General features: G+C 41.3%; 2 protein-coding genes and 1 long non-coding RNA gene across 22 annotated transcripts; 2 read left to right on the top strand and 1 right to left on the bottom strand.

Annotated features, from left to right (window-relative positions):
• Window positions 1-22181: 22181 nt before the first annotated feature.
• Window positions 22182-60150, bottom strand: FAM160B1 (family with sequence similarity 160 member B1). Of its 2 annotated transcripts, XM_038140616.1 has the most exons (18): window positions 59590-60150; window positions 51557-51635; window positions 49505-49674; window positions 47219-47323; window positions 46749-46871; window positions 44262-44300; window positions 42238-42531; window positions 41186-41382; window positions 39877-39991; window positions 39695-39771; window positions 39398-39590; window positions 38006-38175; window positions 37029-37172; window positions 35243-35333; window positions 33384-33527; window positions 30655-30795; window positions 29802-29905; window positions 22182-29712 (listed from the first exon to the last, which is right to left on the bottom strand). In XM_038140616.1, exons 1-18 carry the CDS (start codon window positions 59632-59634, stop codon window positions 29607-29609), a joined length of 2337 nt encoding a protein of 778 aa, XP_037996544.1. In that variant the 5' UTR covers window positions 59635-60150; the 3' UTR covers window positions 22182-29606. The 2 variants fall into 2 exon arrangements, with proteins under 2 accessions (XP_037996544.1, XP_037996545.1); XM_038140617.1 differs by lacking the exon at window positions 44262-44300 and having other exon boundaries at window positions 22183-29712; window positions 59590-60109.
• LOC119702461 lies at window positions 59569-64547 on the top strand. Of its 2 annotated transcripts, XR_005257359.1 has the most exons (4): window positions 59569-59710; window positions 61766-61898; window positions 63341-63423; window positions 63520-64547. It is a non-coding gene; the product is annotated as an uncharacterized LOC119702461 (long non-coding RNA). The 2 variants fall into 2 exon arrangements; XR_005257358.1 differs by lacking the exon at window positions 63341-63423.
• An 8590-nt stretch (window positions 64548-73137) lies between these two features.
• On the top strand, window positions 73138-260742 carry ABLIM1 (actin binding LIM protein 1). Of its 18 annotated transcripts, none has more exons than XM_038140698.1 (24): window positions 73138-73281; window positions 163213-163347; window positions 174649-174832; window positions 176272-176381; window positions 189783-189909; window positions 191073-191166; window positions 212441-212528; window positions 217189-217247; window positions 219578-219640; window positions 226252-226329; window positions 228420-228575; window positions 233581-233616; window positions 234870-234999; window positions 243178-243282; window positions 245561-245608; window positions 247943-248089; window positions 249821-249912; window positions 250048-250144; window positions 251434-251495; window positions 251802-251862; window positions 252565-252572; window positions 253843-253917; window positions 256631-256711; window positions 257947-258536. In XM_038140698.1, exons 1-24 carry the CDS (start codon window positions 73269-73271, stop codon window positions 258058-258060), a joined length of 2163 nt encoding a protein of 720 aa, XP_037996626.1. In that variant the 5' UTR covers window positions 73138-73268; the 3' UTR covers window positions 258061-258536. The 18 variants fall into 18 exon arrangements, with proteins under 18 accessions (XP_037996626.1, XP_037996622.1, XP_037996614.1 ...); XM_038140694.1 differs by lacking the exon at window positions 73138-73281 and adding an exon at window positions 119214-120682; XM_038140686.1 differs by lacking the exon at window positions 73138-73281 and adding an exon at window positions 133105-134173 and having other exon boundaries at window positions 250048-250105.
• Window positions 260743-270930: the final 10188 nt, after the last annotated feature.

Genomic DNA, 270930 nt, shown 5'->3' with positions numbered 1-270930 from the left:
GTCGAAGGAAGGCTGGATGTGGCGCTCAGTGCCACGGTCTGGTTGACACAGTGATGTTCTGTCACAGGCTGGACTCGATGATCTCCGAGGCCTTTTCCAACCTAATTGATTCTGTGATATTCTGCTGACTGGTTGCTGTGTCCATTAATCTTCCTGCCTCCGTAGGTGTTTTAATGTAAAGAGGGTGTTGGGAAGGCTTCTCTCGGATCTCTCGCCTCCATTCATACGTACAGTGCGTGGGTTTTCCTCTCCACGTCTGATTTGTAAAAACTCGTTTCTCTGACAACGTTCCCAAGACATTTAAACAAGTCATGCTTGAGCAAGGCACTAAGAGCTTGGATGCTTCATTCATGGATTTAATCTATTCATTTGCAAGAGCCTGCACATGAAACCATGAAGAAGTACCCAAAAAAAAAGCATGTCTAACTAGGGGCTATTCATGTTCCCAGACCTTTCCAGAGCTTGAGAGAAGCAAATCTTCCTGCTGAAGTCATTGGCTGTCTCTGTGCAGAGCAGGATCCCAGTCCCTGTGTGGGTTTTCAGCCTGTGCTGGAGTCAGTGGTTCATCCCATGCCTTTCCCAGAGCTGCACAGGGCACAGAGCTTCCAGCTGCATCTGCCACCACTATGTCCATGAGATGAGGAATGGCTTCCTGCCTCCAGCAATGCCAGCCAGCCTCCCCTGCACTTCTCTTGTGCATATTATTATCCAGGCACCTTATTTGCTTGGATCTCATCTTCAGAGCTGCAATGTGGCTGTGCAAATATTCCCTGTTACCATAAGCTGCGAGGGTGGATTCCCTGGTGAGTGATGCAGGTCTTTCCAGGACGTGGAAGTGAGGTGTGAGAGTCCTTCTCTGGAAGATGAAATGGCAAAGCCACACTGGGGAAAGAATTCAACAGAAAAATCACTACTGATTTACATGGAGTTAAAATCTAAGCACTGTGTGGAAGGCATATTGTAAATGGTGATGGAGCTTCTGTTGCAGACATGGTTTAATCAGGTTGTTTGAAAACCAATTCTCGCCAGTTCCCTGCTAAAAAGCTCTTGAACACAGATTGCTCTGTAAGTGGGCTCCAGCAAAACTATTTAAACATGACCATTAAAAGATGGTGTTAGTGAGCTTCCAGGCAGGGAGATTGCAGCACAAGGACTGAACTACAAACCTGTCACACTGTCATGGTCAGCAATATCGTTGGGCAAGCATGAGCAAGCAGACTGTTCTGAACACATCACAGAGGATCAGAGGGAGATTATATAGAAATGAGAGCTCCATTCTTGGCATAAAGTTGTCCTTAATTCATCTCAATTTTCCAGAAATGCAGTAGCAGACAGGGCCTGAGAAAAAACTCCCCGTGCTGCCTTCTCAGTATTGACCTAAGCTGAGAAGAGTCTAAAATGAGACCAATAACCTGACACAGGCACAGGCTATGAGCTGAGGGCAGTGTCTGATCCCCAGAACTGTTTCAGCAAATGCCTAACAGCTCTTTTTTTTCTTTTTTTTTCTTTTTTTTTAATGGAGGTTTTCAGGTGTCTAAAGAAACTACGCCCGTTCTTGTTTTCAGTATTGAGCAGGAAGTTCTTGTAGGTCTCCCAAATTTCTGCATCCGCAATTAAAACACAACACTTTGTAATTGCAGCAGATGGAGTCTTTGAAGGCTTAGAAAGAAGAGGTTTGGTTTAACTTCAGTGGGCATTGGATAAGGGCCCAAAATAAAAATTGTGAAAAACAATTAATGACTGCCAGTATTTTAGTTTGCTGGAAGTGTATGTGTACATAAATCTCAAATGGCTCTTTGTGGGGCAAGGTTATTCAGCATTCAAAATGGTGAGAATGATGTACCAAACTGTTCATCTCAAGGGCTTTATTTCAGATTTTCCTTGTGTTGCTTGTGATTAAAAGTCATTACCATCTGCTCAGTAGCTTATTTGAAATGAGATGTTTATCTCCAACGATTCCCAGCCAAGCCAGGGTTCACAATGACCAGAAGCATGATTAGAGTTATTGACTTTATTTGCAACCCTAATAAAGAGGCTCAGTAAATGGCTGAAAGGATGATGTTGTTTTGTGCATGGAACATGACAGGTCTGGTAGAGGCAGCCCAAATCCTCCACTCAGGTCACTGGAACTGCACAAAGCAATGCCTTGAGGACCTGGTGCAATTGTACAGAAGGGATAATGGGTAGTAGCTGCTGTACATGCAAACAGCAGATGAGTGCTGTTGCAGGAGGGGAGAAATCCCTGACTTGCTTGTGCAGAACAGATGCAACACTTCCTTCTACCTCCTCCAGCATGTTCCCTGCTTTGTGTGCCTTCAGACTGGCCTTGGATGAAGTAATGCTCACAGACCACAATGCAGAAGAAGCTGGTGCTGCATTACAGCTTTGGAAGCAGACTCAGCAGCAAGAGCCCGTTCCTGTGTCTGTGCTCATTTCATGATTCCAGCTTCATCATCTGTACCCAAACAACTGCAAGGAGGTCAATCACAGCTCAGGGTCTCCTGTAAAACAAAAAGTTGCAGCTGTTTGAAAGTTCAGGTCACAGTAATGTAAACAGCTCCCTTGTCAGACAGAGGGATTCTGTCTGGAATAGGGACTATCAAAGCCTGATATATTTTTTCCCCCTTTAACTGTTCCATGTGTTTGGGTAAGAAGTTGTAGATAAATAAATAAATAACAGCGATTTGTTTGTTCATTTAGTCCCATTCAGATGGGCATGAAGCACATCATTCATTCATTGTTTGTGAGCAGTTCTTCTGAACAAAGGCAGGTTCTTCAGGATCTTCTTGAGCTGCAGTAAGTTTGAAAAAAGAATGTCAGCTACAGAATGTGAGGGAAAGAATTACCCACAGCATACACCAATCCTAGGTTTGGCAATTAGTCACTCTCCCTATGAAAAAAGATTCCTAAACTGCAAGTATTTAATGAGCAGATTTTTGCATTTTGTCCAGAAGATCAGCAGTCAATGTTTACACCAATCTGGATTTTAAGTCTAGACTTATTATCTGTAGAAATATTTTCTTTAGATTTTTATGCTGGATTCTCTGTTATTAGTGGGATTCTTTTTCATTGAGAATAGTTTAGACAAGAGGAGGCTTTGGTGAGCTGATTCAATGCAGACTTAGAGTGCCAATTTGAGTTGGACTGGACAGACTACAGTAGGATCCAAACGTTTTTAGCTATTTCTTCTTTATGTGAAATGCAGTTTTGGCAGTCAGCTAAACAAGAAAACAGCATTTTTTCCTGACCACTGGTACATGTAGTGGTACAGAAAAATATGACAGAGTTTTAAATTGCTCCTTGTGAACCCTTTATAAACATATTGCATTAGTGAGGATAGATCTGCAAAGTTACTTTTAATCTCTGATATGTGCCCAAGTCTGTCTCTAATGACAGAGGACAATGCATGCTCTGGAATCAGAAGATTCAGTGATGCTGAGAGGAAAAAAAAGAAAATACATTTTGCAGATCTTTGATTTTTTTGCTAATAAAAATCTCAGTGGGATTCTCAATTCTTGTTTAAATTCACACCATTTCTTGCTACAGATTCTGTCAAAGAAGTAATTTTCCATCAACCTGCATCGTAATTAGGAATGATGAAGAACTCACCAGATGTGCATGTGGAAGAAGGCAACATATGAGATTGTTTATATGGACAATTTAAAACCAACCTGCCCCTCTGTAAATTCAGAACATAAGGTTAAAAGGATCTAAACACTTTTACAGCTGAGAAGCTGTAATGCCACAGCTAGAAAATAAATTCAGCAATGAGTTGATCTGGAATGTGTTTTCTTAAAAAATACTCAATCTTGATTTGGAGATTCTGGGAGACAGGGAAAAAATTAGATCTGTATCTTCACTAGCAGTTCAAATTTATACTCGTTTTCTCAACTGGCATTGTACAATTTCAGCATTCAGATAAATGTGTTAATTATCAGCCCTTTGGCAACTCTTTCTCATCTTGTGAGCACACATACAGACTCTGATTAATGGTTTATGATTAATGTGCAGAAAAGAGCACACCTGAGCTCCTCAAGTCACCTCTTTTCCTCCCCTATTCACTCGAAGGAAGGAGAAGATTGTACCTCCAGGAACAGAAAAAACAAAAAAAGCCAAAAAACAAACCTCCTTCTACATCTACCATTAAACTCATGTTAAAGTTTCATAAATGTGTAATTTTCTTGGCACATGAAAGCTGAAGTCTATGGAGGCCCCACCCCTGGAGAGTGCAAAGCTTCTCTCCCAGAACTCTCCTGCACATCCAGGTTCAACGGGCTGTCCCTGCAGTGGTGGCAGAGCCATCTCCTCTGCAGAAACAGGGACAGCTCAGGTCCCAGTGCCACTGCTGGGAGCCTGAGAAATGTCTGGGGAAACAAGAATGGCACTGCTAGGAGTTTCCTTCTCCCCTGACATAAACATAACTCCCAGCTTTTTGTGCTCAGCAGCTGGAGGTATTTTTAGCCAAAGCTGGAAGATGGGCCATTATATTTGCCCTTTATCCACAGGTCTTCTAGCTCTTGTCTGCTCTGCCTAATTGCTCTGAAGCCATTAGTCCATTCACTTTTACTCTGTGCAGTGACTTTCTCAAGTCAGTCAGTTGGAGGTTCTATGAAGAAGTGCTATTTATTTTGGCCTTTATTTCGAGCTACCTTGACTTGCACTAAGTACTTTCCAGTTTTAGTACAATAAAAAATGAAAAATTCACACATTCACTTCCTCCATCTCTTTCATGACTTGAAAGGTCTTAAATCATATCTTGCTCATCCCCATCTGTCTCCTCTCAATATGAAGAATCCTATTAATTCTTTCTGAAGTTTCCTATTGAGTTGCTCCTTGGACAGAGGATATTCTTTGTCTTATATTCTTCATGATTATATCTTCTCCATCTATTTTTAGATTTTACAATGTCCTTCTTGATATGGGGTGGCCAGTATTTTACTAAGCAGGTAAATCTGGCCATGCTCTGGTTTTTATAACATGACCTTCTGTTGTGATTTATGTTCCTTCCCAAAATTCTTAACACCCAATTTAATTTTTTGATCTCTTTATGAGCTGCAAATCCTGACCTCCTGGGCAAAGCTCTTGAGCCTCTTTCTGCATCTGGAGCATCATTAACAGAGCAGGGCATGGATGGTTGCAGTGTCCCTGGCCCTCATCACACTTCCTGACTGCCTGACACTTCAGGGATTGCAAGGGATGCTGTCTGATCCCTGAGAGCTGTTCTCTTTCTCCCTGCATCCTCCATCTTCCATTGCATGGATGCTTTTAGGGGGACAACACACAAATTATTGGGGGATGGTATAATTCTCTGCAGAAGTAGGATATCACATGTCATTATTTTTTTAATAAGTCTTTCCTTCAATCTGCCAAGCCTTCACACTCTTCCCAAGAGTGGCCTGCCCTGGGTGACTACCAGCAAGGAAGTGAACTGCCAGGTGAAAACATTTCTGCTTGAGGCAGCCAGAGGAAGCACAGAGATAAAGGTTCACTCCACGTGAAGGTCCTGGAGTTACGGCCCAAAGGTAACAATTGCTTAAAGGCTCTGGTCCACTGTATGCTCATAAGAAGAAAGAAATCTCTCTCCTCACACTGAAGAGGAAGAGCTGTCCAGAAACACTACAAAGGACTTATAGTTAAATATCTCAGGTTCCTCCTGCAAAAAAGAGCAGGAACATAAAAGTAGATGACCAACCCCAAGACATGACCTCGATCAACAAATCTCTCCAGAGACATCCCCCACATCAGTCATCCCACTCATGGGCACAAACTGGCATTTCTCAGCCTCACTCTACCCTGGCAGCTTTTTTCCATGCCACCTTTTTGGTGTTGTATTCCCTGTAAGTATTCAATCCTTTTGACCCTCTTTCAAGACAGTTCCCATATTCATCTACCTGATCATTCATCCTTTACAGTCGCTTCCTATTCTCTGCCCAGCTAAACATCTTGCAAACGTGAGTGGCTTGCAAACATCACCAGCAACTACCTAGGATAAGAAACTCAGAGATGTGGATTTGCTGTCCATTGTCCCAAGAATGAACTTGGAGCTGAGGAAATGTCTGCTGTGCTCTCTGGCCGGAGGAGTCAGTGGCCATTCCAGCAGGTGTGGCCTGGAAAGAACTGTCCTAGCACGAAGGCAGCCAAAGCTCACTTCCTCCACCCCCTTTTATTGTCACATTCTCCTCTGAATAAGCACAAGTAACCACAACTTAGTTACAATTAATTCAGAAGTGCAGGCAGAAGTAGCCATTGCCCAGGGGCAGGGGCAGCAATTGCATCACTAATGAGAACTCCAGGATCAATCATCGAGCAGCTCCAGGCAGTGAAGCATACTTCAAATGCATGTTACAATACTGTTGACAGAAATGGTTCCATTTGCCATAAATTATTCAACTTTTAATTGTTTAGGCTTCAGAGTCTGTAAAGATGCTAATTGTCAAATGTAGGATTAAATTGATAATGCCTGCTTTTTATTTTCATAAAGTTGCACTTAAAATTGCAGAGAGAAGAAAGACTGATCTTACATGTACCTTGTTAAAAACAAGGAGATCAAAAAGTTGATGAGTTCTTCTTTTCTATTCTGGGTTGCAATCATTAAAATTATGTTCCATATTTATTTTGTCTGTGTGAACAAAGAAATAAATATTTTGACCAGCACACATACCTAAATCAATATTCCGCTCACTCTGGGCTATCCCATCCCATATCTGATCATGTGCAATGAGCACCCTGAGACTATATTTTATCTGTCATATCTGAAGACCTATACTTTTCTTTGAAATAGGAAAGTAAAATGGAGTCAAGTATTTCCCAGTTTTCTGGCATCTATTCCAGGTTTTCAGGTATTTTTGTCATTTTTTCATTGGCTATTTTATGTTGCAGGATTAGTAAGGATATTGTCTAGACAGCTGACAAAGAGAACTTTTGGGGTTTGTAGTAATCACTGTGGGGGAATGATAATGAAAGTTTATTCAGAAATATTTTTGTTTAGGAAAAAAAACCAATTTGATAGAACTGCAAAACTAGAAAGTCAGTCAATTTTAATTTTTTTTTTGGTTGTTGTTTAATTTGAATCTCTGTTTAAACTGTTTGATGAAGGAAGGAATTGCTGTTCTGGTATCCTGATTCACATTCCACTTCTGAAAGGAACATCAGTGCATCTAATCTCAAGCACACAAAATATGCTAAAGAATCTATTCCTCTGTTAGATGTTGAAAACACCTTCCTGGAAAGCTGAAAAAAAGGCCAAAGTATTTTTTCTCTTTTTGCTCAGAATTTCCCTTTGAAGCAGTATTCACTTACACAGCTGAAGAGCTTGATCCCAGGAGTGCTATCTGTTGAAGTCAGTGAGAGGTAAAGGATGCTGAAAATCATGCCCTAATTGCCAGCTTGGCTTGAAGGTACGTGCTCTGTCCTACTAAGGAGCAGCAATCACCCTCTGCAGGGGTGAAATCGTGGCAGGCTGTGGTGGCTGAGCTTACCAGGGAATAAACAGCATTGAGAAGAGGCACTAAACAGGGCCACCATGGCAGGGCTGTTTTGACAAAAGATAATCAAGAGGGATGTACAAAGATGATCTACTTGAGTTAGAGCTTTGATGAGGATACTCTGCTTGAGTACCCGTTTGCTTGAAGCCCCATCATTCATAGGAAGGTCATTAAATTACTTTCTTTCTGGAGTATATTTATTACTTTTAAATCCAGTGCAGTCTATTTAGTCTTTCATGATGGTGAATCATTAATGAGAAGCTCCTGCACACAGTCATAGAATTTGTCTGATTACTCCATTCATATTTAATAAGCTTGCTGCTTACACTTCAGAGTAACAACAGAAATTAGATACTGCAATACTTTAGTCCTGGAGTGCCCCTAAATTTGGCTCTAAATTATTCATTATACTGGCTGAAGGCAAGAGAACTGTTACAACCCTAAATTTATCTTAATCCTACATTGTCTAATCTGTGCCTCTTTGTTGTTATTCTCACTTTAAAAAATAACTAATTTTTATTGAAACTGAAAACATCTAGCTTTTGTCTGTTGCAGATTTATCATCATCCTCTGCAAAACCACTGCAGTCAGCTAAAAACGAAGATCCTTTACTTGGACTTCAGCTATATAGATAAAATGTGAGCCTTGCAATCAAGTAGGACTGTGAAGATGTGTTTTGTTAAAGCAGAGGTTGTATTTTCTAGCTAAGACAGTATTTTTTTTAACTGTCAATTAGACAAGAGCACAGAGATTAACCAGCTGCACTCCCACATTTTTTAGGGTTTTATTGTTTCATTCTATAAACTAAATGTCTCTTTTGTATGGGTTATATCTAGAAACACACTATCAATGTAATATTTTTAAGGTCTTTAAAATAAATAAACCTCGTAAGATAAAAGATCTAATCTAAGCCTAGGTGGGCCCCCAAGCAGAGCCTAAAATCATAATGTAAATGTTGATGTGCTCATAATTGATTTACCTAAACAGACGGAATTTGCCCTACTTTCAGATTTATCACTGGGAATGTCCCAGTCTTAAAAGTCATATCTGAAAACTGGTCCACAAAATATATACCCCAATTTTGTCAAAAGCAGAAATTGCATAAAAACAGCTCACCTAAGGATAGGACTTGTGTCCTCTGCTCCCATCTTCTAGTAGGTATTTCCTGTTCTCATGGGAATCATTCATAAACCACTTCTAAGTTTAAACCTTTAATGGATTCTGTACAGCTGCTCAGCATCGAAATGGACCAGGTACTTACGGCACTGGCCCTGAGGTTTGTCTCTCAGTGTTACTCAAGTCCAGCTGGCTGTCTGACACTGTGGCAAGAACAGGCTCATGGGGAGGGGTACAGAGCATCAGAGAAATACCAGCTCCTCTCAAATCACCTTGGAGGAAAAGAAATATGGAAAATAAAGTGGGATTTGACCAAATTACACACAACCAAGAAGCAGTGCAGCTACCCCCTCTTCTTCCTCAATGCCTGCACTGCTGAGTGAAATGGCTCCACTGGGGAAAGCCCCAGCCCGGATTAGTGGCAGCACAAAAACCAGTCATTAACCTCACGCCTCAGCTTGACTAAACAACGGGGTCTAATAGGCCAAAATGAGGAAATAGCATAGAAAATGTTGTTACACTGTTCCTAAAATGTTGTTACACTGTTCCAAAGTCTGCATTAAAAGGTTGGAACCTCTTTTTACTCATTGCCTGTAAAGTGACGTGCATCATAAATGTGTCGTTATCATCACTCAAGAAATAAAGTAACACATGTAAGAATTGCATTTTATCACATCTCAAGTACTGTCTCAGTGGAACACTCACAGAGACAGATTGCATATCCTGACAGCAGTCCAAGGGGGAAAAAAAACAACTTTAGGAAGGCAGCACAATCTAAATTTCTTAGAGTTGAGCCAACAGACAGATGGCAGGAACTAAACGTCCTTAAAAAAATCCCACGGCCGTGGTTGTCCTGGCATCAGTCTGATACTCTGCCAAAGCGAGAGCTCCAATGAATGAACTGCAAAGAGTTTACAGTTGTTTCAGTCAAAGTCAGCTTAAGGGGCAAGAGTTGGAATAGATGAACTGCTGCAAATGACAGCAACTCAGGAAGTCAGCGTGGGAACCTGCCCATTCAGTACTGGCAGTGGGAGAGAGAGAGACTCTAAAAGAAGTCTGTGATTTGACAGTCAAATTAATAAATTACTTTTCAGCAATAGTAGATCAGTTACTGTAACTGCTCCATGGCCAGCAGCTCCAGCTGCTGGAAGCTTACTTCTTGTGCAGAAAACAAGGACAAGGCTTTTCCTCACTTAAATCCTCAAAAATAAAGCTTAAATTAGATTTGTCTTGGATATAGCAGAGACAGATTTATGGAATAACAACCTCTCTGCTTTCACTCTCCAGGACTGTCTGCACAGCATACACCCCTGGGCAGGTACCAGCCATGCAACTCCCCCAGCCTCCCCTGCTTCTAGTGCCATAGCAGAGCTTAAAGATTTCTCTTTCAGAGAAATCCCATTAAATAATGCCTTAGCTTTCCCCTGTGTCTTGCAGAGCAGAAAATACTAGCTGGGGGAGGAATGAAATCTAGAATAGCAGCTTGTATTAAACAAGACTTTTGAGACCTTTCCTTCATTCTTTTAAGTACAGCTTAATGGTTCAGACACTAAAAGGATCTCTTTTCCTTCTCAGGAACATTCATCTGGGTTTAGCTTTGAAGTCCAATAGTTTCAACACTGAAAACTGTGGGTTTGTGAGATTCAGCAGCACAGTACACTTGATTTCTCCCAAGGGATCTCTACATTGTCTGACCAGCATAAAAGGAGAGTGGAGCCATAGGAGGCGCTCACAGAAAGATGTTTGTGTGTCAGAGAATCTCCATCATGTCTCTGAAATCAGTTCTGCTTTGTGCTTGGCAGCCAAAACAACAGCCTTGTATGATGCTGGTAGGCCACGCTTCAGTTCTTAGGCACACACTTCCAAATGTTTCTGAAAATCTTCTGAGCTCGTTTCAGAGGCTTCATGGGGCAGGGAACAGATAGAAAAGGTGACCTTCCTTCAGAAGTCCTTCCCTCAATGGGTAGACTTGGCAATATCTCCCACTCGTAATTCATATTTCCATCTGTCCTCTCATTGAAGGATGAGGGTGAACACATTCCTGGGGCAAGGCTGGCCACAGAGCAATGATTGGCTTTCCCTGCATTATTGCTGTCCAAAGGGAAGGAGACATCCTGGCCAGTGGCAGGTGGGCAGAAGGGGCTGCAAACACTTACAAACCACAGAGCTGATTAAACTGGCTTTGATCATCGCAGTAATTCTGCATCAAAGATGCTGTGTGGCAAATCACTGCATTGCACAGATCACTGTGCTGGAGCCATTCCTGGGTGAATGCTTTTCTCCCCGGCGCCTGAAAATGGGCTCTTTATTCCACAGAAGAAGGGGAAGATTGAAGCAAACTATGGGCACAATGAGCAAACTGCAGGGTCTTCTCATTTTCACTGGGGCCAGTCTTACCCAGCCTGTCCAGGAGCAAAGAGGACACTTACAGCCACTTTTCTTCTTTATGGTTTTGATTGCTGTGTGCTTCTTGCCTGGGGATGCAGGCCTTTGCTGTTCTGTTTACCCTTCCCAGAAGTGCACTTAGCCATTAATGGAAGATTCGAATTCAGGCACTCACTCTGGGGAAAACATAGGTTACAATAAATAATGGTCACAGGTTAAGTCATCCAGGTATTGTGTATGCTCTTAATGGGTATCTAAGAAAAAATCTGACATAATGCTTGCAAATAAATTTCCCCCATCACACCACCATCACACCAACATCCATTTTAAATTATATCTCCTGAGAGTTTTCAATTATTTTCTTTTCTTTCAAACATAGCTTCCCTGTGTGTCTCGACTCTGAAGTAGAGGGCTGAATTCAAACTGCAGAGAAATCTGTTAGAAAATGCCTGGGGGTATATGTGGCACAAAGACACAGGAACTTTATCTTCTTTTCTGGCTGCTCTGAACTGATTGTGGGGATTAATGATTTATCTCTCTTTAAAGAACTCCTTGGAGCTACATAGTCTCAAATCAGATAAAGTATATACTATTCCTCAATCAGGCACCTGCCAATTTAGGTTCAGCCTTTAATCTGGGCAGTTGTAGTTTTACAAAGATTTGACTTCAAGAAAAGTTTCCTGAGAGATATCATCAGTATTCATCACTTTTCCAAAACCTGTATGATATTCCTTCTGTTAGCCTGGAATAATTATGAGAAGAAAGGAGAAATAGCAGAAATCTGCCTTTCTGCTGAGAATAATGCACGGCCACACCTCTGTCCTGGGTAAATCCCTTGAACAGCGTGTGGGGTTTGAGCTGGCTCCTGACACAAGGACAGAGGTTGCCTTGGAGAATATCACCATCACATTTCCTCCTGCCCTCGGGACCAGGTTTGAAACCCCTAGGGCTGGTTTCCAGCAGGCACAGGAAAAGCAGGGAGCTCTCTCATCCAACCAGTTCCAGTCTGCTGCAGATTTGCACATCTGTACAGAAAGGGAGCAAGGGATTAGTCAGAAGCAGAAATACACAATACTGGTCCACAGACAAGTGTTTCAGAGCTCAGTATGGGTGTTTGTGGAAATGCACCCTTGTGGCTCGGTGACATTAAATCTGATTATTGACTCCCTTGTAACGAAGTCAGTGGGAGTCATCTTGTTGAAAGCATGTTTGGACCAGATACTTGTCTGATTCATGTCCTATTTATATGAATCCAAAGTGGGATTTGCTGTCTGTGGTAAAAAACAAAGCTAGCTGTTTACCCACATATACAATAAAAGAGAATTCACACACAGTCAGAGGTCTGCCAAATGCAAGACAGCTCCAGAGAAAAATGGCATTGTAAACCACTTCATAGCTTAAAAGAAAATAAGCTGGGTGTACAACAAGGTAGGAACCATCTGCTTGGCTTCAGTGGGAATTTCCCCAGAGTAATCATTACAGGGGTGGATAGATCATGAAATAAAGGAATTTTCTTCCTATCTCTCGTAATTAAATTTACTGGGTTTCTGCAGAACAGTTCCTGGCACAGAGTAAGACATGCAGATGCAATACCTTATCATTGTAAAGCTACATAATTACAGTGATAAACAAGCCCATTTAGTTTAGCAGAGTCTCACATTTTGTCTGACTGACAGACCTGAATGTTCTACACATCATAAGTCCATTTTTTGTACTCATGTCAGATTTCCCATTCAGCCACTGCTCCATGCCTTTCCTCCTCACAGCATCCAAGACAAGTATCTGCTTGATGTAGTACCACTTCTAGGAAGCTAATATTTGAAGGGGTGACCCTATTTGCTTCATTCTTCTTCATGACATTCAGACAAAGCAGTTCACCTCCACACCGGTCTTCTGTAAAGTTAGGAGCAGAGACCATGAATCAGGAAGGTGGAGGTCTGTATGACCTTGTAATAAATTAATATTGTCCTTAGACTTGATGCTTGTGGACCTGCAAAATAAATTCTTGATCAGGATGTAAGTTCAGACCTACTCCTGGTTTGCTTCTGCTGTGGAATCTGGAATTAATATTGCAGGTAGTGATTCTGCTATAATGCAATTGGAATTAAATATTGCTGTCAATCTAAGTACATTTAATTAAGCAATATTTACAATTAAGCAGTTGGATGCTCTGAGGGCTACAGTGCAGTGACCTGGAATTGTTCAAGTCTTCATTTTCTTTCTTTTTTTTATTGTCATACTTCAGCATTTCAGCTCCTTTTGCCCTGGTAATTTGACACTGTGTCACATCCTCACGGCTGACCTTTAGAGGACAAGAAGCTGGGACCATTGTGTTGGTTCTGTGCTTTTCCCCTTACAGTTTCATATAACACATATTAGATTTACTTTTATTTTCTATGTGAAATGAAACCAGTCTTGAGAGTTACACTCTCAAGAGTCAGAAATAACATTTTGTTGGTTCATTTTGAACATGCCAAGCTTTATTTTTCCACCTTCTGTGCTAAGTGGAAAAGGCCAAAAGAAATAAAAATAATTGTCCAGTCTTGTCTGTATTCTTAATTAAAAATTAATAGATTACATGTTAAAAGGAAGATTAATAATTTAGCTCCAAGCAGTGGGCCTGACTAGGAAAATCCACATTCTGGCTGTATTTTCTCAAAATAAGTCAAATAGAGAAAGTAATTATCTCCCACAAAAGAGTTTAAAATTATATTGATTATATATCTTGAACGCAAATATCGTCAGGTGAGTTTACAGACTCAGAGAGAAAAAAAAAATAGAAGGAAATATTTTTGGAATAGGTGCCTTTTTTATCTTTTGCAATGTTTAATTGACTTTCTAATGTTCTGTTTAGCAATATCATTCTCTGTAATCAGAACCAGAGGAAAAGTTATCAATAAGCAAGAAACCAGCTATTCTGAAATGTCCCATACTCCATGAGCAAAGTCTTTGAACCTCAGGGCTCTGGCAGCATTTTTCCTTCCAGGAGCACAACGAGGATTTTTTTTTGCCTCATGGCTGCAGGGCTGAGAGTCACCGGGGCTGCCTGAGCTCTGAAGAGCACAAGAGGAACCCACGAGCCCTCAGATGAACTCAGAACTCGAGACTTTGCTCCACTTCTTTTCCTCTAGGCATCCTGATTGTTCCACATTTAGAAAACATAAATGTTAGATGCATTTGAGTTGGACCATGAAAACCTGCTTATTCACAGGGCAGTCCCACCGCTTGAATCCTTGAATCCACTGCTTGTATCCAGCCAGAGAGAATTCCCAAGCTGGCATCTACCCTAATCCACACAGCTTGAGTGGTTTAAAGATGCTTCTGTGCACACAATTTGGGTCTGATGTGACTTTCAGGGTGACAGCCCACAGTCTTTAGTAATTTCCCGAGTTCTTTTTCAGTCTTTACAAACATGATATTTCGCACTAAGAGGCTGCTTAGTAGACTCAGAGTGCAGCTCCCATTAGAATTCAGCAGAGCAAAGACGTTCCCACCGTCTCAGAAAGCGGAGAGCCCGGCTGTCTGTCCCGCGGGGTGCCGTGGCTGTGCTCAGCTCTGCAGGATGTACCAGATGTGCTCAGGGCAGGAGCTGGCCTGGCAGCCAGGAGTGAGCAGCAGATGCATCATCCCGATGCATCATCCCCTTCATCCCCTTCTGCCCATCCCCTTCTGTCGCCTCTGCTCTGGGGACAGATAACCTGGGGGCTGTGGGGGCAGCGCCGCCTCGTTGAGCGGCACAGCAGAAACCCCCGGGGAACGCTGAATCTGTGCTTTGGGTCCTTAGGGCAGGGTGTTACAGATTTCTCCTCTATAATGCGCATTTTTGAGATAAATACCAGCTGCAGCGAAGCAGTCCGTTAGAAAAGGGTCAAACTGCTGATGTGCCCACTGCCGGGATACCCCGGGGCTGGCAGCGGCCGCGCAGCCGTGCGGAGCGGGAGCCGCCGCAGTTACCGGAGACACCCGCCCGGGTCTCATCGGGTGCCCTCAACCCGGCAGCGAACGGGGCTGGCAGCCCCCGACTGTGATGAACCGGCTGCGCGAGCTTTAATTAGCCAGCCACAAGGCAGAATTATAAGCAGCGTTTTACGAGCGCAAAGTAAATACTTGCTCCCCTGCTTTGGCCATCCCTGGGATTTATTGGGCGCTTGGATGTGTCCGTGCCTCAGAGCCAGGGAGGCAGATGCTGGGGGAGTGAGGAAGAGGCTTTTGCAACCTGACCCCTGAGGAGGAATAGCTGCAGCCAAGCTTTTTATGCTGGCACATTTTTCTGAAATATTTATGCCCCATCACCCGTTGTTGTTTACCTCAGTGCCTCCTCTCCTTGCTCACCGCGGGCTGCCGTATCAGACAGTCTTCGCTATTTAGGGAGCACAGAAAAAAAAGTTAGGAGACTGAAATTAGAGAAAAACCTCTTTTTTTTTGGCACACACTGAAGCTTCCACTAAGAGAGCTGTGGGGAATTAATTGTCAGGCCGGAAAGGCTGGGAGGGGGGACTGGCGGGTGCCCCAGCAGTGTCGTGCAGTCATGTGAAGGGCAGAATTCCCTCATCTCGGCAGGCGTGACTGCTGTGGATTTAGGTAGGAACTGCTTTTCAGGACCAGCTATTGTTGTTTCAGCCAATCCATGCTGGATGCCTTCCCCTTGGCTGCTCGCAGAAAGGGCAGCTGCAGCCTCAGCAGCAACCACAGCAGCCACCCGCAGCGGGGACACAGGGAAAAGCCTCAGAGCAGGAGGCAGAAAGTAGGTTAACCTGAAAGATGAGAGTGGGAACCCTGCTCTGTAGACATCTTTCTTATAGGATTTGATATGTTCACTTTTTAGTGTCTCAGAAGCAGAGGGTGTTGCTTTGCATCACTGTCAGTGAGGAGGGAGCTGAGCTCCTTCCCTTCGTGCTCCCCTCTGTGACCTGGCGGATTGCTGCAGGAGAAGGGAAGCCCAAAGAAAGTCCATATGGATAAAACCCTGTTGAATTCTGGTACTGGTCAGACTGCTGGTGGAAGGGTACAGCCTCCCCTGGGTCGCACATTTAGCTGAGAACAGCAGATTTGTCCTTTTCAACAGTTTTGCAAGACAAGGTGCTTTTGCTGTGGGATTTTGGGGTTGCTTTGATCAGTTTTGGGTTGTTTTTTTCTTTACTGTGTCTAGATCCAGGCTGCCTGAAGATAACCATGTGTTTGCCAGCGATTTTAGTGAAATAGGAATTTGACCTTGAAATATGCTGAGTTCACAGGCTATATAAACTAAAATATTTTGTGTGTTTGCTCTAAATCCAGACAGCCAAAGAGCTGATGGTACCTTTCCCCACTGCAAACAGATCTGCTGAAAAGCATGAACCTTGATTTAAAGGAAAGCCACCATTGCTGATTGTGTGTCGTATCTTAGATGGAGAGTGGAAGGAGAATTGAGATCAAATACAGTTTATTGACTTTATTCCTTCCTTAACTAACAGGCGAACTTCTGAAAATGCGCGCAGTAGCCTTTTTATGAAATATGAAAGCGAGCACTAAATTACAATCCTCAAATCACCAATTCAGAGCCCACAGAAATATTTTTTTTCCATTTCTTCATCTATAATTTCCGGGCTGGAGCTCTAGCCATTAATAGCAGCTACATCATTGCAGTGCCGACACTTCAGCAGCACCCTCATCCATTTCAGTCATTGATCCAGTAATGTGTGCCGGATGAGAAAGGAAAAGGGCGGCTCATTCATCCTCCCCCTCCTTCCTCCTTCTCTCACCAGGTGGCAACCACTCACCCATTGCTTTAAATCCCTATCAGATTTCAGATGCTCAGTGTTAATTGTTCCTGTGCAAGGACTGACCCCAGACAGGGAAACGAAAATTAAAGTAAAGGGGCCGTGTCAGTGGGTGAAATGCTGCAGGAGGGGACGGATCTGCACCTGCTTTCCTTGGCCCACGGACTGCAGGCAGCACTGAAATGACAACAGAGCTGGAGCTGCAGAGCACACTTGTAGGCTTTGGGTTCCTCCTGGAATATGAAGCCCAACAAGGAAAAGAGTAGGAGAAAGGCTAAAGAATGTAAGCAATAAGATTAAAGGTACAGCAAAGAAATGGCACTTTGAGTAGCATCAGCTGCACAAGTAATACTGTAATTCCAGTTGTATCTGGAGCAAAAAAAATATTCTTCCCATGGACATCCATGGGTAATCCATATTGGAGCTCTGTTTGAGTGTTTTTCTGACTTACAGAAATACTGAACTGAAAGATATATTGCTTATGCCTGTAGCTTGCTGGGATTTCCTGATCCAGAAACCTGATTTTTAAATTTTTGGTTTTTAATCTATCCAACTAACCTATAGGCACTTTCTTCTTTCCCTTTCCACTCTGCTTGGTACTTCTACTCTTTTGTTATCATATTCCTTATCTTTATATTGCTCATTTTGGGGATCAAAGGGCAAAGGAAATAAAAATCCTGTTAGTTTTCAAAGGTCCACACAACAGTAGATAACTGGTTTCCAATCAAGCCCAGGCTTCTTTGATCTCCAAAGTCCTCGCAAAGAACATTTTGCTAAGACACCAGCATGTGTTTGGTAGCACTACCAGGAGATCTAATTCTGAAAGTCCGTGATTACCTGAGCAGTGACACTCATAAAGATGAGAGGGTCTCGTCACAATGCTGTGTTCTTACACCATCTTCCATTACTCTTGCATTAATGAGACATAACTATACCCTTCTGAAGAAATACTGTCAGTAATATTTCTCTCACGCTGTAGTAACAGAGGTGATGGGTCATGCAGCAGGGTCAGGAACAGAAACCAGCTTCCTCCAGCTCCCCACACCACGGCTCAGCCCCATAAGCACCCTTCCTTCTCAGATTGCTGCTCTTTCCAGTTCTGCCCATGGAGGCAAATGGAAACGTGCTGCCCATTCCCACCTTGGTTCACATTTCCACCTCTGCAGCAGTTCACAGCCTTTGCCTGTGCTGGTTGAACTTTCTGGGCTGTGATGCAATGACCAGTGTAGTGTTGTTTATATAACACAACGCCCAGCAGCTAAGGATATGAACTTTTGAAAACCAGCTTTGCCACCAGAAAAACCATGATGTGAAACCACAGCCCTGTTCATCTTTGCAAGGACTTAATCTCTTCTGTCACTTTGGATCTCAGTGACCTTCACATCAATTTCCCTTCTTCACTTAATGCCTTTCTCTCTCCATCCACACCTAACCCCAGCAAAACATGGGTGGGGTTGGTATTTTCTCCTAGGTGACAAGAGGAAATGGACTCAAGTTGCAGCAGAGGAGGTTTAGATTGGATATTAGGAAAAATTTCTTCACTGAAAGGCTGGTCAGGCATTGGAACAGGCTGCCCAGGGAACTGCTGGAGTCACCATCCCCTGGGTGGTGGATTTAAAAGATGTGTAGATGTGGCACTGGGGGACATGGTTTAGTGGTGGTCGTGACACCACTAGTGCTGAGTTAATGGCTGGACTTGATGGTCTTTTAATAAATCTTAAGGATCCTAAAGATTTATTAAAAGATCTTGATGATCTTAAAGATATCTTGATGATCTTTAAATAAACAGAGGTCCTTTGCAACCAAAATGATTCTATGATTCTGAATGAAAAAGCAAAATGTGTTCATGCTACAAAAACATGAGATATGGTTACATGACTGATCTTGGGTTTGGAGGAATCTCTGTTTTTTCTTTTTCCCTTCTTTCCTAGTCTTCATGCCAGGGCTCCCCAGCAGCAGACATTTTTTTATGTATCAAGGCAGCATCATTTTGTGCAATCTGGACAGGCAGAGCACACAAGATGCACAGGTGTATACTTGTGCATGCATACCAAAATCTAGAACTGACTCTGCTTCTTTAAATAAACAGAATACATTCATTTAGCTTAAAATAGGACTTCTGTCAAGCTCCTGCCCTCGAGCAACTACCAATTGCACTGTCAAAATCACTCTCTGTGGTTCTGAATAGGTTTCTTAATGAAAGAGCAACATTAGCTCTTTAGAACATTTTGTCCCTGAAGGATGCAGCAGCAACAGCCACAGAATGATTTCTGGCTCAGACATGCTTATAAATGGTGGAAAACATAATGGTTTAAATCGTGATTATCAGCTCTCTGGAAATGCTTCACAACAGTGATTCAGGGAACGAAGAGACAAATGTTTACTAAGAATGGTAGCCACTGATGAGGGAGAGCTTTGTTCCCCACATGCACACTGACTCCCTTAAGAATAATTATGGTGTGAGTAGGTTGCCACTGAAACAATGCAAAAGCCAGGGAATGAAATTATTTGGGACCCAACCCAAAGAAAAATATGTTCTGCTGAAATGAAATTTTAGTATTTGCTGGATTAAATAATGATGATCATCTGAATGAAATTCCATGTTTCTATTTTAGCAGTCTGGTCATACTGACTGTCACAGTAGCAATTTTTTATTCTGGATAAACCTGGAGGCAGCAGTGGAGAAGAATATGATTTGAGTAGATATGTTTATATTCGAACCAAAGAAAAAGAGCTTTTCTTATAAAATGCATGGTTGGAGACAGGACTTGGGTGTTCTCTTGTTTCTTTAATAGGGATGGTGTGGCTTCACTCAGTTGAAGTCTCCCAGTTGGAGCTACAGCACCATTTAAATGTTGAAGAATGGTATTTACCAACAGCCTCATGCATATCCCCAGTCTGGGCTCCAGACAGATTTCAGATCAAATGTCACTGATCTCAGGCAGGAAAAGCCCTCAAGCAGCTTTTCCACAGCATGGAGGGTATCAGGATCAAAACCAACAACAAAACAGATGACATTTTTCATCAGAAGATGGAAGTATCTGTCCCTGTTTTGCCAGAGTCTTCTCCCTGGCAGCAGGAGACTAAACTTTTCCTGGTGTTTTTGATCCTCTTATCTCTTATACTTGCAGTCTGTTCCAAGAGCCACATCAGCCCAGATATAATTATCACAGAAAGAAGCAGCTTTTTCTAGGCACAAAAAATTCCAGTGCCAATAATAACAGTTAAAAGTCTCTTTCCTGTGTTTTACCCCATTTTCTGATGTTGTGGTCCCCTTCCCTGCTCCTCAGGGCTCAGTGGTCATGTTGGTGCTGGTGCTGAAGGTCACTGGTGTCTGGAGCCTTTCCCCAGGAGGACTGTGATGTTCATGGTGATGCTTCTGTCTCAGTCTAAGACCTATTTGGGTTCATTTATACATCTTCTAACCCATTTTATACCTTGCAAACACGGCACTAAACCTGTGGCCTGTTAACAGTGATGGCAATACAATACAACAGGGACTCACAGCTGCATTATTATGCTATTTTTAAGTTTCTCATTTGTCATCCAACTCAGACCCTGCTAATGCATTGCTCAAGGTAGGGGATCGGCAGAATATCAGGAGTTAACTTAATGAAAGCCAGCTCATTCCATACTGCACTCAGGGTTGGTGTCTCCTTGGCTGTTTATAAAATTCCATGGAGCATCTGGAATAAATGGTACTGAATTAATACAATGCTATAAATAGGTTAATCAGGTGGAATCTTCAGCTGCTGAAATAGTAGAGTTACACAATTACACTGACCTTGGCTCATTATGGTGCAAGTTTTCATTATCAAATTTCAGTTTCAACCTGGAGAACTTCTCTGTCTGGCATTTGGGTCAGTTTATGCATGCAGTCCACACTTTTCCACTGAAGTAATAAACAACGAGGCCAATGTTGGAGCAATTTCTTAGGGGCTTTTGGTAATTGTTCATAAGCTGCTGGGCACAGAAAGTTACTGTAGAAAACTGAGTCAGGACTAAATCAAGCCCCTTCCATCAAACAGTTTAATATCTGAAGAGCTGAAAAGATGAATTTCACCTATATAGCTTGCACTTTAAAAATGTAAATGAAGTCTATACGTGGAATTCCTCTGTGACAGCTTCCTCTATTAACAGACTAAGTCATCCATCTGTCACAGGGAGAGAAAAACCTATTTGCCACTCAAAACCACAAACTCAACAAAATTGCTCAGAATACTCAGCATCACCTCAGTGCGTGGTTAGTAAGCAAACTGCTTAAAAATAACGAAACAATTGGCAGCACAAGACAGTGATCAGGGCTAAAGAGTAAAATGTGCCTTGAAATGGCATCAACTGCTGCAGAGGGTGGCTGGAATTATTAGCACGGCATTATTTGCAGTTCCCACACCTTTGCTTCCTCCTGGAATAAAGTGAAATATAAAATTAATGGTTTCCAGGAAAAGTATATATGCCATAATCTCAAAGTACCCATCATAATGTATTTCCATTTTCTACTCCACAAGTAAAAGGTAGAAACTTTTCATGTTGCAGCTTTCCCCTCTTAGGCAGGGCCAGCCAGAACAGTCCTTGCCAGCATCTCATTTGCCAGACATAAACTGAAGAGAGAGGAAGCCGTGGGCCTATCCCACTGTTGATCAGATCACATTTAATCATATCAAGGCATCTATTTTTTCATTATTCTGTTTGGTTGATATTTAGAAACAAAAAGGCAACCTTATTTTAGGAATTTGGCAATTAGAATTATATTAGTAGCTCAAATTGACATTTGGAATTAATTATAAAAGGGGGAAAAAGGGTTTGTGCTCACTCTTGATCTTTTAGAATGTAAAAATATGGTCTGATAAGCATATTTGCCATCTTGGAAACATCAAGGTTTATTGTGTTTTATTGGCTGATATTAAACCAACTCCTTATTTAATGATCTAAGCTGAGATCATGGCTACAGAGAAGCAGACATTATTTATATATTTAAGTATTAAAAAAAATATATATAATGAAACTTCTCACACAGTTTTGATGCATTATTTAGCCAGTATTACTACTACTTTTCCTAAATTTTGGCAGAAAGTCAGGGCACAGCAGAGTTCTAAGTGTTAATGGAAGGTCTTATTTACCAACAGCAAAGCAGCCTTCTGCTGGATGTCTCTGAGAGGGGAATACTTCAGATATTACTGGCTTAAGTATGTATCTTCTATGATCCTGCTAAGTTTTTGCCAGTGTAAGCAATTAGAAATATTATAGATATGACTTATATTTCACATCTATTGTAAATATTATATAACTGGATATGAAATATGTTTCTCCTCTCATTGGTTTATCTTTATTTTGATGGCAATTCTTTAAAATGCCCTCTGAGGGTTACAAATTGTTGTATTTCGCCTGGTCCCAGACAAGTTGTCCTACACATGGACAACTGATGCCAGAGCTGATCCAGGTCCTGTCCCTGTGCTGAGCTGGCACCAAACACGGCTGTTGGGAAGCTCAGAACTGCTGCCAGGTCAGTAGAAGATATTGGTTTGAGGGTCTTTCTTTTAAGCATGTCCAGGCTATCTGGTTTTCTTCAGTAACCACTTTTTTCTTAATTTTCATCCCTGGTTTTCCTTCTGAAAAAAACCATTATCAGAAATGCCATGAGTTTGCAAAGCAGAGAGTGAAGACTGTGTGCATTCCTACTAACAGCAAAATTCCCATAGAATTCAGTGTCTCCAGGTTTTCCCTCTGAGCACTCCACCCCATTTACTATGCAGGTGGGATTTCCTCCTGCAGCTGGACCTGGGTGGGCAGAAGCAGCTCCGATTTCATCCATGCTGTCCATAACCCTCCCTGCCTGCTGAGCTGCACAAAATGCTGACTACTGAATCCTCAAGGTGAAGGACAAGACAAAAAACATTTTCAGGGATTTGAAAGGATGGAATTAACAAGGCAGAAGAATGTAAGTCTAAAAGCCAGGATAAACAATACAAAGATTTTTTTTTTCCCTTTCAGGAAGCTGAAAGGAAAATTGCCTGGAAATGTGCAGTGTTGATGGACAGCCTGCTAACAGTAAAAACAGGAGTCTCTGAAATGCTAGGAAATAAAAACTCATGACCCAAATTAAGAAATATGAACTTGACAGGTGCTTCCTGTGGATGTGGAGATGAGGGAAGTAGAAGAGGGTTTCTCAAGTAAAGGCTAATGACGATGCAGAGAGCAGGTGATTTGGTTCTTCTCTCCAAGGCAGCTCAGCATGGGGGGATCCTGCCCTGCTAATCAAGCCGTGCCCGCGCTGCGTGCGATGGGTGCTGCGTCTGCACAGGGGCTCTTGTGTCAGTGAGTGGCGCTCGGGAAAGCTGAAAATTGCTTTCCTCAGGCTGCAGCAACTTCCCTCATTTACAGGAGATGCTCAAGGGGATCAGTCCATGTCCCTGCTTGCCAGCAGAACAAACCCAAGTCATGCTGGAATTGTTCATCAGCTGGGAGTCTGAGGATGTAACTGTGTGTTTGCCTCACCTCCTCACCGACACAGGCCGGTTCCCTCGGGAAACATTCCATGGTTTTTGTCCAGTCTGGCTTCAAAAGTGTGAGGTTACAGGCTCCTTCCACTTCTGACCTAGTGACATTCAAGGTCAGGAAGTTTTCACTGACAAGGAGTTTCAGTTTGCCTCAACAGTGTTACTTCATTCATAATTGCATTCTCATCAATTAAGGTTTCATAATTCTTTCAGTCTTGCTGCTTAAGTCTTCCAAACCTTTTTATTGGGAACTAATGTTCCTCTAACCTTAAGACTATAATTTAACGATGCTAAACTTAGTTACCTCTGTTGCTCTCCTCTCCAAAATAAGATCTTTTGCTATTTTCTGCAGAACTTCCTGTTTCCTGTCTCTTGTTATATGTATTACACAGCACAAAGACTTACATTTTAACCTTCTTCATCTCTCCAAACTGGAGTTCAGATACTACACATCTTCAAATATATAAAATAAATACCACATTTCTGCCATGCTCAGGGCAAACTACTGAAGCAGGTTTATCTTCACTGTCTAGGGCTCCCTGTGGAGGATACCCTCCCTCTTTTTGGAAGAGAAGCATTCCCTTTAGAAAATGAGTTCCAACTTTTTGAAAATTAAGGTGATTAAGAGAATATGTTCCTCCAGCCTAGCACAGAAATAGGCTTTTCCCTTTCATGTGTTTCCTTATTTTTCAGCCTGTAAAATGTTTCACTAGAGGAAGGGGACACCACACAAACCCCTATTGAGTTATGATGCTGTAGAGCAAAAAGGCAAAGCTAGCAAGATGTATCTACTTTTTTTGTCAAAGTTCCAAGACACTGGCAAAGTTATGAGTTCCACAGCAGTGTTGTGGCAGATTTCATACCAGCAGCAGCATTAATTGTAATAACGAGCAGGAATTCAATGAAGCATAGTTGAGAATGGATGTGCCATCCTAGTAAGGGCAATCAAGTGAGACACCAGTGAGACACCATGTTCCAAGATTTTATCCTCACAGACCCGACTCCAAAGGCACACATCTAACTCCAAAGGCAACCAGTCAAAACATGTAAAATTTAAAATTTCACACTGTCTTTTTGGCATTTCCAAGAAGCTTATGACACCTGAAAATTTTAATCCACCATATGCTTCACTTGATTCCTGAACTGCTCTTCAGTTCTTTCTCTCAGCATTCAAAGGGAGCCTCAGCTGATAAAAGATGCACCAGGAACACACAGTTCAGGCTGAAAGGGCTCATACAACCTGGGACAGATTCACTTCACTGAGCATTAATCCACTTTAATCCAATTGGATCACATACCAAACCAGCAAAATCCTTGAGGCTTTGACAGCACCAGTTCTGCTGATATTTAAAGGTTAACAAAATCAGTAGATCTGTGCCTCTTGTATCTACACAGAGAACTCTGGCTGATAATCTGCACAATAAGTTAATGAATATGAAATAGAGACCACACACTGATAGCACTCTTTTTTTTCTTTCCCCCCCAACAGGATGTAGAGTCCCAAAATCTTGTATCAGAATGCAAGCGGCATAAGATAACCATGCTTCAATAACTCAGTCATTTCAAGAATATCAAAGTAAGAGAAAAATGTAAGATGCAAAACATTCTATTTGATACAACTTCCTCACTGCTTGAGGAAGCAAAGTCTCCCTAAATCTCTGAATGCTTCATGCAGGCACAGCAGATAAATGATCTGGGGTGGGAGATGACAATCTCTGAGACCAAGAGGATGGGAGAAAGATGCAGAGAGCTATAATGAAAGCTGTCAAGTGCATCATCTTGCTGTAGCACTGTTCTTATTAAAGATGTAAGAGCACTTGCAGATGTTAAATACCGAGAAGGAATAGCTTAACATCCAAGTGCAGCTCTCAGAGGGGATCCTACAGAGCAACAAGATATTTTAAAGGCTGATGAAAACTAGAAGGAAACCAAAAGTAGAAAAAACACACAACAAACACAATTTAAAAGTATATAAAAACATATATAAACCCCTGTGTATAAAAGCCTGGAAGGCCCTGAAGGAAGAAACTATGCTCACTCACCCCCATGACATTTGTCTCCACCAAACCAGTGCTGTGACTGACACACTCTGCACTCAAATGCAATAGAGAACCAAGGCCTTGACCAGCTGCAGCCTTTCTGGAAGGATATCAGGGCTCCCAGGAAAGAGCTGATGTTAATATGTGCCCGGGATGGCTCCAGCCTGCCCGTTTCCCTAAGTTTCCCATTCTCCTGGGCAAGAGCATGCTGATTCAGTCCAAGCCCTGCACAGCACAGCACAGGAAACACACTTATCCCAGAAGATGCTGTAGTGACAGACTCAAAATAAATGAGGACTTCAGGATCAAAGGCATGATGTAAAATATTCTGTCTCAAGGTCACCCATACAAAATTATGGATTCTGTAATAATAGAAGCAGTGGCTTCACTGAAATTAATTTATTTTGAGAATATCCCTTTTAATCCTCCATGCATTTTTTAGCACAAAAAGTTGAGTTTTATCACAACCTCCTTCATAAAACTTAATATTCTGTGTCTGGTAATGTGGCTGTTTCAACAATTCCTCACTGGAAATTCCCACATCTGTGAAACCTTGGCAACACTGTTAGTAAGTGACCTACACAAAGTTTATTAGAAAATTTTTACTGAATATCCTCTGTTTAATGTAAACAAGGCAGGAGGCAAAACAAGGAGTATATATTTTATATAATTACACTATTTTACAGGGCACAGAAAGCATTGAGGACATGGTTTGAAAACCCTGTATGATATGCAATATCAGATATGGATTTTCCATGTAGCCCCAGGTCTATTCCAGGACCCTTTAATCTCACCAAGTCCTTCAGGTTAGTATTTCTTCTAGCAAGACAAAGAGCACTAATAAAATGTCACCTGTGAGACTGCACAGCAGGTTATGGTAGAAATTACCATGCATTTACAAAGCCATTCCATGATTACTTGTGCCCTGTAAAACAAAGTGTGGCAATATTTACACTAATCATAGTGTAAGCAAGCTCGGGATTCTGGTCCTTTTATATATATATGTATATATATACATAGGTGATGTACAACCAGACTCAAGCTGTGCCTCAAGTCACAGCTTTTATATTGCACAGACAAATATAGAGTAAGAACATTACACAGACAGAATCTGAATACCAGGAATATTACAGTCATAGGAGAACCTAAGGACAAACTTGTTCTACCAGAGCTAGCACATGGCTTATTACAAAAATTTCTAAATCAGTCTAAATCAAATACATACTATAAATGAAAAAAAATAAAACAAACAATGCTTCTATTTACACACATGTGCATCAGGATTAGAATGTGGTCTGAATCTGCTTTTTGAAATAAAAAGTTATTCTAGAATCCCATCTCAAGTATTTCTATCTAATACCAGTGGCACAACTCTCTAAGCTGATGAGCACTTGTTTTTCCCACTGACATCTGGAGGATCTGCACAAGCCATGAACTCTTCAGGCCAAGTATTTTCTCTGGTGTCCCTCTCTGGGTAATAAATAACCACATACAAACACATGCACACAGAAACAAAATGGGCTCCTCAATGACATGCATAGATCAAAAGGTGAAAACATGGACCTGAACTAACTTCTAATCATTAAAAAAAAAGTGCACGAAAAATATCTCCACAAAAATAATTAAATGAGTTCCATCTCTTAAGAAAGATTAAAGCACTTTTACAAAAATAAAGGTCATTGTCATCAGGTATGGTAATAAGGGTTTGTAGGCAGCACTCACAAAAGCAGTTTACGCTAAAGCAACTTTAAGGATGGCTTCACTTGTGTGAGGATGGATCCATGTCTTATAAATTTATCAACTAAGTAACATTTGGTTTGCAAGAGAACGTCACCAATGTCACTGGAGACTGAACAAACATAGCCTGAATTTCAGAGTGATCACAGTTCCATCCACTTATTTTCCTCATGGACAAGCTTAAGGAGCTGTGTTTGCAGCTCTGCAGTGTTTTGCATTAGAATGCCACAGAGGCTGCAGCCTTTCAGGGTAATGAGTTCAGCTACCAGTGAAAACAGCACAACAAAGGAAGTGATGTTAATGCTTTCATTTGAGATCAGGCAACTCTTGAATAGCTTTATCAATTCTTATATTACTCGGAATGCTCATGCAAGTTTTGTTTAACATTTCACTCACTTTATAGTAGTATTACCACTTCCAGTTTCCACTGAAATTGGGACATTAGAAGTATTCTGGATAATATGCTAAAAAAAACCAGATGATTTGAGGAAAAAGTAATTAAGCTCAAGCAAAACCAACAAAGACCCAAATTCAGTAAAGCATCAGCATTTCTGCTCAACTGCTTAACTTTATACATGTAAAAGATTGTGATTTAAGGAAAAAATACTTGAAATTAAGCTTATGTTTGACTGTTTTGCTGAATTGGGACCTTATAAATGACAAATGTATGCATTAAACATCACTCTGCATAGACATCAACATGTTCTAAACTATGTGTCAGGTATTAAGTAAACTCTGAATGTGGACTGTCTGCAATGCAGATCACTAAAAATTATTTGCTATATTCAAGGTATGTTTCTCAAGAAGAAAAATGAAGTGTATTTTATTCAAATCTTGTCCTACTATGCTACTTGGACCTGAAAACACTTTGGAGCTAAATAAAGAAAAAAAACCAACAGTTGAAGAAGTAAAACATGCTTTTGTTTGCCAGAGAAATGCAACAGTTTTTACAAAAGTGTCCCAGTACAGGGGATACAGATTTTACCTGCCAAAATGTTTCCCCAGTTCCAGAACTGCTTTCTCCAGCTGAACCTGTGCTGGAAGCTCTTACAGCAGGATGCTCTTCACTGGTGACAAGAATAAATTTAGCCCATTAACTGTGACACTGCTCTAATTAACCTGCTAACTTAGAAGGTCTCTTAACATCCAGCTTCCATAAATATTAAAAAACAAGACCTCAAAGGCATAGATAAAGAGCAGAATCTGATTCTAGGTACAGCCATGTAAATGCAGAGGAATTCTAGTGACTGAATAAATTAGTCTATGTTTGCATATGAGCAATGACATCTGAAATGGGCATTAGCTGTGCAAACATGGGGCAGGAAAGGAGGAAAGACAATGTAAACAGAAGGAGCTGAGCTCTACCTGGCCTTGTTCAAAGGAGGGGAAAGGGGTCCTACCCACAAGTGTGGGGAGCAGGACAGGTCACTATGTGTGACTGCAAGGTCCAGCACAGCCACCTGGCAGTGAGGACCCTCTGGAGGGCAGAAGCAAAGCACCCTGAAGTGTCCTCTGCTTGCAATGCCAGTATCTGTCCTGGCTGATGGCATTCACAAGGAAAAGGAGTCACTGAGAGGCATTCCTGCATCCCAGCACTGTGAAAAGCAGGTGCAAATTTTGGTCCTAAATAAGTTATCAATGCTTTAACTGAGTTGGCATCACTGTGATGGTTAGATAAGCAATAAAAATGTCTCTCAAAATAACAGAATGTTTATGCTGCTGATTTTCAAGGCACAAAAGAGTCTTAAACCAATTCAGACTAATACCAATTTAAAAGAAATTAAAAATACTGTTTCAGCAACAACTACTGATGACCTACAATTAACCTATAATGTAAAGGTGACATGAGTCAAACAACTAAAGTTCCTATGTAAAAATCTAAAGTAAATCTAGTTACATGGATGACCTGGATATCAATCACTTGGAATGACAGAGACAAGCATGCTACAAACACATACACTTCAGATATATTTGTTATGGACGTGATGCCAAATGAGGATTAATTTCTTTAGTATTGATCTTAGACTGATCGATTTCTTGGAGTAAACCAATGAGGAATCAAGCTCAGAGTTGTACTTAAGATCTACCAAGAGCAAAATGATCCCTCATTAACATATCCTCTTGTATATGGATTGGTGGATTTTTTTAACTTCTTCATTTTTAATAACATACATCGAAACTATAGGTGTGGTTTTCTTTCATATATCCAACTGAAAAGAAAAAGAATTAACGCATTAAAATGTTATAAAATTAATTTGCTTTTTTAAAAGTAATATGGTCACAAAGAGCAAATTGGTGCATGTGAGCCCCAGGACATACAAGAGCCCAAACCTTCTAAACATTGTCATCAGAATAACCAAGGTCTGATGGCTGTGGTTCTTCAAGCAGCTTTTGCAGCTCTTCACAGTGTCTAGAAAGGCTGCCTGTTGGTTTCTCCCCAAATGCCTTTGCTCATATTCCAAGTCCATTTGCAATCTCAAGATCTGGTGAAGTCTTCCCAACATCCCCTTTTGTGCCACTTGGCCCGCAGGCACCCCCTTGTCTCTGGGTGTTGTCAGCGGCCCTCCGGGGGTGGCTCGGCCCGGCTGCTCAGGGCGTGGCTGAGGTGTGGTACTTGACAAAGGCGATCGCCGCCAGCTCCTTGCAGAACTCCTCCAGCACAATCACGCCCTCTAGTAACGTCATGTGGTCAATGCTGGGACAGGAAGAGGATTGCAGGGAATCAGGACTGGCACACACAAACCCAGCCACGCGCCTCAGAGAACGAGCAATGCGTTTACTCACATGGGCCCTTCTGGCTCCAAGCCCAGCAGGCGTTTTCTGACCAGCAGAAGTTTGGGAGTGAAATCTGGGATGCGCTGGATTCTAACCATGAGGTCCCCGACGACCTGTAAAGCCCAGGCCATCAACACACAAAGTTAACACCTCTGCAGAGTGCCTGGCAGCACCCTCGGTGCCCACTTCAGCATCCTCAGGCTCACAGAACAACCTGCAGAGAGGCTGCTCTGCCCAAAAAGAGGGTGAGTGCAGAAAGTAAAGAAATACAAAAGCCTTACTTGCACTTGTCACAACTAGCATTGATTGTTTTAATTACATCAATGATTAATTTGTCTTTTAAAATGTTGACATAGACAATCAACCAGTGAATTCCTGGGCCTAGGAAAGCACAAGGAGAGAGAGTGAAGGCTGTATTTGGAACAGGAGGGCTGCTGGGGAAGGCATAGGGAGAAAGGGAGCCAAGCCCTCTGTTACTATTGGGCAAGCATCATTAACAGGCTCCTGACCAGCCTAGTAACAGCTGGTGCGTGGGGTGAGCGAGGGATTCTGACTGAGGACACTGCAGTGTGACAGGCACCCAGCCAGCACTTCTAGGATGCAAGTCTGGCAGGAAGAGATGGAATTGGAGAAGAAGGGGACTTTTGATAAATCCAGGACTTCACTGTCAAGAACACCCTTAATCAGAAAAAAAAGAGTATGAGCAGAGATACCCATGTGGGCCCAGTCTTGATTCAAAATCAGCTTTCAATGATAAACATTTACCGAATTAAAATACCCAGCAACTACTACCCCTAATGACAAAGTTACTAAATATATTATTGCTGTACAGCCATGTGCAATTATTGCTGTGTTTACTCACCCTGACAATCACAGAGAAGAGAGACTTGCAGCCAGAGGCGAGGTTGACGTAAGGATCCAAAAGGTATTCGTGTATGTGAGGGTGGGGAAACAGGGACAGTTTGGACAACACTGACGTAACTTGTAAATTTACATCATAGGGCTGCAAAAAGAGGGAAACACAGTGCTTAGTTATTTTCATGCTGGCTTCCTTCCATCCACCTCATGTTTATTTAACTACTAGAACTTTTTACACAGGGTTATGAATAAATAAAGATAAAAAGTTAGATTAGAAGACAGACCCAACTTCTGCTTTTCACAAGAGCAGTGCTGTGAATATGACAGTTGGGCATTAGATGTTATTATCTGTTATATCTGTTATCTGTTATTATCTGTATCACTGCTACAACCTTTTGAAGATTTGCACACTTGTTTATTGCAGGGCAAGTCCTCTTCCCGTATAATATTTCTTCAACTAAAGAAATAGCATGGAATCAGCCTAGATTAAACATCTGCTTGCTTCTCCTGGGAAATTGTAAAATATATGAGCTCAGGAAATTGCCAGAGACAAATCCATGTTTGCAGCTAATATGTTATTTCTCTTCTACTTTATTTTTTTTCTGGGAAAAAAACACTGCAGAAGGCTTGGCCATCTTGTGGCAGCAACCTATGGGAGATGGGATTTGTCCTGGGCTGGGAAAGCAGCAGGAAATTCTGAGCTTCTTGTCTACCTCCCTTCCCCAAATCAACCAAATGGGAGAGGCAACACTGTCAGATGCTGGAAAAAGCTTATCAGTTATAAGGAATAAAATAGTACCTAATTTTCCAGGAAAAAAAAAGTGCCTAGTTTAAAGGATTTGACCATTCTAGTAAGAAACTTATTTCCATAAAAGCAAGCATTTTCACCATGGCTTCTTTATGTTTCAAAACATTTTTTATTGTCTTTGATTTTGGCATCCCAGTGAAAACAAGCTGACATTTTAATTCAGCCCAGAATTTACAAACTAGTAAAACCTCCTTCCATTTCTTCAGTGGCAGAACAGACTAAGTTTACAAGAGAGGGACAGACATTCCTTTGGTAACACCTCTGTGTCAATCAGCCTTTCTGATCTAGGTGGATTACAGGGCCCTTCCTCATTTAATCTCTGACTGCACATTGGCAGTAACACCCTCACTGGCATCATTACACCTAGAAGAGGAGGATTCAATGACCTCAAATTCTCATCTTTATGCTCTCAAGTTAGCATCCCACTGAAGAACAAGAGAACAGATTCTTCCCCTTTTCAGATCTGAGAGATTTGGATGAATTCAGCCTCAGATTAAGACAGATACATTTAGCCATGTCTACATGTCTAAGCTCTCATTAGCTGACTCACCAGAGATCTGACACTTCATACACCTGCCCACACACAAACATCTCCTGCCATCTCAGATGCTCCCAAGTATCTGCTGGTCCCTCGATGGTTCCACAGAGAGTGGATCCTGCAAGATCTGTGTTGCAACCACAAACTTCTGGGAATATCCTGGACACCACAAAAATGGCAACAGATACCTGAGCTCAGGCACCTGAGTGGAGCTTTCAGTCCACAGAATCGAGGAAGCTGAGTGATTCACTCTGCTCTGAAAGAGACACCTACTTGCCTTTCAGCCTAAGAGCCCCAGGGACTACTGGGGCTGCTCTGACAAAATTCCCACTGACTACATGTGCCCACATAAGTAATATTTAGGTATCTTATTCTTGAATTTGTTACCGCACACTATTGCATTGCAAAGTTGCCTCATAAATCTTTTGAAATGAAAGCACTTATTTCTTCCAGTCAGTGGCAGTTATTTCTGCACTTGGCAGTCCAGCAATAGATTCATCCCAATCTCCTAACAAATGAAGCTTTCAGCCCCTGGACCACAGATGTTACAGGTAAAAGAGATCACTACATTTTGAGTTATTATTGCAGTTATTCTGCAGAGAGAGACAAAAATTCCTTCCATAAATCTATTCACTGCCTACCTAGCTGAACTGTAGGAGAAGGTCTTTAGAGCTGTTTGAATCAGCCGATTCATTAGGAAGCTTTGAAGGTATGAGCATTATCTGGTGTTCACAAGAGAAGAAGGAAACAAAGGAGTAACACGTGCTGCATTGTTCTGACAGATTGCTGTTGTGATTCCAACTAATTGAGAGCATTAAAGAAAGCTGCTTCTTCACACAGAGCTTTTATTTCTGTCCATATGTCAGCAGACTCAGTTAAATGGCCCCATATCAGATAAATTCTAAAAAAATTCCCTGTAGCTAAAAAGATTAAACCCAGCAAATTTTGAAGTTCAGGAAATTTTAAAAAAATCTTAGGGTACAGTCAGTTCTACAGAAATTTGTAATAGCAGGAGGAAGAAGGTAGTGTCTAGCACATGAAGTCTTTGAAACAAGTTACTTCACTTGTGTGCCTGAGCTATCTTCTGTCAGAAATGAGGTTAGTGAGAGCTACCACCTCTGCAAAGCTTTCTGGCATCACAGATTCATATCAGAGTGTTCCCATGAACACTCACAGAGCTGACCTAGAGGCTACTCCTGGCTTCCTACACATGTTCCCTGTGCATTTTTATGCACAAATGGCTCTTGTCAGGCTTACGACCAGGAAATGGCACATTACACAATAATATGACACTATAATATAGAGTGATGGGAATTCGCAGGACCTGATGGTGATCAGCTCTTTAAAAGTGATAAGTATCAGAAATGGAATTGTTGTTTTTTCTTACCTGATCAAGAATCCTCCCCATTCTTTCAAACAGAACTTTCAAGAAGTGTCCTTCAAAAAATGACGCTTCTAAATTGCACTTTTCCAAAGATCTGGGAGATCCAGGCCACTCCCACCGTAAGCAAATGACACAATAATCCCGGAACTACAAAAAAGTAGTGAGGAAAACACACTTCAACCTCCACGGAAACTGTTTCATTTCCTCTGATAGTCCATACACCTTAAAACCATAATTGGTAGCTTAAATTATAAATCTAAGCTCAAAAAGATCAATCATTCTAAAGTAAACACTATCAGTAAAACCACTTCAGCAGGCACCTCATTCTCCTGGAGATATTCCTGCTACTAGGGTAGCTTGAGAAGCAGTGAGTGGAGAACAGAGCTCTCAAAAAGCAGCTGGGGCCAAAACACAAAGCAGCACCAACAATACACAACCTAATCAGGGTTCCTTTGAAGCTGGAATTGCATTCTTAACCATCTTCTTGAGAGTAGATTTCCACACTTCTACTGCATTATGTGTAGCTAATCTTGCTATCCAAACCCTTCTGCTCCCTAATTCCCAGGACAGGAAAAGCACGTGTACATGCAGAACATACAAACTAAAAGTATTTCAGGGCTTCCTCTTCCCTCTCTTTGTTTCCTAACACCCCTGGCAGTCTTTTTCTACCTTGCCCTGTATTTGCTTTGTGCTGCCTGATGCCTCACTTACAAGGAATTACACCTTGAAAGGAGCACAAGCTGAAGCAGAGAAAATAAAGAAGACAGGAAGAAATGGAAGCAAAACAGTCAGAAAACAGACTCAAAAAATTCTGCACTGATTGTAGCTTACCTACTACTGCAGGCTTCCAGGAATAGCAATAAGGAAGCACAACAGCTATTTGGATGTAATAACAGCAACAGGCACGGCTACTCTTAGGGGGTAAATATTTTAACAGTAGCCATATCATCATCAGGAAGTGACAGAAACCAATTCTGCTCTCTAATAACTCCCAGTACACTCTTTTTCCCAAGACATGAATGAAAGACGAAGATGATAAGTGGTTTCTGGCATCCAAGAATACAACATAGGGGAATTTTACATCAACCTTTGTTTCCTTATTCTCTACTTTCTATTCCCTTTCTTTTCAGGAGAGACTACAGATGAAGCAATATAAATACAGAAATCCAATGTCCCATCTTTAGCAGCTGATAACATAATTCCAAGGTTATGGAATTTTTGAACTACCTACTAAATATAGCTCTCAGTTACTCAGCTCCTTTGCATGATTTTTTCTATTCTAGAAGATTCACAGGGTTTCAATAAGAAAGCTGCAAACAAACAGTGACTGTCCTCTGACCAAGGAAACTGTGTTTGTAAAAGCAAAACTTGCACTTATTTCTAAACAGTAAATCATAAAGCTTTCCCTGCCTACCCCACCTCCCAACTTCAAATATGAATGCCTTAGGCTGTGCATTCCCTGAGATGAGCTTTTATTTGCAAAGTCCCAGATTGCATAACTCCTATGCAGCATTTTAATTTCTCTTTAGCTCTTTCAAACAGCTTGGCAGGCAATTCTCCAAGAGAATGCAGATAAATGCAGAAGCAAATTAAGAATCTATCTGCAGTTCAGGTTTTCTCTCACTGTATTTGTTATATGAATATTAATGCATTTAATGTCATCCATTATTCCCACTAGTGCAATACAAGGTGAATTAATCATCAAAAGATCTCCAAAGGTAAGTTTTCATTAAAAATGAAAATTGAATTTTCCCATCTTCCATTACCAAAAGATGCATTTAATACGACTATTTACAGAACCATTTGTATATTCTCACCAGCATTTCAAACTCTCAAGGACTAAGGAAGAGTCACTGACTTACTTGTCTGTGGGCATCTCTGAGGTAAGTATCATAACCTGTACCCTCCACATGGTATGACGACTTTGCTTCATCAGGTACAAGACAGAGAAAACTGAAGAGAAAAAACGTACGTTAATGACTGTATTCCACAGAGCACCAGATCAATACTTTCTCATCATCTGTAGCAGTGTACACACAATGCTGAACTGTCTGGCCAATTAAGCCACACACTCTACCATAACTTTATGTGAAGAACAGAGAACACAAAATCTATTTAAGCCTACCTATTCCAACTACTATAGGTAATAACAAGGTATATACTTGAGAACTTTTGTATCTGGCACTAGAGGTAAAGTCATCAGTAGAAGCATTTTCTGAGAATCAGCAGAAAGATTAAAGGGAATATTCATAAATAGGTCAAGTATTTGCTAAAGGTCAGACTCCATCTTACTAGAGCTAAAACAAAATATACTTGGGAATAAATGAGCCAAAAGAGAAGAAGAATTACAGATAAAATTCTTCTTAAACTACTTCATAGGTAGTTTTATTTACCAGTTTGTTGTGGCAAAAAAATTAACATCCAAGACACACCAGGAGTATTTGCATATAAATGTCCCAGTTACAACTATAATTGCCTTTGCTAGGTGTGTAGTCAAATACTCTGTCCTTATTACTTCACCAATATCTGGTGTAAAATGCATCAGGAAATTCTGAATAATATTTGTAACTTAAAAAAAAAAAAAAAAAGTTAAACCCATTGAAATTTCTGGACAGCAAAATAAAACCCAGGGTTTGGACCCTGATTCCAAATTTCAGCCTTCATTATACCACAAGAACTGCTGGACACTCCTATAGAATTTATATGCAGAAATATGTAGTAGCTGACTTTTCATGTGGAGTTCATCTTATCTCAAAAAATACAAATTTGCAGGACACTGCAAATCAGAAAACATTTCTATCCCCTGATGCAGGTTACATGAGGTGAATTTAGGAGAGTGCTCTTTGTGTCTTTGCTCCAAACCATGTCCACCATAAACTATAAATAGCAACACTGGGGGAAAGAGGGCAAGAAGTGATGATGTCGCTGTGTCCTGGCTGTCCCTGGGCTGTGTGCTTCCTTTGGCTAACACCTTTGATTATTTCTGGGCAGGCAGATAGGTCAGCACTGACACACCAGTGCTGCTGTGCTACCAAGTATTGACAGAGCAAACAGCCCTCGTCCTAATATTAGTTCCTAAGAGAATTACCATCACTAAGTTGCTTAGAGTAGAGCTTGTCCTCTTTGTGATATCCAATTTGCAGTGAGTCTGACAGGCACTGAGGTATGTCACAGGTGACACAGGTGCCCCCTGACTTTCAGGGAACAGAAGGTTATCTCTAGCATGGCAATTATTTCCTTTTATGTATGTTTTTATGGAACTTCGAAGTTCTAAGGAAGTTTGAGGGTGTTTTTTTCCCCTGAAAGGTTTATGGCAAGACTCCCCAGACTTGTCCAGGAAAGACAAGTCCTGTAACAGCATTTTAACTACAGCAAATATTTCTGCAAAAAGCAACTTTTATAATTGTGAATTCTGAGTATTCAATCATTAGCTACAAAATTCTTCTACTTTTCTCATTTATGTTGAATTAATGCAAGCTCTAATCTTTCAGAAGTAGCTTTCTGATAAAATGCCACAATTTCCTTCTGTGGAGTAATTTTCCCAGCTGGCACAAAATAACATCCATTACAGAGTACACATTTAATTTGCACAGTGTGTGCAGACACCCACACATTCAGACATTTCCTCAAGTCTTTGTTTCAACTCACCTATTTACAATTTTATGAACTTCAGTCTTCCCATCATTTTTTGGATGTTCTGGACTGACAGGTGGAGAAGCACTGAGCCACTCCTGAGCTGACAATGCGTTATCTGGAGACAGATCAGTAAACAATGGATCTTCCTCCAGATCTCTGTGAAATTACATTAGACAAAAACATAATCATCCACAGAATGTTATGAAAGGCAGGAAAATCTCTGGGTCATAAGGCAGGCTCTTTTTCTTCTCTGAACAATGAGGATGTGTTCCAGAACATAACAATATCCACAATGTATTACATAATTAATATTCAGAAATAGCAATCTTTGCAAATACCCAACAATGTAAACAACAGACAAGACATTTTTGACTCGAACAAAATTACTGCATCAAGTCACTTAGAACTTCTCAGCCATATTTGTCACGTGAGAGTTCTACTCCAGGACATATTTAAATTATTCTAGATGACTAAAATAGCTTGTGTGGCCAGTCCTTACCTCTCCTTCACTAAAACATTGAGTTATAAGAGTTACTTAGCATACACATATTATGTAGTGCCTCAATATTTTATTTATTTATGTAGTGCCTCAGAAATGTTCTTCCATCAAAAGTGACTAGAACATAAATGTAAGCAAAACACTGAAGTTATTGACTGCAAGAATATTCTCACTGATTGCAATAAAATATGCATAGATTTAAGCTTGGTAGATGCATAAATAAATTGAGACACGAAAACCTCGGAGTGTCTATTGTTCTGCAAAGAGGCTTGTGGTAATTTTAGATTTTCTGTTCCTGTTCTAAGAGTTTCCATAAGTTGCTGATGTAGGAATTTCTGCATCACTTTACGGATATGGATTAATACATAGAGCACTCAAGTGCTCTCCAGGCTCACTTTTCTTTCAATTACTGGGAAAAAAACGTGTTTTGTTCTAAAAATAAGGATCCAAGTTACTTGTTGTGAAAACTTCTCTTAAAAATGAAACTTACACTGCTCCAGCAATCTGTCCATTCTCTACCACATCTTTATCTTCTTGACAGGGAGGCTTGTATTCCATGTAGTTTCTTTCTTCCAAATTTCTCAGAACCAAATTATAAAGGATGTGCTCATTGGGTTTTTGCAAAAGGTGCTCAAACATTCGTAAAGTCATTATGCTTATCTACAACAGAAAGAGTAAAAACTCAATAAAATGATGCACTGCTGCCCTGTGCCTTTTGCCTTTTATCTGCTTTGTCCATTCTAGAACATTGCAATTACTTACTGACATTATGGAAGGAAACAAAATCATAAGAAAAAATAGGAAATTATGGTGCTACATGTGGTATAAACATGGATGAAGAGTTCACATACATTTGAAAATCACTATGGGAATGCTTTTTTTTTTTCCCCGTTAAAATACCTGTTCTGAAATCTGCCAAAATAACAATAAAAAGAGCATACAGAGAACTCAGAATCTGGCTTTCTGTTCTAGTTAGATCCATGCTGGAAGATGATTATCATCGTGCAAATGAGACCCACAACAGGACCTAAAGTTAGTAATAAACACCCAGGAAAAAAGAAAGTAATACTGGGATATTGTGACTAGATCTATAGGCTAAGATTTTTACATGGAGTTCTTATGTAGGTTTTTAAAGGAACACTGACTTTAAGCAATACAATGACAATTTTTCAAGACTGCTTGAGAGTGCTTAGCTTTGCAAAGATAACTGATTTACAGAGATAACTCATTCTGACAGGGTGAGCAGGTAGGCATACTGAAAAAATGGGTATGAGAAAACACAGATTTGTATTTCAGGCAAGCTTGGGTTTTATTTGAAAAAGTAGAGGGCTGAGGTTGTTTCATGGAAAAAATGAAGCAAGCAGCTTCTGAGGAGGGATTTTACTGAAGTAAATTGTTTAAATGATGCTTAGTATATGTAAAGAGCTTAAAATTATCACATCATCTTTTAATTGGCATTGCATTTATCCTCCAACCACACTTAGTACATATAAACTCCAAGTTTTTATCTGTATCTTATATGATAATAAGACAGAATTGACACAAGATGGAAAATAACAGCAACAAATTAAAATGCAATTACAAAAACTCAGTTCACTCGATCTTACAGACAAGCAAGTCTAACTGGATATGCATAGTGGGCACGCAAATTCACCAAAAAATCCTTAGCAAAAAAAAAAAAAAAAGGAAATATTGCTAGGTGGAGAAAACAGCTTGACTTCATTTTCTAAAGGGAATTTGTAGGGCCAAGAGCCAGAATTTTCTTTCTTGGGAAAAAATGTTACTGGACACAAGTATGAGAAGTCCTCACAACGGTATCTTTACAGACTCTCCAGACTCCAGAACTGGCCAGCAGACATTCCTGTGCCAGATCAGCCCTCACCTCATCAGAAATGTGATCACAGTGCTCGATCAGCCTGTGCCGCAGTGGATGCCTGTTGATGTCTGTCAGCGTTTCCGGCTCTCTGTGCTCTCCAAGGATAAAATACACCAGCTCCTGCAGCAGCACATCCGAAGTCACCTGACGAACAATGCGGTGCAACAGTGCAGTTGACGTGAGGATTCCAATCTCTGAACTGAATGAAACATTTTCATATCAGATATGGAGTGGATTTCTGCTCCCCCAAAAATCAGCTTGATTCAGATTCTGTTCTGCTGTGTTTTGTAGGATGCTACTCACGTTTGCATCAGCTGAGGTTCCATAACATCAATGAAGAATCGTTCCCGCACAGCTTTTGCCATAGCAACAGCAGTCGTCTGAAACAAAAGTACAAAATGGTGTGTCTCAAACTCAGAAGCTAGGAAACAACTGGAACTATTTATTTTCTGAATATATTTGTATAATCTGAACACATTTCAAACCTTTTGTGCTTCTTTGATGAGTTGATCACAGTAGTCAAACCAAGAAAGAAATGAAATCAATGCTCTTTTCCCTGGAAAAGCAGATGCATCTTCTTTGTGGCTGTAGGAATCCAAACTAGAGCACACAGAGAAAAAATATTTATTTAGTCTACAAGTAGTTGAAGAATCTTGGACTCCATTCTTATTGAACCTAACAGAATAATTAATGACCAACTTGTAATGAAGGGAACATTAGAAAAGCTTTTCTGCCGGTCTCTATGGATCTGGCAGTGCCATCACAACACAGGTATTCAGTACATGCTAAAGGAAACACAGAATGTATAGCACAGGAACTCTGGTTAAGTGTTTCTGGAGTCAGAGGGGAAAACTGATCACCAAGTCTGTTCTCCCAGAATACACAGACTACAGAAAATGAATCAGTAACTCCTGTAGTCACAGAACCATAAAATGAAGGCAATTGTTCTTCTCTGCTCTGTAAGTGACCTAAGGCAAGTCGACCAAAACCACACAGTGTATACCTGAACTAGAGTGTGTGTTTCAGAAAGAAACATCTATCTCAATTTAAGGGCTGTAAGGAATAACAAATACACAACTTTCTTTGGTAAAAAACTACACTGTTTATTTATCCCACAATTTAAAGTTGTGGGTTTTCCCCTTCTAATTTCAAACTCCAATCACCAGAAATTTTGCTAGGCATTTTGCAAATACCTACTTTTGTCTCAGTACTAACAGATCAGTAGCAATTCATAATAATGAAGGCAGAGTGGGGAAGATAAATGTTTTAAGAATCTAAATTACAAGCAGTTAGGATAACAGGCATGTATCTTTTGCTTCATGCTGATGACTTATGCAGCAACTCTTTCCTTCTTCTTTTTTGCTGCAAAAATTTTGCAACAACAGCCTGTTAACAAATAAGACCCTTCCTGCTCCTCACAGCAGCTTACAATGCTCACTGTGTACAGTGAGAAGTTTATGCTTCCTAAATCCTTGATATCTGCATTAGAATATAATCCACACCTGGTACTACAGTGACACCACTAGAAACTGCTGATGTAACCCAGTGGAAAAACTTGCCCCCTGAGGAATCTCTGCCGGGGACTGGCAGGCAGACCTGGCCCCATGTCAGAAATCACAGTTACACTGGACACCCCAAGTGCACCACTGTGCTCCAGCTCTAACTCAGCTCTGCCCTTGAGGCTTTAGCCTGTATGTGGGGGGGAATATTTTATACATTATCTACCTATCAAATTAGTTTCAGGGAAAGGTGTAAAGTCACTTTGAGTATTAAATACAAAAATAAAATTCTTACCCCCAGTTAATTGCCTCCACTGTTTCAATGTCTAAGGGATCCAGTGACTGAGGCAAGGCTTTGTAGAGGGTGGCCAGCCTGTCTGTCAACAATTCACATAAACAAGTGCTTTGAGTCAGGCACTTGGCTGCTGCTGGTTCTGGCAAACTCACCAAAAGCATGAGACCTTCACAGGCCTTGACTGCTATCCGGCCGTCCTGGCAGAAGGGCATGGAAGAATTAATCAGAGAGTGAATGAAGGCCACTGGAAATCAAGAAGCAAACACCTTCCAAATAAAACCTCTCCACTCCCCCACAGTGACTGAATACATTTATTGTTGTTGCCTTCTCAGATATTAACTCTAGTGAATTTGGATGCTACAAAATAAAGATTTTCACCTGATTTTGTGTGAAATACAAGAATGCAACCTTCCAGCTGACAGAACTAGAGCTGTAGGTCACCTTGAGATCAAGATACCAAATCCTGTAAACTACTCATGTAACAATAATGAGGTACAGTCGTAGACTTGGTTTTCTGCTCTCACCACTGCTGCAGCAATTACAGGCTTACCCAAACCTCATCTAAATTTTCTAAAAGAATCTAAGTCTGAATTTGATGATTGAGCTGGGTAGGACATACAACAGGCTTTTTAAAAAGAAAACCCACTCCTAGAGATAGCTCAGTGCCATTACAGAGAGTGGTTTTGGTTAAGTCAGAACAATTGAAAGGAATTTAAAAAACATTTTCTTGTGATATATTTAACCTTCTGATTATCCTGTGTAGTTTTTCTGTGAAACATACAGCACCCTATACAAGTTTCTTAAAAAACCCACTTATATTACCATCAACAAGCTTAGTATTAATTTTCTAAAACAATATTTTTACTTTAATCTGAATTTACAGAGAAAATTGCCAATTTACAAAAAGTGCCTGCAAAAACTCTCACGTTTTATAGCTACAATACAGTGTGTTTATTCACTCCCTCTGCCCACTTCACACAACATCCAACTATTTCATTTTATCAAACAGAGTGGAAAAAAACCCCTAAGACCAAATAAAAAAACCAACTCACAGGACTTTTAGTGAGGTTTAGTAGAGAATTCACTAAATTATAGTCTTGATTTGGACAAGCAGTGGAGGACTCAGGCGATGATGTGACATTGAGTTCATCCAGACTGAAAGAGAGCTCCTCTGCCTGTTGTGGGAGCTCATCCTCCTTCTCCATGTGCTCGGCTCCAGCAGCACCGGGCGTCTCCTCAGGCTGGCCAGGCTGCCCCGTGTCTGTTGTCACGGACTCTTGGTCTTTGATCATGTCTTCTGTGATTACACTTGCTGATCCTTGGAGAGCCATTGCTTTTAACTTATTCTGCAAAGCATTTTTTGGAATTACACAGCTGAAATTACTGTTCATCCTGAAGCAGAAGTTTACTAAAAGCAATTTTTTTAACATCAACATTTGAAGTAGTCAAGGCTGGATACAGTAACCATGTAAAATGTACAAGGCTGTGGGAGCGTGGGTGTTTTATAAACCTAGGACACTTTTAAATCTGCTTAAATTTCTCTTAAACCCTATACATTTTGCTTCAAGGCTGAATATGCCATTTACAAAAGGATGGCAGCTTTTTCTTTCACTACTGAAGGCACATATTTGATTTGCCCACAATTTGATAGAGGTTTTTCATTTATCTTGTGGGTGGCACCTTTAGGACTTAGCACTTTTTATAAAACATTCCTTTCTGTGTCAAGGCCTCACATTCATCTAATGTCTGAAACACTATTTTGAGTTGGAATTACCCAAGTAAAATAATTCTAAATTTCTTGAGATTTTATCTTCAACAGGAAAGGGAAAGAAACACCTTTCTGACAACAAAGTTCTCTCAAATTGTGTTTCTCAAGAAGAAAAAAATGAGTAGATTGAATGGACAAAGGTATTAGAAGTTAGCTGGATACTCTAAAAAGTCACAGAGAACCTTCTTGGAGGCTCCAAACTATCTCTGCTTTGCCTGACAAAAGGCAACCCATCTGTCTTCCCATAAATCTGTCTACAGCACATAAAAAGACATTTAAATTTGTGCTGTGTGATACCATGAAGAAACTCACAGAAAGGCAAGAATTCAGTGTTCTGGCATAAGCACAGGTGAAGAATACTTTATTGGAATCATAAATTAGAATGCAGCACAAGACATTTCTTTCAAGTGAGAACAGCAGTGAGATTATAAATCCAAACGGTTCCCTTCTCTATGATAACACCAAAATTATTACAAATATATCTCAAGCATTAATAATTTAAAAGACTAACCATTTGGGGTTAATGGATTTTAGTACAGACAAACCAGCAGGGACTGAGTACATGACAGTGAGGCAGCAAACTAGAGAAGACTTGCTTGAGGGCCATGCATTCATTGTGGGGAATTTGCACTGGGCATTGTGATGCACTCAGAGAACCAATTCCCTGGAGAAGCAAACCAGTGGCAAAAGCAGCAAAATAAGGATGCTCTTTGAATGCAGTAGAAAAATTACTGCTTCAATATGCTTTGTTTTTTTTGTCAGTGTGAAAAGTGCAAGGCTGGCAAAGCTATAAGAAGGTGTCTGTCTGAACCAAGTTTGCTATCACCAGAGCTCCTGCAGTCCTTCAGTAGCAATATCCTCAACATCCTCATCAATACACAGAAATATCTGAATCACAACAATGACCCTTGCACATAAAGGTTGGAACAGCATTTCAATCCTGGACTCAACACTGTTGCTGGCACCACTCAAGCTGCAGGCAGAGTTGTTAAAGGGAAAAGCTTTTATTTTTTCAAAAACTGGGCAATATTCTGTAAAATACTTATTTTATCTTACAGTGGCTTATTACTTCATGTCTGGATTCTTCTGCCATTTGAAAGGCCACTGTTTATTTAGCTAAAGCAGTGATGAGAGAACTAACATATACAAATGTATGAATGCCCCTAGAAATGTGTCCACAGCTTATTACTCTTACGTTGGCAGGTGACACAAAGCAGTTTGTACATCGAATAACACACAGGCAGAATCTTTGTGTGTATTTAAGCTTCCTATTGTTTAATCATGCAATTCTGCAGCTCAGCTGCTCACCTGCCTCCTGCAAAGGTGCAAAACAGGATCCTGAATGACCTAATAGAAAAGGTTACATAAAACACATATTCAATGCTTTCTAAACAAAGTACTCGTGAATTCAGCAGTAACAAAGAGCAGATAATATAAAACCACACTTTTGTATTTTTGTGATCTGTAAACATCAGTTTTAAAATCTGTGATGGATGATGTCTTGTCTAAATTGTGATAGATTTAAAAAGAGATCTATGAAAACATCAAGTGGTATCACAGTTGATGAGAATCTCTACTTAATTTGTGGTGAGAAATATAAAGGTGGTAATTCATAATACTGAAAGCAGAAGTGAATAGTAAAACTATTGTTCATTTTATAAAATGAAGGTACAACTATTTAGCCGCTATATTAGAACTTTTTCAAGGTCTCAAGAAAAGAAATTGAAGGACAGAGAGTTAAGTGTCCCTTTGCCAGAAACAACCAGTTGCAAGGAGTATCTCACCTAAGATGGGATGAGTCAAGTTTACCCTAAAATATAACTGAGGAAGAGGTGATAAATAAATATTACAATGTATATTCTTTCTCTCTGCACAAAAACTTAGTTTAAAAAAAAAAGGAATACATTAATACCAAAATAAAATTAGTATAGGGATCCTAAAGTTTTAAAAAAGTAGAATGAAGTTCTTCAAGTTCTTATTTCCACAGCAGACATAACTTGCCCAAGTGATAACAGTTATGCCATGCAGGCTTATTGGTTAAGCAATATAGGTGAAAGATTTCACCTCTATTTATTAACCAATAATATATATACTTATATATATTTAAAATATAAACCAGCATTCTACCAACAAACTATTTGGCATGGAATCATACAAAGGAAGTGAGTTTGAACACACTCAAGTTTTATATGTTCATAAAATCCTGTATAAACTGATTGGAAACAGTCAAAGAAGGAAGCAAAATTAACAGATACAAACACTCTCTGGAGAGATCCATCTGCATTTTATCTTATAAGTGTTGGAGATTGGAGGTAGAAATGCAACATAGTTCTGTAAATTTACCCTTTCATGCATTTTGAAGGTGATCAAGTCACAACAGCACCTCTAAGAGGCCAAATGTGAACAACCAGAATATTCTATTCTAATGAAGCACAATTCTGCACCCCACATAACTGATCTGGAAACAATCACCACAAGTTGTGAAGACAAATGCTCTAGGCTACAATGCCTAGAATAATACTGTGAAGTAACAGGAGCTACAAGAAATGTTTGCCAGTTTGCCTGAACTCCACAGCCAGCATTCTGTGAAACTAGAGACTCCTTTGAAACTTGGAATCATCTGTTTCTCCATGTCTGTTTTTTAATATTGGAATCTTGCTATTTTGGGGATGAACACTAATAAAGTGGGACAAAACACGTGTGGTTCTTATGACTGGGGTTCTCAGGTTTGATTGCAAGGGCATCATTTAAGAGGCTTAAACCATACAACTTACACAAATAACACTAAAAGTAATCCTGGTTTAGAATTCTACCATATTTTGCATGTAATACATGCAGTAGTTTGTTTCCGAGTGCTTCTAATGTATAAACATTAACTTTTCAATCCTCATACCATTTCTGCTGCTTGTACAACTACAGCGGATACAATGGCAATCAGGATAATACTTAATTGAGGTAAAAATAAACTCAAGATGGATTCTTTATGACTGACATGAAAATGATAATCACATACTTAATGGAAAATAGCATCTTTTTGCAGTTTAGCGGTCTCTGCTGTCACAGATCTTGTTTGTGGGAAGCTTGTGAAATAGTCCTGAAGGAATATTTTTCAGCTAAATATCATGTATTTAATAGAGACTGTGTCACCATAGGAAACAGCAAAGTGGGAACAAGAGGCATTTCTAAATGGACTTTTATAAACCAATTTTTTTATGCTTCTTCTAAATAGGAACTGAAAGTCAGTCTAGAAATTGTTTATCCTCCCACTCTGATTTCATAATGCCACATGTTCAAGGAGGCAGTAAAGACACAGGCTGTCTTGCAGATAGAAGATGGTGCTGTGTTGTAGATTGTGAGCTGGCACTGCAGCTCCAACATATGTGCCACTACCAAATAAGGGCCCAATCCTGCAGAACACTCAGCAACTCCTAAGGTTTCAGTGCCCCCTGCAATCTGTCCCTTGGTCTTTGCTGGGATGGCAAAAACAACTCAAGGCCAAGGTCTCCGTCACACTGAGTTTTTTACACTGCAATTCATATCCCTACTCTAAAGGCATTTCCATTGCAAAGGAAAAGGAGCTTGGGCAGCCTGTTTGTGAGCCTTGAATGAAATTCCTGTGAAAATCAGATGTATAAAGTCTCTAGGAAAAAAAAAAATCCAAACAGCATGACTTCTAATATCACAGGACAAAAAATAACAGATGGAAAACTAAGCTGTGAAGCACAATGTGACTCCACTGGATTTTGTATATGACACTGTAAATACAGCTATAAAATTTTTAATTGATTTACTCACCTCAAGGAAGAAGTTGACAAGGTATGGATCCTGTTTCAGCTTTGCACATACTATACAGAGAAACTGAATTTCTTCATTTTCTGTTGGTGTTGCCAGAACCTCACCACACAGCCTGATTAATTTCTGTCACATAAAGTGAACAATTAAGACCGAAAGTTATTGCTTTTTCTAGGAATAACAGACTGAATTATTTTTCTATATACACACTACAATTATGTAAGAGTATTGACTGGAATATTTGCTCTGGATTTAGACTGCTATGAACAAGTTTTCTTTATTATTTATGACTTGCACTGCAGTGGCAGTCCAAGACTCCAATCATCAGCACATTATAAAAACGAACTGATATGGCACCCAAGCAATTTCCTTAATTAATTTGACAATGGAAGAATTGATGATATCATTAGCTGCAGCAGAATAAAAGAAACTTGTTGTGCAAAAATACAGTTTACTTAAAATCTGAATAGTACCTGCACTGGCCTATGCACATTTATGTGAGGAAGAAGAGGTTGCCGAATTCTTCCAAGAAGTTTTGTATAAAAAGCCAGAACTTGCTGTTTCATTCCTGGAGGACACTGAAACAAAAACAGATGAACAACAACAAAAATAAAATAAATGTGGAGAAAAATACAGATGTAATTTTTTCACTCAGAATGGCTAATTAAACAGCAATAATTTAACTAAAAGTATTTTTTTACAGTAATTATCAGTTAACATATTACTTTTATCAATATTAACAGAGATCAATAAAAATGTTGTATCTCATTACTGTTTTCTCTTTCAAATTATTCATACTTTCAGTTAATTGCTCTAGGGCAAACTTCTACCAATCTTTCCAGAAAATATTCCGTATCATTACGGTGATAAGGGGAAATTAAATCGGAATTAATTTGCTACAGGTCAGATGTCTTTTAAGGTACTGTGCCACAAAATCCAGCAATTCAGTGAGTCAGTACTTATAAATACAGAATGATAAACTATAAAAATCTTAATACCTACAGAAGGTTTCTTAAAGTCATGAGCAATTAACCTTAGCCAACTAAAGTGTTTATAAATGCACAGATGGTCCAGGACAAGAGAAAGCTGCTGCTTTCCCTGAGCAGAATATAAATCACAAATATCTGTGGAACATGCAGACCTTTGTTCTACTGTCCCTAATGCACCACACCACATGAAAGGACCTTCCTATTTCCAGGAGATCTGATGGCTTGTGGGCCTTTATGTACCTTTGCTCCTAGCTAAATTCCCCCAAACCAATTAGTTAATGACTAATTTATTAGCTAATAACTATTAACTAATTTATTAGCACATTAATAAATGCTGTTAATTTTAACCCACATAATTTCCCTCATCTGCATGTACAAACACAGCTGAGGTGGCAACCTGCAGCCTAACCTGGCTCTCCTTTCTAAGTAATTATCGACAGATTTTTAATCCCTAATCATTGCTAATTGCCAAGCAGTTCTTTGAACAGAATGGCAAGATATGTACCATCAGGGCACATCCACAGTAATGTGGTAAGTCTGACTGACTGCTGTGAAAGGGAACTATTCATTCTGCACCAGATCTTTGCAACATCTTGCAAGCAGTGAACTGTGTGTTTACTTCAGATGTATCAACTCAAAAGTGGCAAAGTGTAAAGACAGGCTGTACAAGAATTGCCTGTACAGACATATTTGTATGAGTACAGAATGACTTCTCTTAACTCTTAGAAACACACTACTAATTACCCACTTCACATATGTCACCATCTCATCTTGGTTTCTTGAAAACATTTAGAGATTACTGAACGAGCTGTGTTTCTGAGCAAGTATCTTTAATTCAGCAGCGTTATGGTTTTAAGCCCAGCTGGAGCAGGTATTTTAGCCTGACTGTAGGACAGCTGGTACAGTAACAGGTACTGCAGATCTCTGGCTCTTCCAGAGCAAGGAACATCTCAGGCTCGGACAGCCACTGTCCTGTGTTGCCTGTTTATGTAAAATCGCTTTAAAACTCATGACAATGTGTAAAAGATTGACTGAGAAGGAAACCCTGGAGAGCTCCATTTGAACAGGACAAACCATGCCTCCCTAACTGAGTCTGCACTGTGATACAAAACGTTCTATCCCCAGGGCTGCCAAGCTAATTCACCCCATGATCCACCCAACCCCACACATTTCGGCTCAGAAGTCTGCCAAAGACAGACAGCAACAAGGATGGACCAAGACCATGAAGGTAACTTCATGTGTGCCACAAAGCAGGCATGAAGAACCTGACAATACTGCCAAGGTATGAAAGCTGTCTGGGGATCAACTCAAATTAATGCTTTCTGACATCAGAGTCTTTCTGAGCAATAGCTCAACACACTCAGAAAAGTTAATCAAAAATTTGTATTTAACATAGCACTTTTCACCCAAGAATCCTCCAACATTTCACAAAGGACAGAGAGGGATAATACTGTCTTGTAGTAGCCAGAAAAACTCTAGACTGAAGAAAATTGTTTCTCCTACTTCCAGTTTCACCATCAGCATTATCAGAGTGGTGAGTGTCACCACTGCCAGCACCTCTGGGGTTGTCTCACCCTGATCACACTGTAAAAGGCTGTTATTTGTAATATGCTGGTAATATGGCAATATATGTTGGTATATTTGTAATATAAGCAAGCAGCTCTCTGCTAGAGTTTAGTGTCCCACACTACCACCTACTGTAGAACTTCAGTCTCTATCACAACCAGGAGCTCACACAAGAGATAATCTGTTCTGCTACGAGATACATACATCAGCTTTTCCTAGCGTGTAGAGTGTCTCCAAAATCTTATGATGTAGCAAATATTCCATGCATGGTCCTGTTTCACCCGATTCCCTCTCATTTTCTTCTTGAACTAGAATATCCAACATCTGTTCCAGGTGAGAGGGAATGTTTGTATCAGTCACAGGAGCTTTGTCATCTAAATAAAGGAAATAGGCAATTAAGAATGATTTTAAAGTTGTCCTCATATTTAAGTCCAGTTCCAAATTTAAGACTTATAAACATGACATCTATTTAAGGAACTTTATATATAGTGGAAGTTTTTAACTTGTCTTAAAGAAAACTTTCAGAGCTGTATCTGAACATGTACACTGGAATATGAATTGGGCAGATATCTGACCTTGCAATGGGGAAAAGGTGAAGTGCCAAAATTCAAAATATGCAGTAATTACACAGTCAAAAAAGGAAAATTTCTACTGCCAGAGAGGAAGCCAAGGGAGAGAAAGGTACAACTCTCAATCTTTTATTTGGGATGCACTAGGTCTTGATAACTTCCTCTTTGACCGTTCATACAGTATTCTCAAGTCTGGCCTCTAACATCAGCCTAATTTGCAGCTAATCAGTTCCTCTATAAACTAGATAACTAAATAAATGGCTTTTCTGTTGATAACAACAAAGAAAATTCAAACTCTGTGCTGTTTATTCTCCAAAAGCTTTTAAATTTCTCTTTTGTCCTTTCTGCATTAAAATAGAATTCTGTCAAACTTTATGAAGAAAAGAGTAAGATGTTGCTTTTATTATATTAAAGTGATGAAACTGCAGTGGATTTATGCCACTGAAAGTAGGAGCTAGCATTCACATATTGTAGAACATATCCACACATGAAGATTTTCCTCTTTTATTTTTTTCATCTGAGTTCTACATGAACAACTATCCTAGGGAAATGGTTACTACTGTTTACGCAATAATCTAAAAATATCTTGTCACTTGCATGCAACTGGCAACAAGATCACACAGGGAAACTGCCATGTCAGAGTGATTTTGGTCTCTGCCACAAGCTCCAGTTAGCCTGGAGTGTTTTGCATGAATTTCCTACACATAATTCTATTCCTACTGCAGAGGACAGAAATATATCCATTGAGTGGAAATTTCTTTTTCAAAACACTTCTGAAACTCTGGGAGAGGTCAGCTATTATTCTGCACCACGTCACTGCAGGTGTCAGTTTTCCCTGCCACCCTGTTATTTCCACCTTTGGAAACATCACATAGTGTTCCAAAAGATGGGTATTTGGAACCAAGGGTCACGTTGCAGTTTTACGAGTAAATATTGATATAAACAAGATCATCAGACGCAAACACAGACTCAACAGCTCTTCCAGCAGAAGGTCAGAACTAATAGGCTTGAGGAAAGCATGGCAACATTCATTTTTAAAACATAACTGTTTCATAACTAGGTCCAAAATTAAAAATTTACAAGCTGCATAATTGTTGGAAAAAAAAAAAACCCAAACCAGGGAAGAGTTTTAAAAAAAGCAACTACAGCCATATTTCATCATAATATCTATTTTTAAGAACAGCAGTGTAACATCTGAGTAAGATTTAATAAAACTTGTTGTCTGTGCAATCAAAATACTTTACACTGAGACAAGACACTAAAGCAAAAATAACTAATACTGAGCACATGGAATCCATCTGTGTCTGGTAAAATCTATGACCACAAAATTACTTTTGTTAAAATCTTGTGAAGAAAAAGAAAATCCCTGATGCAAAGCAATAAAAATGTTAACAGCAGGGACTGCATTTCTGCAGCTGTCTGTTTAGATTAAACAGAGTATGTGAAGGCAGAAACTGGGTCAGATGTAAAAAGGTGCACTTCTCTACATGGTACTCAGGAAACAAGACCTCAACCATTTTTCATGCCTACTTTTACAGATGGAAGTACTTGATATTTTTAATTACTAGTTATTGTTGGTATTTTGATTAATTTAGCACTTCTTAATTGTTACTTTTTAAAAACACTGAAATTGTGAATTCTAGTTTCCATAACAAAAAGACAAACCCAGAGTGCTTTTTTCTTTTACCTGAGGTCTCTATGTAGTAATGGGTGATTGCTTTCCAGTGGTACACAAAATCTTCTTGTAATGGAAGGGAAGGTGCGAGCTATGGGGAAAAAACACAACAAAAACCAGTTAGAAATGGAATGAACATACTTGCTCAGAGATCAAATTCAGTTTTATTTTATACTTTGAAGTAAAGTGGTGCAGAAAATGCTACAATTGTTATTCTCTGCTCTTTTACCTTTAAAAAGGACTATATTCATTATTCATGGCTGAGCCCCATGCCACACTGCCTGCTTGTAAACATCAGTAATAATTGCTGTGATGTCTCTATCACCAGACGATCTATTTGAAGCAACAAAAGCAATTGCTCCTACAGCAAAGCAACACTAGAAATGTATGCTTGTATTGTTTAGACCACAATTTTGTCCTGTAGGAAGAAATCATGTTCTTTTACATCTGCTCTTGATGTCTTCTTCCTTTTCTGCACACTCTGTTCTCTTCTCTCTGTCTGCTCCTTTAAAAATACCAATTAGTTGCTTTATCCAGTTTTTACCATGCCCTTTTTCCTGTTAACCACAACTTCTTTTAAAAGATCTTTGTTCAGTTTTTAGGTTGGGTTTGTTTTGGTTTTTTTTTTTTCAAATTTTTTGCTTTAGTGTTTTTTTTTTTTTTTTTAGGCCCATACCCAGAGCTTGGAAAGTTGTTCTATTTTTTTCTTTTTTTTAACAAATACATTTCTTATTTTATTTCTGCAAGAAAAGGAAGTTTCTTCTTTCCTGGAGGAGTTTGGGATGGCTGGCTAGGCGTGACCAGCATCCAGGAATAATAACACTGTGCAAGAAGGAAATGCAGCCCCCCAGGCAGCCACCATCAGCACTGCTCCTTCCCCACTGAGGCACAGGTGGCCTGTGGCCTATTACACCACAGACAGCCTGTGACAAAAGGACCACAATCATTTCACCACTCTGCTCCCCAAAGCAAGAGCTGAGACAAGAACTGAATTTGTGCTCCTGAATGTTCTGAGCTGGTAAAATCAGAAGTCCTATAGGGAAAACCCCAACCGTTCAATAGGTCACATGAGGATCTGTTGTTATTGTGGCCTAATCCTACTTGCTTGAGGCTTTTTTTTTATTACCATCAAGTTCTCAAGTCATTATTTTACAGGCCATCCCAAAATAGGGGGTTATCACTTGACAGGATGGCAGCGATGAGCCCTGTGGGCAAACAGAAAGAATCCCAAGTATAAACTGGTGTGTCTGTTTTGGAAGGGTAAGGAGCTGAACCATCCTGACAGGATATGGAGTCCAGTCCTTCACAGAATCTCAGAGGGGCTGAAGTTGGATGGGGCCTCTGGAGACCATCCAGTTTAGCCCTCCTGCTACAGCAGTCACCTAGAGCTGGCTGCTCAGGAGCATGTCCAGATGGCTTTTGAATATGTCAAAGGATGGAGACTCCACAGCCTGTCCAGGAACCTGTGCCAGGGGTCAGTTAACCTCACAGAGAAAGGTTAACTGAAGGAAGTTTTCTCCCCACGAGCTGCAGATTCCACATTTGAGACTAGTAATTCTGAACTCCTCCAGTGTCTCCTCACAGGGTCAAAAATGTGCTGTGCTGTCTCAGTTCCTGGGCAAACAAGGGCTCAGGGGCACAGGGCTCATATACAGTCTAGCACAGTATAGGCTCATATGGTCTTTACTGGCTGGTGTTGGTTTCTTTGAAAAAGCCCTGGATGTTTTCCACATCAGTCTTTTCTTTGCCTTGAATTTAATGACAATTAAATTTATCTTGGTAAAGTTGTAAAGCCCAGTATATGACAAATATGCCATGCCAAGATAAGTGCAATGCTAATTGCTAATGGCCCTTTGCATGCAGGACTTTGGAATGCAGGACTCTGGAAAAAGAGTGGTGCTTGGCAACTATCTCTGCCTCCATCCCGGGTGGAAACGTGCCCTTGGAAATGGCAACCAGGAAATCAAACTGACAGTGCTTATCCTCTCCCTGACAGGCTGTGCACTCACGGAGTTCCACGGCTGGGCACTCAGAGCAGCACATTAGCACAGCAGCTATCACCGAGTATCTGAACACCCCACACTGCACAAAACCAGTTTATTTGACTGTGACATTTACTAGGTTATTGAAATTCAGAAGAATAACCAAACAAACTGAAGATTGAGCATATGATATTGTGTTATCATGTTCTGTATATCACACTAGCTGCACTAGATGTGTATTTCAAGCAATGTAATGATCATTTCTGGGGAAAAAAAAGCTGTATCAAAACCTCAACACCAGCTGATGAATAACCCAGGGACAACTTTTGAGGAATACAGGTCTCCCAGACCACTCTATTTCCAAAGTAACACATGATAGATAACATTAAAGATTTATCCTTGGCTGATGTGATTTTTCCTCTCCACTTCTTCTCGTCTCATCTGCCTCAAGATGAATTTAGTGCCTCTGAGCAGTGCCAGGAAAAGGATTTCACTTCTCAGCACTGTCAATAATTTATCCACCATGGGAGAGAACTGTGGATATAGACATTCTCCTTCCCAACAAAGGCCTCTAGGGACTCTTCACTTCTCAGAGGTGAAAAAATAATTCAGGGACAGGTCCTGCCCTTTCAAATTAAAATACCCAGTGATTTCAGAGTCTTCTCTGATCAGGACTGCAGGCCAGACATAGCAGAGATAATTATAGCACATGTATGCACCTGGGCAGGGCAGCCTAGGGAACACACCATCAGCATTGCCACCAACTGGAGACGTAACCCCAACAAAACTATTTTGAGGTAGGTGTTTACTGATCAAAAAACCCAACAAAAACCCACAAGAAAACAAGCAAACAAACAAACAAAAATAAATTTAAAAAAACCAAAAACCAAGCAATCCTCTTAACTTAATTATTCAGACATGAAAGGAAGGTCAAGACCAAGATACCAGCTCATATGCATAAAAAGCCAAGCACTGGAAAGCACTAGGAACCTATAACACTTGGCTGATGAGCTTTAACCCTACCAGGACAGGTAGCACTAGGTATGAGGTTATAGTTCCTATTTTAGGATTAATTACTAGCTATCAGCTGAGATGGAATACATGTTACAGCTGCCAGCCTGAATAACCACTCTATTGTGTATGTACTTGTATGGAGATTCTGAAGCAAACCAGAATTCCTTGTGAAGGCCATTAATTCCTGCTACTTGTCTAATCTGAAGGAGTTACCTTAAAAATGCAATTATTTCTCCCCATTACATCAGCTGGCCAGGGCATGGTGCTATATAACACCAAGACTGTGGGTTTGATCCCTGTATGGGCCATTCATTTAAGAATTGAACTTGATGGTCCCTGTGGGTCCCTTCCAACACAGAATATTCTGTGACTCTATAATTAATCCTGATGTAATTAAATATGATCTTAGTGATTCCTAATCTCAAAGGAAGTTCTCCTTTGCTGGGCAAAAAAAAAAACAAAAAAACAAACCATGATCTTCAAGCCTGCAGTGTAGGTGTTGGTATACGAAATAGCTAAAATTCACTGACACCACTGAACTGCATGGAGCAGCCATTGATTAGCAAGATCTCCCATCTGGCCCCCAGCTCCAGCAGCTGGGCTTTCTGGGAGTGAGCTGAACTTCACACATGCTGCCTTATCCTTCTGGTGATAATATGTAACAAATAATCAAAGCCCACCCCTTTCAGGAAAAGAGCTGTTCTCAGGAGAGCTACAGATCTTTGACCAGATGTACAGTCTGCTCACCACAAAACCTGTCCAAAAGACAATTCCACATTGTTTTCCAAAGCATACAGAATTTGTATTTAGGCAGGGAAAAATAACATAAAGAGCAAAAAAACTTATATAAATGCAGTATTTAAAAGCAAATCTTTTGTGCACGTAAAAATCATCGTCACATTTTTCATGTATTCTTTTCAGAAGTGCAATTCAATACTGGAAAGGATGGAAACATCAGAAGCTGGTGATTTGCCTCAATATCTTTAGGGCAAATTCACAAAGGAAAGAGAACACTGTATAAAAAAATTACAGGTACTGTCTGGTCAGATGCCAGAGTAAAAAAAAAAAAAAAAAAAAGAGAGCAGAAAACTGGGTCAAAGAGAAAGGAAGGGGAAGTGCATGCACACTGCCCTGACTGACACAGTCACTTGATGTTTTTCTTCAGTCTTACTACTGTACCAGTGTGAATGGTCTGAGAGAACATGTGAAAAGGGAATAATGCTTCAAGGTTTATTTGATCTTCAGTTGATGAATGTACAGAGTTTATAATGGCCACTGCTCTCACATATAAAATTAAGACTGCACATGCTTGCAAGTCATGCATTAAATTTTGTCATCTAATTTGTTAATACCAGCACAACATTAAAACAACAAGTAATGTAAGGTCATTACACCAAATAAAGTGGGTTCAAGAGGAATAAATTCTGTTCTAATCAGTTATGCAGGTCATGATTTTGGAGCACTGCCTGTACCAAGTGACTTGGTTTCTTTCAAAGCTGAGTTTTGCTTCAAAATATAAACAGAAGCTGCTTGAAAGTACAGTAATGTATCAGTGTCAGAGACACAGTGGAATAACAGGCTGGTAGAGAGGGGGTCTTGAGAATCTGCAGCAGACACCAAAATCTTCATTCATTCAATTGTGTGGTACAAATATTCCTGTTTGACAGCAAATTGCAAAACTCAAGCCAACAAAAATTATATTTTTCCTGCAAGGTACACAGCTCAAGAACATCTCTTTGAACTGACTATTGAGGTGAAACATCCAAGAGCCCAAATCAAACACAAACTAAAGTCCTTTGAACACTGAGTGGCCACTTCACAGACAAGCTATTTTGTCTATGGAAACATGAGTGAAAAGCACAAGATAAGAGCAAAATAAGTCTAACTTGCTGCTTTGTTATTGTATACTACATTTTGTTGTTGCTGATGTAGTGCTCATGGATAGCCCTTTGGGATGAAAGGATATCAGAAATGCATAGCAAAGAGAAAACATCTTGAGGACAAGCCATATATAAACTGTCACAGATTTAATAATATGAACCCCATGAAGCAACAGCATTTCTATTCTGCCCTGAAGTAACAGAACAAAGACAGCAGTCCTATCCACCATTCTCACTAACACATCCAACTCAATTTAAAGATGTTCTGTTAGCAGGGTACCACAGCGGTGCTTGCTCATCTGGATGCTGCAGAGAAATCCAAAAAGTGAAAAGTATCTAAAATATTGGCAGGATTGACATTAGATAAGAGGTGGCAAAAACCTAGAATTCAATGGTAACAAAATCAGGAATGTAGTTTCAAACACTTGGGCAATTTAGTCAGAAAAGACTGAAAGGTTTTGAGTTATTCAAGGAGAATCATAGAACCATAGACAGGTCTGGGTTGGAAGGGACATTAAAAGACCACCTAGTTCCAACCCCACTGCCATGGGCAGGACATTTTCTACTAGGCCATGTTGTTTTAAGCCCCCCATCCAGGCTAGTCTTGAACACCACCACAACCTCTCTGGGAAAAAACCTTGGTAAGAAAACACCTTAGTAAAAAAGCAACCGGTCCCTCAACCTCAAGCACAGTCCTGTCACGAGGGCAGTCAGTCCAAGAGCGATACACTGACAACAAGTAAAAGGCAAATACTGCCGTGTCTATCAGACTGTCAACCTTTGGAGCTCCTGTCAGAGTTCAGAGGTATGGCACATTGAGGGTAAGATAACAAGGATTATCTAAGAGCAGGGGAACCCTTACTGTTCAAATGCACTCTCTCAAGTCTGCAGGCCAGTGGGCCCTGAGGCAGGGCAGGAGCATTATAGAAGTGATGTGCAGGAGAAAGGACAGGGCAGAAGAGCTACCCAGACCTTTCTGATTTAAGGATGTCCCACCCGTGAAAGCTAAACCCAGGCTCTTCAAGTGCATTTAAGTGTCCAGCTCAGCTGAAAACTGTACAGTTGCAACTCTACCTACTCTGGGGTAGGCACCCAAAACTTTTGAGAACTGATACCTTAATTACTAGTTCTGCTGCTGATATTCAGGGTTAAGAATCCAACTGAGGCTGCCCACCTTACACTTGCTCACTAGCAAAAACAGCTAGCAAAAATGATGGTCCGAATTCTCTTGGTTCTGAAAACAGGCAGTATCAAAGTGTACTGAGCTAATATTTAGTATTTACAACAGCTGTCATTTCCCCATAGCAAAGCTAAGCAGACCACACCTTATTACTACAGGGAGAATGAAACAACTTAAAGCCCCATACAGCCACCAAACTGGTTAAAAATTTATATTTCTCAGTTCTGTCTTTGTATTAGCGGGTCAAACTTATAAAAAATTATTCTTAGTATCTTCCTGCTTTTGCAATTTCATGTTTCATTCCCAGTATTTGTCACAATCCTGTAAATGCAACAGTGCAGTATTTATCAGGAGATCAACCACAGCGGTGGTAGAAGGATGAGGCAATTCTAAAAGGGACACCAGAGTTGAGCAAGGACAAACAGCATGTTTTTGGATAGCACACACTTGCAAAATGATGGTATCAATATGTTTCTGTATTTTCATTTGGATTTTTTTAATCAAGAAGGAGCATCTAGTCCCTACTATAGCTACTCTTCTCCTGTTCCATTCAGCTCATTTGTTTTTCCTATTTTTTACTGGATCTCAACTAAATGCAGTTCTTTTTTTTTTTTTTTTTTTTGCACACATCAATAATGTAAACACTCTCCTAATAATAACTTCTATTAGGTCTCTTGAATTGGTAGGCCTGAAAGAATACCTTCTCCTCCACTCCTGCACCTCTCAGTCATCCACTCTTATTTCTGTTATTCAAAATGTGGCACAGCTCACCACAACAAACTTTCTTTGGTCAGGCAGGCACTAATTTCTGTTTCCTCTTCAATGAAAGCAATTTCTATTGAAGGCACTCACATGTGGTCTGAATGTTTTCAAGTAAAACATTTCATCATTATTTAAAACATTTCCTTCCAAATGCCACAACACCATTAAAAAAGCAAACTAGGAACCTGCAATTAATGAATACACACTTAACTTTTAAACCTGAATACTCCTGCAGAACGACAGGCTCATATAAAGACAGGCATATGGTGAAGTGCAGCATCAAAGCATACATTAATGTACAATGGCTACCCTTCAGATGAGGCAGGATTTGGCATGCAGGCTCTTATTTCAACCATTTGAAAATTTTTTTCTTCAACACGTTCCACCTTCAGTATTTCCCTGCCGATTTTTACCACCTCTTCTTCACACTCAAGTCTCCTGGGTGTGCTGGTTTACTGGGAGAGGCGCTGAAAGGCAGGGAATTACTACCAAGACCCCACCTCACTGAAAAGCAAAAATAAATGGTGTGGCCAGGCAGTGCCGAACGCGGCCTTCAGCAATGGCAGCTCGCGAACAGGCCCCGCTTCCTCTGCCCAGTCCCCGCCGGGGAACCTCGCTGCACGCACAGCCCCGCGTCCCCCGGCAAACCTGACCCCACGCACAACTACAAAATGAACCAGGGATGGAAAGCGCCGCTTTGAAACTGACAACATCCCGCAAAAGCACCGGTGACGGCGACTATTGTCTGCCGGTCACGACGAGATGGAAACGCCGGGGAGTTTCCTGATTCCTCTCCTTTATTGTCTCGCTGAAAGAGCCGGGCAACGGCCGGGTGAGGGCCGGGCCGGGGCTGCCCTCAGGCCCGGCGCGGGGCAGCGGGGCCGGCAGTGCCCGGCGGTGACAGCCGGAGGCTGTGCCGGGGCCGCCCGGGCTGCAGCCGCTTCCTCCTCCCCCGGCACCCCCGGCTCTCCAGGGCCGCATTGGGGCGATCCGTTCCCTTCCCGGGTTCCCTCCGGGGCCCGCCCGGGCAGCTCGGCCTCCGCCTCCCCGGCCCGCGTCAGGGCAGAGCCGGGAGCGGGTGCTCGCCCTGCGGGGCCCCGCCGGCAGCAGCCCCGGGGGACAGCGGGGAAGGGGCGCCGGGCCCGGTCCGAGCCCTCCGCCCGCGCTCGGCGCTAGGCCCGGATCGCATCCCCGGCGCAGCGTGGCCGCGCCCGCCGGCGACCTTACCGCCTCCACGGCGTGCTGCAGGATGGAGGTGAACTTGGAGAACATCCTGTCCCGCGACTGCAGCAGTCGCTGCCGGGAGGACCTCGAGAGCTCCTCGATCCGCCGCCGCCGCCGCTCCAGGGTGAGGGCTGCATGCGGGGGCCTGGCCGCGGAGATCGGGCGGGCGGGCGCCGGCGCTGCCTCTCGCTCCCCGGCGGACACCGTGGCACTGACACCACCGGCTGCGCGGCGGCGGCTGCCGAGGCTCCGGGTGTCCTGCAGGGGCCGCCACCCCGCACGCCGCTCTGCCCGCCCCGCTCCGCTCCGCCCGGCCCCGGGCGCTGCCAGGCGGGAGCGCCGCGTTCCGGCCCGGCCGGGCCGCTTGTGCCGGCCCCGGGGGGCGGGCGGCGCGGGACGCGGGCAGTGCGCGACACTGCCGGGCTGCGAGCGGGCCGCCGCTGTGCCCCGAGCCAGCCCCCGCTTCTGCGGGCAGCTCCGGGCAAGGAAGTGAATCGCAGTCACAGTGTCACTTGGATTGGAAAGACCTCTGAGGTCATCGAGTCCAACCTTCGACCTTACACCACCATGTCGCCCAGACCATGACAAGTCTTTCCGTAAACACCCTCCAGGGTGCTGACTCCGCCACCTCTCTGGGCAGTCCATTCCAATGTCTAATCACCCTCTGGGAAGAAATTCTTCCTAATGGCTAACCCAAACCTCCCCTGTCACAGCTCAAAATTGTACTCTTCTGCCACTGGTTGCCTGGGAGCAGAGTCCGACTGCCACCTGGCTACAGCCTTCTGCCAGGTAACTGGAGAGAATGATAAGGTCCTGCATGAGCCTCCTTTTCTCCAGGCTAAACAGCCCCCGTGCCCTCAGCCACTCCTCACAGAACATGTGCTCCAGACCCTTCCCCAGTTTCTTTGCCCTTCCCTGCCCTTCCCTGGACTAATTCCAGCACCTCAATGTCCTTGCTGAATTGAGGAGCCCAAAACTGGACACAGCACTCAAGGTGTGGCCTCACTAGTACTCAGTGAAGAAGGAGAACCACTTCCCTGATCCTGCTGGTCACACTATTCCTGAGATAGGCCAGGATGCCACTGGCCTTGCCCACCTGGGCACACGCTGTCTCGGGTGAGGGGAGGAGGTGCCCACCTCCACAGTCCTGTGCCCGAGGCTGCCATCAGACTTCCACCAAGGTTTCTGGGGTCCTTCAGAATGATGAGGGTGGGGAGATGGGGCTGCCTCCACCCTCCTCCTGGCATGGCATGGATACGGAGCAACCCTGGCCTGTATGGCAAAAGGCCCAGCTTGCTGTCTGCTGAGACATTTTGGGTCTGCCATCATTCACAGGGATGATGAGATCCTCAAGGAAAAAACTGTTCACAAAGCAGTGTAAAGGTGATGAGCTCAGAAAGTCAGTGACAAGTTGTGGACTCAACATCCCTGAAAGTGTGCAGAAAATAAGTGGATGTGGCACTTTGTGATATGGTTTATTGGGAATGGCGGCATTAGGTCAAAGCTTGGACTTGACAATCTGGGAGGTCTTTTCCAAACATAAATGATCCTGTCTTGTTGCTGCTGGATGAAAGGCTAGTGGTGTGGTTGGCATGGTCCTTGCAGGGTACCACAGATGAGAGGACTTGTGGCAGTGTGCACATTTCACTGTTTGTGTGTTGGGTTTTTTCCCACACAGAGAGAAGGAGACAAAGAGGGCTTTATTTCACCTCTGAATCAAATATTTCAGAGAAAAAAACCACCCCTCCGTTTTGTGGCGATGCAGGAAAAGCAGAGGTAAAGTGGGGTGAGCAGAAATTATTGATGTACCTGGCAAGCAATATGATGTTTGGGAAAATGTTTGGACACTGGGAAAATTGACATAGAAGACTGGGGTTGTTTGGCACTGGGTAGCAGAGTGAAATGTTGGGAAGGTGATAGACCAGTATGGGAAAGGGAGGAGACCCTGTCGTACAAAATGAAGGAAAGCTTCCACGTTAATTTTTGGAGAGAAATGAACACCAGCTTCCTCATATGCTAGGAGCATGCAGAGAGAAATGAATCAAAAGACAGGACAAAACTACTATTTAACTGCTGTTCTTTAAATTGTGTCATCTGGGAAGTCTATATTGATATTGTGATGAAGTCTTACTAATGATTCTGTTGTACTGATTGCTATTACTACCCCTGTGCTTTGCAGGCATGGAGAGCTACAGCCCAAATACTCTATGGAAGTAAATACTAGTTGTATGTGGACACCTTTATTGCAGTTGTTAAAGAGCAGAGCTATTCCCTTCTCAAAATCCAGGAGTCTCAATATGTCAATTTAAAAGGTAATTATGTTGTTTTTTTAAAAAAATCTGCTTTTTCTCTATTTGTCAACTTATATTCTGTAGATGTTCATAGGAAAGGTAAATTTTCTATGTGGGTAGCCATATGATGAAACATCTCTGTGTTTAGGTGATTATTAAATGGACAGGTCCTGCATTTAGAAGGTGCCTGCATATCTGTGTCTAAGAGAATGTGGTCATTTAAGATCCTTTTGCAATCTGTTTTTTCCTGCAAAAATGTCTTTTAAATGTGCTTGGGCTGTCTCATCTCCAAGCAGCAGAATGAATAAAGAAACAGTAAGATATCATAAAGATATAAAAGGGGACAGTTTTATCACTGTGAGAGTATTCCTAATCGTACTTAACAATTTATGAAATCATAAATCACAGAATCACAGATGGTGAGGTAAAACTTTGTAATGCTTGAGGGCCTCTTATTATTCTAAGAGTGACTAATGTATATAAACGCATTATTATTTAAACAGAACAGTTCATTGTGGTTGAAATTAAGATTTTGGTTGTAAAAGTGACTTATTGAAGAAGTCTTATTAAGACTTCTCAATGTGAAATGCCTTGCAGTAAAGGGAAAAAAAAGAAAATATTACATGTAAATTATTTTTTCTAAGCCTATTAAACAAATTGAATCTCTGCATATAACCCTGCATTTACCAACCAATAGATTTGGCTTGAATTTGTAGCCATAGTGCAGAATCCACTCTTTGGTGCTTATATGTCTTGCAAATTGTAGATATATTTTTAATCTTTTTTTTAATCTTTTAAAAGAGTCTCTAATTTCTCAACCATATGTATGTATTTCTCAACGCTGAGAATATCGGATAAATACTGGCAAACCAATAGTAATGAAATCACTGGAAACTAATGGAAGAATTATTTTACCAGTGTCAGAGCAGAAGAACTCAGCTGAGGTTACATTTTGTTTGGGTTTTTCTTGTTCTCATTTGGGATGATTCAATTGGAGATGCTGCAGTTATGGATGGGCTACCAATGTCATGTCATGTGCAACAATACGTCTTCACCTGCTCATGCTTGATGTTGTTTCCACTGAAATAAACACAAGTATTACTACTATTTTAGTACCCTTGAGAGCACAGTTCTGCTGGCTTGGGGTTGGTGGTTTTTTTGTTGTTGGTTTTTGGTTTTTGTTTTTTTTTTTTTTGGCAAGGTAGTTCTTTTTTTGGAAAAGTACATGCAGTGAGTTAGTGTTTTGCTTGAATGTGAGAAGTGGAAGTGAGGCTGTTCTAATTGAAAGAGCTTTTGGGAACTTTATCCTTTCTTACAAATTAATGAAATTGTCTCGATTAAATCAATTTAGATGGTGTGTGACAGTGAGATAATGTGCTGGCCTTTTTATCTGAAAATCTCTCTGCTATTTGGATTGATGGCACCAGGCCAGTGTCTAATGGATGCATTTGTCTACATTACAGAAGAAGTTCCTGCAGTCTGGATTTTTGCTTCAGAGAGCCTGAAGATTTGGTGAATTTTTTTTACCCTAGATGAAAATTTTCCTGTTAGTGCTATGCCAAATATCTGTTGATATTCTGTGCAGGATTTTATTGTGTTTGTAATAATCAGATTGATTATTCATCATCATCTGTGTTTTCAGTGACTGCTTGGATGAAATAAAGAATGAAGTTTTAGTGGTTCAGCATGGTCTCTGCTTTTGAGGAGTGCTAAGAAGATATTCAACATCATTTTCAGACCTTTCTGATGCTGGGCTTTACTACAGAAAGGATGCTGCACATCCACACTGAAGAGGATGCAGAGGAATTGAAGTCATATTCTGTCATGAATTTTCTGGTTCTGTGCTCTCAGCTGTGTACATCACCTCCCTCCTTGCTGATTCGCTCGCAGCTCCATGTAATCAGCTCATGCAGTATTGCATAAATCCCATTTTCAGGCATTTCCTGGCCAGTGCATTCTGTTCCACATCTGCACATCTGCTCTTTCTGTGGAGACATTAATTTGTCTTCTGCTGGGTTACAAACTTCCCAGTCATTCATGTGTTATCTGAATGCTTACCTGTCATATCTGCAAGAGTCTCCTGACACCAGCACTCATTGCTACCACAGAGGACACAACACTGGACAAATACTGCCTGCCCAGCAGCTATTCCTTGTTGGTGCTTCAGTTACACTCTCTTGCCACCCTGCTTTACCTTATGTAATGCTTCTAAATGAGACCACTAGGAGGTCAGAAGTACATGTTGTCAGTAAAATGAGACATTTCTTTTCAAATCACATCATATTTTCCTCAAGTATTTCTGTTCCACTGTAACCATTAAAATCCAAGCTTTCCTCTATGAGTAAATATGTGGATGTTCTGCCATACAGTATCTGAAAGTGCTAACATATCATGAATTATGGAAAGCAGATAAAATACCCTCAGATGTGATCAGAGTTTAACCAATTTCACTGCAGGCTGGCAGGAGTACAAGGATACTTTTCTTGTGGTAGTGGAAGCCAAAGCAAGGAGATTAAAGATAAACTACTCGGTTTATGCTATATTGCAACTGTAATGAATGCAAGGGTCTGAATGTGTTATAAATAAACATAAAACTGGATTTTGCCTTTAAATACTGGAGAAAAAAAAAAAAAAAAGAGTGGTCTACCTGATATAAATTGGTTCCCTCAATCTTTCGTCTGAGTACTTGCAGAGGGGGAAGTCTGGAATCCAGAATCTGGGTGTGTTTCTGGGGAGAATTTAGGTGCTTAGCCTTGACCCTACTAAGAGATTTCTGAGTCATTTTCAGATCAGCTCTGACTGCATTGTTTGTTTTCTAATGCATAATAAGATTTCATTGTTACTTACATCTTTGGATTAAGGACTATAATCTGTTGATCCCTAAAATGTCATCAGATAATCTGTTTAATCATAAGCAAAAGCTGATCTTGATAGTCCATATGAGTTATGCAAATTAAATCAGGCACATTACTGCCATGCAAGTATAGAAGCTTTCAGCAGAGCTCTCTTTCTCATTAGTCCACAATTAAAAGTAGGTTTTTGTCATACTTTAAATTTGCATATCTTTGTCCTGAGGTACAATTGAAATCTCTCATGGAGCCTGACATTAAATGTTGGCACTGTAAAACATCTTAATTTTGAAGCAAGTGCCTGAAATATTTATGATCCACTCGGCAGTGGCTTCACGATTAATTTTAAATTATTGCTAGCACAATTACCAAGGCAAGCCCAAACTCTAGTGCCCCAAGGCGCTCCAGCGTTCCGTGGAGTTTGATGAGACAATTCCAGCGGTTTTCCCGGGGGTTACAGCGGGAAGAGGCCGCTGCCTCCCGCCAGTCCCGGCTCTCACACAGCAGAGGGCGCAGCTGACCGGGCTTCACCGCCGGGACAGAAGGATTCCGAGCGAGTCCCTTGCAGTATTTTTTCCGGGGAAAAAAAAAATCCCCGTGTATCCCGTATAGAGGGAATTGGTTTGCCGGCTAGTAGTGTTACCTCTGGGCTTAACTGCTGTGTATTACTTGGCTTGCAAAAGCTTTGGTTGCTGCACCTGACAGCCCATTTTCTTAGCAGTTCACTTGTCCTGCTTGGCTCTCAGATGATGTTATTTGAAGCTACAGGACTGGTTTGAGTTTACAGAGACATTGACTACCCCCTGGGGCTCTCACATCCCACATGATATTTGTGTCATCTTCATTAGAACTAAACCTCAACGAATTTAAGAAGGGTCCTGTATTTAAAGACTGGCCCTTCTTGACAACTAACTGAATTCTCCTGTGGTGCCCACAGAGGGGAGAGTGAGTGTGAATATCAACATTGCATTATTTTACCTGTGGGTGGGGGTAGAGGGAGAACCTGAACACTTCCTGGTAGAATTTCATGTTCAGAAGCTATACTCTGAGCCAAACTCCATTTCCAGAAAAAGTCTGTGCAGCTCAATCCTTTGTAATTTCTTTCTGAGTCATCAGCCCTGTAGGAACGAGCGTCTGCACTTGGATGAAGCCTTTAAGGAACGGAGCTGGAGGCACTACTGACAATGAGCAAAGAAAATGAAGTCTGTAGTAGACCCAGCGTCACGTAAGAATATTTCTGTTGCCATCCCTGTTCTCTTGCCTCAGGCTGCTTTGGACTGGTTTGACATTCAGGCCTCATGTTGTGAAATGCTGAAGTAAGCAGACCTGTGTCTGCAATATAGCTAACATAAAGGAACCTGTTCCTGATTAGATCTTGGAGTGGTGCTGTAATCCACTGTACTTGATTCCTGCCTGGCAGCTCATGTGCCAAGTGAAGTATTTCCAGGCATTTAGTTTCTCTGGTTTTATGCTCACAAGCTGTTATCCTCTGTGTCTCCCAGGAAGTCCCAGGTGGTGTAGATTGAGCTGTTATTTGTACCTGGAGTGCTTGACTGCTGCGTCAGACACCTGCAGTCTGCATTTCCTTCTTCCTCTGCAGCAGCAGCAGCAGCAACCAGGCAGCAGAGAGCCAATTGCTATATTGGCATTACGTGCACATCATAAATCAAAATTCTGTGTTCAGATGTTGAAATCCTGTACTCACAATAACGAGTTTCTGTGTGGTGTTGCAAAACAATTTGTCCCAGATCCAGATCCCAGCCCGCAGAGGGCAGCCCGACCCCGTGTTTTACTCCAGTGATGGGCTTAACTAGGGAATTCAGTCATCTGCTGGCATCTCCATCGGCGTGACTTGCTGTGGAATAAACAACTGAATGTTGTGGAGAATTAGCATCAGCTTTAAGCTCAAACAGATTCAAAAGTGAACTAAAAAAAAAAAAAAGCGTGACTGAATTAAACCTTCTGGTTTGTTGTTTGTTTTTTTTTTTTAACACATTGAAAGAAAAATATTGCATGAGAAAACTCATCTAGATCTGAGCTTTAAATACATTACATGTGTAACAGATAGATTTGTTAGTATGTGGCAAGAGAAAAAAAAATGCCCAGAACCTCTGTACATGAACATATTGGGCAAGACTAACAGGAAAAATGTTGGGGTTTTTTTTCCAAATATTTTCAGGAGTCTTTCAGGATTTGAGTTTATTGTTGCCATGACTGTGCTTTTGGCTGGTTCTTTCCCAAGTGTGTCCTGAGTCCTGGCAAAGCAGCCATCACAATTTCCAGGAGATTTTTGTCTAGGAGGGTGTGTCTACATGCAGGCATTTGCCTTGGTCATAAAACTGATCAGTGCCAGGTCAGGTACCAGGGGCTGGTATCTTGACTTAGTATGACAAGGAACAAGGCATTCAGTTCCTGAAAAAGAGCCAGTACTTTGTGCTCTCAAATCAAATTGTATCCACCAGCTAATTAAGGAATGATCTTGACATGCTCTGAAGGGAGGCCTGTCCAATTCTATACTTCTCAGCCAGAGGGCCCTGCAATACAGAGCTCAGGACAGAAAATACATGTAAAGAAAATAGCATGTGAGACATTAAGACAGTGATGTGTGAATTCCAGGAGTACAGGGAGAAACCTAAGTATCTCTTATGATCAGACATCAAATTACACACCAAGGTATTTTCATGATGATTTAGATAATTAATTTTTTTTGGTCCCAGACTTTCTACCCCACACAAGCCTGGCTGTTTACAGCAGAATGTAATGTATACATGTCTCAGAGGTTGGCTCATAGTAATTGCAACCACAGGTGTATTTTCCCTCTGATTCACCAAACTTTCCTGTGCATAGCAGTGCTGAGAGATTTTGACTTTAACTTATTTAGAATATTCTTTGCTACTTATTCCATGTTATTCATAACCATCTTTGCTAAAGTGAAATTTTACCAAGGAAATGCCTGCCATGTTTTACATGATGTAAAAATTACTCAGTGGAAAAGCACACATTTAACCAATTCTAACTGCATAATTAAATTCAGCTTGGCCACAGCAAATTCTTTAGGATAAAGGGTGAGATAATGCCCTTACTTGATGCAGCTCTGAAAAGTGTATAAATAGCAGCAGAGGCAGTTTGTGGGATTGCCTGTGTCTGTCCTGAATGTGACCACTGATGCAGGTGCTCCATCATGGAAGGCCACTTGTTTGGTCAGGCAGGACCTGCCCTCGGTGAAGCCATGCTGTCATTCTGGAATCACCTCCCTGTTCTCCCTGGGCCTTAGCAGAGCTGCTGGGAGGACCTGTTCCCAGGCACAGAGGTGAGGCTGATGGCTCAGCGGTTCCCAGGCTCCTCATTTCTAGCCTTTTTAAAAATAGGAGCGATGTTTCCCTTTCTCCAGTCACCAGGGACTTCACTTGGCTTCCATGACTTTTCCAATATCATGGAGAGTGGCCTGGCAATGACATCAGCCAATTCCCTCAGGACTCTGGGATGCATCTCATCATCTCCCACAGACTTGTGCTCACAGCTCTTATTCACAGCACATACTTCACACGTGACCTTGGGACAACCTGATGCAAAACCTGGTCGAGTTTCTGACTCTGAGCTCTTTGTTGGCATCCTCCTGATAAGGTTCACACACAGGGGTGATGCCCAAGTTCTTCATCAGGAAATGCTGCCCAGCATTTAGATGACATTTCCAAAGTTGACTCTCAGAAAAGAATTTGTCACTTTGGCCTTTGTGTCCTAAGTTCCCACAGGCACAGCAGTCGCAGGAAGAGCAATATAGAGTAGGTATTCACAGGTTCATCTGAGGGCTTTTCCTTTATTTTCCAGGATTGCCAATATTTCTGGCTTATATAAAACCTATTTATGCATTTATGTGATGGCATCATCTTACATAATCTGTGTAAAACTTTCTGGGTTATTCAAGTGTGGTAGTCAAGACTGACTCAGGATAACGTAAGTTCAATATTGTAACTTTTGCTGTAAAAGTGCATTTTCCACAGAACAGTATGGAGGGTCGAATAACATGTAAGAAAACCAGAATAAGAAGAAACCAGGAAGATGACTCTGGGATTTGTCTCACTCAGGAGAACTTCCTATATTTTTAAATTTTTTAAATGGATAAGTCTCTTTTTATATGTATGTGTGTGGGATATTTGGGGGAAAAAAGAAAAAACTTAGGCAAAGATCTCTATTAATATTTGGTGTGAGTAATTTGGAGCTCAGTTCTCCTTTGAAATGTATAAAAGGGAAATTTTCTCCAGAAAGATTAGTAGGAACTGCCCTGGAAGCTCAGTGTAATCAGTGATTATTTGAATATCTTGTCCATTACTGACTAATTGCAAATTCTAGTAAGAGTCTTATATTGAAAGTAAGAGAACTGTCTTGCTTTCTTGTCATTCATGTCACAGGAAACTATTTATTCTGAGCTTATTAAAATTCTGATTAAATTATCAGGCTTAGTAATGCTCTAGATTTTGTTAGGTCTGATTTCCCTAAAAAAGAAGCCAGTGGAATTATGGCGGAATATATAGGAAAAAATTTGTAGAAAAATCCAATCGTTTCCATCATTGTTCAGACCAATCTTGGTCATCCTTTCCATTTGCCTTGCCCACAGAATTTGTTCTTGGAAACCTACTTCTGTAAGACTTTGTCTGTTGTTCAAAAAAAATTCCAATTTTTCTCACAATGATTTTCAAGAGGAAAGATCCTGCATTGTGCAAAAATAGGTATATTCTGACTGATGAGTTATCTGCATCAGACAAATATGCAATGCTGACTTTACCTGTTTTTTTAATTCCTTATGTCATTCTCTGCTGATTTTCATGGAAAAAAAACAGATTTACATACTGCTGATGGGATCTTAATTACTTTTAAAACTACTGTCCTACTTCATATGAGACAAACTGGTTCAAAAGTGATTAAAGGAGAACTTTCTGGTTTATATTCACCCAAAGGCTAAGTGACAGCAAGGTATGCTGCACAGAGAACACAGTCCAGTATTTGGGATAATTTTCTTTGAAGATGCAAGTTCTGTGCTTTTCTCTGACATAGATTTTCTCTGTGACCTTGGACAACACACTTAGCTCCTCAAGGACATTGAGACAGGACTTGGAAACATCTATTGTTTGGTAAAATGTGTTAATATTTGGGCATCTCTGAAAAATCATGAGGTGCCTGTTTGGATCTCTTGAAGCTTGAATACCTTAAAAAAATTACCTTAATGGATCTTTTAACACTATGAGGTAGAAGCTTAGTCTGCACAGTCAATAGCAAAATGCGAGAGATAGGATTCTACTTCCCAGCTGACTAATTCAGGAGCCTCAGGTAGATGCCTGAAATAAAACAATGTCAATCACTGCTCCTTAATGGACTTCTAAAGTAGTCAGGAAATGGTTCAATCAAACAGCTCAACAGCTGCTGCTGCTAAAAAGGATCTGCTCTGTTGCCTCTAATGGTTCCTCAGCCTTCCTGGCTGTGCAGTTCTGCACTTGCCTTCAGTCATGTTCCAGTGTTTATCTGGGCCTTTGGTTCAGACAGCAAACGTAGGGAGTTTGCATACAGAAAGTGAACCAGTCTTTGTTAATTAATGAGCTAAAGTAGTTCCACGGGGCTCAAGCCAGCACTGCAGTGAGGGAAGCAGGAGCACAGGGGCTGGGCTAAGAGAAGAGGCAGTGCATAGGAGAGTGAGCAAACCTTGGATTGGCTTGTCCATCTTCTCTGACTCAACTTCACCTGTAAAATATTAACAATGGTGCCTCACTTCTCCGTACTTTCCTTTTCCACCCTCTTCAGCTTCCTTCCACATTCCCTAGATACTGGGAGGATCTCAGACAGCAACCTCAGGAGCTGATTTAGCTGCCCACATGCAGATTGCCCAACTGGTACTTGTCGCTAATAAAGACATGGCCTCAAGAACTGGTTACTGTCTCCACTGCAGCTTTTCTCCTTTATTTTAATTTTTCTTCTTAAGTCCTAATTACTACAAAACTCATAGGGATGTAGAACTTGTTCTGAATTATACCTTTTAGTCAACCTGAATTGAAATTCTCCATATCCAAATCTGAAAATTCTTGCGGTGACTTGATGGAGGGGACAGACAGGAAAATAAAACTCCATCAGCCTCAGGTCCTCAAGAAACCTAGCTAAAAAGCTCACTTTAAGAAATGAGTGCTGTATGTGACCCATTTTAGTATTCTCTGGCCAACATGTCTGTTCAACTTCTCTGCCACAGAGAGTTTACACAATGAATGGAATAAACTCTTTGTGTTCTATAGAATCCCAAGGTACAAATGCCTTTCCCTTCCTACTTCCTAGCAGTATAAAGAAAGGAAGTTCTTAATTAAAAAGCTAATTTCTGCATGTTCCTGAACCTTCTTTTTAAAGCCATCTATTAAGTACCACATGGGAGAACCTGTGATAGTGCTAGTCAGAAACTCACTGAGGAAGTGAATAGGAAATGACTTAATTAAAACCACAAAATGCTGTCATACTACATTGACTGAGGAAAACCTTGCCTCTTCTGGACAAGAAAGAAATTTTGAGTTATTTGCAAGTGGAAAATTCTTCTAATCTCAGAAAAAAAGAGAAGGGAAAAGAATTGTTTTTCAAAGGATGTCAGATCACCAGCTAAGGATAATGCCATAAGAGTTTCGAGAGAGAGAAGAAAAACTTTAGATTTATTTTATTCCTGTTGCCAGATTCAGAAATATTTGCAAGGGGGAGGACAACAGAATGATATGAGGAATATGATTGAAGTGTATGGAACACTGGGGTAATCCATGGCAAACAGAGATGGATGTGGCTGAAAGTCTTGGCAGCGTGTGAGCATGAGCACAAATTCAGGCAAACAGATGCACCAATTCATTTTTTGTGCCTGTATCCGCTGAGGAGGGGGCATGTGAGTGCTGCTTCCATGCTTCCCTACACAAATGCCTTCCCTGCTTGGCTGGCATGAGGGGGAAGGTGAGCAGTGCCAGAGGCACGGGCTGGGCTGCACTTGCAGACAGCAGTGAGAATCCATTGTACACTTACTAGCATCCATTCCTGACCTGTGGCCACGGGCTAATGCAATCTTTACCACCTCTCTTAGATATGATTCCGGTAATTGTGGGGTTTTTTGATAGAAAAATTGTGTAGGCTTCTTGCTAGTATGAAGATGTGTAGTGCATGGTAGATCAGAGTGGAGGAGTGTGATTCAGTCTTTCCTGTCATTCAGTTTGCATGTTGGCTCCTTGCAGAACATCACAGATTGGGCTTTCTGTTTTTTAGTTCATAGTTGCCCATTCTGAAATTGATAAAAGTCTGCTCTAATGTTTTAACTGCACTATTCTGATGTGGTCTTCTAACCTGTCGTTCTTGACAAACTAGATTGTTGATTTGCTTAACTCTTGCCACCATCTAATAATCTGGTGGCGTAGGGGTTTTCTTTTTAGTGTGCTATGGCTTCAGTAGGCTGGAGGCTGGGTGAAGGTGTCCACCAGATACTGATCTTGTTTTTCTGGTACGTTGCATTTGGTCGCTTAGTATTTTTATTAATGGGCCAGGAGAAAGCTGAATGCTCTTTTCTGTGTGTTAATGCCATGATTGCTTTTCAGACAACATTACTAGAAATTCTGTGTTTATATACAATTTACATACAGTTACGCGGGTATGTCTTTGCTGTTCGGTGCGTGAATTTCAAGTAGTGCCACAGACTTCAGCGCCAGGTCCCGAACGAGCGGAGCTGCTGTCGCCCGGCGCCGTCAGTGAGCAGACACGCCTATCCAGCACTCCGAGGAGCTGGAGCTCTGCCGCGCTGCTCCGCTTGGCGTTCGTGGCTTTTGCCGGCGGCGCGGTTGTCCCCGACTGTCCCCGACTGTCGCCCTCTGCGGCACCGCGCCCCGCACCTCGCCCCGCCGCGCCCGAGCGCCGCTCCCCGCGCAGTCACCGCGCCCGGCAGCGGCTGCGGCCGCGGTGGCTCCGCCGGCGCCGCCCCGCCCCGCGGCCGCTCCGCACAGCCAGAGCCGCACACACACAGCCCGCACACACCGCGCCGGCACAGGCACAGCCAGAGCCGCACACACACACAGAGCCAGACCCGCACACACCGCGCCGGCACACGCACAGCCAGAGCCGCACACACACACAGAGCCAGACCCGCACACACCGCGCCGGCACACGCACAGCCAGAGCCAGAGCCGCGCACACACACAGACCCGCACACACACACAGACCTGCACACACACAGCCCGCACACACCGCGCCGGCAGCCGCGCTCCCGCCCCCGGCGCCGCCCCGCACCGCGGCGGGCCGGGCAGAGCGGAGCAGGGCAGGGCAGGGCAGGGAGGGAGCGCGGCGGCGGCGCGGACCCGCCCGCCCCGGCCCGGCCCAGCATCGGCCGCCGCCCCCCGCATCGGCCGCCGCGGCGCGGAGGGCGCAGGGCGGTGCGGGCCGTGCGCTGCCGCCGCCGCCGCAGCAGCAGCAGCAGCAGCAGCAGCAGCAGCAGCAGCAGCAACAACAGCAGCAGCGGCAGTTCCGCCGCTGCCGAGCCCGAGGCTGAGCCATGTCTGCCAGAGGTGGGTTCTCTGCCGCGCCGGGGCAGCGCCGGGCTCGCGTCCCCGCGGGCGGCGGAGCCGCGCTGACCTTGCCGCCCGGCCGCGCTGCGGTGCCCCGCACCCCGAGGCTGCGCCGGCGATTTCGGGGCTGGGGGCGGCCAGGGATGATCCCCCGCCGGCCGTCGCCTGCCCGGTGCCGTTCTGCAGCTGGGCCGTGCGGGGGGCTCCGGGGCGGGCTGCAGCGGGGCTGGACGCCGCAGAGCATCCTCCGGGGCCGGGCACCCGCCGCACCTGCCGGCCGGGCAGGCGATCCCGTTCCGCCTTCCCCGGCGCCCGGGCGCGGCTGTAGGGGCACGGGGAAGTGCGGCGGCTCGGTACGCGTTCAGTGACGGTGGGAATGTATGGATGTGTGCAGAGAAAGGAGCACGGTGGTGAGGGTGGGCGTAGGGTCAGACCTCGGCGGGTGTTGCTGCCCAAGGAACGGTAACGGATTGGAACTGGGTGTCTGATGAGCGCAGTGAGGCATCCGGCTTGACCTGTCATTGGTAACGCAAGTGCTCCTGGTAGGGTGTGGTGGTAAATCCAATCGTCGCTTTGTACCTCTGATGGACATTTGCATCTGGTTTGAAATTAACGTTTTGAGTTTTACTTCAGATTTGCATTTTTTAACATTATGGCTTAAACTTGAATAGCCTTTGTAATTTGTGTACATTTGTGTGAAAACTCTGGCTGTGTGTTTGTCCATGCTGGGCTGGAGATGAACTGATCAGCCTCATTGATTGCAGATCTCATCTTGTCCCAAAGTTATGCTTCCAATATGAGAAACTGGCACAGGTGTGGCACAAAGACTGATGCTTTAGGGTTTTTATTATACTCAGTAGAAATTAAAGGACTGGAGACAATGCTTAACTTTAGTTAAGCATTTTCTGAATGTTGTCATAACAAAGCAGAAATACTTGTAAGCATCTCCTGAAGACAGATAATTATCTGCACATTAATGTCAAGTGAAACCACTCCCTGGCTATCTCTGGCTTTAAACAAATACTTTATAAAAATATATATATTACAAATTGACAACCCCCCGGATGTAAGGGTGCATCTTATTTGTTTCTACTTTGATCTCTGCATCTTCATGAATACTGCTCAGCATGGACCAGTTCTTTCATCTGCTTGGATTGCTGTTGACATCCAAGGGAGCTTCATGCTCATTGAAGACATGGTGTGACTCCTTAAGGGTTGTCGGCACTTTGTGGCTATGACCGTACTCCTAAAGCATCACACCCATTTTAGATATAAATAATAAATGGTGTTAGAGTGGCATAATTCTTCATGGAACAGTAGATTTCTTGCTGTAGGGAGAAATGGACTATATTGGTCTCTAAAGAATCCATTTCTGGAAGAACACTAAGCATATGAGCATCAGTGCTGTGCTAAGGCTGCATTAGTACTTGTGGGGAACACCCAGCAAAGCTTTATAACCTGGAGCAGATTAGTATTGAAGGGATACCTGGATTTGAAAAAGTGACATAAAGACTTTGCAATTTCAGCTTTGCAGATGACTCACAAAAACTGAACCATACAGAATGGGAAGCCAGGGAACATTTCCACTGGCCATCTTTCCTTTTCCTCCCCCCACTGTCCCTCTTTCCCATTCATCTGCACAACACATGATGTTTGATGCCTGCTTAATTCTACTGGAGAGCTGCCTGGAGAAGGAAAGTGAATTCTTTCTCAGTCCCTCTCGTGCCATCTCGTTTTTTCAGAGTAATTAATTGGAGAGAGAGAGAGAGAGAGAGAGAGAGAGAGAGAGAGAAAGACAGTCCATAGGTCTTTAGGGAAGTAGTGAATAAGATTCAGGAAACAGATGAAGATATTAATTTCCATCAATATATCTTCTTAAAGTTAAACAAGTAGATTTATGAGGAAAATGTGTGAGTCTGGGTAAACAAATAGATTTATTCAGTGCTGACCAAAGGCTGTTTGTGTGTAAAACATTATAGACCACTGTCATTATTAATAATTTTAAACACTACTGCTGTTAAAAGTCAACATAGAAACTTACTTTTACACATTTAAGTGATATGACAGGTCTTCATGAGGTTACTCATGAGAATGTAGCACAAGTGAGTGTTTATGGGGTTAGGGCTTTGTTTAAATGCCAGATAGGGACCCTGTGCTTCATGAAGGCAGATTACCTCATGCATATGCAGTCACATTAAAGCCACACTATCATTATGGTCTGCAAGCTCAGCGAATATTGATTGTTAATATTTTACGTAGTGGTAGATGTCCAAAGGTGATCATTATTATTCTGAATACATCATGCACTTGGAGCTGTCTGCTTGTTGATTATAAACCAAGCATAACTAGCATAGCAAAAGGGTTAAACATTCACCCGTGACATTTTTCTTACTAAACTGCAGAGGGTATTCAAGGGGTAGTAAAAATCCTCACAGTATTACCAGTGTTCAATCTGTGCAGCTCTCTATTCATCTCTTTTGCTCCAGGAGGCAGCATGGTGTAGTGAACTGACTGCAACAGATGACAGAAGAAACTCCTCAAATCCAGCAGTACCTCGTGACTTTTGGACCATTCCTTTTAACTTTCCTGCTCTAGTTCTTTGTTGTTATTTAACCAAAACTACCCATGTAGTCACTGAAATTCTGACACATTATAAATCAATACATAAATTATAACTAATAATACAAATTCATGTAATTTTGCCTTAAATAGAACTCTGGATTAAAGAGTTTTATGCCTCCCTACTTGTGCAATGGAAATAATGGTACCTAAGTTTTTCAGAGGGGCTGCTGTGAAGAGTAATGTCTCACCTGTGCTTTAAGATGAATTTTCTGAAACCTTCCTTTTTTCCTTCCACTCTTCACAGACCTTGTTGTTGCAGTCCTTCACACCTGTCTCTCAGCTCCTGTTGTTATGTAAATGGAAGGTCTCTAACATTCTTCCACCACTTTCCTTGTAGTATGGCTTTAGCAGATGTGCTGACCAAATGCCAGATGAAGCAGCACAGACAAGTATTCCCAGAAGCTTGAACAAATAATCATTTTGGAAATCTTATGACTGAACTAGGAGCTGAAACAAACTTTGAAAAATCACTTTTCTCTTCCCTGTCAAGTTGGAATCCTTCCCAGGGCACTTTCATGTCCTGCTCTACAGCCTGTTGGGATCAGTGGAGAGCTGCCATTGACGTCACTCAGGCTTTTTAGTTTTGCAGTTTGCAAAAGGCTTAATATTCTACTTTCAGCTGTTGTTAAGTAGTTGCTGTTAGGACTCATACATGAGTGAATTTGGGTGTTGGAATAAGCCTTATAGATTGTTGCTTACCTAAGGGCTTGTTTGCAAAGAGCTGTAAATTCCCTGGATGAAAGACATTTTTCTAAAGCCAAGTATAACTGTGACCTACTTGTGCATGTTATCTCACACTGCTTAAAAACTGTCAAAACTGCTTGTTATCATGAAGGTCTAAGTTAATGGAAAACTGGCTATTTTTAACTACTATAATCTTCAGTTATGCTAGAGAAAACAGGCACAAATTGGAGTGTGTGATGTGATCAAATACAATGATCTTTGCTAATTTTTTCCCTAAATGTTGAAAGAATTAGCATGAGATGTACTTACTCCAGTAGCAACTACTTCAGGAAAACAAAGACATGTGAAATAGGAGGTTTATCAATATTGGTGTGGTGTTTTTTGTGAAAAAGTCACTGAATTTTGACAGAGGCCAGTGTTGAAGAAATATTATTGATGTCCAGTTTTAGCAAGTTGGAGTGTGCTACCCTGATGCTGTTAATGTGGGTATTGTAGAGAAGGCAGATGCAGTTTCTAGCCTGCTCAGTAGTCAAAGTAGAGTTGTTTAGTTTAAGAATTTATTTTATACTACAATCCTTGTCTTTTCCTTTATGATTTTTTGACAAATGTAGATCAAAGACTACTCATTTCAGACAAATAAATCACCATGACCATAGTGAGAGAGAGTCCTCATTTTACAGGTGAGACAAGTCCTGGGCTTTTTTTTTTTTTTTTTTTTTCCTGAGTCTGAGGGTCAGGTCAGAACAGGGGAATTTCTGCCTTCTGGGTGTCTTCTCAGGCTCCTAATTTGTTCTTACACAAGTTGATAATTGAGTTCTAACAGCAGATGAGAAGCTTCAACTCATTATGTTGTGCTCTGATAGCAATTCTTTCTTCCTGGACACTGCACGTTTCTTGGTTGATCTATTTCACAGTTGGGAACTTCTGTGTGACAAAATCATCAATTTTTCAATGAGAAATTTGCAGACTAAATCTTGAGTTCTTACCATTAAGAGTCCTTATTTTTCTTTTCCAAATTTCCTCAGATGGCTGTAGACATGGCTGCTGTTGCTGGCAGCAATGGTTTTGATTGAAGTCTATGCTGAGTGATTTGAAAACTTGCTGCTGGGAGCTTCTGGTCAATGTTTTATTACAGTCTGTGATTTTCAGAGTAATATTGCTCTTATCTAAAGGAACCAGCCACTGAAGAGGTGGCTGCTGAATCCTTTTCTGAAATCTAGTGCTGTGTTTTTCTGCTTGTTGTCAGAGGTATTTCTTTCAGGCATGTCATGATGTCCCTAATTCGTGATGTGACTATTTCATGGCTGTTACCAAACGCTCTCAGGGTGGGTGATTTGGAGAGTGGGGCAGTGGGAGCTGGCTGCACATTTCCTCCATTTTAGTAGCTGGGAGTTTTAGCATGCTTATGGTAGTCAAGTATTGTAGTTTCAATGCTTCCAGTCCTAGTGATTGTCCCCATTTTCCCTGCTACAAGTCTCCATAGCCTGAAGGAGCATGTTCTTGGCAGGCTCTGGGGCTCTGCAGCCCTACCTGAGGCAGGCTGTGTGTGCAGCCCTGCCAACACAGCTGTTTCCTACTCATAATACCTGTGCAGGGCAGAATTTGGAACTGGCTCTGAGAGCTTTTCTCTCCTCAGCTTTTGCCCTGAATTTCTTCTGTGCTGATTTGGTACTGTTACTTATTTCTGTCTGTAATTTCTGTTTATTTCTTCTAAATACATGTAATGACTTATGCTTTTTTCAGTACTCATTTTAGGGTCTGAACCTCAATTTAATGGCTTAAGTAGCTCCTGGATTGTTAAATCACTGAAAGCTGTGCGTGTCTGTACATGAGAACCAGTAGCTGCACCTGAATCTTTAGGCCTGGTAGAGCTTTTGTTTCACTGGGAAGGAAGAATATTTTACAGAGGTATCTGATTTAAACAGCAGTATCTCTTTTAAGCTGTTTTTAAGGTTTGATGCCTTGTCCCATTTTTTTCCCCCCTCAACAAAGCTTAGTCTGTGCTTTGAGATTAATGAAAATTAGTCCTGAATGCATGGAAAAAGTTGCATAGACTAATGGCAACAACAAGAGGAAACTGGGACAATGAGGTAGAGTCTATTTTAGATGCATGGTTTTGAAAGGAATTGCAAAGAAGGAAAATAAGCATCAGCTTATGGAAGGAAAAGCAGCAAAATTGCTTTTGGTGAAGAACACCAGAACCTCATGCATTTCACAGTCTCTGAAAACAAGATGGAGATCTCTATTTTTTCTTTTAATAGGTTTGAATTGAATGTTTCAGATTATTTTTTAATCTAATCTGTTAGTAATTGAAGATGAAAACTGCACATGGCTAGTTCATGTGACTGGTGTAGTATTTCTTAGTTTTGCAGTGCTAAGGCAGAGTCACACTGTGGAAAGCAGACTTTTGCCTGTGAGTTCTGATACCAGCAAGTAGCCTTAAATTTTTTTACCACATATTGTTTAGGGAAACATATCTTCATAATTAGGTGTTGTTCCTCATTAAAACCTAAAGAAAACTCCTAAACATGATACAGCAATGGCAGAGAAAAAGTGTGAGACATGCATTTTTTAAATGCTCAGCCTTTATCATGTCATATTTTCGGAAATAAATAAATTTTCAGAAGTTCACGCCCAAATAAGAATCCCATATGTTGTGGAGAGAAGTCCTTAGTTTGTAAACAAGGTTGGGCCAGACAGGCTTCAACAAGGTACATCGGTGTGATGGGGTTGTTTTACATCCTTCTTTTTCTGTTTGCAATCCAGAATTTAACCCAGAATTAGGGCTTTGGTGAATCACTTTGCTCCATGTAACTGATGAAATGCAGCCACATCCACAGTGCAGTGCCTGCTGTTCAGGTGCACATATTCGAGTTAAAGTGCAGAGCTTCAGTGAGAGCTGAATAGGAGCTACCTCTGACTGCCTGCCCAAGTTCTTGTGTGGGTTCTGCAGCCTGTGATGGCTTCTGTGCTGCTGTGCATTGTGGCCAGCTTACACATTTTTGGAGTTATTTCTTCATGGATAGAACAAATCATACGCACTTCATGTTGAAAACTATTACTCTGCTCCTCTGAATGCCACGTTTTGAAGTGGAAGAAGGTCTCATAATTATAAAAAAGACTGGTTTGTGAAAAAGTGTGATGAGCCAGAGTGTTTTGTGGCACCAGTATGCCCTCTGCCTCCAGAGAGGTGGCTGCTGGCCTTTTCCTGCTGTGCTGGTAGGATTGCAGGGAGAAGTCCATGGAGAGATGCCTGCTCTGGGCAGCTGTGACTGAGGGCACTCTGAACAGAAGTGTGAAACGTCGAGAAGATGATGTTCTCAAAGGTGAGGCAAAAGGTATTTTTATCCCCTGTGGTGTACTTGCAGTTTCATCTGAGAGGCTGGTACAAGAAAACCAGTCCAAGCCGGCCAGCAAATTGTGAGGTTCAGACTCACAAAGCCTTTAGACCTGTGCTTAGCTCTCCTTGGAGCATGCTGGTGACTGCAGTATGTGGTACTGTTCATTGATGAAGCCAACAGTGTTTTTTTCTATTTCTTGCATGCTTTTTTCCTGGTAACCTCCTTATTGCCATGGCACTAAGAAATGATCCTTTTGGAGGTCAGTCAGAGGGATGGTCTCGGCACAGAGGGCTCTGCAGGGAGGGCATGATAAGATGTTCTGGTTTACTGCTTCCTTACTAATAAATATATTTTATTCTGTTTCTGTGAATGGCAAAACAGGTCATGTGATGTCATGGAGATGGACATGTTTTAATAAAAAGTGTGAAGCTTAAGCAGTTTTTGCATCATTTTTTGAGTAGTTGTCATTCCCTTTGCTGTAACTGGTACCTCAGCTTAATAAATGAGCTCTCAGTTCCTCCAGTATAAGTCTTATACAAGTAAGGACTCTGAGATTTCACTCAGTGAAAGGATTCTGCTTTAATTACTGTTATTATAAATCTGATTTTGTTTCTATTACATCAGGCTCGCATGAGGCATCTTTGATCAACACAGAAGTCAGCAAAACTGCTGTTCAAATTACAGTTTCCTTTTAACTTGTGATGAAAGCTTTCAGTTTATTTTTGGCATTAGAGAGTCTGGGAGACAACCAGGTTATATAAGAGCTGAAACCTAGTTAATGATAAAGAAATGTAGCTAAGAGCCTGTAATAACAACAAATCTGAAAAAGATGTTCCAGCTCTAAGTCTTGGCCCTGCTTACAGAACCTGTAAAACAGTTTATGCCAGAGTAATGGCTTTTTCTGGTGTCCTGGGATGCCACTTCTCTTAATCAGCATCTGTGGGAGAGCTGACTACCAGAAAGACTGTGAAAGATGAATGACTTTCATAGAATTAGGGTGTAAAAGAAGAAATGAACTTAGGACTGGCTGTGTCACTGAAGATAACAGTAAACACGTTGTTCAGTGGAACAGGAACACAGATGAGCCTGTGGTCTACAGACAGTGTGGAAATCAATGGTTTTCTCAGAATGAGAACCATTATTTCTCTTGACTGAAAGCACACTTGAGTGAAACTCAAATCTAAGTGCCTTTACAATTACATTTAGTTGCAAAAATAATTGTGCTGAGTATTATCCATGTAGCAATATTTTATGCCTGCTAATGAAAGCCAACACAATGTGAGTATCCTGATTTTCTCTACCTAAGACGTTCCTTATCCCAGCTGGAAGGGTGTGGACAGGCTGTGCCAAGGTGTGTGTGAATGCCTCTGTCCCACAAGAGGAGATCTCCAGATGTCTTGAATGGTTTATAATGAGCAGAGGTGTAAAACCTATTACCTCCCACTGGAAGTATGCCCAGTCTTACTTTCCTAATCTTGGTTTCACCTCTTCTCATGAATGTCCTCTGCATATGAATGTAGATGCACAAGACACCATTTGAATGTTTCTATGGACTTCTGCTGCTGCTGTAGAAATTTCTCTTTTGTTGTCCTCATAAGCCAATAAAATAATTCAATGATAATCCAATCCATTACAAACTTGTGGCATATGTAAATAAGAGCAAAACTTACTGCAAGAAGACTGTATTGTTATATAATAATGTGGTTATCCAAAACTGTTTATTCTACTTTATGAGCTGAAGATAATCCCAAAATTACTCAGTCCAGACTTTGATCTAAGGAAGAATAATAAAACTTTGATCATTGTTGAATTGGCAGCTGCTATAAAAAGCCTATGTTATATTCCTCTCTTAGTAACACTAGCTAAATCCAAAATCACTGATAAAAGATTTTGATGATTGCAGCTTAAGGATGCTTTCGGACTTGACCTGAAGTAATCTCTGTCCAAAAATGTCTATAAATACTTTTTTCTATTTTCTGTTGCCAGATGTTTTAATATTTGGGATGAATGACAAAACTTTTGTGTACTTAGATGTGCAGTGCACATTTGGAGTCTTGTGTTTCAAAGAAAAAGGTTCTGGTTAACCAGTTATGTTCATATGTGATTTGATTAATTTGCAATGAAATTCTAGTACCCTTGTCTTTATTTCTATCTTTCTGAAAATGCCATTGAAATTTTTTAAATTGCCAGTGTCTGTGAATGTATTATAGTGGCCACAGTGATACCGTGTTTGTTTTCATGTTTGCAACATAGTAAATATTTTCCTACATGTTTATGCAGGAAACAGCACTTGTGACGCCCTTGCTTTAGAGCTGCAGCTGGAAAGGGCAAAATTTTCTAGCTTTAGTATTATAAAACTTGTAGGAGACGGTAAAAAAACCAAAAAAAGCCATCTAGAATTTTTTATTGTATGTCAGGATTTTTGAATATTTGGAATTACAGGTGTCAACATAGCTTGCAGACTTTCTTTGGAACTTTTGGATTTCTACCCCAAAAGATTCAATAAGGAAAACTGAAACTCAAATGACAGTTGATTTTAGATTCTTTAACATATTTTTTATTTCCAAATAGAGCATGACCTCAGTCCTTAGGAAGTGCAGGGGTTTTTCAAATCTGTGTGGCAGGGATGTGGAGAGGTTCAGGTAGCATTTGTCTAAGTGTTTCAAGAGTCAGGTGGCATGAAAGGGCTGGATCTTGCCCTTCCTTCTGCCAGGCTGGCCTGGCACTGTGCATTTGGCTTGTTCTGTACAGCTTGTGGTGGTACAAAAGTTCAGCAGGGCAAGAGCCAGCCTTTCCCTTCCTTTGAGTTTTCCTGCTGACTGGCTCCCTGCTTGACGCAGGTGCTCTGCAGATCTGAGGTTTTCTTTAGGAACACCGGTCTTGTGGTTTAGCCAATATATCCTATTGAGTTAAAAATGTTCAAAATTTAAGTTTGGGAGACTTTGTGACTTCTTGCAATAGCAATCTTCCCCTTTTTCTCTTGTCCTCTGCTGACAGCATTTGTGGATACCGGGAGTCCTCATTTTTCCTTTCTGCAAGGCACAGGCCAAACAGACCAGTACTGTGAGATGCATTTTATTCTCTGCCCATTGTTGCCACTCCATATTTGTCAAAAGCAAAAAGACTACGTGCCTGAAGGGGGATTAAGAATCCTACCATCTTGCTATTTATGATGCTCAGGAGGTATTTTTAGTAAAGGTTGTTGGTGCTGGTGCCCAAGGGAATGGCTGGGAGAGGAGAGGGTAGGTCAGGAGCAGCCAGGCAGAAGTAAGGGGTGCAGTGGCTGGCAGTGCAGGGAAGGGGTATCCCCAGCAGAGATGCTGTTGGTGGCTGTGTGTATGCCCAGGGACAGTGCACACACAGACCCAGTGGGAGTCTGTGTGGAGAGCAGCTAAAGAAACTGGAGCCACCTGTGCAGCCATTTGAGGGAGGGGAGGAGAATAGTTCATGCTCGGTTGCACAAAATTTCTCTGCCTGAAAGATTAGTGGAGTTACAGGAAATGTTTTTTCTGTGATACTCAGCTTCCATAGCTGAACCTTTCCTCCAAATTTACAGATCTAGCGAGATTTGTATGTTGCTATTAGATTACGACTCAGTTTTCCAAGGAAGCAGGTCAAGATTGAGCCTTCTACCCTTACTAAATTTGCTTCCTACCCTTTCCTCTGGAGGCTGAGAAGCCATGAGAGCAGTGGGTGAAGGAGATCTCATGAGCTGTGGAGAGTGGAAGAGTTCACCTGAGAATGGTGAGCAAAATAAACATATTTAAAGCAAGAGAGTGTGTGTGGAAATCCTTCTTTGAGCTGGTACAGAAGCAGAACTGACACGGACAGAATGGCCCTGAATCTAAAAAAGTTTAAAAGAAATGGGAATAGAAAACATTTAGAGAGTTACAGAAAGGAGTTGTAAGTGCTCTGGTGTCAAAAAGCTTTTTTGTTTTTATTTCTTTATTTTTTGGGCCCCCCAAGTAGCCTAGCAGTCTGTCAAGGGGAGTGTGTGCTGGAGCAACTGTCCTTGGAATTGCTGCAAATATTTTAGTGATTTTCTGAAGGGAGTGGAGGGAAGTATTAGAATGTAATAGCCTGAGGTAAAATTCTCTGCTGCCTGAAACCTCTGAACGCTTCACAGACTGATCTAGGAGCTGGTGCTCTGCCAGATCCTATTTTTAAGCAATTAGGTTTATGAAGTTATGCTTCTCTAGCAGTATCACACAAGCATAGGGCCTGGAAAGGGAGTGGGGAACACGTGTGCAAGCATATGACTTTTGGGGGAAAAATATAAAACTAACCTAGGTGCCATGTTGCCATGTTTCCTAGCAAAGGCTAATCTTAAGTGAGACTCAACAGCTCCAGCCCTGGTGTGTTTCTATCCTCCTGAATTACAGGGTTTACTTAAAAGTAAATTAATTGAATTCTTCTTGAATTTGAATACATACCGATTTTTTTTCTTTTTTCTACTAAAGCTTTCATTGCACTGCAAGTTGCTGTTTCAGGCAGAAGAATGAAGAGTTTTCCTAGGGCAGTGAGGAAATCCCATCAGCTGAGGCATGTAAAGAAATTAGAAAATATGCCAACAGATGTCCTGTGTTAACTCTCTGGGAATGGGTTAATTACTGTGTACTTTGGATTTCTGACTTGTCTAAAGGCACCCACACCTGCAGGAAAAACTGATCAAAAGTGTTTCCATGAGTGTAACAGTAGTTTTTCAAAATACAGTTTAGTAGTTTACAAAATATACTTCATGTAAATGAAATTGGGGAGACAGAAAAAATAGCAGGAAGAGAAAATGAGGTCCACAGGAATCACTGCTGCTGCCTAAACACCAGTAATGTTATTAACAGTTACAAATTTAACAGTCTTCCTTCATGCTGGCTGGAAAGCTCAGTTTACTTAGTGTGTTCTCATTTTCTGATTTCCAGCAACAAATGTTGTTTGTCTGAGATTTTTCCAAATTCTGGGATAAAAACTAATGTTTTGGCACCACGATGGGAGAGCACTGCTGCATTTATAGTTCGTATTACTGTGCCTACTCAGAATTTCTTTAAAGTGTGGAGTCCTTAGTAAAACATAAATTGATGTTTCTTGCCCAGATTGAATTCCAGAAACAATACTCATCATGGACTGAAATAGTCTTTGGACTCTATTAAGTTTAATTTTCTGCCCCACCCTCCTTAATTTCTGTAATGCAGAATAATCCAGTAGGAAATCTTGAATTCATCTTTTCATTCTGTCCAACAGTATTCACCACCAGTATTTATGGGTTTTGTAACATTCTATTCTTAAGAGTTGGTCTTGGGATCACAAATGTTTAGTATCAAATTCATTTTCCACTAGGATCTGGAAGTTAAAAGCTTTCTAAAATGGTTATTTTCCCATTCTGAAAATGTCCAGCAGTACTGTGCTTACACTTGAGCATATTCTGCAGTATCAGAGGGTGAGGCAGACACAGCAATTTGATCTTTCCTGAGTGTTACAAAACGTAACCAACATGTCTTTGATTTCTGATCTGTTTCTTGCCTGAACGACTGTTTAGCAACCGCAATGTTTATTTTATAGGCAAAGAATATAATGGCAAAAACTAATTTTTGGTGGTGGAGCTCTTGGAAGACAAACTATTCTGTTTGGTTGTGTAAATCTGGAATAACTGGAGGCCAGCAGAATAATTCCAGATTTGTGCCAGAATTGGTCAGATTTTGGGTGTGGTATGAAGCAGAGGAAGATACTGAGCATAGGACTGGTTGCAGGGACAGGTGCCTGGAGGCAGGACGAGGCACACAGCCTTTTTAAGGCCGTTTCACCACTGGCAGTTTGTAATTGCTGTGGTTTAGCCCCAGCTCATCCCCACCCAGCCATTCCCTCACTGCCTTCCGAGTGGGATGGGGAGAGAGTCGGAAGAGAGAGAGTGAGAAAACTCGTGGGTTGAGATAAAGACAGTTTAATAGGGAAAGCAAAAGCCACACACACAAGCTCAGCAAATCAAGGAATTATTCAGTGCTTCCCCTGGGCAGGCAGGTGTTCAGCCATCCCCAGGGAAGCAGGGCTCTGTCATGCACAGTGGTGACTTGGGACGGTGTCCCACCATCGCGCCAAACATCTGCCCCTCCCTTCTCCTTCCTCAATTTTCTGTACTGAACATGGTGGGCTCAGCTGTCCTGGCTGTGTCCCCTCCCAGCTCCTTGTGCACCCCCAGGCTGCTCACTGGTGGGGTGAGGAGCAGAAAAGGCCTTGACTCTGTGTAGGCACTGCTCAGCAGTAATGAAAGCATCTCTCTGTTGTCAGCACAGCTTCCAGACCAAATCCTAAGCGTGGTCTCCTGCTAGGTACCATGAGGAAATGAATTTTACCCCAGCCAAACCCAGCACCCTGTTACCACACAGGGTTCTGTGCTAAGGGACAGGCAGTCTTGTTCAGGTGTGTTTAGTCTGAACCCCTGTTTTGGATTCTTCAAAAGAAGGGGGTTTGCACATTTGTTATATGTATGAGCAGAACAGAAAGCGTCAGGAATATATAGTTATTACAAAATTCAGCTGATATTGAAGGTAGTTATACTTTGGCATGTTTAAACTAATGTTAATTGTATACAGTGATTCATAATCTACATGAAGCTGAATAAGCATTCCCCTATTTGAAAGAATGACAGTGGGCATTGTGATCTTTGGGGAATCATTCATCCTGGCAGTTACAGGAGGCTAGGTAAAATCTGTATTTCATATAGAATCTGCTTTATCTGATCTAGGACATGATGTCCTAGAAGGAAGGTGTGAAAATTACTTTAAGCTGTTTCTGGAGTGTTATGACTGATGTCAGATGTAGGTTAGTGCAGAGAAGAGAAGTTGTATAAAACTTGGAAATTGATCCTACTCTGAATGAGTTCCATTTCTGTATATTAATCAAAATATTGCTGTCCCTTCCTCCCTCTCTCCTTTCCTCTCTCCAGGCTAAACACTGCACTGAACTGAGTAGCTCCAATGAATTCTCTTGCCATCCTGGCATACTGGAAAACTGCTAAAAACCATGAGGAACTCCCCAAATTGCATAGAGATGCTTTTATCCAGTTGACTAAACCACAGACAACCCTTTTTTTTGTGTAGTGCATAGTTTGCTTTGTAGTCACGCCTTATCTTCTTTAAAGAACATGGAGTATCTGAATACAATTGTTATTTAGGTTTAATACTCCTTTGGAATTGCTTGTGTGCCAGTAGGGGCATGGAGGTCTTACCCCTAATCTAGAGCATGATGGCTTTTTGTCTTGGAGTACATAAACACTGTCAGCAGGGTGAAGAGAACTGAGATGCTGTTCAGTAGCCAGGAGGAGGGATTCATTGCAGGTATTCATGACCTTTGCATCTTTTCATTACCTTTTACAAGGTAAATACCTTGAGCTACAAAATAGAGGACAGCACATTGCGCTAGGTTTTCAGATGTTGAATTCATGATCCCTCTTTGACTTCTTCTGTATGTATATATATATATATATTTTTCCAGCAGAGATTTGGCAATCGCTGTTTTTCAATTTCTTTGACGTTTGGCCATCTGGAGCTGAGCAGAGCTTTAGTCACACACGTTAGCTGTGTGAAGTGGAGCAATGCAGCATCTAGGGGACAGATCCAGCTCTAAAGTAGGCACAGTGGAATTAGCAAAGTTACATCAGGGTTGTCCTGGGTCAATCAAGTGGCTGTTTGCTATGCAGGTTTCTGAGAAATGCCTTGGTGTTTTCTCAGCACTGAGGGAGCTTGGTGTGAAGATGCCTGAGACCTCTGGGTTAAATTGATGCACACCAGTCGATTTCCAGTTTTGTTTCTATCCTGGTTAAACCAAATCATAAGTATTTTTCTCTTGCTAATGCTCTGTAGGGCACTTGGGACCTGCAAATGGCCCAGAGCTAGTGCTGATACAGCCTATACTTTTAGGCTGCATGTTATTCCCTAGAAATCTCCCCAAGCACTGTGTTCCTCTGCCCCAGCTTTTACAGAAGGGATGGCTCCAAAACCAGAAGTTAGTGAGTACAGTGGTATTAGGTGGTTGATTGATTCACTGTTGGCTTGTGAGTTGACTTTGTGTCCTGCTTACAGGGGGTGGCATTAGATACAGTGGACAAGTCTCCTTGTGTAACAGTACCTTTTGTTCCTTGAAAATGAGGCTGTCAACACACTTCTGGGCAAAAGTGTGTATTCCACTACATTATTATTGGTGAGATTTCCTCCTTCCATGAATGTGATGTTCAGCTTTTCTGTGGGTCACATGAACAGCCCGTAAGTGCTTTTTGTACCTCGTGGAGCAAGGCTGTGATGGCCTTGTGTCTGCAATCTGCTGACTCCAGAGAATCTTGTGTTCTCCATTTTGAGTTGGGCTGAACCATTTGAGCTCGGTGCTGTGTTTCAGTTGTATCTCCATGTATGCAGACCATTACTTTCACAGTGCTTTACCTCTAATAAGTTGTCCCCATGAGGGTTTTGATAGAACCAGAAAGAGACCATCAGGCTTTCTTGAAGACAGAGTCTGATTAGGAGACTGGGAATGGTGCCATTTACAGGAGTGTGAGCTGCATTTCTGTTGCTGAAGTCCAGTATGCAGGAATCAAAGCCTTCTGCTGCTGCTGTCTACACATCAGGGGTGTGATTGTAGCTTGGCATATGTCACATGACATAACATCTTTAATTGGGGTAGTTTGGGGAACAGTTCAAGGAAGTCACAGTGGCTCAATTGCCAGCAAAAACCTGTGTGTTTTGGTGAATAGGCTGAGCTGAAATCCCAGTCACCATGACTGAATTGCTGTTATTTCCCAGGCTCCATAGGAGTTTGGGTATAGCTACTGCTTCCATGGTTATGCCTTTGATACGGTTTTAGACAAGCCCCTGAGGTTAATCTCAGAATTCCTCTATCCTTCTTGGTTTCATTCTTGCAAATTGCTGCCCAGTGTGCTGTCCAGCCTGTCACTGAACATTTTCTCCATGTGTGGCATAGCTGTACAGAATGAATACCAGCAGGATTATAAATGTCCATAGTGTTAGGTGTTGCCTTGATTTTGTTAACACATAGTTTAGCTAACACCTGGTGACTTTCTTTCCTCTTGGCCTTTTGGTTTCCCTGCTGAAGACAGCTGCTCACAAACAGCTGTGTTGGTCCATTTTACAGAGCTTTGAGGATGAATGATTTTAATGCACAATACAGTAAAGGAACTTTGTTAAATCAACATACCCTCATTTGGTGACCAGATTCTTTAATAATTAAAATGATTGCTCATTGTGGTTTTCTGCCTTTCCTGAAGTCCAGAAGAGCCATTCTTGACTTGACACAGGTGCTTCTATTACTGTGCAGATGATCTGAGGGCTGAGTTTAACCACTGCCATATGGTGGGGTCAGGAGCTGCAGAACAACTTCCCTTTTCAACTGCTCTGAGAAATGTTCAGGGACATTGCAGAAGCTGTTCTGCAAAGCCACCTCCCTGGTATTTCCAAGATTTTCAGATTTGCTCTGGGAGAAGTGTTAAGAAGTGCAAATTATGGGAGGTGGAGAATCCCAGAGGTAGTTCACATACAAATCAGTGAGAAAACATGGTGAAACTTGTGCTACTGTAAGAGAAATCCATTGTCAAGTATCTGGTCAGCAGGCATTTCCTGAGGCTTACATGTACCGTCACAAATGGTGTTGTCAGACTGGATAATGGCAAATGCCTTGAAATCACTAAGTTGGAGAATGAAAATTATTTGAGACAGCAGTCATGGAACACATTTTGAGCATGGCCTCTCCCTGTCATGGCCATCTGTTGTCACCTGTAAGTTGGCCTTTTCCTCTGAGTGTGAGGTGTCAAGCCTGTCCATGAACAGAGCTGCCTGCAGAGGATGTGGCACAAATGAGGTGGCTCAAGGCCTTGTCTGGCAGCATTTACTCTCATGGTTTAAATTCATGCTGGAGTTTGCTGTGTGAAGTGGCTTGCATCACTAGATTTTTGGGATGAGTGAGCCTGAATTTGTGTTTTACTGAGCAAGTATGTAATTTAACATAAATAGGTCTTTATAGCAAGTCATTGAGAGCGTGTTTAATGGCATTCAGAGCAGCACAGCTAGGAAGTTTTGTCTGTGTTGCCACTGATGCCAGTCAGATCTGACCCTGGTTCTGTGATGCTCCACTGCTAAGTGCAGGCCAACTCAGCCTCTCCTCAATGCTGCAGCTTCTCTCCTGCTCTGGGGCTCAACATTCCTGGTTCCAGTGCTTAGCATGATCTATGAGGGCAGGTGCCATGGTATGGGAGAGGCTGTATAAGAAGAGGCTGGTGTGTCCAAGGAGGGTAGAAAGCACAGGTGATAGCATGACCTAGTAATGCTGTGTTGTTCCTTCTGTGTCCTTTAGTGCAGCACACTAAGCACTTCTCCCCTTACCTAATCCAGAGTAGTGTTGTCTTATTTGTGTAAGAAGAATGTTAATGATATTTCAAACAGGCTTAAGTAGGATTGAAGTGCCATACAGATCTGGGCTGATCCTTTGCATGGGACTGTAGTCAGTTTTTTATCCAAACACATAGGTAGCCTTTTTGCTCAAATGTAGATAAGTATAAAAACCTACACTTCTGAATTAGAAATACAAATTCTTTTAAGTCCACTTCTTAGCCTAGGGAATGTCACAGTATCTCTAACACACTTTCCTGAAAAGATACAACAGATATTTAACCACAACATTTCATGATGTAAATCTATTTATATCAAAGTTTCATGTGGTTATAGGGGAAAATAAATTTTATGTTTTCTTTGAACAGTGTGAGTCAAAAGACAAAATTGAGTTTTCCACATTTGCTACTTTAAATGGAGACATAATTAGGAAAATCTCTGTGAAAGTATATTTGCTTTTATCCACCCAGTCACAAATTGATATAACAGATGATCAACTTGGAGGAAAAGAACCTACTAAGGATAACTTACAACCAGAGATTTGCATGGAGGCTACGTTAGGGAGCAAAATAGAGCAGGTTTAAAGCTGTGTTTGGATGACCTTCAAATCCCATCTGCAGCTTCAAATTTCAAATGTCAGCTGCAAGTAGATCATTGCACTAGAAACACTTAGGCAATAAAAGATCAAGGATGTCCTCTCTTTGCATTTGTTTCAGAGGAGAGAGAACTGTGTTGCCTCATTAGGAGCTGCTGTCTGTGGGTAGACTGATGTCTCTGGAAGGAATTGGGAAATCTTGCACACTGGTTCAGTGTATCAAGGGTGGAAATGTCTATCTCTGCTAGATAAGACAAAAACATTAAAATCCATTATGTTACTATAACTGCTTCAGTCTGGTGCTTGGGTTTTATGCCATGAGGTGTGAATATCCACAGCTCGGAGCCATGAAGTTTTAGAGAGGGCAGAAGAAAGCCAAAACTGTACTGGGGAAAAGCTAAGTATAGTCAGACAGCTTTATGGCTTCTTGCCTCCTGAACTGCAGAATTCACCAGAATAAAATCCAAAAGGCAAGCTGAAGGGAGAAACTTGCCCCAATTCCTGTTTCAGTTGTGTACTTTCCTCTTGTGCTTTCATTGCTTACATGAAAGAAGTGGGGATAAAGGGGAAATATAATCAAGGCACTGTTACTTCAGAAGCAAAACCTTAGGTCAGAGGTTTTTGCTGGCCAGAATGATCCTGGAGTCGAGTGAGAACAAAGTGAGCCTTAGCTGCCTCCAAGAGGCATTTGGCAGAACTGAAGGGTGGCTCAGAGAAGAAGCTGCTATGCAGTGTCGTAAAAACTTCAGAAGCTTTTAATTGTTACCACTGATGTCATTCAAGCCTGATTCCCACTGGAACTTGCTCTGTGTTAATTATGGTCCTGAGGATGATAACTTGGCAAATGCAGCTGCAGCGTTGCTGTTGCATCAGTTAATTAATCATCCAGGCTGGTTTGGAGAGATGTGTTCCTTTACTCTCATTATAAACAGCTGTAGAGAAATGGAAAGGTTTTGAGGACTGAAAAGTCCTTTCCAGCTGTTTCACAATGTGAGGGCTGCTGGATCCTCAGACTCATGTTTAGGTCTCATGTGCTCATGTTTTCAAAGGCATTGTGGTGCTTGTTCTCAAAGAATAAGCATGAAACACATCAAACTCTGCAAAAGCAGGTCATCTTTGTCTCATCAGTACAGCTATAAGGAAGGAAAAGGCCCTATGAATTAAATTAATACAGCTTTAATAACATTTTAAAATCATTTGGACAGGTGAAGCAGACAGATTCTGTTAGAAATAAATTGAAGATATCCAGAGTGGCTTTCTTAGGCAAATGTAGGGGGATTATTTCTGGGCTGGTTTTGGGACTAGTTTGCACACTCTGGTGATGCTGATTTCACTGTAGGTTATTAGTCTTTCCTTAGTGCCTCTTGCTGACCTGCTGCTTGAAGCCATGCAGACACCTGAAATACAGCCCACAGGATTCCCTAGCAAAGCCTCAGCTATAAGAACCTGGCCTATGGAGTGACCTCTGTCAGTTCACCCCTGCAGTGATCTGACTGTCAGAACTCTACCCCAGCCAAGACCAGCACACTGTCTCTTTATCTGGTCCTGTTAATCACAGGGAATATTTCTGGACTTTGCTGTCTGAAGTGCAGGCTGCAGCAGCTGAACGTTATTTCAGCTACACTTTGAAAGCCAGTGAGGTGACATGTATTTACATTGCTGAACTGGGTCACTCTTTCTCTTTGTGTGATTTGCTTCTGAACATGCTTGGGAGCAGAAAAGACACTTTTCTAACACCATTATTTGGTTGTTTAGGCAGATAAAAGCCTCAAGCTGTTATGTGTAATGTGCCTCACAGATCCACATGGTGACGTTTTAAGGCAAAAATAACTTCTAGAAATGTCAATAGAGGTGAGACATTATTATTTTTGAGCTTCTAAATTAAACTAACTCCACTAAAGACATGATCTTTGTATGTGGTGACAGGAAACAGTATATAAATTATGCTGACATATTTTTAGGGATAAGGATACCCTCCAATCTTGTAATTATGTTCTTCCTCATTTGTTAATTAACTGATTTCCATGGAATTCTTGTGGAGGGGGGAGAGCTATGTTTCATTAGTAGGGCACTGCAGAATTTGTTTTGTGTCCAGTGATTTTTCATGACAGGCTTGTGGCTAAAATAGCTGTCTGCATTGTCTGGGAGCACACCTGAGGCTGGAATGACCTTCCTGGTCTGCTGTGGGAAAAGCTCTTGCAGTGCCCTGTGCTTGGAATATTCCCCAAGATGTACTTTATCATGCTACAGATGACCTGCATTTGAAGTAAAAAATAAAAATAAAAAAGTGACCTGGCCTCCTGCCTTGTAGGGCGCTGTGGTATCTGCTAGAAGGGCCCTGGTGTCTGTTGTTGCAAACCCAGTAATATTTGTAGATCTTAAAGTGCAGACTTCCAAAAAGATATTGGAGAAAACTGGTGCTACATTTCCCGAGCCTCTCGTAATCCAGAGCTATCTTCATTTGCAGCTTTAGATATGTCTTTAGATATATCTTTAGATATGTATTGCTTTAGATATGTCTTTCCTTCCAAACAGTAATCATACTTTATTAACATGAACATGACCAAGGTCAAGATTAAAAAAAACCCCAAAAACAAAACTGAGTTTCCAAACCATTGTCCCTTCTTTGACACTAATCTGATCCACAGAGGCAGTGATTTTCTCAGTACTCAGTACTGCCCTTTTTGGCCTGTTTGGTTGCATCCAGTTCAGGCCCCATGCGGTGAAGTTGTACTTTACGCCTGAAGGAGCCCTGACTCACAAGGTCATGGGGACTTTGGGGGCGATATGAGAGAGCACTTGCCCAGCAGGTGAAGACACTGAAGGTTCACACCGAGTGAAAATGCTGCCCAGAATCTTCCTCTACAGCCAGACCACCTCAAGAGCCTGTGTCTGGCTGTGCTCTGTGATAGTGCTTTGTCTGAGCAGAGCATGGGACCACTGGCCATGGCCAAAAATGTGCTGCCAACCTTGCCTTGATTCCTACAATTGTTTTTTTTTCCCACTTGCTGTAGAGTGATAGTGAGAATTAAACATAAAATGCTTTTCCCTTTGCTCCTTGTTCTAATTTTTTATTGTAGACTGCTGTATGGTATGTTCTTATTCCCTGCATTAAAGTCTGAAAATGTCAGTTGCTGAAGGGAGAAATAGTTTTAGTCATGAAACTAATAATTGCAGGCTTTGTTAAAGAGCTGGATTTTGATTACCAGAAATATACTTAACATGAAAAGTTTTCCATGTGAATTTAAGAACTCATTACAGAAAATTGGGGAAGAATAATACCTTTTTGGTGAGGTGGCAGGATTTCATTTTTGAGGAAGAAGAAAAGGTGATAAAAAGTTTCATTTATCCTAAAAGATACATTACAAGGCTGATAAATTGTCTATGGGTAGCTTTTAATGCTGATTGGAGAGAAAGCTTTGATGATTTAGTGTGGAGGAGATACTTATCTTTTGTGCAACTACTGATAAATAAGGTGAATCCTGCTCTAAAATAAGCCTTTATATTATTAGATTAGCACTGGGGAGCCCAGCAAGGCTGGGGTGAATGATGGCCATTGTACCAAGCACCATTTACACACTGAAAGATCAGTGCCTGCAGCCTTGCTAACCTAAATAGACAGCAGAAACAGAGAAACAGTTTGTAGCCTTTATTTCTTTACTTATTTATTAATAAAGCAAGCTATATAAAGCCTTTTTGCTAATTTGGGCTCCTAGAGGTTGTTGTAAAAGATGTGTACTGGCAGGCGAATTGCCAAGAGTTCATCAGAGGAGCAGAAACACAGTCCATCAAATGGATTAACCATGACATATATTATAGGTACATGTAAGATGTTGGAAAGTGAGTGACAGACTCTGAATCAAGTTAATAAAATTCTCTTTGCATGGCAGAGTAGTTGGCTCTTTGTTGCAGCTAAATGGAGCTGTGCATATTTCAGGGATTGCTTTAAATCAGAGGTATGTGCAGCATTTTCAATAAATTTCTTTGGTTTATTCAGATCACAAGGTGGAATTAAAACTGCACTTTGCCTGATTGTAAAACTAATGTTCCTGCTGATCTTTAGTGAAGCAGCCAGAATCACTTAGAGCATCAGTATCTGTCAATCTATTGATCTGTCTGTATTTTCCTCAAAAACTGAAAGTAGAAGCTGATGTGTGGAGGCTATTTGCCATCCTCAGATGGTGGGCACAATTTTAGGTAAATTCTGAGTGTAAGTTCTGAGTCTGTCAGATCTTAAATACGACTTGGCCGCCGGCAGAGCAGGTCTAGGCAGGTCCGTCTGAGCAGAGAGCGCCACAAACCAGCTCCTCTCGTCCTCAGGCACAACTGCTGATGGGCCTGGGGCAAAAGTCACGCTGGCATTCGCAGAACCATGGAATGTGAGGCTGGGAATTGCCTCTAAGATCACCAACCCAGCACTGCCAAGCCCGTCACTAAGCTGTGTCCTCAAGTGCCACTTCCACAGGGATGTTAAATCTTTCCAGGGATGGTGACTCCACCGCTGCCCTGGGCAGCCTGTTCAAGTGTTTGACACCCCTTCCAGTGGGGAAACTGTGCCTAATATCCAATCCAAACCTCCACCGCTGCCTCTTGGGGCCATCCCCTCTCCGTCCCACGGTCCTGTGAGTTGTTTCTGGGTGGAGGAGCCCCGATCTGTCTGCGCCCTCCAGCCGGGGAGCTGCGGGGAGCGATCGGGTCCCTCCTGAGCCTCGCTGTCTCCATGCTCATCTCCCTCCCGCTCCTCCTCAGCCTCCAGCCTCTTTGGCAGCCCCGTTCCCGTCTCTCCTGCCCTCCGTGTCCTTCTGGCAGGCGTGTCCGGCCCGGTGCCCGCTGCTGGGGTCCCGCTGTCCCTCCCGGGCCGGGATGCTCCCGCAGGGCCCCGTCCGGGAGAGGGGAAGGGGGAGGTTCAGCGCTCCCGGCCCCGGAGCCTCCCGCTCCGCTCCAGCCATCGCCGCTCGTCCTCTCTGCGCCCAAAACTGCCTGAAGGCTCGCAGGTTTTTGTTGCTGCTCATCTCTCACATCCCTCTTTGGCAGAACCTCTTGTTCTTCCCTTCGATTCCCTGTTCACCTGTAATTTTCCCATCGATTTCCTGTTCGCCTGTAATTTTCCCATCGTCTCTGAATACGCTCAGAGTTTCCTTTGTGGCATCATATAAAATGAGATTTTAAAACTACATGTACTGAATTTTTGTCACCTAAAATTAATTATTCAAAAAGATACAGAGCTACAGTCTGTTTTTTATAATTTTTTTTTCAAAAAGATTCTGCATTTAGATCCGAAGCCTGGGTTTGGAATTGTTTGGCTCTCTGTTTTCTGTTAAGAATAACCACAGTTAAGATGTCTTTTCTCACATATTCTTATGACATGCCTCTTACTGAATAGATTATGAATGTGTTTTTTTCTGAAGTAGTTCATGACTTTTTATGCTTCATTGTTCTAAAATCATCAGGTTCTACTGGTTTGAGTGCATGCAGTTAATGTAATGTGCCCTTTTTTAGTGGGAATTTCCCATTTTGTAGCTGTACCCTGCTCAAATCTTTTCCTGCGTTGCCTGTATGTTCAGCACTGGATATCAGTGACAATTGAGGTGAAAGGATCATGTGGATACAAGACTGCACACACTGCAGACCTCTCAAAGTGTTGTACCAAACTTTCTGAGCCCTCTTTGCTGGTTCTCTCTGGCTGCTCTGAACAGTCATTTGGGGCAAGTGTTTACCTGGGTGAATGTGGAGCCTGCCCACCCTGCAGCTTCTGCATTGAATCTCAGCCTCCTCTGTGCCAATCTGCAAGGCTTTTGGAACTCAGGACATCTCTGAGTAGTAGTTGACCAGATTTGAAGTTGTGTCACTAAATAGTTGCAGTCCTGTGGTTGTATTTCCACCCAGTTTAATCACCCTGCTTTCATGCTGTTCTTGTGTGTAATCAGTGCACCCCTTGGTAAGAATGAATGTGTTTTCTGGCTTGTTTGTAGATACTGATTTGATTGGCAGTAGCCATCCCCAAACTCCTGCTAGTTTTGCATTCCTAGCTGTAAAATGGGTTTGAATGATAGAAAGGTGAAGTGACTAATGGCCACTGTCAGAAATTCTTGTTTCCAGAGGAGTTTGATGTCTGTGATTCAGTTTCTGAAGTCTTTTGGAGCTGTATTTTCAAGTGGCCTAGCCCTGGAGCAGGTGAGCTTTGGTCTTTTTTGACTCCAGACATGACAGGATTTTAATTGCACTGTGTGAGCTCCTTTGAGCACCTCTGTTCTTCCAGCTGATGACTCTGGAATTACAGGCTTCACCTGTAAAAGAAACAGGCAAGTCAGTTCTTCTAGCAATAGGCTGATTTTGTTTCACAGTGTACTAGATATAAATTTCAGTTTAACCCTGGATGAGGAATCCACATCCCAGCTGTTTTTTCAGCATTGTGCTTTTTTTTGACTCTCCCAACTGATTTAATCCCTTTTCCTTTCCCTTGGTGAAGGGGGTTGGTGTCCCAGGGTAGGAGTATTTTCTACAGCATCTGTGTTTCTTCCCAGTTAACACCAAAGTGTCAGGGGTGAGTGAGTGTCTGCCTGGCTGGGCTGGGCTGGTGCCCTCACCCTTCCCCTCTGTTGTGAAAGTGCTCATGATTCCAGGGGAGAGAGTAGGGAAGCTGCAATGGAAAAAGAAACACTCACACTTTTCTGGACTCCTTATTCTTTGCCCATTGAGTCAGGCTTTCCTTTGCTGAAATGGCTCTGATAATGTCATACTGAAGCAATAGGATGGGGAAGGTCTCAAAGTACTTGTGTCTCTGTTGCTATAGTGGTATTTTTTTTTTCCTTGTTACATTTCCTTTTTTCCTGTTACTATTCTTTGGTGTAATAAAAGCAGAAGATAAAAAAAATTCAGAGTTTCAAGAAATAATTTATAACAGTTACAGGGTTTTTTGGATCCAAGAGCATCCTGTTTCTATGCTTGTGGTGGAGAACAGTGCGAGAGGGCTGGTTACAATCACTTATATTGCTTTTCCTGTTGTCAGTGTGAGTCGGTGTCCTGCTGAGATCCTTCTTCCTGTGCCCTCAGTTCTGTGTTAACAGGAGAGAAGCAAGCAGTATTTTTTTGGATCTCTTGGTTTGGTTAAACACTCTGGCAGGGATGGTATCCCTTTGCTCTGTCGTGCAGCCATTTAACAGTAAATTGTTCTTTCATTCCTCGCAGCAGTGCAGTCTGGAAACCTCCAACTGGTTTGTTCTATTTTCCTACCAGTGCACAATTTCAGTGGCAGTAAGGGAGCAGGTCCCTTTTTGTTTTGGGTAGAGAAATTTAAACTGCAAGACAGTTTCACAGCAATATGTTACATAATACTGCGCAAAGTGAAAAGTAACTAATGTGGAGGTGGAAAAGATACCCTTACTACTCAGTGCAAAGCTGGGTTGCCTTTCTGACAAAGATAGTTACCTCCTACCTCTTCATTTCCGTGAGAGGCTCTCTCAGAATCCCAACTATAAGAAAAAAAATAATTGTAGAATTGTCTCTTATCTGTAGCACAATCTGGGAATGCAAGCAAAAGATTGAATCTACATTATTCTGTCATCTCAGCTGCTTGCTGTTTGGAAAGAGTGAGGAAACAAACAAGTGAGAAAACACCCAGTGCTCCCTCCTGGAGGCTGCAAAATTCTGCATTTTTCATCAGACCAGCCACATTCTCATCTCATGCTGCACTGGAGAAAAATTGGCATAGCCCTGTGAAACTAATGAATTTTTCCAGTATGGCTAAAATAGCAGTGTTGGGGTTTATGGAAGTTAGGAAAACATCAGTCTGTCTATCTGTCGTTACCACTGAGTTACTGTTATTGTTGCAGTGTACAAGAGATGAAACTCTCATTAAGGTGTTCCCTGCCCAGGAAATTGCAGGACTGCTTAATTTTCTCTGTTTTACACTTTCTTAAGAGGCCTGTCATAAAGATTTGGGTTGAAGTAATCTCAGGTTATATGAGGGTATAACAACAAGAACAGAGTCTGGCTAAACCTCCTAACTGATGCTGATCTGACTTAGACAATGTATAATCATAGATTAAAAATACCCTGAGCTTGGTTACATCCTAAAAATACTCTTCAAAGTTCTTAGCAGCTGTTACTAGAAATAGTTTACTATTGCCTAGGCGGTACAGTAGAAGCTGAAAATATGAAAACTAGGATCCTTTTTTTCTCTTAGATATTCATCATGAATACTCTGTGTTCAGATTAATATCTTTCAAGTCCTTGCTTTTTAGGCTGCTTAGAAGGACCAAAGTGCCAGGCAGAAGGAAACAGGGAATGTGGCATATAAAAAATACTGTTCATTTCTATTGGTCTGTGGTACATGTTTTTCTGGAATATTTTGCAGTTCCATTTCCTTTGACTCAAACCAGAGAGTTCAGAAAAGAAAGTCTAGCATGATCTATGCTGGAAAGCCATGATGAAAGATTAAACCCCCTGGGATTATTGTCTGAGGCACTATTCTTCATCCTCTTTCTGTGTCATATCAGTTGCTAAAATTATACATGGTATAGATGAGATAGATAAGAAACATCTATTTCTTTTCTCCTTTGAAATATCAGGGTGCTCGGTTAAATACAAACCTTGGGAAACCTGTAGAAGGGAAAATAAGAGTGCTTGTTTAGACTTTTAAAATCCTTGCAACAGACTTTTGATGAAATTAATGAAATGAATGAAGAAATTGACTCTGTGACACTAATCCATCTAAATTCCTAGTTTTAATTAAATTAGAAAACTATACTTACATTTATAAAACAGCATTTTTCTTCTCTTATTGTTCCCCCAAGACCAAATTGGTATATATGGTTTGGAAATGCCACTTACACAATTTTTGCCTTATAACACATTTTTTCAGATATCTTACACTTTTCACAGGTGTGCATTCTGAACACAAATCCAGTTCACTGGTAGGCATCCTGTAATCCTCTCATTTGCCAACCCTCTAAATTCACTAAAATAAACTATATTTTGTGGAAGTGTTAACAAAAAACCCCCTGTAGTATACTGTAAAAGCAGATGATGGCAAGCCTGTTAATAATCCCTAGAACACACTGCTCAGTCAGTGGTTTTGGGGTATTCCAAAGGAATAGCAGCATTCATTTTGTTACTGCCTTCCAAGTACATTCACCCCTAGCCTGTGGAAAAGTGGTGTTTGCAGAGCACAGCCATGCCCTGGACGTGTGCACGTGTGGGTGGACATGAACGTGGCATCCCTGGCATGAGCCCTGAGGGGTGCACGTGCTGTGGCTGCCCGGCACTGCACAGGCAGCTGCCACTGCCCAGGGCGCAGGGGCTGCCAGAGGGATGCTCCAGAAACTGCCCAGAAATGGGATGCACAGGGCACTTGCTGGAGGGCTGATGTGTCTTGGCAGTTGGTGAATTCTTCAGTCCTCTCCTGTCTCTCATTTCTGTTTTGGTGCTGTGGGGAAAGTGTGTGTTCTGGGCTACGTGAGGCCTTTCATTTGTATTGCCTCTGTTCTTTGAGCAGCATCTAAAACTTTTCCATGTTGGGTTTCTGAGCTTCCAAATGAGCAGAGAAGAGGAAAATGCAAAGTGTATTTCATTTACTTATATGTTTTTCTAGAGTTTAAATCTCCATGGAATTCTCTTGTGTGAAACAGTTTTGGAAACCTGCTTTAGCTACTGCTCTGTAGAGATGATGTCTGTGCCAAATAATTGATGTTGCCAATACAAGAAGTGAAATGAACAGGCAACAATGTCAACAATGTTGACTTACCTTTGATTTTCAAAGTAATTTTAACTACTGGCATTTAATTAATATTCTTTTATTAATACCATTTATTATATTTATCTAAGGGCCTCAGATTACAGGCATGTAAAGGGAGCATACATTTTCCATAAACTGTTATTGACCTTTGTCTGATTGAAGGGAGAAGTGTGTTCTTTTCTGGACTATTTCTGATGCAGAATTATTTATATATTCTTTTCAGTCCTCTTCCCTAAACTCTGTCCAGTGTTCTAGTTTATTTTTTTGTTTGTTTATTTACTTATACATAAACTCTAAGTACAGTTAGCTTGCCGTACTGTTCTAGGCCAGGGAGAGCTGCCTGGAGTAGCAGTGGCATCTTTGCCAAAAGATGACTTCACTGCTAGCAAAATATTTGTGAGATTTGGGACACTTTGCAAATAATTAGTGAAGTTTGCAATGCTCTCTGGGGTTTGTAGGAAAGGAAGAGTATAAACATTACATCTGCCATTTGCATCTGTTTCTTCTCATGGCAGTCTGCTTCTCACTTTGCAGCAGAGTAGAAACTTTATGAGACCTGGGACCATGGTAGACACACCTCATTACAAGTAGCTGCAGTTGTTCTCTAAACTATGCAGTATATTAAGTAGTCAATATTATCTTATGTGTTCCTATTTTTAAAATAAAGAGATTCTTTTTTCTTAAACCATTGTGTTATATTTCATATTCAAATGAGTCTAAGAAGCTTACCTTTATTATTTTTGCAGCTGCATGCAAATGAAGAGCATTTCCTTTACTAGTTATAAAAGGAATTTGGCAGACTGTACAGAAGCTGCATGGTTAGGTGGTAGATGAGACTGACATTAGGAAGGTATTTTATCTTTTGAAAGTTTTTTTGTTTTAAACCTTGCATTGCTTAAGCCCTCTTTATTTTCTGCTTCTGAGTAATTATCAAAGTCATACATGAAAGAGGCCTAGACTTTTCTGGATTCTTTACAGCATGTACTCCATATCCTATACAACTAAAAAACCCATTTGCTTATTTAAAAGGGAATAATCTTCGTGAAGTATTTTAAGAAGATTTACATCAGCAAATTTTTTCCATTTTGAAAGTTCAAAAGCCTGTGAGTTACAAAAATGGTGTGTTTAATAATTGTCTTTTTGTTTTGAAACTTAGAAAGTGTTATTGCCAATTAAAAATCAAACAGAAAGAGTAGACATCTATGTTTTGCTATACAATTAAGTTTTAAAAAAATGACTGAAGAAGTCAAGGTAAAACCTTGTAATTTGTATAGGAAAAACAGGCAAATTGATGGGGTCAGCTAAGGAACAGAAAACCAGAAGGATTTAGGAGTATTCCCCTGCCCTCAGCTGTCTGGTTAAATTGGGCAGATATTCCTTATGAGGCTTTGTGTGTGTAGTGCCTAATGTTACTTTATCTTGTCTGCAACATTCACCTGATGAGTGAAGATGTACAAGTTTAATGCCAGATTTATAAAACTTTACTTTCTGCTGTTACAATTCCCTTGCTGTTGCCCCACAGAGTTTCCAGGATGCCTGTAACAGGGAGGAGGATTAGATAGATGCTAACATCACTTTTCTTCCATTCAGAACCACTGACTTGCCATTGTTGATGACTCTGACCTCTCTCATTTTAAAAATGTGTCTTTTAATTAGAAGAAATGCAACTTGCTTTAATCCATTGCTACTGAAGCATGTAGCTGCCATCATGTGGCTTTGATAGGTGTATAATAATACAGCACGGGCCTGGGACAATATGGATAAGCCTGTGTCTATTTTCTCCAAAGATTTAGGGTATTTTTTTGGGATTTAGATTTTGCTACTGAATGCTGGTTTAAACAAATGTGGGTACTCTGGTAATTGGATTCTTCGGTGACAGTGCTATATGAAGTTGTAAGGGAGTAGAGTGGCATTTTACAAGTTAAAAAGATAGAGTACTAAAGTGTTTAAGTAAATACTCTTCAAATTATTTTTCTGTCCATGTGTGAGGATTCTGTCTTGAGTGTTGATTTAACAGGAACGGAATGGTGAGGGTGGGTCTTTTCTGTTCCTTAGGAAAAAAACTTCGAAAAATATTTGGCTAATTTCTTTAGAGTACCTAATGAATTCAAGTACTATAGTTTTTTTGGGTGCAAATTTTAGATAGAATTTGATTTTTGAGAGGTTACACACAGACCATCTTTAATCAGATAAAGAGATTCAGTTATTTGATTGGTAATTCTGTTTCCCATTTCTGTTGCTATCCCTGTCTTGTTCCTTTACCACACTGCATTGTCTGTTTTAAGCAGTATCAGGAACAGCCTCAGAAATGTGAGTATGGTGTTTTATTTGGTGAGCTTCCTAGGCACACATCTCATCCAGTCCTGTATGAAGATTCATTTGCAGAAAAAGAAGTTTAAACCAAATACTTCTAAAAAGTATGGACTATGTATCTGGACCTGTCAGCCTTCTTTATCTGAATAAATAATTCCTATTCAACTGAAACTGTCTCTCAGAAATATCCTAAGATGAATCTGTACCTGTGAGCAGTGTTCCTTATCAGCTTTACTGGAACACTTGCTGACTGCTGATAAGGTGAGAGGAGGAGCACTGTCACATGTATTTTCCTTAATGCAGATGAACTCCACCTCCTCCCTTTTTTCCAGTGAAGGCAATAAGTACTAACGAGTTTGACTTTGAAACTGGCAATAGCAGCAGTGCTTAGAAGAGCGTTTAGAGATTGAGACTTTTAGCAAATTACTGATGCAACAGAGTAGAAGAAAGTAAAACTTACTGTTTTCTCTTGAGACCCCATCATGACAATTAGCATTTTATGTTCCCAGGCTTGCTTCTTTCCTTCCTTGTTTAGTCTTTTCAAGAGGAGAAAGCTACTGCCAAGTACTGGTGTACAAAGCCAGTCAGTCTGGAGGCAGCACTTGTAACAAGTGTTTGCCTGCCCAGTGACAATGTAGAAGCACACACTTAAGTACAGGAATAAACAGAGGTGATAGGGAAAGGAAGAGAGAAAATTCATTCCATTACACTATTACACAGAATACATTATTTTGAGCTTTTTGTTTTTAGCCCTTATCAGGGAATTTCTGTGAGGAAGGAGTATGACAGATTCTTGGCCTGTCAATGACGTTGACATTGCCTATTTGTCAGTGATACTTTGCAGTGTAGCAGTAAGCTCCTTGTGAAGGTGCTGGTTGATTCCATGTGAAATCAAGATTCTGACTGCAGTGAAGTTCCTGAAACTATTTCAGAGATCTGCAATCAAATTTTAATGTTGTAGCTGTTACTTGTTTTCCTCATCCACATTTAACTGCTTGATTATTTTTAGATGGATCAGTAAGTTATTTAATACAGATAACAGGGTCTGGTTACTTAATTATGGTACTTTCCACTTGTCTCAGTATTGCAAGGAACTGTATCCCATGTAATTGACAGCTTTTAGTCTTAAGTGTTACAGTTTGCTTATACAGCATTCACCAGTTTGCTTTCTGTTGTTTTGTTACAATTTTACTGGTAGAAGTCATCCCACACTGCCTTCCTTGAGCCTGTCTTCATTAGGCTGTGGACTAGCAAGTAGAATGCTCAGCAGAGTGATGGGTTGCCTTTGTTCTCACATCTCTTCATCTCTGCTTTTCCTCCCTGGGATGTCTTCAGGTTTTTTTTTTGTCTTGAAGAGGATAGGGGTACCCAAATGTTTCTGAAAGTCAATATTGGACCTCTTTTCATTCTATTACAAAATGTAGATGGACAGTAAAACAAAGTGAAAAAGTTGTTCACAGTTAAAAAGAATTATTTTAATCACGGGATGAAGCTCACAGGCTTCAGACAATCTGCTGTGCTCCCAGGGTCTGGATTTACCCCCGGGCAACCCTGGATAGTCAAGTCCTATCCAACAGATCCTCTGAATGTGAAACCCCTTCTGCTCACCAAAGTGGGAGTTCTGTGTATCAGGACTTTGTGTCAGCCTACTTCATAGTGCACTGAAAGTTGTAGAGTTCTTTGAATTCTTTGGGACAGATGGTGCTGTATGTGCAGCTCAAAGGACAGTGTGGATGGCTGGCACACATTCTGTAAGGCAGCATAAAGTCTGGTCTGTTTCTCTTTCATCTCCTGCACAAGTGTTACATAAGGACTTTCAGAAAACCTACAATTAAAGAAGGCAAAGCATTAAGTATTTATAGGTTTTTGTTAGTCTTAGTGTTAGGCCTAAGGCAAGTAGAAACAACCATTGTTTTCCAGTGCACATTCATTTTAACATTTTATCATGGTGTGCCCAAGATTCCTCAAGAATTCTGACACAGAAGGGATTGGAGCTCTGACATCTTGGATGCCACTGCAGGCATTTTGTTGCCACCTCCTTCTTGCTCTTCCCTGCTTCACTTCTGCTGCCTTTCTGCTCATGGCTCTGTGTTGGTAATGTTGGCACTTCCACAGCAGCACCCAGTGAGCAATGCTAAAGACAAGGAGAGAGAATCATGGTGAGCCCCTCCCATCACACACCCTCCTTGTTTGCATGCACATTGCAAACCCAAAGTAACTGAAATAGGCGGCAACACAAGGACAAACTCACCTCCGTTTGTGCTGCTCCAGGTTTCACTGACAGGACAGCTCAGTCTGGAGTCCCAAAGGTTTGCACTCATCTGAATTTCAAAGTGACTGGCTAAGCCTTCAGTTAACACACAGGCACTGGGCTGATTTTCCTTAGGAAGTCAATGTCACACTGGCTGGATCAGTGGGATGCTGCTCAGTTCCTCCACTGCTCATCGCTTTAGGTACGCGAGCAATAAATACAGGCTCTTGCCACGTATAACAAAGCTACTCCTCCAATTAGGCAAAAAGGTTGTCTGACTAATTCTATTCTTTTAGTAATGCTGTAAGAGAGTAGAAGGTGACTTAAAAATCATCATCTTGGGGAAAACGTGACATTTGAGAAAGTGGGGAATACTGCTTACAGCTTGTTGTGGAAAATATTAGGAAGATGCTTGGCAAGCAGCGTGAGTTTCTTCTCAGCTTGTTTTGCCTCCCATCTGTCTGTTTGACTTTGTTCCACTCTGCAAATGTAACTTCCTTGCATTGTCAACTCGCGAAAGGGTGTTTGAAGGAAATGGTTCATAAAAACTTCATTAAAGGTTTGGGGGGAAATGGCAAGAGCAGTAAATCTGTCAAAACAAGTTATTCCTGTCCACAAGTGAGGCAGCTGGCAACCCTGGTTATAAGGAAAACCCTCAGTGCTCAGCCACTGCTACCAGATCCTTGAGCCTGTTTCCAGCTCTGAAGACTTGAGTAGGATGCAGGTGTTTGGGTTCATTGCTTTGAGCTCCTTCAGCAGTCTCTGTGCACAGTGTGCACTTGAGGAGGAGCTGAGGGGTGTGAAGTGCAGCTCAGATCCCAGCTGGCAGCACCCACAGCATCCCGCTGTCATTGTCTCTGGAGCCTCATTTGCTTCTGCTGCTTCTTCTGATGTGAGGGAACTGTCACTCCTGACACCCTGTGTGCCTTGTCCCTCACTGACCTCCAGCCAGAACCTAACCTTTCCAGGGGACTGGTGGTGGGAGAAAGGCTGCCCCTAGCTATTCCAAGGGTTGCTTTTCTGGAGTACACAAGGCTTTTGCTGCCAAATATTTGTGGGAAATACTGCACTTTTCTGTAATGCTGTAATTGCAGATGGTACCTGGCTGTGCTGTCCCATGTGCATCTGTATAGTCACAATACAGAACCAGCTCTCTGGTAATGGGATTTAGGGAATAGTGAAGTGAGATGAGAGAAGGATTTTAAATATGGCAGATTTACCAGTTGTTCACTGCTCCTGTCATTGGTCTGAGACCTTCTGGGTGAGTTAAATGTGCTCAGAACTTTTGTGGATGTTACCGACCTGGAGAAGAAGCTAAAATATATGAATGAAACAATGCAAGTGGTCCAGGCAATCCAGTGTCTCTATCACTTTCAGATACTACTAGGACACTTTCCCTTTATCCAAAACAGTGAGTTTTACAACCACAATTGCTTTGGTGTTAGAAGCAAGAATGTAACAGCCTTACATGAGAACATGTTGTGTTACAGGGCTTAGTGTAAGGACCAGGAAGGTATTGCTGGAATATTTGTTTCTTTCCATTTGTTCTCTGGCCTCATAGTTTGACATGGTCTGATGGAGAGACATAGGAGCAATTGATCCAAATTAAATAAAGAAGTGAATTCAGAGTTAAAGCGGCTCTGATTGATCTTAATTTATCCTTGTAATGAGCTAACTGAAATTGATAAAGGTCACTCTTACTTATGAATGAGAGTGTCCACAAAAGGCTTTGAAGTAGTTTCTGTAATCCATTTCAGATGTTAATTTGAATTAGTTTTCTGAAATGTCTGCAGGCAGAAAACCCATTATAGTCTGTGTGCAAGACTGCCAGCATTCAAAAATAATTCTGCTTATCTACATCCTCAGTGCCACAGCAGGTAATTATTGTAGAGAGGGATCCACTGCAGTATCCCAGTGGCCCATGTCCCCAGTGTCCAGGTTTCTCCTCTGTGGGAAACCATTGCCTCAAGCCTGCATCAGGGACTAAGCACTCATTCTAAATCTGGTACATTTTGCCTACCTCCTACTCCCAGTGCAGTAATTTACATTTGCTTTACCCTGGCTCTGATGTTTGCCACCTTCACCCGCAGCTGAGAGAGCAAGTCTTTAAACACTTTTTCCAACACTTAAGCCAGAATTATTCTGTGGTTCAGCTGCTGGGTGAGACTAATGCCAGGTTCCCCAAGGAACAAATGCACCACCTGGCCAGTGAGCTCCAGCTGTCTGGCTCTGTGCCTTGAGGGCCTCCTCTACTGCCAGATCTTGCCAGTTAGTCCCAGCGTGTAATTTTTTATTGTTGCTGTTGTTCTTCTTAGTGACTCAGCCAAGATTGTTTTAAAAAGATGTATCTGCCTTCTAAATTCAGGGAGGCTGTAAAAAAGGAGGAAAGGATGGGTGCATGGGAACTGCTCCGAGCTATTTCTTATGTTTATTCTCTAAATTACAGCTTGAATATCACTCTTATGTTGTGCCTGTGTCACTCTGCCACGTGGAAAAATTGAGAATATTCTGACAGGCTCCTTTCTGTGCTGGTTGAAGAAGGATGTTTGAACATCTATTCAAATTCAGAGCCCTGTCATATGGTATTTTCAAAGGTTTGTGCTGGTCATGGGCACTAATTCAGCTTCACAGGAGATTCTTTTGAACTTGAAGCTGCCTGGAAAAGGCCTCTGCTTTTACGGGGTATTTCTGAGGAATATGCAAAGGTGATTTTTTAAAAATTTTCTGTCCTGTCTGTTGCTAAGTGCACTGACTTCCCAAGAGTCTTAGTCCCTTGCTATTGGATCATTTCCACAATAGCACTGCCACGGATCTGAGATCTGCTGCGAGGAGATGGCACCCCAGGATCACAGCTAAAGGGCTGTCAGAGGCGCCACCGAGCCGTCCAGTGCTCTGCTCCCTTATGCCTCGCTTGTGAAGCCACGGCCAGCCCAGGCTGAAGGCTGAGCCCTTGCAGAGCTCTGAGTGGATGCTGCCCAGGAGCTGGAGCTGGGGCAGGCTGTGCCGTGCCCGCGGTGCTGGCCGGCTGTCAGCGGTGTCCCTGTGCCAGCCCTGTCCCTGCCTGGCGTGCCTCTCGCTTCCCAGAGTGCTCCTGGAGCGTGGCAGGCCTTCTGGAGGTGGCTCTCAGACTCTTCTGAGGACACACGGGCCTTCCCTCACGTGTTGGAAAGGCAGAGGCATTTGTCCCCAGGTCTGGAATAGATGCCACCCTCGGGGAACACGGTGCTGTGTTCTAACCCCAGTGGGACAGCCGGGGACGTAACCTGGAGGTCACTTGGACAGGCAACAATGCAAGTTTGTTTGTCAGTCTGTGTGTGTTTGTCTGCAGAAACCTTACTGCTCCAGTGGGTAATGGCACTTGCACAAGAAGTTTAAGTGAGAATTCAATTAAGGAAAGATTTGGAGCCATCCTCCCCTCAAGTAGATTTTTCTTTAAATAGAACTTCCTTATTCTGAGCTGCAAATGGGAGTTCCACTGCAGGCAGCTCTGAAATATGCATTTCAGCTTCTGTATTATTTAGTGCTAGGACAGGACAGTTAATTACCTCTCCAAGGCACTGGAGCTATTTAAAATATTTCCAAGGTATTCCCAGCTTGTCTCCTGTCAGCTTGCCTTACGGTAGTTTTATTCATAATGTGTATTTAAATTTATGGGAAGATGCCTTCACATTTGGGTGTGTGTGTTTGTGTTGGAAAGGATCATGTGCTCTGCTATGGCAGAACTGAGTAGGAAGCAGTGCCTTCTAGAGAGTCAGAATTTATCATCTGCTTTAATTGCATTGTATGCTAGAAGTTTTTTATTTTTAAAGCAACTTCAATGGGACAGAAACACTTAGGCTGTTATTTCTCCTGATTTTGATGTATCTTAACCCAAAAGTAACATCATTTGCACAGTAGAGCAGTGTTTTTAATTAGTGTAAAATGCATATTGGGCTGGAGGTACTGCTGATTATTTCCAGGATTAGATTTTTGGTTTTCTTACATGACTGTAACAGAAGAACAGTAAGAATGACTTCTGTGATGACCCAGCTTATTTGTTGAGTTTGGAAGGTGCTTGTACTGTCAAATTTTCTAAATGTGACTTTTTGGAAAATGGGAATTTCATTCCAGAATTCCAGAAATTTCTGCTTTTCAAATTAATTTATGATCACAGTGAAGATTATGTCTGTGTTTGCTGAGGCAGATGATTAGAAAAGGGGGGGGTGGGCAGGGGGGATTTGGTATGGTCAGATTAGAGGGAGATTTTAAAAGACAGTTCTCTAACATATTCTGGTCCCTCTTGGAATAAGTTATGGGTGGCCTAGAGATGAGGAAAATAAAATCTCATATCCTTGGTACAAAATGTCCCCTCTTAAATGTGGACTATATAGCATTTAAGGGTTTTGATTTCTTCAGTTTTGGTTGTTTGTTTTTTTTTTTCATTGGTGGATAACACCATAGTTCCTTATTATTTTAGTATTTTAGATTGATGAAAAAATAGTAGTAGTCATAAATTTAGTCCAGACACCACCAGGACAATTTTCTTTCCAGGATTTAAGTTTAAAAATAGCACTTAATCTGAAGCTGAAAATAATTCTGAGCTGGAAAAATTAGTGACACTGTAATAAAGTTATCTGGAAACTGAGCTTCCAAGAATATGTGATCCATGTAAAGGTGTCTACATAAAAAGCTCAGTTGCTCAGAGTGGAACAAGGGATTTATGTTTCCACTGCAGGTGCCTTTAAGGAATGTGTTGTTCAGCCTTTCCCATTGCTGATGGCAGACAGGTACACCAGGGGGAATTTGTGTTGAGCTGCCTGCACTGGCAGCACAGCTGACCTTGAGTGCAGCTCCTGATCCCTTTGGTGCACATAAGCAGCCTGCTAAAGGGCAGCTGTTTGTTGGGTGGGGCTTTTTTCACTTTCGATTTGTCATGGAGTGAATATGGAACTCTTGATAAAAATTAGTAGAATTGGTGTGTGGGTGTCACCAGTGTGCATAAATTGCTGACTAAATGCTCAGTTAAATGCCATCTTAATTTCATTTGCTTGTATTAATTTTTGTTCCTAAAATTGTTCCAAGGGTTCTCAGAGGCTGAAGGCTAGAATTGCTTTCTGATTCATCTGGGATGGATGACTGGCTGTAACAGCCCATCCTTTAAATAGAAGAAACAGACCACATCTTAGCTGCTTCTGTTCTTTGCAGGAGTGCAGATTAATTAATAACAGGAGAATGAGGTGTTAAAAGGCCTTGCTGGTATCCCTTCTGTGAACATAATAGGAAAAAGATGGACAGAAGGAGTAAGTTATTGTAGTGCTACAGGGGAAAGGGAGGAATTCTCAGCTGGTGACACAAGTGTTGATTGTTTCCATTTCTGTCTGGACTTTGGTGTGTAGCAGGGGTGCAGCTTTGAGAAGTGCACACACTGTTCTCCCAGCCACTGCACAAAGAAATGGATTCCACATAGCATAATTGCAGTCAGACTGGGGACTGTGGGCCAAACGGGTGGACTAAAAAGTTTGTGGAAAGCTGGCTAGACCTTCAGGCTTGAAGTATCAGTGTCCAGCTACCAGCCTGTGCCAAGCAGTGCTTGATCAGGGCTTGGTGCTGGAGCTGCTCTGTCCAACATCTTCATCGGTGACCTCGGTGGTGGGGCAGAATGTCCCCTCAGCACATTCATGTGTGACATCAGGGTGGGGGAAGCAGCCAGGGAACTGCAGGGAGAACAGGGCTGCCATTCAGAGGAACTTCAGCATTCTGGAAGAGCAGGCCAGCAAGGACTGTGTGATGGCAAAGACAGTGGCAGTCTTGTGCATTGGATGGGGTTGCCTTTCTGGGAGCAGCTGGCCAGGTGGCATCTCTGCAGAAAAAGGTTCTGAGGGGCAGGAATGTGAGTCAGCAGAGTGTTCTGGTGACACTGAAAGCTTGCTGCAGAGCAGAGTAAGATTTACAAGATTTGGCAGAACATAGCTGGCAGATAGGGGAAGTGATTGCTCCTCTGTGTTCAGCGCTGAGGGCTTCCTCTGGAATCGTTTCCAATTTTTTTCCAGTTTTACACTCACCCTCCTGTGCAAAAAAAAAAAAAAAAAAAAAAAAGCTGACAAATGAGCAACTGCAGCAGAGTGCTGATTAGGGATCTGGAGCTTGGGACCTACGTGGAAAAGCTGAAGGCACTGGCTTTGTGTGGGCCTAGGGAAGAGAATGCTAAGGGCAGGTACAATTGGTGGTTTCAATGACCTGAGTGGATCTATGTTTTCTGAATAAACCCCTTCCCACACTCTCCTTGGTGCATAGTGGAAGGGCAGAAAACAGCAGTCAAAAAGTGCAGCAAGAGAATTTACAGCTAAATAGAAGGAAATCTTTTTTCACCATGCATGTGTCCAAACCCTTGATAAGATTACCCAGAAAAGTTGTGCAGTCCCTGGAGATTTTCAGACATTGATGGAAAAAGGCCCTGAGCAACTCGATCAGGTTTTGGACCTAGCCCTGCTTTGAGCAGAAGCTTGAGCTAGAGGCTTCCAGAGGTCCCTTCCAGCTGGATTTGCTCTGTGATTCTCTTTTAAGGCTCTGGGAGTCTGATGGCAGTAGACTGCTGAATGGAGGGTCTCCTGCCCTTCAGCATTCGACCTGCACGCTGTGATCTGCACTCAGAAGGCACAGGCTGTACTTTTTTTAGGCTGGAATCTTATCATCCTTACTCATATCTTAAGTGACAGTGGGCTGCTTGTAAAAGCAAGCACTGGCCATGAGGTAGGATCTGACATCAAGGAGTTCCAGCACTCACGTAAGCAGTGACCTCCTCCTCCATCCCCCAAGCATTGCTCTTGCTTGTCAGGGCTCTTCCTTTTAAACTCTGTCCTCCTCGTGGTGAATGACCTGACGAATGAGTGATGGTCCATGGGAATCTCAATATTTTTGGTCTCTTGTCCCGTGTGTAAGTCCTTGGCAGATTTCTGCTTGCTGTAGCAGAAAATTTGGGCAGAATGGAATAAGGAGTTGCACTCAGATGAGCTCTCTGTACTCTGGGTGTGGTTTATAATGCATGGGGCACTGAGTCACAGGAATAGCAATGAGGAATATGAGGAATAGCAATGTGGAACTGCCACTTAGATATGGCAGTAACAGTGGACATGGTTCTCATTTTCTGTCTTCTGAAACAGAGGTGATAAATAAATAAATAGAACCACTGATTCTGAGAGGTGTCCCTTGTGTGTTTTAACTAGAAGCAGCTGCCATTGTCCTACTTCTAAAGAAAACATGCAGGTGTAAAAGCATGTGAATGTGAATTAAAAGAAGAGTAAATCTTCCTTTCTTCTGCCTTAACAACCTCTATCAATTTTAATCCTCCATATTTCTGCTTGTTTAATTTCCTTTACTACTTATTTGTTAAATAACTGAGTGCAGTTGCTGTTGAGGTCTGTTAATGTTAACACTTTCAGTGTTCTCAGTTTACCCTAGCAAAATAAGAAAAACAACCAAAACAAACAAACAACACCACCTCCCAACATTATTTACTCAATTTCACTACTGGTTAACATCCTGATATAATATATTGAGTCTATTAATGAGACATGTTAAATTTATGGTTGTAAAAAACTCCTTTTGTTTTGGTTTCTGTATCACCTTGCTTTAATCCCAGTGATAAGAAATAAATTCCTTAGTCTAGAGTCCCATCTCATATGTAGAAATACCAGAGGTGATAAAAATTTAATGCAAGAATTTTTAATGTATGCCAACAGGCTGAGATAAAAATTGCCTTGCAGCAAAGAAGAAAAAAAGAGTTATAAAGCATCATTTGAGTTCTTCCAATATGCTTATCTATCAACAGTGCTTAATACTTAAAGCAAATGTAGGACTATAAAAACCTGTAACTGCTTGAGATATTTCCCTTCTAGCAGATTTTTGAGCCTTGGTCTTTAGATATATTTGTGATTTATCTGAGCAATTCTAAGTTATTGAAGAAAACTTTTTTTATTGGGCCACACTGTTCATTTGTTCTCATTTTTAATATTCCCATCAGATGCATCTGCACTTAAACCAAACAAAAAATGTCTTGTGGATTCGAGAAATTGGTTGAAATTCAGTTTTACCTAGAAAGAGACCTTTGTGTGCTTGGGGACTAAAAAGAAGGATTTTTGCTGTACAGTTGGAGTTTACTGGGGTGTGAATGACAGAGAAGAATGCTGATGCCTTGTTTGATGACAGGATGGTGCTGGGTAGGTCTCTAAGCAGGGATGTGTTGCTTCAGTTCAGTCAAAGAGAAATGTACCTGTCAGGACATGCCTCAAAAAGTGTATGATGTTTTTGAAGGGAGAAAAAGGGGCTATTTTCAATAATGGATGAAGTTGTGACAAGAGAAGTTTATGAACATCCCATAAATTAACGTAGTATAGGAGCTCAAGGAAAGTTAATCCCTACACCATGGAACTTGTAAACATTACATGGAGTCACAGAGGGGAAAGGACATTTAAGATCATCATGTCCAACTGTTAACCCAGCACTGGCACATCCACCACTAAACCATGTCCCCAAGTGCCACATCTACAGATCTGTGAAACACCTCCAGGGTCGGTGACTCCACTCTTCCCTGAGCAGCTCATTCCAGTGCTTGACAGCCCTGTCAGTGGGGAGCATTCTCCTGATACCCAGTTGAAACTTTCCCTGGCACAACTTGAGACCATTTCCTCTTGTCCTGTTGTCTGTTACTTGGGAGAAGAGTCCAGTTCCCACCTCGCTACAGAGCTTCTCACAGAGCATGGATCAAGCCGAGCTGGAACTCCATCAGTCCTGCAGGGAGCTGTGGGGTGTTAGAGCCTGTGACTGCTGACAGACAGATGTGACACCACTGGGAGGTTGCATCCATTCCTTCCCTCTGAGTATGATACTCTTCCTGTCAGTCCCACACGTCAATTTCTTATACAAAAGAACAGTGAACTCTTCACTTCAGAGATGACATTAGCATTCTCTTTTCCTCCTTGGAAAGGATGTAATGTCACAGAGACACTGTTCAATTCCACAAACTTCCATTTTAAAGACTCCCACCGTGGCACGTGGGAGGCTGACTGCTGAGGATGGGCACAGGCTCAGGAACCCCTAACACTGAGTGTTGCTCACGTCCTGGTGTGTCATGTCAGCCTGAGGGTGCTGTACTCAAAATCCTGACACACATAATGCTGCTTTTGTTAAGGCTGAAGAAGAACATTTGCAATATTGACTTTTGCCTATCGTTGTTTATGCTGTGGGCTAGAAAAGTCTGCATTTTCATGCGGGATTTGCAGAGAAAATTTGGTTTACTTCCTTGTTTTTCTTCATCTCTTTGCAGAGCACAAACAGAACCCTGCCTCACTCTGAACAATATTCAGGGCATATGAAAAGTTTTCACTGACATTAAAGAAAACAAAGTGGAGGCACTGTTTAAACCAGCTTCTTTTTCAAAACAATGCTGTTGTGCTCATAGTGGTGTACACTGAAAGCAGTCTTCAGCATTTCTGGTCTGGTTTAACTTGCTGTAGCAAACATTCACTTGTTCAAAATACCTGTGGGAGCATCAGTAAGCTTTTTTCATGGACAATGCTTACAGACCTAGGCTTTATTAATGTAATAAAGACCAATTACATTAATGTAATAAAGACCAATTTTTTTGTTGTCTGACAATCATTACAGCTATTACTCATTGTGAATGAATCCCTCATCCAGGCCTTTCATTTAGGTCTTAGCTGACTTCTTGAAAGGTTGAGTCCTCCTTGGAAAAAAATTAAGGATGTAAACATTATTCTGCCACTGATAGAATCTGGATATTTTTCTTTTCCAGGAGAATTGTTTGGCAAGTGGATCACAGTTGCAACTAGCTTGTATCAAAATTAGGAGCGTTGAAAAAAATCTGCACTGAACTTCCTAAAAACAATTAATGAAACAACAAATCATTATTTCAGTTCTGTAGTAAATAATTTAGTAACTGCCTGAATCTGAAGGAAAATAGATGGAAGAAAATTAGGATTCATATTGTCAGGTGATGTAAACTGATCTCTCCACTAACCTAATCTCATTCAAAAAAAAAGGATTTTTTTTTTAGTATCAGGACGAAAAACCAACTATAACTATCAGAGGATCTGGCCCAAAGTTATTTATTGTAAAGATCTGTTAAATGCCAGCCTCTGATGTATTAAAAGTACCTGTTTAGGCTTAGCATACTTTCCTTCTGAAAGAAAAACCATTTGCTTAACCAACAAGATGCCAATAAAAAATAGAATTACAGAAAAGTTAATTAATGAGACAATTCAAATACATCCTGTTTTGTTTCTTGGCAACAGAAAGCGTGTGACAGTCAATTGTCTGCCAAATATTTTATCTTCATGTTATCCATTTGTGATCCGTTGCCTGGCGCCTGAATTAAAGCCAAGTCAAGGGAAAGCAATCAGTATCAGCAAGTTTCCAAGCTACCTTGGATCCTGGAAAAGCAGAGGGAGCTTACATGTATTTGTGGCTTTACAAAGACTTAGCTTAGCTTAGGGAATGGCAAATTGTTAAGTAAATCTTGAAATGAAGTGTAATGGGAGGCTTCCATTTTAGTCTAGAAACTGTTTAAAGCTCGGTGCATCCCAACTGGAATATCTGTATTTCTAACAAGCGTAGATTGAAATCCCAGTAGAGTTGACTCAGTCTCCTTCCTTCCTGCGTGGATATGTTGGGGAGTGTGCAGTTTACCCCTTCTCTTTGCCTTCTGATAATGTTTGTGAGGACAAGGATGCCTGGGCTTTTTCATCAGGGCTGTCGCTGCCTCAATGTGTGACCTCGGAAAATAACTTGGCGTCTGTAGGGGTGGAATTTTTAAAACGAGCTGCCTAAAATTAGGCATCTAAAAATAAACAGCTTGTGTTCATGCAGATGTGAAGCCTTGTTTCAGATTATTTTGCTGGAAAAAATTAGCTCCTACGTTTGTTTACCTGTAAAACTGAGCGGTGTTGAGAGACATGATAAAATATTGTAGAATCTTTGTGCAGAATAGTCATGTAGAGAAATGGAGGATTTTTTTTCTTCTTTTCCCTGAGGATATAAGTATTTTGGCCTCAACCTAATCAAATCAAAACAAAAGCTCTTTTGGAAGCATTTCTTCATACAGCACTGGAATACAGAATGGAGCTCACTACTTCAGAGTGTAGATTAATAAAAAGCAGGGATGTATTCCAAAAGGAGTTAGGAAAAAAAAAAAGTGAAAAATAGGTGCATTAGTAGCTAATAAACTCTGGTCTGGAGGCAGTCTAAAGCTAAATCAGCATATTGCTGCAATGTGAGAGAGAATCTAGAAGGATCTCAGAGTATTTGCCCTGGCTGTAAAGCTTTTTCCCTTAAGCACTTCCTGTTGCAGGTTTTAGATCTTTGTTTATGCCTTAACTAATTAAAATACTGTACAAGTTAATTAATGTTTTTAGAACATTGAGACCATCAAATGAAATGGATATGCAAGAATTTCAAATGATGGCTGAAGGGGGAGGGAGGGTCTTTCTCTGACTACAGAGATTCAGTGTTCTGCCGTTGGCCCAAATCTCTCTCATAATGAATTTATCTACAGGCTGCTGCACTGGATTCTGGAGATGTCTGGTATGAGTAGCTCTGGCTTAATATAGGCTTCCTTTTAAAACCATGTGACAGTTTACAAAATGCTCTGGGATACCCTAGGATGAAAGGTACATAAATGCATGTAAAATGCTATCATTAGGATGCAATTAGAAACACACAAGAAAGGAGTGTTTGCTTGGCTACCCTTTATATGTCTATAAAGTTTCATTTTTCTGGAGCACAGGAGACATGGCATAATACTTGTTCTAAGCAGTTACACTTGAAAATAATTGCTCTGGGCCAGCTCTGAGGAAGTTACTGTAAATTTGTTTCTGCTGCAAGGCAGAGACAGTGAAACTGATGTAATAATTTCAAAGAACTGGGCAAAAAAATCTGGAGGAATCACCCCTGGAAACTGAAAATGAAAAGAATTACCAGCAATCAGGAGTGTCAGCCTGTATTGCGAGGAAAATTGTTTGCTGAAATAGTGAGGAAGAGTCTGCTTGTAATTTTGCTCCTGTGATGTGTTGGTTGTGGCACTGTCCCTTATGAACCAGCTCTGGTGAAAAGGCTGAGGCACCCACAGGGACTGTGTAGGGGCATTTTCCATTACATGGGACTTGAAGTGAGAACACATAAGAAGATAAACTATGAGGGAAGAGGGTAAATTCATTTCCCTTGGTGAGAGATTATTGGTATCCTTTAAAGTCTTTGAGGTTTTGTTTCTTTCTTTCTTTCTGGAGTTTGTTTGGTTTTTTTAAAATAAATAATTTTCTTTAAACAGGAAGTGTGATGGCTAGACCTTTGGGTTGGGATTCACAAGACCTTGATTCAGTTTCTAAGCTGGGCAGAGAGATTTGTTGTCCTGGAAAGATCACTCAGTTTGCCCAGTTTTTTTCCTCATCTGTGCTATGGAAAGAGTGTCTCAACAGGGATAAAATCTCCCAGGGAGCATGCTGAGCTAATATGGTCCAATGTCATCTAGGAAGAAATTCTTTTGAAACTTGAAGGGAAAACTGTGATGCCTTGCCTGTCTCCCACTGGATGCCATGAGAGTGTGCTGATTCATGGAGCCGTGGTTTTCTGAAGTGGCTGATAACATTCTTGATTAGTGGGTTTTCTGCTAGTAGGTAGTTTATGAATGTGGGAGCTTCTGTTTGGGTTATGTGAAGACTGCAGGGAGAAAAAAGGGTGATTAAAAAAAGGAAAGCTGTATGAATGAACTTTTAAAATCAAGAAATGTCAGTTAGATTGTTGGTTTGTGTGACAGAGTTGTGGAGAACACTGTTGTCTTTTTGTTTTTCTGGCAACAGTGTAGTCCTGTATATCCCTTGCAGCACAGGGATTGATTATTTAAATCACTTTGTAGGAATTACAATAAGCCTGAGAACTGTAGGATGGAATAAGCTAAATCCAATGAAATTGCTGGAGAACTAACAGCCAGAAAGTCTCAGCTGAGCTTTAATAGCCAACAAAAGCATCTCTGCTGGGAATAATAGACTGCAGTATTTCCAGGTCTTGTCACTTGGCAAGATTTACGAGGCTTTTTTATTCATGAGAACAACATACAGTGTTTATGGCAGCACACTGGCAGATTTCAAATATTCTGAAATTCCTGGAGACTGGACCTTCAGCTTTAGGAAACAGAAGGTCCTGAGCTGGGACTCAGCACCTGAACAACGAGAAGTGATGGCGGTGTACCGAGCTGCAAGGTATGATTGGGTAACTGAACATAAATGAAAGTGAAAATGCAATTGTCTGTATTAGAGAGGTGATGTTTTGTACATAAACAGCCATAGAGATGACTTGTATTTATACCTGTCTTGACTATGATGTCTAATGTTGTAGGTACTAATAATACCCAGCGACTGAAAATTGTGATGACTTGTACAAAATGGAGATGTGTATTGAATCATTCTCATCTTCCTTCTTCACCTTTTCCCCTAAACAAAAAATAAATAAATGTGGTTAACAGAAGAAACCGCACTGGTGAACTTGAGAAACTTGGTTCCTTGTTTCTGAGCTCCTTTTCACCATTTTGTCTGAGACAGAAACACAACACGCAGTTGTACCTAGGAGCAGAGTAAATAAAATAAATAAATTCCAGTGGTCAACACTTCCTGGGAATATAGTACTTTAATTTTTTGTCTGTAGAACAAGAATAATTGTATCTTCTTACCATGTCAGAGGATTAGTAATGGTAATTAAAGTGTGGAGTGCTTTGATTATTAAAAAGAAGAATGAGCAGGGAAAGAAAGCAGTGTTTCTGATGAGCTTTTCATTTTCAGTCAGGCCTGTTAAAGTCCAAATGGAGTAAACACCCTGTCCTGCTCTCCACTTAATTTGGCAGCAAATAAAATTTATAAAACCACAGGAGGACAATGTCAGGCTGAGAATAAAGGTAAGAGAGACCAGGTTCTATGCCTGTGTTTACATTTGTCTGTGCATCTGAATGACTGTATTTTTAACAAGCTGGCTGAGATGACAATTCATTGTGGGAAAAGTGAAGTCAGGAGTCCAGGAAATTCAGGATTTAGTGTTTGAAGGAGGGAATAAAAGTACTTGGCGAAAATTTGGTCATATTTAGCCGTTTCCAACCAAGAAGCCAAAAGTTTTTATATGTGTCTGGCATCTTTTCATTCAGGTTTGGAGGAGAAGTGGTAATTTTTTGTCATCTGAAGTGAAATCTCAGTGATAAAATGGGATTCTTTCTTTCAGCAGCATCTCTCAGTCCATAATAATGTACAGAGGAGAGTAAGTGTGGTCTAGAGAGGGCTTCAGGTTGCAAGTTGTCTGCGAGTTGTCTTCAGGTTGCAGTTTCTGCACCTTGTGCTTGGCTCCTTTTCAGTCAGATTTCCTAGGATGAGGGTTAAACAACTTCTCTTTCAGTCTTCCCTCTCTCCTCCTTCTAGGGGAACAGGACTTAAAGTCACTCCCCATTAGTATGGGTACAGGGGAGAAAGAGTGAAAGAAGAAAATGGGCAGCTCAGGAGGTGAGAGCAGAAATTCAGAAAGAATCTGAAGCAGTTAAAGGAGACAGCTTAAGGGTTCTGTGGATGATTTAATGGTCATGGAAAGGAACTGGGAAAGCAGACAAATGGAAAGGAACTGGAAGTAATTCTGGGAATGGTATTGCCAAGAGGATGTTACAAGGAGGTAGGGCAAACCCGATGGTGTTGAGGATGTTGGACGCAAATCAATCAGAACAAAAAGATTCATTAATTCAGCTGCTCAAGGAACAGTTTGTCTCTGGGTTTGTGCAACTGCGTAGAAGGAAATGCCTGGAAGTCTGCACTTACAGTCAGCCTAATTGCCTCTGCTGGGATGGGTGTTGTGGGATCAGAGGGAAGATGCCTGGGACTTTGGTTTTCCCTGTTCTACGTGTGTGTGAAAATGGGTAGCAGTGTATCTTTCACAGACCCTTCCTCCTTTGTTTAGGTGCAGTATAGCCATAAAACAGCAGCAGTGGAGTGGAGATGAGATGCAGAGAAAAAGAGAGAGAAAACAGTCTCAGGACATATTCAACTCTGGTTGCAGTCTACCTTTAAGTCTGCTGATTAGAATCCTTTTGTATGAAAAAGAAAGTTATCAATAATATCAGCTCATTTGAGATGGTCAGAACAATAAGACATGTCATTGTTTGAAAGACAGCATGCCAAGGTCTCGATTAGTAATGGAATAATATCTAGAGGAAAACACTCACTCTTCCTTTAAACTGGGAACACAGACACACCTATTCTGCTTGGGCCACTCCCTTTCATACTGTTCAACCCAGGAAATAGTAGGAGTGGAGCCATAGAGTGAGCCACCTCTGGAGGCTCTCACTTGTTCCTCCAGCTTGCTATCTGCTCTCTGTGAGGCTGTAGCTTTTGGGGTGCAGGAACCACTGCCTGAGAGCACAAATGGAACTGGAAATACATCAGAGCTCCGCAAACGGCAAAGGTTTGTCCTGGGCTATTGCTCTGTGTAAATCTCTAATGATAAATGACAGGTTAAGCCATCCACAGAACATTGGTTCTTGGATTTACAGAGGGAAATCAGGCTGAGGAACTTCTGTTGGACTGAAATTGGGATCTTTCTGATAAGAAAAGCAGTTTCTTTGTTTTGGTTTGTTTTTCTTTACTGATTTAAGAGTTAAACACCTCCCCAGCCTGGTGTGCTTTATGAACGGTGGACTTTGTTACTTGGCTGAACAGTGTGTGCATGTACCCATGTGCTGCTCCTCTGGAATGGATATCTGAGCATAGGGAGCAGAGCACAACTCAGTGGAATTAAACAGGCTTTTTATCCAGCTCCGATTCCCTGTGTATTTTTGTAAGAGATAATTTACTGCTGTCTTTTGGAGTTTACCACTTTCTAGCTAAAGGTGATGATAGCATGCTGGTGTTGTGGGGTGAGTTCTGCAAAAAGAGGTTTTAGAGTTCTGTAGTGGCAGGTGGCATAAGAGTTCAGAGTATTGCTAACTGATGCTTTGAAAGAAAAGCTGATAACGTGTCAGTGTTAGGGTGCTTTTGAGGGCAGACTTCTTTGGTGTTTAACCTCAGGAAGCCTTGTATAATCTGTGTGTTACTGGCTGAGCACACCTACAAGTTCTTGGCTGTCCTACAGCCACCTGTCACTGCTGCTGTCCCTGCACAGCAGACAGGAGGGGTGGCTGCTCAGTGCCTCTTTCAGGTGTGTTCTGCCTTTCCCTGTTTCAGGGATGACTGTGCAGCACAGGGTGCCAATCTGTAGCAACGTGCAATGAGGTGAGACTCAAGGCACTTCTCTCCTACACACCTAAAGCACATTCAGCACAGTTTTTTTTGAGCACAAAAAACTCACAGTTTTTTGTGAGTGCTACAGAGTGAATACTCTTTGCATCCAAGAGGCATGCAAATCTTAGTTTGCTCAGTAAATATTCCTGGTTTTTTGTACCACAGTCTTAGATAAAGGTGGGGGAAGAGGCTTAAGTATAAAAAGATATCTTTTCCTTTCTTGGGAACTCAAGTGTGGGTAGTTGCTTTCTCTGCTATGCTTGGACAGATATATAAACCCTTGGGGTGCCCATTTGATTTCAGGTGTTAGAGGTGGAAGAAATAAAGTCCTGTTTTCTTCTTTGCATTGTTTAATCCAGTATTTGTCTCTTAAAAACAGATATAATCCACTTCTGTGGTTCAGGAGATTAAAAAATGTACAGGTAGACATATTGAAGAATTGTGTACACCTCTCTATGAAAAGTGTCACTATACCTTAAAAAAACCCAAACAAACAACAGAAAAATATAACTCAAGTTTTCTACCAACTGTAACAACAAAAATTATGTTTTCATCCATTACTAGTTTGTCTTTGTAGGCCAGACACCTAACCTAATGTTGATTTAGATACAGCAGTTTTATTTCCATTCATTCTCTCAATGTGGGCTGAAAGAGGTGTGCAAAATTCATTTTCCCATGCTTATTTCTTTCCTAATTTGTTTTTAAAATACTATTTTTATTTATTTTTCATATAAATTAATCTCCACAGTGTAGAATGCAATAGCATTTGGTTGAAATCAGCAGTTTCTGTATATTCATAGATGTGGCTCTTGGGGACATTGTTAGTGCTGGGTTAACAGTTGGACTCCATGAATCTGGAAGTCCTTTCCACCCTAGATGATTCTCTGTTTCTCTGATTCTGTGATATTGCTGTGATGTGGGAAACACCACACCATGATGTGAATTTAATCAAATGAATATGTGATCCCCCGGTCCTGTGGGGATTCATTATAGTGAGGTTAGGCTGAATCTCTGGTTCTCTCTCCCAGACTCTGAAACCTGGGAAAACCTTGCTTGAACCTCTGCCTGCTTTGGTTGGTGCTGGTGATCTCCTGGGTGGGGATGGAAATCTCTTCTCTGTGCTGGGTCCTAGTAGATAAATTCATGATTGCCACACTGAGAAAGCACAGAGGAGTCAATTGATCCTTCTCCCTGCTGCTCTGTAGGTGTTTGCGCTTTCTCTTCCCCAGTGTTAGTAGAGGAGTCAAGCTGTCTTGAAATCTAATATATAGAGAGATAATTGCTTGTCATTTCATTGAAGCTGGTAATGAAAACAGGTTGTTTAGTTTGACTTCTATTTTTAATCAGTTTCACAAGCTGGCTTTTCTCATTCTAGAAAAATGATCCCCTGATTCTCTTTGTCAGCTGTCTATTTCGAGGTGGAAGGCTTGACCTCATTCTGATGATAGCCCAGTAAACAGCAGGAGAACTGATTTCTCTTTTCCTGTTCAGAATCAATTAATTGACTCCGGGAACAGTATTGTGAGGATCTGGATTTCAAAGAAAACATAAATGTTGGGGGGAAAAACTCAATAACAATCAGAAAACCACTACAAAATGGTGCTTTATCTTCTAATTCATTCATAGTTAAAGAGGAAATAACTGGGAGCTGCCAACTAGTTTCAGTCTGAAAATATGCACAACATATGTTTATAACATAAGGTCTTCTACTGATAAGTGCTGTTGTGATCAGCACCTGTTTTAACTGATTCATCTGAAAATTTTGCTTAGTGCTGCTTAAAGAAGTTCATCAATCAGTTTTTATTCACCCAACCTGACAGGTTGGCTGGTTTGCCTACTTTCTTAAATTATTTTTGTTATTGCTTAGCTCTTCTTAATTGCAGAGCTATTTCTCAATCAAACCAAGGCAAAACTCTGAGCAAAAAATTGAAGATGCCTAGAGAGTGTTAATACCAGAAGGGATTTTGAAGCTGAACTGCATGGAAAAAGGATTTTTTCTTTTGGTCATTGATTTGTGTCAGTGGTAAATCTGTGTATTAAACAAATACCACAGTGGTAACGTCAACACAAATAAAAGGAAACTTAAGTTTTGCTCTAGGCTGAGGGAGTGTTTACACTTAAAAAACCCAAACCAACCACCCTCCTAGAGTGTACTATTAATAGTTGTTTACATTCTACAGAAACTGAAGAATCAGGCATCTCATTCAGTTACATTCAGGCATGCAGTAACTGTCTAGATGCAATATTTAATGTATTTTTAATACCAGGAATACCATGGTGTTGGCTAAGAATGCAGCAGAAATCCTCACTTAATGACGGCCAGGGCCATCTTGACTTTATATTATGTTCTAGTTACAATTAATTTAAAATTAATTGAAATCCTACACTTGTGTTTTAAGTTCAGCTGCTGGAAAATGACTTTTTTTAGAAGCCCATGACACATAAGACCTTAAAAAACCCCCACTTTCATTTATGGCATTTGTTCTTGCAGTGGAAGGATAAGATCAAGAAATTCTTGCTGAAGAAATACTGCAGTAAATCATTGCTGCAAATACACTATGGTAAATATCAGTCAAGCAGTCAAAATAGTGGTCTTCAGTTCTTTGTAGGTGCTGCACTTGGCTCATTCACCATTCCAGTAATTTATGATATCACTGGAATGATTTTTCCCACTATTGTAAGACCTTATTTCCTACTTCCTCCTGCAGAACTGTAGCTTGCTAGATTGTGAGTGCCCTCCACTGCCACTGCAAGATCAAGACTCTTGATTTAGTGCTATCTTTGAATAACTCTCAAAGGATTTGATAGCCACAGCTTCACAACATTGTACATGTCAGGGCAATATCCCAAGATATGGCTTGCCCTGTGTTGAGTGGCACTGGAGAAGAGCAAACCCAGCTGTACCCGTCATCAGATCAAGAGCATGTTTCTCCTTTTCAGTGTAGTGTCAGCTCTGGAAGTTTGCTGTGTTTCTCTGACTGCTGCTTTTCCTGGTGGTGCCAGATTACAGCTCTCGTTTCAGAAGACTCCACTAAACTATCAGTAAAATACAAGCAAGTGTTTGTGTAGCTGTGGAATACCCAAGGGGCTTAAAACTGCTCTTTATCAAATACTTGTTGGCATATGCTGTATGTTATTTCCTGCCATTAATAAATGGAAACTGATTCCAAGTGTTTTTTCTGTCCCACCAATGTATTTTCAGATGTGTCCTTGCCTCAGCTTTGCCTGTACAGAATGTGATCCCTGTGAGAGAAGTGGGCTGCTCACAGAGTGATAATTTTGCTTAACTGACAGTTTCTTCATTTTTAACCCAGCTCTTGATCACTTGTGTGTGTGTGCAGCTGATTTAACCAGAAGATAGTGCTGACCACAAGAGGAAGGGTTCAGCAGTGCAGTAGGATTTATTTAATTAGAAAACAAAGGTTAGCCAACACAGCATATTTAAAGCTGCTTTTATGAGGAATGTTGGCAGTGGATGAACTGATCTGATGTCATTTCTGGCATCCTGTAGCAGTGCCATACTTTCCACTATACAGAAAGGTAACCTCCTATTCTTAGTTGTGATGGACATTGACAAACAGTTTCTACTGGCTTCTGGTAGGGGCTTAAATTAGTCTTTCTAGTACAAAGAAAGACTCTCTTTCAGAGCTTCACTGATGCTACAAGAGGGCAGGAGTGACTGCAGGAGTTCTCCTTTTAGAGTTATGCCATGCTCCAAGAATGGCTTTGATGTCGGAGACTTTTGGAATTGGATGCAGCAAGAGAAATAGTTAATTCTTCTGATCATGTGTGTTGGTGCTAGATCTACAGCAGAAGATCAGTGTTAGGAGACAATGGGTAAAGTTAAACTAGCATGTTCAGGAAGCCCTGCAGTGATCTAGAGGAGACTTTGTTCTGTGGAATTCTTTACTCAAATTCAGCATTTTAGTAAAGTTACCATGTATGTTTCTGTAGTTGTGTGACATGTCAGAAGAGACTATAATGATACCCAGTTTATTTCAATACACCACAAAAGGAGTGGTGCTTTCTTTGATGTCATGCTTGTAACACATCACTCTTTACAAAGGTACAGGAAATAACCTGAGGAATGAAAGATCTCTGAGGTTTCAACTTTGATCTCTTTGCTCCCCAACATACGTCTGTCGCAGTTACTATGAAGTCTACACTGTGAGGAGGATGTTACAAGGAGTTTCTCCTCTCAGCTAGAAGAAAAATGTCAAAGTTCAGGAAAGGAAAAGTAAAGAAGAGAGTATGATTAAAGGAATTACATTAATCTTGAAAGTCTTTGCTCTGTTTAAATAAAAGACACCTAAACATTGCTGAGGAGTAGGAAAAAAGCTTCCTGCTGAAGACCTGAAGAACTGCCAGTTTCTGCCAGGATCCTTTTGGCTAATTGTTCCCTAGAGTGGCTTAGGCACCTCTTTGACTTCAAGCATAGAGCTCAGCCCCACAGAAGTTGTGGGATTATTTATAAACTTGGGGATAGACAAGTGCTTGGATTGTGTTGTTGAGTCAATCATGCAGATTCTGGGGGTGCAGCAGTTTTTGTATTTATTTTTCATATTGCTTTCACTGTATCTTGCCTATGAAATGGCATCAGTTGTCAGCAATTACACTTGGCTTCTTTTTGTACGTGTAAGTAAAAAGGATTGGGTTTGCTGTAAGAATCCATAGTGCCCTGTTCTTGACATTGTAGATCAATAGATAAGCCTTGTGCTGCCAGGAAATAAAATGCTGAGCCATCTCATCTTCTAATAATGCAATAGATAGATCCATTAATGCACACACTGTTATTTTATGTCTGAAAATAGATGTGAACAGAGATTTTTTTTTTTCCATGACTATTCTGAAATAAACAGTGGAATGGATAAAGAAATGTAAATATCCTTTGGTTGAATCAGGCCTTTTGTCATAACCTAACTCTTCTACTCACAGCGACCACAGTAACAGTGATTCTGCTTGTTTGGGGAGGAATAACTAAAAATGGAATTTTCAGATGGAGAAAGATGTACAGAATTAACTCTTTGCCTTTCTTGACAGCTTGGTTTTCTGCGGAAAATAAGCACTTTTAGTGTTAAATAAGAAATGCAATCTATTGGAAATACAAACGAAGTTAGGAGGTAATGATGATCAAGGAGAAGCACTCAGCTGTGCTTTATATGACCTCTTTTTTAATGCTGACCAGTCACTCCCTAGTGTTATTATCTGTGGTACTTCTATAGTTTCCATTATCACAGGATCTGAAAACTTCAGTCTTTAATGTACCTATTGTTACAAATCCCTTGTGAGAGGAAAGTGATAGGGGGAAATACAATGAAAGAGATTAAGGGAATGGCTCAGGGATGAACAGCAAGTCTGTGGGAGTGCAGAGACAGCATATTTCCCAAATCCTGTGTTAAGGCTTCCAGAGGTAGTAGACTAGCTGACATTATTAGGGCTTTTTTTTCCCTAATGTCATTTAAATATTTCATTTAGTGATTGATTTTTCTGTGTACTGTTTTTTTTTGTACCATTTCAGCCCAGCTAATAATTTCACGTGAAGGTAGGTGGCTGCTGTTGCTCTCCTTTGTCTATGAAAAAAGATCATTAGATGTAATCTCAAGCATATTGTTTGGATATTTTTGTTTGTTTAATCTTTCTGCTTACTGCTTTGCTGAAGGATAAACTTGGTGGTTGTTGGGGACTGGGGAAGTGAGTCAGATTCAGTTTCTGAGCAGAGAGCAAAGGGAAAGCATTCCCAAGAGCTTGTTATGCTGCCTGTCCAGCCTTCCAATGCACTGCAAAGCTGGGCTTTTGTTACCAAAGGCTCATGTGCCATGGAAGTTATCATACATAGTTGATAACAGGAAGCAGAGCACAATGCTTTAATTCAGCTGAAAGATTTTGCAAATGTCATCAATTGGGAAAGGAAATTGTCACAGTGTGGTCTTAGTTAAGTCAGAGATAGAAATGCCGTTGTGTTTTCTCTTGTGTTTTTTCTCAGTTACAAATTGTAACAGGAGAATAAAGGGCAAAGTGATATTTCATGTATGTTTTGGAATGAATACCAAGAAACCAGTACACAAAATAACATTTGCTTTCTTATTTCCAAGTTAGTTTAACAGAAGGGCTTGTGCATGCAGATCTTGCTGTTGATGTAGAAAACAGGTCTGATTTTCAGTGTGCCACCTGCAGAGATCCCCAGGTGGTTTTTCAAAGAGTAGGAGTTTGTACAATGATACAAATGTAGCTACACCCTGTTCGGACTTGAACTTGATACTGTCCTTTCACACAGACATTGACAGACTTCACGGGCCGGACAGACTTTGTAGCAGTTCCTGAATTTACATGTGTGTGCTGCAGAAAGAGGCATTTGGTGGAGTTTGGCTAATGATTACTTAAAGGTCAGTCATAAAAGCAGTGGAAAAAAATGTCATGTGGCAGCTTGATAAGAAGCCTGTATGGGACACTCATGCTTAATTGTGTTGCTCAGCTGAGTTATAACACAGATCCTTTTACCTTTGATACCACTTTAACCTGAGCTAGCCCTTTTCAGTTAGTCACTTTTTTTTCTTTTTTCTTTTTTTTTTTTTTTTTTTGGCAGTACAGAGAAGCCTTCTGGCTTTGTGGTCTTTCTGTTCCTCCAGCTTACCTTAGAGAACCTTGTGTGGGTTTAAACCAGTAAACTAACTTGGTAGAGATCTGTGGACTGTATAATTCCTACCTCTGCAGGTTCTTCATAGCCTTTCTCACAATAAAAGATACCAAAGCCCCATAGCTTTTTTTTTAACTATATCTTATGCTTTTCCAGACAGTAAACTGTTGAAGTAATATTAAATACTAGTAACTAGGAAGTAATATTAAATATTAGTAACTAGGCTTTTCAGTCTGTTGTGAATCAAATCTGCATCTAGATGTACTGGCATGGATCTCTCTTTGGAGGGTCTGCTTAGCAGTACCAGTGCTTTATGTGGCCATCAACAGTACTTACAGGAGCTCTGCTAAACATTTTTTCGTGAGTGGATATGGTCTCAGTGAGGAAGCAGGACAGAAAACAAGCGTAGTGTACCTGGAGCATATTTGCTTGTGAGGAACACCTGTTCTTCACTGCTCATCACCACCTGAGGGCAGAGAGTTCAGCCAGAGCCATTCTGTGGTGTTTAGCTAGGTAGGTGTCAGTGACATTGGTGTGATTGGCAGTGGATTTCCTTAGAGGAGCAGAACAGAGACAGGTATGTGTGGCCACTGCAGCTGCCTGGCAGCAGGACTGCTGAGTCAGCTCTAGTGTGTTTTCTTCTCAGCCAGGATAACAACAAGATTAGATGGGCCTCATGCTCCAGTGAGTGAGCTGAGAAAATACCCTGTTCCTGTTGCTCCTGGCTGTGGTGCCTTAGTTCTTCTAAAATGTAGCATGCTGGAAGTTTCCAGAAAACACAGTGGTGGTTGTACCTGGGCTCTCTTGGGTCTCTGAGTTCCCAGAAGATGGATAGCATTGAGAAGTGGGGCATGGCAGTGTGTGCTGAGCTAGTGGTGTCCTTAGAGCAGTGGACATGCCTGCTTGCAGGAGTATCATGGAATCACAGAATTCCATGGGTTGGGTTGGGTTGGGGGGAACCATTAATGGCCCTCTAGTCAAACCCTTCTGCAATGACCAGGGACATCTTCCACTGGATCAGGTTACTCAGAGCCCGATCTGACCTGGCCTTGAATGTTTCCAGGGATGGGGCATCCTCCACCTCTCTGGGAAGCCTGTGTTTCACCACCCCCATTGGGTGCACTTGACCCCACTTGTCCCTGTCATTGGTGAAAATACTTATCAGTACAAAATAACACATTTTAGTAGTGGTGGTAGTTCTGGTTCTGGGTTTAAGCTAGGGGAACATTTAAATGTCTTTCTGACCTGAGCATAATCCCCACAAAATTTTCTCTTACGCAGCAAGGGAATGGATTTTGTTTCCATTTGAAAATAATTTCTGTAAACTATTGGAATAAAATAGCTGAGATACTTTTTAAGGACTAAAACATGATTACTTCAAAAGCCACAAAATAGCTTTGCGCTACCGGTTTTTAAGGCTCAGCAAATTTTATGTAGTACCTGAATTATTAATGGAGAGAAATTGGAAGAGGAAGATCTCTTATCAGCCTTAAACAAGCAGTAGTTGGTTGACTCTGCAGAGAGAGTCAGCTCTTGCTGAAGCCATGAGTGAGCAGGTCCTGGGTGAGGAGCCCTATGGGGTGAAGAGCTTCTGTCAGTATGCCCAGAAGATGACTGCCTGCTTTGGACACTTAGGTAAAGAAATTAAGATGTGCATGTGAATTTTGTGGTCTTCATTATGTGGATGAAGTTTACAGTAAATAGCTGAGTGTTTGTACATCAGTCTGCAGTCTTGAGTAAGTAAATAGTGGGTGTCAAAAGTGAAAAATCTAAATGTGTGGAGTAATTTTACCACAAGTAAAGTTTTGCTTCTTTCTTGTGTGTGTGTATTTGAATGTTGGATTTTTTTCTTTTCTTTGCTCTCGTTTGTTGGTTTAGTTATTTTGTTGTTTGGATAACTGTATTTCATGGTAAAAGTAGATAGAGTGCTTGCTCGTTTTTCATTTAGATGAAGGCCCCTTTTTCCTCTCCTTTCTCTCAATATCTTTGAGGATTCTTATATGGAGAAGGTAATCCTGATGATTCTGTTACCTTGGGCAGATGCATAAAGCATTATTTGGGACTATCTACCTGTGCAATAGATGTGTTACCTTCTGAAGTGGTATGGTGAGAGAAAAGGAAAATTTTGTTCTGTTTTACCTTGTTTCCTGTATTTTTGTTTTGATTATTTTTTGAAGCTAGGTTTTTCTGAACTAGTGTGACTGACTTCAGTTTCCTGGCTTTCTGATTGGGCTGTGTGTTGCTTTCAATGCAAGACTAAAATCACACTGAAATGTGTTTGCAAGGAGTTTAACTCTGATGGCAGTAGAAATTGAGACAGCATTAGTGCACCACACACTTCTGCTGAAGGGCAAGTCTAATCCTCAGTGCTTCTCTGAAACATGGAGGGATATTTCCTCTTCTATGTATTTAGCCTGTGGTGTCTGGTTTTTACTATTATTCACTGTTGGCTATTCTGTTTCTTAATTTATTTGTGGATTGCAGTCAAATGTTTTTTGTTACATCTGCTTTTGGAGTATTAGTAGAGATGCTTCTATTCCTGGTTGCATATGAAACATGCATGTATTTTTATCATCCAGGCAGCCAATTGATGTGATGAATTCAGAGGGGATTGAATAAGAAATGGTCTTGAGACAGCTGGAAATATTTATAAATAAAATATTTATAAAGTTGGAAATGAGATAAAATATTTAAAGTAGCTGTTCTGCATAATTCCTGTCTCCTATCCAGCCAGCCCCCTGTGAAAACTGTCAGTCTGGAAAGTGCCCATACCTCACACTGTGCTCTGTGAAGGCTCGAGATCCCAGCACTGACTGCTTGGATTAGACACAGCTTTGAGTTGGCAGTGATTTAAACAGGTTTTGCTACTTGGCAGATCCTGAGAATACTTCCTCAACACTAGTTCTGAGCTGAGCCCTGGATTCCTGAGACTTTCTTTCACAAAACATAATGACAGGGTTGTGCCCCTGTGATTCCTGCCTTTTTCTTTTCCCTTCAGCAAGAGCATCAGAAATCAAACTATACCATTTAATTGAGTGCTTGATTTAAGTGGTAGGAGATTGCCATTGTCTTTTGATTCAGACTGAATCAGAAAGTGTTTAGTAGCTGTTGTATGAGGCTGTCTCAGGCCTTGTCCTTGCCTTGGACACAAGGATGTGCTACAAACAGTCCTTTATCTGACCTGGAAGCCACTGTGATGCTTCCTGGCCTTGTTTTGCTTATTTCTACTGCTTGTCCCTTTATATTATATATTGACGGGATTGAGGCTTTTGGAGACAAACACTGTACTTAAAAAAAAAAAAAAAAAAAAAAGAACAGTCCAAAAATCATATTGCCTTGTGAGCAGCTGGCATGGCATCTTTGAAGGTGCAGTTCTCAGACAGTGGCAGCAATAGCTGGAAAGGGGCAGCATTAGAGAAGTCTGTCTCAGGGGAAGGAGGATCTAGGGGAAGGAGGATCTTATTTTTAATTAAGCAGGATGTTTCTGCAGTGACATGTTAGGGTCACCAAATCCTGATCCATTGTCCCCCACCAGTTTTGCTGGTGGAAGGACACTGGATTGTGCTGCACTGTTGGACAGATCATCAGACTACAGTGGTCACAGGCTGAGTGCTTCTGTAGTGGGTATACAGGTCATACTGGTTTAGTTCTTACTGCAAGAGCTGCTGTAATGAAAGTCTTGGTGAACAGAGCTGGAGGTTGGAATCAGCATGGGCACAGCAGAAAGTGGGGAGTCAGCTTTAAAACACTGTGTTCAAACTCCAGCCTAAGGACAGACTTCTCTTCTGGGCATTAGGCAGCCAAGCTTTAGCAAGTGTTGTCACAGCTGGAACAGTTTCTGCAGGGCTCACCTTTCTGCTCTCTGGGGATTGACTCCTGCAGCAGCGTCAGTGTCTGGGCAATGTGCGTTTGCCTCTCCTCTAAGGGCAAAGTCCACCTGACGTGTCAGTGGCGCTGGATGGTTGGCACTGCTCTTGTCAGCTGCCAACATCCTTCCCCGATTACCCAGCAACAAAAGGCACTCTCAGACTGAGGGAACCTTGGGTTGGCTCATCCAGCCCCTCCTGTGAGTCATCCCTCTGCTTTAAGCTCTGAATGGAGATCCACCCTCACTGGTAGCAGCCTTTGGATTTTCAGAGCTGCCTCTTCCACTGAGGGGCTGTGGAGTGCAGGTCAGTAGGCTGAGAAATCTGGGAGAGAATGAAAAATTACTGCAAAGTTTCATTTCCTTGGAGGAATGCTTAAAGCGCAGCATTTGCTGAGATCTCTGATCTGATACAAGATACTCTAAGGCAGAACTGAAGTTGCTGTATCTATTGAGCCAGCTCTTCCTCAAATACACATTAGCACCACTACATTAAAATTAGTACAGATTTATTCTGGCTTGTCCTACTGTGTTCTCCATTAATTAGAGAATCCAGGAGCATGGCTGTTTAAGGGGAACTGTAACTGCACACTTGTTTTCAAGATAATAAAAGTCATACCACTGGAAAAATAGAAAGTAATTGGCTTCATAAGAGATGTGTAATAATAGATTATCAAAGTCTGGATTTATGACATGGTATTTTATCTTCAAAACAGTAAATAAAGCAGTCTTCTCTTCAAAGCCTATCCCCATTTGGGGTTAGTACTTGTGCTCTGAGTTTGGAGGGAGAATTAAGTGACAGTTTCTCACTGTGCACAGTAAGCCTATTGGTAGAGGTTTTGTCACCTTCTAATTTAGAAAAAGCCTTACTGGAAGCAGTGCAATGATTAGGCCAGATCATTTTGCAGCTGCAGCTAACTTTTCTGTGTTAAGGGGAGTTGAAACTCTGGGCCAGACACTGGTTGCACAGTTGTCTCTGTGCCTTTCACTGAGTAGAGAGTCTGAAGTAGCTCTGAGCATGTCCAGGTCTGGGTTCTACCTGTAACTTGCTCTTACAGATGATGAATATTGTTAGTTTGGGGTTTTTTTAAATCTCTTTCACTTTGGAATTTCCTGTGACTTTCCAGTGCCCTGTTGATGATTAACTCTGCCTTTACCCAGGGAGAAATATTCATTAGATGATTAGATTAGCAAGTCACTGGAATTGGATTAATGTAAATACTTCTTGTAGGAGAAGCAGGAGGGGTTGGCACAGTATCTGCAAAGCCTCTGCTGTCAGCTACACAGGAAGGTGCAGAGGAAGAGCAGGAGCAAACCAATCCTTAATGGTTAGGGCAAAGCTTAAGTGCTTTTGTTTGCAATAGGCAGTGAAAGCTGCAGAAAGGATTTCTCCCAAGAAATCTTCTTATGAAGTCGTGCCAGCCAGTGCTTGTACATTCCTAAAAAAGGAGGACCGACATGCTCCACCTTTGCTACAGCCTTTTCTCCACAGCACATGGACAGACCTGGCATGGAAGAGGGCCATGCTAGATTAAATGCACAGATGTGCATTTGTAGCTTATGATGATGATGATGATGATTCTATAATAAGATTTTTGACACAGCAAGGTTTTTTTTGATTTTAAGCTAATCCTCTTATATAACTCAGTTACGTTCTTTCTATTGTCCTGAATATTAATCTGATTTTCAGATACTCTTTTGGGTTTGTTTCTGATTTTTGCATTTGCAGGGATGAGTTTCAACTGATTACAATAGTTTTAGATGGCAACCACCTGATCAAGCATACTGTTCTAATCTCTTGAAGATAATCACTAAAAATATATCTTCCTTAATCTCCTTTGCTGGATAAGAGAAAAAGAGAAGGATTGGAAAGGGCAGTGTGCCGTGAGACTGACTGCATGCACTACAGGTTGCTTTCCTTAGCTTCTTTTGAATAGAAATGCCATCTTTCCCCATCTTAAACAGCTTTGGGAAGCTGTGTGGCTCAGGTGAAGAACTGGTGCTGGAAAAAGTGAAATTTCGAAATTCAGTCAGAAGGATGTCAGTAATTGAGGATGGGGATATTGCAGAGGTCTTGTATCTCATTCCCAAGCAGAGCTTGCTGAAGCAACTGCCCTACTTGAATCCAGATGACTACTACTTGTGTGAGCAGCTATATGACACTCCTGAGCATCTGGGTAAGTGAGGACTGCTGCCAGATCTTGATTTTTGGTCGGTGAATAGGCTAATTGCTTTGCAGTTATGTTTTGTGTAGCAGCAAGATACTGACAGAAAGTCTGTTCAGGTGTGGAGAAATACTTCATCACTGACAGAGGGAAAGAAGAATAAAATGCCAAGTAAGAATCTGGAAGTATTTGGTGGATATAGGTACAGCTCTCTCTGTATGTTGATCCTGGGTCAAAGCGGGGGGCCTCTTCAGAAGTACAGAAGTACTCAAGCTAAAAAATACCTTTTGGAAGCACAGCATCCTGTAAGTAATGTATTCAGAGCTTTCCTATGGCATTTGAGAAACTGTGTTCCCTTCTGCTTGTTTGTAACCTATTGCCAAGGAGTATTATTTGAAACTGCCTCATTCTTGAATTGGAAGAAGTGATTAGAAGTCTTTCTGTGCTCACCTCCTTGTCATTTATTAGGCTTCTGTGGTATCTTTTATCCAGGTGCCTCCTTTTCCTTTTTATGATAAGAAATCATAACTGATTTAGATGCTCTTTGTGCAGGAGCCAGTCCACGCCTTTGATTATCCTTTTACATTTATTTTCCTAATTCTGCCATAACTCTTGAAAATTTGGGTAATAAAACTGTGTTCATCATGTAGCATAATGTGGATATATGCAAAGAGTTACAATGATGTCCTTTGTTCCTCCCTGTACTTAAACACAAAATTTGGTTTGTGTTTTAATTAATATTGAACATTAGCTTATTCCTTAGTAGAACTATTAGTGGTGGGAGAACTTACATCTGGAATTCATCAGCTTAACTGTTTTCTTACAGTCCGTTACAAAAGAAAAAATTGTTTTCTGGAAACTCCTGTCTGTGAATGAGAATTTGGCTATAAATATTTCTATCTTCCAGATAAATTTTAAAGATTTTATCTTCTAGAACTTGCTTTATGGACTTCAGTTTTGATAACTCAAACTGCTTATATGTTGGAGTTTTTTCTATACTAAGCAGATGAAGAAAGCTGCCATGTGCTTGTCACTCTCTCCAGCTCCTCAAAATGTTAATTCTGAGTGACTGTATTTGGTAGGCGAGTATTTTTCAAAGATCTGCTTTGGTGTATGACACTTTTTCTTCTGTACAAATTGCTTTTTGCTAGTCAGACCTGTACCTAATGAACTTCACCTTGTAAGAGAACTGTCCCAAACCCATAAGCTGTTGCAGGTAGTTAATGCTTCTGAGTAATCAATTATATTAAAATTAACATTTCAGTGAAAGCAATGCTAAAACATGGGGCAAATGTATAATATAGCTGTGAGCTAGGAAAAAAAAATCATTCTGCCTTGCCAGCCCCCACAGTGTTTCCCACTGGTATTCTAGAGAGAAAAATCTACATACAATTCAGCATTTTTATAAATCACAATTTAGAAGTGACAATTATTGGGATGAACAGTGACCAACTATATGATCAAGCAGTGCAGGACTCCAGCAAAATTCTTGCCATCATAGCAGGCTGGGAGCTGTCTTCTAACTTGTAGGGGGCTTAAATCAATCTGGAAATCTGCAGATTTGCAGCTCTTCACTCATGTGTGAGCAATCACAAAGATAGTGGGACAGGTTTAGCATTATGCTGCAATTGATAATGCAAAAACCACTATGGATTTCTCCTTTCACCCTCCAGTATGGGAGCTGCTATTCAATAGGGTGGGAATTGTGGTCCTGCTTTCCAGTGCTGTGTATAATGCTAACTGAATGGTTGAAAGGTGTCTGGTGCCTCAGCTTTACTTAAATTACAACAATTGGAATCAGAATCTCACCCACTTAGAATAACAGCAGTGAAATGCCTTTTGAAAACAGCCAGGGGGTAAGTGCTGTATGCGACTTTAAGATGAGAAACATGTAAGTCTGTCTCTTAGGCCATGTGCTGCTTGGGGATTATGGTCCCTCAAGTACTACAAGATTTAGCAGCTTATAAACCCTGCTGAAGGACAGTTTGCTGTCTCTATTTGGCATTGCAAACAGAGATTAGAAACTACACTGTTCAAAGCATTTGGAGACTCAGTAATTATTTTCCTTGCTGATCATAAGTGGAATCATAAACATCAGGAAAGGCCCATATTTTAGATTTTCGGAAGGTCAAGAATTATCAACAGGTGCAGAGCTATTTAGTATTCAGGTGAGCCTTTGGAGTCTCATCCATTTAACCCATGACTTGCTTTTACTTAGCTCTTGCATCCTGAAATTCCATCCCCTTCATAATGGGAATGTGGGAGGTTAAACTTGTCTTACAAAGTTGAATGGTGGCATCATACTGACAGTTAAGAGCACTCTAAAAGTTAAAGAAAACTTGAAAGAAAGAAGTTCAAAAGTTGCCTTGAATCCCTGAAAGGACCTTCATTCTGCATTTCTCTTGAGTTCATTTGGCCAAAGAATTATGAGCCACCTTCCCTTCTGTGTCCAGAGGAGCTCTAAGGATGCTTCCTGGGAGAGATTGCCAGTCATGGTTTGCTGCAACAAAATCTGTCTTACCCCAGCAGGCCTGGTTCAGCGCATGGCTCTGATGCTCTGAGGCCAGACCCTGATACAAAGGAGTCTCTGGGAAAATGTCCCATTTCGAGGATTAGCAAAACCTGAAAGTTGGTTGCAAAAGAGCATTAGAATTTTTAGGAGAAAATGGTGTTGGAACTGTGTGATGTTGTTTCTCATGTAAGATACTGTCACCTGTCACTTGTACCAATGACACCTTGTGGAACCTTGCAGAGTGGTCGCTCTGGCTGTGACAGTGCACACCTGAGGGACAGGAGACACACAACACATTACCTAACCAACCTCTTGTATGAGGTTAGTACCTCTTTATGTAACCATATTTATTTAAAGCAGCACTGGTGAGAATGGCTGCCTCCCTTGCATCAGCTGGATGTGAAGGACGACAGAAGCAATCTGAGAGGATGAGAAGGGCATGGGGGGAAATGTAGGGAGCATTAAAACAGTCCAGTGATGAGACAGGAAGTAAACTGGACTGGTGGAGGAAAATTTACGAAGCACCAAGATCCCATTTAGTCTTCATGTGTAGAAGAGCTGGCTGGGTGGCTGAGACTAACCAGTGGTGGAGAATGGACTGGAATTTAGTTAGAGGATGGTCACCAGTGTGTTCCCAAGGGCTCAGTACTGGGCCCAGTCCTTTTTAATAACTTTACTGATGATCTGGATGAGAGGAGTGAGTGCACTTTCAATCAGTTCTCTGACAACACCAAGCTGGGTGGGAGTGTTGATCTGCTGCAGGGCTGGATCGATGGGCTGGGGCCATTGGTATGGGGTTCAACAGAATGTGTGGAAATGGTTCAAAGCTGTGCCAGGGAAGGTTTAGACTGGACATTAGGAAGAATTTCTTTACTGGAGCATGGCCAAACACTGTGCTTCCTAGGGAGGTTGTTGATTCCCAAAATCTGTCAGTGTTTGAGACATGGACAGTGCCATTAATAACTTGGTCAGCCCTGAGTTGGCCAGGAAGCTGAATTACATCATTAATTGTAGGTTCCTTCCAACTGAAATAGTCTGTTCACTTCTATTCTTTGAGAAATGGGGTGCTGGGGAAAAGAAGGTCTGATTTTTCTGTGTGTGTGCAGAGGAGAGGAGTCCAAGCAACAAAGTGATGTGGGGGAAGACACAGAGGTAGAGAGTTCTGGGCAGGAATGGGCTTTGCAGTTTTGAAATGAAAGCCCCAGTGGTAAAATACAAGCTGCAGCATAAAACTATTCTACATCTGAGTTCCCACACATCAGCTTCTTTGCATTACTAAGGTTTTCTTGCTGTGCTGTGGCAAGAAAGGTAGAGTCCCCAGTTAGGGAAACAAACTTCATATCCCATTGCCCTTTTCCATTCTTAGTACTAAGGAGTGCCCAATTGAAATTATGCAGTTGAATTTCACTGTCTAGAAGTGTAAAGTGTGGACTTGCACAGATAAGAAGTGGGAACTATTACACACTGATCCTGAAAAGCACATAGAGAATAGTTATACTTACTATAATATAGATTAACTGTAATATACAGTTAATATAAGTGTAATAGAGATTAATATATAATAATTATAAATACAATTATAATAATTATAATTAATAATACAATAATATATTTATATATAGTACAATATGTTAGTATACAATAATTATATATGTTATGTATAATATACAGAATATATACTATACATAATATATAATTAATTCTATTAATTATAATATAATATAATTATATATAGTAATAGAATTATATAAACTATAATTATTATAAATATAATTATTATAACTATATAATAATTAATATAAGGTAAATAGAGATTGACTATATAATATAGTCAATATTATATTATTATGACAATATAATATTATATTGACTATATAATATTATATACTATATTATATTGCTGCCATTCTTATTCTGGGATGTGTTAGCAGGAGATACATACAGCAGTTGGGTCATTTTTCTCTGTTCCTGTTACTGAAGAGGACTCTTCTGGATACTGTCTCTAGGTTTGGACATTGTATTTTTGAAAGATACTTATAAATTGTGAGGGGAAAAAAAGGCTATGAGCAAAGATTAATGGAATTAGGTTTGCTAAATCTAGAAGAGTGGTGATAATTGAGAGATTTAGACAATCTTCAGCTGAGTAAGGGATTCTCAAATGGAGATGTGTTCTGCATTGTCCTGAGAAGCACAGAGAAGTGTCCTTGTGAAAAATACTGAGTAGTGGTTTTGTGTTGAGTAAGAAATATAGCTGAAACTCCATCTGTGTTAGCTGTTAATAATCTTTAGTTCTCAAAGTATGAAGAGTTAGCTTGGTTTTTGGGGTTTTTTTGTTATTAATAAAGTGTGAAATGAAGAAGTAATGAGTTAGGATCACTTCTTCATCCTTTGGCCATTTTCAGTATCTCTACTGCAATGTAATCACTGATGCATTTTTACTTAAAATATTAGAACAGTTAATAATACTTAATAATTAGAACAGTTAATAATACTTAAAATATTAGAACAGTTGTAGCCTTGGCTTCCTGTTTCAGAATTCTGGCAAGTGGTTGTCAATGTTCAGATCAATCTAAGCTAATTGGTTTAGTAGTAAATCAGTGGTTTAGCATTAATCTGCATTAAGGTAGCACCATTTAGAGCAACTGAATTCCACTGTAGGGTTCACTGCTCTTTCTCCTAAATTCTTTGTTATCTGTAATCCAATAAACAAGAACAAAATCGCAGTTCTTACTGTTGGTAGACACTAGCAAGGAATATGAGCTAAATCAGCTGTAAATTCAAAGAAATAATTAAAATATTGTGGTTTCATCTCTGGTATGTAAACAGGGCAATAGCAGCAGTGTGAAGATTGTTCAGTGAAATTGCAGCAAATTTGTATTTATTGCTGCTCTGTGACTCCATAATGCCAACGGGTGCTCTGGCTGGAAGGGGCACATTTTGGCTACTTCCCCCCAGTGCTGTTTACAGGGAGCCTTGCTTTTGTTCTGTATCTGATGGAGACTTCCTCTCTTGTGTCCGTCATCTGCAGTTGCATAACCTTGGTATTTTAATCAAACAACTCTAATGCCGTCCCCTTCCTGGGCAGGGTTGCAGCAGGGGTGGCTCCCCCCAGAGCTGCAAGGGGCAGGAGAGTGGGGTGCCCTCCTCCTGTGCTCTGGGGTGCTCAGAGCCAGCACAGCCTCCTGCAGGCAGGACGGATTCAGGTAAATCTGAAATGGAAGCTGCTTCCAAGCTGGAGAGGTTCTGGGCTTTCCGGCTGGATAAAACACTGGTGGCACTGGGGTGGGGAAAAGAGAGGCAGAAATTGCTGTTTCTTCTCATCTGACAGCTGTTCCTTGGGCTTGCTCTGCTTATCCAGAAGGTGAAATAGTGGGGAAATTTCTGAGCAGAGAGAAAGGCATAATTCATACTCACTGCAGCTTTGACTTTGCAGCATGGGTGGAGTGCAGTGGGACTGAGAGAGGGGATTGGTATCCAGCTTCCCTTGCTTCGTCCTCTCCCATCCATCTCTCATGCACGGGGAAGGAGAAGATGAATACTAACGGCTGTTGGCTTCTTCTCCTCCTTTATGCCTGTGAGGTGGGGGTGTCACTAGGTAGACTTTTGTATACAAGGACCTTACAAGCAGCTCTTAGCCTGAGATACTTGGTAAATCTCTGTGGTGAAATAGTTAATGGGAGGAGAAAGGAGGAAAAGGCACCGGGAATGTTCTTCACCCAGGTCATGCAGAACGGGGCAGCTGAGAAGGAAAGAAGACAGTGTTAGAATGGTTGATTGTGATTACAGTATATGCATTATCCTGCTTTTGATATCCTGGTTTTGGTTACTTTCCTTCAAAGAATGAATCTTTATGGTGGGATGCAGAAACATGTGGTACCAGGGGATGCTCATCACTGGTTTGTTACCATGTGAATTAGATGGTGCAGCTGTGTGTGCAGTTTTCAATGTAAAACATAGAAACATTAAACTGTAAAATGCAAAAAACACAAACCAAATTAGTTTATCAGTATACATCAGTACTTGGAAGAGGCACCAAGATTGTTGGAAGATTGTTTATTTTTAAGTTGGCAAACTCTTCTTTAAGAAGAATAATTATTCAAAATATGTGACTCCTTCCTATGGAGCAGCAGCAAAGCAGCTTTTACAGCTTTTATAGTTACCTTTTAGAAATTCCAGTTGGTGCACAAGTTGGAATCAGTTATTCCTACTCTCAATTTGTTGTATGTCTGCTTAATACTTTTATGATGATCCTACTATTGAAATGCCAGCAAATAATTAAAGAGAAAGATTGAAATATGTAAAATATGTATGTTCAGTATGTTCATGCTGAAACAAGTGACCTCCCTAGCTAGCAGATAAAATCACAACCACAAATAGAAAAATTCCGGAAGCTGGAGTAAGGTGATAAAAATTTATTTGCTGTAAAATCTTGTTTGAATATATTAATATTACACTACATAGCCAAATTGTATAAAGCATCTTTTCAGCTTTCTTTGAGGTCCTCTGTGGTTCATTTGATAGGACACTGGAGTGGCAGATACTTGTTGGGAGAGATACATTTGCAGGACAGATTGAGGTGCCTCTTTCGAGAGTCCTATTTATAGTTTAGCGTGGAATCACAAGAGGAGGAATTTGCCATTTGGCACAGTGACAATTAAATAGTCCAGCTTGATCTAAGGGTGGTTTGTGTCCAACGCCCACATGGTGGGTTGCTTCATCCCCAGGCACCATGGACTTGTGGAATGTTTTGCTGGATGTTGTATTGTTGAGGCACACAGTAAAGGTTGGTGCTTAGTGGAGAGACTCTCAGCACGGCAAAACAAAGAACTTGTTGCTTTACTCTGCAAATTAACAGATTGGCAGGAAGCTGCTTCAATCTGGTGTTGCATGGACCTCTCAGGGAGAAGTTCTTTAGACCAGAGAGTCTTTACAGCATTCCTGCTGATTTCACTGAGCCAAAAACTCCCAAGACAGGCTGTGGGGTTTATTCTGCACAGTTAATCCAATTCTGAAGTGGATTTTCAATATCAAATCTTCTTAACCTTAGGCATGCACAGTAAAGGATGACACTTGCATGTGTGCTTTCCTGGTGGGGATTCCTGCCTTCGTGCAATTTTCAGCATTTACTGTGGTGACTGTCAGTGGTTATTATGTTTTTATCAGCAACAGTATTGGTTGTGTTCATGAATTAGCTCAATAAATTCAGTTTATAGCAGGTGAAGAGTGATGATTTTATATGGTAGTTTAAAAAAATACAAAGTTTAAAGCACTGTCTGTACTCATATTGTTGTACCACATCTCAATTTAGTTCCAACTATGGGTGCATGCTGTGAAGGTCACACAGGTGTGAAAAAAGCATGATCTCCTTTCTAAGGATTAGCAATAGCATAAGCTGTTTGGAAGCCAGTTGTCACATCAATAACGTAAATATATATGTTCAGAGATAAATGTTTGTATATACCTGCAACCAGAAGATTTTCCCATTAGTGAGCTTGTATATTTTTGGAGTATATTATATTATGTATACTGGCAAAGAAGTATAATGTAACCATCTTTTCTCATCTGTTTCTTAAGATAATCTGATGGTTTCAGGTGCTTTTTTTACATAAGTGTGTGTGTTAAGCTTCTTAATATTTAGAACAAAGCCAAGTGTACTTGTTTCTTATTTTGTTTGCAGCAGATTAGACTTTATTTCACAGAGTATTACTGTCCTACTGAGTAATAGTGTACTAAGAAAGTCCTGCTGTCAAGAATCTCAGAAAATCAGATTTTGCTTTAAGAGATCTAGATATATTAATAGATTAAAACCTCACAAATGTTTTATTCCCGAGGAGTCTGACTTGAAAGAATATGAAATTATTCTGTTTCTAAAAAAAGCACTAAACCCCCCAAATCCTGGCAGATGAGAATGATTACACTATGCCTTTTACTGAATCAAGTGATTGATGTATTTCCTAAATTTCAATTTGTTTACTCTGAAGGAAAGATGGCACGTGATTTCAAACAGCAATATTTCAGACTGATCGTGTTGAAAGTGGCATGACACAGGTACAGGGCAGAGCCCAGCTCAGCAGAAAGGAAGAGGTTAGGATGCATTATTTGCATTCAACCTCAGGCATTATTTGCTTGAAGATCAATATTATCAATAGGAACACTGTGATCTCAAGGTGTAGGATGGCAGGAGCACAGTACGTGCTGAGAAAGAACCAAGTTCCTCCCTGGTGCTCTGTGTATGCTTCTCTGGACAGTTTAAAACTTGTGTAAGGCAGCCCAGAGGGTCTGTGGTGGGGAGGTCAATCTGGGGGGCCTTCACAGCTCCTTAATTCCTGCTGGTTCCCACAGGACAGTGTGGTGAGGACAGCCTGGCAGCCTCAGACCATTGCACAAGTTGCAGGATGAAGTTATAGAGCAATAGCTGTGTGCAGGGTTGGAAAGGCTCAAGGATGACTCTCAGAATAACAATGCTTGCAGGCTTGGAAGACTTGGGGTGCACCTGGTGTGAGGATCAGTTCTGTCAGGTGCAGCCTGAATTCTGCTCACTGGTTCTGGTGAACCTGAAAAACTCCACCAGCACCTTTGGCTTTCCCAGTCAGCTGCAGCCCTTCAGGAGCTCTGCTGCTGGAGCTGATTCCAGGAGATGGAAGATGAGCCAGCTGTCTGAGTGGCTGAGGGAGAGACACCAGGTTGCTGGAGGAGGGTAAGGTCAGGAGAAACAGAAGCCAGGAAATAGTTAATATATAGCTTTTGAGAATCCTGAAGCTGGGAAGTGTAGGCTTGCCTGTTAGGGCAAGCTGGGCACTGCTGGGTCACAGGGCTTTTGGAAGAAATCCCAAATTGACATGATTGGTTTTTGTCTGAGCAGGCATGGGTTAGTCAGGATAACAGAGCAGGTCACGAGAGAGTGGCATTTCCTTCCTGGAGAAGGGAGCATTTGGCAAAATGCTCTAATTGAGACTTCACAGAGGTGATGGCTCTCAATTGACCTAGGCTGGGCAGTGGTTAAGGTGTGGAAGCCTGGGGCAGCCTTTTTTGTCAAAACTTTGTTCCAGGCTCTTTGCTGGAAGCAAGACACTGAACAGATGGTATTTTCCTGGATATTATTTAGTGGAACAACTTCTCCCCTTTCTTTTTCTGTTTTCTACCTGCCTTTTTCCCTCATTTCTTTATGAACAAGAGAGATCAGTTCAGTTTTGAAGAAATTGTACAAAAACTGTATGCTGATACTTCTCAGCCATGATCTCATCTGTGAAGAATGAGAGCAAGATAAAAATATGAACACCAGCTTTTCAAATGAGAATAACAAACCTTATATCATAGCTAAACTTCATAGTATCTTACTTATACTTTTTCAATATTATCAAGGTACAAGAAATAGCAAAACTAACTGGTTTTACTCTTTCCCCTTGTGGAGTGATCTCAGTATCACTGTCATGCCTCTTGCTGAATGCACAAGATATTTTTCACCAGAAAATAACAGCAACATGAGCATGTTGTTTAGCTGTAGTGTACTCTTTGGGACTCTTCCACCCACACTGTGTTCAAGGAAGACTTTATTTAGTTTGTACAGCGCTAAAGGTATTTAAAGAAAAAGAGTTATTTTGCTTTCCTTTAAAATGAGTACTCCTAAATAACAATAAGTGCCAAGGGATTGTTGCTAGAATGCTATCTACTCCTTTTTTATTTCTGGTTTAGGATATCTGAGTCAATTCTGAGTTGTACAGCAAGGTCAAAATTTTAGCCTTGACTTAGAACAATGAGATTAAAACCAAAAAAACATCCTGGTGTAAAGAGATTTTATTTACAATACTAATGTCTGCTCTTTGTATGTCTTTATTCTGGAGAAGATTATGTTTTACTCTAGCATAATTTATTGCAGCTTGTATTTTTAAAATTGCATTTTATGTGCATGCTGCTGTAGTCTACCACTGCAGCCCTCGTGGCTGAGCGATGTGAGACACAGCAGTGCTAATCTCTAGCACATGTGAAAAATGGAGGAATGTACTCAGAGAACAGAAAGTCCGCATGCCAACAAGCAGCTTCTGTGTCAGCAGCTTGCTGGAACAAAAAAAAAAAAAAGAATGATCATCCCTGCAAGCCTTTTGAGGGTGTCTGAGGATCCCAGGAAGGGGTTAACACACATGGGTGTGTGTCCATAGGCTGCGCTCTGCACATCAAATCAAATATTTATGAATGAAGGTCAGATGTGCCCCTTTAGGAGGCTGTCCCCAAACTGTTTACAAAATACAGCCTGAAAAAGAACACGGCCAGGTTGAGTTACACCCTGACATCTCTGATGTGTCAGAAATGTGACATAGTGGCTTAAGCCTCCATGTTGGTGGGGTTCAGCCCAGCTCCCCACTTGAGCCTCAAGTGCTATTAATAGTAACACACTGAGTCATAGAAGCAAGAATGTCAGACTGCCTGTGCTGTGCTGCTCTTACACATTGGACTGCTAACAATAGAAAGCCAGCCTAGATTTGTTAGAATAGAATAACTATTTTTTTTCCATGCATGTGCCTGTATCTCTGGCTCTCTCGCTCTCTCTCTCTCTCTCTCTCTCTCTCTCAGATTTATTTATTAAAGAATGTCACTGAATAAGAGATACCTTCTGGGTGAGGCAGACTGGCTTGTTTAATTCACTTCCTTTGTTCTGGGTGGCATTTATACAAAACATCTAGAATTTATTTACTGCAAATATTTTTAACGCTGTGTGCGTGGTGTGATTTTTTTTCCAGCAGGTATCAGCCATCTGCTGCTCTGTCTGGCTGATGCCTACAGCTTGTTTCTTTACATTAATATCTCTCTCCCTACATAGAGTAGCATGGAGAAGGAATTCCCTTGTGGAGGTGTGAGCAGTGTAATGTAGGGTGCAGTGTGAATGTAATTTCACTTCTATCATGGAACATAAAGCACATTTTGCACTGAGCTGTGGTCAGGTTGAAGCTTTTGCTCCATGAATCTTGTCCATAATTTAGCCCAGAATATATCTTTATATTTGACCCAGTTCTTTGCTACTGAGATCACCTCTGTCTTTGACAAGTCAGTTCATTTCTATTTGCTATTTTCTCTGCCTTTAAATCACAAATATAAAATTTACTCTCTAGGCAAAGGCATGAATGCCATAGGTTTATTTTGGGGAAATCACTGGTAGCTAGATAAAATGAGGAACTAAGTAATAGTAGTAGTGATAGAGGCTCTCCAAAATCTTGATGCTGACAGTATATATATGTATTTAAAAAATAGAAGTGGCTTTTAAGGGGTATTCAGGATTTTGATTAGTCATATTTCCAATCTTTTCTTCATACCTGTGAATAAAACTCTGCTTGTAAAAGAAAAGCTTTGTTTCCCCCGACTCTGACCTGCATCTTCTAATAGAAAGCAGAACCTTGGTATATGATGATGAGACTTGACAATATTCTAAAGGCTTGGTTTGTTTGTTTTTCACCATCAGTTTACTGACCAGTCCTTTCTCAGTAGAGTTTAGTGCCTGGAAAACCATAAATTGGGAGGTCAGTTTGAGGCCCAGATTCTACACAGGTGCCTTGTCTAGTTGGGGATGTCTTGGGCAGTGAAATTCCTGTCTCAGTGATGCTGTTTCAATACCCTTCTGTCTTCTCAGTTCCATGAGTACCTGTGGCTATCATCTGTAAAGGAATAACTCAGGAATAACTCTTCTCAGGAAGAGTTATTGTTTCCAATTATTTGGTATTCCAGTATACAGCACTTTGACCCACAGCAAACATTTGTATAGCACTTTCTGGCTTCACAACCCAGGTGCTCGCTGGGCAGTGACAGTTCCCATTTTTATTACTTTTATTGTTGTTTGAAGTAGAGGATAGGTATTCCCATTTTACACAGGCTGTATGTTACTCTAATCTGTTCTACAGTCAGCAGGCATTGAGAGACCATTTATTAGCATGTTTTGTGGTCTAATAATTGCTTTAAAGCTAAATCCAGGAGTGGATAAACTGCTCACCCTGGAAAAGCCACTGTGCTGCAGCCTGCCTCAGCGCTCGCCTGTGCTCATCTTTGTTTCCCCTCTTGATCCTGGCTCAGTCTGAGTAAATAAAATAACAGAAAGCTCATAAATACCACTTGAGCTTTGTGTGTGCATTGGAACAGCTCCCCTGCTCTCCTCTCATCTCCCAGCAGCCTCTCGCCGGTGGTGGGAGCCGGGCTGGGAGGGCAGGGGCAGGGATGAATGAGTGCAAGGTGGTGCAGGCTGGAGAGCAGGGGCGCTGGAACCCAGCCTGGCTCCCCCGGCAGCTGGAGCTCCCAGCACAGGGCAGGGATGAGCTGCCACTAGCCACAGCAAAGCACCACGGTGCGAAAAGATCAGAGAAACCAGAAGGAAAGAGACCCTGATGAGCAATCGGACCTGATCAGACCTTGTAGGAAAGATTATTATCTGGAATAAGCTGCATTTTTTTTCTTTCTTTTCTTTTTTTTCTTTTTTAATTTTTTTTAAAATCCATCTCAGCCAAACACTGCTGGAAAAGAGATTGTGTTTAAATTACTTCAGCTAATTCTTGCTGCTTCCACTAAGAAGAAAAATTGTTTGCCATGGTGAAAGAAAAAGGTAATTATGTTTATTGATAGACTGGAGCTGAAACCTAATGTGCCAGCCACAGTCACCTGAGGTTTAAACCCTCACATTTAAGATGAGCATGCTGTGATTGGCAGTTGTTGTTTTCCTTTCTATAAAAATGGTGTGTGAAGTCCTGCAGTGGGTTGCATTGATTATCATTGTACCTGCTTTAATAAGGGTGGAATCTGGAACACATCTAATTTAGTGTGTCTGCCCAGCGGGGTCCCTTCTGTGTGCACGTTTGTTTGTTTTTTCTGTGATTTAACCCTAGTTGACAGTTTTTTACCTGTATTTACTACAGTTCAAGTAGCTTTGACCACTGCAGCAGCTAGTTTAAAATTTTAAAGATAAGCATTGATATATTGAAATCTGGACTTGAGAGGGTATGTTTTAATTTTTGATGGATAAATGGGATTTTGCAAAATGCTTGAATTTTGCAGCAGTAAATTGGATATCAGTTACCTATAAATAACATTTTGAGCCTGCTACAGAAGAATTTGCTAGTTTAAAATTTTTAGAAATGGTTGTGGGGTGTTTCCTTGCAGTAATACTGGTCTGTGTCGTTTATTGTATTATGAAGATGCAAGATAGATCATGAGTTGTATTTGAGTGTGGTGGATGTGGTTTGGGGGCATTACATTATCACAGACAGATTCAGACTCAGTCTCTTCTGTGAAGAGGAGAGTCTGTGTTCTTCTGAGGATTTTATATGTTATTACTTTCAAATAATTTCCCCATCAATTTCTTTAACTCTTTTGTTTCAGCCTCAATTTTCCTTTTCCTGTTTGTTGGTGGGGTTTTTGGTTGCTTTGTTTGTTTCTTTCAGTTTTTGCTTTGGTTGTTTTTTCTTTTTATTTTCTCCTCTGCTTTAGTCAGAAGGTCAGGATTTATTGCTCTAAATGTCACTCTCTACAGTGATACTCTTGCAAAATGCAGTCAGTACAATGCAGCTGTACCCTCCCTTCCAGCCACTGCTGGAGCTGTGCTTTGAGCAGGCTGAAAATGCAGTTCAGTCCAGTGTCATTTCACAGACATGTTAAGCAGGCACTGGAGGGGCTGGTTTCAGCTAGAAAAATACAACTCCAATTCACTGAGTTGAAAAGTGGTTGGTAACAGTTTTTAGCAAATTAGCATGCTTCATTATGCTCATACTGTAGAATGATTTCAGTGTCTGCCTGGTTAGTTCATACACAAAAAAATTCCTGAGGCCAGGGTGTTTTCTGCTGACACCAAAGGGCGCTTCCTAAGTTATGTCTGACTGATACCACATTTTCATCTCTCTGTGTACTTATCTATTTCCAATTATGAGCCCTTATTACCTAGTTACTCAGCTAAATTATTATCACTGTGCTGCATCCAAGGGCAACTTTCTCTCTTATCCTTTAACAGAAAGAAAATATACATGTGCATATGTTTGTCTGGTTATTAATTCTCTCTGGCAATTTAAAGCCCATGTGGAATAATCTGCATTCCTGCTGCTTCTATGTTGAGGTCAGTGTGTGGGCTGGGAGCCTGCTAGCCAGGCTTCTGTGTGGTACAAGTGTTGTAGTTTCATTAGTTAGTTCATGCATTAGTTAGTTCCCCATTCGTTCACATAAACTGAGGATTTAGCCCTAAATCTTGATTTCTTGAGCAGCTGATGAGAAGGCAGCCCTGGCATTCAAGTGCTTGTCTGTGAAAGCATATTGGTAATCAGCTTTGTACCTGATGAAATCTTGGGCAGGATCATCCATGGGCAAACCTATGGAAGTGGATTAGTTGCTGTTCATGCCATGCTTCTGCATGCTTGGAAGGTTAAAGGAGGAAATACGAGGGGTTGATTTTTTTATTAAAGAAGAGGGCACAGATGCTTTATGATTTCTGTTCTTCATGTACTCATTCTGCTGAAGGGAAGGTGCTGGCACCTACTGGGTACCAAGTTGCAGTGAGCTTGATCATGTTTCCATGTTCTCACAGCTCCTCTGTAGGTGCTCACTGGTCCTGGCTTTCCCAGGTAGCCCCACAGAAGGTGCAGGTCACCAAAATGCCACCATATTTCCTGTAGTGCTTGGGCCATGGTTCAGTCTTGCAGAGGGATTTTGTTCTCTGTTGTTTTTTCTCCATACTTTTGGTAAAGCACGATAACCCTTCAGGTTTTGACCAAGAGGACTGGTTGTATGCTTGCTCCAGCCTACTTCTCTTCCATTTGCCAATCCCAAGAGCTGTGAGCCCCCAAAGGAGCTTTTAGTCTTTCTCTTTAGTTGTAATATAACTGCTTTAGATGGGACTTTCCTTGAAGAGTATGCAATGTTACCTGTCTGCTGATTTAAATATGTTGTCTCTTGGGTACTTCGTCTCTCCAGTGCTCTGTGTATTTGCAGTCTCAACATTTCTTCCCTGTGCTAATCGGGAGAATGTTGAGTAATGGGATTTGGGCCCTAACACTGTCTCAGTGTCATGGTCGTTGATGAAATATAGTCTTGATTTGAACTCATGGCTTTGGAACTTTTTAACCCCAGGTGACCTGGGAAAGTCTCCAAGTTTGTTGCTTTTGGAGCACATGACAAGATGATGCAATCACACATTGGCAGGGGGAGGATTGGGAAGTTAATTTTCTTTTTGCTTCAGTTTACTTAGTTTCAAATTTGGTTCTGCTTGGCAGTTTGCTTTTGGGGTTGGGCATTTGGGTTTGGTTTTTTTTTTTTTTTTTTTTTTTATTAAGGGCCTGTGCTGCCTTGTACAAACCACAGAGCCATTCTATAAATATGCATAATAGTAGATGATGAAAAAATACACTTGTAGTTAAAGTACTAAACAATAGAGCAGTTTTGTGTTAGAGACTCTTAAGGTGACCTTGGGGAGGTAATTTGATCTCTCCTTGTGTTAATCTGTAAAATGAGGATAAGAACATTCTTCTTGTCTGCCTTGATTATTTGAATTTGAGGTCTTTGGAGCAGAGAGTTTCTTTTAACTTGCTTCACAGCTGTGACAAGGCAATCTTACTGTTGGGATTTCACTACTCCTACTTGTACAAAAAACCATAAGGAGTATCCAGTGCTATGTGATTATCTTGTAAACATCTTATTACTTTTAAAAGGCAGTGCAATTGTAAAGGAGTTACGTTTCTATTGGCACATTTATGGCATTGCTTTTCTGTACTTTCTCTTTCTAAATTTATTTTTAATATTAGGTTTCAAATTACAGTTCTGGTGTGCAGCACTGATGGTGAGAGAAACAAAAATAACCAAGGAGATGCCAGCTCAGGCACTGTATGTTTACTAGAGATTTTTTTGTTTTGTTTTTTTTTTTTTTTTTTTAATAGCACTTATTTCACTGTTTGTATGAGGGTACAAACACTCATATCCAAAGAGTTGGGCAAGCACAGTATGCAGTCCTGCCATGCCTGACCACTTCCCATGTTTCCCAGTAGTGGAATTCCATACATTCCTTGCATCCCAGCTGTGTGTTGGAGCCAGTTCTCTGAAGATACAATGGCAGATATTTTATACTGAGAAATGGGAGAACTTTTGCTATTGATCTCACTGGAGGGGAGGGCTTAGGGGGTTTACTCATTAAATTTGAGAGCACAGAGTTCATACATAGGTTCAGGTGGTGGTAGAGGCAGCTCTTCCTCCAACTGAAACAGTGAGCCAAAAAATCCCAGTTTGGAAAAGGGGATGTTCAATCAATTTCATTTTCTCACAATTAACACAGTTCTAATTGCTGATTATGGTTTTGAAGATAAAAGCAAGCATGCTCAGAGACACACACCTCCTGTTCTCTCTGGACACTCTGGTTTCCAGTCCATGTCACTCATTATCCTCAGTTCCTCTGGTGAGGCGTGGGTGGGGCAGGACACTGGTACCAGGCCATTGCTGCTCCTTTCACTGTGTGCTCCTTTTTCCTTACTCAGTTATTTCCACGTGAGCTCCTCTGCTGGCTGCAGTCCTTTTGGAGTTGTACCTCCTCCCAAGACTCTTTGCCCCTGCTTGGAGCATCTGCTTTGCCTCAGCATTTCTCCTGCCCTGGCATCATTTTTGTTTCTCTCTTCCCCGTGCTTTGGTGTCTTCTCTGTCCTGGATTTGTCTCCTGTAGCTCACAGAATCCCAGAGTGGGTCAGGTTGGGAGTGGCTCCTCTGGTCCATCCTCCCTGCTCAAGCAGGATGATCCTTGAGCACAGGGCACAGGATTGTGCCCGGATGGTTCTGGAATAACTCCAGTGAGGGACACTCCACAGCTCCTGGGCAGTCTGTGCCAGGGCACAGTGAAATGCTCTGGTGTCTCCTGCTGTTTGTCCTGTCAGTGTTTGCTGCCCGTGGGTGTGTCTGTGTTTTTGCAGAGGTTCTCTGTGCTCCCCCGGTTCTGTTTTGATGTGCAGTGGGTCAGTTTTGACATTTGCTGAACTGGCTGGACCAACAGTGACCAGCACAGTCCCATCCTTGGCCACTTCCTACGGCACCATCTCTCCCAAAGACCTGCTGGTTATGGTGAATACAACTGAGTGGAATAAAAAGTGACACGGTTGCTTTCCTTGGATGAGAATACAAAAGGAAACACTTCTGTAGATAGAGTCTTGGTATAGTAAAATTGTTTAAAAATACATTAAGCTAGGGCAGAAAAATGTTTTTCCAAAGGAGAGGTAGGAATCTTGGTAGGAAAGAATTTACAAGTTAGGATCATAATTTGGCCTGCTGCTGTGGAAGAGTCAATTATTTTTGTAGAAAAATTAATGGATACCAGGGGAAAAGACCAAGTTCCACTAATCAAAATGTCTTGTGCCCTTTGGGTGGGAGAAGCCAGGAAACAGGAAAGGAATTTTTTTTTTTGTTCTGGAGGCAATCCATAACTAATTTAAAAAGGATTATTTATAACAAAGTTGGTTTTCCACCTAGAGGACAGTCAGTATCCCCAGAAGAATAATTAATCCTTGCCTTCGTTGAGCCTGGATAACTTTCAGGCTCACTAGGGATCTGTCTAAGGAGAACACTTAGGTATTGTCTTAAGCCTGTTCTGTTCAGCAGAGTGTCTTGTTGAGTCTAATTGAATCACTGGGAATTAAAGCTAAGTGCTTCAGTATTGTCCCAAAGTTGGACCCAATTTTTAGAGGCTGCGTGACGTTTTTGAAAAGAAATCATGTATTTTATTCATGGTGGTCATTTTGTGTTGTAAGAGACAACTAGAGAAATAATTCTGGATCTTATATGCGCTGATCATAAAGTGATACAAACCCAGAAATGATAGAAGCCTTGTGTCAATCAATTGTGTACATGATCTATAATTAATACCAGCTGTTCAGAAGTGAAATGTTGTTGCTCTTATGCTATACAAGAGAATAATAGGCAAGGTTCTATAAACACTCTCAAAAGGGTGGGTAACTCCCTAATTCCCACTGCTGTTAGTACCACTTCAGCATCACACATCAGTATAATCTACATGGCAGTATTGTGCAACTCTGTTTCAGTTCAGGATCTGGTTCAGAAGCCGAATCTCAAAATTATATCCAATTAAAGAAGTGATCCAAATAAAAATGAAGCCTTGCAGAACATTGAGTGTTATTTTTTATTACTGCTGGATCAAACAAGAGTCAATAATTTACTTGTTTGTTCAAGGAAGCAGTTGCATTTGTATTTTCTTTTCTCCAAAGGCACCTCAAAACAGGATTTGATGGATTTGAGGGTGTCTATTTGCTATCCAGCAGTGGAGGTGCTAGCCAGAGGAGCAGGTTGTGTTCAGGGGTACTGTATTGATCCGTGCTTTCCCTGTCATAGTCCATTTACCATCTAATGTTAACACCTGATGGTCTTTAGGAGCACAATTATTTGTTGTTGAAATAATATATCTCAGAAACTGACTTCTGTGCTGCAATGTTTTTAAGGTCTGGGTTCCAACATGGGCTAATAAGCACAGGGCAGGGCTCCTGAAATGCCTGGTTTATCAGCTCTGTACATGGCAGACTATCCTGGGTGTCAGGAGCCCAGGGAAGATTTATGTTGCTCATTTCTGTGGTGTCTAGTTTTAGTTTGAGGCTGTGTAGCTCACTCCTCAGAGATGCCAGAAGTGAGGGTGGTACTGAATGATGGGCATTCACAAGGCCCTTGATTGAAGGAGGGTTTCTTAGCACGGGGCACAGGGCTTCTGTGGTTTAAAGGGGTTGGCTGAGGACAGGTCTCTGCAAGGGTCTTGTGAAAAAACCCTTAGGGAGATTCCTGGTGGTAACTGAGAGGAGATTTTACCACAGATTCTGTTTTGAAGGCATCTGGGAGAGCACTGGCTGATGTAGGTCAGTGTTCCTCCTCAGATAATCTCAAGGTGAACAGTGGGAGAACTGAATATTAAAATTAGCATTTTTATATTGATTAGCATTAGCATTTTTATATTTTCCTTACTTCAGAAGGAAATTTAATTCATTTTACTGCATGGAATGCTCATGCAGCCTCTAAAAAGGATGCATAGGGGAACTGTGATGAATTCGTCACCAGAATCCCCACGTGGGATGCTGTTTGGGTAGCTGAGAGGCCTGATAGACATTTGAGTGCTATTATGGGAAACCACCACTCATCAGTAAGCCAGAATTTCCATGCTGTCTGGAAAAAGCAATTGTTTTTTCTGCTAACTTCAGCAACTTGCTTTCATATAGCCTTGAGGATCCTTCAGGATTTGCACTGAATAATTTGACACTTCTGTGTATTCATTGTTGTGAGTAAGGTTTTGATACTGGTCTTGATGATCCTTGTGGGTCCTTTCCACCTCAGACTATTGTGTATTTTTTAAAGATAGAGACATCAAGTGATGTGTATGAGATGGTTGCTCAGAGTAGGCTGAGGAGCTCTTAAATTTCTAATTACCTCTGTCCTATGTTAGAAAAAAAAATCACTCTTTTGAAATAGTGAATGAGCCTCTTGTCTATGTCAGATGTGTTGAAGGCATAACTCAATTATTTTTTGCCACTTACAAGGCTTATAAACAGTTACTACATGTTAGAGACTTGGAGATGTTGGGTGTGAGAAGCAAATGTTTAGCATGATCTTCCAGCCCTTCAGCAAGGAGTTTCAAAGGGTGAGTTGATTATCTTGAAATATTGACCCTCAGTAAGTTGGCTGTGGAACAAAGTGCAGAGAACCTTTGTGGATATGATGAAGATGAAGACGGGCATTCCCAGAACATCACATAAGAGAGTCTGGATTCACTGTCTCTTTATCACCCAATTCTTATGGTGACCTGTCTTGTGAAAAATTACTCAGTACAATGTAGAAACATGGCAGAATAAATTCACTTTGTGCCTCTCCCCTTTGGCTTGCTAACCACTAATCAGCAATCCATCTGTTAACAATCATGTTGAGTAATGCAGGAATGCAGGTTTTGATTCAAAGACTGGCTTGGCTCAGTCAACATTTGTTTGATCATCATCTGTTTCTCAGCGTGTCTTAGTTTGATACATACTTCATTGTAAGGTTAGTGCCTTTTCATTACTGAAAATAGTCCTAAAACTCTCTATTGCTTTTTGTCTTCGAGCTTCAAACAACACCTGACCATGTTCAGTTAAGAAGCTGTTCTTGACTCTTCTTTGAAAGGATTATAATTTTTCTTAAGCAAATATAAGTGTAATAATTTTGTCAGGTCCTTTTGTTCCTGCTAAGTATAGATGATGCTCTAGAATGTGCTTTTGTTCACCTGCCAAGTGATCCAAGGCAAACATGTGTGGACAGACATGGCAGGAGTTCCTCCTTGCTGCTGTTTTAGAGAATGACAAACTCTTCTGTAGAGGCTTGGATGCTTCCATGGTGAGAAGAGCATCAGTGGAGCTGCTGCAGTTTCACTGGACTGCAGAGCTGAGTTAGCACTGAAGTGTTCTCAGTTTCTGCCGGCAAACTGAGACAGCTCTCAGGCTCCTGGTGGCTCCAGAGCAAGAGTGGTATATCCCGAGGTTCCTTTTCAGCCAAAAGGGCCACATTCATGCTTTGTCACTGAGAAACTCTGAAAAATATACGCTAAATCTATAGACTGTCAGAATCTGTGGTGAAATCCCCTGAGTGTCCAGATAAGGATAGAACCCCTACATAAACACATCCTAATTTTCTTTATCTCTCAATCACTATCAAAGGCTTGGAAAACTGGATCCACCAAACACGTTTCTTCTAGTCACAGAACCATCACAGTTACATTGTTTTATTTTGTCTATATTGTAGAATGTGATCTTTTTTCAGACAGGATCAAGCAGGTGCTGGTGTTAAATATTTCACTTAATACTGAACCGTTCATATGCATAAATCTTTATAAGGCTGGGGCCTCAGGCCCTGATCTTGTATGCTGTTCTGTGGGGAATTAATTGCAGTATCAAAGCTTGAGCTAGAAAAAGAGGCATGGGAGGAGGATAGGAAACAGCAGGAAAAACAGAGAGAAAATAAGCATGGTTGCACTTGTGTTCTGAAACTTTGAAATAATTGTGATTTTTTTTCCGTGCTGTATTTTTAAAGGTCATTATTTACTCACCTTTTTACACATTTGGGTGTATGGCACAAAGCTTTTTATTTTCATTTGTAAATAACCTAGGAGTTGTCTCTCATTGATTTCAAGTTACAGTTGTTAATATTTTGGGTTATTGCCTGGCACTTATATCTCTAAATCTTTGTATTTCATTCTTTTAGCTGCATTAGCTCTATCCATGGGTTATGTATACCTAAAAATATGAAAGTATTTAAATACTGCTTTCCTTACCCAAAAATAATGTATGTTTCATCTCCTATTTAAAAATTTTGGTTCCTGGTATTGCAGCCTTTTACATCCTGTTTTCATGCAATAAGTTTGATATCTTGGCTTACAAAATTTTCTCAATTTATTTTTTAGGAGCTATTTTAACTTAGCACTCTAATGTATCTAGTTAAACTTGTAAATGTCTTTATAGGTTATTTTTCCTTTTAAAAAAAATCCATTTTTGAAGGAAGCAATGCACCTGGTTTGTAGACTGGATATGTGCCATGTCTTCTGCTTAGCATTTTGTGAAAATCTTTTAGTTGCTGCAGAAGCTGCCAAGAGATGTGGAGGATGGGGTGGAGGGGATGGATGCCAGTCTGTTCATTACTGTCTTGTAATCAGCCCCTCGTGTGGCCATGAGATGCTATTTTGAGGATAGATAGCTCTGGTGTACTTTGTAGCTGAAGAACTGAGGCTGAGAAGCACTGGTTGTGATCAGAATTGAATTGGATGTATAAGAAAAATATCAGTTTTTCTTAGGTCTTTTTTAAACAAGTAGAGAGTCAGAGCAGAGACAGAGGGCTGGGGATTGGCAGTGATTCCTTCTGGATCTAAACCAGAGCAGGCTTGGGCTGTGCTGTCCCTCTTTACAAGACTTTCTCTCCTAATCCTTCTTCCCTGGGCTGCCCTACTTGCTGAACTGCACTCCCCATCCCACCAACACCCCAAAAAATGGAGTGTGAGGTAAAATGGGGTGTTGGGAGCCCCATGTGCTGTCTCTGGGTGCAGTGGTCAGCCCACTGTGCTCTCACGTGGGTGTGAGTGCCACACCTCACCACCACAGGGCACTGACTTCTGCCAAAGGAGCTGCTGCCCTGCCAGGGTCCCTTTTGCATCTGCTGTTTTCAGCAGCAGATGAATTGTAAGGGGAAAAGCATAATACTTTTATGGAAAATGTGAGAAAACATTTCAAAACTGTGGCAAAAAGCTACCAAGTTTAAGATTTTTTTTTTCCCCTGCCTTGTTTTAAAAATAGGTACTCTGGATATCTATAGACAGCACAAATATTTTTGAGACAAATTGGCACACTGTAGGAGTGATACAGATAAATCTGCAGGAAGAAAGAGCTTTATAATGCTTCTTCAGATCTGATTTGAATGGCAGTAGTGTGAGCTAGCTACAGTCTAGGATTTTCCCTTAGGCTTTCTCATACATGTGTAGGCAAGCAGCTCGCTGGTATCTCTTCATGGGAGTGCCTCCTTCCAGGATTTCCTGGAATTCCTGAAGATCCCTGTCAGATACCTGTGGCTAATGACTGCAGTAATATCTTTATCAGTCCCTGGCAGCTGGGAGGTTTGATTTCCCTCTCAGTCGCTGCTTGGTCACCTTACCTGATAGGATTCTTACAGATTGGAGATTCAAGAACTGAGTCTGCAGATAAGCAAAATGACACTGCATCTTCACCCCTTCTTTTAAATAGGTATTTCAGTACCTCCTCAGTCTCCATTGTGCTGGGCTTTTACAAAAGAGGAATTCCTTGGAGACTGTATGGGCTATAGACAGACAGGCTTTACAAACCAGGGGTTACAGGCTCTTATCTCTGAAAGAAACACAAAAGGTGGGAGAAAATTACTTCTCTCTTTACAATAGAGCATGGAGGAGAAGTGGTAAGGCAGATTCCATTCTTGAACTTGATTCTCTGGCGTCCCCAGCATCTTTCAGCTCAGAAAATATTTTTTGCCAGCTTGTCATCCTGTGCACAGTGCCCACCTGCCTCCCTCTGTCCTGTCCCAAGCAAGGGGCTGCCCAGCTGCATCAACAGTTGGAGCTGCTTGGCAGCATCAAACAGTGAGGGAATTTTGGCTTTAAACCTTCACGTTTTGAACTGCAAATCCTGTAAATTAGTATAAGGAATTAGAGCCTGTGGGCACACACTTTGTGGTGATTGGGAGTGGGGCTGGGCCGAGCCCCATCCCCAGTGGCTCAGCTGTGAGAAGCAGTGACCAGCAGTGACAGCAATGAGCCATGGAGTGCCCAGGGGCACTGACCAACCACCAAAGGGAGCAGAGGGCACACAGGGGCAATGCAGGAACATGAGGGGATAAAAGGTTGGGCTAAAGAACCAGAAGGGCCAATGCTCGAAGCCTTCTGCAGTGGTGTTGTTCTGTAAAGGTTGAAGCTTTCTGAAATCATATGGTGACACTGTGTATTGTGGCCATCTCAACTGTGACATGTGCTGTGACAATAGTCTCCAAAGCCATGCCAGGTAATACAGAGATGGAGGGCAGAGAGAGAGTTGTCTGTAGAAAGCTTTGGTTGCATTTACTGCTGTGGCAATCTCAAGCACAGTCCTTTACTTTTATTGCTAAAAGCAGAAAGGAGTGAAGAAATTTTAAAACAGGCTAGCAAAGAACTTGGAGTAGTTTCACACCATTACATCTGTGCTTTATTTTTTCTCCTTAATAGTTCAGTCTTCAGCCAAGAAAACACAGTAGCTGAAAATCAGCATTTCAGAGAACATGCTGCCTGTGTCAGGTCACTCCTAAGATATAAATGAAAAACCTGTGACATTCTGAGAATCCCCTTGCCCGTGCTGCAGTGAGCACAGCCTGTTCTCTGTGCTGTGCAACAGAGCCCAGAGGTTGTGGAGCTACAAGTCACAGAGATTCTGTATCCTGGCATAAAGCTTGACATTACACATTCTACAACATGGGTAGAGTTGACTGAGCATAGCTTCAGGTTTATTTGTGGAGGTATGCATGCAAATGGAAAAAATATAAAAATTCACTTTTAAAAAGAGCAGTAGCCCATACCATCTTCTTTAAATTCAGAGGAAGCTCTTTTTTTTATTGCAGTTTAGAGTAGAACTGAACTAAAAATATTTTGGTGTGACTCCACCTTGCAGCATTCCCATAGCAAGGTGTTTCCCAGAAGCTTTTCTGACTTCCAGTTAAAAGCCAAGGTACTTCCTGGCTTGCATCAGATACATGGAGTCTTGCCAGCAAGAATCTGCAGCTAAGAATCCCTTCACTTGTGCCTTTGATTTCCTAACAGTTCTGTGTTCAGGGAGAGAATCATCAATAAAGAAGGCTGCAGTATTTATTTTCATTGTTTTCTTTATTTCTTTATTCAAGTGCTTACTCCTCAGCTAGTTGCTGTAATTTCCATTTCAGAAAGGTTTGTTACAAATACTGAGGTCTAATTTCTAGCTGATGCAACAAAATATAATTGTTTTTAAACCCTCAGACAATGATCTGCTGTAAACATTACAACAGAACAGTTTTCAACTTTGCACAGCAAATTAAGTCTTTAATTTTGCTCAGAAAATGCCTTTGCTTTCTCATATGAACATTGGGTTGTGGTCTTTTCTGTATCCTTTTGTTTTTAATTATTTCTTTGCAGGTCTGGGGTTATTTTGAGAAGTTTAGATAAAATGCAGTAACAAGTACTCTCAAGCTGTTGGAGTTGCTTTGAATTTACATCCATATAGTGCAGTTGCAAAACATAATAAAATCAACATTGCTTGATTCACAAGGGAACATAAGGAATGACAAAAATAATGGTGATATGTCTGCAGAGTGGTGTCAGCACAAAGCAACACTCCAGTGACAAAGACTGTTTTCCTCACAGCTGAAGGTGCTATTGATTCTTTTCTGTTCTTTTTATTTCGCCCTGAGTTAAATTATGTAATCCAGACTTCCCAGTTGTCCCAGTCAGTGTATGTGTTACTCTGGGTAAATTGGATATTTAATGGGACATTGATTTGTCTTATTTGAAGCCTAAATGAGTTTAAGAAAGCATTAATTATTCATTGATTATTTATTTAAGCTGGTCTTGAGTGGAAGTCTCAACCTTGCTTGTCTTGAAAAGTTCTTAGTTGTGTATCTCTGACCAGAGATTTTATTCATTAATTAGAAAAAAAAAAAAAGAAGTCTTCAGGCAGTGCCCAGCAGTCTCACAGAAAAGCACCCATGCACCTTGTCGTGCTGGTTGTGCTGAGCCAGGATGTGACAGGCTTTGTGTGCAGATGGGTGTCAGTTCACATCCTTAAACTGGAGCTGCCAAATGCTTCACCTGTGTTTGTGTTCCACACCCGTGCTCTGGGTGAGCACTTGGTGCTGTGAAGACAATTGTGAGCCCTGGGACTGAGGCAAGAAGGTGACTGGCTGTCTTAGGTGCTTGTGTGACTCTTTCCATCCCTGGGAACCTTGTCATGGGATTTACTCTCACAGGAGGCTGAGGTTAACAGTGCTGCTGCACCTGGTTTACACTCCCAGACACTGAAGACACAGAGAAACTAAAACATTCAGCCTGGTAGGTCCCAGGCTCAGTGACTTAGCTGAACTTAAGTGTGTGGCTTTATTTCTTTAAGGTGAGGGGATATCATCCAAAGAGCCCAGATACCTGTTGTGGAGCAGGGGCTGGAATCTGGGTTATCCAGATTCTAAATTCATGTCCTGTCACTGATTATACTGTCTGTTGTAATTGTCTTAGACATGATCTAGAGTTGCCTGATTACAACATGAGCAGTCTGTGATGCCTGAGAAGATATCCTGTAGTTGTGGTGGGAAAGGTTGGTGCAGGCAGAGCCTGAAATATGGACTCTCAAGGTGTGAAATCCCTGCAAGGAGATGAACCCAGCTCCTGACTCTGACCTTTTCAGACCCAGAGCAGCTTAAAACTGACATGTCCAGTGAGCTGGCTGGACTTCAGTCAGAAACATACCAATAAGCTGTTTGTAAAGGTATTTATTTTTATTTTTTTCTTTAATTCCCTATTCTATCCTCACTGGTAACTATGAGAGGTCAAATCTGCCACTGAACAGCCTTGTGTGTATTGCATGCATCCAAAGGAAAAAGCTTACAAGCAATTCCTTACAGGAGGGTGAAAGTCAATTATTCAATTTTGACCTACAATGCTAAATGGAGGCCAGTAAGACAAGCACCATAATTAGCTTCACTTAAGAGATCAGTCTGGAAATAGCAACTAACAGTATTTGTATTCATTTAAATGGCTTTAAAGGCAGAACTGGAAAGAAGCTGCATCATTGGAGCAGCCTTGAGAATAGTTATTTACTCTCCTGTGAAGAGCAGAGGCTTGTGTTTCAGATCAATACCAGAAGACCTGGAACCTGGTGTGCAGAATGTCAGAGTGTCCTACACATGTGAGGTGGAATAAGCAGAATGTTGCAGGTACAGATTTCACATTGCACCATATAAACCTTAGGGAGCATTTTCCCAAATTCTTTATCCATTTCCTCTTGTGAGCAACTTTAAAAGTCCACACTGTTAACTTCAGCTTTCATCAGGCCCATCTTGGGCTGTCTGGGTCTGACGGGGAATTTTCTCATAATAATTTAATTAGTTAAGAGTCTTCTCTGTGTTTCTCTTTTATTCTTTCTTCCTTTCCTTCTTTCTTTCCTTCTTTCCTATATATTTCCTTGGTTGCCAGTGAATAGTTTTGTTTGTAAGAATAATAACTTCCACTCCAGAAACAGTATTGCACTGCAGACTGTTAGATGAGGTTCACTCAAGGTAAGGCATTCAGTGAGCTTTTACTTCACTGGAGCTGCTAATTGAAATACTGGTTGGCATCACCAGCTGAATGCTGTTCACCAGGATGGGCTGAATAACTGCTCAGGGGGAATGGTTTAAGGGAAGCTACCAGAAAAAGAGGTATTAAAAACTTTGAGCTTGAGTAGAAGAATTCAGCCATTTTCTTTGAAGTTTGGAGTTGGAGATGTGAGTGGTGATAAGAAGAAGAGCATACAGTTACCATATTAATTTTTCTGGACTTAGAAATTGCTTAGAATATTTTTTATTCTCTATTCTTGATGCTATTACTCCCCTAATCACATATGCAGCTTTTTTATTATTTATGTTGTATTTATGTAATGCAAAATGATAGCAGCATTTCTTCAGTAAGGCATTTATAAAGGAGAGTAATATAAAAGGAGTTCATGGAGTGATGAGATTTTCCCCCAGAAATCTACTGAAGAAGGGGAGGAATCTGGTGCAGTAAATATGAGCAAGGTATCTGTTATATTGCTGCGTAAGCAGTAACCTGAAAAACAGCATAGTCCTGGCTGGGGTGATGCCAGGAACTGATCAGGGAAGGAAAAGATCTCGAGAAAATTCTGAAGATGTTTTCCAGTGACAGTGAGAGTGATGTATCAGCACTCAGTCCTTTGCAGGCCAGGAAAAGTAGGACAGGAGTGGTATAAAGACAGAGGCGTGGGTAGAGGTATGTTTTCTCTGAAATGTTCTGATGAGCACCACTAGTTTGAGAACAATATTACAAGGAGAAAGGCTTCCTACTGCTAGAATGGGATGTAGGAGGGAGAATTGAAGGAACATAGGTTTGTTTGGGAACATTCTGGGTAATACTTTCCACTTCAAACAGTTCAGTTGAGATTAAATCTTGCTCCAGCTTACACCCGTGCACTTCTGTTAGGGCCCCAAGCTGCCACATCTGAAGAGAAAGTTAAACATGTTTTACAGAAGCCAAATATGGAGCAATTAAACTTTTATTACAACAATGAAATCCGCAAACTTTTCCTGTTCCTATCCAAGCTCTGCTCCTGATGGTTAGGTGATTACCACTGCCTGGAATTGTGTCTCCCTGACAATATTGCAAATATGTGGGTAGTTTCTGCCTATTCATAGTATCTCTAATTTGCATGCAGAGAGTAATTTCTGCTAGAATTGATGGGAGTAGAGACAAATAATATTGGCTTCTTTTCTCTTCAGGAGTGCTTTCCCTGCATTAGGTGTCTGCTGTAGCAAAAAGGAGATGTTTGTAGTTTATTTTTAGTGTAGTCATTTGTATACAGTCTATCTGGTTCATCTGGTTTCCCAGAACTTGATTTGGAATTGCTTTCCTTTCATCCTTTTTTGCTGGGGTTATATACTTTCTTGGATTAAATTAGTTTGTACTTTCCTTGTGTGCTCATCCAGTGATTTGCACACACTCATGTTCTTGGAAAGAAAATGGCAGGCATTCTGAAACACTTCGTGGCACTGACACTGTGGAGGGAGTTGTTGCTCATCTTTCTGTAGCAGCCTTAATGGAAAGAAGTAGCAGCTGATGTGAATGTCTTAAGCTACTGGTTTATGAAAAGGCTATATTTAAATAAAATGGTGGTAACTTTTTAGATGAGCAGAAAATGTGGCCAGATACATTTGTATCGTGATGTGAAGTGTGTGAGAACACAGAGTTTTGTATAGGAGGAAATACTCTTTTTGTTTGGGTTGAAATATTTTTTGTTTGTTTGCTTTACAGTGGCCCATCCTCAGGAGCCCCACCACCCCTCTGAGAAGCCAGTCATCCACTGCCACAAGTGTGGGGAGCCTTGTAAAGGTGAAGTGCTCCGAGTTCAAGCCAGACACTTCCACATCAAATGCTTCACCTGCAAAGGTAAAACCTGGATATTCATCTGTTAGAAATGACTCTACTTCTGCAAATGTGCCTTGGACCACTGATGGGAGGATGTGCTTCCTGCCATCAACCCGTTAAAAATATTCTCTTTGCTCAGTATCTGAAGGATTTGAAGGTGGGAAGGGTAGAGAAAGGTGGTGATACTTAGGAAAATTCTATCTTTATGTAGTTTTTGGTCTAAGTGCTTTTTCAAGGGTCTGGAATTTTTTTTAAAACTCTTGATAGCAATGACTGTTTTTCATTAGGAATAGTTATGAAAATTAAGGTCCTTTGTACTCAATTGACTGCTGAAAGTACTTGCTTTCAAAAAACCCACCAGAAAGGTTCTGCAAAGGTGTTCTAAGGCTTTGTGCCATGGAGCTGCCTTGGGAATGGGGATAGTGTTGCCCATTCCACAGAAGGAGGACCTGAGGGGCTCTTGGCAGCTCCAGCTCATACCACTGAGCCCTCTGTGACCACAACAAAGACTCACTGTGTTTTTTTACAAAACAGAGGTTTAATGAAGCGTTAAATAATTGTAAAACTATGCTTTGTGAATTCATTGCCTTTGAAGATGGGTGCCACGGAGCAGGAGGCAACCCTGGCTCCTTCACAGAGTTTCTGTTTAATGAACAGCAATGCAGAGTTGGCTGAATTGAGTAACCACAAAACATAGGATGAAAGGTGAGAATACGGAGAAATGCCCAGGTCTGTGTGCAATCACTGTCTGCCACAGTCAGACCCAGCTCAGCACAGGATAGATTCAGCACAGAAAGGGATTCAGGCTCCAGGTGAACATGGCAGAGCTGGTGGCAAACATGGAGAAAGGGGCTGGAATAAATCAGAGTGACTGGGCAACTAAAACACAGCAGCAGAATCACTACCATGTAGTTTTTCACTTCTGTTAAAGCCAAGTTATCTTTTCTGAAAGTCCATATCCAGCATGTATACTGCAGATTCAGACTTAGAAAAGTGTCTCCAGCCCAGTTCCTGAGTTGCAGTTATATTTTTCATGTTCCAAATGTGGGTGGAATAGTTGTGTGGTTGCTCTGTTCTTCCGCTTCCTGAATATATGGAATATAGCAGAAAATAGAAAGAGTTGTTTTCCTATGTTACTAAAGGTTTTTTTTAAAGGTCACTTGAGTTATTTGTATGCTGAAAAATCAGTGTCTAGAACCTAACTAAAAACCACAGGTCACAAACAGAATTTCTTAAGTACAGCAAGATAACTAAAAAAATGCTTTCCTTTCACCTAGATATTGACATATTTCTTCTGTGCCAATCTGGAGTGGCATCAGCCCATCCTAGAGGGCACCATGGAGCTCTGTCTGCCCTGTGTCTGGAATGCTTGGGGAAATGCATATCTCTCTTTCTCTATTACAGCTGCTGTATTTCAAGCAGTACTTGATGCCATATTATCCCTGAGCAGTTCAAAAACAGCAACTATTTGTTTATTTTCCTGTTCCTGTCCATAGTGAGTAGTGGTCTCAATTTACAGAAGATACTGGATTAGGGTATTTTCAGCATCAGGCCACCTGAGACCCTTTGAGTCACAAAGGAGAATGGTAATTCAGGCCAGACAGCAAACAGTGTCCTTAGGACCTCCTGATAAAGGAGGGGGCAGATGGAGCAGGGCTTTGGAGTTGTTGTCCTGATGAATTCACCACATTAATCTTGCCTTTTTTAGGAGGGGTGAGGTCTACTTTCTTCTTTCACTTGTGTTTTAGTGACTTACTCATAAGCTGCTTTTGTGCTTTGACTACTCTGTTGCAAGACTGGATTTACTAGTGTGCTTTTCTGGTTTTGTTCTTTCCTTCCCTAGAGGAATGTCTAAACTTATTGTAGCTTCTGTTTATGATGACAGTTTAAGATTCTGTAATAATATTGACCTTATGAGTGCTTGCATGAAGAACACTAGAGATGGGAGAGCTATAGAAATAATTCTTGCTGGGGGAAATGAAACTCTGATTTGTACCATTAGCTTGTTAAGGAAATTGAGACAGGTAGATCCAGTTTGAACTGAGAAGGGCCAGAGCTGAATGTTAGAGACTTTTCTCATGCTGTTCATTCAGTCTGTGCCTTATTAGTTGGGTTTGTTGTCCCAGTGTTATCTTTTTTGAGTTCATTTGTCTTCACAGGGAGAAAGGAAAGGGCTGTGTATGGGAGGTTGCTCCAAATCCTGTTTTGAATGTTTTACCTGAGCTGCAGATCTTGTTTATTGTTATTTAAGTGAGTGCAGTTTTTGTTTAAGCCACATAGTTATTTACTCACATTGCATGTTGTCTGACCATATGGTTTATACAAGTGGGACACAGCTGTTCAAGTAAGTGGGGTTTTTTCCTCTCTTAGTCTGATGGGTTTTTAATATGACATGACTGCAGCTCTACAGGAGGTGGAGTTAGACCCCCCTCAGTTTATTAAGTATGTTGTTAGGCAGCAAAACCAACAGATACTGGGACCATGATGTATCAGCTGCATCTACAGGTGGCTTGGTTATCTTTTTCTTTTTTGTATACTAAACTTTGCTCTTGGGTCTGCAACTCCCATCTAGAGCATGAAAGACTTGAACAAGCTCACACTTGTCTGTTTTCATACCTGCTGAAAGTGTTTAAACTTTTACCCACAGACTTCGAATATGTGGGAAAAATCCGTCTCTTGATAAGGCTGTCACACGAGTCACAGAGTTTGTGTGATGCTGTTCTTTGCTCAGTATGAGATTCCTTTTTATTATTGCCATCCACACTCTCAACTTTGTTTTTACATCATACTGTTAAGTGTATTGGATATGCTTGTAGTCCTGCTTCCCTAGGTTGTGTCAGAGGCTCTTAGGCACTCCATGACTGCTTGGCATGCGTGTCAGTGGTGGCTGTGGCACTGCAGGAGCACTGTGACTTATGTCTCCATGTGCACCAGCCAGCTCAGGACATGCTCAAGCGTCACGTAATGTGAGCAGACAACCGCCCTCCCCAGGAGCTCGGTGCTCTGTCCATCTCTGGAATCTTTCTAAGAACAGAGGAACTGCTTCCTGCCAAAGAGGACCAGTAAAACCTCCACTGACTGACGTGTTCCCGTGCCCCCATGATAAGATGGAGCTGGCTGGGACTGTGCCTTGGAGAGCCCTGTGTCTCCAGCTGGTGTGTCCTATCTGCCCACCAGGGCCCCTTCTATTTGTGGCTCCTGACAAGAGCTGATGGGAAAACAAAAAAGCTGAAAATGGTGTGGCTGTCCCCAGGAAGGTGAGCTCTGCCATCCTCCTGATAGCCAAAGAATTTCAGGCAGGCAGCAGCTGACTGAGAGCTGGAGTTAACCAGGAATGATGGACAGAGGAGGGATAAGAGACATTTAGGAGTGCAGTTCCAGGAACACCATTCAGAGCAGTTGTCTTTGGCTGTTTCATGACAAAGTCCCTTACCTTGCCAAGGAATAACACTGGTTTGTGTTACAAATGCAAATATAATAGGATTCTGCATTACCTCCTGGTGTAATAAATAAGCTTTAAGGTCTGTTTTAGCAGGAGTACATCACTCTTACCATACCAAATTGTTACTCTTTACAAGGCAATGGAAGCAGCAGGCTGAGAGGAGGGAAGGTTAGATGAGGAGGTTGAGCTGGAGACATCATTGGGTTTGTCTCAAATAAACATTACATTAACAAGAATTAATAAGTGGCTTATGAAGAAGTAGAAGTTTTTCTTATAAGCATCTGTGTACATGAATAACTTTTCTGGAATAACCAAGACTACTCACTGCAATGCTGTTCCATATGTAACTGTGTGTGGGATCAGGCCCTAAATTACAATGTGCATGAGCAGAGATTTTAATATCTCAATTTAAATTGTGATCTGATACAAATGATAATTTTCTGCCATTGTCAGTTGATTACAGTTCACTTTCCCCTATTGCATGTACTAGTGGAGGAAACTTGGAGGCTAGCAAAATTGCTATAATAAGGCTTTATTATTAAGCCTGTGATTCATCTTTTGGGTTAGAGGGAAAAGCTGGTTTCAGTACGCTGTATTGCTTAACAGAAAAGGCTTTAAGCTTTCATAGTAACAATGGAAAAGTTTACATAGCTTGATTTTGGTACATGCAGAGATTGGTTGAATTATCTTAGCAAGATAGGGTAGTGTTTGTGGTAGGAGTGTTTCAAATAGTAGATTCGTGATGTCAAATATGAATTGTAAAACTTAGATTTTTTTTTATAGTCATGTAGACTAAACAAAAATTTAATCTCATAATGAAGCAATCCTTCCATAAGAAGGTGGATTGTGTCCTTAAGTTTTTTAGTCCTCACTATCACAGAATCATGGAACGGTTTGGGGTGGAAATTTAAAATCATGTCATTCCAGCCCCTCTGCCATGGGCCAGCTTGCCAAATCACTAGACCAGGTTGCTCAAAGCCCTGTCCAGCCTGGCCTTGAACACTTCCAGGAATGGGATATCTGCAATTATGTGGAATAAAGGTCAGGTGAAAATGTTTTTCTGTGTATCAATGTTTCACTTGCTATAGTGATATCAAATATCAAAAGGCAATTACCTGCTAATTATAAGGCAAAGACAAGTCTTGGCATCCAGGAAGCATTCCACAAACCTAGAGTATTCCACAGGAAAAAAAAACCAAAACAACAAACTAAACTTCTATTAAAACATTGTTATAAATCAGCATAAAGCAGTTTCTTAATTATGGAATAAATGTGGTCATTTTCCTCTCTTCAGTTAGATGTCTCTCGAGCTTAATTTGCAGAATCCTCTGTGGTATGTTTAGGTTCCAGGCACAGGTCTGGGATTTTTATGTGGTGACTTTTCAAGGTTATATCATCTGCAGTTCAATGAGCCTGACAGGGAGGGGGAAGGCTTCCTAAGTTTAGATTTTGGGATGCTCTGTAGTCCTTTGACTTTGAACTGGATCTTCCTCCCTTGAAGAACTGGGAAGAAGTCAGGGTCATGTAAGCAGACACTATATCAACAGGCTGGAATGTGTTTTAAATCATTAGTTCTTTGACCTTTGATCTGTCATCAGATTCCTTCAGTGGCAGCAGGAGGAGGCTGCAAACAGGCTGCTGGGTAGGGCTATAAATAGTTCAGTGTCAGTGGATGGAAAGTTTAAATATGAGGCCATTCTTGTAGTAGATGTCCAGTGCACTGTTTGAAAAGATCTCTGCATTTTCACAAATTCTTCTGGAACAGAAACTGATGTGTGGATGTGATAACTCACATGTGGGTAGACTGTGCTCCTTCCTGAGCATCATGAATTTACATGAGGTCACTTGAAGCTCTGAATCACCAAACCAAGATCCAGGTAGAAATGGGAATCTGTTGTTTCTGGGAAGCTCTGGAAATTTAAACAGAGGTTAAAATTTCTCCCATGCCAGGGAATGGAGTTCCGATGTGAATTCATGCATTCAGGTGGCTTGATGTGAAATCAAACCTCAGTTGCAGCTGTGAGACTAATTGCCATTTCTGCATTTACATATCTTAGCTGCTGTGTCTTGAAGACTGTTCTTCTTGCAGTGATCCCTACTGGCATTTCACTTCAGGTTCAGTTTCTTCCCGTTATGAATAGATCCTTACTTTTCTGTTGTGGTTAGAATACTATTAATGACAAGTGATTGATACCAATCTTAGTTTTGGGCTTGAGGTCTCTTCAGGGACCAAACATTTGACAGGAAATGAAATTAATTGCACTACTTGGCTGATAGTGATGAATGCTGACAGATGCCAAATCAGATTTTAAAAAGCTACTGGATGCCTTTGGAAGAAGAGGAGCAGCAGGATGATTAACAGGTGCCTGATGAGCGGGGCAGAGCATCCTTACAAAAACCCAGAAAGTTTCTTGGCTTTGTGGTCAGTGCATTCTTCATTTGCCTGGCTTGGATGAGGTTTGGGTTTGTTCTATCCATAAATTCCTGATTTGCTTATTTAAAATCTTTTTAGAGAGATATTTCCTCTAGATAGTTACAGTCAAGCCATCTGGGGCTAAACTTTGACATTTTCCCACTGATTGCCTTTTCTTCAAGGTTCATTTCCCACAGACCTGTAAACGACTTTGATCTCCACCTCGTGCTTAGTTTAATTTGAAAGGTGTTTTAAATGGTTGAATGATTCCTGCCATTGTTTCCATCCTGGTGCACAAACCACTGATATTTCAGTGGGGAAGCTGTTCACACTGCTACACTAATATACAGCTGCTGTTTGCTTGCTGTTGAGCTCAGGTGTGAGCTGTTGGCTGTTGGATTGCCAGAAAGACTGAAATTCCTGCAAGTCAGGTGCAGGCAGGAACAACTCCCAGTGCAGCATTATTTGTGCCTCCAGTGCTGGAGGACTGAAGGCAGGGTCATGGCATTGATCAGGAAGCTGATCACGTTAAAACTGAGCTCATGTGAGACTCAGAATTCACTTTTGGTGAATGCTTGCATTGAGTGCCCAGGGGTTTCAGTCAGGTGCCCCACTGAGAGCTACTTGTGACACAATGAGAGCAGCACTCAGGAGTGGTGCAGGCAGGATGCTTGCAGTGGAGCATCAGGGATTTTCATGGGAAGAGGAGGAAGGCCTAACTGAAGGCTAGAGGATGCTTCCTAAGGGGGATCTCAGGCCAGTTTAGGAGAAGAAGGGAGAAATTCAATCTTGTCTTTTTCTCAGGAGGTGTTTTAGCTGCTAAACCTTTCCTCTGCCTGATGTCAAGCATCATAAAAGCAGATTTTAAGGTCACCTGTATTTGTTCCATGTTCATGTATTTGATTTCCCAGCATTGTTTCTTGTGTCAATCTGCTGAAATGAGAAGAGATTCCAGAACCACTGGGAATGCTGGACATCAAATAGCTTCAATCAAAATGCATCTCTCATCAGTGTATGACAGAAAAAATCTCCAGTGACAGGAGTGTGACAAATGGTCACTGGGATCTCTGTTACAGCTTTTGGTAACTGCTGGATGCATTTCTTACTGGTGCCTTGCAATCTCCCTGCCAGGGTACTGCTGCAGCACAGCTTCTGAGATTCACTGTTCCTGTGTGCTCTTCTGATGATGCTTGGGTGTATATTCATTCTTTAAATGAATAATGTCATCAAGAAAAGTGTTGGGAGTAAAAGGCAGAAGGAGACTTGGTTCATTTGAAATGCAGAAACTTTAAACTCTAATAAGAACTTGAACCTTGCTTTCCTCAATATGGGATTTGTTAAACTCTTATGTGAAAAAAAAGAAACAGATTTTCCCTGTGTATTTTTTTGGATGTAGGTGATACACTGAAACATTTCCAAATTCCTTTCTACCTTCAAACAAGAGATCCATTATGTCCTAAGAATAACTGTTGTATGACTATTTCCCTGCTTGAAAACAGCACCATTATGCCATGAAGCTGAAAAATACAAGAAGGAAATAAAACCCCAACAGGAAATTGAATTTGCACCTTATTTAATGCACAGTAACAAAGTAGATCATTAGAATTTCTTAATGAATAGCATTCACTTCTGCAGACTGAGAGCCCACATTCACAGACTCTCCTTGTGTGGTTTTTTTTTCTTCCGTGCTTAAACAATTTTTACTTAACATCAATATGGAGTTAAACTCTCCCTGACAGTAAGGCTATGGAAATCCTAAATAATGCTCAGTAGGATCAAATCCTGCTTTCATTCTCTTTGAAGAACTCTGATATTTTCATTTTTATCATCACCATTAGAACTTGGAAGTGACTCACCTTAAGAATGGTTCAGGTCCCTGGATCCACAGGCAGCTGGATTGCTCATGACCAGCCCAGATTTCCATGACAGACCCTGTAGCTTTGGGAGCTGACAGCAGCCCTGGCAGGATCTACAACCTTTCTGTGCTCCAAGGATACAAAATAGCAGCTCCAGAGAGTAGCTGAAGACAGAAAAAGCTGGTGGGTGGGTGTTTTCCTTACAGTGGGAGGTAGAACTCTATTCCAGCTTATTCCATTCAAAAGAGAGGCAGGCTGGTTTGTTTGGAATATGAAATTCTTTGATATACAGACTCTGAGAGAAAGGCTGAGATTCTCCAAGAGCTTTTGAAGATAATGGTTTCTTTTTTCCTTTAAAGAAAAATGCTGGCTTCTTTTTTTGGGTTTTTTTGGGTTTTGGCTTTTTTGTTTTGTTTTTTTTTGTTTGTTTGTTTGTTTTTCATGGGGTTTTTTTTGGTTTTTGGGTTTTTTTGGTTGTTGTTTTTTGGGTTTTTTGGGTTTTTGTTGGGGTTTTTTGTGGTTTTTTGTTTGTTTGGTTGGTTTTTGTTGTTGTTGGGTTTTTTTGGTCTTTTTTTGTCTCTATGCTTGTCGTACCTTAGGGAACAGAAATGCTCCCCAGAGTCTCCTGTATCAGAAAGAGGGTTTTGGTCATGAAAAACAGAATTTCTTCCATCATACTGAGCAGGAAGGATCTTGGGGAAATACTTTTCTTCTGTAGAACTATTTCTGTGCAGTGGATGTTTACAGAATACCTCTTGCTTTTTGCCTGCTCAAACATGATTTGTGCATCACTATTGGCTCCACAAAGTCATTCTTTCATTTTCCCCATCAGCATAGGAGAAAAAATATCTCATGTTTACAGCTAACTGCCATCATTTAGGTATAAATTTTTCTTTGATGACATGATATGTGTACCACAGCAGTGGCATAGATCACACCATCAGAATGAACTGTACATGTGTAGAGTTCACAGCTGATTTCTCTCCACTGCCTCTGCTGCTTGAGGCATGAACGGTGGTGGGCATATGGTCTTTCTTTTTAATAAAAGACAATTGTAATTCCTCCCTTCTTTTTTGTGGTTTTTCTACGGAAGCCATAAATACGTGTGCTAAGGCAGTATGTGTCAGCTTGAGGGGATACATTGGCAGAGCCGGGACTTCTGCACAGTTGCAAAAAGCAGCAAAAAGAAGAAAAAAGAGCTGTTCAAATCCCTTCCCTGTTACACACCACGGTGTACACAGAGTGTGGTACAGCCACGTTTGTCCTTTCTGATTTGATCTCTGACTCGAAGTGAAAGCAGCCGGCTGGAATAGCATTTTCCCAACCATGGCTGTTAACAGTCTGGGTGACCCTTGTTTTTCCCATGTAGCTTAAAGCTGTGATTAGTGATAGGAGCACATGTGCTAAATTGACTGCAAAAATCCCTTGTAATGTGGGGTTGCCAGGGCTTGTTTCTAATTCTTGCAGATTGGTGTGTGCTTCCTGCTGTGTGTGTGCCAGAGACGATGAATCTGCTGGGGGCTCCCATCACGAGCACTTCTGCTTGGGCCTGAATTCATGGCTTGCCAGTGTGGGAGAACTGAACTCAGACATTCTGAGTTACCTGCAGAATGAGTTAGAGATTGGGTAGAAAGAAGAGTTCATAAGGAAAAGGGCAGTAGAAAGAGCTTCTTTTTGACAATAGCAATTGCTGTCTGTAAAAGACTTGTGAAATATTGAGCCCCCATTTCCATGGATAGGCTTGAGTCCCTGTGGCCATGTATGCAAGGGGGGTAGAGCCTAATAACTGTGAGTGCATGAACCCTTTCCTTCCAGTTCTGTAGTAGTTTTTGCAAGCAATGATCTCCCACCTCTTTATGATGCTGAAGCTGGGTTTTCAGAAGAAGCTAGAACAGAAGTGGTATTGAAAGTTACTTTTGATCATCCCAGTTTATTAAAGCCTTGCCCAGGCAGGTGAAGGGGGCCACAGTGACCAAATGAGTTCTTCAAAAAGTGACTCTTTGGTAGAACTGGGGATCATAGTAAAGAGCCAGAGAGTTCATACGTGGAGCTCCTGAGGCAGACCCAGCTGCACACTGAGCACCTTCAGCTTGAGGCTGAAAAATAGATATACTTGGATGTTAAAGCTACAAGGTAAATTACAATCTACGATTTAAATAATCACACAGACACATGAGCACTCCATAGCACTTCATGAAAATTAGCAGCTTCTAAAGCATCTTTTAAACATTAAAGCAGAATTCTCCATTTCTACATGAATTAATGGTAAGGATCTGCCCAAAGTAACTTAGAGAAGCAAACAAATTTTAAGTAGGTTTTCCACTGGACCTCCAGTGGAAAATTTTGTAGGTGTTACCTGTACATTCTGCCTAACAGGATACTTTACTGTTAATTTGAAAATAATATTTTTAACAAAATGGAGATCAGTAGAAGAAAAAGAAGGACTGAAAGTGTTTTTTTTCCTGGAGGTTTACCTAAAAAACCAGCTTGGAACCTTTTGCAGCATTTTAACAGAGCCTTAACAGTAGTTCTTTGTAATTCTCCTCAGTCGCTGATAATTGAGTTTTGTCTGCTTGTTGATTTAATGCCACCATGAAATGTAATTTGTTTGCACATGGAATATTATCACTGTCTCTGCAGAAATGGGAAACTGGAAGAATGCTGGTACTGATACTGCTTTCCTTCTAAGCTGCATTTTAGTTCTGTTTATTGTTGTTCTATTAATTATTGTTACAGTAGCAGTTATTAGACCTCCAGGGCTGGGCAACAGACAGAGGAAATTTGCAATCCCTGCCCCAAATGCCTTGCAATTTTAATTTGCAAGGCAGGTAGCTAAGAAGATACTGTACTGCCCATTGTAACAGCACTGAGGATGAATTTTGAGTACAATATTGTGCTTAGGACTTGTGGCAGAAAGAGGAATCGAACCCAGCCCCCCTGATAATCTTTCTGTATTTCATATTTAAATTTTCAAGGACTGTGTAACTGCAAGGACCTAGTGTACTGCCTATTTATTTTTCCTCAATACTCAGAATCTCTGACATTGAATATTTCTGATATTTGATCTGAACAGACTTGAATCTTATGAAGGGTGATGAGATGGAATTCCTTGCAGAGTTAAGTTAACATGCTAGACTGCTGTGAAGAGTGGTTTCTCTTACTGAATTACAAAGATACAGCAGTATACAGAGGAGCAGGAGGAGTGCCAGAAACCAAAGTGCCTGGGAGCAGCTGGGTATAAATTTTTTGTGATACAGGGGAACACTAAATAGGTAGTTTCGAGTTTTGTTCAATCCAAGCTAAAGGCACAGTGTGAAATTCAATCTCCCATGGCACTTCCTCTTAATGGGGTTTGGCTGTTAGAGGTAGGATTGCTTTCTGTCTCTGTGTTGACCAGAAATGCCAATGCAGGACTCTGAATATTTTCTCAAAGCACAACAGGCACCTGGTGGTGTGTTCTGGTTTGAGTGAATAGGCATTTTACAGTGGAACAACTGCCAAGTCACAGAAATCCTTGACTGGCTCTTCACCCTTCTACTGATACAATTGAGCAGCTAACATCCTTAGCAGTGATATTTTTCTAATCTGTGTGGTTTGTTTTTTGATTCCAGTGTGTGGCTGTGACCTGGCACAAGGAGGCTTTTTTATTAAGAATGGAGAATATCTCTGCACCTTGGACTACCAGCGCATGTACGGCACCCGCTGCAACGGCTGCGGCGAGTTCGTGGAAGGCGAAGTAGTGACAGCCCTGGGGAAAACTTACCATCCAAGCTGCTTTGCCTGTACTGTCTGCAAGTAAGCCATCCCTTCAAACAACACGGCAGGAACCCAGTTCAAGGAAAACACAATGAAAGGTGTTGCCATCAGACAGGAGTCTCAAGACAGGCTTCTCTTGAGGATGCATTTACTTTGTTATAGAAGATCTGCTGTGGATCTGACTTGAAAAGTCTTGAAAATGACACTCATTTATATGGGGGACATGGCTTTTGTGTGACACGTAGTTCCCTGTTCTCAGAAAGTTACTCTCATGTCTGAAAGAATTAAGTGTCAGGCTTACACACTGAGGTAATGATGTGAGTTTGGGTGATCAGCCCAGCTTGGTGGGAGAAATGAAGTGAAGCAAAATTCTGGGTGCTACATTTGAGCTCTGAGGACAGTCAAACAATCACATAAGAGCATGTGGCTCTGGGAATACTGGGATTCTCCCTCTTCCCAAATACTCTTTCTCGTCCCCAGTAAGAGAACCAGTCTTCAGTTCTGAGCAAGTAAGAAGGAGTTAGCTAAGGCTCTGTGGATCAGAGAAAGGTGGCATTTTAAACTCCTATCTCTGATAAGTAGTTGAAGTATTTTTTCCTTTAGCCTGGTACATTTTTCAAGCCCTTTTCTATTGAAAGAATTTTGATTATTTTCTGTTTTAAATAGGGTGTTAGTTTCCTGCATTTTGCTAATCATATAATGTATACATTGCAGTTTTATTTCCCAGGGACAGTGTGAAACATGACATGACTTGCATCACTCTTTTTATGTTGAATGAACAAAAGATGAGTCTTGGAAATTCATTAATGAAATTCAGTATTGCTGCTGATTTATTTTTGGCCCACTTAGAGATGGCAGTGGAAAGGAAACGATGCCTGAAGCATTTTGTTTTGTTGAAATCAGCAGTAGATTTGCTAAGCTGTTTTGGAGTGAAGTGGGGGTGTGCACTCAGCAGTTAACACTCCTTATTAAAGATTTGGAGTTATTAAATGTTGTCCATCCTCTGCTTTAGGCACCAAATAAGAGTTAACAGCAGTGTCAACTTCTGCCTAACACACATTCTTAACATTTATGAGTGACTAACTCCACATTCCTTCACCAACCTCAAGAACAGTTCTGATTCTTTGAGTTCTCTTCTGTATCATTTGCTATCCACAGCATCACACTGAGACCATCATAAATGTAGGTGTTGTGTCTTAGCAGATTTCACTGTCTCTACTATTCAGATAAAATATGTTTGCTAATCTTTTAAAATTGAAAATACAAGGCAAGTCTAACCTCTGCTCTGCTTGCATCCATGGATTGGATTTCTTCCAGTGCCTGGCATTGCCAAGGCCACATTGCAGAAACTATTTGGCCTGAGTTTCTGTAAAATATTGATTGCGCTGGAGGAAGGCAGAAAATTCAAGGCATGGGGAACAGAGGAAAATCTCTGGCATAACCTTTGCAAAAATACATTTTTCTTCTGAACTTTCCAGGCGTCCATTTCCACCAGGAGATCGAGTTACCTTTAATGGAAGGGACTGTCTCTGTCAGATGTGTGCTCAGCCGATGTCCTCCAGCCCAAGAGAACTGTCTGCCTCAAGCAGTAAGTTGCCATCTCATTTCTGAAGCTTCTCACTTTTCCAGGCTCATCAACATTTGATTGAAACTAACATAATGCAATCTTTTGGTGTTTTTATTTTTATTCACATTTGGAAAAGTGAACTATGTTGAGAATTTCTGTGTCAGTTTTTTTTTTCTTCATTAAGTGTCTGTTACTACAGATGGGAAGAGACACTTAGACATTTCAATGTGAAAAAATGACTTTTCCCCAGTGACTGGATTTTTAATTTTTTTTTTAAATTTTGCTTTGATAGGCGCCAGAAAAGTATCAAAGTGATAAAAAACCTGATGTTTCAAAGTCGATAGATTCTATTTCGTTAATGAATCATTGAGCAAGTTTAAGTATTCAAAAGAGGATGAAGTCAGAGGAAATTAATTTTCTTCTCCTATTTAAGAATTCAATTAAATTATCCTTTAAAAGGAGTATCTCCAGGATTATGCTTCCAGTAGACTGATGCCACAGTGATACTGTGAGCAGAACCTCAGGAAACCATTATAAAAGATACAGGAAGCAAATTAAAGGGAAAGATAGCGAAGAAAGAAAGTTTGGGAGGGAAGTTAAGTTGGCTTGCTGTTGTGTTTTAACACTTTTAAAAGGTAATTTGTAAATTACTGATATTAATCTCTGCCTCTGGTTGTTAATTTTTTTTAATCTTTGGGGGTTTCTTTCTCTGACTGCTGGATTGTACTCAGCACTCACCCAGTGTAGTTTTATAAATCAAAATGTCTACAGCTTTCCTTGGGACACCGGGTGGTTTTCCTTCAGGGAGAAACTGTGCATTTTCTCCTGGTACTTGGCTTTGAGATCCTGGGATTATAAAGTGCTATGGAAAGACAAAGATGGATTATGTTTGTGCTCCGTGGATGAGTCAAGTGAATCTCAGGATATCTGATTTGCCTGAGAACATGTAATCAAACCCTTAGACAAAGGGAAAATGAGACTTTTTTTGTTATTGTGCCTCTCTGTCTGGGAAGTAATGCTTTTCCTCTATAATTGTAGATTTGCAGCTGAAAATGCACAGGTCCTAATCAGTTAAGGAAGAATTTAGGAACCTGCAGAACGGCTTACAAGGCTTAAAAAGCAACATAAAAATTTATGAGGGACTTGGGGCACCCTGAGAATCCTTCTGAGACAGAGGAATGATGTGGAAATTGATACCTAGGGGGCATAATTGGCAAGGAACTGCAAGGCATGGGGACCTTAGACAGTACTGACCTTCTTTTTCTAAACATGCCAGAGCACAGAAGAATCTGGCTCTTCTATGGTGGCACACCTGTCCAGCAGTGTGGCACTTGCTGCATGCCTGACTCCAGGTGCCAGAATGCCCCTAGAAAATGACAGGTTAGCCTTGTCTGATGCTTAGCAAGCCAGAGAGCTGGATAGTCATTTCCTCACAGCCATGCTCTCTACTGGAATGGCTTCTTGGCTTCCACACTGACGCCAAGGATTATAAAACAAGCAAGGATTATAAAACAACATTTTTTGTGGCTTGTGATGAGCTTTATTGGGGTTTTTAATCATAATTGTGTCCTGCTGACAAACTGGTTTGCCAGTACACACAGCAAGAGAGCTCCTGCTCTCAACAGCTTAGAGTGCACTACTTTGAAATCTGTAGGCACCTGCCGTGGTGCATCTTGTTCTTTTGTGGACAAAGACTTGCAGAAATGTGTAGTAGAGAGTTTCGGGTCATTTTAGTGTGAAACTCTCCAAACAGACTAACAAAAGTGAGAACAGCTTATGTTGTAAGTTCAGAACTAGTCAATTAAAAAAATCAATGAAGCATCCTCTGTCTTCAAGGATTTGCCAGTTGCTGCTTTAGCTTTGTGCAAAAGTTGACTTAGATACAGAAAAGTATCTTGCTGGCACCAAAGAGTTAATTTTAATTAGTGTAAAGTACTTCAGATTACTTCCAGGTTTCTCCTGCTGGCTAATACACACATAATTTTTTTTTTTCAAATGCTTTGCCATTTTTTGAAAGGATTTTTTTTAAAAACAAATTCTTTTAGGGGAGACTCAGATTCACACTATGCATCTGTTTCATATCCTATACTGCTGTCAGCTTCCCATGATTAATTTCAAGTGGCTCACTAGAGGAGACTTAAAACAAGGGAAGTTTAAGGGAATTCAGTAGACTGCAAATATAACAGGTTTGATTGCTTTGTGTAATGTGAAAGGAAGCTTTCTATCCTAGAATGTCTGCATTAATGCTGACATGCCATTTTCCAGTGTCTATTATTTCACACAAATGAAAACTCACTGACAGCTTTGCTTGGATGATTTCAAGGAAAATCAAATGTGTTTGAGTAAAGGGGTTAATACCTTGAATAACATGAACTTGAATATTGTTACACTCTGTTGTAGTGCACAGCAGTGAAAATCAGATGCAAAAATATGATTTTTTTTTTCCTATTTACCTATTTATATTAGTAATATATTTCTTTCACTGCACATGTGCTACCTGGAATTATATCTATTTTCTTGAAGAACCAATTCAGTGACTCTGTTTTTATTCTAAATTTTTAAAATTCAAATGCAGTAGAGTAATCATAATTTATAATTTAATCAGTCCTATTCCTTGGCTACTGCTAGAAATACACAGTGCACTAACTTTGGGATCTTCATTCATTCAGCAGGAAATCCAATAACAAATACCTGTAAATAACCTTGCAGACAAATGACATGAGTGGTGTTTGGTTTTGTTATTGTTTTATTTCATATGACAGCTTGATAAATGCCATGTGAACTGTAAAGCAAAGTGACTGGGACAGATGTAGAGCAGCATAGAAACAGGGGACAAGTAGATAACACTGACTAGAAGTGAGGTGTTGATGCCTTGGATAGTTCAGGGTTTTCAAGATTCTGTCAAAGACATGAAGTTTTTTTCTTTGTGGCCAATAAAGGACAAATGCAGTAAGTGCTGTTTATGTCTTTAGCAGTGCCCAGGTTTTTTATTCAGTATCATGATTGCCTGATTTGTACTGTCTTTAGTTCTTTCTACTCACTGTTGTGTTCTGGCTGCTTGGTAATCCACTGTGTTTAAGGTCCATGTTGTCTCTCCAGAAAACCAGTTGTGCAGGCACCTGTTATTTCTGAATTTTGGGCAACACTGCAACTGTGCAGTTGCATGAAATGCCTTCCTTTAGGGCATTTTATCAGTGAATTCTCCCCAAGGCAGCTGGTAAATGAACTGATGAGGACTTTGAAAATAAAAGTCTCCAGTTTAGTCAGACCTTAATTTTTAAAAAGTACCACACTGGCTTCCATTTTTTCTTGATTGGAAAGAAAAGGAAAAAAATCTTCTTTTCTTTTTCTCACAAGAGATGCTGTGAGAAGTCCAGCTGAGAGCAGAGCAGCTGTACAGAGATCCCCCCACTGGGGACAGGCACAGGAGGTGGTGCCAGCAGGCTGTGGAGCTCGAGCCAGCACTCTTCTGGCCCAGGCATCATCTTTGGAATCCCAAAGAGACTACATGTCTTTGAATATAGTTTAGTCTCTCTTCCTCAAGCTGAGGTTTTTTTTTTTCCTTGGGAAATTCACTGTTTCCAGAATAAAGCACTTCAGTCATAGGAATGCTGTGTCATTTTCTACCTGAGGTTGAGCCCTTTCTCTTTTGGTTCCTTATCTGGGTGCTGGTCTGGAAGTTTTAGTTATTTCTGATTATCTGTTTGCTGAAACAAGTGATATACAAGAACTAACTAAGAAATTGCATTTCAAGTGAAAAATGTGTTTCCTGGGACAAACCTCCCTATCCAAAAGAAAATGAAGCATTCCAATCACCTAACAGAAGTTTTCATTTTGAAAAATTCATCTTTTAAAATGGTGACAAAGACTTTCACCATTGTTTCTTTTCAGTAAAATAGAAACTTGCGTGTATAAATTCCAGTGGTGATGCAGTTTGGAAAGGAGCAGAGGGAAGATACTTCAACTTCCCTTTCTTTGTCAGAGTCTCTCCTGTGAGTACAGAGCATTACAGTGCAGCCAGGACGTGGACCAGGGTTTTCAAACTGACCCACAGAGTGCTCCATGAATAATCCTGGGTGCAGCTGTTCCCCAAGCAGCCGGCGTCCACGTGGAGATTTCACATCGTGTTTTGTGTGTTTGTCCTTGTCTGCTCTGCACATTATGTTCTGGCTCAGAGAATGTCAGCTCTTTGGGACAAATGCCTTCATGCCTATCAGTACAGAGTCTAACAGGCTTGGATTTGGCCTCACAACTGGGGATCTTTGCTCTATTGTGAGATAAATAATAAGCTTAATGCCTAATGGACTTGTGAGAAAAAGGTGTCTTTGCTAATTATTCAATAGCCTTATCTCTTTGAAGAAGATGCAGGCAGTAAAGTTCCCAGTAAATAAATGAAACTTCCAACAAGGTTCTGGAAATACTGAAGTAAAGCAGAGCCAACATACCATACCTGCTGAAGGAGGAGGAGATGGGAAGGAAAAAATAGGAGTCATCTTTGCCTCACCGCCCAGAAAGTAGCAGAAAAGTGAGCTTGTATTTGAAACAACAGAACATCAAAATGGAGAAGCAAATTTACTTTGCAGTCCTCCTTTAAAGGCTCTTTAATTCTTAATGCAGTCCTATAGTCAGGACATAACTGTCCTTTCATTAGATAAAAATACAAGTGATTGCTGCCAAAAGTAATGTCAGAGCTGATGTATAAGCATCACAAATGTTTCCATTAGAAATTAGCTAAAATGGTTGCAAAATTCCTTTTAATCATAGTTCTTGGGAAAGGTCTGCAGCTTGGATTTGTAACTGTTCAGCCACATTTGACTAATTTTTCATTATTTTGTTCTTTATAATTTTTTCCTGGAGCTCTCTGAAAACTCCTTCAATTCCAGAGAGAATTTAAAAGTGCAGGGGAAAGTTGGCTGACTGTTGCTAAGCAAGATATCTGCAGTGATTTTAAAAGGAGTTGAGCAACATCCAACACATGATTTTGAGCTTATTCTTAGGAAATGTTCCCCAGTTTCACTCTGTGTCAAAGCTATACAGGTACTTGGCACAGGTGGAGATGGGCCTTGTGAGAGACACTGAGCTCACTTTGTCTTAAGGAATATTCACCCACAGTATCCACAACTTCAGTGATTTCTCTGGGGAACTTAGAGAGACTCAACAGTTTTGGTTGTGAGCATGAAATTTTAAATTTTAATTTTTTAAAATTTTGAGCCTTAAGCATTTAATATTTTTTGTGTGCTGTGACACAAAAATTTTCTTATTTCATTCTTGGCTTGTCTGTTTACATAAGCAGAAGCACTCCCATATCTCTGTGGCATTCAAGCCTGGGTTTGGCTACTGGAGATTCTGTTGAGGGTTTGAGGAGGAACTTGACAGAAGGGGCACACCTTGTCCCATCTCTCTCTTTTTTTTTTTTTTTTCTGTTTACCATAGAATAAAAGCATACTATGGACATCACTGTTGATTGACTTCAAACACTGTGATTTAAATCATTGATTTTAATCATGGTTTGCTCAATAACCCAGGAAACCTTGATTAGACTGTCTGATTGTAACCTTGGATTACATTTAGATTTTTAATTATAAAATACTAATTGATAAACATGAGGGTACTTCATATCTGTACACATCTACTTAAGCTAATATAGCTCTGCATAAAGTCATCATATTATTTAACATCTATATTTTTCCCTAACAACTGTTTTTGCTAATGAGTTGTCAAACTCTATTTGAATGAAAGTTGAAATTTTATTTAGAATGCATAATGTATCTGTGGATATTTTTTACTTTCAGAAATTTGCTATGCACAGGAAGCATGTAAATGAATTAAAATATATTTCGGTTTTGGAATTTATATTTTTCAAGAGTCTGTAGCTTATAAAACTATTTACTTTGGATCACCATGACCTTAAAAATTTTGAAAGTGGGATATCTTTATGTACTCCAATTTTAAATAGGAAAACGGAAGCAACTTTATTCCCTGTGTTTTCAGATCCCACTTCTAACTCTGATTTATTTAAAACTTTAAATTCAGATTTTAAACTAAACCCTTTATTTTTTAAATGCCACTATTTAATTCTCCATTTCTTTAGTCTGAATTTGATTGTAATAACCTTGCAGGACAACTTCATTTATGACTTAATACAGCCTACAGTGGGTCTAAAATTTTACCCCATCCCCCTTTTAAGAATAAAAGAAGCAAATCAACGTTCATGGCATGATAAAAGTTCAAGAAATTATGCAAACCCAAGCAGAGTTCCTTTCTGGCAAAAGCCATTAGATTGTGCCTAAGAATATGCAATTCTTTTAATGACACTGGCCAATTTGTATGATTGTTTCAAGATGATTTATTCTTTTGAAGAATGCTTGCAGTTTTTGAAGCATTTTCGTAATGTGAATTACTTTCTAGGATTAATTTAATTTCAGTTTATGTCCTCACTCAGAAAAATGGGTAAATTACTGAAGTAGCCTCCATTTGCACAGCTATTTCCTAGTTTATAAGGACTGGTATTTTAATGCTGCTTGATAAATTGTGTTCAGTCCTTCTCTGGAGGTATAGAAGCTTTGTTAGAAACTTAACCCCTGGGAGATAGAGATAGAGCAGCAACTGTATTTAAAAGATAGTTGTGGCAGGGCAGGAAGTTTCTGATTTATGAGTTTTCTGTCAGAAAATTCCTTTCAAAAAATAACTGTTCTTCAGCAAGGTGTTTGCAGTCCAGTTTCCCCGTTTCTTTTGGATGCTTTTGTGTTGCAGTAAATTGGACAGTACTAAATATGTGTCAGTTCTTATTTGCCTGTGTGTAACCCCATCTTGAACTTGGAAATCAAAACACATCCATGTCCTTAGGTTTTACTGGAGGAGTGCTACTCCAAAGCTAATTCCAAAGGAAGTTCTGGGGGAGGTGCAAGGAATTCCTCAGTAAATGGGTGTTGCATGAGGAGGGATCACTAGCTTGGAGAACACAACTGTGGAGGAGATCCCCAGGGACTGGGGTGTCTGGGAATTGTCATCTTCAGAAAGCCTGCCAGGTAGTCAGTCAGGAATCAGAGGTCACTTCAAAAGAATGTGAAAAGTGAATTAGCTGTTAGCTAGACCGTAGTTTGCCATATGTTATCTGGGCATAAAAACCTTCCTAAAGGTTGTCATAAGTTTTATTCCTGTTTTGGGGAGTTTGCACCCTGTTGGAATTGCTTGTTTTCCAAGAATAACAGTTGAAAGTTATCCAAAATAGTCTGCAAATGGAGAGACACAATGTGCTATCTGTGAACTGGGTATTAAACAATGAAGCTCTGAGATAATGGTGCAGCTCCCATGGGGTACTGGGAGTGGGAATTGTGACCTTGAATTCAGCAGGAGCTACTAAAACGTGGTAAAAGAAATAATGGGATAAAAGACTGACCTCAGCTTATGGGTACCTGGCCCTGGTTTATCCTTTAGAGTAGTTTTACAGGTGGGGCTCTGGGGGTACTGGGATGGGAAGAAACCCAAAAGCTTTATCTTTCTTTTATAGGACAATTAAAAACTCTTCTCTTTTGTTGTGTGTAGTATGTTTGCTCTTTCTTCCTCCTCCTGTTTCATCCACCCTATTATTCTCAGTTCAGATACCTGTGTGAAAGATTGGGTTGAAGAGGGAACTGGGATTGGTTAACTTGGTGATACAATTTTTTCAGGGACAGTTTGCTGGACTGATGTGTCAGAAGGTCATTTGGTTTGGTCTCCTTTGGGAATGAGGAGTAGAAAGATGTGGAAATGAGGAATTGCCTTTCTCTGTTAAACACTTAAATCAATACAGACCCAGCTGGGGGTGGGGAAGGGCATTCAACCTTCTGAATCACTTCACATTAAATCAGGTGATGAAACAGCAATTTGCAGTAATCACAGAATCATTTAGGTTGAAAAAGATTTCTGAGATCATTGAGTGCAGTTTATGCCCCAGTACCACTGTGTCAAGCAGACCATGACACTGAGTGACACATCCAGGCTTTCCTTAATAGGCCCCAGGGATGGCAACTCCAGCACCTCCCTGGGCAGTCCATTCCAATGTCTGATCACACTTTCTCTGAGGAAATTCTTCCTAATGTCCAACATAAACCTACCCTGGTACAATTTAGATCATGAATAAAGACATTAAACCAGACTGGGCCCCATACTGGCCCCTGGGGGACAGCACTAGTGACTGGTCTAATGATACATCCAAGATGTACAACAACGTGTTTCTTAAAAAGACAAGTCAGTGTTGGGCACTCAGATGGTTCCAGGGACTTGTGCTGCAAGCAAAGAATGCCAGTTCATGCCATTGGGATTTCTTTCCCTATTTAATCAACTAAAATAGTTTTATTTTCTCTAAGTACTTGTTTTGAAAATATCAGTTTTTCCCAACTTGCCATTTATAATAAACTGTCAAAGCTATACTGCACTTCCCATGGGAAATTTATTTCCCTCCATTGTATGAGCCCAGCCTCTTATTGTTAGATTTCAAGAGTACAAGGCTGCCTATGTGGGTTTGTTTTGCCTTCAGCAAAAGGGCAACAGTGAATTTGTTCTGACAAACATTTCCCATCCTTGCAGGGGCAAAGAGAAGGCTTTGGCAGCAGATTTCCTGAGTTACATGCTCAGATCGAAATCCTGCATGTAAGATTCCCAATGTTGTATGTCCTTCTCTGACTTCCAGAACTTATCACAGCCTCAGTGACCAAATGGTTACGCTTTAAACTTCGAAAACGTTTGTCATGCTGGGAACATGGTGAGTTTGTATTTTTAGCTTTGACAGAAATATCTTGAAGATCTGGAAAAGCCTGCATGATATCCTCAAACCTTTCCATTTTAAAGCAAGGCTTTAGAAGGTGGTGCCTGATCTGTTGTTAAAGGGTGACTGAGAAAAAAATTGTGGTCTCCCCACCTCTATGAGAAATTGTAATTGCACAACCTTCAAATCACCACAGAAGAATTACTGGGATATAAGTTGTTTTTCAAGGTGACTAAGAGCTATTTATACTTAAGAGATTTCTTGACCTTGACTCCAGTGATAATATTTGCCTCTTTCATCACTTGCAAATTACTGGCTCTTTAGGTCCAGCTATGTTTGACAATGTATTTCTGTGTAAGTCCAATGAAAACTTATTGTTTCTTTTAAGTATTAAAATAATAACAAAAATCCCCCAATTCTTCCCTGCTTTTCCTGTTTCAGAACAGAAGCCTGCTGGTGCTGTCTTTGTAAAGCTCACGTATCAGTGTTTTATGAGGAGGGGAAATAGTTACAAAAGGAGTGTAATGAGAGTACAAAATACCTGTGACCTGGGGGGGTTGTGGCAGCTTTAGACTTTATCTGTTAGATATGTGCTTCTGATAGCCATCAGGATTGAAATGAACTCTTTGGTGACTTAATTAAATCAGACTGCTATTAGCTGTGTTCACAGAGCTAGCCCTGCATGGAGCAGAGCTGGTGTAATCATTCACATGACTTTGCGTATCCCTCTTTATTGGGTCAAAAGCACACAGAGATGGTTTCTCCTTCAAAAATCATATGGGATGAGCAGAGAATGTGGGCTAAAGACATATTTGCTATTAAATTGGTAAAGCAATCCACATGGGAGTGAGTAAAGTCCTACTCTGTGTGCTGAGGGTTAATCCCGGAGCTGTATCAGCTCTGAGCTCACCTGTGCACTATTGGCTGAGAGCAGGGGAGGGAGGCAAAGGCAGAAAATCCACTGCTTAATTTAGACAGTGACAAATGGCTTGCTGTGCAGGATGCTTCACTCCTGGATGTCCGGGGTGGTGCAGATGCTAAAAAGGGAAACACATTTTCTCATATCTTTACAAGCAAGGTGTCATGGGTGGCAGCTCAGCCTGACCTGTGTCTTTTAGTGGGGCTGCTAAAGGTGGTAGGAGAGTGGAGGTCTAAATCATATCTTATATTATTGTGGTGTGCCCTGTCCCCCCACTTTCCCATGCTTTTGGGCTGGCTGACTCCACAGCACAGTTCTTTTGTCCAGGCATTTTCTTTTGTACCCAGACATGTCAAATATGACATATATCTAAGTGCATATGGGAGCTGTGCTGCTCACTCTGCATTTTAACCAGCACGCTGCACTGTCCGCCTCCTCCTCCTCGTTATCTTGGCACTGCTGAATGTGTCATGTGCAAGGAATGGCAGGAAGGAAGAATCCAGGTGATACAGCAAAAAGAAGATGCAAGAAAGCTCAGATTCAAGGGGTGCAGTCTGTTAGAGCCAGGTATGAAGCCAGAGAGCACCATGGTGGGAACCACTGCACACAAATTCGGGAAGGATTGTCAGGCTTTTCACTCTGCTCTGGCATATGGTTGTGGACCACTGTTCTTACCTCACAGCCCTTTTATTTGCAGCATGTGCTAGTTATAGGTTAGACAGATACAGATTGTGCCTAATGTGATACTGAATCCTGCCTGCATACTCTGGTGACATTCAGCCAAGGGCTTAAATGTGCCTCATGCAGGCCTGAGATCATAATGGCTTTTATTTGTAGAATTTGGATGAACAAATGGTCTTTTCTTAGCCCAGCCCAGCCCTATTCACTTTCTATTTTAGGAGATAATGATAATTGCAAGCTTTTCATGTATATACCCAACAGTTTTGTCAGAATTAAAATCAGATTTATTTAAAAGCCATCTCAGCCTAATACAGCAGTACTGGGCTATTAGTTTACTTTGCTTCTAGAAATTCAGTGTGCCTGTTGTATTAGCAGAATGGAAATGATGTTAATTTCCTTTTGCAAAACGTCACTGGTGCTATAGAAGAATCAAAGGATGTTGCCAACCCCTGTATTAAACGTGAGCACAATTCTAAGTCTGGTGTTCAGACTTACTGTGATTTGGCTTACAAAGAAGCAATTAAACAGTCAGAGGTACTTCATGGATCCCTACTTCCCCCATGTATCTGGTTTTGGAATCAATAAAGATGCTGGACTAGGTAGACCTTTTGTGTAAGGCAGTTTCTCTATTCCCACTCCCTCGGAAAGTAAGCGTTTTAAAAATCTCTTTATTGATTCCATTTCTGAGAAATTTCATCTTCATGAAGATTTCAGCTTCACTGAAGTTTCCCAGACAAAAATGAAAACAGCATGGACAATCCAGCAGATTTTTTGAGTGAAAATAGAGCAGGGAGTGCATCACAGTGTGCCAGCCCCCAGGTTGGCTATGGAGGCTGACACACTAGGAGGAAGCAGGAGTGCTAGGGAGCTGAGAAATGGGGGCTGTTTTCAAACTGCAGCTCAGCACCCACTGGGGCTGGGGGGAGGATCCCATTTGCTCTCACAGTCAAAGTCATGTTGCATGATTTCAGATTTAGCTTAATGAAATGAGGGCTGGAAGGGACCTCAGGAGATGATGTAGCATCCTCCCCAAACCAAAGGCGAGATCAGCATGCCAAAGCCACTCTGACACGTGTTTGTCCCTTCCTCTCCCTGTGCTGGACATTCCAGAGCCTCCCTTGGTGACCTGTTCCAACCTTTGCTGTCACCACAGACTGGCATGGAGCCTTCAGCTGTCATGGCAGAGCAGAGGGATACATTACATGGTGTCACTCCTTGTCATTTCATGATTTCAGCTTGTAACATATGTCCTCTAGAGCACAGTCCTGGTATTAGGACATCTCAGGGCTGCTTTTCAAGTCCAAGTTGTGTCAAAAGTCTGACTTGCATTTTGTCACAAGATACCACCGTGCTTAGTCCGCCTCCCCTCCTTTTTTAGGGGATTTGAGAAGAAGAAGAATGCTGATAGGAAGAGGGACATGCAGTGGTGGATTCCTGGATAGCAGGAATGTGCAGCACATATTTGGGGTTCTTTTGGCTCATTATCCAACAAACCAAAGTCATGCCCTTTAGTCAAAAGGACCAACTCTGCTCTCATTATCACTTGTGGTAATAAACTTGGACTTGCCCTTTTGCAAGGCATGGTGTTGCCTGGTTTAAACCCATGAGGAGATGAAGGTTTTTGGGCTGTACCTGCTCAGTCAGCTTGAGCGTTGGAGCCAGGGGGATGTTTTCCCTGCTGCCTGGGCTTTCACATCTCACATTGCTCAGTTCTGTTTGTCTCCATGTCTTGTGATTTGTTGATGTTTCAGGCATTCACCAAAGGAGCACTAAGTCTGGACACAGTAATATCTGGGAAATCTTTTGTTCCAGGCTGTCTCTGTGGCTTCCATGAGTGCCTCAGCTGATGGGCATTCCCTTTCCACTTCACTGGGCTTCCAGGCCCTTCCCTCCCTCAGTCCTGTCCCCTGAGGCTGGGCACAGAAGCACAACCCTTGCAGTTCAGTGCTGTCTGCCACATCAGTCTCTTCAGATCTTACCATGTGCTGGACTGCCCCTTAACCAGAAATCTTTTTGAGTATTTTACGTTTGAAGGGAGAGGAATGGAAGCTTGGGGCTGAGCTAGAGATTTCTGATGTAACATGAGATATTGTGGCACCCCCTGGGACAGAGTGCTCCTGGCTTCTGGTTCCCTTTCTGCCATCAGGGTCCTCCAGGACTGATTGCAGTGAAAAGTGACTACCAGGAAAGTACCAAAACTCCTGAGCCAGAGTTCTTTTTCCAGTTAGAGACCAGGAGAACTTCAGCTTCCCATAGCTGTGGGGGGACAGCAACACGCCCTCCCTGCAGCCCTCACAGGGCTGTCAGCCCTGCCCTGGGCTGGCCCTGCAGGAAGGTGTGTGCCCTGGGCTGTCCCTGGGGTTGTCCCTGGAGCAAGGTGTGTGCCCTGGGCTATCCCTGCAGGAAAGTGTGTGGCAGGAAGGTGTGTGCCCTGGGCTGTCCCTGGAGCAAGGTGTGTGCCCTGGGCTGGCCCTGCAGGAAGGTGTGTGGCAGGAAGGTGTGTGCCCTGGGCTGGCCCTGCAGGAAGGTGTGTGCCCTGGAAGCTGTCCCTGGAGGAAGATGTGTGTCCTGGAGGGTGTCCTTGGAGGAAGGTGTGTGCCCAGGAGGAAGATGTGTGTCCTGGAGGCTGTCCCTGCAGGAAGGTGTGTGCCAGGGCTGTCCCCCACACACGGGGCTCTGCTGCCACCCAACGGGGACAGGACAAGTCCTGGCGCTGCTCTCTCAGCTCCATGCAAGCTCTCAGGGTCTTGCTGAAGCAAAACCTCAGACACTGCTTGCTGTAGGAGACAGGAACTTTCTGCAGTGAGGACTTCTTCGTAGCTTGATCCTGACAGAATCTGAAGTTTGTACAGAGCTTGCCAGGTGGTCTCAAAAACAGAAGTACTTTCCCTCTTCTAGTGAGAATGTCTGTAATGAGAAATATTGATTTGGGAAGGGTTTAAGGACAGGAAGAAGTACCTTTGCACTGCTGTGCAGTTCATCCCTTTGGCTAGCAAATGCTATGACAGGTGGCCAGTTAATTAAGGTTAATGAACCAAGTAGCTGACAACAAATGCATCTGTTTGCTTGTTTGCAGATTGTGCTGGCTGTGGAAGAGACATCAAAAATGGACAAGCACTGCTAGCCCTGGACAAGCAGTGGCACCTGGGGTGCTTTAAGTGCAAGGCCTGTGGGAAGGTCCTAACTGGGGAATACATCAGCAAGTGAGTAACCTCTGTCTGCTTCTCTTCTGAACTCATGGCATGGTTTTAGCTGCTAGCAGAGAAGAGCTTGCAGCAAAATTCACATCTGGAAGTCCTGTTTTGACCACTTGTTCATATACACCAAAGTCTTTGTTCCCAGAAAGAGCTGAGCTGGGAAAGTGATCTGCAAAATGCAACTGAAAGCTCATGTTTAATGATACCAGTTTAAAATACCAGTCTAAAAGAGGTATAATTCCACATTCCCCTAGAAAATTAGGTGGATTGTTGCACATGTTTTCTGTAGTAGCCAGATAAAGCATTGTGTCATTTTGCTTTCCAGCATGTGATTTTGAGGAAAACAGTAGGAATTTGTACATTTCTTACCTTTGCTAGATAATAGATTAAATATGATGGTGTGGTTGACCTGATATTGTATTTCTTACCTCCATATAAGAAAATAATGAAGAGAGTCTTGAGTGCAAGAAGGTGTACAGGAAGAGAATAGGGAAACGATAAAAGAGCAGAAATGAAGAAATAGATCCTTTTTTCCCCTTCAAGCATAGAGCAAAGAGAAAAAATAAGGAAACAACGTACATTTTACAAATCTCTCATTTGGGTGTGTGTAATATTTATAAGAAGAAGCATCTGCAATTTCTCCAAAAAATTCCAGTGCTTGAGAAATGCTCCTAGGCTGATTAGTGTTTCCACTTTTACTGTACGTTCCTTGTTCATACTAAAATACTACATTACCTTACACTTAAAAGTAACTGCTTATAGCCTTGCAGACTACCAAAGGGGTTTTTTGGTTTGTTTTTTTCCTGAAGTGAACAAAATCTGTCTGCTTGTGATAGACTGGCATTTCCCCTCAACCCCAGAGAGAGCTACACTGATTCCCTGTAACTACACCACCTGTAGGTGTAGAGAGTCTGCCCTAAAGAAGGAGGTTTACTTCAGTAGTTTGTCCTGGATGCCTTCTCTGGATGGAAATTTAAGGAGTAATTCTAAGAGGCATTAGTGAGAATGCTGTTTTTGTTTCTTGTACTACAAAGTGCTTCCCTTGAACTCTCCCCATTTACCTGGGTCTGTGTGTAGGAGTTCCAACCTGAAGACAAATGAAGAGAGTAAGTCATGCTGTAACCTGTTTAATAAGAAGTGGTTTGTAATTTGTGTATTTTCTTTTTCAGAGATGGTGCTCCTTACTGTGAAAAGGACTACCAAGTTCTTTTTGGAGTCAAGTGTGAAGCATGTCACCAGTTCATTACTGGGAAAGTCCTAGAGGTAGGTGTTTTGTGAACTAGAGTTTATGAAGAATTGAGCCACCCATTATGTCCTTACTTAACTGCAGAGAATACAAAAATTCTCAGAGAAAGGCTTCCTGCTGATTCTAGAACAAAGTTGCTGATTTTCAGAATTATTTTCAGTGTTTTAGTTTTGCAGTCATCAGGAAAATGTGTGATATAGAATTAATTGCACTAGTTTCTATGGATCTATGGTTTCTGTTTTCCTCTCTTCATGGTGATCTGCAAAGCATATTGCACTGCTTGTTCTGTCAGATTTAATATATTTACAGAAGTAATTTAAGTACTAGAATCACTTTTGGCAACCATAAGTTTGTCAGAGCTTACCACGTGAGATTTACACATGATCTGAATGATGCTGAGAAGGTGAGAGGGAGAAATGTGCTGGAGAGGTAAATTATGTGTTCAGAAATGAGAAGGCAGAAATCATCTTAATAGTCTGCTTTGCTGACTCTTATTTGGCGTCCTCACTGTTCTCACTGAAACCAGTCAAATCTTTTTAGAGATGTCAGCACCAGCCTCCATCTCTCATGGCTCTGGGAAGCCCCCCTTTGACCTGGAATCCTTGAACTATGCTTGGATTCTGTGTGTCATGACTGAATTGTTTAAGGGGCCAGAACACAACGGACCTTCCTTGTCATTAAGATATGAGAAACAAGACTTAACTCTTGTCCCTGTAGGAAACTCTGCTCAGTGGAAAGAACCTAAGCCTTGAGCTCAGGTCAGGAGCTGGAGTAAATGTTTTTGAGTGAATAACTGAGAATAAACCTGAAAGTGTCACAAAAAAATAAAAGCAGCTGGAAGTTGCAAGTGACAGTGTGTTACAGGTTCCCTTCTTTGTGTCCCATCTACCACACTGTGTCAGCCCTCTGGTAAAAAGTGTCAGGTTTGACCTAAGATGGTATTGTGGTTTTAGTTGTGGAGGTTTCTCTGGTTCAGCATTCAGAATATGAACCAGTCACCATGAGGGACTCAGAGCTCCTGTGGACACCCTGAGCATTTGGAAGGATGCACAGTTCTTTCATTAGCCAGACTCTCAGCCTGCCTCCTTTGAAATGTGTATCTAATTCCTCTGGAGACCTGCACAGATAATTACTGAGAGCAGCCTGGGTTTTCCCCTGAGTAGGAAGGCTGTGTCTCTGGCTTTCTTCTTCTGGCCTGCCACCATCTGCTAATCTATTCCTGTCTACTGATGAGTTTTTGAAATTTAGCATTGTGTGTTGGAGACACCGTAGTTGCAATGCTGTGCAGGAGGCTCTGCAGGAGAGGAGTAATTGGATTTGTGAGATTGGGAAGCATAAAATAATTCTAAAATTGTTTTAGGTTTACATGACAGTTGCTCTCACCTATAAGCAATGCAACCTATTCAGATGGAAATGACAAAAGAGAGGGTTATTGGAGTCTGTGGAGGGCTGGGAAGAAATAAACTATTTCTATCTGGAGCATTTTGTGAAGTAGCTGTGAATATAGCAAGGTTGCACTCATGTTACTCTTCCTAGCATCAGCGAGGAAGAAACCTAACTGTTTGAGGGGTCATGAGCTGTGTCCCATCAGAACTGGATAAACTGAGACTAAGGAAAGATTTGTTGAATTGACCAGGAACTTGGCTGTCCATCATAATTTAAGCTAACATTCAGGGATGTATCCCAGAATCTTGGTGCTCATTTTGGTCCCAAGATGAGTTTCTCACTTCATAGTTCTTACTCTTCTATGGCTGTTTACTATCACAAGATAAGACAGTGTTTGCTGCAGAAAGAAAGCATGTCCAAACTCTTCCAAGGGTGTCCCTCTTTTAAGAGTCAAAATCAGATAAAAAAGATAAAGTTATTTCTATTTAACCTGGTCCCTGCAGCATCAGAGTTTTGTGATGAATTAAAACCAGAGCTTTTTAACGATCTTGTCAGTAATGGAAACATTAGGCATGCTAAGTTCTGGTTAAGACTATAAATTTTACTTGAATATTTGTGGCTCTCACTGGTTATCAGAGACACAACCCAAAATACTGCAGCAGAGGGCAGCAGTGGTTCTTAGCACATAACTGAGACCAAACTCCTCCTTGGCCTGTAGAATTTATGTTGCTCTGACTGCTGTCTGTCAGGTGTAGGCTTGCAAATTAGAAATTTTCACCAAAAAAATTTAGCATTGTGTAGGCAGGGAGGCCATCCAGACAGTGGCTTAACTGAATTGCAGTGTTTAGTAACAGCTTGGATATTAGATGATTAAAGTTCTCCAAGTATCATCTGGGAATGCAGATGCAGGACAGACATTCAGACACTCTGTGTCTTTTAAGTGGTGCTGGAAGAGTTTGGAAGATACAGGTGAGCAGCTGCTGGTCCTGGTCAACAATCAGAGCAGTTTATCACAACTGTGGGCTTGTTTGTGGCTCCTCACTGTCAGACATGCACAGTTCCAAAGGAGCAGTACTAAATACTGCCTCTGAATATGACTCAAGGAACTAGTAAGTCAAAAGCTAGCATGAGAAAATCATGTGTCAGCACATGTGTCCCCTTGGGCAGCAGAGGTCATCTAAAGGAAGGGGTCAGAGCATGACATAAATCCTCTGCTAATAATGGAGATGAGATCGGAAGCAGCCACAGGAGATAATTCACAGAACAGGAAGCCACAGTTCAGAGAGGGCTGCAGACCTGTTTGAGCCTGGACAATTAACAATCTCTTTATCCTCTACTGGAAATCACCCACAACCTTTCAGTTCACCTGAAGTTTTAATTTAGATGAAGCTTGACATCATCACAGGAGGATTACTGTCTTCCCTCTTTGTTTTCTTTGGCAATGTTTCTTTGGGAAATTTGGGTATTTTTGATGATTTATATCATGTGGGTTGTCTCTTGTTCTGCTGTTTCCCCCTTGAGAAGGAAACCATATTCTTGGTGTGAAGTAGCATCCTTACAGGAATTGTCTGGGTAGAGGTTATATCTGCCCAGCCCAAATTATGCCTAACATACAGTCAGAAAAAACCCCAAAATACTTCCTATTTTGCCTTTGTTAATAAAAATGATTGTAGCAAATGTCCTGTAGTAAATATAGTGATCAATACATTTCATTTTATTTGTCAATAAAATAATTCATTATGTCAGAAGCAGAGTATGCTATCTCATCATCTTCATCCAAAGAAAATATTAGAAGTGGTTGAAGGGAATGATGTGGTACATTGTGTACAAATACTTCCCTCTAATGGATCAGAAGTGATTAGCAGCAAACCCTTTTGGTGCTGCTTTATTTTCTGCTTATTCTTATTACATCCACGGCAGTCTGTAGGAAAACTGAAGGGAGATGAAAACATGAAAGTTAGCTTTGGGTTCACAGAGGCTGGTGCTGTCTATTTTACCCATACAAGCCTATTTCATTTGTTTATTTATTTTTATTTAAAGAGCAGTTGAGATTCTTTGCAACATTTCAGACTTGCAACTCGTGCTTGTTTTGTCCCTCAGTATGGCTTTGGCACCTCTGGGAAAGTCAGATTTTTCAGTCTCCTACAATGAACAGCCAGCAAGAGAGACAGCCACTCCTCATGTGAACCTAAGAGTCTTCATCTCAGAAGCAGCTGTGCTGTGCCCCTGGAGCACCCTCAACAAAACCCATGAGAAAAGCCAAGGTTTGGGTTCAGACTGAGATTTAAGGACAGACTCCCTCCAGCCACTCTGTAGAGGTGATCCCTTTGCTCAGTTAGGAAATGCATTAGGAGATAGACAGGACTTACTTTGCTAATATCCACAAATCATGGAAGGATGCTCCTTTTTTTCTAGGTTGTAGATGTCACAACTTTCAGTAGCCATGGAAATATGCAGGAAAAATACCATGTGCATTTAAGTCAGCTCAGATATTTCTAATGTATTATTTGGCACATTGCTCTCTGTGACAAATACTCACAGATGATAGATGAGTGCATGCCAACACAATAAATGTGGTAAATGTCCAATATGAAACAGATATTGCAACTTTCTTGAGCATACTGGATACTTTAATGCTTGAGTTTTTCAGGAAATGTTGTCAAGGCAACAGAGATTAGTGCTCTTCCTTGGATTTCTCTAGCAGAAAGGAATCTTTAGTTATGAAAAATTACTCTTTTCCCATTAACTCTGGTAAAAAAAAATACAAAAACCCCCACGTTTTTAGCAGGCAGTAACATCATAGTGAGAGTGAGGAGTTCTACACAGACTTCCCACTGAGCAATGGTTTTCATAGCTTCAGGGCTTGTCTCTTGAAAGATGCCTGTCTAATCCTAAACCTGAAAATTCCTGTGCAACTCCACAAATCTGAGTAAACTTCACCATGTATTTAGCCATTTGAAAGATGTTGACCTAAACGATTTTTGTCTAATGTGCTTTTCATACACGGTATAACTGCTACTCCAGGGCTTAATTCAAAATATGTTAAATCATTGGGAAGCTTCCAAAAGACTTCAGAGAATGATGGATCATCCATGTATTCCATCTTTGCTTATCTAAAATGTCTTACAACACTTCTAAGCAGTATTCTCTTAGCTCTGCAAAACAAGACGTGAGGGCAGAAAAAGGTGAATATTTTGCATGAAATTGTATGAAAAGACTGAGAACAAGATCAAGTTTTTACAATTTTTCACCTTTTCCAGCTGTAGATGATATGACCAGGATTTGATCTCATGATTTAGAGATAGAGATGTATATATCTGCACTCAAGTGCCTTGACCATTTTCCTACTCCACACATTTATTTTTATAATGCTTTTTGCTTAATATTAATTGGCAAAAAAAAAAAAAAAAAAAAAAAAGGTATTGTGTGATTTCTCCTGGCTGTGCATAGCTCTAGTTCCTGCTCAAGGGGCTGCTGCCTGCCCTGGGTTTGCTTCCTGTGCACTGTTGAATCTTGCACCCCACCTCGTAAGCAGTGGCATAGTGCCATTTTCACAGATGGACCTGAAAAGAGTCCAGGCCACCAGAAGGTTCCCTTGATTTCAGGCTGCAAGGTCAGGTCAAGTTCTAAATATGTTTGTGATATTGTGATAATTTATGCTGAGCTGCTCCTGATTTTAAAGAGGAGTAGTAATTGAAGATGTGGTACTTAACATGAAGTTTAGTACCTTTAAATACTGTTACTTAAATTGCCAGAATTTTAAGATGTCTCATCTGTGCTGTAACTAATTCTGAAAGATGTCAATTCTGACACACCTTGACATCTGAAGTTAGAAGGAAAAACCAAAAATTATGCGAGGGGAAAAACAAGCAAACTGTGAAAGCTGCTACATTTGTCTAAGAAAATTGTATCTGTATTTAAGAGGCAAAGAATGTGACCCAGAAGAGCCTGTAAGTTTCTTCAGGTGTTGTTTCCAGTGCTAGATTCAGAAACCTGTGCTGTGAGGGATTCATAGAAGCTTCTGCTGATTCTTCAGTCATGAATGAGTGTGTTCTAAATACTAAATAAATAAACAAATAAATACAATCAAGAGCAACCTTGCTGGTTCCCTATACGAACTGTAAATGAATTATTTGAACAATGCCTGTCTATGTTGTTGAAGTGTTGCCTCCTGCGAACTCACCCATGTCAGCAGCTCTGCTCATGTGAGTATTAGCATTCAGATGCTTCAGCTGAGTGACTTTCAGAGATACTCAGCAGACTGCATGTTTAAGTAATCTTTTCTAAGGAGACTTAGGGTCATAGCTTATGTGAAAATATCACCCTTCTCTGCAGAGATCCATGGACAAAGTTTTGTTAGGTACTTCAGTACAGTCATGTATCTGGTCCTGTGTTCTTAAAACACTTCCTAGATTGAGGAGCCATGTAGAGAATCTCTTAAACTGAGATTTATTTCATTCTATTCAGAAATGTTAAATGAAAAAGTAGCATATATTCTTCTGCCAAATAAAGTATTTAGCAAGGCTGTTTTCATAACAATAATGCAGATAGTATCATAAAATATTTAATTTAGTGGATTTTAATGATGCAGCCTGTACTGGTAAAACAGATTGATGTGAAGTAGAAGTTCAAACACTTTTATAAATGAAGCAATGATGAACCAAACAGAGACTGATGATAGGATGAATCCAAACAGGTTTGGTAGTATATTAAAGTTGTAGAAAAATAACATCCCTGAAGAATGCACTACCATTCTGTTTTCATAGCATTAGGTATCGTCTGCTTTAGGTGTCTTACAGGCTTGGAAGAGACTTAGCTCTCAACCAGTACCTCCCAGTCACTGCTGTCATCTACACACACCAAAATATCCAGGGGAAAAGGCCACAGAGTGTATGAGAGGCAGCAGTAGAGTTCAGTGTATGATTTGTTAGTTTATGCGTGTTAGCACGCATAAACACATTTGTTTGTGTTTAATTTTACTGCCTTTAGAATGAAGGAGAAAATGTGACCATGTTGCTTGAACATCCCAGGTAAATGCTAACAAAAGCAGAAGCACATGCTGTGGTCATTTGCCCTCTTAGTCAGGTGTGTGCAGCAGAGCACAGGATCTTTTTGATATGGAAAATGCCTGGGAGACATCAGATAGGGTCAGAGCTCAGAGGCCATTGAAAGCTCATCCAGTGTTCCTAGAGTGTGCCTGAAGCACGATCTCACTCCAAAATGTGCAAACAGGATCAAGGGATACAGGTACCAGTGGGTACGGGTCCTTTCTGGAGAGCTGGAAGAGGCCCCAGCTCTCGGGCTGCATCAGTCTGAATTGGGCTAGAATACAAGCTCAGTGAAACGCCGTGTTTGTAACAGAGCTGGACCAACACCCAGGAGGCTGTATAAATTCTTCAGAAGCTGTGGAAGTAATATTTAATAACTTCCAGAGGAGGAGAGCACCGAGTTCATGGTCAGCAGATGCCTCTCCCCAAGGGGAAAACGTTGTGAATTGTGTGGCCATCGAACAGTGGCACTCAGGAGTGGTGAGGAATGGTCCTGGCACGGTGTGCTTTTCCTTTTCCTTTTCCTTTTCCTTTTCCTTTTCCTTTTCTTTTCCTTTTCCTTTTCCTTTTCCTTTTCCTTTTCCTTTTCCTTTTCCTTTTCCTTTTCCTTTTCCTTTTCCTTTTCCTTTTCCTTTTCCTTTTCCCTTTCCCTTTTCCAGAGTGGGATGGCCGAGCTGCAGCCGGGTGGGTTTGGTGTGCAGGGAGGGTGATGTGCTGGCTTTGGTGGGTGTGTGCAGGAGGAGGAGGAGGAGGAGGAGGAGTGCAGCTCCAGGCTCAGCAGAACCCGCAGCACCGCTCTGCTCCTGCCTGAGCCCCGGAGGGGCTGGGGAAATGGAGCAGGAGTGAAAATCCCCTCTCGGAAGGTAAACAAAGCCCTCGCAGCGAGAGCAGCGCTGAACTGGGACGGGCCCTGGCTGTCCGGGGCAGGGCAGGGGCCGCAGCTTTGGGATGGGGCTGGATGGCTTGCCAGGGGGATCACAGTGGGTACTTGTACTTCTGTTCCTGTGCACCAGAAGGGATTTTGTTTTAAAGGCTGTGTATAATGGTGTGGTTTAGCTAAAGAGAGTGCAGCTACACGTGTTTTTAAACTGCCAGGAGGAGAGGAGAATGGCACAGAGCTCGGGCTGTTTCTGATTGCAGCTGGCTGCTGTGTATGGGGGAACAGTGTGATTTTCTACCTTAAATAACTCTTGATAGAGTTTCTTGGCTCTTTCAGTCACTTTGGAGATTTTTTGCATAGAAATAAGATTAGCATTTGTTTCTAGTTTCCCTGTGTTTTTGCTGAGAAATGTGGTTTATCAGTTAATGTGGAATGCTGATTTTTTTTTTTCTTAATGTGGAGCTTGTTTGGATAAAAGCAAGGAAATCAAAAGTTTAATAATAACTCAGAATATGGGTAAATGGTTCAAACAGGTTGCCTGTGTAGCTGGATAGTAGCATACATTTAACTTAATTTAGACTACCCTTCCCTGATGAAAAATCAATACTCTGTTGTAATTACTGAGGACACCACACCAAGCACAAGATCAAAAATCTAGAATAAATATATATTTATCGAAAAAATATATATTTGTAGAAAAATAATATAAATTTCTTCATGTAAAAATCTTTCTAACAGGATTTTAGTGATTCCCCCCATCAAAAGATTGAATTTGGCAGGAGGGGTATCTGTAGTTGGGAAGGACTTGATTTATAAGTATCTGAAGTTGACAGAGCCCTAACAGAAGTTCAGTTGCTATGGCAGCATAATCACAAGGCATTAACTTCCCAGCAGTGGTTTGGAAACCATCCTTCAGTCAATTTGAACATCAATAGGAAGGGGAGGAATGTTAAGAGGATGTAAAGATGGTGAATAATAAGAGCAGGTTGTAACAAGTAATTTGAAAAAATAACCAATTAAAGCTTCCTTATTGCCACAAAGGGATTTGTGAAATCTCTCAGGTGCTTGTAAAATTATGGCTTATCTTTATAAATTGCTTTTGTGAGTACAGTGTTGCTGATTAGGATCTATATATCCTGGCAAAGTATCTGTAGCATCTACCTTGTTGATTTAGTTAAATATTCTCTAGTGTGTTTCTTGTACTAAATATTACAAAAAACTTAAGCAGACTGATCAAAATTCTTTTAAATGACATTTCAGTAGAGGCATTTATATGAGTACAAAGTTTCTGGCCACCACCAACAGCCTTTGTGACAAATAGCCACTGCAGGTACTCCAGTAACATGGAACAGACAAAATAAGTAGCTTTTTCATGTCTTAGAGATGTAAAGAACAAATAGCAGCTTTTAGCAGAAGAGCAGCTTACCTGGATGAATGTATTATTTGTGTTAGCATACTGTATTAAGAATTCAGTTGCTTGGTTGTACTGCAGAACACATCTTGTTCTCTGGGAGCAGACCCCCTTAGGGAAAACATAATACTCTTTGTTTTGTGGCCCCCATTGCTTCTTCTGTCCATCTTTTAAACCTTTGCATTGTGCTGGTCCTACCTGCCAAAATCACCCACAAGAGATATAAAATGAATCATGATCCCAGCACCAAAGTGTTCAGACTGAACCAGAAGTTCCTCTGGTGTCACAGCCCCACTGGCAGCTGGGATGTGGTGCCAGGGGAATTGCACTCTGCAGCAATGTGAAATTATTTCAGTTACTTTTTGTTTCTCCTGTACTGAAATCACAATGAAAAATGCATTAAGTGGTGAAATATATTTTGCAGGATTCTGATGTTTCATTTTTAATTCCTGCTTTAAGTCCTCCTACCAGTGAAAAGATTACGACTGACTTCTTGAAGACTGGGGTAGAACTTATACCTATCTCCCATTAAAAAAAAAAAAAAATGTTGGGAAGAATGCAGCAATAACGTGTTTGAAATCTGAGAAGTGGAGAAGAGCCTGTTGGGGCAAGTCTGTAGCTGTCACCTGCTGGTAGGAGGCTCCATCCAGGCATTGTGCTCAGCACTCACTTCATGAGGACTCAGCCACCTCTCTCTCTTGTCTGCTTTGTCAGGGTGTTCTCCTGAGGGGGGGAAAAAGTTAAGAAAAACAAATACTAACCCAGACGATATGTTTGGAATCTCTAAGGACTTTGAAGTCCACAGCATTAAAGCCTGTCTTTACTGAGCAGGTGGTTTTACAGATGAAGAAATGGGAGTATTTTATGGTGATAAAATGTTTGAAATGACCACCTGAAGTCCAGGATGGGTAGATTTTAATTTTATGTTTATGCTACATTAGAAGATCATAGAGGTTTAAAAGCTCTTTGGATAGATATCTGGGATGTGTGACATTTATAAAAAGCCTTTTTCTTTTTAGGAGGGAGAATAGCACACTGTAAGAGATGCATCTTTTCATCACCAGCAATGCAGATACTCTGGCATTTAAACTGTCTTTGAAATTAGTTTGGGATTTTTTTGTGGTTTGCAGAGGTCAAGGAAATAACTCTTGTAAATCCTTTGAGAACAATTTAAAATATTAAGAAATTGACTTTTACATGTAGGATTTGGAGAGAGAGATTTGTTATGCATAAAGATGGATTTGCTGTTGCTTAGAGTTCTGTAAAAGAGTTGCATCTTGGCTGGAAACTTTTTTCCTAGGAGTGAGGAGAGTAAAAACTGAGGCAGTAAGAAATTTTATGCAGATTTATCTCACCATCATTCTTGAACTACTGCTGTTGAGGCAAAATCATGGAGATGCTGCAGTCAGGTGGAGATCAAATGGCAGCAAATGTTGTTAGATATCCCTTTCTGCTTTATGTCCATCACTCTTTCCTGTTCATCACAGCAGTAATATGTGGGAATAGTTTTTCTATGGTAAATAGAAATCTTGATTTTTATATGAAGCTGAAGTAAAAAAAAGATAGGGAGTAAAATCCCTCCTGTGTCTTGGCTCCAACATGCATACTCTGGATATTCCTGCCAGCAAGGATTCAAAAATGTACTTGTATAGTTTTGCAGCTGTAATTGGAAATCATGTATATCAGCAATTAGAAGACTGAAAAATAGAATAAAAAAAAAACTTCTGCCAAAAAGAAAAGGCTCTGCTTCTAGCCCAGTATATGTTGGTGGTCTGACATTTATTCAAAGTTGTCCTTTTTGAAAAAGAGTCAACTATTTCTCTGCACTAACTGTCCACTGGTTACCCTGATGTCCTTTCTTATTTCCATGTGAAATTTAGTGTAACATTAACACTTTGGCCAGATTACAAAAAAGGATCCCTGAGAAATGTCTGGATGTAGTCAAATACAGGCTCATAACTGATATGAATGATTGTGGAGTGACTGGGAAGAAAAATACTAGAAGTAAATTTGTCCTTTCCCTAGGCTGTCATCTGTTGTTTGTTGTGACCTCTTGCCGTAAGAGATTTCCAAAGGCAGTGGGTAGCATTGCAGTTAATCGAGGTTAAAACCCCATTCTTTAGACTTTTTAAAGCGTTATCAGATCAGACTGGTTGCAATAGGATCAGTTTCCTACAAGAGCAGGTTCTAGTCACTAATAGAAAAAAATTTTCCCTACTTAATTCCCACACAAGATGCTTCCCTGTCAGAACAATCCATCAGTCTCCATGGTACAAACTGCCAGAAATTGCATGTTGCTTGTCTATTTGTTTCTTACAGGCTACTTTTGTTTGATATTCTCTGGATGTTTTCTGTGGATGCACTGAGCCTGACCTCATGCATTACTCCCCTTCTTTGGCCCTTGCAACTCTTGTTTCTCTGTTGTTTTTGGGACACTCCCTGTGAAGTGAATGCAGATATCAGAGTGGAGCCCAGGCTGTGCTGGATCGCATGCCAAAGCTTGCATCCTTCCTGAATCAGCCTTCTGACAGACAGCTGGAAAGGCAGGTCTGTGGGAGATGAACAAGAAAACTGGCTACAGCTGCTTAGGTCTAGTGCTGTGCTAGGCTGCTTTTCTGAGGATTTTCCTCTGCCTGGCTCTGCTGGAAGCATTAATCTTGGTCCTGGGTGAGTTGCCTAAACTCGCAAGCTCTCACTTTGTTCACCAGTCAGAAGGTGGTTTGCACTTGCCCATTGAACAGTTTAACATGAGTTTTTCCTCGAGCTGTTCTCCCAGCCTTCCCCAGGGCACAGAGCCCTGTCACAGTGCTGAGCTCTCAGGGTCAGTAGCAATTTTGGGGCTGATGCAGCTCACCCAACCCCAGAACTTCTCCTGGCCTTGCACTTGAACTGTCTCAGTGAGCCACAAGTCAGATCAGCCAAAGCTGCCTTCTAGCTGCAAGGGATTTTGCTGCTTAGCCAAGACAGGTCTCAGTGAACTGATTTAACTCTCTGGGAAAATTTTCCAGTGTGACCTGTGCTCCCTAGGAGCTGCCTGATGCATTTGTAAAATCTTCTCTCTGTGAAATGCCTACTGGAATGGATTGTAAGGTCAGAAGCACTGCTAAAGTCATCTTGCTTGACCTTCTCTTTTCAAAATCAGAGCTTTTCCCTAGAAACCATATGAAAGCTATCCTTTAGGAAATTACCCAGTCATAAAAACTGCAGAACAATTGCAAGGCCAAAAATGTTCCCTCATGCTGCTTAAATTGCCTTTGCTTTTTAGAAACTTCACCTTGTTTTGAGGTTAAATTTGTCTAATTCCAGCTTTTTGATGCCACAGAGTTTTCAGTGGGATTGAAAAGCTCCTGCTCTTTCCTGCTATTTCATCCTTTCTCTGCTTTTCATTGCCTGTCATTGTGATCTGGTCCCCTCTGAAGTCTTTATCTGAATAATGACTTTGAGTCCTTCAGGACCACAGCTGAAGGCTCACCTTGTGTTGATGGTTCTGCACTGAATTCCCTCCTGCAAAGCCACTTGGGCACACCCACGGGTGTTATACAATTTTTTCTACTTTTCCTTTATATTTTTGTATACATTAATGATCAGAAGAGCAGGCCCTTTCAGGTACTTTGTGACAGCTTTTTCTGGGAGATTTTAATGATGTTCCCCAACTGCCTGTGTCACTTGCTGTTGCCCAGACCATGGCTCAGTCTCACAGGGCCTTGCCTTCTCGATTTGCAGATATTTTACATCAGCCTGTTAGAACACACTTGGTTGGTTTAGATGGTTTAAAGAAGCATTGCCTGTGAGTCACCAGCAGCTTTACCAGGGGAGGTTTTGTATTCTTGCCTTGGCCAGTGGTACCTCATGCTGTGGGTTGAAGGAAGTAATCTCTGAGGTATCTGGCTCAGCAGAGCCTCCCCTGCTATCAGAGCCATCTGTCTGAGCAATGCCTTGCTACAGTTTCCTCAAACCTCTTTGAGTACAAATTATTCAGGTCTTGAATAATTTGTAAATCTTGGTTTGTTAAAAACACTGTTAAAAAAAATCTTGCTCAATAAACAGTATCAAACAGGAAATTGGCATTGTCAAATACAGACCAAGATACACATCCTGAATACTCCTGCCTTTTCTGTTATTTTTCATCATTTTTCATCTACAGCTAACAAGGGAATTTTGCCTGATCTGTTTTTGGTTTTTTCACATCATACTGTAATAAAGATTTTTATTGTCTTTAAGCATAGTGTCCCTAGTTATTTCTTTGGTAAATTTATCTTTCCAATTAGTTATATTTATTTCTAATTTACTTACTTAGTCATTGCCTTTTTTTTTTCTCTTTAGTTAATATTATCTCAGTTCTTATGATTGAGACCTGCAGCAGAACATCTTAAAAATTGTTTGGTTTTCCTTTTATGGTTACTTTAAGATCTAGGAATATGTATGTTCCTTCCAAATGCCACATGCATCTATAATTATATATACATATCTAACACTGCTCTCTATTTCTGTTTGTCCATACACGCAATCAAACACATCTCTATGTTTGGAGATATATGCTAATTTTTGAAAATGCTAAAAGAATTTTATGTTAGGATGAGGTCCAGTATTTGTTACCTGCTGTCAGGTACAAAACTTCCTGATTTGTGAAACAATTCTGTTGAGTTTTTTCAAGATATGGAGGAGGTTTGTTACTTTCTAGCTAAATTTCAGCAGGTTGGAGTCAGCTGTATTTCTACTGACTAAGGAAGTTCTTTCCAGCTCAAGTTCCTTTCACTTGGGAACTGTTGCAGCAGTGCAAATGCAGCTGCAGTGGACGTGACCTGCTGATGCACGAACATCAAGCTTTGTTATTTGAGGTCCACCCAGAGAAGGGCGTTGAGGGACCAACAATCACTTCATGTGCAGAGTTAAAAGAAGAAACAGGGTCGTGTCTCCCTCCTCAATTCCATATTCCTGACAACTCAGTGGCTCTGTCATCCCCTAATAAACGAGAGCTCGAGGGGGATTTGGGAAGCGGGAGATTCCCGGTGTTGTGGAAGATTGGATATTGTGTGTATCCGGTCCAAAACCCATTCCCAGGGCTCCCTGCTGTCCCTTCACTTGTGCCACAGGGCTGGCACTCAAGCACTGAACCAAGCCAAGGCTTTGCTCTGCTCTCAGCAGGCTGGAGGCTGGGGCTGGGATGGCTTTCACACCGTGCTGCAGACATGGGGCACTCAGTATGGCTCAGCACACCTACACTGCGCCCTTGCAGCCAGCACAGGGTTTTTCTGGCTGCTGGAGTCAAAATTACAGTCATTCCAGCACTAGGCTGTTTGGAAAGGCCTTGGCACTATGGTGGAGTTACTGTAAAGTAGCTTTGCTGGTTAATTCTAATTACAAACTGGTTAGCTCCACTATAGTGGAGCTACTGTAAAGCAATTCTAATTACAAATCCAATATGAATGTGACTGGAAGCAGGTCCTTCAGTTTCTGAAGTATCTTTTCATGTCAAAAAATCATGCTGGACAAAATGCATGCAAGATGAAGGAATATTTACTTATCTAATGCTTTGTGGAGCCTAAAGATTACAGAAGATATAGAAAGCCCACACCTGTACTTATAAACTGGAGCTGTTCCAGCATTGTTGAGAAATTGAGAAGGGATTTGTGTCAGATACTGGCTGCAGAGTAGTTCAGAATTAAAAAATAATCTTTGCAATAAATGGAGGTTAAAAGAAAATTAAATGGTGGGTGCTGGATTTTGCCCGCATATGCACCTGAAGAGGGGTAATGAAGGCAGTGAATTCACAGATTTATATTACAATTTGATATGAGTGAAAGTTAACAAAATATAAAACATAGTGCGTATATTTCTTCTGGATTGCTTCTGATGGGCTACATATTCAGGTAGTGGGATTAGGTTTCTGGTGCATAAATCTAACATAAGATCCTAACAGAGATGATGCTGCAGTCCTGGCAGTAGGCAGTAAAGCTGTGTTTGCAGTTGCTTTGCTCCTTTGTACTGCCCACAAGATTCTAGCCAGCCACTTTGGGCTCCTGTGGGTGCATTTCTTAGCTGAGTGGAATTCCCTTCTTGGTGCTGACCTGCTGTTAACTGTGTAAGTAACATGAATTCTCAGCTTTGGTCCTGTGTGTAGCAATAGCTGGATTTGCCCTGTAAAGACAGAATGAAGAGCTCCATAAAGACCATAATTGACAGATAAACATCTCACCTGTGCGTGCAGCTTGCTCAACTTTGGGTGTTGCAGGAAAGTGAGAACTCAAAGGAGAGCTGACAGTGCGATCGCAAGTAACTTCTAGGATCTTACTAAACCAAGTCCAGTTGATCTTCAGCTGCCACAAGGGCTGTTTCTTCATGCCAGTAGAGCAGTTTCACAGCTGGGGATTTAGCTGGGGATTTAGATGACTCACATCTCTGCTATAAGGAAAACTGTATTCCATGCAGTGAATAATTGCACTGCTGTCAGCAGCAGCTGATGGATATGACACTATTGTGTGTGCATAGAATTAACATTAATAAGTTACAAAGTTTATTATGGTCCATCCATTAAGGAATATACTAGCATGACATTGTCAGTCACTGCTGTAATGCTGGCAAGTATTTTTTGTGTAAAATCAGACACTGGGCATGAATTAACAGTGCAAGTGTTCATAACAGCAGGGCAGCTGGGGTTTTGTCTCCCCCAAGGCAGCACAGCAATCAGTGGTGGGCTCAGAGGGTCTGCCCTGTCTCTTCCATGCCTGTTGTCATTCAGATTTACAGTCACAGCCTCACGCTCCATTTCCCACTTTCCCCCAGTCCTGTCTGTTGCAGCTCCATCAGCTTGGGAACTGCCAGTGTGAGCTCTGCTTCCTGCTGCTCCATCCTCCTGCAGGCTGAACAGAGGCAGAGGCTCTGCTGAGAGCTGCTTCTATTGAGATGTTGTGACAGGAGTGTAAAAAACAGCTTTAGAAGGTCCAAATTTTAAAGATGCATATTAGACAAGGACTAATTAAAAAAAAAACTATTACACTTTCCTTCCATTGGTAGTAATAAAGAAACTTATGGTAGAATCTGAAATCCTTTGGAAGCAAAGAAACTGCACTTTTTTTTTTTTTCTTTTTTTTTTTTTTTGTTTTCTTTTCTGAGCACAGATACTTGTAGTGACTTGCTCAACAGATAAGAGCCTGGGAAAAATGAGTGGACAGTTTGGGTCAGGATGTTATTAGAAGCAAATTTTGGTCTTCATAGTGTTTATGCTATTCCAGCCACTCGTGAGATCACAGAAGCCTGCAGAGAAGGAAACAATGGAATTTGATGTTACACCAAACATCAAACAGGGTTGAAGGTTCTGTGACCTCTGCAAGTAATTAAAATAAAGCTTCACTGGAAAATGGTAGGCTACTGCCACAGTTCCTGTTTTACAATTCATGACATTCCTTAAGGGGTTTAAAAGATGAGTCTGAATTATTCTTTGTGCTGCTGCAAAGTCCATAGGAGAGCTAAGAAATCAAGTCATTCTCATCAGAGTCATGGCAGGTATAGATATTGGATAGATTTGTCTCTCAAATGGGCCTATAATAACTGTTCATAAAAACTAAAAAAAAAAAGAAAAAAAAGAAGGAAGTGCTTTTACTCTCAGACTTTCAGATACTCTTTCAACTACATAATAGTTTTGGTAGTATTTCTAGAGAAAAGTAAAGCTTTCTACATGTTTAATAGTTCTCTGTCTGAGCAGTCTGTCAGTGACTGCTCAGTTATCTCTGAAAGGAGAGTGAACGAGTGCAGCTGTGCAAATGTAACACAACAAATATGCACTTAATTGTGTCCTTTGGCCAGCAGAACATGTCTGTTGGTAATTAGTTCTTCCTCTACCAGACCCACTGGCATGTGAGCTCTCCTAGTGCGATTCTTGTTATTGTTCTCTCTGGCTCTTGTTCACTGTTGTTCTGGAAGGAAGGACAGAGCTGAAGGCATGAGTAATAGGAAATCTTAAGCTCTCACGTTCACCAAAGAGGAAAACATTTATTTAATCAGCCTAGGACTTTACAAGCACTCAGAGAATAAAAGTTAGTCTTGTGGGAAGTGGGGGCAGAGGGGTTGGACTCAGAAAATACATCCCTTGCCTTTTGAAGTGCTGTAACCCCGGGGTTAGCGCTGTACGTGAGCTCTGTGCAGGGGCTTCTTCAGCTGGATTTTTGGGACGTGTTGTGTCAGCTTGTCTGCAGGTGTATTTGCAGCTCCTGGGTTGGAATAGTTCTTGCAATACCCGCCACTGCCTTCCTGACAGCTTGGAGTGACGGTACATTTTTGTCTTCCGGAGGTCCCCAAACAAGCAAAGTTTATCAAGCCAAGGCAAGTGAGCACCGTGGGTGTTGTGAACAGGTTGGAGCATCAGCAGGGTGACAAGGCTGTACAGGAGCTCACAGGGTGGTGTTCAACTGGACTTCAAGTACCTCCTCACCCCTCAGTTTAGCTTTTAGACTGGAAGAGGTGTTTAAGCTGGGTGCACACAGTGCGTAACCCAGTGCCTCTGTTCTGCCATCTCTCTCACTCAGGACAGCTGTGCAGGGTCACTGCCCCACCCCGTTAGAGGGAGCCTTCAAAGCTCTCTGCAAACCATCCACAGAGGCTCTCAGCTAAGGAGGATTTGTGACATCCAAGCTGAAATTATTTGGGAGAATAGCATGCTGGGCAAAGGCTGGAAATGTATAGCTTCTGAGTCTGAAAAGGTGATCTGTGAAAAATCTGGTCTGAAAAATGTGGTTTCTCATTGTCAACTATTACTACAGGTCCTGGTATTGTTATAATACATAATAGAATTTGTACTTTTGCTCACAATAACTGGGACATGTCCTCTGCAGAATAAACACATCCAGCTCCTCTGTGTAGTCCATCATCCATGAATTCTGGTCACTGAGCCTTCAACTGTCCTTCACAAGTATTAGATATATGACTACATGGGAGGTTTTTTAACCCTGGTTATGAAGAATACATTTCTGTAATGGTTTTCTTTGATAGTGTTTTTCTGAAGTATTTTATGTAGGACATTAAATGTAATTTAACCTGCTTTGTTGACTGAGAAACTGAAAGTCAGTGTTGATACAGACCTGACTCCAGTTTAAGTCTTCAAATTACCAGAATAAATAAATCCTTACTACTGTCTAAAATAATGTTGTATCTATTTCATTATTGAACATGCATATAATGTATATATTGTGGACAGTATATATATTTGTAGAATATAGAAAATAACCAAAACTCTTACATCTTTGATCAGTCACTGTTCAATGAGATTTACAGAGCTACAAAAAGCTACTGAAATATAGCATCCATTTATCTACATTTATAATTATGCTTGTGGAATTATTTGGTCACTGTTTCTTCACTCTGCAATTTTGAGGCTCTGGAAGTACTTGGTAAATGAGAATGTACTTCTACCTTTTTTAATTTATTTTTTTCTGTCTGCTGTGTTCAAATGGGATTTTATCCAAGATCTTATTTCAGATTTGTCAATGTGGGTAGAAGATAAGTAGGCAAGTCAGAAGAGGTTGTATGTTCTCATAAATTGATAACTGATGTTCTTTGCTTTTAGGGCACATGCAAGTGTCTGATGATTTAACAGAGACGTTCTAGGCAGTGGCAGCAACACATAGGTTTAATAGTTCATTTAACAATAAATTGCTGTCAATTCATTCAATTCCAATTAACAATTTGAAGTAAAAATGTTAAATACTATTTTGTTTGCTTTTAACACTTCTAGCTAAGCAAACCAAGGCATTTACAGCAATTAATTTAGCTTACTCCATCTTATTTGAGGGACTTTCCTCTAAGATATGGGTCACAGTTTGTGCTTGATGGTTTGGATAGTCCTGATGACTCAACCAAAGTGAAATAATTCAGAAGGGACCAAAAGCAGTATGATAGATCAGATCCCAGTGTCTGCATAGCACGGAGAACTGCAAAGGATTTCTGGATGTGAACTTGAGAAGGGGCAAGGAGAGCTCAGCAGAGGGAGAAGACAGAGCCTTTAACCCTCTCTCACCTTGACTGAAGAATGTTTGGGGCAAATGTGCACTTCATCAGTATTTCCTGGTCCTGGCAGGAGGATTGAGATTGCAAACCTTTTAATGCACAGCACAGTAGCATGAGATCCCAGAAAGCTGCACACTGAACACACTGAATGAGGGTTTAGTAGCCCTAAAAGAGCAAAAGCAGATGTCTAGAAGGTGTGAATATGTCATTGACTTGTAGATGCAAAAGTCTGTCCTAATACATTATAAATGACTGAATTTTAGCAACCATTTTCCCAGATGATCACAGCAAGTCAGGCATAGCAAGATGAGTCCTGAATTAGTTGAGATTCAGAATGCTCTCCCGCAAATACCTGCAGTAGGAAGGATCCCACTCAGGAGTTGTAGAAGCATTACAGAGGCAGAAGACTCATGAAACTGTTTTGGAAATGTTTAACAACAGCAACTGCAGCTGCTCTGGTGTGTCAATGCCCCAAAACCTCTCCAGTGCAGGGTGTGTTCTCACTTGACTTGCAGGGTGGTGTTATCTGGGGCGTGGTGTTCATTCATCATCACTCACACCAGGCTAAAATTGAGCCAGTTGTTTCAGTCTTGGGGAAAGACCTGATAAACTTGAAATTGATCCCCCTGGCTGTTGGGAAGAGGCAGGTGTATATGGTTTGAACTATATTCCCTTGACAGTAGCTTATCAGAAGTTTTCCCAGGAAAACAAAACTTCAGAGAGGCCACAGGGTATCCCATAATAATGGGATGAATTCTGGATTTCTTCATCCTGTAAATTCCAGTCTTGAATGAAACTAATGGGACATCTCAGAAGTTAAATAATTGCTAGGGAGAGTCAGAAATGAAGAAGGCAGCCAGTAATGAAAATGATAGAGAATGAGCATTAACTGTGTTTTCTCTCTCAGTTCAATATTAGCTTTGTTGCTGCAAGTCAAACATCAGTTCTGTGTATTCTCCCTCATTAGTTTTTCTTCCTTGAGTAAGCAGATTTTGTAGTGACTTCTCATTTTCCCTTTTTATAGAGACCCTGTTTTACCTGATAGCTCTACATCTGCTTTACTAACACCTAAATCCCATTACTCTCTATTTGGTGGATTTTGGCCCTAAAGTGCAAGAATCAACAGTAAATGCAGGATCTGATTAAGAGAAGTGGAGGCTTTTTGCAGCTGAACAGTGAAATGTATAACTAAATTAACAGCACCTCTTCTCTAGCCTTGTATGGCTGAAGTTCCTGGATGGGAGTTACTAAAATTGAATGGTGCAACTTTAGCTGTAGAAGTGCCAGGTGGTAGAGCTGATTTTCTGGTAGCTGTCAGGTACTTTAATCCATGTACTTCATCATCTAATATACATATATATGTTTCAATAAAAGCCCGTGCAATGAATGTCATATGTGAACCAAAAATAAGTGAACCAAAAATTCTTCTCAATAGACAAAATGAAAGGTTGGATTTAGTAATGTTAATGGTCTAAATGAGGTAGGAGATGGTTTTGATGACATTTTACAGGTCAGCTATAGAGTAAACAGTTATTTTGTGCATATAGCATCTCAGTGGGTGGGGAATATTTGTGAAAAAGGACTTGAGGTTAACTTGTTTGGAAAGCCAGATAGAAATTCAAAGACCTTTAGAATTCTTTACTTGTCATTATGAAGGGTCATTTTCTAGCATTAATAATTTTTCTATTTAAAAGCCTAATTTTTCTATTTAAAAGCCTGACGTGGACATTTTGAGCTTGGTTTATGATGTGAGGAAGCTAATGTATTGATTGCTTTGGTCTCCTAAAGAGAGGAGATCACATTAATATTTATGCCTTGATTTTTCCTGTCCTTATAGGCCTGAAATCTGATCAGCTTTACCTATTAATGGTATCAATGTATTTAAGAGACTGAATGACTCAGTGGATTTGGATTTGGGTAACAGGATCTAGGGTATTTAGGACCTTTACAGCAGTAGTTCAAATTCAGCTCAGGCTGTCTGTGCTGGTGCAGCTTCTGAAGTCAGGGATCTGGGAATTAAATTAATGGTCCCAGAAGTGGCTCTAGAAAGCTCTCTTTACTAATACCCATGTCAGCAGTGTAGGGAAGGAGGCCAGGGAATTAAATGGCAGGTTGAAAACTCACTCACTGGCAAAACAAGGAGGCAGCAGGTTCAAACAAATGAACTGCAGTGTGACATTCATTGCTTGGACTGTTAGATGATTTGAAAAGATGCTTGTCAAATCATGGAGAACAGGTACTTTATGATGTAGCCCCTAGCCAGGAGGACACTCATTGCTTGAATGGGAAGGTGTGAAGAGGAAGAGCTGTTCTGTGCTGTCTTTTCTCTTACAGGCTGTTTCTCAAGCAGCCACTGCTGGTCTCTGCTGAGGACAGGAGAGACCTCAGGGCTGAAGCAGTGTGGCAGAGCTCACATTCTCAGTGCTATTGTCACATCATGAGGGCAGTGTTGTAGCAAAACAGGTGAACTAGAAGAAGAAGGGCCATGGTCAGCCAGCAAATGATGAGTGCTCAGAAAGCAGTGCAATGCATTTGTCCCTCATGTTCCTTTTTTTGTTTTTGTTTAGGCAGGTGACAAGCATTATCATCCAAGCTGTGCACGATGCAGCAGATGCAACCAAATGTTCACAGAAGGAGAAGAAATGTATCTGCAAGGTAAGGATGTCTCCATTCCAAAAGAAGAAATTCAGACATTGTGATTTTTTCTGTCACAGACCTCAGGAATTTATAAACCATCCCCATGTAATATGTCCAAGGTGGACTGTAGTCATCCTGTCCTCAACAGTGTTCTCATATTTTTTCACTTGATACCCTTTTGCTCTATTAGGTGGCCATAATGGTGACTTTGAAGGGGCTCTGCACCCTTGCTGAGGCAGCCTGTGCTTGCTAGAAGATGAAATTTATTAGGCTGCCTCTGAATTTGACACCTCATGGATAGTTTAGCCCCAGAATGGTGTGTGAGATAACCAGACAAATTGAAGGGATTTCCCCTAATTTCTGCTGATCAGTTTCTGTGCTATTCTGGACCACACTCCAAACTGTAGAAGGGAAGGGAAAATCTTCCAGAAGCTGCAGTGAATTTGCTTTGAACCATGTAGACATCATTCCTCATGCACATTGACAGAGTCTCTCCTCAAGTTCTTAATTATATTTGCTACCCTTGCCTACTTCCCTTTTATCTGGTCATATTTCTCTTTTTATTCCTGTGTACTTTATATCTTTCTCTAGCTGCCTCTTTCTTGTCTGTTTATTTTCATCTCCCCTTTCTTGTTAAGAGTCTCGCACTCCCAGTTATTCCCAAGCTTGGTTTTTTCGTGATTTTTTTGCAAAAAAAGAATATTCTCTTTTCTTTGATTGAAAAATATCCTTGATATGAATCCTACCTACTCTCTGAGAGGGTGGTATACTCACTCTTAAGTTAATTTTATTGCTTGCTGTAGTATTTCTTGCTGTATTATTATCTACTGTTGGTAGAAGGATGTATAATTACCATTTATGTAAGCCAGAAATGAAAGTGAAAGAGGCAGATACATGATGGCATTTTATATATTGCACTTAGGTTAGAAAACTTGATGTACTTGAAAGGAATGTAGAAGAATAGTGAAAGAAATATGAAAGTGTTGTCACAGCCATTTCTTGAAATCCTGAGGAGAGGTTCTTACTGGAGGAATTCCAAAGTAAGATAATGTTGTTGAGGCATTCCTTTGAAGCTGACTTGTTTTATTTTTTAGTTTGTCCTTCCTTGCAGTCCTTTTCTCTCATCTCTCCCTGACCTTATGCCTCAGTCATTTCAGTGCAGCTGTGCCCAGAACAGGATGTGAAATGGTGTAGCAGCTCTGCTTGGCAGGAGCAAGGAGAGGCTGGAAGAGGCCTGGGTGGGAGGTGCTGCTTTCTGATGGCAAATTGGAAAATCTAACTTGAAAGCAGCACTTACAGCATCTCCAAATCTTAGTTTCCTCACATGATGGTGTGGCAAAGTACAGGCAGAGTTCAAAATGAGCATCAGGTCATCCTTTGCTGTCATTAATTAATAACAACCATCTCCAGCTAGTGCCATTTGCACCAATCTAGCAGAGAGTGGGACTTTGGGTTAACTGAGCAGGCTTTGGTGTAAATTTCTGCAGATCAAAATAAGACAGAAAGTATCACTTTTACTTAAACTAAGCTGGAGCTTGTCATGGACAAGTTCAGGTGGTAGGAAAGGGGAGAGGAGAGAAACCTGGCAGCAGCTTGATCTGCTGTTCTCTTCTTAGTGTATCTTTCTTTCTGTGGTTATGAATCAATGTTCCTGGTGCTCAGGCTGTCTCAGGGGAGGAGCACCTCAAGTTGCATTGCTTTATTGTTCACAGGATGTTTTCTGGCTAAATACTGTAATTGCTGAGTGTGCTCCAGACTGTCCTGCCAAAACTTTCCTTGCTGAATTCAGCCTGCTTGAAAGTGTGAGGACCTAAAAGCCTTTCCTGAGCAAAGCTGTCAGCTGAAGTGCATATCCTGACTCCATCCAAATCACTGCCCCTAGGGTGCAGAATAACAGCATTCCAAGCATTTCTCTGAAACAGAAATATAACACCACAACAATAAAACTAGAACAAAAATCATGTTGTTGATAAAATACTCAAAAATAGGTGGCTTCCATCTCACTTCTAGTTGTCCTCTCCTCTTTCCTAGAACAGGAAAGCACTGTCTTGGTATTGCTTTGGATAATAGAGAAGCCTGGCAGGATTGTGGTAAGAACTTGTAGTAGAAATGTTGGGAAACTGCAAAAGGAGAACATGGACAAACAAGCTCTCTGTCTTGGGGCTTTCTATGTTAAGGATGGTTGGAATAATGCTAGCAGAAACGCTCTGGCTTGGCACTGCTCCAACACATGAAAATGAAAAAGAAGCAGCACCAGAAACTGTCTCTTTGCCATTGACTTCCTGGTAATACGTTATTTTATGGGCTGCCCCACAAGGCTGTTACTGAGCTAGGATTGCCCAGTATTTCGAGGGATGCTGATGTTAAAATAGTGGTATGTGCAAAGTTTAAAGCTGAATAAATGAGCATGCTAGTTGGTGTTTGCCAGGTAAGCAAACAAACATATGTTAAGAATGGAAATTACCACAATTTGCTGAACTGTTTCCAGCTGTAAAAGAGAGGAGTAATGCAGCTTGGGAATTTGCACCCTTGCAAGCATTTCAAAACAGTTTGGATGAATAGTATCTACAAAATGTAGGTGGCTAGGAGTTCAAGATCACAAAAAATATACACATTTAACTTCTTAAGCTTGCTCTGACTGATTTGGATTTTAATTGTCACATCTTTCAAATCTCTTTATCATTTTGTGAAAGAAAATCCACAGCCCTTAGCTAGGTCTCACCATGAAAATGACATCCAGGTTCCTGTTTTTCTTGTTCACTTTCAGTATTCTCACAGGGTGTCCCAGTTTGTGATAAATACTGCCCAAAATGCAGTGACAGCTTTCTCTTTGATGGTAGGGAAAGTTTAACAGAAAAGAATGACAGAATTGTTAGGGTTGGGAAGACTCCTAAGATCATCAACTCACGCCATTAATCTAACAGTGAGGTACAGAGGAATAGGGATCATTTTCAGTGAGGTACACAGGAATAGGGATCATTTTCAGTGAGGTACAGAGGAATAGAGGTCATTTTTCTCAGGGCCACACAGGAAGGAAGCTTACAGCTGGATTTGAGACTCGAACTAAAATCTTCTGAGTCTTAGTTCATCCTTGAGCAGTAGATGTCACATTCAGAGGAGTCTTACTCAGCTCACTTCTTTTAACATGAACTTACAGCCTTATAACCTGAACTCTCTTCCTCCTGCATGGATAGGGCACAGCTCCCTCCTGATCCTGCAGGCTCTGCAGGGTCCTGGCTCTGAGGCTGCTGTTTGTTTACAGAGAAGGCTGTCGGTGCACTTCTCCCTGTTGTCTGAAGGTTTCCCTCTGCCAAATGCACAGTTTCTTCTTCCTCGGCTTAGACTCACAGCCAGACATCTCAGACCCTTGCTCCAGAGTCACAGCATTCTCTCCTGTCTCCTGATGATGACTGTGCTGTGTACTGCTGGGAAGTGAAATGATCCCTGCTGCTCTTTACTTCTGCACCAAGCCATGCAAGGGCTCATTAGAAGAAAGTTTACAGAGGCCCTGACCCATCCTTCTCCTGTGCTCTGAGGGTGGGGTTTCCTCTGGCTGCTTTTGAGCTCATAGTCACCAGCAGGAGACCTGGGCTTGGCTCTGTTTGGTTTCTCTGTGGGCAGAATGAAGAGGTGATGTTCCCCCCTGCAGATAGTCAGGGCTCTGGATTGGCTTTGTGATGACTGGAATGAAGGATGAATTTGGTTGCAGCTGCAGTCGGTGTTAAAAATCACTGTTAGCTTCTGCTCCATTTCATCTTGGCCAATGCCTTCAGCAGCTTTCCAGCAGTGACCACAGCTTACACTCTGTTTCAGAGGAAACTGAAATGGCATAGAAATGCTTCTTGCCCCTGACATCACTCAGTCCATGAGGACAGCAGGATATTCCTACTTCACAACATAAGAAAGAATCTCATCTTTTGGGAAACAGCAGAGGACTTGACTTTTTTAGTAGGATCTGTAGCTGGAATATGCTGTGTGGAAGCACCAGTGCCCACACCAGAGCACAGGGTAGAAGTGCTGTGTGTGCCAGTAGCAGGTATGGTGTGCTGGGATCCAGGGAGAGGCTCTCTCGTGTGCAGCTTTGCATCACCTGTCATCCTGGCCTCTCACCCGCTGCCACTGGCTCACACACAGCCCTGGCTCTTGCACTGTGAATTTTTTAATTTTGCTTTTCCTTTTGCATTTTGCATGAGGGAAGATGTGATCTGAGTAGCACTTTACAATAACTTGAGTATGACACCTGTTTCTCGATGGACTTACAATCAGAAACTCCTTTTTATGTGCGGGGCAGTACATAAGGGGAGAACAGATCAGGTAACTGTGGCCCAGTTCCTTTGCTCTTACCCTCCAGCCTGCCAGAGGAATCCTCTCTCTTTCAGTTCCTCCAGCTGGTGCTTGCTAACTCTGTTGCTGCTTGAGGCTGCTTTAGTTTTAATTAAGAATGTGTGCAAAGTGCTTTGACAGCCTCAGGACAAAGCTGCTGTAGGTACACCAAGGATTTGAATATTTTTTTGTTTCCCTTGTATTTCCCATGAGCTAGAATTTAATGTGAATTACTCTCATAGTTCATACAGATTCAGCATCTGATGCAGTGAATAGATTGTCTTTGATAACTGGCTTGTCATGAGGAGAAGTTATCTGCTTTGCTCTGAACAAAGATGTGTTTCTCCTCCCTCAGGTTCCACTGTCTGGCATCCCGACTGTAAGCAATCCACTAAGACTGAGGAGAAGCTCCGGGTAAGCTGAATTCATGGCTCAGTTGACCCACCATACATTTTGCACACACAATAATTGAATGTTGTTTTTAAAAGAGTGACTTTTTCCATGTTTTTTTCGCATAGCTGTCACAACTCTGGCAGAATATACAGTGGAGGCACTTCAGAGGTATTGCTCTGATTTTTAGGCTTACCACCTTCACATACCTGTCTCAGTGCACTGCCTTAAAGATAGTGTCATTTACTGACATACAGACGTGGCCAAGTATCTAAGACACTTCATTTCATATCTCAGTTGTTGTGAGAGAGACTCCTAAGGAGAAGATATGAACAGGGCAAATGCTATCATATATTTTAGTGGTTTTGCACATCTGTGTAATTGCTCTATAGTTATCCCCTGTTCTGCGTGGTTATTTGCAGCATTTAGGCAAGATGAACTCTTCTTTCTTTGCCATCCAAGTAAGCCTCAACCTAAAGTGATCCTGATTTGAATGCCAAAAAGAGCCACAATTACCCTTGGAGTTACATCAGCATATTCAGACAAACTTTCTGGGTCAAATCTTCGGTGGCAGTAATGCTGCACTAAATGCTGGAGCCTGGCTTTTTGCATGAACCAGGCAATTCTAAGCCCTTATTCACTGATTCATCCTCTGGACAATTTTCTCTTTTTGATGTCTCACTTGGTCCCTTGAATTGTGCTGATTTCCCAGGATATGAATATTAGAGACTGCATATGAATAAATTGTCTTTCAGATAAGGAAACAAAGAGGTACTGGTATGAAGATACCTGTGACATCCTGAGTGTTGTATTCTGTGTGGGTCCCATTCACAGGAAGCCACATCCTTTAGCATTTATTCCAGTACACTGGTCTGTAAAGCATCCCCCACAGAGAAGTTATTATGGTCATAGGTAATGTGCAGATAAATTGCTGTTGAGCAGAGTTCATGTTAGTGTGGGCAAAAACATAACTGCCCCTAGATGGGTGTGTGGTCCTGAGTGGCCAAACCTGAGTGCAGGTACCATCCAGAACTCACACATTGTTCTGTCCTGACTTTTTGTAAGAAAATGGAAAATGATGCCAGACTGGATTTTCTTCCTCATTTAACAGTTTGAATGTAAGACAGTATTTTGGCCATGTTTAAGTGTCAGAATGCTTTTGCCTTGTAGTACTTGGTTGCAGTACAATACCTCCCTTTCACTTAGACTCAGGAGTTTAATCAAAGCACTCCTGACTACACTGTCACCCTTATTAGCCTTCTCCAGCTGACCTCATAAATCAGTTTGCTTGTTTCCATTCCCCATGGAAATGGCTGTAGTCGTCTTCAAGTATTTCCCTTTTTGTCAGTATTCTCCCCCCTCAGCTAATTTTAATTGAAGTGAGGGAAGTAAATGGATTCACTCACCTGCAAGGCATTGCCTAAGTGAGTCCTTGCAGGAGGAGGATGTGGAGCTGAAGAAGGCAAACTGAGGGAGGATCTGAGCAGTTGTGACAGCAGAGCTGTCCAGCAGCACCATGCTCCTGGAGGAGACCTCCTATGCAGAGGTTTACTAGGTCCTTAAAAGGCATTGATAAATGCACCATGCTGAAGCTGGCTGGGATGCACTATTTTTAGCTTCTATGGTACATCACAGATTGTCTGCTCTGGTGCAAAGTCAGAACCTTATTCTAATATCAGCTGGAGTTCACTTTGATGACTTTGACACGTGCTTCATCCTGTTGACCCAAATGAAGGCAGTAGCAAACAGGTAGGTACAGAAGCAAACAAAACTGGGGAACTATGAGCTGTTTGAGCATGTCAGCACTAAATTGGGATATGTACTTTGATTGAATTTCAGTTTTTTATTCAGGGTTAGGCCTAGATTTTCTGGTGGTTCTGCAAAAAGCCAGTGCCATTGCCTATTTGCTTGCTGGGTTTCCTTTCCTTTTAGAACAAAACAAAACAAAAACCCTTTTATGACTGAAGTAACTTCAGAAGTTTTCAGCAAGTTCTGTTTTCTCTCAGTAACTGAATTGTGATATAACCTAATCAGCATTTGAGCTGGTCAAGATCTGAGAGGGAGTTCATAAAAGCAATGGTTGCTTTAGAACTTCTCCCCATGGATATTTGTGGAAGTTTGCAAAGACAAAACAAGCAGAAAGCAAAGCAACCATATGCATGTTACAAAAATATATATTGTTTGGTGTTTATTTACAACTGTCTGGCTGTTACGATTCTGCAGCAGTCAGTAAGGAACAGAAACTATAACAGAAGCAGATGATAAAAACTTGATTGAAAAAAAAGAGCTTAACCACTGAACTGGGGAAACTGCTTTCCTTTTCACTCATTTTTCCCTTTTGTGTTCCATGACAGCATTCCTCATCTGAGTTCTTTTACCCAAAGAGTCTGGTTCTGCGCAGGCCACGCTCTGCAGAGGTTTGCTGTTGTGTTTTCATAGTGTTGATAATGATCTTCTTTACTGAGAAGATTCTTCATTACTGTCATTTGCTGCGCTTGCTACTACTCCTGCCACACAGCTTTCCTGCTCTCACTTGCCACCATGGGCACTGACGCTGTATTTTGCATCACTTGTTTCAGTGTTGCTTGTTAATTCTCACTTTTTTTTTTATTTTGTTTAATGAAATGCTTACAATTAACTTTTTTATTTTAGATTCAGATGAGCTTTTGGGGTCTGTAGTATTGGTCTTCCAGTATCTCAGAAAGTTTTCCTTCTGAAACAAAAAAATTAAGTGTAAATATGAAGCAAATGAAAATGGTGAAAAATATCTGACTTTAAAGCAATGGTTAAAAAGAAATAGTTTTCCATGAACAACGACTTATGTTTTTAGGGAAAAAAAAAGCCATCCTTTAAGTAGTTTCCTTTTTTATATATATTGACCAACTACCCATGAATACTTTATTTGAGAAAATGCTTACAAAACCCCAGGTTTGGATATATTCCATGCGCTGCCTGAGAGCATTTGCCTCTCTAGTCTGGTGCACGTTCACATCTGAGTTGCAAGGTCCTCTCTGTCCTCCTGACTCTGGAGTAGCTGTCTACTTTCAGATTTTACTGAGTTTGCTTTGCACCTACAAACACCACCCAATTCCACTTCTTCTCCCTCAGGGCAGTGTTTATTTGTTGGCTGTGTGTGCCAACACAGCCGTGTCTGTGGGGCGTGTGGCTGTGCTGGTGCAGGTGCACCTGAGGTAGTGTTCAGCTGGTGATGGAGTCAGAGCGCACTGGGGCAGACCCGGTGCAGGCTGGCAGCAGGCAGAGTCCATGCCACTGGATTTCCTTGGTGTTGGTTTGTGCACCCCTCACATCTCTCATGGCAGAGTAGATGTAGGCAGTGTCAGCCAGGGCAGGGTGTCTGTGTGAGATCCAGCCTGCCGGATGGGGTTGGACAGTGGAATCCAATTCTGTGATTCAGTGGGGGTTAATGCAAACTCTCTACCCTTTGTCCTGCACAGTGGTTTAGTTACCTAACTATTATTGAACACCTGCCCCTCTGTTAGCTACAGATCTGTGTATCAAGAAAATGCAGCATAAAGATGTGTTGTCAGTGCTCCTAAGGAGATCAATGCCCCTTCAGTCCTAGGCTTTATGGAATAAAATCTTGGAATCCGAGAACAGCAAATGGTGGGATCATTTCACTCATCTTCTAGGCCAGTGTAGGGACTTTTTGCATTTGGCTTAGTGCACATAAGCCTGAGTTTCCAGTGTTGAAATCCAGGAGTCTCAGGATTAAAAACCCAAATCCTATTAGATGTATTAGAAAAATACGCAAGGCAAAATAGGAGCAGCCCATGTTAAAATAAAGGTATGTTCTCCTTCTTGCTTTGTAGACTGTGTAAGATACAAAGGACATAGGGTCAGATGAATATCCTCTTGTGTAAATTTGGTCAGTATTAAATGCTGTTTAGATTTACATGGTGATTTTACAAAGTGAAACTCAAGGCAGATTTTGGCTTCAAGTCTTTTTCTACAGAGTAGACACAAAGGTACTGTCACTGATGCTGCTGTAAAAGTGGGCCAAAGGCTTGAATCTACATGAAAATTGTAGTTAGAAAATGGTAGGGTGAAATCCACTGAATTCTCTGAAAGCTTGTGTTGAATTCAGTATGTTCTGGACTTCCCACTTTATTTTCTTGTTCTTCCCACATAACTTACTCTTGATGAACGCTGAGTTTGCATGAGTAGTATTGTAGAAGTTTGTTTGGTACCAAGATATCTTCAGTGATTATGTGCTGAAAATTCATTCTCCCTTCTGGCCTTTATGTCCAGAAGGAAAGAAAAATTAGTTGTAACCTATTAATATCTGTGTCTGTGTGAGTTTGAACTAAACCTGTTCCCTAGTTTTGTCTTGATGCATATTTAGTGTAGAGGAATAAGGAATGCATGCATTTGAAGGAAACACTCTCTTAAGGAGAAGTTAAACCAACAGAGAGGCACAAAGAATGCTGACATTGAGGGACTTGGTTGGTCTTGTGCAGCCATTGAAAATTACAGAAATCCATAGGAAATCCATGTTTTATGAGCCCCAGTTCCAAATCTTAATCAATTGTAAAACCTTGCAATCGATAGAGCAGGTAGTCAGTGTAAAAAGTGTTGTACTGAGAAAGTCAAATCCCTTACTGTTGCTAAGTCTGCCCAGGACAAGAAATTCCATCCTAATCTTCTATTTATTTAAAATATGCTTCACTTAAAGTAGCTTCTGAGGTTTAGAGAATTTGCTTAAGCTATAATGTTAAATGTTATTAAGTGAAAACATATTCATTCTTCTGCAGCTATTATCACCGCCTTGCATAATGAACTCTATCAAAAAATTAAGGCAGGTACTGTAAATGGTGACGATGCCTTTGTAAAACGATAGTGCATCCATTTGGCCAGATGTTCTTGGGATCAGTTTTGATCTGGTTGCCTGCACCTGTAAGTTTTTACAGAGCATGATGCTGAACATCTGTACTTGAGAATGCCAGAGCCACCACATTGTAGCAGCACCTGGATGATGTGAATGGCTCTAGTGGGACTTTTTTTTTTTTTATTTTTAAGAAGTTATTTATTTAGATGATGTACCGTGCATGATGACATAACAAACAGGGGTAAATGCAGGTGAACATCTTAAGCTTTGTAGTCTAATACTGAAATATCAAGTTAATCAGTTTGGGGCATCTGCATGGGTGATCTGATAATTGAGCACTCAATTCACGATGAACCTTAGAGGATGAGCATGGCAGTTGGTATTCTCTCTATCAATCTGCAAATGAAACTGGTAAAAGAACTTTTGTGTTGAAGGTAAATGCATGGAATGAAGAACAAAAACATAAAAATAAGAAGTCTGTCATAAAGTGGGAAATACTGAGAAATCTTGCAAATACTTTAGATGCTTTGTGATCTGTTTTTTCTTTTGGCTCCTTTAATTACATGCATGAATTTTTCTTGACTTAATTTTTAAAATTTTTTTTCATATACCTCATAGACTTTCTGTATTTGGTACAGACATCCTATATTGATATATTTACTACTGTTACATCCATTTGTGTGGAAGAGGAAAGGAAAAAAAGATGACTCTCCTCCTCTCAGAAAATGTGGACAAGCCATGTACCACCAGAAAAGAAAAAGAAGATTAGCTCTTCATAGAAATTTCCTTTCAGTTTCTCTACACAAAGGTGGCTTTATAAAGGCTGTATTTGAATCCTTCAAGGAAAAGAACAACAATATAAAAAATGTTTCAGATCTCTTTGTAGAAGAAGTAAGGCAGCTTAACTTGTTTTGTTGCTGGGAGTGTAGAACAAGTGCCACAGAACTATTGTGATGGAAGAAAATACCTCTAAATTATTGCATTCACATTAAAGATGGTGTCCTTTTTCTTCACCTGTTTTCTTTGAATAACATGTGAAAGAGATGCACTCGTGTTATCTCCACATCTCCAATGTTAAAGGTTACATCAGGGCCAGCCCTATTCCTGTTTAACTGTGCTCTGATCAGCTCCCCTCCAGGATGGAATCTACACCCCAGTGCAGTTACATCAATAGAGAACTTGACCTCCGGTGTGTCTCTTGCCACCTGTGTAAGACACAGAGTCACAATGGTGTTACACGGGGTCGGGGATGAAAGTGTAGCATTCAGTCTAATAAAAGCCATACCAGGTCACAGATTTTCCAACAGGAGCTTTTATGGGCCTCTTAGGAGAGGAGCCAACCATAGCAACTAAAAGTATGCCAGAGGAACAGCTTATATCAAGGAATCTTTGGTGTCTGTTTGTTAAAGCAAGCAGCATAAATGTTTTTAAGAGCAACACAATTGTGTTTAGGGGAAAGTGCAAAGCTGTGAAGGATTCCAGACCATATGGGGAGAAGCAGGGTAGGAAGGAGCCATCTGTGATGGAAACAGCCTGTGTAGCTCAAAATAAGAAATAGGGCAAAGTGAGGCAGGAAAGGTGAGAGTAGATGTACGAGTCCTTTTTCATGCACTGTCTTCAAGGGTATGTTTAGAAATAAGCAAGGAACAGGACTGGGAGCTGCTAGAGGAGCCTCAGAGTTGCAGATCTGCTTGGATTCAGCTCCTCAGGAAAGGAGCAGAGCGTGCTCAGGCCCTGGCTGGCAGCAGGGTGTCTTGACCAGGCAGTGGGGAGCTTTGCAATAGGCAGAAGGTAAAATTGATGTACACAGAAAGAATCACAGAAAATAGAAAACTGGTTTAAAGGGTGTCATTCCTGGCTCATGGCCTTGTTAATGAGATGGTGAAGAGGAACTTGGAACAGAAACACAGTGAGGAAATGAAGAACAGGTGCTACAACTTGCCAGTCCATCTGACAATTCCTCTTGTACTCCAGGGTTAAGAGCATTTAAGAAATTTACTATCAGGATATGGCTGAAACTATCTACTTAAGTGTCTAACTATAGTAAATTCACTGAAGTGATAAATGCAAGTGAATTTTCCTTAAACAAAAAGGTTTTTAGCAGTGACACTAAGAGATGAAACTAAGGAGCCGGAATGATGACTGAGAATTTCTTGGCTTTAAGGCAATTATAAAAGATCCAAAGGGCCTGCCAAATGGGAATTAGCCATAACTGCCTCTAACACTTGTTTTCCTACAACAGGGAAAATTGAGCAGACAAAACTCTCAAAGTATGTCTGCCAAAAGCCAAAGGTAACAGAGACACCCCTAAAAGTACCTCAAGTACTTAATACTATTCCCTGTGTTGTAATGAAAACAATTGTTTTCCATAGTAACTGCAGCAACATGTTACATGTGTCTCCACTCAAACAGAGTGAAATGGAAGAATGGAAGGGGGAATAAAGTGTTTCTCAACAGCAGCCAGATTTTCCAGCTCAATTCTTGTAACATTTCCATGAAACAAGTGCTTGTTGTTGGGTTTTTTGGTTTGGGAGGAGCTTAAGGGCAGATGAGAAAATTCTGTTCCTTTTTGAGATGTAGGAATTTGCAGCCTCAGAGAGAAAAGAAAAGAAACATGTAAAGGTCCAGCTGAGAAAGTGTTCTCAAACATGCTCTGGAGAGGATTTGTGACTTTGTCAGTCCACAGCTACATCTGCTTTCTGTTTGATCTGAATCTTACATTTTTTGGTGGAACATATTCAAAGGCTTTTGTTTCTTAACCCTCCCTGAATGTGGTGACTTAATTTTCAAAAGTGAAGTCAGAGAAAGCCTGCTGTATTATCCAGGACTAGTCTTGAACATTTTATATACAGATGGTTCTAATAGTTTCTCTGGCTTTGAAATTAAAAGTAGAAAGTCTCTGGAGTCAGTAGAAGAGTTCCTTCAGGAAGTGTATGCTGAGAGGTAAGATAGGTTCGGTAGCCTTTTTACGTTCATCCAATATTTCCCAAGAAACAATGAGCCAGGCTGTCAAGCCTTGTTTCTCTTCAGGTGCCTGAAGGTCCCTTAGTCCAGGGGGCCTAATGTCACAAGCTGATGAGATGAGGACTGTTTTCCCAAGCTGATGAGATAAGGACTTTTTCCAAGATTTCATTTTAAGTGACTTTAAGGTATCCCACTGCACTGGTGTCATCAGAATCTTGTGCTGACACAGAGTTTTGTGATGGGATTTGGTTCTTTGCAGTCAATTAGGGAGCAAAAATTGTTGATGGTTTCTCAGTTTCAGTTGGGATGTGGTTGACTTGACTACCTTTGTGTCTGTGCTGTGTGCCAAGTTTAGGAGTAATCATCACAATAACCAGGGTGACTTTTGATCAAATAGAGTACTTTGCAAATGCATCAGATTTTCAGGATCCCCACAGGTCATCCGTTGTTTTCTCTCCCCTCACAGAACTTCCCCCAGGGCATCAGTGTCTGTTTAGTCCTGAAAAAGTGTTGGAAAATCTACTAAATATAGCAGCACTGGCTCTGTAGGGATGAGAGTGTTCTCATGAGTTTCAGTTTGCAGGACACTGTCATTAAACATCTTGACTTCTGCAGTATAGGGAATCATGTCACTGCCACCAAGATGTGACTTCCCTGCTGCATCTTGGTTGTGCTGCATATGTAGGGAGCAGCTCCAAGCAAAAGATTTCAGGTCCTTTTACTTAGGAAGGCAGAATTCAGTTCTGATGATGTCATTCCTAATGGAAATCCAGGGATTGAACAGCTGGAAAGAGATTATGTGTATGCTGTGCTCCTCACAACAGTTTTGTCGGCTGGACTGCTGATCCCTACAGTGGTTTGTGAACTAACCTGTTGCTAAAATGACCAGCAGGACTGTCCTGGATGGTTCTTTGTATGGCTCCTACAGTGTCTCTGCAGGTGTTGTTTGATTTTGTTCATTATTGTTGTCAGTCTAGTCTTTTACACTGTATGATTTAGAAAACCTCTTCCCCTCTCACACCACTCCTTCCCCTACCAAAAAAAAACCCAAAAAACCCACTTGCCTCACAAGATTGTGGAATTTGCCAGAATGCTTGCATTTGTGTTGACATTTTTCTTAAATTCAGTTATTTTCAAGATACATGCAGATTTCTTCACTTAAAGTTGCCAACATTAATGGCTTCAGATTGCTCTCAAAAGTTCCCTTTTGTTTTTCAGCCTACAAGAACATCATCAGAAAGCATTTATTCCAGACCAGGTTCCAGTATACCTGGCTCTCCGGGCCACACTATCTATGTAAGTATTCCTGCTGATGAATAAGCTGCTGAGCCTTTGCTTGCACATGAACAACTCGTGCTGAAATAAATCGCTTTTATACTGATGCTTTATTTTAGTGCTTAAATTGTTAAAACCTTCACCATGTGGCTTTTATAGCTACAGGATTTCAAGAGCAGGGTAGGCCTTTTCCAGGTCACATATCTCTTAGAAAGGTACAGTAAATCTTGGGATGTCACTTGGTGGTGTGAAGAGGGACAGAGGGCAGAGGGGTCATTCGACCTTGTAAGGATTTTGTGAGGAGATCTGTGCACTTTGATACACAATTTTTGAGAGGTCTGCTCTCTGTACTTGGGGAATGTGGGGAGCAAGGTCAGCTACACTGAAAGGAAACCTATCTGATCCAACACCTTCCACGTCAGAAATCAGATTTTTCGGTTGTGAAAGGAAAGGTGTTTTCAATTTAGGAAAAAAAATGTTATTAAGCATAATGCTAAATCACTGATTTTATCAATAACCTTGAGATTATATAGATGAAAAGGTAGAGTAAACCCCAGAAATTAGGTGGTTACGTTTGTAATAATGCAGAAAAAATGTCAAAAATTACAAATTTCATGTCCTGAGTTAAACTCCAGTTTTGTGCATTTCATCAACCACAAAAATAAGGTGATACATGAAAAGTGTTGGCACTGCAGATATCAAAATACAAAGCATGTCCTGGAAAACTGCCATTATGTGGGTAATATCAACTTCATAAACCATAGCTTATGAAGATAAATTGTTTCTCAAAATCACTGTCTGTGGAGCAACATGGCAGCCTAGATCAAGGTCTACAAAATTATCTGTAAAAATTTATATTGGATTAAGAGTATCCAGACATATTTGCACCTCATTAAGAAACTGGTAAAAATACTACAGAAATAACATATATTGATATACCTAAATATTTTAAGGATTAAAAATGGTTTTAGGTATTTCTAATATCTGGTAATTAAAAGCTAAACAGATTTGAGTCTGTTTGTAGAGAGTGAAGGTCCCAAATATTTCAAGCCTTGCTTCTCTAGCAAGAAAGGTTCTGTTTCTAGTTTAAGGCATTGCTTAAGAACCACCAAGACCAGTGGTTGTTAAAGAGCTTGTGAAATGCATATTAATCTGAAATTACTAGGGGTTAGCACTCAGAAAGAGCAGAAGTGAATGTGAATTTCCATATGGAATCTAATATGAATAAATTATCTTTTAGAAGCGTTGAAAAACAATTTTAATATCCTCTTTCAATTTTAGTCATAAATATGTTTCTGTAAGCTAGATAAAAATGTATGATGATTTATTTAAAGTCTTTCTGTAAGTAAAGAAATATATTAGTTATCTAAACTAAATGTAAGGCCTCTTTCTGTCTCCATGTAATGGATGCAGCTGACTTTGGAATTTATTTCCTACTTCTACTTTTCTAATTGGTCAAGATCTCCTTGCAGTCTTAGTGGAAAAAAAAACTAGTCCATGCTTGCACCATCTACTTGATAAGAAGGGGATGCTTTAGTCAGAAGCTTAGGCATAGGATGAGTGATGAATGTAATTATTTTATTTGGTAGTTTGGATACCCAGTCCTGACAGTCCTCTTTGTCTTTTTATTTCCTTCCGATAAGTTCTGTTTCCTCTTGTGTGCACAGTTATAAATTGAGTATCTGTCTGTGGTCTTCAGCATGAAATCCTTTTGTAATCTCTGTAATCTGCAAACTAAATTGATGTTATCACCCATTTTACATATGGGAAAACAAGAGCAGAAAGGTGAAAATACTTGCCTGAGGCCACAAAATGAGTCATTTGCAGAGCTGAAGTTTCCAGCTCACTACTGGGGATAAAAAACTTTTGTAACTAGATCTATATATGCCATGTTCTATTTTCCCTAAGAGAAGAGAAAACACTGTGAGCTGCTGCAGAGGAGGCCTGCTGGAGAAGAACAAGAAGCATTCACTCCAGATGTAGGGTGCCAAAAAGGGGTTTCCATAGCAGCAGTGTGACAACAAATACACAAAATCATGAATTGTGTAAAACAGAAAGAAATTGCCAGTGCATTTGTGTAAGTTAATTTATCTTCTGTCTTTGACCTTTAGGCAAAAGTAGACAATGAAATCCTTGATTACAAGGATTTAGCAGCCATTCCCAAAGTCAAGGCCATTTATGACATTGAACGTCCAGACCTAATTACTTATGAGCCATTCTACACCTCCGCCTACGAGGACAGACAGGAGAGACAGAGTCTTGGAGAGGTAATGACCCACCAGCACCTCATTCTGCTGTGCACTGCATCCAGAGCCTGCTTTGCTTCCCATGGGCACTGCTGGAGGTGGCTGCTGCTGCTGTTCACACTGCTTTGTGTCTGTCTCATCTGGGGAACTGGGAGCGCTTGTGGGGCTGCCTCACGTGTGGGACTGCAGGGTTAGACACCTGCATCAGCACAGGGGGCAGGTCTGCAGGCTGTCCCTGTGTGCTTCCTCATGACTCCCGTGGATATCCTCATCTTTGGGAATGGCAAGGTCCAGAACGTGAGGCAAAAGCCAATGTGCTGTTGTGCTGTGGAGCAGCAATATTCACAGGAGGATAGGAGGAATACCATGATATTCTATGGACTAGGAGCAGCAGGGCACTTAGCTCAAAGAAATATATGTCACCAGAGCACTTTGCCAGACATACTGGATAAAATGGTGTCAGGATGAAGTGCTCTTCCACCTGGGAAAGCAGGTTAATTGTGTCATAGAAACACCTGCCTCACATTTTGACCTGCTGACATTCAGCAAGGGTTCTTGTATCACGCAGCAATAAGAAAAAACTATGTCATTTATTCTTCTAAACTTGTATGTGAAGGTATCTTTCAGATTGTCAGTTTTCTCAGGTGAATTTCCATAGCTGCAATTACTATTTACATGATTCCAGTGCAGTCTGTGAGGCAGGCTTTGTCCCGTAATACCATCTGTCTGTAAATCAGACTTTCTGAATGCAAATCTAAATGGACGTGGAAATGGATTTGCTGCTGCGGTCTCAGTGACCTTACTGACTGTAACTGAATTGAGTATGAAGATAAGTTGAAGAAAGAATTACAGTAAATCATTCAGGCACCAGTGGTCTGTAGATCGCCAGCTCAATGTGACTAATAATCTGCTTTCTTATCAGTGTTCTGCCCACCAGCAGGTCAGAACTGCTTCGGTTTTTCTCCTTTGCAATTAAATGTTTTCTAAAGCTAGTTTTTTAATCATTAATTGGAAATTCAGCTCAGGAATAAAATAAGAGATTAACAGGTCAGAACATTACAGAATTTCTCCCTTCCAATTTATGTTGGTAGTGAATCCAGCTGGCATCTGGTTCAAAACCACTGTGAGATGCATTGGTGACCTCTGACCAGTTCCAACAGGCCTGACCCATTCCACAAAACGTGCTACAAACACATGTCTCTTGTTAGTCACACAGGGGGAACTAATCTCACCACAGAAGGTGAACTATATGTTAATCCTTAAAGGGGAGCTTCTTACTGACAAAGCAGTATGTTGGAAGCTGATAAAGCAATATGGTCTAAGTTGTCTGCCTTTATGCTTGTTCTGGGAATAAGCAAAAGCCTTTGGGGTTTTCTTACACCATATTTTCACCAGCATTAAATTCAGTTAATTTCTAGTGACTACAGAAATTTGTTCTGGAAACAAGGGGTTCTTATGTTCTTTTCAGAAAATCTTGGGTTTTCACCCAATGCTGCTGCTGACTTCTGTCACCTTGGGCAAGTTACCTCACCTCTTTGTATCTGTTTTTCATCCCTTCCCTTGCCCTAATGAGAACACAAGCCCATTGGGGTGGAGTCATCCCTTACCCTGTGTTTGTGTTGTGGTAATCGAGTGACAGCAGTCTTGGTACAACGCACATCAGTCCCCATCATCTTTAAAAAGCAAAGAAGGTGACATGTTTAGTTGCGCAGTGATTTATCCTGCATTCTCTTTGCAAAGGGCGTGTATGTGGTGCTGTTAAATAAAAGGGGACCCTCAGTTTATGCTTGTAGAACTAGAAATGCCCCTCACTATGATTTAAAAAGAAAAAAAAAATAAATCACCAGTCTCAGCAAAGAGAGATTTTTGGGTGTACAAGAGGAGATGCGCAAGAGGCACATTAACAAAAGTTAATCCAGAGGTGGACATAACGCTTCATTGTAGGGAATAGCCTGCAAGAAAATGATACATTTTAGCCACAGAAAGTGAGAAAACCTCGTGGCAGTGAGCAAAGGCTGCGTTCCCGGCGGGGCAGGGCCGGGAAGGGCAGGGCCGGGCCGGGAAGGCCGGGGCAGGGCCGGGCAGAGCAGGGCAGGGCACAGCAGGGCACAGCAGGGCACAGCAGGGCAGGGCAGAGCAGGGCAGGGCACAGCAGGGCCGGGCAGAGCAGGGCAGGGCAGAGCAGGCCGGGCAGAGCAGGGCAGGGCCGGGCCGGGCAGAGCAGGGCAGGGCAGAGCAGGGCAGGGCAGAGCAGAGCAGAGCAGGGCCGGGCCGGTCAGGGCAGGGCAGGGCAGGGCAGGGCAGGGCAGAGCAGGGCCGGGCAGGGCAGGGCAGGGCTGGGCCGGGCAGAGCAGGGCCGGGCAAGGCAGGGCCGGGCAGGGCTGGGCCGGGCCGGGCAGAGCAGGCCGGGCAGAGCAGGCCGGGCAAGGCAGGGCCGGGCAGGGCTGGGCCGGGCCGGGCAGAGCAGGCCGGGCAGAGCAGGGCCGGGCCGGGCAGGGCAGGGCAGAGCAGAGCAGGCCGGGCTCCCTGCCGCGCTCCCTCGCTCGCCCATCCCGCCTGTCCCGGCGCCCTCTCGCGGGGAGCGCGGGCTGGCTCCGCCTGTCATCGCCCGTGGAAACGCAAACCAGATGGGAAATTAATGGTCTGCTAGCCGGGAGAAGGTTCCCAGAAACTGCCAAGTGTTCAGGTTCTTCGGGACCTGCCACTTCTGCCTTGCAAGCAGCAACCTGTTGAGCACTGAAACCATATTTTCTCAGCTCCAGCTTTTGTTTGGTATATATTGAGAACCAGCATTTCACCTCTCTGTCCTTTACTTCAAGTATTCTGTTTGTTGAAAGCACTAAATGATCTGAAACACCTTTCACTAAACGAGCAGACATGAAATGATAAAAGGATTTTTTCTAACATGATAGATGCTTCCAAGTGGAGCGGGGATCCCACCTGGTAGTTCAGTTGAAAGACAGCTAAAATGGCATCAGTGTGACATGCAGAATGACACCTGTAAAAGTTAGCAGAAATTTCCCAGATGGCAAAATTACCTGACTTCAGGTATTAGAGGAGACTCTCAGATCTCAAAGCAATAGAGAATTGAGCCTGTTGCAGTAGAAATTTTTATATACATTTGGTCAGAACAAGCCCTCTTTCTCTTCCCTTTCCCCTTCCCCTTCCCCTTCCTCTTCTGGAGTCCTCACTGTGTTTCCACTGGCTTGCTATTCTGGGGTGGAGCTGCTTTTCTCACTCACCTGCACAGTGTGTTTCAAACTGACAATAGTGTGGCCTTCTGTGATAGACCAGGTTTTGGAAGACCCGGAGAAGCAAACATTCCTTAGCAGCCTCTGAGTTTGAGATCTGCCAGTTCACCTGTGCACGATGAAACACTAACTTGGCTGCAGAGTGAGCTTCCATTTCCCAAAAAGCCACGGACAATGTCAGCTAGTGATGGAGTAAAAATACATGAAAAGAAAAATACCTGGATTCAGCATGCTACTTTATGGGCTGCCTTCCCAGCCTTAGATTCCTGTGACTACATTTTACTGTAGCCATTACCTCAGCATCCAGGTAACCCCAGCAGATGATAGAAATTCATTTATTTAGAGCAAACACATGAATTGCTGATAGAAAAATGTGGGAATGCACCTCACAACACACGCTTTTTTCATTCATTTTTGAAAGTTTTAGGTTAGCTCTCAGTTTTTGTAGAGAATGTTGTTCCAAAGCACTGTGTGGAGCAAGGTTTTTAGAGCTGCTGCTGTTAGATGATAGGAATTAGGAAAATATGAATGTAAAAGACTTTCACTGCTTTGGTGGAAAGTAGCAAAAGCAATTTTTAACAGCTTTATGGAGACTTGCTGAAAAGGAGATGTCCTGTATCCAATAAAAATTTTTGCTCCTTTGTTTGGATACTTAGCATTCCCAGTGTCACCAGCTCCATGAGAGTGAATGGTCTCTCAATCCAAAATTTATGGATATCTACCAGCTGAATATTTATTACCAGAAACTCTGCATACATTTTACACTATTGCTGTTGCACATTAGTGTAGTAGTTGGACCAGAATCAGCAGTTTTGCTTCTGAGATATTATCTTAATAGCTATAGCATTCTATAATTGTGGTCTTATTTAAAAGCATCATCTCTTGCCCAGTTTACTACAACAAATAATATTGAAGTTTTGTGCACAAAGGAAATAATTAAATCCTGATCTCCCAGCTTCAAATTGCCTGGTGGTTGAAGAGCACCTAACTGGTAATTACACATAGCCTTTATTCTTGTTTGTACCATCAGCATATACATAATCATATGTTTCTTCTAAAGGTATTTCTTTCCTCAGTCTCCCTATGTGTTACAGAAACTTTTCATAATATTGTGCATATTTCTGCCCACTGGCCTTTGAGCAGTTCTTTCAATACACATGCTTGTAATTCCTGTCTGTTCTCCTTACGTAAGCATGGAGCAACACAAAGATTTAAAGGAGGTCATATCAAAGAAATGTTGATGACAACTACGTGCTCCTTTGCATGGGTATGAAATGTAAGGCCCTGGGGAGAAGCACATTTTTGCCAGAGTGTGTGCGTTGGAGGGAAAACATGCTTCATCCTGAAAGATATTCTGTATTTTGATTTTCCATGCAAAGCTCTGAGTTAAGTTTATTTACTTTTGATTTCCATTTTAAAGATTTCTTCATGACAGGCATGGTTGTTAAATTAATAACTCTTTCTGATTTTGATCTTTACAGCTATGTTTTAATTACCGCAATGATTAGATGGCTAAGATGATCTTGCATGGTACTTCACTGAATTAATCACGCTTAAAAAGATTTTCCCAGAAACATTAAACGTCAGTGATTTATGGACAAGTTGCTGAGCCATGTGAAAAAAGCAGGTTCCAGTGCTGGAATGGTCTCAGTAATTTCTGCATTGCCACTTTACACTGTCATATGTCAGAGTACCTGCAGCAATGTTTAGATTACCATTTTCTGGCCCAGCATATGCAATGATATTTCATAACCTTATTTTTTATGTCTTTGCAGTCTCCAAGGACTTTATCACCCACCCCTTCTGCAGAAGTAAGTTTGGTGGAACCTTTGGGGGCAGTGTCCTACTGTGATTAGAATTATTCCCTCAAGCCAGTGCAGGCGTTGGGTTTGTTGTCAGCCAGATCTACTTCTCTTTGCCACACAGACAAGTTTTCTCAATGTAGAAACTTAACAGAAATTATTTCTAAGAAGGAAACTTGAAGCTCTTACTGTACAAGAAGTGGAGCTGCCACTCCTCCCACTTGCTGTCTGTAGAGCAGAGCCCTTTGTCCAGCAGGTGTCACTTTTGGTACATTCCTGTTCCTTGCAGCACAGGCAGATTCAGGTCTCGAGAGCTGCAGGATTTACAGCAGATAAAATGCTGCTCTAAGCATCCAGAAAATCACCCATGTTTCCTACTGAAACATTTGCAATTTTGTCTTGAAGAAAACATAAGTATGGTCTGGTTTGGTTTTGCTTTGCCAGAGGAGTTAGTTTGAACATCACAATAATATGGAACAGTTGGGAAGTCATTTTTCAGGATACAATAAATGCCCTTGCAGAATCATTATCATTGCTTTACCCTGTTGCTTATTTGCAACATAAAAGCTGCACTTATTGCTACTAGTTAAAAATTAAGGGACTGTAAAATTTCTTGTAAATCTTCATGCATTAATCAGTCCTTTCCCTTTTGTCCTGGTTTAGTTTGCTTCATGGAGGGGGGGGGGTGAGGGTGTTGTTTGTTCTGAGTTTTTTTTGTTTGTTTCTTTTATTGGCTTTTTTTTACCCCAAGGAAACCAAGTAAACTGAATTTTGCTGTACAAAGTGTCATGTTTTCAAATGCATGGGGAATCTGATTTGGCAATAAATACCTGCTGATATAGCTGATGACACATGGTCAGTTTAGCCACAGAGAGCTCTGTGCTACAGCTATTGAATTCTTGCTGGTCTCCAAGTTATCTTGCTGATGGCCAGCTGGTGTGCCTTGGGCAGGACACTGCAGGACACACATGCTCTGGATGCAGCTTCCCTTATAGAGTCAGGGAATATGGGCAAATCTAGGATTATTATAGAGTTTAATAAAAATTACAGGTGGAGTTGGAACCTTCCACGACTGAATTCTGACTATAAAAATGGGTTGGAGCAGATCCTTGGAGAGCAGAGCTAATGAAGTAGGTTGAAAGCTTAAGGGATGTTGCTATTTCAGTCGCTTCTGCTGATGCCTTCAGATCCATGGAACTAAAGTGCTGCTAAAAATGTGTTCTGTGCATTTACATTTACCAGTGGCTGCCTCTGTCCTGCAGGGCTACCAGGACGTTCGGGACCGCATGATTCACAGGTCTACCAGCCAGGGCTCCATTAACTCTCCCGTGTACAGCCGGCACAGCTACACCCCCACCATGTCACGTTCCCCCCAGCACTTCCACAGACCCGGTAAGGCCAGCTGCATTACAAATCCATGCAAAAATATTGTTTCTTTATTATGCCACTCAGTGGTGCAGAGAAACACTTCTTTCTCTTAGAAGTGGAAGTTTAGGATTGAAAAATTGTTGTATATTTGAATCTCTCATTTTCTACCTGTTTTTTTTTTTTTCTGGATTGACATAGGCTGACTGTTTCTTGCATCATAAATATGCATCTTCTAGTTTTGTTTCAAATCAATTCTTTTAAAAATATTTGTATGTTTCTGAAAGCAAGCAAAAATTCGTAGCAGTGAATTTCGAAGTTCATTCTGGAGTTTGGGAGAAGTATTGCATGTTGGAAACAAAAAATTATGTCTTGACTGTACAGAAGTTAGTAATTTAGGTTTACTGCCTTGTAAAAAAAATTCCTTTAAAGTTTGGTGCAGCCATAGAATCTCATATTCAGAAGCAAAACATCCATATGTTCCAAATTGCTTGTCATTTTTTAAGACATGGACTCAGAAGGTATCTTTTTAATTAAAGCTGTAGGCAATTGCCTGGGAGCACTTGAAAACATACTTTACTTTCTGGTGTAGCAGTGAAGTACAAGTCCTATGTACAGTATAGAAAATGGACAGGTCATTCAGGTTCCCAGTGCCTTCAAAATTACTGGTTGTGTATCTAAAAGCAAGATATGAAAATGAACTATTCATCCACACCCAAAATGCATAAAAATGTATGGCTAAATGCTACTCATTGAAGACTTTTCAAGACTGATTTTATTCTGTATGGTAATGAATTAAGTCTTTGTGATCTGTTTTTAAATTAATTGATACAATTGCATGGTTTCATCTTCCTTGGTGATTACAGCTGAACAGTTGGGATGCCAAAAGCCCATATGCAATAGGAGCTGCATTTTTAAAATTAAAGATTTATAATAGAGCCACCACTGTGAAACTTGAATGCTGTAGCCATTTCCTAGTGGGGTGGGCTGAAAGCAGCCAATTGTGTCTGTCAGTGAATGCCTTATTTAAGGGACCCAAGGGAGGTGGGACAGAAGCAAATTGTGTCTGATACTTAGTGCTGACAACATGACTGTGTTTTAAGATGACGTTACAACTGAAACTGAAAGAGACTTGAAAATGTGAAAAAGCTGCAAACTTCTGTCCCTTGGTTCTCCATGTTTGAGGGGATTTTTCCATTTTTATCTGTTGTCTCAGGGATATGAACAAATCCAGGCCCTATTCTGGACTTGACTGTGATTGGGTTTTACTGTCTGTGTTCAAAGACCTTCCCCAGAAGGGATCTCTGCTTATGTAACTCTTGTGATGGGCAGATGGGCTCAAGCCAGACTTGTGAGCTAGTGTAAAATCTTCCAAAGTCCACAGCCTGAAGGATTTTCTGGAGAGATATTTGTTCAAACTTATCTTTGTTCAGATGATCTCATCTTGGGCTCACCTGTTACTGATCTTCATATGACACAGAAGTAATTCTGTATAATTTGTCATTTGATGTTTCCTACCCTGTTTTGGGGTAGTTGTTAAAGCTACTGTAATAATTTTCCTACAGTAATTATTTATTGAATATTAGCACAAACTTAGGTGTTTTTTCCCTCCTAACAGCATTTCTTTTCACCACGTTATTTTGCAAGAATAATTTCTCTCTGAATAAACCCAGCGGCCCCAGATCACTTCTCTTTTGCTCCCAGCTAACCCTTGAGAGAGAAGTGAACTGCTGTACTGACGTTGTCAGGATAAGGTTCTTCAAAAATCAAGTGCTACAAGTTCTGAAAAAGTTTGCAGCCTTTTCCTCCCCTGGTGCCCTAGCTGATGTTGGCAGCATTTTTGGAATGTCTTAAAACAATAGAAAACAGCTTGCATGCCTCTTAACTGACATTTTTTGGTCAGGGACTTTTCAAACCAGCTTCTTTCCTAACTAATTGAGCATCAATACTTGTGATGTTTGCATGCTGGTAGCAGGCTGCTTTCTGGTAACAAGGCATTGCTCAGAAGCTCATTAAGCCAATGATGTTATGCTAAATTAGCAATGCAGTTCAAGCCTAAGCCTCTCTTCTAACACTTCCTGTAATTTTGTCTTAACATTTACGGGCCCTTTGGTGCGTCTTTAACCGTGTTGTTGTTTTTTTCTCCTTCCTTCTTTCCAGAATCCTAATCGTTCAATGCCTTTTTTTTTCTGCTTCCTTCGAAGCCTCCTTCCCTGCCTGTCTCTTATTGCTTTTCTTTGTCTCCGTTCTGTCCTGCCCCCGCCTCCCCGCCGCCGCAGAGCTGCTGGCTCTGGGCGCGCGGCGCGTGGCACCCCCGCGCTCCAGCGGCCCCGCGCTCCATGACTCCCGCCCCAACTCCCCATTCCGACACCACTTCATCCCCCATGTCAAAGGTAAGGAGCCAGGCCTCTCTCCAGGGAGTACCCTCCAGGCTGGAGATCTGTTAGCGCTCTGGCAGAGCTGTGAAGGCGTGTCTCTGGGAGGTTGCCCATGGCTGTGTAGCTGAGCATGCCTCGAAATGTGCTGTTGCACTCAGAACTACGTTTAGAATAGACATAATGTCCTTTTTTTGGAGGAAATATGTCATTTCTAAGGGCCCTAGTTGAAGAGTCACCAAGCTTTTACCTGGTAGAAATACACAGAAAAGCATTGTCATTTATTACTGAGAACCTGTATGTGCCGAATTTAGCTTCTTTCTAAAGCAGTACACAACCATCCCTTCAGCAGTTAGTTTATCAAATTTAATTATTACTGCTCCGTTCTTGAAACATGCAGTGAAAATTTGATTACAGCATTGCCTGAATGAGAGTCAGGTGATCAAAACTATGAAGAAAAAAAAAAAAAGAGATTATATAAAGATCAATGGCAAAAAATAACTTAATCTTTGTTATTCACCTTGGCAATAATTAGGGCCCAACAAAGTAAAATTTAAATCTCTAGACCTCTCCTCAACTAGTGCAAATCAGCAGGCTCTGCTGAAGGCAGTAGCACCGCAAGGATTTACGTTATTTGAGGATCTGGTCTTTTTTTCAATCTTTTACTTTCCATGGTTTGATTTGGAGGAGGATTCTTCTTTCACGGTGTCCCTTCAAGGGACTCATTCAGCTCAGTAAGCTTTTAGTTTTGTTTCTTGCTTTTTGTGAACGTGGTTTTATTCTGAGTTCTATTGGAGCACTTGGCTGCGCCATCTCTTCTGTTTGGGGGGAGAAGGTCATAGTTTATATCACCTGCAAGAGCTCAAAAAAACAAAGCTGAGTAAATTGAACATAGATTCCAATCTGGCACCATTGATTAATATAGATATTAATAAACTGTAAATAATCAAAAGCAGTTGCAAGAGAGTTGTTGCCATGAAGTTTCAAGAAATGCTAATAGATCTCAACATCACAGCTCTTTAAGCATTCAGATCACCACCACTAATTTTACTCTTGCCTTTTTTAAGATGATTTTTGATAATCTGTGCTGTCCGCTTTTCTACTATGTCTCTATTTTTTAAAAAAATCTCACTTTAAAAGATTGGGACCCTTAAAAATAGCTATACTGCTCATTTCAGCATGCAGTTTATTCATAGTCCTTGCAATTTCAACATTTCTTTGCTATAAATCCAAATTAATGCTCACACTCTTTCAGGTGGCATTTTCATTCTTTTTCTGTTGAGAAAATAGCTTCTTCAACAGATAAATGATAAGAACTATTGGAAGTCCATGCTTATTGTTTTCAGATTGCAAAGAATCACCTTGGCATGTCAGCCAGGTATCTTTCTCAGCTATTGTTATGAAAGGCCAAGTGGGATTGCAAGTGCTGTAGACAGAGGTGGGGGAGTATGGTTTTTATCAGGTATGTCCTGAAAGATGTTGTAGGAATCCTCAATTTTGTGAAGGCCTGGACAGCATTTATGTGTCATAACTCAGCCAAGCTCCAGCAAGCTCAAATTCATCTCACTGTGACAGAAGAGGCACCATGTGATCTTTTTAGTGGCTCAGCCTTTCTCACTTGTACTTTTAGCAAGACGATGACCTTGATGTTGGTTTGTAAAAAACATTTCACAAAACAATAACTTTTGGGGTTTTTCCCTTTGGGAGTCAGAAAATACAGATCATGTCTCCACTGCTTTGGTAAAGGGGCATGATTTCCCAGCAGCATAATGATAACTGAAGTGTCATATGACGCAATAGACCTGTGTTATTTTGTATAATCAGGCCAGAAAAGGAGACATTTAGACCAGTTTCAGTGTGTTTTCATACAACATAAGGCTTAAAGAAGCATAATGATTAAACCTCATAAACACAGCCAAAAGTAAAGAAATTGGAGTAATGAAAGGGGCTAAACACCCCTTAGAGTAAGAGTTTGTTGATGTAACATATATGATAAAAAAGCTGGAAGAGTGTGTAATATGCATCAGCTTAGAGTTCATTTACTCTAATTTGGACTCTCCATTGAATTTGGTCTTGTCTCAATAAAGTACTGTCTTTGCTATGAAAGAATCAAAACAAGTCCACGAATGAAAGAGACCCTGACCCTTCTGAAATCAGAGACAAAACCCGCATTGAGAGCCAGGATTTCATCTTGCATGCCTAGAATTTTTCAGAGGCATTCAAGAATATTGCAAAGCCCCCATAAGATTTCCATGTAAAAGGGATCCAAAGTAATGTGCATTCCTTTGCTCACAGACCTTCCCATGAAGAGTCTCCCCACCTTCATAGAGAATTTGGACCTTGGTTTTCACAGGTTCCATTTTCTCCTTCCCTGAGGCAGGTCTCTGAAATCAAATGCTTTCTGTACCTGGTAAATATTTCCAGGGTTTTGTGGATGCAGGTGAAAGTTCTGCTCTGGAAGACAGTTGTGTATTGGCTTTTCAATGATTTTCAGGTTTGTGTGTGAAATAAAGGCTACACATCTGGGCAAGAAGATGTATGATAGTTTGGCAAAACCTGAACAGGAGCAAGGGTTTCAGGTACTTTTGAGCTTGTTTTCCTTTGTCTACTCAGAAGCAGAGCAACTAGATTGGAACCTGGCAGAAGGCTCAGTGTTGGTTGCAAGTTGACAGAAGGCTCAGTGTTGGTTGCATATGGGTTTTTTGGCCTGATTCTGTGAGCTGAGCTTGTGAACCCCACAGTGAGCCCAGTGGTGAGCACTTCAGAAGGCAGCAGGGACCTGCATTACACTGGGCTGTGTGTGGGCAAGCAATTCTATTCCTGGCTGTCAGGGCAGCTTGCCTAACAAATTCAGCTATAGAAAACAACTACCTGATGGAGCAAAGAGAACGAATGTCAAAAAACCTCTGAATTTCCCTTTTGCTGTGCTCTAGTGATTGATTTTTACATTAAGCTTGTTCCATTATCTCTTAACATCCCCTCCACCTACACACAGACATATTCAACTTCATGACAAGAGTGCGAGAATTACGTCTTCAGTGTTGGTGAACTGGAATGCTCTTGTTGCTTTGGGGAGTTAAGAGTAGTTACAGCATATCTGCAACAGTAAGGGAGCCATTTCTGTGCAGGCAAGGAACCCAGATTTAATGGGTTTTTATGTAAAGCTGCAAGCAGGCTGGCCATGAGGCCCTGGGAGACAGGTGCAGGCAGCCAGGAGCTCTGCTTTCCTCTGTGCATGTGCACATTCTGCAGATGTTGGCACTGCTTCCATAAATTGTGGGTGGTTTTGCAGCTGCATCCCAAGCACTTAAGCCTTGTTATGAGAGTGGGCTCCTCAGGGATGGCCTAATGGGAATATAAGTGGATGTACCATTCCTTCTTGAACAGATTGGAGGCAATGATGCTGCCATCCTAGGGAGCGTAAAGGGGAGTTATTTGTAACTACTAGCAGGAGTCAGGAAATAGAAGCCAACAGAGGCATCTGTGAAGCATCATGTGCAGGATGATGCCACAGTAATTGTCTGCCTGATATCGGGTGCATTATACATGTCCAGTTCTCTCTGGACAAATTATCTGTGCCCCTGATGCAAGACCAGCCAGCATAGGTTTATGTGTGTGAGCACACTTAGTTGTGTCTAGAGGTGGAAAGGGGTCCAAGAAGGGTTTCTTCCCTGTATTTGTAGTGTTGCTGATAAAAGCATTGCAAATTGAACATGCACACATTTAGTCTGCCAGTTCACAACAGGTAAAATGTATTTGTGTCTCCTCTGTTGAGACAAGTTCACAGGTCAATAAGTCCCTTTTGTTTTTTCCCTTCCATTGAGTATAATTGCCAAAGGAAGCAAAAAGGCAGAGAGACATGTTCTCTATAAACAACTAACTGTATCTCAAGACATATTATTATTGATGGGCTTTTTTCCTTACAAAACAATGTTTTTTCTGAAAAGTAACTCATAATTTCTCAGTAGAATCAAGAGACACAAGTAAAATCAAGTGAGGTGTTTCACCATTACAACATCTCGAAGGGTGGAGAAGAAGAACACAATATTGGCATTGCTAAGTAAAGGGCCATAGATTGAGATAAACAATAATGTTTAACTAATCATTCATGCTGCTTTGCAGAGTTAGCAAACCTAGCCCTCACTGTTACCTGGCCAGAAGCTCAGCATCACTGCACCCAGAATAGAAAACCACCATCAACGCATGTGGTTGAGAGAGCATCATGTCATTTAGGGCTGAAATGTCAAAGTCCTAAATACAGAATTCTGTACATGCATTCTTCTGGACAAATTTAGTATAGCCAAGCCCCCTGAACTGTGCATGTAATTTTTAAAACATTCATATGCAGTGGGTTAACTTGTATACTGGATGAAGCCTCTGGGGCCCATTTCAGCAAGGTTTGTAAAAGAGCTTATTTTTTTCCCCTTTCATGCCTTTTAGATTGGTAGATGACTGTTCAAGTAAAAGAGGATTTCTTGTGTAAATTGTAAAGAAAGCTGCTTTTTTCCTTCTCCCACACCTATTTCTCCACCCCAAATAGATAAATAGTGTGCTGAGTCTAAGGTTTTGGGTCCTCTAACAGGACACAGGAAACAGGCTTGAAATTTATTTTTTCTTGTGTTTTATAGCCCTTCTGTATTTGTTGTCATTCCCTCCTCCACCCTCCACTTTTTTCCCTGCTTTCTTAATCAACATTTCTAGGGTTTTTTAAGCCCCTGTGTATACTTTAAAAATAGAAGGGATTTTATATTCCCCTACTTTTCACTGCTGGGGTCACCCTCACCCATGTGAAATAAGCACCCATGTGGATGGTGGTTTTCTTTTTTTTGTATGAGTTTGCTCTAGTTTGAAGAACAATACAGTAAAAGGGGCAGCTGCATTCTTTCAAGGTACACACTCACAGATGTGAATGAATAGAACACATATCTGGCTGTTAAGTCTTGATACTTGGAGTCCACCATCATGGTTGTGCAGCAGCCCTCACACCCTGACGAGGCACAGAAACTCTCAGGGCCGTTGGATTGCTGTGCTGCATTGTCAGGAGACAAACGAGTAGTCCCAGTAAGAGTAATCCTACAAATGGCACAAACTGTGCGTGCAAACTAGAGCTAAGGTTTTTAGGTACTAGATTCAGCTTTGCTAAATTAGCAGTGGTGAAGTATTGTCATCACAACCAAATTTGGCATTGACAAAGATTTGGGGCAGCACGAACGAGGTGTATGCAGCCATCAGATGGGCTGCACCACCTCACAAATTATTTTGCCATACCAGGATTTTCCTAAACCAGTGAAAGAGTGTTTGTGGAAGGGTTATGCCTTTTGTGTTTCTGGTTTCTGTACACTTTTGGTTTAGTGAACTGTAATAACTGCCAGCATCTGCTTCTATCTGCTTTGGGTTTGCATATCAACTACTCAGCTCCGTGTTTGCGCCTTATAATTCCAAATATCAATCTCTGTACTAAAAAATCATTGCCAAGTAACCTTCCATTTTTCTTTTCTGACCTGCCCATCTAATCACCAGCTATGAGCGCACAGCTCCTGCCTGCATGCTGTCAGAATGAGTCTGAGCTGCTCAAACCTCAACTCCAGCCTGAACATGAATTTTTGTCTCTGCAGGAATATCAGGGGGGAAAAAAAGTCACCAGGGCTACTACCAGCTCTCCTTACTGTTTGTATTTATACTTTTGGTTCAACTTCTTTTCTCCCTGGAGATTTTGATTCCACCAGTTTTGTTTGGGTTTGATTGGGCTTGCTTTTTTTTTTTTTAATTTTTTTTTTATTATGATTGCTCTCCCTCTTCTCATTTTGTTTTCTCCATTCTTTCATTGGAGGCAATGAGCCGTCCAGCGGTCGGAACTCCCCTGTCCCCTATCGGCCTGACAGTCGCCCTCTCACTCCAACTTACGCTCAGGCCCCTAAACATTTCCATGTTCCAGGTAGGAGCTGGCACTGTGTGTGTCTCGCTGTCCTGTCACAGTGTAGAATGTAGCCTTTGTAACTTCTGTCTTGTCTCCATCGTTTCACACCGTTTACCATGGGTTGCACCCTCAGGATTTGGAACTGCTTCTGGGCTTGCTGAGAGGAGTAGTGCCTTAAGAAACGTTGGGGTTTATTTTATGATTTTTGTGATTTTTACCTATTCCCATGGTCAGGTGTTACCTTGTAGAAGGCTTAATTTTTCAGAGTTGGTTGATGGCCTGTAAGCTGTATATGAACTATCTAGGGCTTGATTTTTCTCCCAGTTGCACCAGCTGAGCACCAGCATAGCTCTAATTTTAGAGGAGTTAGTTTTGATTCACATGCAGAGAAGAGGTGACCAGTGAGCCATTACATATATTGTTCATTCAGATTGTTGTGGCTTGTTTCAGTCTTGAACTCAGCAATTCTAGTTTAGTATCCCTTTCTTTTTAAGGCAGGTGAGGTTGTTTCTTGTTCTGTGCAATGACTTGGTGTCCTCAGGAAGACCTGCAGATCCACAGGGATATGTGTGCCTTAGGATGTCCTTTCTACAGAGAGCAGTCTCTATTTTGAAGTGAGCTCCACAGTTGTTCCAGCACCTGAGAAGACCATATGTCCTGGATTTTGATGGGCTGAGCTGTGTGTCCCTAGGGTTTGGACATGTGTCTGGCTGCTTCAGCGCTAGCTGAAAGCCTTGTTCTGTCCAGTTACTTTCAGATTCCCTTCAGCCTGGTGTTCCTCCTCACTGCCAGAGGTTACTGCCCTTCCTCCTCTCCTCAAATCTGGCAGATGAACAGTTTGTGCACACTCCCTTTCAGTCAGGGGGACCTGGCTTGGCTGAGGTCGGCTCTTTTAATCGCTTAAGCTCACCTGGCTCTCGGTGCCTCACCTAAACTCAAGCCTAATTGCATGAATAGCTGTGAGAAATGCCCTGGAGCATGGTGTGGGAGCTCTCCTTGCCAGCTGGGGCCGTGCAGCCACGGAAGGAGCTGTGCTCCCATCCTCCCTGGAGCTTTCTGGTGTCCATGTGCGCAGAAGGACTGCATGACTGCCCTTGAAACGTTCCTACCTCTTTGCTGGTCAAGTGGCCATAACAGATCCCACACAGGAATGAAATACCACAGCCTTTGTGTGCAATGAGTTTGCCTGTTTATTTAAGGATGTAGGATTCTGCAGAGTAAGATTTGCCTCTGTTTCAATAGATTCTTGAGTTTAACTTTCCTTAATGCCAAAGGCAAAGTTGCCTCCTATAGCACTTTATTGGATCTGTGATACAGCACATGTGTTCCTTTTCATCTTGCACTCTAATGTAACTGAAAACTTTTTTCAGGCAGCATAAAGTAGCAAATGAGTTTCTGACGTTAATTTTCTAGCTCCCTGTAGTTCAATTTGCTCTTCTAATAAGATTTTGGCACATTTTTGCACTGTAGTGCTGATTTTGGATTAGCTTTTGTATTTGTAGCTGTGCTGAATACACAAAATGTTGGCTGGGGTGGGAAGGTAGTTTAGAACAAAATGGTTCCTGTCTTAGATTATTATTTGGAAAAATATGGTGTCATTTAGACATGCTGTAGATTTTACTGCATTAGAGTTCTGAGAAGTGTTTTTATTCTGATTTACGTAGGTGATATGCAATATGGTGGGCCTTGTGTAAAAAAATTACATCTGTCTTTATGGTTTGAGAACTAGTAGCATATCAGTGAACACTGCATAAAGAATGCCTTTGACTCACTGAAGTGTGGCTGTTGTTGCCTGTTCAAAGCAGTGTCCTAAGTGGCTATTTTGTTCTCTGGATTTTGAAGTGAATTGTAGGCTCACTGCATTCTCCTCTGTTCAATCCAGCCAGTCAGTTGGAAAGAAAATTGAGCTGTTCTGACTGAAGCACAATTTTCAACAGAAGTTATTTGGGGTAGTTTTCCCCAAATGGCTTGTGTCTTCACCATTGAAATGTCTTGCCTGCTTACATTTCTTCTCTTTTATCCCACTTTAAAATTGATGGTTCATGAGTTGATGCATCCACATGTTACAGAATCAGCTCCAAAGGACTTCATACCACATGTCTTTGACTTTTCACTTGTTCTTATGTTTTCTTTTCTTTAAATAATATGGTTTTGTATGATACCAGAGATAGTTTTCTGGCTTTTTCTTGTGCTACATCCTTGATTCGGTCTATCTATTGCTTTAGTGGTTGAGTTATCTTTATGTGCAACTGAAGTAGTTTTCACTTTTCCTTTTTTCTGTTTCTTAATATCACAGATCAAGGTGTCAACATTTACAGGAAACCGCCCATCTACAAACAACACGGTAAATGACCTTTCCCTTTTTATTTCAAAACTGGAGTGTCAACTGAATTTAAAAGCATACAGTTAGTGAAAAACATTCAGTTTTTGCTTTGCAAGCATAAAAATTTAGTAGTCCAAGCTTGAAGCGGCTGCAGTTGCATGTCCTGGAAAGTGATTATGTTTTAAAGCCTGTTGTTTCATTTGGATTATATGGTTTAGTCTTGCCGTGTGGATATTAATGGCAAAATTGCTATTAGCTGAGATTTTGCTGTTTGCATTATGATACCTTCCAGCATTTCTCTTCTTAAGCTTTTATTTTAAGAGTACAGGTACTGGTCATGTTAAAATGGATTAACAGCAGACTGATCTCTGACAGGGACTTCACAAAATATCCTTATTTTAAACAGATACTGTACAATAATTTATTTCAGCAGCAAAGATGGAGATATTATTATCAAAATGGAATTCCAAATATACCTTTAATGTGGCTTTATATAAGAATCTTTAATTAGTGAAGATATTATAGGTGATTTATCAGTGACAGAGCTAATTTGACTCTCAGCCGTATGATGCAGCTCAGGTAGTTTGCTGTACTTGTTTTTCCAGGTGTTTGAGTCCTGAGTTTGACAGCAGTGTTAGTGCTCTGAGCTTTTTTGGTGTTGGTGTTGTCATTGCAAGTCTGAAATGACAGTGATGGCAGAAGCCCATAGCCTTGCCTGTCTTTAGTCCCACAGGGGAAGGCTGAATATAAAGACGCGTGTTCACTCTTATAAGGAACATTATAAAGGAATCATCATAAAGGAGCGTGTTCACTCTTCCCTCCTGCTGTGAACAGAATGCTGTGCATTGGAGATTGTTTTTATTTACCTCAGTGAAAGACAGATGACTCCACTATTTGTAGACTCTGACTTTTCATCCCCTTGCAGATGTTTTATCCAGTGAAATGTATTTAGAGTTAAGTAGCAAATCAGCAGCACTGCAGGGCTTAGATGAACAGTTGGCTGAGAGCCAGTGAGCTGGGGTGAGCCCACAAGTCCATTCTGTAGTCAGGAGTGAGCACTGCAGATGACACTGCTCTGCTATCACGTCAGGGTTTTCCCCTCTTTCTTTTTTAAGTTTCAAACCATAAGCTCATTTTGGGAAAAAAAAAAAAAAGTCTTAACATTGTTTCTGTTTATTTTTATGGTTTTAATGTATCTCCTCACCTCCCATTAACATGTGAATGTTTAACCACTGACATCACCAATTCTAATACGTAAGTACTGTTTGAATTCATGCTTTTGTAAACTCTGACCAGCTCCCTCCAGTTATGCTTAGAGTTTTCCAATCATCAACTGCTCAGAATTCCCAGTGATATCTAACACTGATGTTGCTTAACTACCTGAAACATGTTGGAGGAGCCACACAGTGCATCACTTTGTTAAAAGGTGTCTTTCTGTTTAAAAAAAAAATTTAAAAAAGAGAGAAAAGGAAACAAAATTCTGGAACCATTGCTTCTGATACAATAGCCTCAGATAAGCAAAGGTGATTTGAGCTAACATTTTCCAGTTCAGACATAGTTAAGGTTGGGTTTAATGTACACTGAATCCTATTAGATTTTTTTTTTTTAATGTCAAGAAGAGAAAGCCATAATGCACATCCTCACATGCTTTTACGAGGCTTTGGCTTAAAATGGAATTTAAGTGGAAGCCCCACTACCAAGCTGTTTTTTTGGTGAGGTTCATTGCTTTGGAAGTGCCTTGCCCTGCCAAGTTGATCTTAATGGAGTTTAATATTTATTAATAAGTTCATATCTGCTTTTACTACTACTGCATGCTCTAAGCAAGGGCATGCAGCACAAAAAAATCCCCTAGTTAAACATATTTGTTTCAGGTTTCTTTTCTTCTTTGTTTTGCAGCTTTTCACAGATGAAATAATTAGCATCAGTAGGGTTAGGATTTGTACTGTTACTCTGATCTATTAGTTTGCTCCCCGTAGAGGGAAGACGTGTTAGTATATAAATCTGAGTTCATCTTCATAAATAATCAGCTGTCCTTAGGAGATATTGGCAAATACTGTTAGGCTGCATTTTCTCACTCTTGCATAATCATTCTTACACTGTGAAACCCTAGTAAAATCCAAAGCTGATTTGGGGTTATCTTTGGGGTGGGGCTGCGGGAGGAGAGGAAGCTTTGATTCCAATCTATTGGCAAGAAAAAGGCATTGCTTTGCTTCGAACTGCAGTTGGAAAAGCAAAACATGAAAATGTTTGCTTTTGAAAACTAACTTCTTGTAAAGTATAACATTTTGCCAGAATAAGGCTGACTTTGTGCTGCTCCAGATCATTACATAGCTAAGTTCCCTGATTGCCATCTAGATGCAGCTGCCTTGGCAGCACAGAGCAAGTCCTCCGAGGATATCATCAAGTCCTCCAAGTTCCCAGCAGCTCATGCACCAGCACCCAACGAGATACCAAAGATTGAGACTGACCACTGGCCAGGCCCTCCCTCCCTGGCTGCCCTAGGTATGGAAACACAAACCATTCATCTCTGCAGCTCCAAAGGTACTGCTGACCAGGGCACATGGACAGTGCAGTTGCAAAAACGTGTAGGAAAGGTGGTATCCACTCCAGATGCTCACCACAAAGTGCAGTTCTCCTGGTGAGACCACTGAGTGTCTGGATCTAAAACTGTTGAATTGCACTGAGTAGAAGAGGCTTTGCTAAAGGATTTTGGGATTGATCACACAGATATTAACCTGTAAGCAAATTTTTTGAACTCTAGTGCAGTAGCTTGAAAAGTGTGGTGTGTCACACAATCCCGACTTCTCTCAGCTATTCTATTTAATCTTTTAGTCCTAAGCTAATAGCAAAAATTCCACAGAAAACATAATTGTTTCCAACCACATGACTAATTTCATGGCAAGAAGCAACAACTGAATTGGAACAATTAACAGACTAAATAATTCCTGATTTTCAGAGTTACTGTTTCTACAGACTTTGTATTTTTCTTTTCTGTTGTAGCACTACATATATCTTATTTTCTTTTCTTTAATCCATGTGCATCATCAATTTAATTTTTTTTTCTTTGTATTTTTTCCCTCTGTTATGCTTTTATTGACCCCTGTAGCATAAAATAAGCAATCTAGCCTAGGTTCATTCCTGAAGTCATGTCTGAAGCACTGAGGTGTTGTTTGTCTCAGGTCTCTGTGAGGGAATGTATGGCTTTCATAACAGTAGGATCTGCACAGAAATTTTGAGAGAGGAGACACAAGGTGGGAGAGCTCAAGACATCAACTGAAGGGGCTGCACATGCAGCAGCAGCTTTTTGAAAATGTCCTGTAGTTGGGATTGCAACCTGACAAACATGTAGAGTCCCTGAGTCACAGGAATAACATCGGCATACTTGAAGCTCTGTCATCTACATACTTGAAATGTCTGCATACTTTAAACACTGAGTTTGTCAGCACAGGGTTGGTAAATAACTGATTCAGATAAAGCCCTGTGCAGAAAAAAAAATAGAACTGCTGTCTAAATGCTTGCAGCAATAGCACATCCTATGTATTAATGGAATTGTCCTGGCATCCAGACTGGATTAATTCTTAAGAATATTCAAGAAAATAAAAATTATTCAATAAAAACTAAGGAACTAAAATGTAGAACACCTCTGCCTTAATTTATTTTAGCTTTATCCAATAGATCAAATTAGTTTACTTCATTTTACACTAAAACTAATGCCTTGTTTATTTCAAATATGAGTGTTCATTTAGGAGACTAATGTAGTTTCATTTTCCATTTGATGTTAATTCAGATTATGTTAATGTTATGTAAATGTTAATTCAGATTTGCTTCTCTGAGTCTAGATAAAAGAGTAAATGTAAATCAGACTTTAGGTTTTCAGCTGTGATCCAGTTGCTGCTGTTATTAAACCCGTGTTTCCAGAACCAGCAATGTTAGTCCTTTCTCTATTAGGGTCAATCATGACTTTTGTATCCAGGACCATTGCTTGGTTTGAAACTAGTGTGTAGATTAAGTTCTTGTTTAGTTTATAACAAGCCTGATAACCATAGGGCAAGCTACCCAAGTGAGTTTTATTAAGAACAAATTTTGAAAAAGTCTTTTGACTTTGTGAGGAAATACTGCTTTGTTTATTCAGCAAATCAAACTGACCAGTTCTGTGAACTAGCATTGAAATTTTCGAGCTGCAGTTGAACTGACGCACAAAGCTCTCTCTATGCTGTGGTTTTGTGGAAGCAGGAGCTGACATGAGACGCAGATCAAGTGGAAGGGAGGAAGATGACGAGGAGCTGCAGAGACGCCGGCAGCTGCAGGAGGAGCAGCTCATGAAGGTGGTTATAAGCTTGTCCTCATGCTGTTTCTGAACACCATTCAAAAAGTGTCCCTTTGCTTTCTGTAAGCAAATCCTACCACTGTCTTGGTCAGCTTTATTTTATTGATATGTTTTTTTTAATTGCCATTTGTAGCTCAACTCTGGTCTGGGGCAGTTAATATTGAAGGAAGAGATGGAGAAGGAGAGTCGCGGTAGGTCAGCCCTTTCTGCCAGTCGTTACGATTCTCCAGGTAATTCATGGAGGCAATAAGGCTAATCATGAACAACGGGTAGTAAACACCACTGAATGCACACACCAAGTAGAACACACGTATCAAGTATTGTCCCAGAAGAGAGACAGCTGGGAAAACTGCTTGATGTGTCGTTATGTGCTGATCTGCCCTGAAAGAGTGGCCTGATTCATCACCTGGTTTTGTGAGGGGAGGAATGTCATGGTTGTTTTTTTAATTAGAAGAAATACGAGGCTGAGGATTTTCAGGCAATTTTGAGGAAAGAGCTGCTTTAATATAGATATGGAGTGGGGTGAAGTGTTCAGTGACTGTGATGTCTCACACATGCTAATAGGCTGGGTTATTTAAATTACAGCAACACATTTTGCTTACACTAGTCGTTCCTGTCCCTGCTTAGTCTCTTCTCCCAGGGAGAGATATTCAGCATAATTGACCAGTGGGGCTGCATATTCCAAACACAGCCAGTGTTTTGACCTGGGCTGACATTTTTATTGGGTCTGTTTTGTTCCAAAGCAAAAGCACAAAAGCGAACTTAGATTAGTGACTTAGATTCTTTGCCTCATTGCACATTTTTATGTATGGCTGTGGCCTTCTCACATCTCCAGAGAAGGGTTTGGCGGTTTTATTTTACTAGCCATTGTAACATGAAAGCTGTACTTTGAGCCAAGAGGAGACAAGATGAGTCTCTCTGGAGTCATCCACTGGAGCAGTTGCCAAGCAAACTAAGATTTCCTTGTGTTCCCTGTTTTATAAGTATGTTGCCTTGATGGCCTTGGAGAGTATTCCTGTTGCTCTCACTCACTGTCTTTAATTTTTATGGGGCCAGAGTCTACCTGCTCAACTCAGAGCTTATGTTTTTTTTAATTAACCTTAGCACAGGTTGGAGAACTCCTTTATTTGAGATGTGTCCATCCCTCTTTGCAGGGAGAATCAGTGCCATCATCACTTCCCTTTTGGAATCAGGGGTGATGCCAAAACAGATGGCATGGATGATCCATGAGCATTATTTTCAATCCAAGGGAGACCACCTTGATTTTGATCCTGGAAAAATCAGTGTCTCTTGTTAATGGTCTGCCACCATGGCATGACAAAGCTGTCTGTAACTTACAGAATGTGTGGAAGTTTGTGTTGGGTTTGGGACTGAGTTTCTTAAGTCAGTGTGTCTCAGTTGTGTGTATGCTTGGCTCTTTAAACTGTGTATTTTGTACTAGGTGATTCCTCAAGTGCTCTAGTTTTTTAGTTTCCATGGGATTTTTCCAGTAAAATATTTTCCCTTCCTCATTCAACAGCACATGCTTCAGCCTCCAAAACCTCTTCTCTCCCTGGGTATGGAAAAAATGGACTTCACAGGGTAAGAAGATGGTGATTTTGAGAAGTGAAAGGTGGCTTTAATTATCCATGATATTTATTTCCATATCAATTGTATTATATTTTCAGTTTGATAAATGTTTCTTACAAAACCACCTGAAGTCAGACCAAGCCTATTTTCCCCTCCCACAAAATACTTTGTTAAAAAGGCAAGAAAGCAAAGGAAGAAATGTTGTAAAATTGAGAGGGAAATAAAAAAAATAAAGCAATTTATTTCTCCCCATGTAAGAACCTTCTTGTAAAGTCTTGAAGTGTGAATTTATGTTCTGTCCCTCTTTTCCTGTTGCAGCCGGTCTCTACGGATTTTGGTCAGTACAACAGTTATGGGGATGTGAGTGGTGCTGTTAGAGGTAAGGATGAGGAGCCTTTTACAGTCTGTTAGTAATAAATGTAAAAATGTGATGATGTTTGATCATTTCTGCTGTTTTATAATAAGGCTGTGGATGTGATTACTTTGTATTTGCTCAGTACCTTTTAATTTTCTCTGGCAAACTCAATTAACTCAAAGCACTTCAAATACCTGTTAAAAATGTTGGGTTTATTTTGCTAAATCTGTTATGTGGAACTGATCCGTGTTCATACTTTAGCATTGGATCAAATGGAAAGAAAATAATGTGTGCATTATCAGGAATATGAACTGAGTTCTGTGAGTTTTGTGTTTTTTTTCTCTGAAAATTACCATCCATGGTGCAGTCTGCAACAGTGTGCCACAGTGAAGAAAGGGAAATAATGCCCTCTAATCCTCATTGCTGCTCGTGATATTCACTATGACTTTGAGCTGGATGTGGTACCAGTCAGTGCCAAATAAAAATTGACAATATTATTTATGAAAGTTACAAAACTTGGGGAGTAAATGAAAAGAACTGCAATTCTTGGAGTGTTTGACTCTACAGACTAAGTCCAAAATTAGAAATGTTGCTGGCTTTAGAGAATCAGATGGGATTTTGGAAAAAGCAGGTAGACCAGAAAATAGAAGGAATCTCTGGTAGATTGTGACTGATTCCTGTCCTTCCACACTCTAAAGCTGATGAGATTTCTCTTTTGCTTTTCAGATTTCCAGGTAGAGTACGGGTTTTCATCAATCAACTGACAGCAGAACCTAAAGCAGCTACTTGTTCAACTCTGAATTTCTGCTACAGGGAAGGGTTTCTTAAGACAATAACTTTGATTTTCCTGCATGTTTAAGCATAATCACCAATTTAGATCCTTATCAACAAAAAACAGGCACAGCCTCGGATTCCTCCTTGTCACCTCCCCAGAGCTGAGCTGAGACAGCTCACACCTCTTCTGTGACTTGCTCTGTAAAATCCACTGTCTGTTCCTGAGTTATCTGTAATAGCCTTCTCTGGACACATGAGGGTGGATTTATTTCCAGCCTCTCTAGTACTGACCCCAGAGACACATAGAAAGTCTCTTCCAGAGGAAATTTTCTCTCATACCAGGAGCTTTGAACTCCTCAGTTTTACCCTGGAATTTGCTCTCCAGACAAGATGGCTGATCAGTAGTTTTCTACAGTGCTGCCACCCCAGATGAGCCAGAAAGAAGTGTGCTTGCAAATAGAAACCTTTTTACTTCAATTACTGCCTGCAAGGTTTTTTTTCAGAATGGGTTGAGTCTGCCTGGCTCCTCAGCACAATCACAATATGAAATGGCAATTTAAGAAATTGTTTAATTACTTGGATAATTTTGTTAATGGCATATCAAAATCATGATGATTGGAAAGAGAATAAGATTATGGGAGGGGAGCAGAGCTGTCCATGTATTGTGCTCCAAATGTTATTTCCTTAGATTTAGTACCTGTGTCAAAACAGCACCTCTTTACCTCTTTATCCCATCCCTGTTTGTGTTCATAGTAAAAATTACCCATTGCAGAGACAAGAAAAAGAGGAAATCCCTCAGCTGATAAGTCAATTACAAGAAGGAAAGCCCGGAGGTGTAAGAGTGCTTTCTGTGCAGTTGGGTGGGATCTGAATTAATGCTAGGGAAGAACTAGAGAAGATCTCCACCTAGTCACTGGGGTGGGAGAGGGACCACCACTCTCTTGGGGTGCCCAGGTTCCCTGGAAAGTGTTGCTGGTCAGCTCAGGGGGTGCTGTCACCAGCCTGAGCAGGGACAGGAGCTGTGGTGGCTGAGGGGACTGAAGGATCCCTCTGCCCGCCTCACAGGAGTAGTGAACAGTAGCCATGGCAATGATTAAAATAATAAGACCAAGAATTAAGACTTGAAGGAAGTCTCAGGGCAAATTCACCTTTGTCTTCACCACTACTTGAGTGCCTTTACCCTCTGTGTGTGTAACCTTTGTGTCTGATGTGTGCCTGTATCCGATGCAGTCCCTCCCGGATGGTCATGTCCCTGGAATGAGAATGGACAGAGGAGTGTCTATGCCTAACATGTTGGAGCCAAAGGCAAGTGCAGATGTTACTCACTTTCCTTCAAGACTTTGAAGGTTTTACCGTGAAATGCAGATAAAATATGGGAAATGTCTTAGTTCTCTTGTTTTCTTTTACCTCACCTCAGTCCCTGCTCCTTATGTGCCAAACCTCTCCCTTTGTTCTGGACAGTGTTCTGCAGGTGTTAGTGCTCAGGCAGGCTGAGGGCAGCCCAAGTGTGATCCCAGGGTTAAGGAAGCTTTTCTAGGGACAAAGTGACAGATGTGGAAGGTGCTCTACAGCTGGTTCTCTGCCAGGCTTTTACCAGCCAAAGCACCAGCCAAACTCACTGGGAAGGTCTCAGATCAGTCCAGTTTGTAAAGTGCTGCAGAATATTGGGGCTTACAACACACTGTTGAGACTGTCTTAATTGCAAAGATTATGGGAAATCTTTGACTGGAAGTAAGATACCTACATGTCTGTCTGGATCTGTTCCTCAGCTCTCAGCCCTGCTAACCTGAAACCTGTCCATAGTGTTGAATTCCCTGTATGAGAAACTCTTCAGGAGATTTATTGGAAAAAGAGACTATGTCTGCTAATTAAGACACAAATTAAAATGCTTTTACAGCTATGTCTAGAGATGCCTGAGTCAAAAATGAATATAATATATCAAGGGAATTCAACAGGGCTGTGTTTTAAATCTTGCAACTTTATTGCTGGTGAACCTTCCATGAAATCATGATTTTGCCAAAGTTACAAGGATCAGAATTTCTGCAGTTAAGTGAAGAGCTCACTTTGCAAACCAGATTACTTCTTGTGCTTCTGGGTCACCTCCAGGCAAACTGTACAAGGCAATAACCCTGGCTTTATAAGCTGAGACCCCAGTGCACTGTGCAGTTACAAGTGATTTTATATATGATATAAATAAGACTGTGGGGACTCCTAAGATATTGCTTTTTATTCCAAATAATTTCTCTTTCAGTGCAATAGAAATTCTTAAAGTCACCACTGTTGTTGATGTACTCAGCGATTTGGGATGCTATTTTGGGTGACAAATTCTGTCAGTATTATTAATGACAAAATTTAATGATTATTTATTAATAGTTATTTTAATTTAAAAAAAATATGGGGAATTTCCTGAGATAATAGATCACTTTCTGTTGCTATTTATAAAGGTGATGCCAGACCCTCAGGATGTGTGAATTGGCACTGTTTTTATTCATGTCAATTGTCCAGCACAAACCTACAACTGCTAAAATAAAATAAGCCAATTCAGAGTCAGCATTAAACATATGAAAAGTAAAGATTAGTAATGCTAAGAATGACCAGATATTACCAAATGGCTCTCCAGAAAGGACAGAATTTGTGCATCTTGCCAGCCCAGACTAAGACATGCCTTGTTGTGAATATTTAAACATAAAATGTACTTATGACTGTAGATCTTGACTTAAACTCTGCCTGTTTAAATATGAAAAGTTACATTTTAGTTTCCTATAATGCTGTTTATAGTAGCCATTTCCAATATCAAACATAAAAAATGTAATTCCAAGTATAGAATTAATTGTACAATTGTGACAATGTCAGAATCTCATAAGAATCATATCTCACAATTGGTATGTAAGCACACGTTATTTAAATTATTATTACTTACAATAAAATCAGTGGTGTGTTCATTGATGCCTGAATGTTATTTATTGTTTTTGAAAAGTTCATTGGGATAATTGTTAACAATGGAATGAACTTAATTGCTGAGTACTGCACAAAAGTTGATTAAGTCAAACTTCTTCCGATGTTGAAATATTGTAATTAATAGCATTTAATATTAGCTCAGCTCTCTCCAGGAGAGTGTTGGTGGTCTCACTCGGGTTCCCAGTGGCAACTAGGACAAGACCCATAAATGACAGTAAAGGCTGAGCCAGTTGCCACTGAAGTTTCCAGAAAAACTTCATTGACTAGAGTAGGGGTTGGATGAGGAGGGGTCTGGGAATGCTGCTTTCCTACAGAGATGTGCAGTGGGAAGGGCTGTAGAGATGCTCTGGCAGCCAGAACATGAGCTCTCCTAAGTCATTCCAGGCATGGAAGTGTCTATCCAAGGGGAAAAAAAAAATAGAACAGAGTTTTATTTGCCAGGGATGATTTCAGAAACAGATTTTAATATTTTCTGAAATCCTTTCCAAGTAGCACTGTTTCTATTAGTTGTTTGAATTCTTTAACTATCCAAAAAGGAAAATCATGTGATAAATTCTACTGAATGCAATAGCCCTCCGCTAATTAATATTTTGCTTATTCAGAGATGCTGCTGTCTTTATGTGCTTCCATGCTTTTAAAGCCCACTCACTGTCAGTCCTTAGGGCTGTCCACACTCTGGCAACCATTAGTTAGACAATGAGTGACAAATGCAGTTACTTTAATGAATTTATACATTGATGGAAATATATTGCCTAGAAAGGACTCTGCCTGACCAAAGCCAGCTGATGTATCATATACAGCATAAAAATTGTGGCTTTACAATATGAGATAGTTCAGTGCTAAACAAGTCCTGGATCTGTTCAGATCAGTTTGTTTTCCATACAACTTTGAGAAAAAAAGGATAAGGAAAAGAACCCAAAAAAACCCGCCAACCTTTATTTGATTTGCAAAGGAAAACAAATATTCGTGTGTTTATGTAAATGACACACATTTTGTTCTGTCTGCTTTAGACTATAAATATAAATATCTCTTTTTCCCCCTTTTTATACGTTGTTAACAGATTTTTCCATATGAAATACTCATGGTGACCAACAGAGGGCGAAATAAAATACTAAAAGATGTAGACAGAACCAGGCTGGAGGTAAGAGAAGCAAGTTCCTAAATGCTCTTTCCTGCTAAAGTTGTTTGTTGTTTGTGAAAGCTGAAACACTGAAATGTGGGTCCTGAGAAATGTGGGAAGATTTCTCAGCACTAATCAGGGAAAGAGGGCTCAGACATTGGGAGGAAGCAGCTGCATCTCCTCAAACAATCTCCCACATCTCTGTCTCCCTGCTCATAGACTGAGCTTCTCACAATCCCCTTCTGTCTTCAGGCCTTTCATTATATACTTGTGGATTTGCTAAAAGCCCAAAATTGCACAAGTTTCATAAGATCCAGACTGGAATGGAGCAATACTTTGTTCTTGGACCATCTCTTAGCTTAGAGTCAGTGTCAGCCATCCTTGAGGACAAAAAGTCTAACTTCCTTTAACTCATCATGAGCCCTGTGACTTAGTTAGAACACTGGCTGATATCCAAAAATATCAGGATCTAAATCTCTGCCAACAAACAAATATAGTTTACAGCTTTGTGGATTAGGAAGATTTTAGCAGCCCAGTGGAATGCTGGGGATGCTTAAGTCCTTAATCTTCTGTGGAGATGAAAGGAAGGAGCCACAAAAATGTGGGTAGTTTGGGTAACAATCTGGGTTTATGCCCATTTTTATTATTAGATATGTGGTCACTAATCAGAATTTGGTGCTGTGTTTGATCAGTGCCATGGGGAGACACTTTCCCCATTCAGTGCACTGCAAAGTGACTGAATAAGAAGTAACTTGTGCACAAGACAGCACCAAAAAGTGTTTCATTAGCAGCAGAGAATTGTGCTGAACAGTTATCCTGGCCAGACACTTCCTTCTCCGAACTTGGAGCACGTCAAGCTGCAGCCCCTCTGCAGAGCACTCCTACAAACCCAGTGTCTGTCTGTTGGGATTTCCAGAAGCAGAGGTGACTTGTTAAAGCCTGGGACAGGGGCGTGCAGGAGCTGGTCCTGTTCTCTGGTCTGTCACTGCTTGTTGGATGGCTTCAGACCACTTATTTCTCTGTCTCTTGCTTATTCAGCAAGTGAAATAGTTCCCTGAGTGGTTCCTTGGGCACACAAGTCCATGAGGACTTGGAGATCTGTATGGCCAAAGCATTATTTTTTCCAGTAATGGCTCTTACATGGCAACATAAAATCCCTAAGGCACTCCAACTTCCTGTTGTGTCTCTTTGGCTTTGACTGACCATTGCCTTTTCTCCTTTTTTTATTCCCTCCTTTTTTTTTTTATTTTTTGAAGCGTCACTTAGCACCTGAAGTTTTTCAAGAAATATTTGGCATGACGATACAGGAGTTTGACAAGTTACCTCTCTGGAGACGCAACGACATGAAGAAAAAAGCAAAACTCTTTTAATCTCCCTCTAAACAAACCAACCACAAATGATGCATAGAATATTGTATCACACAGTCCAAACTGTTTGGAAGCAACTACTTCTCCACCAAAAAGGGAAAATCAACACAGTGGCACCTCTGCAGTTGAACAAGATCAACAATTGCCCTCCTGGAATTCAGGGAGAAAATATCTGGGCTCAGAAACAGCACTGATAGTTTTCAGAGGTGTCAACCTGTTACCTGATATTGTACAAGCTAGAAAACTGTTCTGTTCTTCTCCCTCAGTGATATTCCCTTTACTTCTCTCCACAATACGATGGACTTTATTGCTAGAGCCAGGAAGTGCCCTTAGGATGCCTTGTAGACTAAAGTAGTTGTAACCACTCCAAGAACTGGAAGAGAATATATACATATATAAATATATATATATATATATATGTATGCGTGTTTGCCTGTGTGCACACATGTATTTATATCTCTCCATCTATCTCTGTGTGTGTGTATGTGTGTATATATGTGTGTAAATATGGAGAGGGACATAGGTAGGTCTGTAGTGAAGGAGAAGCCCCTTGTAACTTATCCACATGATCACATCAAGTCTTTCACCCAGCAGTTTCTTACTTGGCACTCTTTTGACACAGTGTCTTCTTCGTGTAACACAGCCTGTGGTGGTGGGCACTCTGCTCACCTGCAGGACACACCACTTGGATTTCTGGAAAATGGACTCCTTGTAAATATTTGCTAGGATATAAGAAGTGAATTGCTGTGTGTGTGTTGTCAGTCTTCCCTCTTCCACACTTTCTGCTTGAATTAATAAGGCTGGAGCTTAACCAGTCCTTTGAATAATTTAAGATCACTTCAGTAATGGGAATGATGGAGAAGAGTCAGTTTTCTTGTAATTTACTCCAGGAGGTGGGTGCATGGGGGGTGGGAGTGGCAGAGTGAAAAAATGCTATTTTAAGTGTGCCCTGGTTTGCACCCAGAGATTTCAGGACGAACTCCCTGCTAGCAATTGCTAGTACAGCTCATCAGGCTGCAGTGGAGTTGTTGGATTTTACAATGGCAGGGAGAATGGTTCTCTGCAAGCTAACATGCAAATTCATCCCTCTTAGGGAGGAAATGTTTATGAATTAAAAGGTACCATCGAGGTGCCAAGCTCTGCCAATAGAGGCTTTTTGATTAAACTGCAGTAGCTGTTGTCAATATGGCACAGTGCATGGGGCCAAGCACTCATTTTAGTTCATGTAGGTTTTCACTCGTGCTTGGAAAAGAGGGCACAGACTTTTTTTTCTCCTCTCTTGAAGCATCAAAGCTCCAGCCTTGGTTATTTTTATTTCCCTTTGTGCCTGACTTGGTTTTTGAAGACAGAATAATCATGCAAGACAGTTTCTGAGCTGCATTGAACTCCTTATTGCTTTCAGTCTTCTTCCAATATGCTGCAGCTTGAAAAACTGCCTGTATATACCTTAACTGCTTCTGGGCAAGTCCTATGCAGAGGAGGACACGAGCACCAAAGTAATTGAATGGATGCAGTGTGGCTGCTTTTTCTCTTCCTTGGTGCTTAACTGCCAATGCATAACTGCACTAATCAGCCCATCTCCTGGTGGGAGAGGGTCATTTAGGTTCTGTGTCTGTCAAAGAATATCAAGGTTTCCTTTTTAATGCAGAAACTTCAGGCACTGGAGACATCAGAACCTTTGTATTTTCTGTTCTATGAGACATTGGTGTTAAAATCTGGAAGTCAGGAAGAGGAAACAGTCCCATGTAGTTCTGAGATTCAGTATCACTGTGTTGAGTTCTCTGTATCACCAAATGACATTTCACCATGAGCTGTGCAGGACAGCCCAAGCCCTGCTGCTTCTTTGCTGGTTTAGGAAGTCCTGTTGTGACAGATCACTGTGGTTCCTTTGATAAAATCTAAGATGAAGATTCAGTAGGGCAGAGACAGAGACCAGGGCTCAGCACCTGCTCCATGTCCCTAAGGGAATGTGGGTCTGTGGGACAGCCTGGAGAACGTGCCACCAAGGGTCTGGCACCATCCCCACTGAGCAGAAGTCCCTGGGGACACTGTGACACACACACACACTTGTGAGTGAGCTCTCTGGCTGGCACCGAGGTTGCAGCAGGGATCAGGGTAATGTATTTCACCTCATTTTTCAGAACACAGATCTGAAAGGTTTTTAGAGGAGCTCTGAGAAGTAAACGGCAGTGTCAGGCGCTCAAAATGCATCTTTGAGTGACTGCTGAAAGCAAATCCATACAGTGAAAGAATAGCAGTGTTTTACACTCACAGACTTCGTGAATGCTGGGGTCTCAAATTCAGTGTTTGGTCACCTGCAAGGTGTGGCTTAACTTTGAGACAAACATTTGAATTTTAATGCATTTAAATTATTAAAATTCTCTGCATTTTGTCATCCCACATCCTACAGACACTCAAACTATTAGGCATCACAGGTCTTTTAGTTCAAGTCACCTTGACTATATCCCTTTTAGACCTGAGGAGTTGCTCTTTCAAGGATGTGAGCTGCCAGTCTGCATTTTTCTGTCTCCCATCTCCAGGTTACTACTGAACTTCTCACAGCACATATGAACACACTACCCAGTCATTTCAGAAGTGACTAAGCCAGGTTGTTTTCTTACCTCTCCCTCCTATGCAAAAAAAAAAAAAAAAGAAAAAAAAAAAAAAGAAAAAGAAAAAAAACAACTCAGCCTCTTAGTCCTGTGAAGAATGGCATAGTAATTTGGATCTGCCTCATCAACTGAGAATTTAAAACTGCAGCTTAAGCTTGGGAAGGAATGAAGAGAAGCTAGCTTAGATGTTGCAGAAACAACTCATCTCTGACTGGATTTTTGGGCTCCCGTCTCACTGGTGTGGAGCAGTCAGTCAATTCACAGCCCTCTACACTAAACTTACTACTGCTTTACTCCTGACTGAGAACATGAAGGGTTTTCTGAGCTTCAGTTTCATGCCTATATTTAATTCTCAACCACCTACATGCAGACACACCCAAGAGATCATCTGTCCACAAAAGCCACACTGCAGCCAGCCATGGGGGAGGGAGGCTTTCTGCAGTGGGCTCCTAGTGATTGTCACTGCAGTATTTTCTGTTCTTTCATCTGGTCTTCCCACCCAATGAAAACAAAATGTAGCCCCAGGGAGAATTTTCTTTGTAAGCAATTAATCATTCTCCTGGTATCCATTGAGTAGTAGTTCTCTGTAATTCCCTTCTTTGATATTCCCTTGGGACATGTCAGGAGTTGGACTGGATGATTTTTAAAGATCCCTTCCAACCCAAATCTTTCTGGGATTCTATGAATATGCCTTAAGTACATGCTTGTGTTCTTCTATCTCCTGCAAAGCATTTGAGCTTCTGATAAAGTCCCGTCCCATCAATGCTGTCAACACAATGTCATTACCAAGAGGACTAAAAACTGATTGCTTTTGTCTTCTTTTTTCTCCTTTTCTGCTTTAGGAGTGATGTAAGAGCAAGGCCCAGTCAAAGCATTGCAGAATAACCCCACGTGTGCACATGGGGTTAAGCACACGTGGGATTATGTACAGATGCAGATCCTTGAGCACAGGTGCACGTGTGGCACACACCCTCCCCATCTGGAGCTCATTAAATGTGGATTGTGGTGTGCTGTGAAAGGTTTGGCTGGGAGGACTCAATAGCTTTGTGTGGGATAAGACATCTCTGTGACTCCAGTAGTGCTTTTACTTCTGTCAAGACAGGTGTCACCTCTCCTTCCCAGGTCCTGTAGTCCCAGGTCTGTGGGCCAGGCACTGAAGTGCTTGCTGCCCTTTTCCTGTTGCAGTTGGGAAGTCCTTTCTCAGCCATGTAGTTCAGATGTCCTGCTGTTCAAGAGAGTTCAGCAGCAGCCTCTTCTGTAAACGTTAGCTACACTGAAGTTAGACACGTTTGGAAGTGAATCCCTTTCCACAATCCCTGTGTCTCCTGGCAGGGTAATGTCAATGGACAGAGAAGGGTTAAGGTCTGGGAAGGAGAAGGGTTAACATAATCTTGATTTCTCCAGGGCTTGCCAGGGTGATGCTTGGCAGGATTAGAGGAAAACACTGGCATGAGCCTGTAGTACCTGTTTCAAACTGTGGGGAAGTCAAGTTTGGAGTTCATAGCATGTGAGCACCCACACTGAAATTAGTGGTATGAAGCTGTTAGAACAAGCAACAGGAACATTAGGTCTCAAATGGTAAAAATATGAACATCCTCTAAACTCTTCAGGGAATGATTTATCTTGGCTCCTCCTGACTTAGGAGGAGATGTTGGCATATTTGGCTTGTAGGGCAGACAAATGAAAACCACCCTTTCTCTCACTCCATGATTCATTGCTTTCCTCTGGAATGTGTTTGTGAAGGAGGATGTCCACATCCTGATCGTTACCTACAGCAGTGAGGAACACCAGTCTGTGGTAATGACAGTGCAATAAAACACTTGCAGGAAACAAGAATTAAACTAATCTGTCCAAAATGCCACTCATCTTTCCATGCCAGAGGGATGCTTAGGGCTTGTCTCCACTGCCCCCTTCCCCATTCAGTTCTCCCCAGGTCACAGTCTGGTTTGTGCCCTGTCAAACATTGTGGCCCTATCAACAGACCCACTAGAGTCCAGCATAGACTTCAGGGTAGAGGCTTAGCAAGGGCTGGTCTTGACAATATGTGGTACATTTTTACCCCATTGCTGCAAAATGAAGAGATGGAGAGAGCTCCTGAGCACTGTGACAGTAGCACAATGCACCTTTTTCCTTTAATGTAGAGACACTCCTATCTCTGTGGGCTGCAGCATTGCTCTGGCTGGTGAGTTTTGCCTTGTTGTTTCTCCCACACACCTTTTTTGTGCTCAATAAAATAAGAAACAACAAAAAAAATCCATCACAATGCAAAGATACTGAGTTTTCAGTCAGACAACTCTGCTGGCAGGAGCTGTGTGATGCCCACATTTGGCAGAAGTGTTATTAATTTTAATGTAAGCATCAGTGCAGGAAGTGGGAATGTAATTGGCCATTAATGTTGTTTGCCTGTATGCAAAATAAATTACTTGTTGCCCAAAGGGTTTCTAATAGGGAAATAGATTTCTGCTAATGAGTTGCTCAGAAATGCTCATCTTTGTGAAGAGGTAATACTTCCATGTGCACTGAGGTCCTACTTTTGAGGTAAAAAAGAGATGACTGAAGGCAAACAGTGACCTGTTGTGTCAGGATCACCACAGTCAGTACAGGTGTTGCTCCCAGGACTGGCAGAGCTGAGGCCCACAGGACCCTGCCCCTGGGCATTAGGAAATGCAGCTATGGGAATCCCAGTGGTGCCTTACCAGGCTGAGTCTCTAGCTCCCTTAGGATGCTTTGGCAGGTCCCACTGGACACTTGCCTGGGCTTTTGTCACTGAACACCTTCAGAATGTGCTTCCCCCAGATGCAAACCCACTGGCAGCAGTGGAGCCTCTCCCTGGCACTGCACCCCTGGAGCCAGGGAAGCCTCTGTGCCCAGCGAGGAGCTCGGTGTCACTCCCAGAGCAGCCCTGCCCAAGCAGTGAGGCTTGGTCATTGTGGACAACTCTTCCTGTAAGGGGGCCTTACAGCTGGGGACTTTTTTTAAGCTTTGGAAACTAAAACTAATTTTTTAAAGGTATACTTTCCTTTAAATCAGTAGATTTTGGCAATAGGATTTTTTATTATTTTCTTTTTTTTTCCCCCTCCCTCCACATGTTACAAACCAGCGTTTTGGGGAGGTGTCCCTGTGTTTTCCATTCATCTGTCTCTTTTTCTGAGTCTCTGTAAAAGTGAATCAATGTCCTGTCTGTACAGTAAGTCTGCTTGTATGCATAATGAGAAGTTGAGCTGGGTTGCTGTTCTGTACAATTAGTGTTTCCACTGTCATACTGCAAACAGCACATATTGCACTCCTGTGCCACTGTAATCTGCATCACTGTTGTACTCAAGTCAATGAATAAAGTTTGGAGCTTTATTCTTAATTTCTGGATTCATGTTGCCTCATTTTTTTGGTTTTTCTTTTTCATTTTTCAGACTTAAAGTTCTCTTACAGAAATAGGATGTGCTCTTAAGGAGAGAGCTCTCAGGTAAGATATGAATGATAAGAGCAAGACAGCTGACAGTAACAGGTTTGAAAATTGTCACTAGGCTTCTCGTAGCTAAGCCACTAGAAATAAATAGATTCACATAAACCACATAGAAGTGTTATTTTTGTTGTCAGTTGAGGTTTAAAATTACCTGAGATACCAGCAAGGTGAAACAGACCGTGCTGTTGTGTCAGCTTCAAAAGCTAAATTGTTTCCTTTCTTGATCCTTGCAAATTCAGCTAAAATGTTATTCCCCGTCTTGAAAATGTTTTCTATTTTAGAGTTAGGTGTTGGCTTAATCATCTGGAGTTTAAACCTGCCCAGCCTTGCTGTGGGTGTGGAAGGTGGGGGATGATGAAACCCAAGGAAATTGGGTGTTCATCACACCCATAATGTGCTGCGCTCCTGGGGTCCAGCAGAGCATCGTGGCAGCAGAATTAAGCACACAGCACCTCCAAGGATGTGTGCAGCACAAACCCTGCACAGTCCCTGAGCCTCCAGAAAGCCCCTGCAACACCAGGATCTGTGCCCAGCAGATACCAGGCTCTCCATCTTCTCTCTCACTCCTCAGCCCTCTGAGGCTCCCCCCCTTGCCCTGCCTTGCTGTTCTACACAGGTTCTGTCTCGTGACAAAGGTAAAGCTTCCCCAGGGTTTTACTTCAGTGTGCTGTGTTGGGAGTGTTCAATGGCTGAGTCTCAGATGAGATGAGGACTCAGGTTCCTGCCTGGAGAGCAGCAGCTGGGGAATTTGATACCAGTGTGAAGATATCCTTTAGCAAGGCTCATACCTGCCCTATTCACTTCCCAGGCCATGCCTGCATTTTTGCAGTGTTGTGTGTGTGCTGTGACTTGCACAAGAGAAACTTCTCTCTGTACAAATCCAGCAAAACAGCCTGGTGGCAGTTAGAGGTGTCCTTTCCTTGGATTGCATCTCTGGGCATCTCCTGTCAACTTCCCTGGGCATCTTCACTCCTTCAGGAACTAAGGAAGGTCTGTGCATGAAGTACCTGCTTAAAAACCCACAAGTGTAAGTTTATGATTTGGCCTTGCAACTTCTCTTGAAAGTTTCCCAAACACAGAAAAAAACCCCAAAACCCAAAGTCTCCCTTCTGAGTCGCTCTGTCTCTTGAAAGTCACCAGCTGGCAGGCAGCTCCCTCCCTGCAGCAGCAGCTGCAGTGTAGTGCCAGCCCTGGGACATGTCCTGCCAGCCCAAGCTCTGGAGATGCCAAGCAGCCATCCCCTGCTAGGGATCTTTGACCTGGCAGGGTTATGGAGCAGTTGCTCCATCACAGCCTCCCCCAGACCAGAGCATTGGGAAAATTATCCCTGGCTGCACTTCTCCGTGTAGAGCAAATTCACAAGGATCTGTTCCAATCATCAGCCCCACAGTGTGACAGTGCCAGCCCACCTAAGCACATTTTTAATTTCTCTCCAGTTAAATACACAAGCCCACTGAAATCTAAGTCTAGGATTGCTTTTTCTTTTTTTTTTTTTAATTGTTAGCCCATTTCCCCCTGCTCCCCTCCTCCCCACAAGTAATGTGAAGTTTATGACCCCTGAGTAATGACTGTGGAATGCTCTGCATCCTACAGCCATCTCGAGGCATCTGGCAATGGGAATCTTCACAGCATGTAAAAAATACACAGATAATACCATTGTAAATAACTCACATCAAAACAAGTCAAATGTCAATGCTAATTTGCTGTCAAGTATAGCCCCAGACCACTTCCTCCTGCAAGAAGAGAGACTCAGTTCCCAAGTGTGTCTTGCTCCCCACCAAAAGAAGCTTATTCTCCACCAAAAATCTCTCCAAACTCTGAATTAACAAGAGTGGAGATTTTTTTTCCCCTTGCTGTTTTATTTTTTCTTTAGCTTTTGTGCCTGTCTGCTGCAGAGTCCAAGGCTGGGAAATGAAACTTCAGTTTTGCCTGACATTTTTCTATTGTAAAAAAAGGACTCTTGGGAGACATATTTACTGTTTTCTATGGCTCAGTCAGAGGGCAAGAGAGAAAAGTTGTTCCAGGAGTCCCCATTACAAAGCATTTTTTCACATAGGCTCACTTTTATTTTTTAAAGGCTGGGAGATGAAAGAGCCAGCAGCCCTGGAACAGGAAGTTTGCTGTACATCCAAAGGTCAGGTGGGTCTCAGACAGGCACTGCTTCCAGCTCTTTTATATACACACTGCAGATTAAAATGGACATCCCAGGCTGGATGTAGCCATGGCAGTGATGGGGGCCCAAGGGTTTGGGGGGAAAGGAAGAGAGGGGAAGCAGGGAAACAGAGCACAGCCTCTCCCCAGGCTGGGATTTCATAAGACAAAGCACTGGGTGGCTGTTCGGCCAGCTTAAGGTATTCCCACGCCCCCACAGCTTTTTCCTGCCATCAGATATGTCAGCATGACTGCTTGTGGGGTCACTCTCAGTGACATTTGGGAACTGATCCTTCTTAAAAAAACATTTTTTACTTTTTATTTCACTGTACAGCGTTGCTGGGTTTTTTTTATATTTTTAAATGGAGTCAGTTCCCTGCTTTGAGTGTATGTCCCAAAATAATTGTGCTGGGCATGAAAAATGGGGTGGGCACAAGTGAAGAGTGGTGTCTGCAGAAAAAGCAGAGCCCAGTAATCTGCCAGTGATACTGCTCTCTGTGTGCCAGGAAATCTGTCTCAAGTCCATGGCAGAGAGGGCAGCTGGTGGCATTCCCTTTGTCCCTTCCATTCCAGCAGTACCACCACACCTTCTGTGGCTGTCCGTTCAGAAGGGTGGCATTGTCTTCAGGACCTTTGAGGGTCACACTGCTGAGTCAGGTATCTGTGCCAAGTCAGGAGTGTTTCAGCTGTTGCCCCAGTATGAACGAGGGAAGGAAGGGGGTGGACTAAATCCCACCTTTAACATCCACCTTCTGGAGGAGATGGCTGTGCTGCTGGCAGAGGAAGCCAGGTGCAGGCCCTGGGGGCTGCATGGTCTGTGCTAGGCTGGTGTTCAGGGACAGAACCCTGCCAGGCACACTTGCTTTGTATTAGAATGCCTTTGCTAAAACTGTGGCAGGACTCTTTGGACATGGATCAGGAGAAGATGATCTCTACAGAGCTGAGTTCCTCTCAGTGAAATTCCCAGCCTTCAAAGTTGGCACAAGTAAGGGGCTGGATGTAAATTAATAGAGCATCCCTGGGCAGCCAGTGGAGAAGCATCAAAAGGTGAGCCAGGTCTGGCAGGAGCAGACTGACAGATTTGGAGGCTGATTTTTCTGCTCGGGCTCTTCACACTTGGGAGTCATCTATTTCCCATAATTTGGGCTATCCCAGCCCCCACAGCTCCAGGCTGTGGAAGAGTCAATGGTAGAACCAAACCTCTCTGCAGGAATAGCCCAGTAATGCTGCCAGAGGGAAACAGGGCTCCCCCTTGACTGCCTCTCCTGGATTTAGGCTAGACACTGCAGAGGAGACAAAATGCAGCTGACTCCATTCAAGGAGTTCATTGACACAGGCTCTGAGGCTTTATGTGAACCAAAGTGTTTGCTGTGCAACAGGAGACAAGGTAATAATTGAATCAGGGCTCACAATGAATGAGCTGCTGCTGAGAAATGCCTACTTTACAGCTCTGATAGACTGGGATGTTCAATGACTGCCAGGAGCTAACTCTGTGGTATCTCAGTTAGCTCTTACCCTAATTACCATTTACAGAGGAGTTGCTGGATGACTGAGGGCTGCAATAGAAAGGACTTTAGTAAGATTTATTGATGAGACTACATGAATAATTCCCCTTGCAATGATGCATTTAAGACCACAGATATTGGAGGAGGAAAGCCAGTGTTTGATACTTTGAAGGATTTTAAAGTGTGTGTTTTATTTTTATGTTTCAGCTATTGCTGTTCCCTCTAACTATTCCCTTTCAAAAAAAAAAAATCCTCCTGCCACCTAGGTTTGTGAAACAATAGTAGGTAATTGAAAATAAGCTTTTTTTGAGGCCAATAAATATTGGATCATATAAATGATTCTATGATAACTGGTCTGCCATGGTGCTCAGGCAGCCCAGAGCATAATGCTTCAATGCTCTGATGTTGCTCTGACCTCTTGGCACTCAAAGTTGGCGTTTTCCGTAACTAACTAATTGTTCAGCTTCCTGAAAATCACGTTTGTGCTCTTTCTCTCTTGGGAGCAATCCCAGCAGAGGACCCTTTGGAGGATTTTCCTGGGCCTGGCAAGTTTGAGTGAAAATGGAGGTACCACCAGGGCAGGCAGATCACCTGGGGGGGGTAAAGCTGGCTGGAAGATTGACCCTGTGAAGAAAAAGTGAGTAACATTTAATCAGATCAGCAAGGCTGTCAGCCTCGACATGCAGCCAGCCCACTGCCAGTGCTGATGTAAGGGAAGGGTTTCACCAAAGCAGAATTGACCCCCCTGCAGATCCTAGGATTTGACTTTTTCTCTTCATGGGGACACCCAGGAAAGTTCACCCCAAATTAACTAAACTTAAATAAACCAAATTTACTGATCATCACCCCAAAAGCCTTTACTTGGGGCATTAAAGATTAATGTTTAAATATTAATTAATTGTCCCATTAAAGATTAGCTCACTGTGGGATGGAGTAAACCAAAACAAATTTAAGGCACTTGTAGTATTAGTTTGGTAGGATGTTCTGCAGGTCTCTTGTGAGATACTCAAGCTGCTGTGGCTCTCCAGTTCACCATCTCTCCTCTGCTGTGTCACCTCCTACAGCTGCAGCCCTGATGCCTCTGAAGATATGAAGACTGTGTGCAAACACTTGCAGGTTACTTCGAGAAACGTTCCTTGGTGGTGCAGTGGCTTTGTGCTGAAAACCAAGTGCCACAACAACAGTATTTGGTGGGTGGCCAGTGAGAAGCAAGTAGGGGACAGAACAGGCAAGATCTTTTGAAACAGCTTCAGTTCTGAGAACTGCTTATCAGCAGAAACCTCATCCTGTAGCAGGAACCCACAAGTCCCCTTGCTGTATGTGTCTGTGGGGAGAGCAGAAAGGTGCGTCCGGGCTGGACCATGGGCACCTGTACAGTCCCTCCTGCCCCACACAGTCTGCTGTGGCTGCAGCTCTCTGCTCCCTGGGGATGGGCAGATCATGGCCTGAGTGTGCAGGGGCCTCAGGCAGTGCAGGACACCCTTCCCTCCTGCCACATGCACACGAGGTGACGCACACACCGCTGCCCAACGCAGCCCTCATGGCCCGTGGTCCTGGGCGACTCTCCCAGTTGCTCCTCTCCTCCAAAAAAACCATTTCTGGGCACCTGGCCTGCAGCGTGAAACAGCCTTTGTGTGATATTTTGTCAGCTACAAATAATTGAAAAAGGCCTACATAAAGTCCTAATTGTGTCACAGAACAGGCTCTTCAGTCATCCATCTTCCTATTAAACTTGTGAATTTCAGCTACTCAGCCCTGTTGGAGTTATTTTCCCCTTCCCCTCCTTCCTCTTTTAAGCTTCTATTTATATTCTCTCAGTTGTCTCTGCCAGAAGATCTCATGTGGATACATTAGGCCTTTTCAAAAGGAAAGTTGGATTACAGCGATTTTTCTCCCCGTAGGACACAACAGCTTCATCATTCATAACAGAGCAATACACTATAACTTCATTATAGATGGCATGAAGCTGGCCTATTTAAACAGAATACTTAATGATGGTTGGGAAGGCAGGAGAAATTCAGCTCCACAGCTCTGTGTGTGAAAAGAGAAACTGCACTTTTTGGTATTTGCCAAGGCAGATTTCTTGATTCTTGATTAAATCTCTTTTTGCAGGAACAAAAAAAAAAAAAAAAAAAAAAAAAAAAAAAAAAAAAAAAAAGGGGAAGACTCAACTGACATGGGTGAAACTTATTTATTACCTGGTAGTTAATTCCACTTTGGCAGGTAGTTTGGCACACCCTAACATCCAATATTTATAGCAGGAAAGGAAACTTGGACTCCTCCATAGTGCTCAGCCTCCACTGAAACAATCTGCAGTTTATTGGTGCTGTAGGACCACAGGTTCTCATTCTTTCCCCTTGCCCCTCTCAGCAGTGCTGACCACAGAGACTCTGCTCCTTGACTTTGACTGAGTAGAACTGGTTAGGCCTAAAGAAAAGCTGCAGACTGAAAAACACTCTTTGGGAAAATGCCAGAATAAATAGCCTTCTGCAAGCTCACAGTTGACATCAGACCACAGTCTGCGGTGATGACGGGGGAGGCTTAAAAAATCCCAGTGAAAATGTAGCAAGACATTAAAATTAATCTTTCCCCATATTTTGATAAAATTAGTTTTTCTTCTCACCCGGGTAAGTTTTCCTGGTGCTGAAAGGTGCCAAGAGTTCAGCTCTGTTCAGGCAAGTCCTCCATCTATAGCTTGAGAGTCCACACAGATTTTTTTTCTTCTGACTTGGGAGAGATTTTGCTCAATGCTGGTTTACTGGTAAAACCTGTAAGAGTGGATGAAGTTTCTAACGCAGCTGAAAGCCATGATTTCTTGTCCTATCCCCTAAAAAACAGGACCATGTTGCCATGAATGAGTATTTTGGTCACTTAAAGAATCACCAGCAAAGGTATCAGCAAAAGCAGGTTTAATGTGGAAGAGAAAGTGCAATAAAGTTCACTGGCAAAGTTTACTCTAGTAGTTCCTAGGTGATTAAAGCACACAGAGAAAAAGCAAACTAAAATCTCAAGTCAATTAATCTAAAACCAAAATCAGTTCCAAAATTGTCCATGTGGAGCCTGGGAGAAAGGGTTGGGGAAAGCATAAGGATAGGAAAGGGTAAAGATAAAAAGGAATAAGGGGCACCCTCCCTTTGAGTCACAA

This window comes from Motacilla alba, chromosome 6 (assembly GCF_015832195.1).
Source record: "Motacilla alba alba isolate MOTALB_02 chromosome 6, Motacilla_alba_V1.0_pri, whole genome shotgun sequence".
NCBI lineage: Eukaryota > Metazoa > Chordata > Aves > Passeriformes > Motacillidae > Motacilla > Motacilla alba.
The sequence above is the reverse complement of the archived record's forward strand: the minus strand, read 5'-3'. Positions and strand labels throughout refer to the sequence as shown.

Bases quoted from the DNA above. Each gene is read 5' to 3' on its own strand.
- ABLIM1 (XM_038140682.1), top strand. From the start codon at position 133,936: ATGCCATCTTTCCCCATCTTAAACAGCTTTGGGAAGCTGTGTGGCTCA. The intron at 217,248-219,577 runs GTAAGCTGAATT...GTTCCATGACAG, and splicing joins AGACTGAGGAGAAGCTCCGG to CATTCCTCATCTGAGTTCTT. The intron at 245,609-247,942 runs GTAAATGACCTT...ATTGCCATCTAG, and splicing joins GCCCATCTACAAACAACACG to ATGCAGCTGCCTTGGCAGCA.
- FAM160B1 (XM_038140616.1), bottom strand. From the start codon at position 59,634: ATGTTCTCCAAGTTCACCTCCATCCTGCAGCACGCCGTGGAGGCG. The intron at 42,532-44,261 runs GTGAGCAGCTGA...AATGCTTTGCAG, and splicing joins TGCACCTTTGCAGGAGGCAG to AATAAGTTAAAAGCAATGGC. The intron at 33,528-35,242 runs GTAAGTCAGTGA...ACTTTTTTGTAG, and splicing joins TCAGAGATGCCCACAGACAA to TTCCGGGATTATTGTGTCAT.